Consider the following 242,265-nt stretch of genomic DNA (forward strand, 5'->3'; position numbering starts at 1 on the left):
TTCTTAGTGTCATCTATAACATCTTTCTCAATTCCTTGTTTTTGGAAAAGCTCCATACATTATCAGATGACATCACAAATTTGAATTGTAGCAAAATAATTTTTGGATTTGGGAGACATTTTTTCATGTTCACTAACATTTTGAACCATCTTAAAGCATGGGATGGGATGGGACATTGTACTGACACAATGTACAAAACTGTTTTTGCTTCCATTGATGTCTGTTGAAGTAATCTGAATGAGAAAAAAATAAATACATTCTAGTAAAGTATTCCGTTTGAGCTCTTATTGGGTTGATCAGCTTCAGACCCACATTATAATTCAATATGGCTGTTTATTGGTTTATCAATTTTGAAACTTTAAGGATAACACTGTAAAAATAGTGAATTACTTTGTAAAGCAAGCAGTAAAAGGTAATTTTATGATACATTCTGGTTATTAAACATCTTGAAATCTCATACATCTCAAATGGGGATCTGCATTGAATGGATTGCACAATATTGTAAAATGTCAGTAGAAAAATGTATATTTTTATTCAGTTTAAAAGAAACTGATATAAAGGAACTTTTATATAGACGTTCTGGTTTTTGTACATTCAGAACCCCATACCTTAATGGGGAAATGTATGTAGATTTATTGGATAGTTGCTTTTAAATACTATTAAATAATGTTTATATAAAGTAAACCCCATACATTAATGGGAAAAGCCTGTAAATATATTAAAGCGTTGATTTTAATTATTGTCGAAAATTGTTTATATAATGTATACCCCATACATTTATGGGAAAAGGCTGTAAATGTATTGCAGAGTTGCTGGTAATTACTGTCAAATAATGTTTATCTAAAGTAATGATTATCAAAATTATGTTTTTGTAAACTATTATTACATGATCTTATTTTTTTGTACAGTATAAAACCAACATTTACCAAGGATTTACTGTAAATAGATAATCACATAAAATTAAAGCTTAAAGCTCTCAAGATACTGTTAATGGGTGTTAAAGGAGGGTAATTTGAATGTAATTTTACATAATTTTTCTGTGTTTTAACATCCAGAAATCTGTATTTTTATGGGGAGTTCTTGTGGATGGATTGAATAATCCTATGAATTTAACAGAGATTACTGTATGAAAACAAGAGTCTTCATTGAAATTAGGTAATTTTAAGGTAGTTCTGCAATCTTTTTCATTTTTTATGCAGATTTATACATTTGTTTAACATTCTAGCGATGTTTTGTGATGAGATTTTCTTTTTATTTTACAATGGTTGGACTGTAAAAATGCAGACAATGTCCAAAGTAAATATCTGTATTTTTAAAATAAATCTCTGAAGAATGACTAAAGGTCTTTTACTGTTAATTGACGGTAAGTGTTTGGCAACTTTTGCTGCCAGACTTTTTACCGTTTTTTTATGATTTTTTTTTTTTTACAGTGTGGAGGACGAAGTGGAGGGCAGTGTTTATTGTTTATTGCAGTGTCCACGGAACTGTTGTTTCTGTTGGCGAACTTTAGGGTTTCCAGGAGTGGGTCTGTGATGCTTTTGAGGTGGGACAGCACAAGGCACTCAAAGGACTTCATGACCACAGAGGTCAAAGGTGATGGGTCTGTAGTCTTGAAGTTCTGCAGAGCTTATTTTTTGGGGGATGGGGATAATGGTGGAAGACTTGAAGCAGGCTGGTGCGTGGCATGTTGACAGTGAGGTGTTGAAAGATGTCTGTGAACACTGGAGATAGCTGGTCAGTGCAATGCTTCAGGGTGGAGGGAGAGACAAACTCTGCTCTGGCTACTTTGCAGGGGTTCTGTCTCTTGAACAGCCTGTTAACATCCCTCTCCAGGATGGAGAGTCAGGATGGAGGTTGGGGAAGAGGGGGGGCTCTGAGGTGGCCGGTTGAGCAGTGGCCTGGCCCCCTGTTGCAGGGAGCTGGAGATGATAGCTGGAGTCAGGGGGTATGTGTCAGGACTGTCCTTTTGTGTTTCAGATCGACAGTAGAACTCATTCAGGTTGTTGGCCAGACATGAGTCGTTACTGGAGTGGGGGCCTTTCAGTTTGAAGTTGGTGATCTGTTTGAGGCCCTTCCAGACAGAGGCAGAGTTGTTTTCTGAGAACTGCTGTTGATGTTTCTGCAAGTACAGTTGTTACAGCGTCTCTTACCGCCTTGCTAAACTTCTATTTAGACTCTTTAAAGTCCTTGTCCCCACTCCTAAGTGCTTCCTCTTTTTCCAACTTTAGCTGTCTGAGTTAAGCTGTAAACCAGGGTTTGTCATTGTTGTAACTATCCCTCTAACCCTGGTGCATGATGGTACACAGCTGTCCTCACAGAAGCTGATGTATAATGTCACAGCCTCTGTGTACTCATCCAGACTGGTGGTAGCAGTCCTGAAAAATCCCAGTCTGTACAGTCCAGCGAAGGCAGAATGAGTTGAAACCATGATCAGCATTCATATAATTGGCTGATTGCTGATCGTGTGATTGCCGTTAAATGAGGTAGATGTGTTGGGAACCCTCCCAGCATGCACTGGGACAATATATTCATGGACTTAAGTCTGATTTTATGTGTGTTCCTGCATTGTTAATGCTATTATTTGGTTTTACATTGTGCTCCACAATGTCTCTACTGTCCTCACACTTTCATCACTGTTAAACGATTAGATATTACCAGTGAATGTGGTCACATTGCGAGTGATACTGGGCGCATGATTGGTACAGTTCTTCTTACTGAACATACAAGGGACTTTTATGATAATTATATGTCTGTTATGAAAAGATAACTTTATTAAAACATCCCAAAAAGCTGCTATATTTGCTTTAACATGTTTCAACAAGTGAGTTCTGCAGTTAATAACTTAATAGATTTTAGTGTTTCAAATGTCAAATTAAATGTCATATGTCCTGGCTCCACTGGTCTTTTAACAGTCAGAATCTTTTAGTTGGGTTTATGTCTTTTGCTCAGAGTATCTCAAACTAAATTCCTTTTTGCATAAACTTTCATTTTGTTGTATATTTTTTCACATATGAGTATAGGTAACTAACTATAAAATTAAAGGATAATAATTACACCAATGGATCATAATGATTTGTCACTAACCTGCACGTTCTTACCTACAATCATAATTACATCAACATTCTTTCATTATAAATATTAGAAAGTGAGATGTAGCGATTATATCTACTTTGGTTATTAAATTTACACTCGTTATGATAAAAAGGGGCATCACCTCCTTTAATCTGGAGGAAATCATTTAATCAATTATTGAATCTCATAAACTGAAGCCATAAGTTCTCAAGCACATTGACCTGTAGTACTCTGCTTTAAAGAAACTTTCATAGGCAACAACTTGGAGATAAATGACAATTTATTTATGACTAAATGGGTTAACTAATGAATAAATGAGGTAATAACATGAACAGGTATTGGGAAAATCAAATAGGCCGAATGCAATGAAATTTTGTATGGCAAGTTGAAATGGATTGCTTAGCATTGATGAAGGATGGTGACATGTGATAACTGTTGGATTGCTGAACGTGAAGGTAAAACTAATCACTTCCTTAAAGATTTGCAATAAGATTCAGAGAACTAACGACACCAACTCTTGACCACAAGGCAGGAAACCAGCAGGAAAGGATTCAGCCTACTTTTCACTGTGGTGTCCTCAGATCACCCAGCAGTGACTTAGCATGTTGATCTCAGCTGACTCCCAGATGCAAAAGATGCAGAAACAAAAGATGGCGGAAGCACTCAGGGACACTCTCCCAAGGGATCAGAAGTAAGAAGGGATTTTGGTGTCAGTCGGTTTTATCTGTTCAGAGCTGGCAGGGCGTTTTGGGAGGAGGGCCAATTTTCTGCACTAAAAAAAAGTGACACACCTAAATCCTTTGTCTAGAAGACACCATGGTCTTTCTTTGATTAACTGAAATTCAATTTAGTGTTTAACATCTTATATTAACAGTACTGCATTTCACATTTCCACTAATTCACCATGGCTCATGTACAAGAGATCGTAAGACCTGAATTACCTGATAGCATATATCACCCAACATTCAATGAAAAACAGTAAATGTTAAAAAATACTTAATCTGGCTACACAATGACTATGTTCTGTACTACCATAGTCCTTTAGTATTTCTATCAAAATTAATTCCTCATACAAAAGGTTGAACAGCAATTTCAGTTTCAATAAACTATAGCAAATTACCCAAACAGACCTGCTTTCTCATTGATTAACCATTAAGATTTCCACATTAAACAATCCTCACTATTTTAACTATTGAACACAGAAATGTCCAATATTATAGTAAATATAAAGGTTAGAACAACACGATAAAAATAAATGCAGATACATAAACATGCATACTATTTCTGCTAGAGCACTGAAGGGTAGTATGGTTACACAGCAATTCAAGGCACTTACATTAAGATTAATTTGGTCAATCTTTACAGTAGAGCGACCAAAGTTGGACTTTTCTGATGTAAAAAGACTTTGTGATCCGCATTATCTGGCTTACAAAATGATTGAATTCTTAATTCACATTATCCAAACTTAGCTTAAAGAAAGGGACTAATATAATGATATAACTTCAGAGGAATACAGTCATTTCTATGGTAGAATGTGTTCTACATCCATATCGAAGGCTGAATTCAAACATGTACCCTCCGGACCTGTGGCCAAAGCCCTTGTGGACTTCAGTTGTATGTACCGTGATGTGTTCACCGTCATCAAATCAAGTCTGCAAGGGCGATGGGCCACAAGGGGAGAAAAATGCACTCTGAGACGAACTTAAAACCTCAAGTGCTTCCACAGAGATAAATTGAAATTCTTGACCCTGTAAACTCATTTCAAAGTGTTTTTCTGAATGGTTCTTAATGGTTCTGATATGTGCCGCTCTGCTGCTTTGCACTCAACAAATCTGGTCAGAATGCTCAGCGAGATTTTCCCTTTACATGAACTGCTAAACAGAGCTATTATATTCACATTCAATTCTCAACTGAGGACCTCCACATTGTACATGGACAAACACCAACCTTTGCCTGTCTAGTTCAGCAGATCATAATAAAGAAATCCAAGTTATTAAGCCCATAGGCCTATTATTCTGTGTGTATATTATACCTCCCTACATCACAACAAAAGTGAAAAAAGTCATGAAAAGTAAATATTTTACACAGATTATTATTATTATTATTATTATTATTGTTGTTGTTGTTGTTGTTGTTGTTGTTGTTGTTGTTGTTGTTGTTGTTGTTGTTTTTTATTATTGATAATAATAATTATTAGTATTCTTTACATCATCACTTTATAGTCTGTTGCTGTGGGATTATGGGTAATTTTCCTAGCTAAGTCTGGTGAAGTCTGCACCCCAAGCGGCCCCCGCTGGCAGGGTCCTTGAGGACTTGAATTGTGGGTTCAGACAGCCTTTAGCACTAGCAGACTTCCTGGTAATGCGCCCACAAAGTCTGCAGGTCTGCAAGTGCAGTGAAGTCCGGACATCTGGATTCAACCAAAGAATCCCTCCAGAGACAGAGAAAGAAGGAGAAAGGGTTGGATGTGTTTGGGTGTGTGGATACAGCTGGGGTCCTTGAGGTTGTTTGAGTCATTGTGATAGCCTGCAAGGTATCAAACCTGACACCTTTACTGGGGAGGTGAAAAGTCAGTTTCTTCGAACGACCAAAAAAACCCACACTCATGTCAAATCGTCATTATTGTTATCGGGATAACTTGGTTATCCACGTACGAAGAATGAGGCCTTGCATTGTTACTGCTGTTATTTTGTTCTACATTTTGCTCCACAATATTTATACTGTTTCCACACTTTCATCACACTCAATGAAACCTTTAAAAACTTAAGAAAGTACCTTTTAAAGGTGCAGTATGTAGAATTTAGTGGCATCTAACAGAACAGACTTGGCAGAAATGGAATATAATAATATTCAGTATTCAGTAAGTATGTTTTAATTAGTGAGGGAGCGGGTCCTCTTCCACGGAGCCCGCTATGTTGTACTGCTGTGCTTCTATGGGAGCCTAGAACAGACAAACCAAACACTGTCTCTAGAGAGGGCCTTTTGAGTTTTTTGTGTTTTTTGTGGCCACTGTAGGTTCTCCTACATGCTTGGGAGGAGAAGGCGAGGGGTATTCAGTTTGTTGCAATCTGCAACCTCACCACTAGATGCCACTAAATCCTGCACACTGCACCTTCAATTGCTTAAACAACTTTCAGCAAAGTGAGTTATGCAATTAATCAAGTTTTAGTGTTCAAATGTCAAATTAAATGCCATATGTCCTGACTCCATTGGTCCCTTAACAGTAAGAATGTTTTAGGTGAGTTTATATCTTCTCTGAAAATGAGTTCATGTGTGGGGTTCACCATAAAACATCTTGGTCATGATCCAGCTAACTGTCAATAAGCTTGCACTCTAGCAGGTTTGGGCCAAGGACTTGTTGCTATGACAACAGTTCCAGATTCCAGACAGCTTTGAAGATCCAAAATATCCAGACTCATGTCAAATCGTCATAATCTGGTTAACTTGGTTATCCACGTACGAAGAACTGGGCCCTGTTGATAACAGGCAAAAGATAATTTTATGAAATCACAACCAAATAGTCTGTGCATCTGTAACAAATAGCAGTGATCAAACCTAAACATCATGTTTTGTTGTCAGTCCCTTGATATAACAGAGCAAGCTTCATTTTAAGAGCTACGATTTTCTGCTGCCATTAAATGATCATACTGGGAGACATTCATTTAAGAGGCAGAGATAAGCCCTCAGTAGACCAGAATGCAACGCAGCTAGAGGACAACTTGTGTTTTAAAGATGAGGTGCAGCCATGATCATACAAATGTCCTGGTATTCAAAGACTGTGTCGCTCTTTATAAGCTCATACATTCACAGATACATGCACCCTCTTCTCTACTCCTTTGAGGTTTTTTAAAAAGCTAAACATTGTGGGAAAGGTAGGAATTTGCTTCATAAAGATTATGAAAATGGTCATGGAAGGTAATGTGAAAAAAATGGTGAACAAGTATCTTAGCATTGATCTTTTTTCTTAATGTGTAGAGTATATTATTAGCAGCTATGTCTTCTCTCTAGGACAATTACACTGTTGATTAATGTTTACCTGCTCATTAAGCAGGTGAATATTAATGTTGGATTAACAGCAACTGTAAATGCAACTGTAAATACAATATTTTAGATCTGTTGTTTTCCTCCTTCTTTACCGGGATTTTGAACATTAAACATTTAAGCTTTATGTAATCAATTCACTTAATATATAGTCTGGATTTGATCTGTCTGCTCTGTATTCATCACTATGTATGTTTTTGATTCAAAGCCTGACATGACGTGCCTTTTTCACGCAGCAGGTTTCCTGAGTTATCTGCATGATTTAGCTGAGTAAAACCTGGAGTGCCGTTAAAATCCTGGAACATGAACAAATGTATGGATTCTTGGCTACACTCAGCAAAGTTGTCCTGAGCCCTCAGTAGGAACAGACCTCAGTCCTGTTGTTGGGTAGACTTTAAATGCAAGATGGTTTGATGGAGCTTTGGCAACACCAAGTGGAACATGTTGAGTACAGCAACAACACTCAGTCTTTATTAGGGAATGTGTTTCATTAGCAGTTCAAATTCCCCTCAGCCCTTGGTATTACGTAATAACATACGTCACATGGAGGCCACTTGGAAAGGAAGAGGGACAGTGGGCGGGCGATGAGTGCTGGATTTAAATGGAATGCACTTGCCCTTGTAGTCAGTAGCCACAATGGATCGTCTGCAGTTATGCACAGCGCTTTATTGTGCCATTTCCCATTTCAGTTCATGATTACATTAGGCCCACATCGGCATTTGGTAAATAGGCTCATAATCCACCATCCCCTATTGTGGGGTTGGTTGTCCCTGTGTTATTTTAATGGGGATTTTTTTTTAAAAAATGGAGGCAAAATGAAAATGAATTTAAAAAGTTTAATTTCGTGTTGAATGTTCAAAAATGTGACAACCAACCACGAAGAGAATGTGACAAGCATCCCCAACTGGGTTTTTTTTTTTGCTACCGGCAAAGCTAACAACCACATGTGGCTAAGAAAAAAATTATCTAAACAATAGCTCTCTCCTCATACTTTTTAATGGTAATAATTGCTTTATTATAAACCCATTGTGTAAAAGCCTAGAAGAGAAATACCGCATACCGGATATTCTCTCACTTCAATATCAAGTGTGTTACCTCCTGAAATGACCTTGTAGTTGACCTCTGACCCCTATTCTGAAAATGTCTTAACAGTGCCCTCTAGGGAGCTACATCTCAATGAATGTGACAACCAACCCTGTTCTCCCCTACAATATTGGAAATAATTAGTTATATTAGGGAAAACTATATAGCCAACATCCTAACTGTGTTACAGTAATTCAAGTGTATAGTAATTGCAATGAGTTAGATTATGATTAATTCCAGGTGTAATCAATGAGATTATGTAGTAACATGAAGCTGTACGCAGAGCTGGACATTAACTTTTTTTGCTCACCAGCCACTGTGGCTAGTGGTTTTCCAAAGTAACTAGCCACTCAGCATTTTCACAAGCCACAATTATGTTGTTGGGAAATTACATTTTATTTTATTAAAATTGAATAGGGTGTGCTACAATTTATTTGAAGAACTAGATTTACAATCCTTTAAATGTAAATGACCACTGTAAACACCCAAATAACAACTACATAAAATGTATTACACTATAGTCATCAAATATTCAGCTCTGATAAGGTTGTGCGCAAAGATCCTTTTGTATGAAAACATGCAACCGATTAAGACAAAGACTTAAAAGGAGTAGCTTTGTATTGCATATAATAAAAGTGGTGCAGGGGTGTAGAAGATTAATTGAAAAGATAAAAACTAAACTGAAAAAACCTAAATAGAGAAAAACTTTGTATATTTAAATATTTATTGACAACAACAGTAAATAATACAAATAGAAGAAATCTCTGCAATATAGAGCAAATTCTTTTTGTCTATTCAGTTGTTTCCTGATTCAGCTAGCTGTGTGTGTGTGTGTGTGTGTGTGTGTGTGTGTGTGTGTGTGTTTGTGAGAGAGAGAGAGAGAGAGAGGTTTATATCCTCAGAAGTGTTACACACCACTGCTGAATTCTACCCGCATTTGGCAGGTGCTGTCAAGCCCAGATTGTAAGTCACTTTGAGTAAAAGCATCTGCTAAATGAATGTAATGTAATGTGTTATAGTTTACTTATTATTCAAAAGCATGTAAGATGGTGACATTTATTTTTCCCACTGGAACAAGGCTACAATATGTTGCTTTCTAATTTCAAAAATGAAAGGAAAGCAGGTACTAATGACCACTGTCATAGATTCTAACTATGTCAGTGGCATCATATTGATTTTATTCTGTCTTTCCAGACCTATCCGTTATACTGTAGTGGACACTTCAGTACCATTGCTGTAGTTGTATTTTGATGGTGTGGATGACCTGAAGATGGATTTCTGGCTCACACATGGTGCTGTGAATATGTTGATGGCACAAGTATGCACTGACAAGACCCATGGCTGAGAACCTGAGCTGGAGATTCTCATCTTCCTTTATTGGCTGGCTCATGGGGCATCCTACAGTGTGGTTTGCTGTGCCTTTGCTTTTCCAAAGACCAGCATCTTCCGTGCTGTCCATGAGGTGGCTCAGAAGATAGAGGACAAGAGGAAGCGCTGTATCCAATTCCCCAAGCCCCATGAGTTGGATGTGGTTGGACAAGGCTTTGCTGCACTAGCACAGCAAGATGCCTTTAAAACCTATGTGGGTGCAATTGATGGGTGCCACATAAGGATCAAGGCACCTGCAGGTCCTGCCTCGAAAGACTATCTGAACAGGAAGCTGTTTCATTCCATCCAGCTCCAGGCAGTCTGTGACAGTAGTGGCAAGTTTTTAGATAATTTCACAGGATACCCAGGATCAGTCCACTACACAAGAGTGCTCAAAAACAGCTCTTTCCTCACAGATCTGTTGTACCCTCCTGCAGGTTACTTCCTTGTAGGGGATGGTGGGTACCCCTGCATGGAGCAGCCAGTCTGCATCCTAACACTCTATAGCGAACCACTTTGGCATGATGAAAACAAGGTGCTACAGCATTTTCTTCAAGGCCCTGGAGGTGGACCCTACATTTGTACTTCCAATAATAACCTGCTGTGCAGCCCTCCATAACATCTGCTCGGGCTTTGGGGACATTGTACAGGACACATGGAGGGACAATGTGGATCAAGCCCCTTGTGCTGTTGCAGTCAGTGGTGCAAGGTCTTGGGATCATCATTACTGTCTTTTTTAACCACCTATAGTGTGACTTTTTATTTTCTCTAATCGAGAATAATATGTCTTCTCTCTTTCTCTCATAGGTCAGTGGTGCAGCAAGGAGAAGCACACTGGCAGGCCGCATCTCTGCACCAGCCCAGCAGCTGCTGGACCATGATTATTTATAACTGGAACACATATAAATAGATGTAATGTTGTCTTATTTTTTTGGGTTCATCTCAAAATATTTGGACAAAGGCAAAAGAAAAGTCTGTCTGTGGACATATTATTTGATCACTAATAACAAAAAAACAAAAACAAAAAACAACCTTCAAAATGAATTCATCTCCATTGGATACAAAAAAAAGATTAATATTTTCTCAAACATTCTTTCAAATAATTGAATTACTCTCTCATTCTGAGCCTCAAGGCGTGTGTATCTGCCCTCTTCTTGTTCCCCTTATTGAAGTACAGCTTGCAGAAGTGGATCTATTCTACCATGCTTTGAAGGTCGGCTATACGTTTCCCTCACCGGAAGCAGACTTGGCCCCTCATTCCTGTCTGGCTTAGGCTGCGGGGATGGGCTCTGGCTAGGTGGTGGAGGTGGGGTTCCCCCCTCACACAGGATTTCAAGGGGCCCCGGCACACAGCTGGCTGTGTTGGGTTGGTCTTCCCCTGTGCATGAGGCAATGAGCACTGGAGGAGTTATGATGATCTTAAGCCAACTGCCTCATGCGTCAGGGGAAACCACTGCCAGCTGCCAGCGGGGGCCTCTCACTGATTAACTGACGGGAGTAGCACACCAAAATTTTCAGTCCTTCTTAATATTTTCTGACATTTTGTAGACCAAAGAATAAATTGATTAATTAAGAAAATAATTTGCTGATTAATTAACCATGTAATAAAGATTTTAAATGAAATAGAAATCTGTATAATTTTCACAGTCTTTGGATTCATAGAGAAACAAAGCAGGTCAATGTACTGTTTTACCACCTTTGTGAATACAAAATTAGTATTTTTACCTGTAAATTTGCCTTTATTAATATGAAATAAAAATAACATAGTATGGCTTCTTCCGGGACAATAAAATAAAATAAAATAAAATAAGGCAAGGCAAATTTATTTATATAGCGCATTTCATACCCAGAAGCAACCCAAAGTACTTTACAGAGTACACAGGCAAAAGTACAAAACAAATGATAAAAACAATAAAAGCAAACAAGCAAAAGTACACAGAATAAAAACAATAAAACATACAAGCAAATAAATTTGACAAGATCAACTTGTAGGAGCAGGCTGAATTATAAAATTGAAATAAAATAAAAATATTTAAATATATAGTGAATAAATAAGTACATTGAAATAAAATAACGGAAGTTTTATGTTTCCAAAAAATGTAAATGTTATTATGTATTGCAATTATTTTAGAGACTTAAAAAGGTAAAATTATTAAGGAACAGAGAAAATATTTATAAATATATAATATATATATATTTATAAAATAATTTTCTTTCTTTCTTTTTTTGAAAAAACGACATTTGTGAATAAAAAACTAAATCTGTTAAACTTAAACGGTTGAATCCACCTCGTTGACTTCATTATCATGACGTTGTTTATCATGACGTTGTTTACTATGACGTTGCATAGAGTGACGCGGCTGCCAAAGTAAAGATGGCGGACTTATCGGGGACCGAGCTGTCAGAAGAGAAAGAAGCAGAAATTGAGCTCAAGAAAAGACAAAAACGACCGTGGGAGGATTTGCACAAGTCGGGCAAAATCAGTATAACCCCAGCACTGCCGGAAACGTTGGGATTTTACGATATAAGTGCTGTCAGGAGGGAGCAGCGGGAGCTGTCAGCAGGTAAACGTCGGGTCTCCCCTTAACTGACGTTCCTAAACGTTAGCTACAGCTAATAAACGTTAGGCAGTTAAACGGGTCAAATACTACGTATTCTTTGCGTTTTGTAACCGTGTAGCATTGTAACTGTCGTGACTTCATTAATAAGTTTAACGTTAGCAGTATTATCAAACATAAGTAAATTAGATATGGGTCATGAGCAGTTGTAAAAACGTTATTTTGAGTCGTTGTCAACGGTTGTTGTTTACAGTCAGTGCTAGCTCGATTAACTGCTAAATAATGAACTGTCGCTGGTGCTACTGCTCAATAAACCTGCCAGTAAAAAAAAAACTCTGTGACTGACACAATATAGCCATTATTTTAAACTAGCTTTGGATCTTCTCCGCCACTATCTAGCTACTCTAGTAATGTCTAAAGTTTAGTTTGGCATGGCGACGGTAGTTAGCTGCTTAAAGTTCGGCAGTTCAGTGAGCAGTAAACGTAATCTACCATCGCACTCAAACATGTTGTTATCTTGGTATGTTACAGTGTCTAAACCACATTCTTCACTTCAGGGTGTCCAGAGATCACGCTACCTCGGTATTGCACCAAATTCTGTGACCCATTAGATTCTCTGACCTGATAAAGTTAAAGGATAGGTTCACATTTTTTCAAGTATGTCTTAAAACACTTAACAGTTAAGTGCCCATAAGAAAAGCAAAAGCGGTTTTCCTCGCTGTAATTATTCCTCCTGTTGATACTGGCTGTTAAAAGATCCCCTTCAAATGCACCTTTAATGTAAGTGATCTACAGTGTGTCTACACAGTCATTTTGTGCAAAAATGCATTTAAAAGTTTACCTAAAGCTTATATGAGGCCTCAGCAGTCTGAGTTAGTCATATCAAGCGGATATCTGCTACATTTAGTCTTTTTAGTATCAAATTTTTTGTGTTCTTTGTGTTTCATTGGACAGTGTTTCCCTGTAGAGCTGCGGTGGAAGTATAGTAACAAAAAGAGGGACTTTGGCACTAAAAAGGCTGCAACATAAAAGATATCAACTTGATACTTGATTTGTTGATCATTTTTATGGCTGAAGTGTCATATCAGCTTAAGATAAAGTTTTAAATACAATTTTGCACAGAAGGAGGACTGTGGCTTTTGTCCCCCATCACTTACATTGTAAGTGCGTTATGAAGGGATCTTCTAATTGCCATTATGAAAAGGAGGAATGATTATGACAAGAAAAACATGTTTCAATGTTCATTTGGGCACCTGACTGTTGTTTTAAGACAGACTTGAAAAATTGTGAACCTGTTCTTTGAGACGTATTGCTACTGCCATTGTTTTTATCACACTTTATCACCATAAATGGTGCCTCTATACTATTTAGATAGTATAGAGGTACCAGGTCACACATTTTAACAGTTGATATAGGCATTAACTGTAGTGTAGGCCTGAAAAAATTAGTCTGCAGCTACTGTTTTTGACAATCAATCACTTGTTTCAGTCACTTTTAAGCTAAAATCCCAAACATGCCCTGGTTCCAGCCTCTCCAATGTGAAAATTTGAAGTGTTTCTTTGTCTTATCTGATGATAAACTGAATGTCTTTGGGTTGTGGACTGGTTGGGACAAAAGAAGACATTTTAGGTTGCATATTGGCCTTTTGGAAACAGTGATAGACACTTTTCACCATTTTCTTAACTTTTAAAGACCAAATGACTAATTGATTAATCGAGAAAATAATCAACATATTAAATGATAATGAGAATAATCGTTAGTTGCAGCCCTAGTAGACACTTTGGGCTTTTTCATGTAGTTAAATTTCCTAGCATCAAAGAAACTGAGGGGCCACAATTTTCTGCACACTGAAATCACAACTATCAAAATCTGTGACCTTATCTCAGTACTGTGGAGGCACCATGTTTAGTAACAGCTATCAAAGTAAAGTATGTAAATAAGTAAAAGAAACATTTACTGTGGTAATGTAGCTAAAAGTCCTAATTGGGTCAGAGAACAGGAGTGTGTGTTACCCATAAGCATACTTTACTGGCCCCACACACACTCCTGTAGATCCTCATCTGACCCTGTATATTGTGCATTTATTAAGTTATGGGTACATCTGATGCTAAATAAATATAGAACAATATAAAATACAAATACTAAAAACACTGTAGCTGAGATAAGGTAAACATTTGCACAATATAATTGAAAACATACATTATTAGACTCTTGAGCCTTAGTTTATGTGACTGTTAACTCTTTTTGTAATGCGGGCGTGCTTATAGATGCTAAATTTAATTGAACTCTCTATTAAAACCCAAAGTGGTTCAGCTCTCTGTGTGACCTTAACAACAAAACTGTTGCAAGTTGAGCAACATTATACTGTTAGGTCATGAGATGTGTAATGCACAGCAAACTCTTCTTTGTCTGAGGTTTATGAGGTGTGACATGTTTGACAGGTACTCACAGGGTGAAGTCAAGTGGAACAAATTCCAAGACAGTATGGAGGCATTTAGGGTATCGACAGCCTGAGACAGTTAACAGATCCAGCAACTTGGCTACAACTTGTATTTGTTCCGCTGTTTTCCTTTTAGTTATGTATCCCGAGTTTGTTTATTAACCTTCATTTTCATTTAAAGAGTTTCTAAGTTTAAACCATATCATAATCCAATCAGTGTTTCATTTTGAATTACCCTTAAATATGTGACATGGCTTTCTTGATTCAAAGGTGCACTGTGTTACAGGGCAACAGTAAGTGTCTTATGATATCAGTTATACAGCAGTTATGGCTTAGGAGTAGGGAAGAAAGTCCATGGACATATCACACAGAGCTTCATGAAGCATGTTCAGCTTTACCAAAGATGTGTTCATGTTGCACTGTGAGTTAAGAATATTTTCAGTTCTCCAGTTTCCACCATTCAGAGAAGTTTCCTCCTCTTTCACTTTGCAGTGTGACTCTCCAAAGGTTGGCGCTCTCATTGTGTTGATAGCCATTGTTGTAATTGTTGCAGACAATGGCATTGTGGAAACACTGTTGCTCTAATGTTGTTCCAGATCCGTCGTTGACACGCTTCATTTGCACGGAGCTCACCAGAGGCTACTTCCTGGAGCACAATGAGGCAAAGTACACCGAGCGCAGAGAGAGAGTTTACACATGTATGCGTATTCCCAAGGAGCTTGAGAAGGTATCGTATAACACGAGCCCCCAATGCTGCTGCCCCTTTTAACTTCAGCTATCTCCCTCTGGTTGTTCTGTCATTCACATCTCAGCACACACAAGGCACAAAACAGCCCATTGTTGTTATAAATTAACTTATATATATATATAAAATTTTATTCACATTTGTTTTGATTAAGTATGCAGTTTTGAAACATCACTTTAGATTCTGTTAAAGTCTATTTGTCATTATTTTTAACATTATATTGACTTGATGATTCATTATTTTGAAAATTATATTAAGATGAATTAATAATGAAGTAATCATTAGGTGCAGTCCCAACTCCACCCACACACATACACACATTTTTTAATACTTATAATATATGTTTGTAAAGCGACTGTGTAAAATAGCATTTCTTTTGCCATGTGCTGGACTGATTCAGTATATTTTTGTTGTTCTTGTCATGAGCCACCAGGTGGCAGGTTTGGAGCTCATCTGGAGTGCATCAAACTGTATGATGTCTCTTTCCAGGAATCAATGTTTTACAGTACTGCTTGTTAACTAGCATATCTTCATTATATCAACCACCTTGTTTTCCTTCTAACCTGTTTAAAATGCAAGCCTTAATTACTATGGTGCATCAAAAAGTAGGCTTTTTCTATATTTACATATTTATAGATTTGATTTATTGATCGAGACAGTGTGCAGTTTTAAACATTAAAGATGCACTGCACCGGAGTTAGCTCGAAGCTAATCTGCATCCGTAGCCCCCCACAATCAAAACATACAACAGCACAACAACAAACAATACAAAACATACAAAAAAACAACACACATAACACACCATACAAAATACAAAGCTACAAACAGCACATCACATACACCCACAATGTCAATTAGAAATTAATAATGTAAACCTGTCAAATTAAAAGCAAGACTACCTGCGCTAATGAGAAGACCATAGATGAAGTTTAGACTCAGTGGTCACACAGCTGATTGGGATTCAGATCTTAATTTGTTAAGTTTAAGTTTTCAGAGTTGCATTAACTCCATTTCTCAGCATAAATGGGTCCTATCAAGTGAGCCCAGGTTAATGTAGCTCCTACTGGCTTAGTTTTTCCTCCTCCACTTGGGGGCAAGAGAGGAATGTGTGTAAACATAAGAGAACTCAGTGGCTTGACTATGTTAAGCAGCCTAACCAACTTCATGGATATCTAACAAGGCCCCCAAAAAAAGTCACAGTGAATCTACCAATGAGAAACAAACCCTCCCACCAGCTTCTACCAATACTTACAGCAGCGCCGTCATATTTTCACAGTTAGAAGTAGGTGTCAGAAGCAATCAGATGTCTTAAATATACTGCTCTTAAAACAGCCCTAAAATGACAAGGAAATGGCTTTTCAAATATGGGAAACTGTGAAGGTATGTGCCTGCTGCGCAACTGGTTTAGGCCTAGACCTTTTCTTGGTAGTTAATAGCTTTCGCCTGGCTTTTCTTCAGACGCAAAGGAGACGAAAGATAAGTGAAGTACTCAAAAAATGTTAGAGGACAGTTTTTCAGCTAGAAGTCTTTAGTTAGATTTGAGGAGCCTACAGGGTTTCTCTCCAGCCGATGGTCTGACTTTATTTTATTTTAATGTACAGTGCTTGTTAAACGAGATCAGTTTTGATGAGTGAAAGTTGTACATCATTTACCTACAATATTTTACTCTGTGGTGTCGGAAAAATACTTGTTTATCTTTAAAGATTACAGATTTTTAAGTGTGTGTGTGTGTCCACAATCTCTGTTGTTTCTCTCGGATGTGATGCCCTAAAACCTGAACATTGTTTACACTGACAATTGTTGTTTGACTCAGAGGTGTTGGTGTGTAACTTTACAGCTGATGATATTTGGCTTCTTCTTGTGTGTGGACGCCTTCCTGTACGTCTTCACTCTGCTGCCCCTCAGGGTGCTGCTGGCCCTGCTCCGCCTCCTCACCCTGCCATGCTGTGGCTTCAGGTCAGAGCCTACACACACATATTCTCTACTACTCCCACACACACACACACAAACATAAATTATACCTGCATAAAATCCTGTAACCGACGAACACTCAGACTTAAAGGATATACCTACACACAGCAGCGCATAATCTGCAGGTATGAGTACACGTTTGTACAGATGTGTGGGCTGCACAGTTACAGCTAACAACAACAACAGAAACAGCTTATATTGGTGCAAAGATGACTCTAACTTCATATTTTTTATGTTTTTTGTCGATATTCAAAGAGCTGTTGTAATTTCTGCTGTGTCAGTTTGCTGTATGTATGTCTAACTGTAAAACATTAACATCAGTTAAACTGGAATTATTATTTCCCAATTTTAAGGTCACAATAATTTATCATGATTATACCTCAATTTTGGGAACAAAATAGTTTCATTCAATTTGCACATTTTAAAAAGGACACTGCCTTCCGTTCACACCATACTGATAAATATAGCTGTGTAGATAACTGACTGCAGCGTGTCAAAATCATGACCGCCATCATCATGTATGATTAAATGTGCAGCCCTACTGGTACATATAAGTAAAGATAATATGTAGCTACATATGTGCATCATATGGATGAAGGTAAATTAGGTACTCACACAAATGCATTCATACATATAACCCTACTTTAAAACCTATGTTCAGATTGTTCTGGTTTGGTACGTTAGCATGATTTGTCTAAAAGAAATGTCTGTCTTCTTTTTTTATGTAGTTGAACAGACTGAATATTGAAACACTATTATTGAGCTGAACCTGCATGAAAAGGCCTTGCAAAGAATGTTTGTATTTACTCCTATCCAACACATGTAACCATTATTTACTACTTTTAACAGAAAATGTCCATTATAATGGCATGATTTGTTTGTATACTTTCTATACACAGTTGTTGTAAATAAGAAATTTTTTCATCTACCACATAGATCAAAACTAGACCTTTTTATGCATTCTGTGAAAGATCTGGTACTTCTCGTATATCAGCTACTGTATTAAGGTTTTGCTTGTTAGTCGTCTACTTCTTACTAGATTATGTTGCTCTCTTGTTATGTACATAAAAACATTATATCAGGTGTTTAAATGTTCCTATACAGGTCTGAAAACTGTTTAAATTCATTTGGTACACAGTGATAAACTTGTTTTCACTCTGAACACATATTGACCAGAACTCCACGAATCATTTTGAAATTGAATAGCAGTGCAGTATGCATACAGCTTCAGGGCATAAACACCTGAACTCACCAATTGGCACCCCCCCTGTCCTCATACCCGCCTCACCGTCTGTCTGATTCTGCCCTTGCCTTCCTCCCCCTGCAGGGCACGCACATGCCCCTACTGCAGAAGAAGCAGGTACGCTCCCACGAGCCCATCGAGGCTGCATTAATGTTATCATTGTCCTGAACTGGCCTCCACACTCATTCACCAGTTTCTCTTCATCTCCATCGTGTCTGTTAATATGTACGGCTTGGCACCGCACGTCATGTTCCATTCTCAAAAGCCAGAGCAGCCATGTTGGTTCCTTTTAAGTCTGGAATTTTTTTTTTTTTTTTTTTTGTAGATGTCGTTGTTGTTGTTGTTTTTTTTTTTTTTTTCAAGCCCATCCAGAGAAGGTTTGCTGAGCATGCATGCTCATTCTCATTCTCATCCCCATGTTGCTTGTCAGTGACACAGCTGCACACACTCAAACTGGAGGGCTGCCTAATAACACCAGTCTGTTTGGTCACTGAGCAGCTCTTCTGGAGCAGTTTGGGGCTCACTTGCCTTGATTTAAAGGTTTCTCTCAGCAGTAGTGTGAAAGAGGGAAAAACTCTCTGGTTATTCACCTTCCCTGTACAGATATCCCCAGCTGCTCCACAGAAGCAAAACGGCTATTTTCTGCTTCTATAACAAGGTTTTTATATCAGAAAGCTTTCTCTGGCTTAATGCATACTGTCAGGGTAATACAGTATGAATGGCACATAGAGATGGCTACTTGGAATGCAGCACAATAGCTGACTGCACCCAAACATAATATTCATGTGTTATAGAGATAATGCTTGTAGAACGGAGATAGTGAGCACTGCTGCTTTGTGCCGACTACATTCCCGGCTGGCTGCAGTAGCTTCGCATCCAGAGAGCAGTGTGTGTTTCACATGCTGGGGGAGAAGATACTGTGAGACGAGGTTGCTCTGAGTTTGCACCTTAACCACCTGAATACCAAAGCAGATATTTAACATGTTGGGGGGGGGGGGGGGGGGGGGGGGGGGGGGGGGTGGTTGTAGAGAAGTGTAGTAGTGTGGGTTAGAGCTGAAGCAATGAATCCATTATTGATGAGCTGACAGATCATCAAATGATCATTTCAGTTATTTATTCAGCAAACATGTCAAACTTCTCAATTTTATATCATTGTAAATTAAACACATTTTTTACTAAATGAATAATCAAATAATTGAAAAAATTGTAGGTTATCTTACATGTCTGATTGAACTGTTTTTACTCTATTACCTTAGTATTAATTCAGCTGCATTCCCTCACTCATTTATCTTCTGTTACACTTCCTTTGACCTTTATTCATTTATCTACTGTTAGTTATTGTTGTACATTCATTAGTGAACAAAAACATTTAAATTAAGTGAAAAATATGAAGTAGATTACATGAATGACTTGACCACTGGATGGAGCCATAGCATCAGGAAACCAAAGGAACCAGGGACAGCTTCATGATATTGGATTGTGGCCCATTTTATCTGCATCTTCTCTTTTGTGATTAGTATAGATATGACGAAAGAAAACAATAAGGGTTAATGACGTTAACCTAGCATCACCTCATCATCGCAATCACGGGAAATAAACGGTATCCTCGATAAACTGTACATCCAAAGTAAACTCCAACCATTCTTTTCTTCCATTCATACGAAGGCAATCACTGTCTTTTATGCTTCGGACAAAAAAGGCCCAGATGTTCATTTCACCCTGTTCTCTTCACAGCTCTGTGCTCAGCTGCACACAGATTCAGCAGACAGAGAGACACTTGATTAAGCTAATTTACACGTCTTCTCCAAAACAGGCCTTTTTTTTTTTTTTTTTTTCTCTCAGCTTGGACTCGGCTCCTGAAATACTTCAGATATCAGATAACCAAGCCCTCTCTTCTGAAACATGATCTCTTTTTCCTTTCTTGTGTTTTTTTTTTTAAAGCGTAAGGTAAGGGGCAGCCCTGTTGTTGTGATGCAAGATTAATCAACAGTCGCTTAAGTTAATTAAGGTAATAGTGTCTGTTAGAGTAGTTCATTGTTGTTCTGCTGTGTCTTGTGAACTAGTGAGTCGGTCCAGGATTAGTCTGTGTGGTTTATAGTGATTTTAGTGGAAAATCTGACAGCAGTATCTGTAGAATAGTGTTTAACTTGTAACAAAGTCGTGGTAACATGTCTTAACAATCACATCCATCTTCAGAACATAACCTTTTCCCTTATGAAAATCCGAATATTAGTGAATATTGAATTTGTTAACGAAGCAGCCTGTGCGATGAGTAGATGAAACATATTTTAATGCCGGAGTTAGAAGTGGTTGCAGACACGTAGACCAGTCACACAGCTGACATGGAAAATATGGTGGAATTAAGCTCTCTGGCTCTGCCCGGTTATCCCTGTCACAGTAAATACTAAATAACCGGTCCTATGGATTTGTCAGCCCTCCTCTTAACATGCTCCCAAGCTGCCACTGCCAACCACTGCCATTAATTATGAAGCTTCATACGTTTTGAAACACTAAGTTATTGCCCACAGACAAGACATGCTTTGCTGTTCCTGCATTATGTGACAGCTTAGCCACTGTGTTTTCCTCCATCTATTCAACTCCATTTGAAACATTTCTGTCCAAAATGCTGTTCCCATTTTTGTGACAAAGGTGAAATATTTACAAAAAAAAAAGATAGATTCTCCATACTCAAAAATTTATGATTTTTTGTTGGTGCACTGTGGCATGTTTGGTGGATAAGAATTGAATCATATAAAGAGCATAAAGAAACATAGAGCCAAAACAGAAACATATTAGACTACTTTTAGTATAAAGCAGATACTCACTTCAATATTCATATTGTGTTCTTGTGTTATCAGTGCTTGTTTGCCCTTTCCCTTGTGTGGAATATCCAATTTTGAACAGAAATGAACTGTTTATCCCTGTATGTGTTCCTCTTCTGTTTCCTTGCATGAGATGAATAGCAGAGATCTTTCAGAGCCTTCATGAGCAGCATTAGTCAGTGACACTCGTCATCTGGTTTTGTAATGAATCTGTAGACAGCTCCTTCCTCACTCGGCTTCTTTCACTGTGTGTCAGTCGATCTCAGTATCAGTGAAGTTTGTAAAACAGTGTATGTGTCAGTGCTGTAAATGCTTGTATGCATTCCAAATTCATACATAGCTCACTAAAATGTTTTGTCTGTCAGCATACACATACATCATATCTGTGTAAACAGATATAACTGTTCACTGACACAATACAATGACAGATTATGTGCATGCGGATACACAGATACACTGCACTGTGTATCTCAGCATGCAAGTTTGCATTCAAATATGCAAGAATGCACTGAAAAGTTATATAAATATGTCTAAATAACCATATACAGATACTATAAGTTAATGTTTTTGTGTGTGTGTGTGTTTGGTTAGCGGGTCCCGGCTGCTGCAGCCAGCGCAGGTGTGTGACATGCTGAAGGGCTTGATCCTGGTGCTGTGCTTCTCCATGATGCATTATGTAGATTACTCCATGATGTACCACCTGATCAGAGGACAGTCTGTCATCAAACTCTACATCATCTACAACATGTTGGAGGTACATCATATTTTATACAATCTAACATCTGCATTCAGTGGAAACTGTATTTTTTTTTAGCACAGGTGGCCTCAGCAGGATTTAAACCTAAAAGTGTTAGCGCCATCTGCTGCAGCATCATATACACAGATCATACCTATTGATGCATTTCAATCACTATTTTATTATGTATCCAATATATAGTATAATGGTGTTTAATAGCTGTGCACATTGATGCTCAGGCTGCACTACTGTATATACAGTATATTGGCCAGTATTAGCTTATTGCAGATATATTTGTATGGGCATATATGTTGGCTTAGAGGTTAAAGGAAATTGCAGGATAGAAATGCCAAAGATATGTCTGAGATGATTTAGAAACCATGTTGCTAGGTAGTCGGTGTACTATGCCAGGACTTTTTTTTTTTTTTAAAGCCTTGGAAATAGACAACATTTGTAGGAAATTCTTGATGTTAAAAATATTGAGGTGCTGTACATGTCATGCTGCACCGACTTCCATTTGTTAGTTTGTGATATTTGTTGTGTAAGAGTAATTAATGTAACTGACGGGTGATAAAATGAACAATACATCTGTTTGAATCACATACTAACTTTTTAAGTTATGATGTCACCTGTCCTTCCTCTGTAAGGTGGCAGATCGCCTCTTCTCCTCCTTCGGTCAAGACATCCTGGATGCTCTCTACTGGACAGCTACAGAACCCAAAGAACGGAAAAGAGACAGTATAGGAGTCATCCCTCACTTCCTCATGGCCGTTTTTTATGTTTGTATCCTTCTCATTCAAATCCACAGCAGCAATATGGCTGTTTTAAGACTCAACAGGCAAGATTTGTCATTTGTGAAGTAAGCTGATTATATTATATGATATTTTGTGATTGACATTTGATGTCTCTTTCCTCTGTGTCTTAAGTTTCAAGTGGCGTAGTCTGATGTAATGCTCATAACTATTGTGAGCTCTGTGTGACCATTGGAGAAGATGAATAAAGCCTCTGAGTTCAGCATTACAGTCACTAGAATTCATTTTGTTTTTGATTTTCTCCTGACTAGACAGACTAGGAAAAAAAGGCAAAAACTGATTATTTTTATTTCCTTTGAAGTTTTTGTGCTTTGAACTTAAACTAGTTGAGTTCAGTGCATGACATGTGTATTTTTAGTTTTCTTGAGCCATTCAGTCATACATGCCAGATTTGATGTAGAAGTTTTGGTAACTATCTGGGAAGGTTTAAATCCTTTCATTTAATAATCTAAGCATTTAGCTGATGTTGTTAATGGCAGAGCAGAGGATCTTTTTTTAAGGATATTTCAGAAAAACAAAAGACTTCTGATGGTCACAGCTGAACTGCTCTCAGGCATTGTACTTTGGGTTTTGATTAGAAGGTAGTCTGTCTAACCAGTAAGCTGCATTGCTTTTAAGTAGGTTTTAATGGACAGGTGTTCAGTACTAAATTGCTTTTTACATCAGTTGTTTTCCTGAGTGAATGTCCATCAGTCCTCCATGCCATCCTCATCATGGTCCAAGCCTCCACCCTCAATGTTGCCTTCAACTCACACAACAAGTCCTTGCTCACCATCATGATGTCCAACAACGTTAGTACACACACACACACACACAAACCTACTACTACCACTACTACTAGTACTACTACTACTATACAGGTGTACACAATAATCTGCGCACAAACAGAAAAGCCTGATGAGATTGTTTAAGCAGCTACACACACACACACAAACAAAATATATGCATATATGCCCACAAACTACATTTTAATTGAATCATCTGTATGCAGATGTATCCCAGGAAGATGGAACTTGACATGTCGGTGATGAAATGTTGCTGCTGTAGCTGCAACATGTTAGTTTCTCTTCTTATTTTCAGGATAATATTTACTGCTAAATGCATTTCTTTGTTTGTTTTTTTCTGTTTTCTCAAACACAGTTTGTGGAGATAAAAGGAAGTGTGTTCAAGAAATTTGAGAAGAACAACTTATTCCAAATGTCCAACAGTGGTAAGATACTCATTGTCTCATCTGAAATCACTGATTTAATATATTATTATTAGTATTGGTTGAAAAGGGCACTGGTACCAAAAACATATCTTAAATTGAAAAACATCAGTACAGGTTTTCCATATCTGGTAACACTTCATGTTGTGTTGTTTCACTGTTTATTTGATGATGTCAGTCTGCTCAGAATTCACACTTACAAAATTAAAAACCTGTAAAAATATTCACAGAGAATTAGTGTCTCACAGTCTTTACCAGAAAATGAGGCGCCACAATCTATAATTATATTTGCTTCATGTTGTTTCTTCTTGTTGCTTAAGTGTAACAACATGGAACATTTTGCATCTAAAGAAAATGTTGCACAAATAAGTATTTTTTTGTACTTTCTGATCCCGTTCAGAAAATATGTTAGCGATTGTTTGACGGAAAGGCAAAAGTCTAAAGTATAATGGACCTGTTGAAATACTTTGTTGTACATTAGTAATAAATGTGAAATCTAATAACACTCAGAACAATTCTTGCTGCCCCACAAATGTTTAAAAGCAACACTTTCTCTAATGAAAAAGCTACTTTTTTAGCTAATCACATCGGCAAAACATAAGTGTCTTTTGTCAATTTCTGTAGGATAGATGTATGACGAAAATGACTTGATTCCTGGTAAAATGTTTAGCATACAAAGGGTTACTCACTCTTCCTCAAATAGAAAGCTTTTATGAATCCATCCATGTTGCTTTGATAGGAAGAATACAAATGCAGTTATAGATTAAATGCCTTGCGCATTTCGCCCTTTAATCCCCCAAGGCAGCAGGTTTTTATCTCAGTCACTCTTATTGTATTCTAATGACCTCAGAAGACAATAAGCCATTATCAGCTGCCATTTTCCTCTCACAACTTGGAAGATTGCCTGTTTATGGAGCCGGGCTTGGTCCTAACTAGCATGGCATTATCAGAACAGATGATTGCATTCTACAACATCTACAGCTGAGTCTTCAATTTGCACGAGATGGATGTTTATAGCATCCATTACTTTGGCAAGACTAAAAGCCACTGTAGCTATTATGTGCTGCTAAAATAAATGCACAATTACTCTTCAGTTACTTCACTGCACATTTATGCATAATAAAGTTGATGGATCTGACTCCTTTAAAACTTTCTTTCATACTCTCACACACATATACAGCACAAGGTCATCAAATGTGGGTGAATGAAACTTTCTGCAGTTGTGCCTTAAGTGAAGATGCTTTAGTAGTAGCATTTTTTAGCCATGTTGTTCAGGGCGGAGATATTATAATTGCAAATGTTATTATTTTATCCTGGCAGATATCAAGGAACGGTTCACCAGCTACGTTCTCCTGCTCATCGTTTGTCTCAGGAATATGGAGCAGTTCTCATGGAACCCAGGTAATTATCTGTTTTCCCTAAAACTGCAGTTTAATAGACTCTTTATATTATAATGAGAAGCATACTGTCTCAGGTTTGTTCACTTTTAAAAATGAAAATACTTCCATCCTAGCTCAGTGCTAGTCATGCTAAAGATTCAGTTTTGAGCAGCTCCTTTCCTGATGATTTTGTTGACCCATTGCAACACCATGGGGAGCTTTCCACTACCGACAGAGCAGTGTGAAGGTTGAGAGCTGGGCATTTCTGTATTACAGCTCTCTGAAAACAGTCAGCTCCTCCTGCTACTCTCCAAGCCAGACTCACCATAGATGACAGACATGGCCTGTCAACAGCAATCATAACTCTGATGCACTAATACTATCAGAACCACAGCCTTCTATTGCTAAAGAGGTATACAAATCACAACTCCCCGGTAATTCACTTATCCTGCATGCTGCATTAGTGGTGACTGCACTTCTTTGTTTACAATATACAGATCACCGTCTCTCAGCTAATTACCTACTAAACACTTCTCATGTCATCCATTTTAACTGTTGTTAAAATGAGAAGTGTGAAATTAGAGCCAAAGCTGCTTTGTGCATTAAATATTGGAAATGTATGCAAGTATACCAACCTTAAGAAAAAAATACTATTAAACTGGGCTTTTCTTCTTTTAAAGGGGCCCTTTTGTGCTTTTCCTTATTTTCAGTCATAAATATAATATTACAATATCAGATGTTCATGTTAAATGTGGCCGAAGTGTCAGATAATGAGGTAAACGTATGTAGAAGTAAACCCTGTGAGCAAAAAGGACCGGCTTCAGACTGCTCTGAACACTCGGTTCCCAGTGGTTTTTTCTATTTTCAGCCTGATGTTGGCTCATGATGGATTTCTTTGTATGGTCATCTGCTCCACGCACAGCGGGCGAGTTCTCTGCTCCACTCCGCTAACATTATAGTGTTTTTCCATTGTTTTGGGGGTATTCACGCAGAGCTATGACTTCAGTCGAGCTGGCATGCTGTGAGTGTTTTTCCATCACACAGCACAGCAAAGTAAAATAAATAGTTTACCTGTTGGAGTTGTGCTGGTCATCTGCAGCTCTTCATCACACATTATCATCAGTGTGGCTGTCTCTTCCTCCCTGTATTATTTCTAACTGATCCGCTGAACAAAGAGCTCAAAGTATCTCCATATCTTGTGTTGACTGGGTTTTAGCGCTGCTAACGAATCTCTGTTAATTCTTCATAATAAAGTCTCCTGTTATTTAGTCATTTAAAAACTTTTAATATGAAGCAGTAAAGCAGGAAGTGTTGGGTTTTCATCAGCAGTAACTTAACACGACTCTGATACGGCTGCCCCTCGGCAGGCTTCCAGAAAGGAGCTAAGACTGCCTGTTAGCGATGGAGGCTGAACTGAGGGGCTGCCTAAAGGGCCAGTATGAGATAAATAAGAGTTGTTTTTTAACTGTGAATCATGCAAAGCTACTCTAGTGGAGTCCCAGAATAAAAATATAGAGAGAGCAGGAAATGATTATAGTAGGTCCCCATTAAATTCTGCTATTAAGCTTTGGGCCATATAGTTTTTTGTGCACATGATGTGGCGCTGGTCATTTTTCATAAGAGATGTATGCACATAGCAGTTGCCAAACTTGTACAATGCAGCTAAAAAAAATTGACTGCATTTTATTGTGTAAGTAATTAAACTACTTAAAATCTTAAAACTCAAAATTACTGCTGTTAGCATAACCTGAGACATGAGTGTCATGAGGTTGAATCCTGACTTTGATCTTTGTGAGGGGAAGTAGCACAGTAAGAATAACTGAGGTGCTACTGAGCAAGATATTTAGACTAGTGTTGACTAGTCGATTTAAATTGTTAACAAATAAATTATTAAACAATTTTAATACTGTATTTTTATAAATCAATTATGAAGTTGCTGTTCTAGCTTCTTAAATGTTAGGATCATTATGAACTGAATAACTTTGGCTTTTGAAATGTTGTTCAGACAAAACAAGCAATTTGAAGATATTCCTTTGGGCTATGGGAAATTATGATGGGCATTTTTCACTATTTTCTGACATTGTCCTGACATTTCATAGGCTGTAATCACTTAAATGAAAACATAATCAGATTAACAGATAAATTGATATTGAAAATGAATTGTAAATTGTACATTAGTTGTAACAGGTGGGGTTACAACTACAGCCCCACAATCGAGGAAACTTTCCCAGCATAAATTAAGTTTAAAACATTTTTATGTGTAACATGTGAACTTTCTTGTGTTATTTCTTCCCTCAGACCACCTTTGGGTGTTGTTCCCTGATGTCTTTATGGTCCTCACCTCTGAAGTTGCTGTTGACATCATTAAGCATGCTTTCATCACCAAGTTCAACGACATCACTGCAGATGTAAGAGCTAAACCTGATCATTACTTCTATAACAGCCTCATTCACCAACTAAGGAGTCGTCCAACACAATACATGTGTAATGTAACACTGTACTGTATGTGATCCATTGCCTATCTTAAATGAGACTTATTTGCTTCCAAACTACATTCTTCCGCTCATCTCTTTCCCAGGTGTACAGTGAATACAGAGCCAGTTTGGCTTTCGATCTTGTCAGCAGTCGACAGAAGAACGTAAGCAACCGTTTCTTTTTTTCACACCACTGTCATTATACTTACATAAAGAGCACGGAGCCTACGCAGCTAATCAATGCAGTTTTGTTGAGTGCTGTAACCTGTGCTCGTCTGTCACTGTGTAGGCTTGTACAGACTACAGTGACTCAGTGGCTCGGAGGATGGGCTTCATCCCTCTGCCTTTGGCTGTTCTGGTAAGAGAGGCTGCAGTCTGTTGCTGCTCAGGCACTAAATACCAGTAAAGAGTTTAGTCTTCATTGTCACATAAACATTAGTCAGAACTTCCTCCAAACTTTACTTAAAAGCTGAACATGTATGTGAAACTATATTCTTCTTTTTTTATGTTTTAACAGCTTATCCGAGTGGTCATGAGTTCGGTAAAGGTGCAAGGAGCACTGTCATACACGTGCGTGTTCCTTTTTTATCTCGGGTAAGTCTATTAAAATCATAATGTTTGCTTTAGTGTTATTACATGATTTTATTGAAGATTGTCCTTCCCAGCATCCATTAAATGAGCTTTTAAGCCACATCTTACTGCACTTGTACTGAACAGGATATTTTTATTTTACATATGCTGTATATATGTTAATCTGACTGTGAAAATGTAGCTCGGGAGGAGATTTAAAAGCTGAAACTGAAGTTGTCCATGCAGAATAATCTGGTGATGAATATTTTGCCGTTCCCTCCATCTCCTTGTTTGAACTACAGGCTCGTATCATTGAAACACAGATCTCATTATAGAAGTCTGTGTGTCTATATTTTTGATTCTGAACACAGTATTCATTTAGTCGTAGATCAGTGAGTGTTTACGTTTGATTTCTTTGTTTATAGTGTGTCAAATATGCACAGATACTCTCACACAAACACAGACACTCACATACAGACATGCTCGCACAGCCGCGGTCTCTTGAACGCACACTAACACATGCAGGCGCTGTCATAAACACACATTCACAGACATACACAGTTACATAAGCATTAACACTGTACCCTCACGTTCTCCCTGTGCTGAGCTGCTGATATCCGCGCTCACTCTCATTTGCCGTATCCCATCGGGCTTGTACCATTGAAGAGTTTCCCTCAGGGTGAAGAATACAATGTTGTCATCTCTAGTGCCATCTTTGGCCTTCCCTACCCCCTTATTTAAAAATAGCTCTGGCTTGAACAGACCGCTGCGCTTTGGCAAAGATTCAGCCGCGCTGTCACGCTCTCAGTCCGAAACACCCTGTCACAGCGAGCAGTGGTCCACAGACCCAAATGTGTCTGTCTCTCTCTGATCACAGTGTCAAGCCCAGGCCTAATAGCTAAACCCAGAAACACATCCTGGTGTCAGTGGTGGGATGTGAACAGTGGTGAATGAAACCAGATGGTAGAAGAGATTCATTATAGCTGCGCCCCAGCTCAAGACGGCACTGAGTTAACTCTGCTACATCTCGGTGCTGAATAACAGCAAGAAAGACTGGAATAGGCTGTTCAGTTATGACTATAATGGTAATCATCATTATTTTGTAATTTATTTTGATCACAGTTTACCAAACTCTAGAGTATTTTTAACTTAGTGCCGAGTCCATCAACCAAATGAGCAAAAAAGGTTCCAAAAGCAATGACGTGTGAAATGTTTTAACACTGTCAGCAAGCCAGTATCTTATGATTGATTGCACATTTTTAAAAGAAAATCAACACATAGACTCAGATAAATGTGTAGCTTTACAGTAGAACTGATAATGCTTTGTCATGTTTTTATTGTTTTGTTAGTTTCATAAGACTCTAAGCAGCTTGAAGAAAGGGAGAGTTTTTTTTTTTTATTCTTCCAGTTAGAAATGCACCTCTCTAACTGCAGTGTTCTCTCTCTGTAGGCTGGTTACACTGAAAGTGTTGAACAGTATTGTGCTGCTGGGAAAGTCGTGTGTTTACGTCAAGAGGGCCAACATGGAGGACAAACTGTTTGAGAGGCCCTCGACAGCCCCATCCTCGTCTGCCAAGAGCCCCAGCAAAGCTGACCAGGCCACGTGTCCAGCACCTTCAGGTAAAGCACTCACAACTGAACACCAGCTCTACTGCAGTACCTCTTGCATTTCACCTTCATTTTTACACAAAGATCGAGTTACTATCAATTTTAGCCAAACAATACGATAATGTACTCTGAGATAATGGTGACTGGTGAAAACATTCTCACTATCAGTCCTGTCTTACAGCTAGTGTGAGAGGGAATTTGGAAATAATATAAAAGTTCAAAGCATTTAAAACTTCATTTAAAGATCTTCTGCATTTTAAACAGTAGTTCACATCATGATCCTATTTATCCTGTTTTGGTCAGAGCATTTACTGAAAAATGTGTTCATCACTGTAAAAGGGACAAAATACTATTGGGTCAGGTTTATTTATAAAAAGGAGCATGCAGTTTGACCCAGTTTTAAGGGGGAATGTTCCCAGTCACTCTACATAATTATTAAAAAATCTCAGCTTGATCACACTTTGTCCCTCTCACTAATTACACTGTGTGGAATTATCAGTGTTCCTACAGTGAAAGTTTACATTTCCAGGCCTGTATATAACTACATTTTGGATTTGCCATGGCACTGTTGATAAATTATGATTTTCTCAATGTCTAGTTTCCTTTTATAAGATTAAAAACTCATTCATTTCCTGATTAAATGAGTCCATTTACATGTCTACTGTACCTGCTAAAACAAGACAGCTATTTTGAATAAATACATTTGAACCAATATCACCGAATTAGTGCTAATACATTAGATACTTAAGTTTTATTGAGCACTCTTATCCTCAGGTTGTAGTAACCCTCGTTAAGGTAATCATGCAGATGACAGAGAATCAAATGCAATTATTTTCAATTAGACACAAGCTTGTTTTGAAAGGTTATAAATTGTATGTTATAAATAGCTATATACTGTTTTTGGAGATATGAAAAGTGTCCCTGTGGTTCTCTGGAATGGATATCTTGTAAATGAGACGTCCTGGGATTTAGTCTTGCTTTTAATAATGCTCCATGTTGCCCTCTACCTCTGACTCACTCACTGATCTTTTGTGTCTCTCTGCACTTTGAGACACTGTAAATAAAACAAGTGTCTTACAATAATCTTTTCAAACACACATGCAGAACGCTCATTAGTTTGTGTTGCTTTAACGGAAAATAAAGCACTTATGTTTTATATCTCCAACTAGGGTCAATAGTGCTGATTTACATGTTTTCACCTCCTGTATTTGTCTATTTCCTGCTCCGTAGTTTCCAAAGCAACACAAGGCTTACCAGCTCACCCTGCCTGAGAGAAGAATCATGTTTATATTAACATTTTAAGGCATTTAGCTGACACTTTAATTTACATTTTAGGCATTTAGCTGATACCTGTACCCAGACAGATTTGTCAGCAGGTAGGAGCTCAGTGTCCGGCTTTAGGCAGCTGATGGACACATCCAGTGTCTGGTGATGCACAAATCAAACCTGTGACCTTTTGGTTGTAGAGAAGTCTAAATATCAGGCCATAGCTTCATCCCAAACACCTAAAACAAATGTATGTTCCCCAAATCATCACCATCATCATCATTTTGGATGCTGTTTTATATTCTAAGTGGCAACTTAACAAAGCAAACGTTTATGTTATGCTTTACCTGCAGTAATGCTCATTCTTTGTATTATGGTTTAAGTACAGTATAATGTCATGCAGTCTTGTTTATAGGGCTGCAACTAGTTATTAATAATTAATAGCTAGTTATTATCATTATGGTGAAAACACACCCTGGTTACAGCTTCTCAACTGTGAGTATTTGCTGCTTTTTTTGTCTCGTGTGATAGTAAACTTAATATCTTTAGGTTTTTGGTCAGACAAAGCAAGCAATTTATAGATTTCACCTTGGGCTTCACAAAATAGTGATCTGCCTTTTTCACCATATACAGACATTTTATAGACTAAACTATGTAGTAATAAAATTATCAGAGTATATATATACATATATGTGTCACATTTGACTGATATCCACAGTAAAAAAAACAAATTATTCCCACATTCATATATTTACATATGAATTCCTTCATTAAGATTCATGTAAATATTTTGACAAATTGTTCAACACGCCCTGCACCTACAGTAAGACACACACACACACACACACACACACACACAATCAGACACAGATTCGGAGGTGGCAGTATCTTCCTGTCATCCGCAGCCAAATCCCCGCAGATCTTTTCTCCCGTGTGTGCCACGGACCCGCCTGCTGAGCTGAGCCAGGAGCTTTAAAATGACAAAGATCCTGATGGTGCATCATGTCATATCAAACATCAAAGTACTTGTGTTTCAAATGAATCTGCTTCCTCAAAAAGCAGCAGCAGCAGCAGCAGCCACAAGGCTTAAAGCACCACACTCCAACATATAGAGTATAATATTAACCACTTCCAGGTTGTGGGAAATTTAATGGGAGTCTTTCCTTCTGCTTCCCACATATTCAGCTGCTGGGATTTGAACCAGCGACCTCATGCTAACTACTTTAGCCTATGCCTCAAGCTTTACCTGCTGCTCCAGCGGATTCACTGCACATTTATGCTCTTCTGTATGTCTTTGTCTTTACAATGATCCGGATTCACATAACTCTGCATACGCCATCTGTCTATACTGCATGTTTCTGTCTGGAGGGCAGAAATGAGTAATGAGTGGTTTCACATCAGCCATTTGCTGAAGCGAAAGCCACATGGAGAAGCGAAAGAGAAATCATGTTGTTGGTTCAGTCAGGTGGAACAGTGAAGTAAAACTATGTTTGGTGAGATCCAACGCGTAGACAGCCACGTCTCAGCCAAATCAGAGCAAGAATATATAACCGTGAATCTCAAACAGTGACCATCTCCAAAGACAAAAATATTGTGTATTCTGATGCCAGCTTTAATAGGGTCTGAGGCAATTTTTTTTAAAAATCAAAAAGTCAAAATAAACCTGCTACAAGGAATAAAATAAGGCTTGTGGGGATGGATTTATATACTGACCATCCACCAGGCCTTATTATGAATTCCTCACTGACTCAACACTGAATTATTCAGACAGAACCGAAGGTAATACCTGACATTTTCTAATATTCTGCTGGCCTGCGTTGATGCTCACTACTCCTATGGCCTCCATCATATTTTAAATTCTTTCTAGTGCCTTACTCAAACACACATATACAGTATATATATATATATATATATATATATATATATATATACACAGTATATGCACAGTGGACTGCAGTAGTTCTGTACTGTAAAGTGTCACTTCTGCTCTGTCTACAGTAAGAATTGGAGGTTTGTTGTAGCCAGATAGCCCGGGGCTGGGCGGTGGTCTCTGTGGGCAGCCTTGTTAATATCCAATGCTGCTTTGCTCAAGTCTCTGTGATATGATGAATTATTCTGTTTGGTTGATTTTCTTAATATAACTACACTCAGTGCTCTCAAAAGTTTAAAAGCCTGCACAGTGTTTTCTCTTAACATAATGCAATGGATTGTGATAATATTTAACCGAGACCGCATCGCTCATGTCAGCTTCCGTTCTCCAGCTACGTTTCATTCTTCTCCCTCCGTGCTGCTTAAAACTGAGCCGTCAGGTGGTTGCAGGTTTCCTGACTTGTGGACCAGACAGGTTGAATCACATCGCGTCACTCAAGCCGGAACAACTTTACACCTTCTGTTACAGGCTGAAGATTGTCGCTCGCAGTCAGCACATCACCCTCTTTTATACCGCATCGTCTCTCTTCCTGTTCTAAATGATCTATTTTATTTGTTTTTCTAACATCTTTGTATGTTAGATGGTGATTCTAGAGTTATTCTTAGTTTGAAAAACAGATAAAACAGTTTTAAAAACAGCTACAATAGGCAGTGATAGAATAACTCAAGTACGGGAACTGAAAATGAAACATATAAAAGAAGGATGACAACAGTGCAGAGGGTGATTGTTCATCTTCTTGTTTTTCAATTGTTTTAGCAAGAAGTTACATCCAGTTTGCTGAAATGATATGTTGATTCATTGAGTAAATGATAGACGTAACATTACAGTTTTTATTATCAATTAATCGTTTGCTGGTTCCAGATTCGCAAATTTGAGGCTTTGCTGCTCGGAGTTTTTTATCATCGTAAACTGAATATCTTTGAATTTGAACTGTTTGAAGACGTCATCTCGGGCTCGCATAAAATGTGGTGGTCATTTTTTTTGCTATTTTATAGACGAAACAATCAATCCAAACTGACTAATAATCATAAGTTGCAGCTCTAATCATTAATTGTGTTTTCTTACTTTTTATATTTTGACCGTTATGCACAAAGGCAGGTATATGAAAAGCTACTACCCAATAAACCTGTTTCTGTTTCAGATTCTATTTGAGTTTAATACTGCATTGCAACCCTGGAGAAGTCTAAAGGCTAAACTGTCACTTCCCAGAGCAAAGTTTTGAATTGAGGCATCACTTTGTTTCATATGAAAGTGCAAACAGAAGTGGAAGCGTTTATGGTGAAGGGAAAGAAGAAGACATTTATGATTTCCACAGTCGAGCTGATTGTGGTGATGGTAACACAGAAGTAGTACCACGTTAGTACTACAGTTTCGTGTACAGTGTTATAAGTTTCTTTAGAGAACATCAGTTACATGTGTTAAGTAATGTTATTTTACTCTTAGAACTCTGAAAGAAAGCCGAACAACCAAAACACTCATCAATTTGTCATCTTGTCTGTCTGTCAGAGAGTTAAATTTAGGTTCACTCTTCTTTACAGGTGAATCAAAGGCGGAGCAGATTCCTGTCCCACCTTGCAGCACACCATCCTCTTCCTCTTCTTCCTCCGTGACCACCCAGCCGACTCCCAGGACTGACTTGTTTCCTCCCCCGCCCACCGAAGCCCCGCCTGCTGCACCAGCTAGCCATCCTCCAACCCCACTACCTGAAGCTGAGCAACCCGCACCCTCAATCCCCAAAGAGGAGGAGGGGGAGGCACAAGGAGCCTCTGAACTGAAGCACAGGACTCCCAAAAAGGACCTGCTGGAGATCGACCGTTTCACAATCTGTGGTAACCGCATCGACTGACCGGCGGGATGTAGCGATCAACCACTCAGGAAAGACGGAGAGCAAACGGCGCCTCAGCCTGGCTCTCCTGGCCAACAGCAGCAGAAAGCTGAGTATTTATTAAAGTCAGTGGCAATACAGTAAGTTATTGTGAACGTGGACACACAGTGTCAGACGATCCTGCTGTTGTTGATGCCTAAAGTCGACGAGTTTCATAAAGAAAACTTCAGCTGGCTTATTAACAGCGGGAGAAAGAGAATGTGACTGAGGCAGCCCAGTCGTCAGGATGAACTGGCGTGTGTGTGTGTGTTTGTGTGTTTGTGTGTGTGTGTGTGAAAGTGTTAGGATGGTTCAGTATTTAGAGTGAATATGCAGGTGTGAGGGTGTGTGAGATTGCGTATGTGTGAGCGTGAGAGCACACAAGCACTTCCTGTCTGAGCAGCACTGGGACCAGAAGTCAGAAGTTTCTCAGTTCGCTCAGCAGCCAGAAAACAGACAAACTTCCAGATTCTATTAAAAGTAACAGCAGAATCATTTTTCACTGTATCAAATGTTTACTTTTTCCTCAAGAAAACTTTATTTCAAAAAGTTTTTTTTTTTTATATTGGGTGTCATCCAACATATCAACCCAATACGATACTGAGGTTACAACAATTCAGCTTAGAAATGTAGATCTGAAATCTGTGTGAAGGCTTCTAAGAAGTTCCTTTAAACACGGGACTTTACACCAGTGGTTCCCAACCTGAAGGTCATGACGCTCACTAAAATAGTAATAATGTAAGATAAGTCTGGTGGGTCACGATGATTAACAAAACTTTTTTTGCCCTTTTTTTGGTGAATTAACTAGATAATCTTACCTTATCGGGTCTCTGAAACAGAAAAACAGAAATATAATCACTTTTTGGTTGAACAGGGTTGACAGACATACAACTGGTGATGAAGGGTTTTTAAATAAGGGGTCACGAGCCGAAAAGGTTGGGAAACACTGCAATAAGCAGTCACACACTGTTAGTATTAGAGTCTATGCATTGCTGCTTGCTCCATTACCTGGTGAATACAGAGTATATACCTCAGTGAGACTAGTCTGAAAATTGAAGTGATGCATCTTTTTAATTTCCAGCATAGTTTTGATAGCGTTGTGAAGTCGACTGAGAACAGCGACTTTTAAATTAGAGCCTTAAGTAGAGCCTTTCGTTTACACAGCCAACAGATAAAGCCATTTGCAGTCCACACTGCGCCCGCAGCGACTGAAGGACCTTTCATTACAGAACCAGTCAGCGTACGACATTAACAGAAGCTGCCGGTCAAATGCTGGTAAATTCTGACTGCTGACACTAAATCTGCTGCTTCTACCGGCTGATTACGCAGCCAGACATCTTTCAGAGGTCCGCTTTAAAAAACAGAAAAGAAAATTTGCTTTTAGGTTGAAAGATGCTACAAAATGCAGATAAACATTGGAGATAAAGTTCATTTCTTTCTTTTCTAGGATGCATTTTTCCATTATATCTATATCTCCTTTTTAGGCAGAGAAAAACATTCATTATTAGAAATCCATCATTTAAAATGATAGTGGAAAAGGGTCATCACTTTGACTAATATGATGCAGCATCCTTCAACAAGTAACCAACGTCTGTCGCTTTGTTAAAGAAATAGTATTTCATGTTTCATTACTTCTGATCTTGTGAATGTTTGCACTGATGGACCGTATTGTGTTAAATTTTGCTACACGACAGGTCACGTTTCTCATTCGACTCTCAAGTAATGTCATCTAAGTGTGGATGTCTTAGGATGATAGAAGCAATATTTCCACAACAAATTGCCTTTTTTTTTTTTTTTTTTTTGCATGTGAATTTTAAGACTTATTTTGTTGACTGACTTGTGAAGTTGTTTGTTATGATTTAGCCTTTTCTTTTATTGCAAAAAAAAAAAATCTATAAATACAGTATCTACCCTACAATATAACGCCTTCACCATTAAGCTTTCATTTGTGACTCATGTATGTAATGGAGTCTAAGTAAAGTATAATATAATATTCCTGAAATTATATCAGTTTTAGAATTTGATTTCAGGCTATGAAGTTCCAGCAGCCGTGCCAAATATTTCAGTTGTGTCTGAGCTCTTCAGTCACTTTTGTTAATCTGATCTAAATTTGTTGAAATCGATCAATAATGATACATTATGTAGCGCTTTGCATTTATTAGAATAGTCGCAGCACTTTGAAGAATTCTAAAGATAGATACATGACATGACTGATACTGAATGTAATTATTAAAGTTGTTAATTATCAACAGTCTCAAAACAAATGATTTTAAAATCTACCTTCTAGTGCACTCGTCTAATCACTTACTTTATTTGGGACTTTAAAAGGTACTTTTCTGCCCTGTTAAATGCACTCTATAACATATGACATCATAATATATTTAAAGTTGCTTTGGTAAAAGCTGTCATAATGTCATATTTTACATTAAGCAGTAGGAAAATGTACATAGTGTAAAACATATCAGCATTTATTTGATTCAGTTTTGGAAAAAAAAAGGCTCTTTTTAATGTTCATTACCATTGTAATAATTAAGATAGTTCTATTTTTGGAGCTGCCAAGTTGTGATATGATAATATTTTTTTGCGCATGAAACTTGACTCGTGGTTTTGTGAAACGCCTCGTCTCTACTGGCCTGAGCTCAGTGTCACTGTGGTCCGTCTGGCTCACAGAGCGTCTCCACTGTCAGCTGGCTGAGCCTTTCGCTGGTTCAAGTCTGCAGCGGAGATCAAGCTGTTCCTGACTGAACCACAGCTGGACCCGACCGGGCTCGACTCAGCTAATGGAGACGAGGCAGAAGTGTTCTTATGCGAGCTGCGATGGTCTGGTACACTGCCTGCTTTGTCTCATCAGTTTGGTTCCTTATTTAATTCCTACCTTGATATCCTATGCCCCCTTTTGGATTAATAAAAGTTGGTTTCTCAAGTGTGTCGCTTTAATGTAACAATCTGAGAAATAATAATTATCTAGGATTGTTTTTTTTAACATTGCGTTTTTGAAGATATGTCAAAAATTTGTGTTCTTTCATTGCAGTCTCTTCTCTCTGTGTAGGAGTTGAACTTATTTTGGAAATTATCCAATTATTTTGGATAAATATTGAGCCTCAGACTTCATGCTGTTCGTGTGTACTTTCTAAATTTGGGTCATGATGAGATAAATTTCCTTCAGATCTGACTGAAGCTTCACAGTATCAGTAAGTTTCATTTGCTCCTCAGAATCCAGGTTTCCTTTGAAGTGTTCTTCAAATGTCTAAACTGCCTGGAAAAAGAGGAATTGCATTTGGTCATTTCCATTATTTAAGGTCTCATCAAAATGGGGAATTTATGAAACTACTGCATGGAAAACTACAAAATGCTGTTAAATCCAAGTGCACAAAAATGTCTGTTTTTAGGAGTTTAATATCCATAACTTGGTTTACTCAGACAGACCAGCGTCTTCTAAAGCACAAAAACAATAGACTCTTCACATTAAAGTGAAATATGATCACATGTGGGGAAATATTTTTACATGTGAACTGCCAACGTGGCTATATACTATATGAAATTATGTTTCACATGTGAGGTTTTACATGTCACACATGAAATATTGAAGATTACATGTGCAAGACGACACTGTGAGAAATGTCTGAAAACCTGTATGTGAATCTTTCACATATAAAGTGGTGTGTTTCAAATCTTAAATTTACATCTGCTTTCTTGTAGGCAAATAGATTTTATACATGAAACATAAGCAGCTGAATTCTGGGAAAAGCCAGTAAGTGGAGGGGGGATCGTTCCATCAAACTACAAATTTCGAGGTCAAGAATTGAACGTTCATGCTTTACTTTGAAGCCGACACGACGAGAACTGTGGGTGAAATCATAACAGCTGCTGAGCTCTTGTGTCAACGGACCCATCTTCATGACGACTGAGCACACCCCAGTCCGCTGATGAATACCGTACAATGCGGTTGAAAGCTCCAGAACAAGCTTGAGTTGCGATTTTTTGTGAAACTATGCAGTTTGAAACTATATTTCTGCTGTGTGAAGCATACCAAAATACAGGATTACAGCTCCACATGGATAACAGGAACACAGGAAGGAGCTTTCTTTTTTTTCTTTTTTTTTTTTTTTTTTAATGCTGCCTGTAAGCAAGAGGTTTACACCTCCCGTGACCTCACCTGTCCGGAGGCCGGGTCTCACAGTATCTGTTCAGGACGTAAGTTCAGGCAGAGTAAATCTGCAGCAGACATTATTAGAGGGCTAAGCTCCTTACGCTGCTGAGGACTGAGACGAACCTCAGCTCTGTCACAGTTACCAGGAAGTCATCTCAAGAGAAGCTTGGAGTAGTAATAGTGTTTGGAGAGAGTCCAGTACATGAATCAGACTTTGAAGATAATACGATTGTAATGGTGAAAGTACTGATTTATTTTTAAAGCGAGATGAAGAAGGAACACAGACAGCTTTTGTATTTTTATGTATATTAATCAGAGTTCTTTTTAGCCAAACTTGTGCTCTAAAAAATATTTTCTTTGGCAGCGTTTGTCCTCAACCAATCACACGCTTTCTTCCTCCAGTGTTTCAGAAGTGTTTGTGCAAAAAAAAGTCCCATATGTCCTCCTGCAGGTCTAATGAGTATGTGTGTGATCAGTGAAAAAAAGGTGCTCAGAATCAGTGATCAAAGCTTTCTAAACAGCAGTCCCCCTGTCTCCAGGATCTGGGCCCCCTGAGCTCCAGAGCGAAGACAAGCACGCTATTGTGCACAGAGACAGAAGAGAAGCCCACCTGACCGCCGCTCCACCAATCACACCATGTGGGCTGTACCTCAGGTATCCTGTCTGTCCTCTGGGTTGAAAAGGGGGTCAAAGGTCAAGAGGACAGAGCGCACCTGTTAGCAGGAGAGATCCAGTGTTAGCTGCGGGGCATGTTCATGAAATTCATTAAAATGAAGGGAAACACAGACCAGCACAAGAAGAACTGCGTCTTTTTCAAAAACTAACCTATAAATGAATTAAAAGCGTCCTATTTTCTTAGTTTTAAATCGTCTACTGCATAATAATGATCATAAAACCTTTGGAAACAAGGGTGATTTGTGTATGTGACTAACTTGAATATTGGTTTTGCAACACTTATATAGCATCCTGAATAAAGAACATAAGTAATCATAAGATAAACACCCCAAAATTTCACCAAGTTTCACATTTAATGACTATATTTTCATAAAAACATAAAACAGGGTTTCTTTTCCCTTAACAACTTTGTGTCCGCACAGCAGTTATAAAGTTTAAGTCATATCTTTATATAATTTAACCAAACCCAAAGATATTTAATTTACAATCATATAACAAATAGAAAAGCAGCAAATCATCACATTTGAGAAACTGAAAGCAGTGAAGATTTGGCGTCTTTGATTGATAAACAACTTCACTGATTAAATCAATTTGTTTTCTAACTACAGGTTAATCAATTAATCAGCTAATTTCCACAACTAAGTACTGTACAGAGCTTTTACTACAGTAAAAGCAGCAATACCACACTGTACTCCATTACAAGTCAAATTCTTACTTAACTAAGAGTACAGAAGTACTATCAGCAAAACATACTTGAAGTATCAAAAGTAAAAGTACTCACTATGCAGGTTATTTTACAAACATTATTTTATAAACACCATTTTCTTGCTGATTTTAACTATTTAACCGACTGTTGGGCAGTTTAATCTGTGACATTGTACCCATGTTTTGTATGAAATATTCATCTGTAAAGTAACTACAGATGTCAGATAAATGTGATGTAATTAAAGTACATTTCCCATTGATGAATGTATTGTAGTAGAAGTATCAGTAAAATGGAAAAATAGTACTTTCCATAAAATGGAAGTACTAAAGTTAAATAGAAGTAATGCTGAAAAGGAACTAAGTATAATTTATTCAGGTACTGTATTTAAGTACAATTGTGACTTTTACTTGTTATAAAATATATTTACAGTGTGTTTTTTCTACTGAAGTACAGGATCTGAATACTTCTTTCACCTCTGATTGAAAATACCTCAAATCTGTAGCCAATTTAAGAAGAGTAGTTGAGTAAAGGTACTCAGTTACATTCCACCACTGTCTATGTCCCTTAGAGATTTCAACCTAAGGTGGATCTGTTCAGACTGTAGAGACCCCACAGAGATTTTACAGATACAGAGAAACAAGATGTTCTCCTGACTCCCTCCTCCTGTCCCCGGCAGGAGGAGCGCATCCCTCTGGACCAGTCCTCCCTGTATAGAGGCGACGGCGGCGCGCACCCCGCTCGCTCCCGTGACGCAGCGCATCCCCGTACGCACAGATGCTGGAGTGGAAGCGACAGGCGCGCTCATCTCAGAGGGACTGAACGCCTCGAAGAGCGGAGACGGGGGACAAGATCACCCGGTTTGCGTCCATCGGGAGCCACAGACCGCGGGCAACGATGCTCAGAACGAGTCTCTCCGCGGGCAGCAGGACTTAAAAAGCTGCGGTCCATCCATCTGGACACTTTTCACGCATATTCTCGCCCCTTTCCCCTTTTATTTCCCTCCCCCCGTTGATAAGGAAGATTAGAATCCAAGCAGTCGTCTTCCAGCGTGCATTTCTCTTTGGGCATTTAACTCCAGTTTATCAGCCAGCCGAGGCACGATGTGGAAGACCGGGATCCTCCTGCTGCTCTGGGTGCTTTTGGCGTCCGGCGAACTCCAGCAAGAGACGGAATCGCGGAGACTCCCACCGCCGGGAAAGTTGGATTTCGGTTATGTGCCTGCGGGAGTTTACGAGACACTGGCCCACTACGAACCGGGACCGATTGGGATTCTGTTCCACATGGTGCACACTTATCTGTACATGGTGCAACCCAACGCTTTCCCGCAAGGTAAGCATCCTCATCCTCATCCTCACATTGCAGAAACCCCTGAGTGACCACTTTAGAAAACAGCTTGGCCAAGTTTAGGTTGTGATTAACTGGCACTGGGCGAGAAATGTTGGTGCTAAGTGTGTCTCACTGTGTCCTGACAGAGTGAATCTTGTTGGGTTGGATCCAGAATATCCAGATCAACTGCACCCTGTTGAGATCTAGTCTACGTGTTACTGGAACCCTGCTTGTAGTTTCATGAAAACCCACTTGGCACTTTTTTACTGCGCCAAAACTCTGCATGCGAAGATGTTTGAATCGGTTTTCATGAATGAATCTCCTTCTTAGCTGATCATGATGGGCTTGTCGTGTGTCTCATCGCGTTAAAAAAGGTGTTCACTCTCGGATATGTTGCCCATGTGTGCGTCACGTCCCTCCTTGCCGCGCGCGTTGTGCTTTGCGCGCAGAGCTGACAGCGCGAGTTGACAGCGGTGTTTGTGCCTGCGGCTCGCCCTGTGTCAGGGTAATTACAGTTAATGAAGCTTTTGCTGACAGCATCACATGGCCACACACCCCTTTTCGCCCGAATGTTTGTTGGAAATCGGATGAGCGCGTGGAGCACCCAGACACCCAGAAAGCCACGGTGCGCGTGGTTCTACATTTAATGCAATTAGAGCTGACTGCTTAACCATACAAACATGAGGTGTGTGTGTTTAATGGGGTCGCGGATGCTCAAAAGATGCGGCCCCCTGCATGCGTCACAGTCTGTGTTCATACTCCAGCGGAACATTTTGCAGATTAACAGCTCTCTGAGTCACCTTGTTAATTGGGTAATCCCATAAGCCCCTGCGCCATATGTTGTTGGCCTTTTAGTTTCCAGTTTGTCACCAGCACTTGGGGGCTCACGGCCTAATCCTATGGAGCAGACCACTGCTCAGTGGAGTTGTTAGTTCATTCATGGGTGCATCCAACAAATGATGTGAGGCGGAGACTGGAAATCATTGGGAAACTGTTGGTTCATACACAGCAGTTCAGCAGTAAAACTCTTGTTTACCACTCAAAGGGAATGAATCAGATGCTTTTGCACAACGGTAGTTTAGTTCTGTCATTGCTTTAATTAGAAAGCCTCAGGGGATTCATTATTATTTTGGGTTCATCAGAATCTATGGCGTAAGTAAAGGTCATCTGATTATTAATAGAGGCAATGCATGCATGGATATTTAGTGTGATAAACCAGTGATCTGTCAGGTCTGTTTTGATGAATATGGATTGGTTTGCAGCAAACCTTTGGGACTTTCCGAGCTTGTCACAGGAATTCTCTTTGCACGCTGCAGTTTGTTGGAAAACATAACTTGGAGTTACATTAAAATCTATGACAAGTGATGTAAAAGAAATCTGCAAATGTTTTCCACTCCAGTGGTTTCTGACTGGAGGTGGTGCAGATGTCAGAGTGGGGCTTTGTTTAGGTTGGGTGGATGAGGGTGTCTCCTCACTTAAGCCTGCGGTTAGCCACAGTGTTAGCCTGCCTCCAGCAGACATTTAAAGAATGAATCACTGAATCCTCAAGCTGCAAAAAGATTACATTTTACCAAGTTGTTCATCTTGTAGTCAATCTTCAAATCATGTCTTCCTTAAAGGAACACGTCACAGCCAGAAATTACACTGAAAAAGAAAAAAACATTAACAGCATCATGTTCAAAATGACAAGATCCAATTCAAGGATTTCACTGTGAACAGTTAATGTTCTATGCAGATTTCAATAGCTGACAGCTATTACAGGACAAACAAACATTTGTTTTCACTATGGATTAATCTGTTGATTATTAATGCAATTAACTTCATCATTTGGTCCATAAAATGTCATAAAATAACGAAAAAGTGGCATCTTCAGTTATGAACGACCAACAAATATTCAATTTTTTTAAATGGAAAAAAAACAACAACAAAAAAACAACAAATCTTTACATGTTAGAAGCTGGAAGCAGTTAATGTTTAGGATTTTTGCTATTAATTGATGGTTCTTCTTCTTTTCATTACGGCAAAACAAAGGAAACTAGTGAGCTGTAGTAAAGAATAATCATGACACAAAAAAAATACATCTGAAAAGTAACGTGTGGAAGCATTTTGGATTCGACATCATAAATGGAAAAAACAGTAGGTAAAAGTAAGACTGTTTGCTGACTTTTGAAATACAACTGCCTTACAGTAACGTTACTATAGCAACTAATCTGAAGTCACCTGTTAGCTTGTCACTCAAGTGAGGCAGCACTGTTCTACAGCAAGGTTTTAGATTAGGCTACACGGATTGCATTTGACTTAATAATGTACTAATTTCTTGTTAATTGTCATTTGTTCAACCTTAATTAAAAAAAAAAGACAGCCATAATATTGAACCTCAACACTTTGGTACAAAGTGAAATGTGTCTCTGACATGATTATTGAAAACCATGAAGTCCTGAGAGTTGGCATCAAACACCTGATTGATAATTCCTGATTTAAATCATATTTTTGACAATTTTAGACTAATTTTATTTAGCTTAAGTTCTTCTACAGCTGCTTGTTGAGACATTTAACTTCTGAGAACTTTGGCTTCTTTTGTAAAGGGTTTTAACATGGTTTTGTCTCAAACAGGGCTGCAACTAAACATTATTTTCATTAATTCAATTAATTTCCAGTACAGATTATTCAACGAATTGTGAAAAATGTCCCTCACAAGTTCCCAGAGCCCACGGTTACTTTTCAAAATGTCCTGTTTAGTCTGACTAACAGTCCAAGATCTGGAGAAAATCAATTTATTATCACAGAAGAGAAAGAAAACCAGAATATATTCACATTTGAGAAGCTGGAACCAATGTTGCCGATTAATTTTCTGTCGATCGATTAATTGTTGCAGCTCTAGTCTTAAAGAAAGCAACATTTTGCTATTGGCACCAAGACTCAAAATATTCACTGCTCAGCTCTACAACTAGTCAATTAATGAAATACTCATTTCAGCACCAAACCATATTATTATATCTGTAAAGCCACAGTGATGTATACCTTTTGAAATTTAAAGTGTTTCCGTTCATTTGCCCCATCTGATACGTCTCAGCATACAGTATCACACTGCAACAGTAAGAAACCATTCAGTTATATGAACATTATGTTGCTGTGCAATAAGCGACGCCTCGTCATCACGTCTTCCACAATCGCTGCATGACATTTTATATTGTGTAAAGTCTTTACACTCATGAATGCCTGCAGTTGTCGACTGACACGTTAATTCTCTGGATCAAACTGTCTGTGTATCCGAGCACGTAGGAGGTGTTAATAGCAAAAGAAGCAACAAATGTCTATCACTGGCACCCACACAAAGCAAATGAACAGTGACATATTCTCTCTAACATTTTCGCTGCAGTGTGGAAGCCCGCAGGAGCTGTTGACGCCCCCCGCCCTCCTTCACACCTTCCCACACGCTCACCAACACACAACTGCAACATGCCAACGCGCAGAGTGATGCACAGGATCATGAGTAACACACACATTCTCCAAGATTTCACATTGAAGCAGGGAGTTTAGATTGCGATGCAGCTTTTTGCTCAAGGACACTTCAGGAGAAAACATGATTTTAGGTGGACGCACATCCGAATCCGGCGACCTTCGGCTGCAAGGAGTTTATTTTTATGCAGGACTCTAATTAATGAATAAAAACTGTACATTCATCACAGTCATATTATTTTGGCCTCTTGGATTCCCTTTCTTTTTATGTCTTGTAATTAATCTTGGTGCAAGTCAGCCATCACTAGAGAATAGAGGTGCATTAAGCTCCTTCTGCAGTTTTAACAGTATCATTTCACGCCTGTGGGTGAGCGCGGCTGCATGGGGAGACGATGCCAGCCACTGTCATGCAGCAGATCCCTGTTGGAAAGAGTTTTCTCATTAGCGTCTGTTTTCCCCTCTCCTCAAAAAACCACGCCTAGGTGGAATTCAGTCACAGAGGACGAGTGGAAAATGTGGCATTAATTCAAGGCAAGTAACAGTTGCCAGGGAAACCCATGGGCAGCTATCATGGCCGGTGTGTTTTGGTTCACCTCGCTGCCCTACATATGTCTGACTGCACCCATGTGATGTGAAGTAAAAGAGGCAGAACGTGCTCAATATTCATACAGCTCAGGTTATATGATCTCCCTGTATGGTTGTTATTTACGTCAGCACACTCATCAAAAAGGAGGCCAGGGTGTTTTCTCTATATTTTTGTGAGACATAAAGGGACTTCAGTTCAGTGAAGGACATGTAGAAAGAAACCCAGGAGGAACAGGAGGTTTATAAGCAAGGACAGAGAAAAGATCGACTGGAATTAGAAAGTAGCAGACATTTTGCTTTTATGTCTTTTGTGTTCTGAGAAGGAGAAATATTGACAAAGCATGAGCCCGTTTAAAGTTAAATGCTGATAAATCTCAACTATGCCAGTGAGTAGGATGAAACTTTTGAATCTGCTTGTTCTCAAACGTTTTTGCTGCAGAAAACCGTCTTTAGTTTTGTCCTTGTTTAGTTTTATCTCTGGATGGTTGTACACAAACCTGACGTTTGCTGAGACTTCACATTTTTCCCCAAGTAGGAAGCCGTCAGCTGCCAAATCTACACAGGAAATAGCATCATAAACAATTTATGGTGCTATCTCCTGTGATTTGGACATGGTCTCCGAGTGACCTCCAGAAGAGACCTCCATGTGAGCTAATTGGCTAACAAGCTCACAATAACTCACGTCTAGTCTATTAACAATTTGACCTTTGAAAAACATTTAAGTTTATAATACAAGGTAGAGTAACACTAAAACATCCAGGACCACGACAGAGCATCCGCCTCCACAGGTGGCTGAAGGAGAATATACTTCTGTCATATTATATTTCTCTCTGTATCAGTCACCCGCGATCTTTCATTTATCTTAATGTAATTATCGCAAGCAGTGCAAGCTCTCCCAACAGTTTCTTATGATGTTTATGATGTGACAGCCTTTTTTAGGGGGAGCAGCTATATCAGACATCCCCCCAGGAGACAATAAATTCGGCGCCTTTGACGTGATCTCATCATTTTAGCCTTTAATTTATTCCAAACAGCCTATTAACATTATTATAGCCCATTAAACTAAACATGAACCAAATTACAAGCATAACAAATCACTGTTAGTGGATTAGACGGCACATACAGAGTCTTTTAGCATTTTCCAGCTGAAGTGGAAATGTTAAGAAACGACAACATTCTGTGTTCACCTGTATTATTAAGATTTCACTGATGAAAAACAGGTTATGAAGGAAAACTGCATCAGTGTTTCGAATAGCAGCCAGTCTTCATTAGTTCATCCAAAACTGATTTTAACAGCATTGAAAACTTGGATACACGTTCATTTTCAAGGTTGTTTGGTAGCCGAATAATACCACTTATATGCAGATGAGTAAAAAGTTGTTTCACCATAGTTTGGCCATGGTGTTTTAACCTTGAACACACACAGAGGCCATCGACTCTCCAGGGTCCAATTTGACTGAATCTCTTCACCCAGAGGCTGCCCACAGCCCTTGTGGATTGACTGGTTGATGCTGCGGGCACTGTTAGACCACAGCATGGTGGTAAAGTGATTAAAGAGAGTGTCCTTCAAGGTCAGGGCTCCAGCCCCTTGACAGCAAGCATCTGCTCTGCTGAAGTGTCCTTGAGCAAGATACTGAGAGCGTAAGTCCCAGTCTGTAGCTGACTCCGCGTCTCTGTGAGGAGACACAAACCTTTTAGTTGGGGGTGATAGAGGAAGAGAGAGAAACTTATTCATGAGTCATTATTTTTCAGCATTTTCCCAGCCAGTTGCAAACATTTTTCCTAATTAGAGATTTCTTGAGCAGAAGGCACATCTGTGGAGATTACCATTAGGTGCTGTGATGTTCCCCCAAAAGGGTTTACATTTGCAATCATAATGTTTGGCAGATCTGAATCATTTCTCCATTCATAATATCAAAACAAGTGGGTATACCAATGACTTACAGAACCATGTGTGCTGATATATTTAATTAATTTATGGGCTGGTGTCTTATTTTGCTATTTTTGTCATTACCAAAGGCTTAATTTCTCAGTATTCATAGAGCAAAGTGTAATATGATAAATAAAGATGTCTTGCATGGTGAGGTACCTTATTGCAGAACACTGGATTCTTGTCATTTTTTTGTATGAACGGGATTAAATTTAAAGACTAAAGGAAAACATGAGCTGTATCAATCCAATAATAGTGTAATTATGTCCACACATTTTGACATTCACAGAGAAAATGGAATCATGTTGCTACATTATTCTGTGGGCTTGGACAGCTGCCCTGAGGGCCTGAATGTAAACATGTCTTGGCGTGAGGATATATCAGTATTATATCAATATTTTAAACTTTTCTCAGCTTCCATCTGTTACTGAACAATATGAGATGTGATTATAAGAGGATTCATTAAACCACAACTGGAAATTTAATATATTATCTAATAATCTAACCAATAATCTCACCAAACTAAGAGATTATTATTTTAAGTTATATTGTGCATTTCTAAAATGTAAGAGAACCATTCTGCTATATATGCTCTCCCCGGTCATACTGTAGTAGCATCTGGATGACAGAAAGTGACGTATATGGTTCCTCTGCAGTGTTTTTGTGCTGTCACACGCAGTCTTGTCATTGCACTGACAGCGATGCCCGTTGGCACTGGGATGCTTCAGGACACAAACAGGCACAGCCTTACTCGCCTACAACATAATGCCAGCTGATTGCCAGAGGCAATGTGTCACTGCAGCACAGAGCTAAGTAGGATATCACAGGTGAATGTGTACAAAACTGACTTGCATTTCACTAGTTTCCATCTTCATGTACGTATTTAGAGATGCTTTATCATCGGGCACATCTTTGTGTGGTGGAATACTCCCAGAGACATGAACATAACATACTCACACATATTTTAAAGCATTTAGCTTTAGAAGTATCTCATGAAATTACATGAAACTGAAAGGCATATAAAGTGCACCACACACTAAAAGTTAAAGGGATTCTGCATCTCAGTAAGATTTCATGGAACAGGCAACTCGGATATTGAAAAGGCGAAAAGGAAAGCTGTGTTCAGACTAAACACAAACAAAATGTATTCACACCAAAGAGCCTTTTATGCAGACTATACAGATGTCACTGGCTAAAAACATATGCACAGACCAAATGTCTTTGTGTGTGTGTTTGTTTGAATGGAAACTGACTGATCTTAAAACTGCAGAAGTCCAATTACGCCAGGGAAAGAAAAAAAGATGAAAATTATGCAAGGTAAAAATAAAAATTCTCATGGTAAATCAAAATTATTTCTCATAATTTTAATTTGAGTATCTTATAACTTTCATTTAGCATGAGTATTTTATCATCTCTATCATTTTACACTTTTTTATTTTCCTGGCAGATATCAGCTTCCATACAAAAACTCACACCAACTGTTATTGTCCTCCAGTCTCTGCATCTTCTCCTCAATCCTCAACGCCCTGCGCAAATTTGCATCCACTCACACCTCTGCATTGACTTAACATGTAGCTGCAGCGCCTCTAAAATTTGCCTCATGTTCAGTGTGAACTCACCTGAAGGGTGAAGTGGTACAATGCTGTAGATGGGTTTTGACTTTGGACAACAGCCCTCTGGATTCACACACTGAGAGTTTATCTACCAAAACTTTAATCCTTCTTGGGCTGAAACTATTCAGTGATTTATCAACCAAAAATGCCAAATGCACTCTGGTTCCAGCTTGTCAAATGTGAAGATTTACTACTTTTCTCTTTATTATCACTGTAAATTTAATAAATGCTTGTGTTTTTGACTGTGGATCCAATAAAAAATGCAATTTAAAGATGTACACTTGGGCTCTGGGAAATTGTAATGGGCTATTTTTCACTATTTTCTCATGCTTTATAGTCTCAACGATTAATCGATAGACAAAAGGAATAATAAAATTGACAGATTAATCAATGATGAAAACAAGTGTTAGCTGAAGCCCTGAATTATTCTGCTCAGCACAGTTCACAAGCCTTTTTATGTGTCAAATACTGGTGTTTCATGGTGGAGGAACATAATCTTCCCATTATGTGTATTACTGTGTTTTAGAATTAATGAAGGTTTTAAAGGAGAAAAACATGCTTTTCGTTCCCAACCAAGACGTGTGTAGCAGGTGAAACATACAGCTGGTAACGCTCTTGACACACACCAGCTTCTTTTACATTCAACCTGCTTCTGCTCCAGCTTTGTGAGAGAAGATCACGCTGCATAATCAGAACACAAAAAGTAATATTGTGCAGCACTTTAATTCCTTTCCTGCAGCTTCCATCCTGTGAATAGATATCAAAATAGCCTTTAGCTACATGTTGTTACTCTTGAAATGGATCCACAAATCTGGGATTAGTCTTCCTGTAGACACAGCCAGACAGACGAGGTGGCCAGTTGTAAATGAACTGCTTCATTCTAAAATGATTGTACCACTATTTTAAAATGTAAAAAATACAGAAATGTTCATTTAAGTTGAAGAATTTACAAAACAGCAACAATTCCAAGATCACCTGAAGGACAGTGAAATGACAATTTACCATGTCATGAAATCGACATGACAGTGGTGGAAAGTAACTTAATACATTTTCTCAAGTACTGTTACTTAAGTACAATTTTGAGGTACTTGTACTTTACTTGAGTATTTTCATTTTATGCTACTTTATACTTAAACACCACTGTTAAGGGGGGAAATATTGTACTTTCTACTCCTCTACATTTATTTGGCAGCTTTAGTTACTTTTCAGATGACAATATGACACAATGGATAATATAACGAGCTTTTAAAATACAACACCTTGTTAAAGATGAAACCAGTGGTTTCCAACCTTTTTGGCTTTTGACGTCTTACAAAAAGCAGTGTGCAGTCAGGGTCACATTTCAGATGTCTATGATTTGTTAACAGTTCCACCAAATAGTGATTTTTCCCTCTAAACTTCTCACATGGTTTCATTTCAATAAATGTTGAAATGATCCAATATTTCACCAAAAATCAAAGATTAGAGAAAAAGTCGAAATACTGAAAACAGATTTGTGCATCAGAACTTTTTTTTTTTTTTTTTCTTTCCTCTCCCATCAATCATTTCATGACCCCTCAGATTTATGTGGTGACCCAACCTCTGGAGGGGCCTGACCTCTAGGTTGGGAACCACTGGACTAAACTAGCTAGCTGTATATAAAGTAGTTCAAACTAGTTCCACCTCCAGCAGCTACAACAATAACATGCTGCTTACATATTGATGTGATAATATATCGATCAGAGGGACAGAATCTTACTTTCACTGTAATACTTTAAGTACATTTTGCTGCTAGTACTTATTTTACTTGAGCAGGATTTTTCATGCACGACTTTTACTTGTAATTGAGTATTTTTACTTTGCTGTATTGGTACTTTTACTTAAGTAAAAGATCTGAGTATTTTTTCCACCACTGAGGCATGATATTACAAAACTGAAATGACATGTGTACATGCAGGTAGAGTGAGAGGAATAGACTTTCACTCTTTCCACCTAAATAAGTTGATTTAATGGTGGACACACAGCTTGAGATGGGCGGCAGCTCAACATCAAAAACAGCTCAGTCAAGCTGTGAAAGTCAAGACGAGTTTAACATTCCCTTCAGCTCCAACAACCAGCAGCTCAATTTCACTTCACTTACCAAAGTTTACCTCACCTTAAACTAATGAAAGTTGTTTATTACCTAAATTTAAGCTCTAGGTCATGTTTTTCAGTGATGTCCATTGAAAAATGGTGCAAATGTGTCTGTAACTGTAAATGTGAAATAACACATTACTAAAAAATATTGTATTTTTCTGGACAAATGAAAGTTTAATCATTTTTTATGTATTGAGCTATTAGAGTCTATTTAGATTGTATGAGACATTTATTAAATTTAAAGGTCAGAAGTCAGATCCCTGCCACAACAACACTGCAGGAGTCCTTTAACAAAAAAATTGCCCCTCGAGGTACAATTTTGTCATCACACTCGAGAAATTTTTGATAGAAATGTTGATGGACACGTTGGCTATTTTAAGGATCAAGTCTGTGAACTATGATTGACAGGTCAGCTGCTCTCTGCCTCACTGCCAGCACATTTATTCACTGCTGGGCCTCCTCAGGATCTGCCTGAATTTGATTTAGTATAGCATAATGTTTAAGATGAAGTCAAGACAAAAATGTATTCATTTTCACACAAAAATGTTTTAATGTGAAAAATGCATGAAATTACAAAAACTAACTAAAATTAAACTAAATTGCTACTGTAAATGCTTATTTTTGCTTCAAAGGAGAATTCAAGATGAGCTGTCATTGAGATGCATAGACCTAATTTTGAGACTGGTACTTCTGCATTTAAATAACCCACAAAAAGCTTTTTGTGTATTAATCTTGTCAGTGCAGTAGTTACAAAGTGTTTGGTAACTTGTGAAGGGCATTCAAATTACTAGTGCTTCAAAGAAATGCTTTCATAATTAGACCTGCCTCACTGATAGAACTTTCGTTGAAATTATGCTCATTTCCAGCTCTATGTTTTTATTCTGGGACTCTACTAGAGTAGCTTTGCATGATTCACAGTTCAAAAAAACGTATTTATCTTACACTGACTCTTTATGTATCCCCTCAGTTCAGCCTCCGCCTCTAACAGGCAGTTTTAGCTCCTGTCTCTTTAAAGCCCACTCTGTTCTGACTGTCCAGTTTTCCGGAAGCCTGCCAAGGGGCAGCTGTATCAGAGTTGTGTTAAGTTACTGGCGATGTAAATCCAACATTTCCTGCTTTACCTCTTCATATAAATTACTAAATAACGGGAGACTTTTATTGTGAAGAATTTGAATGAAATGAAACATGTTCTTCACTGAATTAGCAGAGCTTTGTTAGCGACGCTAAAAACCAGTCGACACAACAACGTACGGAGATATTTGGAGCTGTTTGTTCAGCGAATCAGTTAGAAATAATGCAGGGAAGAATAGTACAAGCAGAAACAGCCACAGTGACGATGATGTTTGATGAAGAGCTGTAGACAACCAGCACACCTCCAACAGGTAAACTACTTATTTTACTTTGCTGTGCTGCATAAAGGAAAAACATTCACAGCGTGTCAGCTTGATTCGAGTCATGGCTCGGCATGAATACCCCCAAAACAATGGAAAAACACCATAATGTTAGCGTGCTGTGTGTGGAGCAGATGACCACATAAAGAAATCCGTTACAAGCCGATGTTGGCTCGGGCTGAAAGTAGAAAAAAAAGTTGGAAACCGAATAGTTCAGAGCAGTCTGAAGCCGGTGTTTTTTGCTCACAGGGATTACTTCTCCATACATTTACCTCTTTATTAGACACTTTGGCCTTGTTTAATATGAACATCCAACATTGTAACATTATATATATGACTGACAATAAGGAAAAGCACAAGTCCCCTTTAAGACAATACAAGACAATACAAACTGTTGAATTCAAGGGGCACTGCAAGACTCCTAGTATTGAAGTGTGTTCTTCCAGTATAAAAGGAAAGCAGATCAATAGACTGAACAAGCAGCTCCTAGATTTGTTCTCTGTTCTGCTTCTGCTCAGAGGAAAGTGATGCATCTCATTTGGAAAGCTTGCTTCAATAGGGGTTGGCATATTAGCAGACTAAGTAAAGGGAGATAAGAGCCATGGCATTAAGATAAGTTGAACGTTTGAGACATTTCAAGGTAATATTATAATGCCACCATCGGTTTAAGCTCCCAGCTATCTGACAGAGAGCAGGTGAGAAATGTGGCAAAGCCAGACGGAGTGAAAGCATAGGTAGAGACGAAAATCAAAAGATCACTGGAGCAAGAAAGGCTGAGAAGATATCAGCTTATTTAAAGAAGCAAGAAAGAAAACAAAAGGAAAGGGAAAAGGAGGAGCTGCGTCGGAGAAAGAACTGCCACTTCCCCGGGTGCTGCTAAAGCCGTGTCTCATTCGGGGACGTCATATTTGGGTCAGGCCTGGGTAGCCAAGCAGGAGAGGCGAGGGCGAGGCGAGCAGCTCAGTCCTGCTGAATGGATGGCAAGTCATGCGCTCTTTGTCCCTTTGTTCCGCTTCATTGGTGGGCGCAGTGGTGCCCGCTACGAGTCGACTCTAGGGGACATGGTGACTTGTAATTGCAGATGTGTGGCAGTAAGGGGTCAACCTGCCAACGCCGGAGATGACTACTCTAAACGGCCTTCCTCTCCAACGTGGCGTTTAGTCTCGGTGCCACTCATCACACTCCTTCACAAGACGCTTGTAGCCTTCACTCAGTGCTAGAGAGACTGTTCCCCTGAGTGGGATGTGTCACGGGAACATGGCTGTGTCACAACTCAGAAAGGACTTTTAGGGGATGTAATTTAGCTCTGAATGACAAGCTGTGTGTCAAGTATGCTTGATTTAGAAGTTATTTAGGATCAGTCCAAACTGGCCCTGGTTGACTTTATCATTCATGTATTCATGTGTATCATGTATGCTAGTTGTTCTGGATGATAGCATCAGCTAAATGGCTAAAATTAGCATAAATGTTTATGTGTACTCCTCCTGATTGGTCTCCACACCCTGCAGGTCACTGTTTCTGTTTGTCATTGTCACCTTAGTACCATGGCTTCAGCCTTGATTAGCACACGGTAATCTGGGACTTTGTTTACCTGGGTCAGACGAGCCAATCCTCTTGGCTGTCCAGTGGTCAGCACACCGAGCAGACTCCACTGCAGATCACTTGTCCTTTTGTCCCTGGACTTTCATTTAACGACTTAACCTAAAGGTCGACGATGCAACAGCTCAGAATATCTGGGTTCAGTCGTACTAAGACTTTCCCATGGCTAAAAAAAATTAGCAACCAGTTTTCTTAGTCCTTTTAGCCACTTTATAGCCAGTAGTCATATTAAAATGACAAAAAGAAATATTAATTGGACTAAAGTTGTAGAGTTGAAGATTTTCCTCACTGTACTGCACAGTAATATTTCAATGTATGTTCATGTCATTCATCCATGTAGTACAATGTCACAATAAATTAAATTAAGTAAAAACTGTTGACTTTGAGATGTAATCAAACAATCCAGTCAAACCGACTCATACTAAAGTCAAGGGTTCAATATACTTGAAACAAACAGGTCACACTTATTGTCCAGCCTCATTAAAGGGTTTAGGACAGTTGTGAATGGCCATATTCAAAGGTGGGATGAAAAGTCTGCTGTCAAAGCCTCCCTCTGACTGCATCCCACTGCCTCCCCAAACTCTCTCTCCAAGAGGTTTGTGTCTTTTGTGTGTCTTTGTAGTCTTCAAACAATGAATCACATAAATGGGAACAGTGCTCACTTTCATACAGTCTCTCCTTGAAGGTATTCATGTTCTTGTACTCGTGTGTTTTCACAAAAATGGAGTGGATGTAGTTGTGTGAAGAATAAAACAAGAGAACATAAAATAGAAGTTTAAATCTTACCTAATTTCTCATGTCTGCACACCAGACCAGTTGCTGCATGAAGAGGGTGTGCTTGTTGAATTGTCGGAAAGCCACCCTAGTTCAGCAACGTCTGAAAGGTTTGGAGGGAGGGGACTTCAAACGCTGTTCGACCATCCGAGTACAACTTTGTCTGAAGCATACAGAGGCTCTAATTGAGCCCATTAATTAGAGGAAAGGAATGATTGATTTTCTTAAATCGTCTTATTTTCTAAATAACTGTAGGACTGCATCTTGGTAAATTTGCATGTATTGAATGCAATACATCAAAGTCAAGAAATCAGAATAATACCAGCCAAAGTGCCAAAGTATGATGGAACACTAGTAGGGGCAATATGGCTTAGAATTATTTATTATTATATCACAATTTTCAATACTTACCAGCATTATATAAAAATACTGCCTAATTATATCATTAATTAAATTAGTGCAAATGGACCCAAATAAAATGGATAGATGGCTTTACCAATTTAAAATGATTTATTAATTTGTTTAGGTTTTTTTTTGCTGAAATTGACTTGTCGGCAATGAATCATTGAGCTTCTTAGCAACTGAAGCTAGCAGTAGTGACAGTGTTTGGTATAAGTCTGATGATGCTGACTGAAACTCACAAAAAAGGCTCCTACAGCACAATCCACTGTCGAAACAATCTAGCTTTTAGTTTATAGGAGAGTAACATGTCCCAACAACTTTCAATCAGATACAAAAACCTTTTATAACTAACACTACGGTCTACAGGAGGTAAGATATTGCTTTTGTACATGAAATTTAAGACTTTTTAATACATTTTGAGGCCTTCTTTTTAGTAAACTGAAAAGACTTTTCAAGACCTGCAAATACCCTGGAATCATTTCATTACAGTGTTGAGGGCTGAGAGGTATGGATATACCTTATAATGCCATATACCATTGTATGTCAAGATGCATAGGGTAGTATATGTAAGCATGCCACATTGAATAAATAATTTACCAGGGAAACTTGGATGATTTTTGTGTCAGTGTTCTCAGGAAAGAGGGAAGACAATTCTCTCAGAAACGTTGCTCCTTTAAGTCTTTGTCCTTAAGAGCAGCAAAATGTAGCCTTATGTCTGAATCGGAATATAAAAAATGTTAATGCGAATTAATAAAGTGAATAAATACTACAACAGATGGTAGACTATTGTATCTCTGACTGCATATCACTCTACTTTATGTTTATCATTCAGATCCCCAGTACACTGGATTTATATTGCCATATCTCAAAGTCAGTGGACACGATTGCAGCATGTCCCCATGCAATATAACATGGTTTATTAGTGTCTGTTGCCATGTCTCCCAGATTTATTTTTATCTGTGTGCGTGTGTGTGTGTGTGTGTGTGTGTGTGTGTTTGCATCTCCTGTCATGCTTTTCTACCCATCAATGTGATTTTTACTTGAGGCGAGGCTGTCAAGTTTATTAACATACTAAATGTGCACACTGGATTGTGTTTTATTGTGTAACTAGAAATGCATTTCAGCATGAAGCTGTATCAATGCATGTGAACTCTTGAGCAGATAAGAGATGTGGATGTTTCTTTTCTGTGAGTGCATATGTGCTCATCTGGCTACTGTGTGAAAACAGAGTGAAATGGAGTGTGGGACTCCAGCTGTTTATGCAGGGAAGAGACTCAGCTGTTTACATGGGAGGCCACAGTAAAGTGCTCTCCACACACCCACACGCATACATCCTGTATGGATACACATAGTGTATGTATACACATCAGTGGTGGCTGGTGACTCAAAAAATTGGGGAGGACAGGAGGAAAACCAACCTCCGGCGTCATATTATTTTACACTAGTTGGCTACTCATCTCTCTTATGTTCAAATGCAGGGCCATGCAGAGACCTTTAGAGGGGCAGATGCTCAAAGTTGGCAAAGGGGCAAAGGGAACAAAATGTTAAAACACCTTACACTAACATAATTTACAGCATAACCTGTTGAATTATAGCAACACACATTCAAACAGAATGTAACATGAAATATTACAACAAACCGAAAAAACAAAAACCCACTGAGTGGTGAAAAAGCTGCTCCATTAAAAACATTTAGCATATACATATTGTTTCTAAACAAAAAAGTGCTCATTTTAGTCTTGGAGTGGTTCAAAATGTGTCATTTTACCAACAAAGTTAAGCAAAGTTAATTTCAAATGTATAGTATTGTTCTATCGTGACAACAGATTCATGTTCTCATCAAAAACAGACAACATATCTGATGATTTACATGTGTTTCCTGTGTATTTTCTTAGTATACAGAAATATATAAAGTATCACAAGGTTTATAATCCGATACAGGTACAGATCAGTGCTGAACACTAGAAAGATTTATCACTAAAAACATTCACAGATCTAAAAGTGTAGGTTCACATCAGAAAGTATTAATGCATGTATCAAATACATGACTTACACACTCTTATCTATATGCACGACATACAAAAAATAGCCTACAAAGCTGACATGTTAATACTGTTGTTCTTCGAGTTGCTTTTAGTATTTAAAAAGTCTTAAATCTAGTTACTTTAAGCTTATTACTCAATATACGGCTCAGCTCACAAACAAGCAGCAGGACCTCCTGTGCACTCACTCACAAATCACACAACATCAACAGGTGACTGAACAACCAATCAATTAAAAACTGGATAAATTCCAACTCTATAACAGGCAAACTACCTACAGCACATTATATGATCTCTGCTGCAGTCTTTTTAAGGAGATGAATTCACACAACAGCCACAGAGAGACATTTAACCATCAGAGAAGAAATCAGTGACCAAAGAGAAAAGAGAGAGAGGTTTATCTGACTCATGTTATCTGATGTCTTCTGCTTTCTTTCATGGAGACGAAGTATCCATTTCATAACGTCCATTTGTGGCTGTTGGTCATCTTGTTTGTCACTGCTTGTTAACTGGTCTGATATCATTAGCCACGATGACAAACAAGCTAAGTCTCCCGGTTGTTCCATTTAAATTATGTTGTTAACTTTCTATTGTTGAGAGGAGTTCACTTTAGAGCAGCAGCACATCTGGCTGCCACACGCCACCATAGTCCTGCTGTAGGTCCAGCTGAGCCAATGAGGCCCGAGGCTATGCCAGCGGAGTGGGGCTCTCTATCTGCTCCCTGATGGTGTCCTCCCAGTCCAAATCCAGTCTCGTCTTTCTTTCAACAGTCAATATTTATTCAGAAATTCAAAAATTGCCATTCAAAAATGTTGCTGCATTCGTCACATTAAATAAAATTCAATGATGGCTATTATGTGCTCCTGTTTTATTTAAGATACAGCCATAATATAGTGTGATTGTGACACTCTCTCTGCTCTCTGAAAGCTTCATTGAGGATTAATCACCCATTTATTAATGACTGATGAGGTATTTATGCATGAAAATACATACATTTGTGGTTCAGAAGTTTGAAGGGTGTATAGATGGAGAATATGAGTAGTATGTAAGGGTTAATTGAAATGTGCAGGGTAACTTTCTCATGGGAGGTCAAGTTGTCTGGACCGACTAATACCTTTTTTATTAGCGACACCAACATGTTCTCAGCCGCTCAACTTCAGGGAGAACATTGTTACCGAGGTATCAAGGTAAAAAGATTAACGGTTTTAAATTAAAAGCCTGTGTGTGTGTGTATGTGCGTATGTGTGTGGCCTAACTAAGCCTACTTTTGGGACACATTTCAGACTAGAGACCAGTTAATTGGGGGTGGCTTGTCCAATTGGGGACAAAAGCCGTGTCCCCAATTGGGAAAAAGCTGATTTTTACGTCAGTGGTTAAGGTTAGGGTTAGGGTAAGTCTCCAGGAAATTAATGTAAGTCTATATAATGTCCCCAAAATTGTAAATGTGTATATGTGTGTGTGTGTGTGTGTGTGTGTGTGTGTGTGTGTGTTCATCCCTCCTGTCGTCAGGTTGTGTAAAGTTAAGTCTGACTCTCTCGCCATAGTTACAGATTCTATGGTAACAGATTGTTTACCTTAAGCAGAGGTGTTTTTACACCAAGCTCATGGGAAGTCAGCTCTGATGAGAACAGTCAGCTCCTGAGACACGATCACATGTACATACACATAATTGTCCTCCTTTCTCAGAAATGTCTCAGTTAAATGTCAAGTAACTGTTGAACTAAGATTCACTGGAAGACATTTATCAAAGCATGATCTGATGTAATCATGGATTTAGTAGAAAAGAACCCAGCAAATCATCACCTATTTGTAGGCTGATGTTAATGTTTGCGAAAGTTATTACAGTTTCATACGATTGGTTACATGCATGGTTCAATACTGCATATGTATCTTCAAAACTCTTCACACAGCAACAATTATGGCTCAAACTGTGACGAAATTGGCATTGCTTTCACAAAAAAAGCATTCATTGACTACAGCCTTCAAATTTCCTGAATACTTCTCTCACTCAAACCAACAAAAAACAGTGGATCTGCAGCCCATTTTGCAAATCCTTGCATACTCACTTCAAAACTCTTCAGTTTATGCTCACAAATTAACATGTCATATCCTGTCGACACCAATTTGTCAAGTCTAACTATAACCATGTTGAAATACATCTATATTCAACCAACCCCCACCAAAACCTTTCCTGCTGCATTTCTATGACTCGTTCCTGTAGAATACACTGTAGTACACTCTATAGAGAGGTACAAATCTAACTGTACATTTTGTAATGAAAAGTTTGTTTAACGAAAAAGATGCATCATGTGTTGCCTGTGTTTTTTTTCCAAGTGTGTTCTGATTGACACATGAATTGTTGTCAATTGAAATCAAGTGTGTCTGCTGGAAGGATTTGCTTTTGAGTATAAAATGAACTGCTTTGCCCAGCAGCGTGTTGGTAAAGTTGACTGTATGAAGAATTTTGACTGTGGACTCAGTATTGAATAATGCATGTAACCAATCACAAAACACCATAAGTAGTAGTACTAATTACATTAATCTCTATAAACAGTTATTGTTATTGTAGTCCGTGTGGTATTGACCAATCATGTTTGAGTGGGCTTAGGTTTTATGCAAGTAAACAGTCCATGTGGAGAACAAAAGAGACAGAGTGCATTGGCCGAAATGCAATCTTGGAACCCATTGGCTATCATCAAGTTGCTAATTGGACTGTAAACAACAACTGGCATACGGAGAGGAAGTCTTGGCCCAGATATCCATTATCCAGATAGCCGCTTGCTACACTGGAGCCCACGAAATGTTGGCCCTCTCAGATTGTTTCCCGTTAGTAACTTTTCTGATCTTAGTTGTCCACTCTGTCAACGATGGTGCTTGCCCCAGGGTTGACGCTGTTGAATACATGATGCCACTTCATGTGGCTGTGGAGGCCGATGTGTGAGCCACGCACTCATCCACAGGTGGGGCAAGGGAGCCCAAATATTGGGCGTGTAATGCAGGCGGTCCTCTAGTGTCGTTGGGCATGGCTTTTGGTCCTCCTCTGTTGGCTGGTATAATGTATTTGTTCGATCACCCTGGCACAAGTGACCTACCAGGCTGATCTATCAAGTGCCAGAGGTTCAAGATGGGTGGGGTTTACCCTTCAGGAGGTCTTTGGTATAGTCCTTATAGCGCCTCTTTTTCCCGTTGGCAGCCCGTTTTGCATCACTGAGTTGCCCATGGAGGGCTTGGTGGGGTAGATGGTGGTCAGGCATGTGGGTAGTCTGCCCTATCCAACAAAGATGTTTTTTAGCCACTGCTGCTTCCATTTGCATGGAAAGAATGGAGGCCAAAAGAAGCCCCCGCTCCCAAAAAAAGCTAAAGGTCAGACAAGAATCAAAATGTGTGTTGCAGAGCTACAGTAGGATTTATTTTTCTTTCCCATCATGTGAATCACACCACAAGCTGTAAGATAAAGCTTTATTTTGCAATCCCATAGAGAGGTCCTGGAACCTTGGCGTGTATAAACAGGAAAAAAGGAAATGAGAGGTAGGTTGCCAATGTGCGTGTAGGATGTGGTGGTTTGAGACAATCACACAGGTCTCTTTTTGGAGCAAAGCAAAACAGTTTCTCTCAGTTGTCTTTTAAATAGTGATGTAGCAAAAGCAGAGATATCCTGACTTTTAGCCCTTTAGTGTGGCTCAAGCTCCAAAACCATTGGATCCTACATTCCATACCACCTACATCTTTTTGTTAGACTCTCCCAGCTGGGTAAATGCCAAGTCATTAAAGCTCTACAACTCCAGTTTGGTGGTCCAGCAGGCTTTTTGTGAAAAATGTGTAGTTACCAAAACCAAGCTGAGATAACCCTGATATTCTCAGACTTGACAAAGCTCCTACAGAGCGTCGGAACTGACTAGTATTCCCTTTGACTAGTAAACTGGCCTCCATGGGTCAGTGGTGTGTCCCTTTAAATTGAGATATGCCTTGTAGCTCAGATTGCATTGCCATACCATATCATCTAAATGTGACATCCTGGATATGAATCAGGCCAACGACCCTTGTTGCATCATTCTCTTCTCTCTCACAATCTTCCTTGTCTGCCTTCACTTTGAACTCTCTAGTAAACACGTTTCTAGTAAACACAAAAACGCCAAGTCATTATCTAAAATTACTGAAACTTTTTAGTTGCATAGCAACGGAATGAAGAAATGCTCCTTGAATGCTTTTATCTCCTTCTGTTACTGGACTTTCACAGCTGCACCTCATGTCTGTTCACAGCTACAGAGCCGATGACACATCTCAAAGGTGTCAGAAGGTGTTCTGGGTACTAACATGACTTGACAGCAGAACATATTGGAGTGACATATGCTATTAAAGTGGTAATACATGTAATCTTAATTTGTTTTAATGTGCCTTCATCTTTGTTGGTGAGCTTTAATTGCTGTGGTGATTTCGTACTGTACTTTACCTGCAAGCATGGGTGGTACTTTATTAGATTTTATTTTGTTTATGAAGTTCAAGTTTTCTTAGCTGGTGCATTTTCTGTTGGTTCTGGTTGGTTGGATATGACCTTTGTGTTAATAAAAGCTACAATTATCAATGTTTATCTAACTCTTGATGGAAATAACTGGCTCTTAAGCTGCTAAATGCTCCACAATTTTCACCAGCTAGTTGCTAACTTTGTCTGTCTGCAACTTAGTGCTGGGCAAGGAGTGTGCTGTATTTTTTAAAGGGCCAATTCACTGAAAATATTTTCCTTCCACACCAAATACAATACTACGAATCAACAACAACAGAACTACTAATAACGATAATAAGTGATGAACCCAAACATATTTATATAGATACGGATACCCTGCAGTTCACTTCAGGTCTGAGAAGTGTTTTGTCATCAGCTTGTTTTGATTTTTTCAGCCCGCAGCTTTACTGTTTCGGTTTCTTCTCACCACTGGGTTTTTGTGGGGTTTTTTTGTTCTCTTTTGCCATGGATTTTTGTCACGCTATTGTTTTGCCTGATGAAAAGTAACGGCTACCTTGGTAGTGGCTAATGGAGAAATTTAGCCACTACCAACTAATAATGGAAAAATTTTAAAATCACTATGAACAACCCCTTTCACAGTACACACCATTCAATCCAAAATCAATATAATAATATTGATTATAATAGCTTTAAATACAGCATATGAAAATCTCATGGGTTATTAAAATGAGGGCACAAGCAGACATCCTGGTTTCTGTCACTTCAGCGACAGAAAGGCTGAGCAGAGTTCCCTGTCTGCTTTAATGTTACAACTCCTGCTGAATTTAATTCTGAATATAAAGTCTCTCCTGTTTGTGTGTGTGTGTGTCTGTCTTCAGATAACTCAGCAGGGGAGAATCCATGTAGCTGGTAACAGCGTCCCTCTGTTCAGGAAAAATCCCCAAACTGGCTGTCTGCTTTGTTGCACCGTACGCCTTACAAGCAGAGAGGAGCTGAATGAAGTTTTGTGGTGTAGAAATGTATCTCATGGCCAGGCTTACTTACGTATTTCTTTTTCTTTTTTTAATAAGCCCGTTAGCAACGGGTGTTGTCACAGACGACTGCTGGGGCTTAGTAGGAGGAATATTAGAGTTTTGTTGACTCGGCTGGTGGCTTTTGGAGCAAGTTGATTGGAATTTCTTTTTTTTTTTTAAATATGCAGTTCATAGGTTCTGCTGGCCACAAGAGCAGGAGAACCTCAGTTTCCATGACAATAATGTTGGTAAACAACATTTTCCTTCTTTCATATTTATCTATCATCTTTCCATCTATTTGTACATGTATTTATCACGTTAGAATCACTTTACTCTTTGTATTCACACTCTATCTATCTATCTATCTATCTATCTATCTATCTATCTATCTATCTATCTATCTATCTATCTCAATCTTTCTCGCCCTGACTCTCTCTCTCCACTATTTTTCTGTGTCCATCTGTCTCAGCTTGTTCCAGATAATTTTTTTTTCTCCCTTCAGCAGACCTTCCTTCTGTCTCTTCATCTTTTACACTTTCTGCACTTCAATTTCAGCCATTTAGCTTATGCTCTTATGTAGAGCAACTTAAAATAAGTCAGGATGTAAAATAAGCTTCAATTCTGTCACCAGCAGCATTAACAGCATCTAGCAGAAAGGAGCGCACATGTCTGTGACTTGCTTTCTGTCGCTTCAGTCAGGATTTACTCTACTCCCATTCCAGTTTCTGCACTACTCTACAGTCACTATTATGCTTACTGAAAGCAGAAATAATCACATCATGTATTCAACACCATGAACCAGAGCTAGACTGATTTATCAGCTAGGCCAATATATTGATTGATATTAGCTGATTGCAAATGTTGTTTATATGTCAAATGATAAGTAAAAAGAAACTGTTGTTCAGAAATGCCACAAATATGTTTGAGGTCATTTAGAAACTTCATCTCTTGACTATCAATTTTGATGCCAAATATTAACGACAATTGTTTTTTAAAGAAAAAACCAAACATCTGATAGTAAACTGAATGGACAAACTGTTGGTCAGACAAAACGAGACGTTTAAAGATGTAATCTTGGGCTGCAGGAGATTATAGCAGGCATTTTTCACTTTTTATTTTATTTTATAGACAAACAGATTAATGAATTAGAAGAAAATAATCAGCAGAGTAATCAGTAATTAAAATAACCATTAGTTGCAGCTATCATCAGGCTACACTGTAAACAAAGTGATGCTATCCAAAGCTTAAATTAGTCTTAATTTGCTCCGTCATCAAAAAAAATTGTTGTTTGACTTTTACCAAAATATAACCATCCTACATGTTTACATTACAGCTAGCATGTTGTTCTGTCTACAAATACTGCATATCAGAATTAAAGGTTTCATCAAAATGACGATAACATCTGGAATCGAACATGAAGATGTATCTTTTTGCATTTACATTTGTGCTCTTATGCAGATGGATTTCGAGGGAGTGCAGCAGTAGATGAGGTTTAGATTCAAAGGTTTCTAAACTCACAGGTAAACAACAGTAAGAGGCTGAGTCTCAAAGCCCCAACATAATTAATAAAAAATAGAAGGGGAAGAGTATTTGTTTGAGAAGTGAAAACTTAAAATGTAGGTTTGGTACAAATGTAATCTCTTTTGTGGTTTTTACAACCTTAACTCTCTGCTACATGTCTCACCCCCGACAGGCAGCTACACTGTCAATTGGACCTGTTTTGTCTGACATTTATTTAGAAAAAAAAGGCTGTTTTCTCCCACAGGAACAAGGTTATTGGTTTTTCGAGACTGTACGTTACATGATATTCTTGAATAGTTGAAGCTGTTTGAGCCTCAGTGCCGCGTTTACAAAGGTCAGTCATCTCAACAGCTCTGCTTCAATAACAATCACAGGATGTCCTATTGGTTACGCAGACAGTCTCATAACACAAAGATTCCTGTTCCCATCACACACTGTAAAAACTGTTGTAGAGCTGGAAATCTGACTGACTGCTGAGATGAATAAGAGTTCAGTCAAACAAAGACAAAGAAAATGATGAAACAAAACATCACTGATCAACAGCAGGAACACTATCAGCGACTTGACATCACATCAGTTATATTTCTGCAGCTTCACGAAAAATATCCTTGTTCTTTTTTGAAGACTTTTCTATTATTAATCATGCAAAGTCCATCACGTGCATACTGTATACTATAACGTCTTTTAGAATAAAAACATATTCATTATTATTTGAATAAGATACACTGTTCTGCATGAAATAATTATTTCTTGTAAATAATGGTAAAAAAGACACTATTTTTACAGACGATATACAGTAAAGACTGACAGAACACTAAATAAATAATACCTGTTCATTTAAATTTAGAGTTCTTGTTATTATTTAGCATTTGTTTTCAAAAGGTCTTCGAAAGTTCCTGATTTAAATAATAATTTTGTTTTAATTTTTAGTTTTAAACTATTTTATATAAGCAGAGTTTTTGTACAACTGCTTGTATTTATATAGCATTTAACATTTGAGAAGTTTGGCTTTATTTGTTGAATGAAAAAAGGGATTTGTAGAAAAACATGTTTATATTTCTTGAAGTTCCTTAAAATTTTCAGTCCTGGTTGATTTGGCGACACCTGTGGTTATCGTGGTAACAGAAAGTGTGGTTTAATACTACAGGTACCAGACATCTGCGGGCAGAAAACACACCGTGAGGAGTAACTTTGTCAGAATTACAACAGAAGAGCAACTGATGTATCTCTGTTTACAGCGCAGCCAAACAAAGTCTTGATATTTTAGTAAAGAAGTCATAATTGAGCAACTGCAGTCTGATTTCATGCAAGTAGTTTTTCACAGTAAAGTGTGTTACCTTGCTGAGAAGTTGTAGATGGCTGCTCCTTCTTGTTTCATTACTCTGCAATATTTACAACTGATAAACTATCAAAAAAGGACAAAAATGACCTTGTCTTTTTTTTGTAGATGCATTCTTTTGATCAAGGATCACTGTCAGTGTCAACCTTAATTACACTGAATTTTTCAGTGACTACTGTACAATAAAAAAAACACACCATGCTTGCAAGTTGCAGTAACTTAATACCGATCTGATACTGCTGTAGTAGAGTTAACAATAAACAGTGAGGCTGATTTCAGTGAGATTAAATTACATTGGATCACATGCATGCATTATTTCCTGTGAATCCCTTGTGCACGTGGAGGCTATTTGAATCAAGCTATAAAAACTACTATACAAAGAGAAGGGCTGCAACTAACATTTATTTTCATTATTGTTTAATCTAATTATCCTCTCAATTAATCAATTAATTGGCTTGTCTATAAAATCTAAAACCTCGATATCAGAAATAGTGAAAAATATCTGTTATAGTTCCCAACACCCCAAGGTGAAGCCTTCAAATGTCCAAAACCCAAAGATATTCAGTTAATCATCATGTATGCTGAAGAAAATTATTCAATTATCACATTTGAGAAGCTGAAACCAGATGTTTTTTTTTGCCATTTTTATTTAAAAGAATGACTGATGATTATGCAATTATCAAAACAGTTGCTGATTAATTTTCGATTAATCAACTAATTGTGAAGCTCTAACAGAGAAGTAATTATTTAGTATAACTTTCTAAAAAGAAAATGCAGAAGATCAGTAGTGTTAAAAAACGGGTTAGATTTCATGAAAATCTTAAGGATGATAATTTTACAGTATCAGAAAGTTTAGTTTTGGCATTGGTACCAAAACTCAGGTATTATATCGGCAGTAGCATCAATAGCAACAATATCTCACCCTTTACATACTATGCAAAAGGTGCATTACTATGTATTTGATAGAATAGATAGATTTGTGGTTGCACAGAGCCCTGGTGATGATAGCCTTGATGATATAGTACAGAGACAGAGGCTTCGTGCCCAAGCCAACAACATCAAAGTGTGCCTATTAAGAGTCATGTAACGTGTTAATGTCTAACACATTGAACTCTGCCCTGCTCACACTTTGCTTTGAATGACGATGCCAAAACAAATAATCCAGCATTGTGATCCGTCTCCCCATAGACTAGTCTGCTGTGGTGAAGTTCATCCGATCTTGATACACTCTGAAAAATATCTGAGGTTAAGAAGTTATTTGATCTCAGTTCTATATTCTGTGTTTTTAAATTTACCCAAAATGATTCATGGCCACCATCTTCTATTTCATGTCATAAGAATTGGAAGACTGTATGTGGCGGTTATGGTGGCTTAACGCTATTGTGTACGTCTCACCAACACAGGAGCCTTCCTGCTGCAAATCCTTATAGACAATCAATGCACAGATGAACTTGGTGTTTATTGTATTCAGTCACCAAAGGCGTAGGCTTGAACACTTCACTCAGATCATTTAATCCATGGCACTAATCGCCTTTTTTTTCCATGGACACCCTGAGGGGCTGCTAGGAGGATTAACAGCCAAACATTGCAGTTTAGTTTGCTGTGATAATTTTCCTCTTGTATGTCTGTAGTTAATAAATGAAATACAAGACACACAAACTATGGATTGTTGTCAATACAAATAGAGTACTTGGCCTCTGTTACTTTGGATTACCAACTCTTTATTTCCATTCATTGTTTTAATTTTTGTATGTTTTAACATTGTTTCTAATCTTTTAAAATTATAATAGTGCCTAAATATGACAAATTGTGGTATGACTTTCAATATACTATACAATATATGATCTTTTTCCAAGCCTGAACTAGCAGCTCAGTGTATCTACATGATATTGTTTACAATTTCTAGGAAACACCCTCTTCTCCCCAGTCAGCGATAGCAGTATACACAGTAGCGATCAGGTAATGTTTAAATGAAAAGATTTTAATTGACAAAATCAAATCAATACAGTTGTCGGTCCACGTCTAAGTAAGCTGTGTGTTTGTAGAGAGAGAAGGATGCTGACACCTGGCCAACAGCAGGTACTCATGCTGGAAAGACAAGCATAACAAAATCAATTTGTGGCAAAGAGCAATCTGGGCTGGTCTTATTAAGCTCATTTTTATTTGTTCTTAGCCAGGATGAACACCACAGAAGGTAAATTGAGGGAAAGAGTGCAAACAAATCAATGCAAATGCTTCGCCAAGGTTACATGGACCGGAATCAGATTAGTTTTGACTCCCTGCTGTCAGAATCGTACAGGATCCCATTTTCAAAAAGCACTACTGTAGCTGAGTTTGTGTTTTATTCACAAGCCCTGATTCACAACTGAATACCAAACAACTATTAAAAAAACATTTTACAGAGCCAAATGTGCTACTCTATATTTTCACCAAAGAAAACAAACTATGTATGCTTGTGAACACGATTAATTGAACCGCCCTGGTGAGAGTAAAGTTTTGATCCTGGTGAGCGTTCAGTGCCCTGGAAAAAACCCCACTGTTCATGGCCATCAAAATAGCTTCTTCCTCCGCTATTCTAATGCCGAGCAGCAGAACCAAGATAGAGAACTGCTGGAGTCCTGTGGGCGGGCGATTCACTTCTAGAGAAACTGATAAAAAATTCATCTTGCCAGGTTCTGCTTTATCTTGAGCTCCCTGCAAAGCTTCATTAAATCTGCTGTAAAACCTCAACCTCGATTTGGTTCAGAGCTGAGGAGCTATTGAAGCTGGCTTCGGCGATGCATTTACATTTACATTAATATCTCTCCTACATTTACATTAACAACTTCAATACTATATCTGCATTTTGCTGAGAGAACAGTTTTTAATCCACGGAGAATAAGCAGCTGCTGAAACTAGTTTATGGTAAACATGACAAAAAACAAATTAGTTTCCAAGGGTCAAAGGCCACAATTTATCTACTTTTCTTTAAAGTGACGAGTACCAGCAGAGAGGGTGGGGAGGAGAGAGTTAACGTGGGTGGAAAAAAGCATCAAGTGAGCTTTTCCTTCATGGAGAGGGATTAGACGCCTCTCACTGAAAACAGAGGTTGGATTCAATCCAGCCCTCTCTCCTTGTTGCTTTTCTGTCTTTCACCTCTTATTTTTCTCCCCTCTCATCCCTCTTGTCTTTGATCTTTCTCTGTCCTTTCCTTCTCTTTCCTCTGTTACAGTGTATTCATCCATCCTCTAGTACCTCTTTTCATCATTTTGCTCTCTTCCTCTTAGCTGAGTATTCCCAACCAAGTTCATTCATTCATTCATGAGAAATTGGAGTTTCGGTTGTACAAACTTTTCTCAGAGGCAGAAAGTAACTTAGTTGAGTTAAAACCTGCTTAAAATCTGCCACTGATTCATCTATTCTGCATGTATCACACACAAACTGTACTGTGCACTCATCTCGAGTCTTTCTGGGCTGGCGACTGAAGTATTACCTATCAATTTGGTTGATGTTCAATTTGCCTTCACTAACATATTTCATAGAAAATGTACCGCCACTGGGATTACGCTTTGGTTGCTTCTGGTAAATAGCCCTTAGTTGAAATTCGGGAAAGTTGATGTCTTAGTTAAATTGAAGCATGTGATGAGATGCAAACCTCTGAGTCCAATGTTTAAATCATGTGCTTTAGACGCCCAGCAAACCACTTCAACCTTCTCATAACTTTTCGCTGTTAAATAAATGCCACACTACTTCCTGCATTTGAAAAAATCATTGCAAGTGATACAATAGTAATAATATAATCCAGTTCGATTCATGATTTTAATACATTTTTGTTTGCCTGCCATATTCAGGATTGAATTCAGGATTGAAACCTCATAAAACCACATTGTTAAGACAGTTGAGCAAGAATAATGAACGATAATTGAAAAGGTCATCATTACGCATAAAATACAGGTTAAACCACACAGCTATTGACTGTGGAACACATGCGGTTTAATAATCAGTTTCAGCACAGATAGAGCAGAAAGGTCTGTTCACTAATTGATCTGCTGTTGTTTGTGTTTTCAAACAAAACATCAGTCTTGATATCAGCAGACTGTTGCTAGCTAGCGTTACATAGCAGGTAAAGACAAACTGAACAAAGTAGAATCAGGAAACTCTTCCGTCGACTCCCAGAACTTCAACCCTCGTAACCAGAGATGATACCTCATCAACGAACACGAACTGAGAGAACAGATCAGTAAGCATTTTCAGTCTGTCCTTCTTGTAGACATAACCATTAAATTCCCTACGAGATAGCCAAAGACAACTAGGCACCTGGAGTAAAGACAGACCCGTAAACTGCGGCAGGTGCACATGTATTGTAACTAATCACATCAAAGTTCGAGATATCGCTCAGCCCAAATCCGAGTGACAATTACTCTGTATTTGATCAAATGCATTGTAGCCAATGTAGCTGCATATGAATGTAATTCAGATGAGACAGAGTTGAGGCTCGGAGGGTCTTTTTAAAAGGCACCAGAAAGCTTTTTCCACTGTTCGTCGAGACTGGGATACATTAAAGAAAATGTTAAGCAATAATTTGCTGACTGGTCTCTCTCTCCTTTTGATATTTTCCTTCTACAGCTCATACCTCCTTCCCCACAAACATCAGCCTTTCAATGAGGTCAGCACAAAAAAAAAAAAAGGCACTACTCATATTTTTGACATGTTGTGTCAAACAGTGTTTAGACCTGAATGCTTGTTGTGCAGCTGTAGAGATATTGTTTACCACAGTTACTGTTTGTGTCTCCTGAAGACAAAGAGAATTTAAACACACCTTCACCACAAGGTCAGAGGCTTTTTTTTGAAAAACAAAACAAGAACAGAAAAAACAGGAAAAGATGACAGCTGGGCTTGGCTCACTGTCCTTTTATTTTCTCCAAAACCCTGGATCATTTTACACCTGACCCCAAAACACACAATACTGCCTTCCTTGGGGGGGGGAACTAACCTAGAAGCTGGAAACATTTGTTTTCAGGCTGACCTATAACGTAGTCTTGTTTCTCAGACTTACTGTGAAAATCACAAACTTCATTTGTTCGCTTACTGTAACAACTAGTATCAAACTGCCCCGAAGCAAGGCATTAAGTTGCACCTCTTATAGCTCTGTGGCAACCAGAACAAGCCTGTGGTTATACTGGGCAGGTCATACAAGTGTGAGGAAGACTGACTGAGAAATAAGAGCTGTATTCAGTCAAATAATCCTGCATTAATAAATATTTAAATAAAGGCAATTAGACATGAGCTCCTCTCTTCCTTAACAGCTGTAATAACTGGGTGAGTGTAACCCTGAAGCATCCGGCTATTAATACAAATCTCATGCTTTGAATAATAGGCAATGATCATAAGTCTGTTTTGTATTAAATTAAACAATTCCTGTCAACAGTTCTTCTGTAGGACATATTCTTTCTTCAGCAAAAAGAAACACTGCATTGCACAAGAGGGAAAAACCGATATGTCTTTTGCAACTTATTTTTGGAAACCTTTTGCCTCTGAGAAGACTTGCTGTCTCTGTCATCATTATATGATGAGTCAGAGTCAGCGCCGCTCCAGGTGTAGATGTGAAAGAGAACAGCAACAAACAGTATTTAAGAGGAGATACTGTTTGTGTGTTGTTTTGTGAGGTCTTTATGATTTTTTTAACTGATTGTCTGATTGAATGTGATTGAACTGTTGAAAATGGATTTGCAACCAATAGAAGAGCAGCTTATCTCGCTGAATCATTTGTTTTTTGTGTGTGCACATGTTGGCTACAACATACAGTTAGTGCAAACTTTGTGTATCAGCATTTCAAGACAGTTCAGTAATTGTCAGGTAACTCCCCATTTCACTGTATGTCACCTTCATATTTAATAAGTCCTGCACCCATATTGGTTTCTTACAACAGAACAAGCACATGCAGGTTTGGTGGACTGGAGACAGAAATGAGAGTCCAAGTGTTTTTTTTTCCCTTTGTTTTTTAAATCTGTGATAGCCCTGTGATTAACTGGAAAACCATACAGGGTAAAAAAAGGTGAATTATCATTTCTGCATCCTAGTCGCAAGGGTCCAAGTTAAGTAATGCTTGTCATCTGCCTATATCTGCAAGAGTTCACCCAAAATTTATGACTGCACTGACTGCACATTCCTACAGGCACGCCAGCTGAAACACGTCCACAGACAGTGAGTTCAGGATGAACAGAACCACATGCGTATCCATGATGTCTTTGTCCTTTTTGGAGTATGTCAGGGACTTAATGTAAATTTCATTAACTGCCCATGTCCGCCTGAAGGACAAATTTAATGATGCTAATTTATTATTGTGCAGATTGCATGCACCTGCAAGTGGGCCCGCTGCACATGTGTGGAATACATAGACAGACAGCCAGTGTTGTATGTAGAGAACTGTGTGTTCATCCGCAGTTATATCCTCATCTGTCTGTTCATCTTTTGCGTGAATTAAATTCCTCTTCTTGGCGTTTAACTCGCAAAGCTTTTATTGCACTTACAGTAACATAACAAGTGTAGTTGTCATCAACTCGAGTACTTCATGTGGTTCACTGTCTCTCCTCTGCTGCGCTGTGTGCAGTGAACCACAGAGAGCAGAGAAAAGTAGCCATAAATGACAGCAAAATGCCATAAAGACTATGTTTATTTATGTTATTTACCTAATTTACTGTATGTGTACTTGTTTCATTTCAACTCAGTGAGAGTCTCTATATATCGCACAAAAGATGGACAGACTCCAAATGACAAAAAATATTGCCTTAAAGAGTGTGATTTGCGACACAATGAAATAAATGATAGTGCATAATATGAAGCTGTTTTTCTGTCGCCACATATCTCACAGCCCTCGCTATTATAGTTTCAAGGGTATTAGAAACAGCCACAGGTGAAGTTACAAGGACTTTCATTTCCACAATACTGGTTATCTGAAATAAGTTTTGCTGGGAGTTCTGATCCAAAAGGAACCAGCATATCAACACCAACAACACAGGATCCCTACACAATGTCAGTCCAGAAATAAATAAAGAGTGGGGCACCTTGTCAGACTTTCCCGCATCTAAACCCAGAGGGTAGAGAAGGGGATGAAGGGGACACTGCAATCATGGTACATCATAATGGGTTGGATAAAGGTACCCCACCATGCATGTTATACTCTGCACATGTGAATATGTGACAGGTGTGTTGGAGCACAACTTGAATAACAATGAGAAAACTCCAGCTCACTGTCTCGCTTACCGCTGGAATATTCATTAATTTATGATGTTTGGAGATACAGGCAAGCATCAAAAGAGTTTCATATATATAAACATAGAAGCTGCCTCGATTATCCAATAAGAGGACCATAGAAACGAGTTCAACTGGTGAAGGAAACACCTTGAGCAAACACATAGCAATTATAGAAAAAGAAACAAAAGATTTCTTCATGTTATGTTTTATGTTTTCTGTTGCAGATCTTCTTGTCAAAGTGGCGAAGGACAGGTTTGGAGCCATTCAGACGGAATATCAAAAGGTAACTGTGTGTGTCTGCATATATTAAAATGCTTGTTTTGCTGTGCCTTTTTCTTCACCTTATTTATGTTGTTTTTTTTCTGATTGGATGCAGCAATTTACAATATAAATTACAGACGAAATATACCTCTGAGATACTCTGTGGTCCATGACTTTTCTGAAGCAAGGTGTTGATAGCTTTTGCAAGCCAAGGCGAGACCATTTTTTTGCTGGCACCCCACAAAAAAATGGTAGTTGCTTCTGGCACATACATCATTCTAGTTTTTTATGTAGAACAACTTAAAACTTTTTAAAGCTTTTTCACCATCCTTGAGATGTAAAAATACTGTGTGAGGTCTGTACCTTCCTTTTAATTGCAGGATAATTTGCTGTCTGTGTGCAGTGTTACAATATGCAATATGTGTTATATGCATGCCAGTTTTTTTTTTTTTTAATTTTTCTTTAATTTTGTTCTCTTTCGTCCACATGTTTTTGTTTTGTGGCTTTGCTCTTTCTTTGACGCTGCGTTGCCTTTGTCTTCTGCATGCCCTCTTCATCTGATCTTCTCTGATCTGATCTGGCCTCCCTCAGCCAGAGAACATAGTGCTGACCCTTCAGGTAAAGTCTGCACACTGGACTCACAGTCCAACCCATCCCCCTGTCTCATCATGCTCCACTGTCCTGAGTCACTAGGGCTGCACAATTATAACTTAAATAATAAACTCTTTAGTTCATTCTACACTTTTCTTTACATTTTATATGTTTTCTGTTATTTTAACCTATTTATTGTTGAAGTATATGATTTATTGTGCAGCCCTATGACTCTGTCCCAGTCATCCTGTCCACCTTGCAACTACCAAAACTGTAACACCTGTGTCATTTGAAGCATATCCTGATTTAGAGCTTTTAACTTCATGGAGGAGCAACAATGCTGACTGGGTCACCAGTCATTGTGGTTCTCTCTAACTGGAAGAGGAGCTTGCAACACAAAACAACGCATTCCAGTCATAGCTGTAACAAAACCAAACAGGATGGAAAAAATACCAATATGGGTTTTGCAAGTTATACTTAACAGTCTCAACTTTCGTGTTAATATGAATCTGTTTCAGTGCTGCAGCTGTAAATTAAAAGCTCCATTCTGACCCTTTTTAAATATTATGGATTACCACACAGATGACAGAGCCTTATGATAAAAGAAGTGATCTGTTCTGTAAATGTGTAACACTGTATTAACATAAATGTAATAAATAGCTTTGAAACCACTGAATAAGCTGGTCCACCATCAGCAGTATTTGCTCTAATATCCACCCAAAACCACAGCGAGGATGAACACACATACACACTTCATCTTCTGCGTGCTGATGTTGGCAGAACTGTTTCTATTACTATAATTCTCCACACACTGACCTGGACCACTGACACAGTATGCAGTGCTGCTACAACTCCTAGAGCTGAAAAAAAACACCCATCCGCCGAGAGCTTCAAATGCATTGCTCAAGAAAATTCTCCATGTAAATCCCATTTCCTCCACCATCAGTAATAAGTTTTCCAGTCCCGCCTGAAATATGTGATTTTACAATAACAACACCTAAAAGCAGCTTCTAAAAAACAGTGTTTACAAATAACACAATTGTCTTTGCTTTAAAAAGGAAATCCGTCTCATTGTTCGGCATTAATAGGCCCAATCAAGGGGCAAATACCACGGTTTGAGGCTGAAACCAATGCGGAAGTACCTTAAAGCACAACATCCCCGACGGCTGCGAGATGCTTGCTCCAAAAAATCACTGGCTCCAAATGACTCCCATTTAAAAAGCGTCTTCTCTCTAGAAATACTAAATCAATAATTTTTAACAAGTCATTACGGTATCATCCTTTGAAGATTATGTTGTAATTTCAACCGAAACTACAGCAGATGTTTCCACTGATTGTTGACTGTTCGTTTGTTGTAGATGGGCTCATCAGTGAAATCCCCCTGATAAAGTCTTGATTTGAATAAAAGTCTGCAAACAGTCCAACTGTAGTCAAAAGCTTGCTAATTTTTGTGGTTTTGCAGATTGCAAAGATATAATTTAGAATATCATGTTTCTCTTCACTGTATATTTGTTCCTGCTATGCAGCAACTCCCAAACCAATTTGCCAACAGGATCTGAACCCTCAATAATGAATCAGAACAGGAAGCACAGATGAACACAATGATTCATGACAATAATTAATTCATTCATTCACCTTCCGTATCTCAGACATTTAGCTTACAGTGAATGAGCAGTTAGGGTAACAGCATCTTGCTCGAGGACCCGTCAGCAGGCCTCATGGCTGCTGCTGGCATTAAATCCGATCAAAGTCACAGAATTGTCTGTTTTCACCACTCAGACACGCTGCTCATCACCCAGTTTGTTCTTTTTGGAAGGTCACCTTCCTCTTTTGGGGACTTGCCAAGACAAAGCTGTAGTCAAAAAATAGTTGCAGCTGCAGGCCCTTGAAGAGTGCTGGTGGAAAAAAATCAAACATTTTTGACCTTTTTTTTGTGTGTGTGTGTGTGTGTGAAGATTCACCCAATAACAAGCAGAGCCCAGAAGCAGAATGATAATGCAAGCGTTCAGATTTGCACAGTGTCCTCAACAACTGGGTTGACATTGGCGCTTTTATATGACATGGGACACATATACACTCACACATGCCCAGTGCCTCATTTTCTTTCTCTCTTTGCATCTCTGCATCTTCAAACTTGTTTCCACTGACCCTGAAATCACCCATATTTTATTCCTTAAGATCAGAAAGTGTGTGACTAACAGTCTTTTTCCACCTACCATCTTGTAAACCATGTTCTTGACACAGCCAGGAGCCTCTCTCATCCAAACATTATCTTTTAGAATTTGGATTATGCCTGCCACCGGAGATTTCCAAGTATGCACAGAGATTTCTGAAAGAACTTGAGGAGGATACTCCTTCCTGACAAATTCAGAAGTCATTTTATGTCAACCTACATGTTAAAAAGCAAAAGCCGCAGGTCCCTAGAGAAGGCAGGGTCAATGACTTATGAGGACGATTAAGATTAGTGCGAATCAGTCAGGGCCAGCTGGGAGAGCAGTTTGTCCATTCAGGAGCAGTGATAGCAACCCTGCTTTGATCCTTTCATAATGAGAAGCTATTGAACATCACTGTGACAACTTACATACGGTGTGGGAATTACCAATCCCTATTCAATTTTGCAGATTTCCAAAGCCTGTCCTGAGTGTGGTTTAGATAACGGCAGATTAAGTGGGAGCAGTGTTGTAAATGACAAGGGGAGGTGGAAGCTCTACTGCCAACAGCAGCGATTTAACTCTCTCAATATATTGAGGGGAATTTGTGAAGAATATGTGTTAAATCACCTTGAATATTTCTAATATTCAATCAAAGCTGAGGATTATTGAGGCTTTGTGATGAGAGATGTGCAGAGACAAAGCAGAATCATATGCGTATAGTACAATAAAGCTCTTTACATACAGAGTCTTCTAAGTATCTCATAGCCAATTATACGACAGTCAGCATTTCTCCACTCAATCCTGAGCTTAATGGCACAATCCATACATTTTAATCTTACTTGTCATAACAATATTCTAGATCTTTGACCTTACTGACCAATTATTGATAATTAAGCTCTAACTGCCGCCTCTAATCTTAAACTAACCATTCACTGTAGATACTGTATACTGTATCTGAAACTTACAAATGCATGTGACCTTGTAGTACTTTGTTCTTCAGGTAAAAACTGCATTTTTTTCAAAAACTGAAGAATTAGGAAACAGTAGCATTTACCTTGACAACTATGCATTTTCTAGTTTATCCAGTGAGGATTTGACTTTTTCCCCCAAAGGTAATATACACTCAGTTGCCAATAGATAAAGTACACCTTGCTAAAACCCTTTAGTTTTTACTGTTAAAATTATATTGCACTATTGGTGTTTCTAATATTTTGTCTGACTTCATTAGACCTGTAACGATTAGCCAATTAATTGATTAATAGTAAATTAATCACCAAGTGTTTTGATAATCAATTTGATAGTCATTTGGAGTCATTTCATCTCTGATTCCAGCTTCCCAAATGTTAGTATATTTTCTGGTTTCTTTAGTCCTCTATGATAGTAAACTGATTATCTTTGGGTTGTGGACTGTTGTTTGGGACAAAACAAGACATTTGAGGACACCATCTTTGGCTTTTGGGAAACATTGATTGACTTATTTCACCATTTTCTGACATTTCATAGACCAAACAACTAATATTATCGTTAGTTGCAGCCTTCATTAATATAAATGAGGTGGATAAAACAGGCTGTTGCAATGGACTGCAATAGTTTTAGTTGGGTGTTCCTACAGTAAGAAACTAGCAATATCTCAAGTAATTCTTCAATTTAAGCAGGAGTTTCTACCCAAACATTTCTCACTGAGATCCTATCTTGAACCAAGTGACAGAAAAATGCCGCTGTCAAGAGGTAATTTCTCCTTTGTTTCATGGTTTCTTGATTTCCTCAACTGGAAATAAATTGGATGCACCTTTTTTATGAAACTGACAATGAAACCAGTGTAATTGTTTCACCCCAAGGGCTGATTTATTCCCTTGTTTCAAGAAAAATCTGTTTTTTTATGTCTTAATACAGGTCTTAAGTACTTCTTTGAATGGAGTTTCTCTGCAGCTCACAAACTACCTTTAGTCCATTCCCACTGAAGCAGGATTTTCATGAGAAATGCTTTCTTTCCCCTTCATTAGAGTGGGAAAACTGCACCGCAGGGCTCCATGGATGGCTCTGACTCATTTGAGCAATTTTCCCAATATACTACATGTGTTGCTATCCTCAGCGCATATTGCAGTTTGTTGTAAATTTATGTAAAAAACAGCCTTCAAGAATTTCTTGCTGTGAGTTTCAAATGATTTGCCATTTTCAGTTTCAGCTTGCGGAGTAGTATATAAGAACAATAATATCCTCCCACCGATTTTGCGAGTTGTGGCATTTACATAGTGTCATAATATAGTTAAGGAGTTGATTATTGAATTGTCTTGTGGTATTTAAGAACTAGAAGAAAGGATTCACCAGGAATGAGCAGTGTTACACAATGTGTGTATTGTTTATCCACAAATCCCTTTTGGACAAAGACTAGGGAGAGAATTTCCAGCGCATGGATCCTATATTTAGATTTGTTGCTCATTTTATCCTCTGCCTCCTTGTGTGTCCTCCCTTCCTCTCCTGTACGTCATTATTAATCCTTTCTTTTCTCCTTCACTCCCCAACTCATCTGCTCTCCTCCTATCCAATCCTTTCTCTCAACAACCCCTACCCCATTTCCCCTCTTGTTGTTTTATCTCCTTTTCACCTCTGATCCCCACTTTCCCTTTTCATCTCTTTTCCCCCTTCTCACCTCCTCTATCCTTTATGGTTCCTCAACAATTCGTCCCTCATTCTTCATCTCATTGTTTTTTTTTCATTCCTCCCCCGCTGACCCTAGGCCATCTACTACGAGATAGGCTTCCTTATATGTGCAGCGGTGGGCCTGCTGTTCGCCATCCTGATGCCCATAGTCGGCCTCTTCTTCTGCATGTGCCGCTGCTGTGACAACTGCGGCGGGGAGATGCACCAGCGGCAGAGAAAGAACGCAGACTGTCGGCGTGGCCTGCTGGGAACGCTGCTTTTCTCCACCTCACTGGTCATCACGTGAGTATGACACATGCACACATGACACACATAGGCAAGAATACACGGATGTGAGCTCAGGAGCACAACTGCAAGATGTAACAGTGTGTGCACACTTGTACTGTATATGCATGCACACGTACGTTAGGATTACATTCCATCTACATCTTCACCTTTTACTTTGCCAGATGCATGCATGTACGTACATTCAGGCAAACACGCACTGTACACACATGCTCCCCTGGTCAACGTGTGAGTCCGTTTCACGCACACACGCCGGTCATCAGCGCTCCCCATCCCCCATGCTGTTTGCTATATATAGTAAAGTCCTACTGTAGATATTATGTGGCAGCACACTTCATACTCTTGTTCAGTGTGAAGCATTGGTCTTTCTCTGCAGGGAATTCACACTGAAAGCTTTCATTTATTGTGGTGAGAAATGTTGATTTTATAATTATTAGGATTATCTGAAACACTAACAAACCAAAGATGAACAGGTATCTCACAAATCCCGGAAATAGTCTTACTCTATTATTTGATATCACAAGACTTCTTTCTATAAATGACTATATATATGTATATATATATATATATATATTTCAAATGATTTGCATTCTCACTCATGCACTCTTCAGTGCCACAGTCTTCGCCTTACTATTCTCCTTTTGCTTTTTTGTATAACAACCATAATACCCACTGCATCTGCCTTCAGGGTTTATTGTACTGTATTACTGCTCCAGCTGTCATTTCCTCATTTTACATTTACATTTTAAGCATTTAGCTGATGATTTTATCCAGGGGGAAATGCAGTAAACCGTAGAATTAATTTGTGTATTCAATTTCTATTGTTTCACCCAGTAGTGATTGTAATTAATTGTTGTAATTTAGGAATTTAGTACCTCCAGTTGTTTTCCACCCGAACCCTGTTTTTCCATCAGTTTTGACTGTGATCGAAACCGTCATTAGCTGCTTTACTACTAATTTGTCGCTTCAGTGTTCCTGGTCAGTGACTCCTCTTTACTGTGGCTGGTCGGAAAATAGAGTTTTTAATACACATTTTATACATGAAAACAGGCAGCTTCAGGCTAGCATAAGGTAAACAAGGATGTTAGTGCATCGTAGCATAATAACTGTAGGAGAGGATCGTGACTTAATCAAACTTTCACAGTCCTTAGAAGGATTTAGATTCCATATCTATCCCCAGACCACTTAAAAATGGTATCCAAATCTAACTTTTCACCAGGCATTGCAAGGAAGTCATTTCACCACTGTTTAAAGGGTGTACAAACAGATCTCCAGTTCAGCAAGATAAATCTTTTGGCTGTGACAAATTTTAAAAAGAGGTGAGGAGAGGGTCACGACTTAAAGCTGATTTCGTTTTTTGTTGACATTTATCACATAAAAAGCTTGTGATGTCTTAATATTGAAGAGATGCCATCCTGGAAAGTGAGAAGTGGTAGTGAAGCAAATGAGATTTCAGCTCAAATGACACAAGATGATGTAAAACGAAGGGTAAAAGTCATAAGGAGTGGGCTGAAAACGTCTCCCTCCACTCAAAAATCTGTTTTTCCTTCTTATTCCTTCAGTTGGATGTTTGAGCTTCACTGTGCAGAATGACGAATGTGCAGAGTTTGACACTAGAAGGCTGTTTTCACATTAATCTGCAGGAAGTGGAAAGTTTTTCTGTGAAAATCTGAGTTTAAGTGGTGGATCTATGATCATGATTCACAACTAGTTTGGAGGCTAATTATGGTTCACTCTGCAACTTACACAAGTGTGATGTGGAAACTTGAAGCCTCCAGTGCACAAACACTGAGAATGGACTTTTCGGTGAAGGATGAGACATCTTTTGTCCAGCAGTTACACCAATATTTGCATATTCATCAATTCTTCATTTTTCAATGAGGGAGAAGGGATAGATGGAATAGAGTAATTGAGTAGAAAACATATTAGACACATATTATTCCAGGCAGAGTATTTTTTATACATCTTACAACATGTCTGGAAGGGATCTTTAAGTTTATTCTGTGCTTCTTCTATATAAGCCTCTTACATCATCTGGCTGTCCTGCATCTTAGTGAATCTCATCTCTCAAAGAGTGGACCGCGGGAAACTCAATCCACTCTCCACTTTTGTTTTACTATCTCAGCGGTAGAAGAAGCAATAGCCGCCGGGGATGCAGCCACAGTACAAAAGGCTTGGGAGAGCTGCGTTTGTCTCTTTTGCTAGACTGAAGGGATCCAGGAGTGTACTTAGTTTGATGTTCTTTGACTTTCTGTCTGCATTGGAACGAAGCCCAGTTATTAGAAATTCCGCGGCAATATCCTAGCAGCCGAGACGCAAGAGTCTGAGAGCGTCCTCAGTGCTCTTATTAAGTCTCCCCAGCTACCAGGCAGAGACGCTGCAGAGGCTCTAATGAAGCAATTACAGACAGGAGAGGGATGAGTACCGAGCCCGGGCTCACTTCTGCTTTTTTACCCACAACTAGAAAGCTGACAGCCAGGCACAGAGAAGTAGCAGGGGTGACATTTATTTTCCAAGAACGGTTAAAATCGGATTAAGAGGGGTATAAGACACCCAGGTAAGAATGAGGACAATAAAATGGCAAAAAGATAGAAGAGAGTAAAAAACGCCAAAAACAAAGAGATTGTTAGGAAGCCTGGATGTCACATTCTGTGTTAGATGAGCAACAGTGTAAGATATTTGGAAAAACTGACAACAAACTACACAAAGTATGTCACTCTGCTCGGTAATCCTTGAGTTACTTGTTTTATTATTTTGGCAACATATTTTTGATGCTAAGCAGTCACCGTTACGGTGTTTCTGCGCTGCCCTTCGTAAAGATCCCTTGTTAACTAAGCAGCTTTTGTTTTTGTAGTTTCTGTATATGTGGCACATGTTTGGTTTTCTCTTCATCTATGGCAGCTATAAATCCTTGCTAATTCATTGGTTCTTGTCTTTATATTGTAAAACACATAACTTACTAACATACTGGTTGTTTAAATCTACAAAAGTCCGGGTGAACTGCCCAGGTGTCGTTGTCACAGGCTGCCCATTTTTCTTTAAAACTGCTTTTTAAATGTTATTTTGGACACAACGAAATGTCAAACAAGTCTATAAAAATGTAAAATGTTGTAGAGTCTAAATAAGACATACCCTGCTTTACTGAAATAATGACTACACTCAATTATCCCAGTGACAGAAATGTGGAAGGCATTCATAGTTACCTCTAAATGACACTCATCTCAAATGAAAATACAAAACATCATCATTATATATGTGGGATGACTAGTATGGAATATGTAATAATAATAATAATGATGAATGTTATCTCTTGAAGTCAGATAATTAAGCTCAGCTCGTTGGGGATAAATATGGTGTGAAGATTTTGTAGAATCAATCAGTACATGTATATAAACACTAATCATTTCATTAGAACCAGATTAAGGCAATACTCTGATTAGTGCAGCTGTCTGATTAACACCTTCTCTGGGTTAAATTAGGTGAATGAATGTTGAAAGCGTAAACTGATTAACTGGCCTGCTCAAATTACTCTGGCATGTAAATCCATGAGACATATTTATTTCAGAGCTTTGAATCATGGCACATGCCAGAAAGGGCAATGAGAGGAACAAAAGTGAAGCAGTGTTTTTATATATAAACAGAAGCGTGTTAGCAGCGGCGGAAAATCAAAGTGAAGTGTGTAGATCTCTCTCCACCAACAGCTAATTAGAGACAAGTTTATTGGAATTGTTATAATGGTCTGTGGTGATGCAGTAATAATGAATGTTATTATGTAAACAGCCTTGTTATGGATATGATTTGTCTCATGAAGCCAGCTGTGGTTTTACTGAACCTAAACAACCCGCGGTAGACACAGATTATATGTCTATATATCAATTTACATAACATCGGCATTAATATTAATATATTTTGATTCAAGCTCAGTCATTTGCATTTAGTGGTCCATAAATGCTTTGTCTAATAGACTAGTGTGACACTACTTCCAACTCAAAAAATGAAATACATTTTTATATGAGTGATGCAGGATCAGCCTCGGCAAACTATTCTGTTTGACGTCGGTATGAACAAACTGAAAACCTCTTCTGAATGTGATCACCAGTGTTGTGGTCGTTTTGCAGCAGCGACGTCTTCTCAACGCAGTCCTACACCGGCTCACATGTGTTTGTCTGCTATTAACATATCATATCTTAGCTGATGCATACATGCACGCACTGTTTACTACAGAGGCATGTTGCATCGTGCCTGCCAGCTACTGTAAGGACATAACACACTTCATTAAAAGGACAGCAGGAGTCATTTCAGTCTATACTAATCAGTTCAGATGCCACATAGCCCCCGCATGGATTTATAATGATAAAACGACAGATAGAACATCCGTCCCTCTGTTCTGGCCAAGTGGAAGACCATTGCCTCATAGTGTTACCCAGCATGCATTTCAGCAGTCTATTTAAGTCGCCTCTGTCTAACACTATTAACACAAAAGGGTCCCAACATTATGGGCTTAGTAACTCATGCTAATCATATGGGGTCTAATTAATAATAATATAGGCGCCAGTGAACTGAGCCTTCGGCGCCCCGCGCTTTAAATCACTGTCAGTCAGTTTAGATTTGAAGAGTTTGTCCTCAAATAAGTTCTGCTCTCTTAGACATAACACATAACCACAACGTCCCAGGCTTTTAGCTGCATTTACTCCCTGTCTCTCACTCCCTAGGTTTCTTGTTATTGACTCTAAACTATCAAATAAAACACAACTGCCTAAAAAATAAACGTTCTCTAAATACATTTTTTGAAAAAATGCAGAATTTAGTCAGATAATCCTAAAACACATTACAGCATTGGCAAATTCCAAAATGTCTTCCCAGCTCATGAAATGCTAGATGTTATAATGGTGAAGAGCTGGTGTGCAATCAACTGCAAAAACACAAGTTTACAGATGGCAAAAGAGAAGAGAACCAGAATACCATCTTAAGTTTTTGTGATTTTGATCAGCTAACAAATACCACATTAAAATAGGACTAGGTGTCTATATGGCTTTAGGTTTTGTTTGGTTTAAAGGTATAGCCGTAGTGTCAAGCTACATTTATATACATGTGTCAGGAAATTCTAACATCTGGTGAAATTTTGTACCTCATACAGATCTTTTTTTTATTCAGAAGACTCTTACTTTTTCCAAAATATTAATATTTGTTTTTGTCTCAGAAACACAGGTGAATAAAGAGGTGAATATTACGTGATGTCAACCTCCAGAGCAATATCTTCAAAAACATTACAACAACAAAAAAGAAAAAAACAAAACAAAACAAAGAGAGATAAGATTTAATTTGTTTGGGGGCCCCCTGGTTTTGCTTCTGCCTCAGGCTGGTTATTACTTATGATAACTTGACTCCTGACCTCTGAGTGAGAACACAAAGAAGTAGTTATTTCTGTTTTCATATGTCAGTAAATGTATTTGAGTTTAGTTTATACAGTGTATGGGCTTTTTGGAAAACAGGAGTTTTACTCTTATTTATGTAACAAGAGATATTAGCAGTGAATTCTGCTGAATTATTAATAAAGTGACCCAATTAATGTGTAGAAACACATTTTCATCACTGGTCCACTTTTTATTGGAGCACAGAGCACTGAAGGGACAGTATGAGGAGCTCAGCAGCCAACAGCCTACAGACACACACACACACACACACACATATATATACAATGCTGCACACAAATGAATCTAGACACGTAGTCTCTCTCTTTCCCCTCCTGTGGGCTCACATTGTTTCATTGTTCACTGTTTCACATAAGCATACAGGGTTTTCCATGCGATAGAATATACTTGTTCGGATAGGGATTACATTTGGGAATACTGTTTTAAGTGAAAGTTAAAGGATCAATTAAATCACTGCCAGTGTTATACAGTTATGTCTCCATAAAATGTGGTACGTTGACTTTGTGTTTGTATTCAAACTTGTCATATATTACTTTAACTTCTTAGTTTCTCACTTCTTCCTTACTTGACCTCAATAAATGTAAGAGATCAGAAAACTGACATTTCATACTTTGTTGAATCACTGTATGTTTTTGATAAGAGGAAGTAACCAGTAATGGTAATGAAGTGCCTCGCAGCCACCTACTTACTGATGACACAAATACATAACAATCTCTCTCTCTCTCTCAGACACATAGAAAAACGAGCACACAATTAGTCACTTAGAGACACACACGACCAAACAGACACTCACGCATCCCTCTGCCTCCTAACCCACACATCGCTCGGTTAACAGCCTCCCTGGGGAGTCATCACATGTAGGGCTATTTTTAGGGGATTCATTAATAGTGTGATGAGCATTAACTTCACTGCTTCACTGTCATGAAGGAAACGACAATGACTGTGAAGATGTCTCTCGCTGACTAAATGTCAAACCGTGGGAAGCCTTCGTTGGGAATTTGTTTCCAGTGCCAGAGCCAAGTTTTGGAGCAGATACAGGCAGTATAATGTAAAATGAAACTGAAGAGGCTGTGGGAAAAGGCTGACTTGATTATAAAAATAAAACGTTAAACTGCAAATATTAAAGCGTGAAATAGATTTTCAGCCGTTAGTTTTATTGAGTTCAGTAGTCTATAGCATTTGGAAATACAAAAAAGAGAATTGATTCATTTACTAACTATCCCAGTTGCTTATTTAACAGATAATTTAGAAAAAGTTTTATGTACACGAATATGACATTTTTAAAAACATGGCTAATTTCTCAGGTACTGAATTGTTAATATTTCTAAGCCTGATAATCAAACTGTACTGCCATTTCATTTCAGTCTGACATTCTTTTCATGTTGACCATTTTCTGTTTAAGAGAACCTGTTAGTAGTGGCTAACAATGTTAGGGCCATTTACGTCATTTATGGTCGCCACAAAGCGTTCCTAGGAGCAGATAATTAAGGAATATGTCACCAAAAGAGTTTAGCCGTCTTACAACAAGCTGTATAGCTGCCTCGATCTCATCCACATTTTGTGGTATTTTAGTGGTTCTTACACAGAAAGATGATGTCCTGCTTATTAACCTCGCCTGCAAAGGCTTGGTTATTTTTACAGCCTTGGGAAATAGTTGTCAATAAGCACAACCCCAGAAAAAATGTGAGATATGTGCAGGAATTCAGGGGTCTGGAACCAGGAAGCTGATGTTACAACCTAATAATCAGTTTGAAGCGGACAGTCACATGCATGGTACAGAATTAATGTTTTATATTATACGGCCATTATATTTTATTGGCCATATACAATAAATGTTTACATCAGTTATTGGTGAGACTGATGCAATAACATGAGAGAAAAGCTGACAAGAGCACAGGTAGCCAACACCTCAAACTGTGAGATTAGATATAGTAAATACTTCAAATGGTGTCTTTTTACACATTGAAATTTTCATTTTCCACAATTTGCACAATATTGCTTTTGCCCATTTCTTTTATATGCATTACTTGAAGCCTTATTCTTATGGTTTTATATTGGAATAGATTTTTTTATTGTATTTGTTTTGCAATTTTGCTTAATGTACCTTGTTTTAAGTTGAATTTCCATTCATGAACTGAAGTAAACTCATCGCCTCTCCCTTTCTGTCCATGATGTCCAAGCATCCCCATGATCGCTGCCCAGCACGTAGACGCCACACAATGGCAGCTTTACACAAACCACTGCCAAGCTAATTAACTGGAGAGGTTGTTTGAATTTGCTGTGCATCCCATAATTTATCACATCTCCTGGAGAGACTTCACTCTTACTAATCATTGTAATTCTCCATAATTTCTGGTTTATAGCCGAAATCCACTTTATTTTTTACTAATTACTTTTTTCTTCCCCTCATCCCAGGGTCTTTTACACTGTGTGACTTCTTGTACTGTTCACACTACAAATCAAAAAATACTCTAACAGGAATTCCACATAGTGAAACTAATTGATGTTCACAGCTTGGTCAGGCTTTCCTTCGAATTTATTGGAGACATTTGTGTTACAATAGTGATGATACGGCACATTGTTGCACAGGGGAGTGAAAAGATGTGAGAAGGCAAAGCTGTAGGGCTAGGTGATGTGGTTTACAGCTAAGAGGTGGCTCTCTATCTCAGGGACGGCTGGCTGGGAGGATTTATAACCCAGAAATAGCAGTATTTCAAATGCAGAGAGAGCTGTCTTTCTTTTTTTTTTAACTTTGCGGTCAGATGTCAGCTCCAATCCACCAGCCAAATGCTTGGGAATTCTGGCTGTGGCTGGTAATATATTCTACTCTACCAGCCACTTTGACCAGTAATCAGCCATTGTTTAACAGCTTTGTGATTAAAAAAAATTCCAGCTTCTGTGATAGCAGTTCTGTTCTCTGGCTCTTTAGCATACAGTATCATCCTATACTGGGAGGGTTCCTATACATTCCCGTAATCTACACAGACAGAAACAATAACTAAGGATGCAGTCACACCTACAGTTATGTTAAACTCTGTTGGGAAAACCTACAGTGACATTAGAGCTGAAACAATCTTATCTATCAAGAGAATATTTATTGGCGACAACAGACATCAGAGACAAGAGTTGGAATGGCTCTGTTTTCTGCCAAAATGAACTAATCTGTAGCATCATGTAAACTGCACATGTTGTTCTGTGCTTGCTTGTCTGTTTATTTGCATGTCTGTGTAGATTCCCCTAGAGCGGTTGTTCAAACTCAACACTGATCATGTGATAAACATAGCGCACACTCTAGAGTCGGTTTACTTTATCCAAATCTCCTTGAATTGCCCCCAGTCATTCTGTGTATACTATAGGTACTGTGCACCCAGTGGACATGAAACCACAGACCCTTGTAGTGTTTGCTCCATGCTGAGCCCAGCGACTGGTGAAGGACCACACAATTATAACCAAACACTGTGATTCAGTGAGTCTCTAACTTCACTGAACTCCAGAGTCCCTGGAAAATAGACTTTCAGTACTAACAGTCCTCCTAACAAGTCCTTCTCCAGTGTCCTCGCACTTTCTGAGACTGAGAGCTAAATTATGAAATGCAAATCATTGGCAATTCAATTCACAGCATAATTTTGGTTGGTCAAGGCTTAACAGAGTGCAAAAAGTTGTTATGAAGTTATTGTTTACAGAGTAAATTGCCTGCTCTGTACAGTAAATTTCTTCATCAGTCATTTCTTGACACAAGTTTTTTTCTTTTGGACAGTTGACATTTATTTTTAAATCACACCGTTAATATTTGTTTGAAAGGTTAATCATTTTTATAACCTTCATCTATCCAGGGATGGTTTACTGAGCAGAACAAATGTGTTGTAGCATCACCTTCGTTATTTGATATCCTCATGGAAATGCAGAGTGAGTAGGTAGGATTCAGTCTACATATACATCAACAGGGCAGTTATATATGTGTCAACCTACAGTAGAGCCTTTAAGTGAACTACGGACTCCAAACTCTTCAACCACACCTGTGCTCTAATTTGTACTATTTCTTTACTTTTATCCAGTACATTGAAATGCATGGAGCTCCTTGCTCACATGCCCAGGCTGTTGGTTTTTCCAAGGCGGGGATTGAAAACAGTATCTTCTAACTTGATTCATAAATCTGTTGATTTGTTGCCATGGAAGGATCATATTTGCCCAAACGCACACCCAAATAATCAGTATAAGCTTGTGATTATGACTGAATAATAGTTAAATAAATCCTGTGGTGCTCTGCTTCCTCTTTTTTGGATGGACCGGATTCATAACATTTTTGTCTTTTGGCCCTTCTACAGTTTTTAAAATACTACTATACTTCAGTGACCTTATGTGGGTGTTTGTACAACCCCGAGCCCTACAGGCTGTTTGGCTTAGAGTTTAGTATTCATATCATTCCTGGACTGTTTACTGTGGAATTAATGGTCTGTTGTCTCCCATCAAGCTACTGCAGTCAACCCTGAGATGGAACAGACAGCAACTTAGTGTCCTTATGACGGGGGGGGGAGGGGACAGTGAAAAATAGCACTTTCTTTACTAGGCTGTCATGCCCAGAGCGAAGGCCGTGGGGTCAGATAGCTTAAGTATTCATTGTCTGGTTAAATTCTTTATATGAAACACTAGTGTTTCACTGAGATCAGGTTCAAGCTGACCTGGCAAGCTCTGATAAGACAAATGAAACGGTGGATAAAAGGATATAACAATGGCTACTTGAGGGGAAAAAGCACTTATTGGAATGTAAACAGCCTAACTAGAGGCTTAATAGAATTAAATTGTGGCTAAATTGAATATAACAGGGGCTATATTGAATGTAGCAGTTGATAGGACTGTATACTAGTGAATAAAATGGAAATATTGAGTAAAATGTGGCTAAAAAAACCAAAAGAATGGCTATATGAGAGTATTATTGGCTTTATAAAATCAAACAGTGGCTAAAATAGGATAGAATAATAGGATAGTGGGCAATTTCTGACAATTTTCATGCGTGTACAGTTGGTTCTTTGGTAAGCTGATGCTTTGTTACACACATACACACAAAACAAGCTGTTATGCGGTAATCTATCTGTTCTCAGGAGCTTTTGAATACAGGTCACTCAGGTCAGGCGACACAAAGGGAACTGGAAATGCCGCAGGATTTCCATGTTTAAATGTGTGATGTTTTGAATAAGTTGTTTGTTATTATTGCGTACTATATGTTCCCTGATACAGTTTACATGCCTTATGTGACTCTGTTGTCTACACTGTGGGTTAAAAAGCAATAAAAGCACTTCATGCACAGTACAAAAGCACATCTTCCCAACCATTGCAATAGTTGTTGAAAATGTTAGCAATATTATTTGTTTTAGAATGATTACAATGACAAGAGTTATCATTTTCTTGTTGAGAGATAGGATAATAGAGGTCCAGTTCCAGCAGTGTGAAAGCGGGGAGGGGCTGAAAGGCGACTGTCCCAGCCTTGCAACTACAATCACGCTGAAAGCGGTCCATTGTTTAGAGTTTGTAAAAGCTATGGAGCTACCAGACCATGTAACACTCACTACCCAGCCCCCAGTAGTGGCCTAGATTCTGGGGCACTGTACTAGTTCCATGCTCCTCTTCATCTGCTGTTGTGGGGTTTCCACCCTAGGCAGAGTTTCATGTGTCATTTGGCTCTCGTTCAATCAGGAATTACAGGCCTTTTTCAAAGTTGCTAGAGGTAAATCTTACTCCCGCTGTGTTTAAATTGTCCCCTGTGGTCAATAACAGATACACTATCAACAAGCAGCCATACTGTCGTGCAGCCATTAGCCACAGTTTGAGCTAGTGAGTCAGTTCAGGAGTCGCTGATAACAGAGAAATGTGATGATGCAGCACAACGGACCAGTTAATTTTCTCAAAGTTGAACAGTTGAATCAGTAAATGGCTTGTTTAAAGGCCAAGGGTCATTTTGAAGAGCAACAGTCATGTGAAAGTTACATTCCAAGATTTCATAAATAAGGATGATTACATAAATAAAATATTTGCGTATAAATGTTAAGATTCAATAGGAGTTTCAATATTATGCTATAGTCATAGTTTTACTCATGTGCCACTTTTTTCAGTGAAAGAGAAAAGTGACATTTGGGACGAAAAGTCTTCAATTTGTCAGTATGAGTAAGTTGATGAACAGTTATATTTTATGTATTTTATGCTTGAACTTCACATCTTTTTATCCTAAATCTGCTCTTCACTATTCTGCAGAATTCATAAGGTTGTTGTTTTTTACATACTATACTCAAGTGAATTTTCTGACATTGCTTATTAAAAAAACTACTCTGCTGAATAGAGTGGAATATTTCTCAGTTATACAGTATGCAATATGAAAGACATCATTAAAATTAAGGTAAAATGAAGCCGACTAACCCAGAGGGAAGGGTGACATGTTTGCTTTTTACTAGATTTAGACGCTGCAAGCATCAATACGAAAACAGGCTTTCCCACATAAATTCGCTCAACAGCAGTGCTCATTTATTTTCTGTTATTCAGCTTTGGCAAGTCTTGCTTGCCATCATGAGTTTACAGTTTGTTTGATCATTGTCTTTTTTTCCTAACCAAATGTGTATTTGTGTTTTTCTCATATTTTGCTTTCTTTTTACTCCTCATTTAAATTCATCTCTTCTCAAACAAGAAAATCTAAATTACAACCAAACAGGACTTCAAAACTAAACCAAACTTGATTCTACTGAACTAAGGTGGACAGTCATGTACTACACAGCTTGTTGGAAAGCACTTGGCGTTTTCCTCAAAGAGTCTTTGTTTGGCTGCAGATTCCACTGACCTTGCTGGACACCGGCAGTGAGAGGGAGTGAGCGGGAGACAAAGAAAAAGAGAGGGAGGTGGATAGAGTGAGAGAGGAGAAAAAAAAAAGCGAGAGGAAAAAGGGAACTGAGGGCGAAAGAGGAGAGAGAGAGAGGAGGAGAAAAAAAAGAAGAGCGAGGTTGCTATAGGAAAATAGGAATAAAGCATGAGCTTGGGAGGTAGTTAAATAGTGAAAGAGGAAAACAAAAAGTCTAAGCAAAGGGATACTGAGAAATAGAGGTGTAGTGAAAGAGACATAAATGAAAACAGACGAGCCAGAGCAGAAAGACAAATGAGAGAGGGCTAGGGAGACAGAGGAGAGGCAAGTATGGGCTTTGGTGATGAAGACATAGACAACCAGAGACAGAGAGAGAGGGAAGGTGTGTGTGTGTGTGTGTGGTCGTGAATTTGTGTATGTAACGGAGAAAGAGGCAGAATGTGTGTGAAATTGTGTACTTGTGTGTGTGTGTGTCTGTGAGAGAGAAACAGAGAGAGGGCAGAGAAAGAGTTTGACAAAAGGCTTTTGTTGTGGATGTGGCCATTTTGAATCTTCCCCTGGTTCCGGATGGCTCCACTTCACTGTGCCCCAGCCTAGTTGTTTGGCCTAGTTTCTCATTAAGTCTCCACTTTATACGATGGCAGTGTTTACTATGTCTGCCCACTCTCTATTTATGGCAAACATTGTCACAATTCCTCCAGACGTGGCGCAGTTAAATGCCACACAGATGAAAAGAGTTTCTCTCCCAGGGGCAGCAAATGGTCATATAACATTTGTTCTTTAAAGACCGTGCGAGTGGTTCTGCATGTTTTGACCTGTTAACAACAAATTGCATGTAAGATAAATGCCCACAATTTTTCAGCAGTTGAAAAATCTACTTCTAGGTACATTCAAAGATGCTCTGACATCCAGGGTTTGAGTCAGCTGCCAAACAGCGGATGACTGATTATACTCACAAAATCCTGGGTGGCTTGTTTTTTATCGTCTGGGATTGATTTTTCAACCACATACGTTTTCTTCAGCAGTCATTTCTCAAATTTCAGCTGGTGGAGTATCTCTGAAATGAACCTAAAGACAGTCCCAAGTCACAAATGCTTTACCACACACAGATTAATAACACTGATGAAAAAGGTGAGTAATGGTTCACCCTCTGTAATTCATCGGCTACCATCTCGAGCAGGTTTTAACTCTCTGTGTATTCATTTTCATGCTGTTCTTCTGTGAACTGATGTAACTGATGTAAGGACCATTTGAGTCTTGCAAGCAGTGCAGGATACTCTAATCTAGTGCTGAAAGGATTAGTCAATTAATCAATTAGTTGATGAATCAACAACTATTTTGATAACTGATAAATCATTTGATCTACTTACTGAGCAAAAATGTCATAAATTCAATGTTTCCAGCTTCTAAAATGTAAGAATTTGCTGATTTCCACAGTTTTTTATCATTCCATTTGGTCGCTATTAAAGAAATCACATTTTGGGATCTCAGAACTCGTGATAGGCATTTTCACTACTTTTGACATTCATTAAATGATTAAATGATAGCCCTAGCCTTCCCTAAACCACTTTGCATATCTACGCAGATTGAATCAAATTAATGAATGAAGTAAATCTGTAGAGTATAATGACTGTTATCTGGTTTCACTTCATCAGTGTACTTTTCAGTGTCAATTTTTGTACATTCAGTGTTTACACACACTGTACAATCTCTAATGTGACAGAATAATGCAGGTTAGATTACATTGCATTAACAGGATTATATCCACAAAGGGAGACTTCTACAGCAGCGCCTGCTGATCACAGGACTGTAACACACAGACACACAGAGTACTTTTTTCATGCATAAGCAATAAGACAAGGAATGGGGCATAACCTCACTTTGCATGCACTGCAGTCATATACATACACACTCGCTCTCATGCATACCTTCACAGAAACACAGCTACACAGGCTCACATACAGATACCTCTGCCTTATTATACAGTGAGTCACAACACCCTGATTCATCTCCATTGATCTAAACCTTCCCAGTGGCTTCTGAGTCAGTCCGTTTGTTATTCTGTTCTGCGAGTCATCTTGCATCATTCATAAAGCTGCTTATTCCACTGAAGCATTTCTATAAATTAGATTTTCTGTGTTATACAACTGTACCGTCACAAAAACCTCACAATCCATCTTACATAGGGTTTTTTTTTTTTGTCACCATCTGTTCTGAAGTTAATCGCCCCAGCCATGCTCACTTGCAGACACATACATGCAGCAATGGAAACATGTGCACACACGTACTTACAAGCACGCTGCTGGCTGTGAGGTGCTGAGCCGAAAATTCAACTGGGATGAGAGTGAGTCATGGAAACAGCTTAATATTATGGGCTGTCTTTCCCTTGATGTTTCTCAAGCTAATTAAGCCTCGTACCGAGCTACTCAGGTCTGTTTGAAGTGTGCAAGAGACTCACTTTAATGGTCTGCTTTGTGCAATTCTGTGTTTTCGCATTTAATTAGAATATGTTTACAAGCCAGGGACTTCAGATTATACAGATAAGGCCTCAGAGCATAATGTAGACACACCTGCATTTCCTGCTATATGTTGATTTCCAAATTGCTTGGGAAATAAATTCTCCTGAAGTTATTTTCACATTAAAATGCAGAAAGACAAACCTTGTGCTTAAATAATAATGATAATAATAATAAAATAATTTAGTGCTTCCTGTCGTTTTGTACGGTCACTGAGTATGTGTAATTTTTTTCTTTTGATGTATGATTTTGGAAACAAATGTGCAGTTCTCATTAGCTTTTTTTTGTGCCAGCTTCCACTCAGTTAGAAATATGCTTGATTTACAGTAAATGCTATTTGCATTTATAATTATAATTTAATTTAATTATAGTATAATAATAATTAGATTTAAAAAGGGAATGATGATTAATAGTTGTGTGTTGACAATCATACATTACTGTGATTGCATGTTTTGTTTTTTTTTGTAATGTAATGCTGGCTGTCAAGAAAATGAAGCTCATTCTACAGGTGCACTTACTGTGATTGAAGTTGCTAAGAAAATGCAAAAAGAAATGTGGTGGTGCATACTGACCCCTAATGTTGATAACATGTTATCATCCTGCTCTATAAAACACACCTCCGGCCTTCTGGGTAGCGTTGAGCAGCATGATCGCTCTGTCTCGTAACAGAAAGGTCACAGTGTTTGTGTTTGTCGTTTGTGTGCAGGATCGGAGTACTGTGTGCGTACGCTGCCAACCAGAACCTGAGCTCTCAAGTGAAGAACATACGGAGGCTGGTCAACAGCAACATGAGGGACCTGCACACCTTCGCTAATGACACACCGATGGTATTACACAGAGCTGTCCTATAGCATGACCACGAATATCATATAATGTTATGAGCTAAACATAAGCATTTAAATCTATAACGAGTTGTCTTACAAACCAGAATCCTTATGTTCCTCTACTAGTAACTTTGTTGCAATTCTACAAATTACACTGTATGATAAAACCATGAATTGGACACTTGTTTGCTTATTATATTAAACTAAGCTCTAATGGTAACATGTAGGATATGAGAGTAGCTTCAGTCATGGTTGAACATGAAACAACCAAGTCGAAACATCCAAATGTTTTGATATGTGCAGACACCTCCCCAATTATAAGACCCTCATGTCCCAGTGTGCTTTTCCCCCTGTCAGTCTACTGTCGTTTCTAGTTATGCCTCCTTTGTATGATACCTTCAAGATGGGAAAAGTGAACTTTCTCACTTCTTATATGTGCGAGAGCTGCATATTTGATTTCTAAGACATGTGTCTGATTCCATGAAATTTCAGGAGCTCAGGTTTTTCACTTTCACTTCACTTGTGGGAGTTAAATTGGTGTGTTTTCATTCAACATCCAACCAGATTCTTAGCTTATTTGTTATTATGGGTTTATGGAGCCCAGTTTTGTATTATTTTCATTTCCTTTACTTAACATAACGCTGAAATTATGCTTCAGAGTGCTTGTTGGTGTCTATGTGTAGAGTAGAATAAACACATTTTTATGTGCCTCCATTTGTGAAACTCTGCTCTGTTGTGTTTCCTGTTTGCAGCAAATTGATTACCTAATATCCCAATACGCCACAGCCAAGAACAAAGTCATCTATGACCTAGATAGTAAGTAGACCTTCTCTGTGCCTCTGACAGTGAATGAAGTGGACAGAAAAGATTCACTGAGTTCTTGCTCTTGGTCACATATCATGCTTATTATCTGAATGTACTGTGTCTACTTTCCTTGACTTGTTTTCACAACAGATTTGTGACATAACTAGGTCTAGATAGCTACAGTGGTGACTGTTATAGAGGATCTCTTGAGTATTCATCCTACTTTTCTCCTGCAATAGCACCGCAGGCAGTTATTTACTGAAAGTTAAGATCAGCAAATGCAATATCAGCACAGCATACTTTAAACACAAACATATTATGTGTCTCTATACCAGCCGACTATAAGATTACAAGTGGAGATGGTTGAACAGAGAGCGAAATCTGGGGAGAGTCACATAATAATAAGTAACATAATGGACTGTTAATACTGTTTATTCCTGTTGATCTGATGCTGTGTTTTCCACAGATATAGGTCCATTATTGGGTGGAAGGATACACGATCAGTTGGATAAGGAGGTCCACCCTGCCTTGGACAGAGTACTCAATATGGCTGGAGGTACATCCACTGACTTTTAATTTCCTCTTTCAGTTACGCTTTCAGTTACGATACCATCAGGTTACTGACGGCTGAAAGCTGCTGAATTCAGGCTACAGCTGCACAATTGGGATTATAATCACGTAATTATATTTTCATCCTATTAAAACTACGCTGTAAATGCTGTGACATGATTTAAAAACTCTATTGAGGATTAAATCACCTGTTACAATTGACATATTCTGCCATGCATATAATATACAGTAAACAGTTTTTGGGATCTAATTTCAAAATGTAAGTTTTTAGTGAAACTTATAAATTGTGAGTGATGATAAAACTTTCTAATAACAGTTAAGAATGTTCTTTTCCACAATTTTTCTTTTTATTTTTTTCCGTAAAGTGAAAATCGAGAGAGCCATCAAAGGTAACGATAACTGGATAATAACCTATGATCCCTTGACCCCTGACCTTGTGAACTTTGACACCGATGTTGCTCCTATGATTTGTTCCTTTGTGATCTTCCTTGAGCATTTGGACCTATCAGTTACCCAAGTGCCATCTTAATGAACAACAAGCCATTTATACATTAAAACTGCACTACGCAATTTCACACTTTGGCAACCTCAAACAATGGATGAGTGTGTCTGAAGGACTTGCCCATCCAGATACTACAGAGATCAGTGAAGTGTTGAACTTGAATCTAAACTTGTTGCTCATAGTGACTGGAGGGGACGGAGGTGGTGCAAAACATCTTTTCACAGCAGGCTCCACTGTCTCTTTTAAGTCTGGTTTTCTTTTGATGCAATGTGTACGTGCTACCCATGAGGAAAAAATGTTTGTGTTTTGTTTTGTTTGTAAGGTCAAATTCACCACCTCCTGCATGACAAGACAACTTTATGCCCGTGAACTTAAGTGTCACCAGACGGTTAAGTTGGGGCAAAACAGGATAGAGAAGGGGACGGGAATCTTACTTTCCCGTCATTCTTGCCTAGTGCAGTTTTAAGTTAGTGACACCCCCAGATCATGCCAAAACCCTAACACAACATCAACCTGCACCTGGACATTTCCCTTCCTTCTATTCCAAATGTGTCCCTCTGTGTAAAGTGAACATAAAAATTATGTTTTTGTTTTTTTGTTTTTAATTACAGTTACTTAACTCTTTACTAGAAACTACAATCTAGTCTTAACAATCCAAAAGAATCACATATTTGAATATGTAACTGACTATGAAAGAATAATTTTACTCATGACATGTATTACAACAAGCAGCCAATAACGGATGTATCGACTGCAAGGGATAAAAAAAAAAACTTGGCAGGACATTGGACGTGTACTGTAGATGAGACAGCAGTCAGCAAGCATGCCTGTAGCAATCAAGTGAAGTGCATTGCTGTGTGTGTTGACTGAGCATCTGATTAGATGACCACAGCTATTATATGATTGTGATTACAGTTGTGTTCTCAATGTTTGTGCACTATTTTTGTTCTTACAAGGGCTGAGCCAAGTTGTCAAAGGGTTTTAGTATCCAGTATTATGTTCTATCAGATACAAAAACTGTCTAAATACCAAGGACTCGTTATTGGAGAAATGCAAAGAATATTTCAGTAAGTAGAAGTGAATAAGGCATTTATGTATTTAACGCACAGCATCTATCTGTATTTTCGTTTTCTACAGTGTTGCTAATCACTTAAAGCACTTAGCTACTAGTAAATTCACTGTTTCCTTCCTACATTTTTGCATATTTTATATGTTCGAGGATGCCACAGTTTTGCATGCTGTTAAATTTTAAAAATCTGCTGCTTTGTGGTTGTTAACAAACACTGGTTGTTATCTTGTGGTGTATTCACTTGCTGTGGAAATGTCCAACTTACAAGACCTCAGTTACAGCGACATTTTCCATAGAAGGAGCCGATGAATTCACATTATTCCCAGAATTCCTGCTTTGTTATGATTTGCTAGATATCGCTGCTGTCTGGTAGCCAAAAGTCTAATTTTAGATAATGAAGATTTACACAAAAATATGAACACACCACGGTCCAAACTCAATAACAAGCACCACAGCTTGCACAGTTAATCTCGGCTCAGGCCTTGTTCTTACAATAAGTGCATATGTACAATGTGTTCTGTATGTGTCTGTGTTTTTGTGTATAATGAGCCAATATTATGTCCTTTTGCTGTGATGTTGATATTGTTACCACATTTGTCACTTGAATTAAACCATTTGTCCACTTTCATAGGTAACTTATCAATACATGATGGTACCACGGATGGACTGATGTCAGTCAGAAACGTCATAGCTTCATATTTGACAAAACATTTATTTTACTGCTCTGAAAATAAGTCTACATTTATACACTTCAAGTTGTAACAATTACACAGACTGTCCCAGGACAGAACTGGAGGATTTTAATGAAATATTCATCATTATGAGCTATTTTGCAGCCAAGCAATGAAAAAAAAGCCTTTCCTAACAAATCTTCCTATTTAAAATGTTACCTCAAAACATAAATTAGCTAATGGGAAAGGTTTATCTGTTTTTCTTAAAACATGTGGCAATATCTTGAAATAGGGACACTCCATCTACTCACTCCTTGACTCGTTTTAGATTTTGTAAGAACAATGTAAGTTTGCATCAGAAACAAAGGAAATGGTCTCACTTTTCAGGGGGGAAAATATGTTAAGACAGTCCTTTGTTTTGATGGGCATTCTCTTCATGCCCTGGTTTTCCCTCATAACATCAATCCAGTCCACTTTGTCTCTCTCTATTCATATCTGGTCTCTTTTAATGCAGCCATGCGAGAAACCAAGGAAGCCCTGGAGAATGTTAGTGTGTCTCTCGAAGTCCTTCAGGAAGGAACAGGAAAACTCAATTTTAACCTGAGCCTGGTGCGGGTCAGTATTAACCGCACCCTAAATGACCCCGGCTGTCATGACGAGGAGTCAGATGCCACCACTGCCCAGCTGTGCCGCAATATCCGCCAGTCACTGTCCCAGCTGCAGATCAGCGCCAATTTCACACGGGTACAAAACTGAATTAAACACATTCTAATGATGACATGGTGTAGACATAAATAATGTAAAGATTGTGCCTTCACAATGAAAACTTATGTGAAAATAACACAGGGGGAAGATGTCAACTAAGGTTTAAGTCAGGGTTAAGATTTGGCAACTACTGGTGTCTCATTATTTTGTTTTGTATTTCAGCTACCCAACGTGAACTCTCAGCTGGACAGGATGAACAACATATTGAAAACAGACCTCAGCGCTATCGTCCAGAGGGTGAGCCTGGAGCACTATTACCTATATTCTCACTAGATAATCTTAGACTGTTGTCAGTGCACGTAAGAAGTTACTTTATTTGCAGCAATTTACTGCAACGCCCTGAGCACAGGCATGAATTTGTTGCTTTTTTTGAGTTTTAGTAAGCAACCATCCTGCTATGCTGCAATTTTGTTGTTGTGGTCACAGTAACGTGATGCCCATTGCCTCTGAAAAACCTTTTGCTATACACGTCCATTATAAAACAAATTGCTATAAAACTAAGAAGAAAATTCCCTGAACATCACACAAATCTGTCTCTGTGGACTTTTACAATTTGAACTATTAGGTCCTACAGATCGTTATTGGCACCCGTGGATGCCTATGACAGTGTGCACACTAGTTAAGCTGCTTTCATTGAGATGACTAGTCTGCCATGTTATTCATGGATGAAAACTAGCCTCTCGGCTAATTCCTGCATATTTACAGTAATGTTTATTAATATGCACTGTCCCTGAGAAATAAACTGAATAAATAAAAATGTTTGGAATCTTTATCCTTTACGTTAAATGCATCCGTGGTTTCATAGTTTTAAAAAATGATAGTGACAGCACAGAGAGAGCAACACAGAAAGTTGAACAGGCAAGAAATAGTGAGTCAAACCACATCACATCTTGTAGGTGTCTGACATTATGAACTATTGAGGCAACTAATCTCAATATGGTGTCCCACTGTTTACTCATTTTAATAAAATTCTTTCCTGTCACAGGGTTACTCCTCTTTGAACGACACGCCACATATGGTGACTGAACAGACCAGAGGTGTTGTGGAGAGTAAGATACATTTTACATTTCTAAAACCCTTTTCTGAGAGCAAACATGTTCATCTAATAACTACTGCTTTGCTGGATTGTATGAATTACTGGGATTTATCACTCTCCTCGCCCCTTGCTGTTGACATCCATCTCCACTCATTTACTACTTTATATTCTTACCTTTTCTGTCTGTATGTCTCTTTTCCTCCCCTGTTATGTGCATTTGAGCACAGTAACGTGGTTTTTAAGTTTGGTCCTTATCAACCACACCACCGTCCATTATCAGATAGCCAGCTTTTAATTGACTACTGTCTTTTATTTGAGGAAATACAGCAAATTCATTTTACCAGCCTAAATCTCAATATTTAAAGCTCTTTGGCATCCTAAGGTATCTTATGCAATCACAAATCAGATGCACTAATAAACATTGGCAAGCCTACTGTTTGCAGTTTACTCGTGTCACATTACATCAGTTTCTGAGTGCTGAATTTCAAGTTTTACCGTGTGCAACTTTAAGGTGGTTTTGGTATTTTTTCCAGTGTCTTTACCTAAGCTATTTAACTGAATCCGATTGCTCTCTCAGGTGTACAGAGTTTGGTGGACGACATTGGCAATAACATCAGCAGCATTTCCAAGGTGTTCCCTGTGCAGAGCTCCCTGTCCAACTTCACCATCTTCATTAGTCATGCCCATGCCAAGATTGAGGACCACTACCCTGAAATTGACCAAATGGACTTTTACAGGTAGACTGACTTAAAAAAGATTTTAATATAAAATTTACAATCATAAATTATAAAATTAAATTTACAAATCGTTCCTTCTCATAAATCAAACCTAATCAAATTTGGTAAAAAAAAAAGAAAAATAAATTCAGAAACTACATTGTAAATACTGTAATGTGGACACTTTCTATAGCTTTGACATTTAGCTTTATGCTGTCTGTGCTGACCAGGCTCATCTACAAGTAATGTAAAATTTAAGTGTACCATATTAGCCTGCATCAATATTTTGCATTCATGAAATATTCATATATCTTCTACATTAATTCAGTTTAAAATAGTGCAGAGGAGGGAAACCTAAGATGATATATCAGTTTTAAAAGCTTTGTATTAAATTTTAATATACCTCACTTAACTCATGTGCTGTTTTTTAATGAGTAATGTTTTGCTCAAGAACACTTAGGCAGGACACACAGATGCTAATATACACTGTAGCTGTGGTGGGAGATGTTATCCTGTTTATGTTATGGGAGGCCACCTTCAGTGAGAGGTCTAACTGTTTAGTTTTGCCTGCTGCTGCTTACAGGTGGATTGGCTGTATTGCCTTGTGCTGCATGGTGGTCCTGGTCCTGGCCTTCAACTACCTGGGCTTGCTGTGTGGCACCCTGGGATATGACAAGCACGCCTCGCCTACAACACGAGGCTGCATCTCTAATACAGGAGGAACGATGCTCATGGCGTAAGTCAACTATGCACATGACAACTCAGTGATTTTCAAGATCTTAAACAAAAAGAAGTGTTGCCACAACCACAGTTTTAATGTCAATTTGTCAAGTTGATTGGCATGGTACACCAGCCTGCTTATATTTTTAGACACATCTGCTACTTCTATAGACTATTTACTGTACATGCTACAGCACTTCTAAAAGGTAAAGAAGACCAGAGCATAGTGTATGATCATAATGATATAAAAGATAGGAAGAACAGAGGTGCATTTGTTACAGAAAGCTTACACAAACAAAGCATATGCCAAAAAATATCTGAACAAATAGATGCAGATCTTGTTTGCACTACATGCAGAACTTGTTGGCACAACATAACATTGTGTTCCCTCAAGAGAAGATGTTTATTTACAGTATATCTATTCCCCACAAGATGAAAATACAAAAGACAACACCTTCTGTGTGAAAATAATACTTTTTTACCACTGTAAATATTGTAATACTACTATTAGACTGCTGCTCATTCACCTCCTTGCCCTCTGCCCGCTAGTCTACAGTACTATCCTACAGTACAGTGGTTTCTACTGGTGCTACTTTTCATGTCCCTTTAATTTCTACAGAACTTTTACATTTAAGGCTTTTAGCTGACACTGCTTACTGTGACAGATACATTTGCTCACCTTTTCACCTTTAACTCTACTATTTTTCTCTGCTTCGGCTGTACCTGAGGTCCTGTCTGTTCTTCTCCACAGCGGCGTTGGATTTAGCTTCATCTTCTCCTGGGTGCTGATGGGAGTGGTGACAATCATCTTCCTGGCAGGAGGAAACATAGAGAAACTTGTTTGTGAACCTTTCCACACTAAAGAACTCTTTAAGGTACATTTGCACCCAGAAATGATAAAGGGGTCCCCCCAAAATTACAAATACAAGTTGGCACCTTCACCACAGAATGCATATGTACAGTACATTTCTTTTACTCAATGTTCAATACTTTTCATACTGAACATTTTTTGTGTTTGATACATCCAGTCCGCTTTGGACTCGATGGTCTTTAGTCCATAGAATTCATAATCATATAACTAAACCCATGAATGAGCATGTCTGTCAGACAGATTAAGTCAAGACACTGTTCTTCCTCTGTAATATTTACAAGTCAGTGTCTCTTTGGTGGAATTGTAATAATAGCCACTGCTCCCAATTGTAGGTGGCATGCTGTCATTTGAATTAGGTCCAAATTTGACTGCAATTATGTCATCCATAATGTGGAAACTTTCATTTTGTCACAAGTTTAAAATTCTTATAAAGCAAAAGTAATTTGTCTTTTTAAATAAGTGAATAGTTTTAAGTAAATAGATTTTACTTTAGGGGTATCAGTACTTTGAAACAACAGAGAACGAAACTTTACGTTTTTCATTACAAATGTAAATTAAAGAGCTTTCTGAAACTGATATCCTTGCAGCATTTTCTCCCGCCTCCCTTAGGTGTCCCTCTCTGCTTTCTTGCTCTCTTAATAAAAGGAAATTTGATTTACCTTCTCCTTAACATAATATAGTGAAATAGTATACAAGATGAATAACAAAAAATAATAATACATTTAATCTGTACCGCACTTTTCATTTACAGTGAAACTGATAGTAGTACAGTATTAATAACATAGAGCACACACAAAAAAGATGTTCATTGCAAACTATGTTTTTCCTCATTTAGATAAAAAAAAAGCTTAGATGAAGCTTTGTTTAGGTCTCACACATCCTCTTTATGACTCTCTGATTCACCAGGTTGTGGACACCCCGTATCTGGTCAACCCAGAGTGGAAGAACTTCATCCCTGGCTACATGTACAACGACTCAGACCTTGAGCTGACTTCAGAGAGCTTGTACAGGCAAAGCAAACTCATTTTTTATATATTTGGGTGACAATGTTATGTTTGCCACCTTTCAAAGGCTTTAGTGATGATTATTCTTGTCACGGCTCACTCAACAATTTGATTTACTGTTTACTACATGTAATGTTAACATTTAATTACCAAATTGCAAGGATTTTGCAGCAGGACAAGCCATTTATTCAGTTACAGTCTGTAGAAGTACTGGATGAGGCAGTTTGTTGGCGCAGGCTTTCAGTCAGGCATCAAACAGGCAACTGAATATTTTAACTCCATGGATGGGGATGCAAATGAGAGAGAGAACTGTTATTAACCTTGAGTATCTAATTAGCATCATTTTTCTACACTATCTGTGCTGCTTTTTCTTCAGCCTCTTTCTCACACATTGCATCAGCTTTCATCATCTCGCTCCAGTGAGAGGCTGCATATTCTCAGTAACCGGGATGGCAGACCTGCAGTCATTATATTTCCAAACAGAGCAGTGTTGCTTCAACAATCTTCTCCCATTAAAAAGCAAGCAGTGCTAATACTGTGTACATTATGTGAGTCTATATGGTATGTGGCAATCTAAATGTTATCATGGAACATTAGCAGATATTCAAAGCTTTTATGGAATATCACACTGTTTCCTATCAGGAGACCTGTCAGTGTGTCATGTACTTCCAGTCATTTTCACTTGGTGGCAGCAAATATTTTCACTCTGACTGAAACATTTAAGTTGACGTTTCTCTCCTCTTTTTTCTCTGTCATGCCTGTACTTGGATGTGTATGTTTGTCTTTCTTAGTACTTGCAAAGAAAACAAAGGCATCTACTCAGCCATGCGTCTGGACAAAGTCTTCAACATCTCCTCTTTCCTGAACACTACAGTGGTCAGTAAACTCAACACACACCATTAATAGCATTCTGTTATATGTTGTATCTGGGTGTCTTTGTTTTAATTTATTCCTTTACTCAAGAGTAGAAACTAACTGATGAAGATGGAATACTAAAAATATCCAAACCTGAAATTTAAGCTTTTCTTCAAAATGTTAAGTTAATCATTCATATATCTAGAACATATACTAGATGCATGCGATATTAAGCTAGGAAGCAGTGCTATTTAAACTGATCACAGATATAAGTTACAGTTTTCTAAGGTCTGATGTCACTATTATGTTAGAGCCAAATATACAGACGATACAGACATTTTGCTGACCTCTAATTACAATTTTAAAATAAGCACCCAGTAAGGTAGCTGTGGTTTCTAGGAATGTATGCTAATTTTAAACTATAAATTTGTGCTATGTAGTAGTCTTCATCAAATGCTATTATGGACATAGTGTGTACTAACAAACAAATGTGCTAACAGGAAATCATCAAGTTGCATCTTTTTGCACACTAATCATTAATTTCTCATTTAAAAAACTTCACAAACAGCCAGTAAAAACTGTTTTCTCACAGAATATTCTTTTGTTTTCTGAGCTGATGCCAATTCCAGTTAAGAATGGAGTTCGATAGCATTTGATCAAATTAGTATCCACTTACTGAATCAAAATCCTTTTGAATCCCTTATCAAATCGTATTAGGTTTACATTTAAACATTTGTAAGTAACTACAGGCTAAAATAACTACAACTCAAAGAAATCTAATCACTTTTATTTGACTGAAAAAGGCGGAAATACTACAACCTGTACTTACAGCCCGTAAATGAGATAAATAGCATAATATATGAAATGTTAATTAAATATATCTGACACATTAAATTAACAGCTGTAGCCTACTGTATTTCACGAGCCACTTACTCCAAATATAGGTCATGATCCAGAACTATTAAGATGATCTGATTAAAATGCTGATATGATATGAATCAAAGGTTAACTTGCAGATTCTTAAACTGACATGAGATGATCAGCTAAATCATTTCTCTAGAGAGGAGTTGTTACTCGCACTTTCTAGGAATGTTTAACCCCTCTAATTGCTGTTGTGCATTGCCTTGTGAGAGACCATCAACACCACATCCAAATATATAGAAATTAATTTGTGTGCAATTTGAACATGTAGTTCTATAAGCTAATAGTGATGGAGTGTCCAAAATTCTCCATCCATGGCTGCAGCACTGTGTTAGCATTACCTAATGATTTCTTTGCTGCCAAAATAAAGTAAGCACTGACAGTTGAAAGCTTTAACATGCTTCAGCCTTTATCTCAGCTTATGCCAAAGACATTACATTGATGTAAGTTTTTATTTCTTTTTGACCCTGAGCCAACCACTTCTGCCTTTGAAAGATATTCAGTACTTGCGTGCCAGTTGGCAAGACTGTCTTGGCTCGTTTTAGGCAACAGTTGATATGTCCCATGTTGCGTCTGTTTCTGCACACTGGTCATTTGTCTTCATTTCGTGCCAGCAAATGTTTGATTTCCACACAGTAAAAGAGACTGTTAAGTCAGTTATTTTATCTCTTATGTAAGCTGGTATCAAAATCTTATGACATGATGAGGCATATTAATTATAACAGATAATGTTGTTTGATCTCTGCTGATAAAATATTTACAATTGGGAAAATATGTCAATTTGACATAAAAGAAAATCTCTCTTTAATGAGTAATAACATGCATTTTATTCTCTTTAGGAGATATGGTTCCCTACCAGGCCACTGTTAAAATAGATATTATAGATCTATTAAATTGTGCTAGAATGTAATGGCATCTAATGGTCTGATAATATAAGCTGACTAGTTTTATGCTGACTAATGATTTAAAGCATTAGGTGACTTTCTTGCACTAATGTACAGTGTGTTATAGCATATTAACACACTGTACTGTAACACTATACTCAGCAAATAGTATATTATTGTTATAGTTATGGTTATATCACTATCTCTAGTATTTCTAGTTTCTATTCTGTTTCTATTTGTTATATTTATTTTTTATATTTGAGATAGTCTATTTGGTTATTTGCTTCTTTTACATACAGTACTACTACTACTGTACCTCATTGTTCAAGTGTTCTATCTATCTATCTATCTATCTATCTATCTATCTATCTATCGTCTGTCTGGTTTACTCTCTCTGAGTTTCATTAAATTAGGTTACAGCATTGTCCATATGCACCCGTGCCAGTCCCTGACTACTCACAACATTTTAAATTATCCCCACAACATAATATGGAGACCAATAACTACTAAGTTAACCTACCATTGTGTAGCAGTTAGAAAGCGGCTAACATTTGTCTTTAGCGTTACCCAGCTAACAAGCTAACAATAGCTTTCCTAACGTTAGCTACCAAAGTCCCCTCATTTTTTTGGAGATACCCGCTACGCTAAACTACAGAAGAGAATGTTAATTTATATGTTTTTAAGCTAACATTTTAAGCTCATTTATCTTGTGACTAGATTTGATGAGAGTGTAATAAATGTGGAATTACCATTCATCTCAAAATTACATTAGCAGTTAGCCAATAATTGTTATACCATGTAGCTATGACAATCGGCAATTAATGCCTTCCGAGCAGGATGTTTGTCTGAATCTAGCCGCTAAACCCGACCACAGGCAGACAAATGCTGGAATTAAAATGAGATAGGGTATTTTATTTTTACAGTTGCACAGTTGGATAGGTCATGATGTGTCCGTAAGTATTGTATCTCTCTGTCTGTATCCGTATTAGCAATGTTAATGGGTTACAGTGGTTACAGTAGATGCAGTGTGTAGGATTTAGTGGCATCTAGTGGTGAGGTTGCAGATTGCAACAAACTGAATACCCCTGAATTTCAGGTGATTAAAACATACTTATGAATATTATATTCCAATTCTGACAAGTCCATTCTGCTAGATGACACCAAATTCTACACACTGCAATGACTTGATCGAAAATCTTGTAGCAGTTAGTGTTAATCCAGTAATTTAGTCTGTAATTTATGTACTGCAGTACATCGTAGTTGTTACAGTAATACACTCTCTTGATGTCAGTATTCACTGTTTAGTAAATTAATTTAACTATTAATGTATTTTACTTTGACAAAATCAGCTTCAGCCCCCAGATTAATACAAATTTATTGCAGTATAAATCAGTAAAACAAAAACAGGGAAAAAACACTTTATGTTACCAGTAAAGCATTATGTTTTATATGTACTGTCACTGGATTCAAGATACAGTTTTCCCAGATAAACTGTTAACTCAAGTGAATTATTTGTTTATTTGTTTGAAAAATAATCTGGAGATTTAGTTCTCTTGATATGTTGGACAAGAAATCCAATCCATATGAGAACATACAGTTTCAGTAATATGAGGAACTTCATTGTCAACATTTTTGTTGTGCTCTCTTTATTGTGCCGCAAAAAAGGCATATGTTTTCTCTTTTTTTTGGTGGTGAAATTGCACATTGTTGTTATGCTTCCCAAGATATCTCTATGGTTAATTTCAGAAGAGTCAAAAAATGAAGTGATGAACTAATGAACTATTTTACAAAGTGGAATTTTGCATCCTGCCCAGTTGGCTTCAACATGTGAGAAGTAGGCTACTAGTTCAGTTGGTATATAGATATGTGAGACTTTAATTAGACTGTATTTATGTTTTCTACTAAAAGAGATTATTATGTGCAGGGATGCATATATCAGTAGGAACACAAGGAGAAACAACAAACAACATTAAAAAAAAAATGCCACTCCAGTGGGATATGAGTTGCATCAAAGCTATATTTTTAAGATCTTTTCTCACTCTAGTGCCAACATTTGTTGTGAATTTTTGTTAGCCTTTCATTACGTTAACAATGTTTATGTATAATTAAAATACTTGCCTGCTTTTGCTGTACATAGATTTAAACAGATTAATAGCTCTGCTTTTATGAAAGTATCAGAAAGCCTTGGAAGTTAGTTTCGTGTATAAGTCCAAGTACTATGTGTTTTTGATGTAAGGTTATAAAATTAGAGAATTAGCACACACATAAACACATACAAACACTAACACTGACCCTCTTGACCGTTAAATAAGCTGTAATATATGACTCTTTTCAGATGTATTTCTGTACACTATTTTTTTGTTGTTTGCAGTTTACTAAGGATATGGTGGGTCAGCTGGACAGTGTTAAGATCGACCTAAGGGGAATAATCTTGTTAGAGGCGGAGGGCAAGCAGAACCTCCTGGATTTCTCTGAAGCAGGACTGTCAGAAATCAACTACGCCGACTACCTGGAAGAGGTACACAACAACAAACAGATACACACTGATACATCTGAGTGAACAGACCCGTAGGGGCAAACAGACATGCTCATATTGTGCATGAATGAGCGGGGAAACACACAAATGTAATTGGACAACAGGTAGCCACACAGGAAGCAGCAGAAACAAAATTACAAGCCGGCACTAAATCATCCATGATATACAAACAGAAAGTATGAGCTGGAAACACACACAAATCAGAGACACACACACACTAACTAAACAAGATCTGATTGAAAAATATATAAAAATGATAAACTTAATCTTTGTGATACCAGTTTGTACAAGTTTGACGTCAGTTTATTAGTGTTAGCTCACCATAAATCCCAGCGTATTTATGAAAGATTAGTATAAATATTAACAACAGATTGTTCGACACATTTACTGATATTATTGTATTACATTTGTACTTTAATGGTATGTTGCCAGAAATAGCTTGGCTCAGTTTAACAGCCTCCTACTTGGCTGTCAGTTAACATACAGCAGGCAGCCGTGCTTCACCTGATATGAGCTGCGACATGACACAGTACATTGCGTTCTGTTGAGGACCACTGAAGCTCGATTATCCAAATCTACTCCTGCCAAGGCAAAGAGTGTGTAGGAACAAGCCAGGACTTGGCATCCCCTGTCTTCTCCAACACTAATGGTCAGGTTCACTTAAATTTACTTCCAGAAAGAAAGAGGGAAAAGAAAAAGCTTCAAGGACTCCACTCAAGTGTACCGCCTGTCTTGACGCACAACTCACACACTCCAAAGTTCAGGATGAGAGATTTTTATGTCCAACGCATGATTGCAGCACTTCACTTAGCACCTTTTTATACTCTTTTAGAAGTAAATTTAGCCCTGTCTCAGGTTTGAAAGATTAGACCCACTGTGGTAAAAACTACAGGAATTTCACATCAAATTATTACAGGTTTTCAGCCATTTAATTTGATTTAATCAGCGTTCAGAGTTCTGTGCAGCTTAAAATATGATCTGATCTTGGGCATTATATAAGTGAGTTCTTTCTATACAGCAGTTTTATGGAAAGGTCAAAAGAGGGTTGTATTTGTTATTTAGTGATGATATTCAATTTTAAAATTAAGTCGTTACCGTACTTAAGTTTTCGCTTTGTCAATGTAGGAATTATTAACTGACATGGTTTAAAATTTAATGCTGACCTGTTTTTTATAGCTTTTCAATATTATTCATATCAACCTTCTTTATTCTTTACTTACTTACCAGTGGTCCAAGATGCTGTCAGATTTTTTTACCATTTTTACTGTGCAAAAAGTAACACACTGAATAACATATATAAGCAAAAACTTTCTATTTCATTGACTATGGATGGTAGTAACTGAAAAGGTAACAGTTAAAATTATCACCAGAAAGCAATCTGAGTACATTGCGCCCAGTGTTGTCTCTCAGACAAGAATGTTTACATTATGTCTTTCTCTTACTTATACCTGATTATCTGCAGGTCAACAAAGGAGTCACTGTGGTGGACCTGCTTTCATTTGCCAGAGAGCTAGAGGCCCAGACAGACCTCATGGTAAGAGCACCTCGGTGCCATACTGGCTGATATACAAACATCCTCTCTATTCAGCTTCACAGTGTTTCCTTAGTACATAGTTACTTAATTAGATTTACTTATTTATTTACAATGCCATGGGGGCGCTTGATGTTGGATTTGGTTGCCCTTACTCTCCAAGCTTGGTCTGTGTTTATCCAACAGCTCTGCCTAAACTCTCTGCCATGCATTTATGGGGTTCAGGAAGCCAACACAACATATTTATTCACCTCTAAATGGAAAGTCTATCAGGATCTTCCAGCAGGATGGAGCTTACAGATATTTTAATTTAAAAGAAGGGTCTATTAAAGCAGGATTTATTTTAAAGTTTGATGTCTGTTCATTCTGCTATGGCATCAAAGTAAAAATGTAACATGTAGCATTTTTGATATCCATAGTTAATACCAAATTTCCTTTTGATGAAACCTCCTGCACCTGATGCCTCTACATGACAGGGGAAAATATGACTTTTATATGATAGAAGAGAAAGGAATTATAAGCAAATAAATTTACCACTGTTTTTCAGCAAGGAAAACAACAAATAACTTGGAGTCTCTGACGTGATTTTAACTGTTATGTATGGCTTTAAATGTCCTTCTGTGTATGGATAAATGATGTTTACCAAAATGTGTGTTTTTCTGTCTGTTTGTGTGTTTCAGCCCAGAGGCCCTCTGCAGACTGCTCTGAAAGGCTACGTCGGCACTCTGCGGCAAATCCACAGTCAACAAATCATCCCCATGGAGCAGGCTATGGTAATCTGTTTTCAGTCCAAATATTCATGACTGGATCGTTTTTTGGTTAGATTTAAAAGCCGAAAAACGATGCACAAACAGCTCCTTACAGTAAAATTCATTTTGTTATCGTGTTGTCACAGCAAAGCTGGTGTGTATTATAAGAAGAATTTCTCAACTTAATATTTTGCACCAGAGTTTAGCAGTCATACAGAAACCCACCATAGACGAAGCAGAGAGACCAATTTGCTCACCCACATTGGCCCCAAAAGACCAGAATGCAATGCAGCCACAGTTCTTACAATGTAAAATGCTGTTACTGTTGCTCTCTCCACATACATTTATGCATGTATACACACAGAAAGCAATGCATACTTAGTCATTCTCAACTGGTGCTAAAAGGCATTCTGGGAAATGTAGGAAAATGTGGCAAAAAATGACCAAGGGACCAAAGATTTACCCCTTAAGGATACATTGAGGTAGATGACTGACACTTTCTGTATAATACATTAGTTTTAACATCATGGTGCAATAAGTTATGTTTTTATTTATTACCAGCATGTGTTGTGAATCTTGTGTCAAAGATTTCTATTTGAAGTAGACTTTAAAGCTGCTCTAATCAATACTTTTATATTAACAAGGCATCAGATGACCTCATAAAATGTGAAAGGGATCAGTTGTAGTGACAAACCACATAAAATTATCACCTGACTGCAGTCCCTCTTAGCGTTTCAGCATCTTTCTGCCCATTATTTTGGTTTTATGGCCTGCAACTTTACTGTTTTCATTCTGTCTCGCCACTCTTATCAGTTAATTTTGCAGCAGCAGGCAGCAGTGAAAAAACTCTGATAAACCCACTGTGTGCTACCCATCCACCGTACGACAGACTGGTGGGTGAACATAGTGGTGCATCAACTGATAAAAGGACAGATATTCCCCTCAGGAGTTGGTAGAATACTGGACCTGCATTTGTCAGGTGGCATGAGATGTGTGAATAAGTAACTGTTTGCTAACATGTTAACTATATCAACTTTGTAAGTTGATAATATGCCATGTGCCAATGGATTTACAGCTTGTTGTGCTGTCCCCAACTGGGCAAAAAATCAATTCATGCAGGTTTAAAGAAAGTCTGCACCAAAATGTTATCCAACATAAGCGGTTGTAATGTGTTGTATGGATCAAGTGAAAGCTACTGAGTTAGAGTAATTGCTGTGTTATCTTCATGCACATGTGTATTGAAGAGAATGGCATCATCCTTGATAGTGAAAATATATTTCAGTATTTCATTTTACATCAGCAAAAGCAGAATGTTTTTGACCCCCAGGCATATGTCATCAAAAATGTCATGTCTGTGAAAAACAAATTAAATATTCAGCTTTATTTTCTCTGTCAAAGGCAATGCTATTCTTTTGAAAAGCATCAAGCATTTACAGCTACTAGCTACTAGACCAGTGATGTGCTCCAACTCAGCTTTTTATGTTTTTCTTTGTTTTTTCTTTTGATTTTGATTTTTCCACTTTCAACTTCAAGAAATATGTTAGAGCAAGGGTAAGCAGAAATGTTTCCATCCCTGTTTATTTAGTGTCTCCATCCATTATATGAAACATTTAGAGAAATACTGTGTCTTTCTAATGACATGTAGTCATCTGAGAAATTATATGTAATTTTGGATCCTATTGTATTATATTGTATGTGTGTTTGTATTTACATTCAAGTGAAGGTCATTTATGGTGTTAACAAAGAAGGATTTTGTGCCAAAATGTTACCAAGTATCCACTTCAAAGGGAATAGTTTGACATTTTGGAAAATATGCTTATTCACATTCTTCAAAAAGTTTGATGAGAAGATTGATGCCATTCTTAAATGAGAGTTGTATCGATCTTCTCATCTAACTTTGACATGTGTTTTCGAAGAACGTCAAACCATGCTTTGAGAAAAGAAAAGTTATTTCATTGAACCACTCAGGGGATTCTATGTAATTATTTTATATGAAAGCAATAATAGTAAGAAAGAAAACATTTTCTTTACTTTGTGGATATTTCATTTTGGACCAAAGTTCTTCAGCATGCCTGTACTGAAAACAGAATATTATTCATCAAGTGTCAGTCGGTTTTGGTCTTGCCTGGTGTCCTCACATGTTTCATCAGCGTACGTCTCCAGGTATTAAAATGACCCCCTGACCTTTGACATTGCTGGTGTTAATTTGTATTTTCCTTTCTAAAGAGTGCATTGAACCAGAGTATGAGGTTCCTGGAGAGAACAGCCTCAGACCTGCCAGTGAGTAAAGCCAGCCCTCCAGTCTGAGTCTATAAACTGGATCTAAGTTTAGCCTTAAAATAATTTAAATCTCTTGTTTCCTTTCTACAGAACAAAGTCTTAGCAGTTCTGGATGCCATTGAAGTTGCACAGTATCTCATCTCTCAGAATGCTACACATTTAATCAAGCAGGTAACTACAGGATTCCTTTCTTTGTTTATATTCTCGATTTTAAAGAATTTTAAACTAATATGATGTCCTAATCTTCCTCAGGAAACAGAAAAATACACAGCGACCCTTGTTGGCTACTTCCATCAATACATAGAATGGGTCAAAACATCTGTAAGTATTGATTTGTTAACTTATATGTTACTTATATTTACTTATATGTTTATGTTCATTTAGTCAAAAACCTAGTGGAGTTATTTACTGGCAAAAAGACCTTCGAATGTTATGCAAGAGCTTTCTTGTAAATATAGAGTAGACCAATATAACAGTTACAACTTCTATAAATATGAGGAATTTGCTTTGTGGGACATTTGGTTTCTGCTGTAGTTAACCTAAGGAGGTCAAAACAAAGTCAAAAGGATGTTTGAAGCCTGAAGCTGTTTTTTTGATCTCAGAACTGTCTGTGGAACCTTTTGATTTCAATCTTTATTTCAATCTCAATGTTCTTGTTTTCACTTAAAGCACAGAGGTCTATTGTGTAATGTGCAATGGTGCAGTGACAGTTTCAATAAGTGGTATGGTAACATGAGAGGGTTTCACATTAGCAATCAGAAAACAGTCATATGTTGATTTACAGTCTGTATTCTTGAATCAGTTGTGTGACTGACATTTCCTGTTTATATCTTGCTTTCTGTAGCTGGCCATGGAGGTCGCACCGTGCAAGCCCTTCAGCAACATGGTGGACACGGTGGAAATCATAGCTTGCAGTTTCCTGATTGACTCTATGGTAATGATAATGTGATACAGGGACACAAACCCCATTCATCATGTGGTAAAATGTTATGAAAGACAAGGGTGGTTAACTACAGTCTATTGGGGTCTAATACTTACATATACACATACACATCACAGCCAGTATAAAACACAAATATTAAGTTTATAATGACAACCAGTGTTTTATTGGGATAATTAGTTTAGTTGAAATGTGCTTACTTTTGTTTTTTTCAATTTTAGTTGATGTAAGTATGTAAACATACACAAGAATGCAATATACATTTACAACTGTTTTATTAATAGCTTGAGGGGCTGCAACTAATGATTGCTTTCATTATTGATTCATCTGTGTGTTATTCTAATCATTTGGCTTCTAAATGTCAAACAAAAGTGAGAAATGTGTCATTATTGATTAATTATTCCTTCAATCGATTTGTTGTTTGGTCTATAAAATGTAAGATTAGGGTGAAAAATGTCTATTTCACTATTTCCCAAAGCTTAAGGTGCAACCTCAAATGTCTTGTTTTGTCTCAATCAACAGTCCTCAACACAAAGATATTCAGTTTACTATCATAGAGGACTAAAGAAAGCAGAAAATAGTCACATTTATGAAGCTGGAACCAGATAATTTTTAAATTTTTTCTTCAAAAATTACTCAAAACAATGACTCGATTATCAAAATAGGTGCCGATTAATTTTCCGTCAATCATCTAATTGATTGAGAATTAATTGATAAATGTCTTTAGTACTAATAGATGATCAAAATGTAATATTTTGTGTTTTCCACAGAACACTTTCTGGATGGGCCTGGGCTGCAGCACTCTCTTCCTGCTCCCGAGTGTCATCCTAGCAGTGAAATTAGCCAAGTACTACCGCAGGATGGACACAGAGGATGTTTATGACGAGTGAGTAGCTGTTGTTAGTTTACTGCTTCTTTTCTACTGTATATAAAGCACATTTATCTTGTATTTTATAGTGTATATAGAGTATAAAATAAGAGAATATGTCCTGAACCCCTTGATGAGATTAAAAGATGATGATTAGCAATGTCTAATAGATAGTATGTAGTCATTGCAATAGGTAGTTTACATGATCTTCATGGTTGCAGGACATCCTTCTGCTTCTAGTTTCTTATTTGCCTGCTCTTTGCAAAAAGTTCCAGCTTAACTGCTATTTATAAGAAGAAACCTTTCAGTTTGTAGTTTGCCCTCTTGAAGAATTGTAGTATTATTTGAGAATATTGAGTTTTCTTTTATTCCTTAGAAACATCTGTGTTTTAGATTCAAAAGGCTTTGTTTTTGTCACAGTAACTCTACTGATTTATTGTTCATTTATTTTCTCCTCCTTTTTCTCTTCTTTGTAGTTCCTCTGTTTCGGGGACTTGGCATTTTACTTTGTGATAACCATTTCTACTATTTCCATCTTCCATATCTTGTATTATTTTTGGTTTCATTCCTCTCTGTCAAGCACTTGGCACTTTACAAAGAAACATTGGCGCATTTGTCAATTCATATTTCTTCTTCATAGACGTTTTGTCCACCCTCTCTGGTTTGGTCATAGCTTTACATCAATACAACATAATGTCTCAATAAGTGGCGTTTCTTGCCATGCGGCTACTTTCTGGTACATTTCAATAACATTTTTATGTTGTTTTTTTTGTGTATCTTTATAGCATTGAGACAATTCCCATGAAAACGTAAGACATTTTACCCACCTCCCCTCTGCTTTTCAACTTCTATCACTCTGTGCTTTTCTCTGGATCTTGTACATAGAATTGTTTACTAAATTCTTGGTGCTGGTTTACGTTTTTAAGCTTGGAATTGCTCTTATGGGTGGATGGTGTGGCTTCTTGTCGTGTGCTACCTTTGAAAAGTGCCCCTTACCTTTCATGAAGGGCTCTTGCAATCATTACCTTACAAGTTCACCTGTTTTTTGTAAGTTAAGGTGTAAATAAAAAAAAGAAAAAACTATGGTTTATACTCAACAAATGTTTATGTCCTAATACTCTTGCAAAGTTTGGCTACTCAAAAATAAGCGTTTTTACTCTAAAAGTCTTATCAGCATGCCATGTCTCTCACATTACATTTTTCATCCCTTTTTTTTTGTATGCGATATTTCGTTTTCAGTATGGAAATTGGTAATAATGGTTATCATAGTGAGCACTCACAAGGTATCCCAAATCCTATGATGATGAGGTAAATGTTATATCAATTTTATTGCATGTGATGGGGAGTGGAGGCATGCGGGATGTGGGATTTTTTTCACAAGCTTAATGACATGGCCGGAAACAGTGCATGCCTACGAGGGAGTGGATTTACTGCACATACACACGACACATCGGGGGTCACCAAATTGAACAATAACGTTAAAAGTGGACAAGTAATGGAAGCTTTTTTGTGTTTTGTAATCTTTCTATTAAAATAGGCAAGTCACAAAGTACTTAAATTTCAGATTTGCCAACAGATTTGGCGTGATGTGCTTTAAAGGAATAGTTCAACATTTTCACTTTCTTTCTGAGAGTTATATGAGAAGATTGATATCATTCTACTCTCTCTCTACTGTAGCCAGGAGACAATTAGCTTAGCTTAAATGCCCTATTATAAATATGCCTACCATTACCTCTAAAGCTCACTTAACATGTTGTATAAGTCATTTAATCTGGAGTTACATGCTGTAACTCTTTCTTGGCAAACAACAGGCAGTTGCAGTGACGTTATGGTGACCTGTTATTCATCAAGAAATTGTTCCAGTGATTAACTCACGCTAAAACCACAAACTGGGTTTCTTGTTTTGCATTTCTATGTGTGTGCAGATTAAACAAACAAGCTACAGCATGAAATTTGGGTTTTTTAAAGGTGCTGGTAATCATATTTTTGAACTTTGGAGACAGCTATACTTGCTGTTTCAACTATAGTCTTTATGCTATGCTAAGCTAAGCTAATAGCCTTTTGGCTCTAGCTCCATACTTAGCGCAGGTGGTATCAATCCTCTCATGTCACTGTCACACAGGAGGTGAATCAGTATGTTTCCCAAAAAGTAAAAAAAAGTTAGTTTATAGTTCTAAGAGTAAGAAAAAGGAATTTGGTGTTGTAAATGTATTGCTCAATCCATCCCATCTAATATTTTCGCTACCATACCTTTTCTCTGTCTCGTTGCTAAATGTTCTGCTGTGTGGTATTGGGGAATCTACCATATCTCTAACCTGTTGCATGTGTGCACACTGGGACACTCACATGGAATGAAAAATCTTCCTGTTTCCTCTCGTCTAGAGTCAGCCAAAGTCCGATGAATGTACACCTGATCATTTTGTTCAGAGAGAGGCAAGCATGTCAAGCTTTGGTGTGATGCTGAGAATGCTGCTCCTTTGATTTTTTTTCCTTAATCTAACAAAACGTCTAACTGCATGTTTTATATTTTAAGTTGCATTTGGACCAGGATGCATTTCGACAACCAGCCTAGTGTAACAGAAACTATAGGCAGAGAGCAAAACAACTAAATTATAGACAAAATCAGTCACCTGCTGGTTTTTGCTTCCACAGTTTTCCTTCACATCATCATTAAACATCATTAAATTCTAAAAGCAGCTATCCACTTTTCTAAAATAAGGTTGCTAAAAGGTATAAAAACACCCAAAGACAAAAAAATTCAAGGCCATTACCTAGAAGACTGGAATATTTTCAAGGATGGAACTGTCTAAATTTTTAAAATATTGATAAATTTGAAATAAAATTTATGCAGGATGCAGAATTTTGTGATGAAACCTATAAGTGAGTCAAGTATGATTTTAAAGGGGCACTAAGTAATATATTAGCTATGTTGATTTTTATTAGCAGCCAGTAGCTATTGAAACACTGACACTTCACCCCTCAGTTTCTATTTAAACCGTGTTAATCTGTAAAGTGACACAAACAAATAAGTCACATTTAGACGACATGAGTAAATTAGGATTATTACAAAAACAATCAAACTAATAGAACATCTTCCCTCTAACCTATAAATTCTGAGTGCCAGAAATCTCAGAAACAGGTAAAATCATGCTTGTCTCCCTTGGTATTGAACAATCACCCCATTCACCCCACAGTGATGCACTAATATAATCATTATTTGGTGTTTTCAGACTGGAAAAAACATACTTATTGCCCCTTTAACAGTCCATACAGTTCAGAGGATTAAGTGTTCTGCTCTCTGCCTTGTGAACCACTCGTCCTGCTCTTCTTTGCCAAATGAAAGGTCTGAGAGAAGCAGGTGATGGCTTCACAAAATGGTGATTGTTGAATTTTATGTCCGTGGCTGTTAATGTTTTTCCCTGTGTGTGTGTCCCTGTGCTGGTAGCATCCCTACCTATGATACTATGAACAGGTTCCCGCGGGCCTCGGCTCCTCCGAGGCACATCGACTGGTGACAGAGAGCCGGCTCTTGTTCTGGCTCCTGAAAGGTACAACGTGTCAGACCTCTGTTTTTATCTAACACCGGTTTATTTAACTTCCTTTGAATCTTCCTCTTCACAGATGTCATCTCATCCTGCTGTTTGTCTTCCATGAGTCTGTCTCTCTTCCTGTTTTTAAACATATTTCTTTGTGTTTCTTTCATACCCATCTAAACTAATCCTCTAACACTTTTTTACAGCTTGTTTTAGTGCTTTTCTGCTCACAGTGACTTTGCAGGAAAACCATCATGGTGAGAACTGCTAATTTTGGAATCACTAACGAACCATAAATGTCTTTACGGTATTTATGTCTGAGTAGTTGTGACTGCTTAGTCAGTGTGCTGTAGAGAAGAAATGCTGTATGTGCTTATTACCCCTAATTTCTATTTTTTGCTTTGTTTGATGCTAATTTAGAATAACGTAGTTTAGTACTAAAAAAGGCTAATTTACAAAACAAACAGTAGCTTGTCTGAGTTGCCTTATGCCTTTATTGGGACTGTTATTTTCAGTTGAATCCTTAAAATGATTGCTTTGCAAACACATGATACTCTCCCTATTTCTTACTGTACAAATTACTTACTCTTCTTCTACACACTGCAAGTAATTTACTTTGAATGTTTTCTTTTTTTTTATATCTCTATCCTTTAATTAACCACGTAAAAGTCGTGTTGAGATTAAAATCTCCTTTTAAATCTCCGGGCCAAAAAAGCAGCCTAAAATTGTTACAGCAAAAATGGGTAAACACAATAACCAGTTATTATACCATGAAAGAGTATAGACAAAATCCAGTTAAGATGCATAAACAGGTATGATTTCCCAAAACTATCTCACTCTTGAAAATCAGGCAACTCTAAATGAAATTCTTGGAAATGTATTAGAAAATGTACTTGATGTGCCGACAATTTACCTCAATTGACACCAAATTCACCAAAAGTTAATAATGTTTAATGACATATATCTTAAAGAAAGTGTAACTTTTTCTAAGCAGCGGTCGCTGTGGCCACAACTGACAATTATAGGATAATGTAAATGCTCAAATTTAGTGTAACAGTAGCACAAACAGAAAAAAGTCATTTAGTCAAGTTAACTGACTCAGTAATATCAGTTATATAGTAATATTTAAAGTACAGTAGCAATGTATTGCTTGTGAAGTCTGCTTTTTCTATGTAAAACAAAAAATTGGTTATTTTTTTACTTTCAAATGTTACACAGTTCCTCTTTAACTAATTTCATCATTAGCAATTAAGATTCAACTGTAGCTACAGTATAATTTTGACAAGTATGTAAGTTTTAGACTGTAAATTCACAGTGTTTTTTACAGTAAAGAAATTGTTTATGGCAATTTTGTTGATGTATTAAATGTCACAGTAAATGATGTTACATTTTCTCCCAAATGATATAATAATTTGTAACTATAACTTTTAAATATCTGGAGTATATTGCCTTACTCCCAATTGACAGCAGGTTATATAGGACTACTGTAAAAATAGTGACATTTTTTAGAAGCTCAGTGCTCAGCGCAGTCTTAGAAAATCCTTGATGGAGCATCACAAAAGCTTCACCGACGGCACTTTTAGGTCTTTTATTTCACAACCCAGCCAGAGCTGCATTAATCTCCTGGGCCATCCAAGATTTGAATAAGTATTACAGTAAGTTTTGAATTATTCACTTAATAATTTAAAAAATCTAATTCATTTTTCCTCCAATATTTGTCTTCCCAGTGCCCTCGAAAACTGGAACTAAAATGCTACATAGTAAGTTTGCCTTCTTACATTTTTACATTTGAGATTCCAGCCATTTTGTTCAATCTGTTGCAATGAAACAGCAGAATGAGTTTCGATTCCCAGATCAATAGGAATACAAGATTGAGATCCATTGCTATTAAGATGTCCATTTAACAAGCAATTTACTCTTGGTTTGAGTCTTCTCAGTCTGGAAATCTAATTTTCCCTAAAACAAGTTGGAAAAGTTTGCTAAAAAAAGGCAAATTAATGTCAAGAAAATGAAAAGTTTTAGAAACAAGTAAAATTATTCCATCATGTTTTATTTTTTTTAGTTTCCTGACAGTATAATAAGATAAGCAGTAAAAGTTGTACTTTGTTGTTTGCAATAATATATGAAGCAATGTGCAAATACATATGGTATATTTTGGGTAACCAAAGCTTGTTCTTTTGTTTCATCTATTTTCAAGCCGTTTGTTTCACAAATCTTCGGACCAGACGAAGCTCAATAAAAGCTGGTTTCCTTACGACAGAAGAACATTCAAAACCTTTTGGGTGTTTTCAACAACAATTTACCTGCTTCTCAACGTTTCCTCCCCCTACAAGAAACTCTGCCTGCAGGACATCAAACTTCTTCTCCCTCAGCATCAATCTGAGCCAGGCTTGTTCTGCATTTTTCAAAGGACTCCTGTGTCTGCGTTTACATTTGTTCAGACACAAAACCATGCTGAAAAGACTTTCAGCAAGAGGACATGACAATAACTGTGATGCCTGTTTATTATTATGTACTAGTTTGTGCTTTTGAAAACTGGCTAAATAGTCAGGTCAGAAGGTCATGACAAGCTGCTAAAGGACACTTTTTTTTCTCCTGCACTTAAAATGGATGAATCACTTTCAGCACAACCTGTGTTAAGGGTGCAACAGTCTGTTAATACACCTGTGAGGAATGATGCAGATTAACATGACATACAATGTGTTTTTTTTTCTGGAAGAAGACACTGGTTTGTTGGAAATGGCACATCCTTTATAACTGCAGCATGATGTGTGAGTTGGTGGGTGTGTGGTACCTTCATGACTGAGAACTGGATGATTCCGTCAACATGGTAGAAATACAGAAACAGGCTGTTCCCAGATGGATTTTTGTGATTAATATTAAGAAATTTAGCATGACTTTAAATGTTTACAATATTACAAGAAAGTTTGTCATCTTTGCTGATTTTGGGCACATTGCAAATGACTGGTTGCCTTTCAGAAGTATGTTTTTCCCTGGTATTTTGGCGGATACGCTGCTTTTCAAAGGGAAAATCCACCCTCAGATGCTCTCACAATGGTAAAAATCACCAATCTGTGGTGTTTAATGCGTCATTAATGTACTATGTCTTTTATCATATCCATTTCCTTTAACCTGTGTCACTTACTGTATGTCTGTCTACTTCTTCTCAGGTGTTTATTTCCTACATTTCTCAGAATGCCTTTTAACAACCTCAGCAGGGAATTACTACATTAACTGTAGCACTTGTGTGTCTCTGAGAGTTGTAAAAGTTAGTTTCACCTCTAACTAGAGCACAAACATTGCTCGCTGCAGCAATTTATTCTGATCTACTGAGGCTGTTGTCAGCATGTATCTGCTTCTTTGAGGTCTCACCATGCGTAAGTGTTGAAAGGTGCCCTTGCTCCTTCGTTCTGGCTGATGTTTTAGACCAGTGGTACCCAACATTTGTAGTTTGTGATTCTTTAAAACAGAACAACGTCTAAATGAAACTCTTCATCACAGGTTGTGTATATCAGTGAGCCTTGAGAGGTTTAACCAAAGAGTGATTTACACTTTTCAAAATGAGTAATTTGAAATAATTTCAGAACAGAAAAGCTGCTAAACTGCTCTAGAAATATCTCACCACAGCATGCTGTCATCGAAGGCGAGAAAAAAAAATCAATACACAATCAAACACCAAAATAATGTTAAAATGTAAGATACATCACTAAATATAGAGCACAGTACTTTTGGTGGATTTTCCCTTTGAATCTCATAATAAAGTCAGAGCATATCTGCCTAATATGTCAAACACTTACACAAAAGTGTCAGGCATATAGATGATTCCCTACTGTACGTGATGAACTGACTAACATGACATTTTTACTGAGATCTTTCTTGCTTTCATAGTGATGATACTTTTTAAAGTGGAGAATTACTTTCTCAAGCCAAATTCTTTTTTTTTAACTGTAGGTCTCAGGTGATCTATCTATCAATTATGTGCTTATTTTGTTTCAGCATTTTATAAACCCCCTGGTAGCTATGGATACATTTAAAACTATGGTACAAGTGAATGTATTCAAGAGGTTTTTGTTTTTTTTAAGAAAATTGTTTTGCTTGATGATGTTGGCTGAGATATAATATGCTGAACTTGTAACGCATTGGGCAAGCCAATCCAGTTATCCCACCCACATTGCCTCCATGTTTACAGGTTAGATGAGTATTTTGCAGCTGCTTTCAGTAGTAATGATGGTGAAAAATTAGACAATCCATCCATGGGAAAAGTGAGCACTATCAATCAAACAATAGAAACCCAGTAGAACACTTTATGGTTCACAGAGCTGATGGTTTTGATGCACACTGTTAAGAAATAATCCATTTTCATAAATAAAATGAAAGTTTGGATTTTACTCGTCAAGCTAATTGTCTCTGAATACGCCAACGGTTCAATAGCAGAACAAGCTAGCTTACTGTAACAACACAAAGTTTAAGCATTTATTAAAAAATCTGATCTTATATTGAATCAAGACAAAAATTGCCATCAGGATGAAATGAATAGATTTCAATTTTCTCTCTCACTTTGATTATTTTAAGAAAGTGCTGACAGGATTTTGAAATAACTTTGATGCTAGCTATTTGATCCACTAACGTTAGCATCAAGTTTTTTTTAACTTTTGAAAACTCTTATAGTGACAATTTTTGATTTATATCACATTGACAGCCTAACTGATGTCATTAATCCAATGGAGTAACCCACAGGTTTCATAGTTTTGCACAACATTTTTGGCCACACATAGATACCTAATGTATGTTTAGGGCTTTTCACACTGCTAGCCCAGAGCTAAGGATAGCCCAGGGCTAAGTGCAGTGTTACCTACCCTTACGTTACCTACCAATCTAGGCTGGTTAGCTAATAGCCACAGCTAGCAAGCTATCTGCCCTCTTGTTCTATAAACTTCATATAAAGTATGCTTAACACATAAAACAGCATATAGTAAAAGTGTATATATGCAGTATACAGTACATACTGCTAGTCTTAGATAAAGTCTCAATCTCAGTGTGATATAAATTCAAAATGGCCTCAATTAGCATAAATTGTCAGTTTTTTTCTTGTTTCATTTCAATACCCAGTTCTTGTTAAGACAGACATTTTGGGCTCACTTTGTCAGGACTATCATTGGTTTTCTTGTTTGCAAGAGTCTGAATGTGACGCATCTTGGGGAAAGAAAGATATGATCTTATTAAGTGCTTAAACCAGATATATTGTATCCAAACTCTGGATTGATGCCGTCAGGACAGATAGTGGTAACTGGTTTGAACTGTGATGCTCCAAAGTTGGGCTCTGATGGAGCCACTGAAGGAACTTTTTAAGTGGTAATGGTGGTGAAAAGAGAGTGTATAAATTGTGAATAAACACTGGATTTCATTTCATTGTTATTTCACTGTCTTTCTTTCCAGTTTTGTTTACATTTTAGTAACTATCAAAGACTTTGTTCTTTTATAGGCTTACAGTAATAGTGATTTTAATAGGCAGTGCATTTTTGGGTAATGTGGTTTAAATATTTGATGCAAATGAGAGAAGAACTTAAAGGTTTTTTGTGGTAAGGCAAAAAAATGCATGCAGCAAACTAATTTATTTCATACAAGGAAACAAAAAAATAAGCACTGTTTCTGTGTGTGTGGTCTTATTGGATGAAAGAGAGATTGCACACTTTGTTCCCTTGTGTGTATTTGCATGTGTTGTCAGTGCATTTGATGCTAAACAAACACTTAACAAGAGACAATCAGGTTGCTCATAGTGTAAGAACTGAGCATAAAACTGCACATTCTTGTGTGGTGCTGCCACTGCTGGCCAGAACCCACTGGGCTGCTTTACTGGTCAGCTATTTTCAATAGGAGATTATTATCTTCTTCCAAAAGCTTCGTTCTGAGGTTTTCTCAGGCACCAAACAGTATGTGACCAAACACCACCAGAAAAACCACATGCCAACTCATTCCTGCTTCTAAATAGGCAAGTATAAGGGACAGATGGCAACAAAAGAGTCAAAAACAGAAGCAGCAGTTCAGAGACTTTTTATTGTGTTTACTTACACATCAAGCACTATGTTGGAATGGCTATTTCTGAGATTTTAAGAGTTCTGCACAAGTTGTACATTATGTACAATTCATCTTTAAGTTGATGGGTGGAGCCATACAGTAACACTACCACCAGGACCTCCAATACCATATAAGTATACATTTGAAGGTGCTTTGAGGAAAAGTACCTAGTTTTTCATGTGGGTTATCCCACATAGTTACAATTACCCTATAGGGAAAAATGAAGCTGTATTGAATTAAATATTATACATAGCAGTGGATAACATACCGTACTATGCATTTACAAAGGAAGATACCTATGTCACACAAAGTGTGCTGGTGAATATGCTGCAATCTCAGGGGAATGCATACACTCAAGGGGGAGGGGAGGACGATTTTAAGAGAAACAGTGTTAATCTGGTGTATAGAAAAAGGTGGGACTGCAACTAAAGAATCTTCATCCCAAAACTGAGACTGATTACAAAACTCTTTCAAATACCTGTGGATATACTGGCTGTGTTGAGTCCTTGATTTAAAAACAGTGGCTTTTTACAGAAATTACTCATTTGTGTTTTTAAATGAAAAACTCATCATGTTTTTTGAAAATTGTATTCTTTTCAGTCCACATAGTAAACTTAAACCACTTGCGGATGTGCTGACTCTCTCACAAAGAGACCCTTTTTCTCCAGATAGACCTGAAAATAAAGCCACTTAAAACATACCCCACCCCACACTCTCTGACCACCCTGTGGCCTGATAACCATGCCCAACCACCCCAGTATTATAGAGGCATTTCTTGTTCTCTGTTAATTGGCACAGCAATTACTTTCAATGCACTGCACCGATCTTGGCCCGCCATGTGTGAGTGACTTCTACTCACGTTTCTTTGTGGTTGTGAAGTCTGACTATGTTTATGTTTGGAGAGAAATGATAGGTTATGCTGCATGGTTGAGAGCTCTAACTGCCTTTTAAAACAAGCAAGAACTTCGGGGGGCTCGTTTACATGAGTGTATTCCCAGACATGCCACTTTTTAATTGAGATATACTCAGCAAAACAATTACTGAGAACTGTGATGTTTGCGTGATTATATTAACCCTCTGGCAAGTAAATGCAACAGACTGGTCGCTAAAAAATTGTTATATGAGATGCAATTGACATACCTGAGTTCTTCAGGAATTTCTTCATGTGTTATAGTATGTACTTCAGTTATATAAAACCTGAATAAACATGAGTACCACTGTCAACATCTCAGTTGGCTTGACATGTGGCCCTTGCTTTCTCTATCTGATGTTATTGCTGCTCTCCTCCTCCTCCTGTTCATCAAGTTTCGTTTAGTCTGACTGCTTTTTTTGTATCCTGAATTCCCTCTTTGTCTGCTTAGCGAATAAATAGCAGGAGGGACCCTCAGCTTGAGCAGTCCCACTCTCCTCCTCTCACACTCAGCATCCATCTGACACCATGTGGACCCAGGCCAGCGCTCTGCTGCTGCTTGCCTGCTGCCTTTGTCCGGCCGAGGCTCAGAGCGACGGCAGCAGGAGACAAAACATCTGGGACGATCCCATTAAATTCAACACCAAGGCCAAGGATCTGTGTACCATGATGATCACCGGGCATAGGGAATACACCAGGCTGAGGCTGTCATGCCAGAGCAACAAGCGGTCATACTGGTGTGAGTACTTGGGGAAGCCTTACACGTGCAGCCCCTACAACAAAAACCCTCGGCATTACTTCGTCCAGATGATGTGGGGTCTTAGAAAGCTCCACAATGCCTGCCAGGCTCCCAAGGTCATCAAACCTCACATGTGCAGGAAGGCAAGCAACGACTCTCAAATGGTCTTCTCATCGGCTTCCTTCTCCCGGTCATGGTCAGAGGCTACAGGATCAAGACCAGCAGCAGCACAGCCTGCAAGACCTCAGCCCCAACCTGCATCTACAAGGCCTGCTTCAGCAAGACAAGCGTCCACGAAATCCATCCGAGTCTCACCAAGAGTAAAGACCTCACAGCAAACCAGTCCACAGCCAACAGCACCCACGGTGGAGAGCTTTCCTAAGAGGATGGCTCGGCAGTACTGCTGGAGGTCACTTCAAGGTGTCTGCACCTACATCATCGGTTTGTTTCGGCATTAACGAGGAAGGTGAGCAGCAGTACAAGGCTTCGTTATTCACACACCGCATTTATTATGTTGTTTTATGACTAATCCAAGATTACTGCAGTGGAATGAGGGTTCCTGTGTGTGTGAATCAAGAGTGCCTCCAGCATTCACTCTGCAAAACTGAAACTTTTTTTCTCTTCTTTGCTCAAGATGTTACTGATGCACATAATTTTCAACCACATATGCATCTCCCCCTTCTGTTATATTCACAGATTTACAATTCTGATGAAGATAACTTCTGATGTCTGATTAAAGCTGCCCTTGGGGGGAAATTCCAGACCAGCTGTTTGTTAGTGGTGGTAGAAGAAGTGTAGCGCTCTCTTCAGGGGAGGGATGGTACTGCCATGACTGACACAGGATTCCTCAGTGAACCATGCAGCATCAACTTCCACTGTGAGCTACTCTGAAATGTCTGGTTAAATATCCTTCCAAAAATCATGATCGGAAGAACTTCACTACCTGACGTAAACATGTGAGAACAAATGGTTCACACAATAGGCTATGAAACTCGAGTATGAAATGGTACAAGAAAAGTACCACTTTAAAAACCTTTTCATCAACATGTTGACATGACAAAAACTCATTGGTGTCATTTATTTGTATTTATGTTTTTTTACTTGTATATAATCCACTTGCATCACTTAACATTACCTTGAATATTACATTGTTGGGGATGGTCCTCGTTTGGCCTAAAAAGGCAATGGTTTCTGCATTGGTGTATTTGACAGAAAGAAATACTGAATGTTAAAATGTTTTTATGAAGTAAATAAACATTATTTCTCAGTACTTCTGTATTGATGTGCTCTTTTATCTTTTATTGCTCCATCTTGATGAAAAAACTACAAAATCCTGCATTAAAATGTGAAAGTTACTGAATCTAGTGAGATTTGATTGCATATACACTATAATACAATAATGTCAATTGTCAAATAGTTTAACTTGTGTAAAATGTCTTTGAGTACCTTGAAAAGCGCTCTATAAATAAATTGTATTATTACAGTTTTTTACAATTAGTTACATGCATGGTTCATTATTGAGCATCTTCAAAACTCTTAAAAAACGCTACACAACAGCAACAATCATGGATCAAACTGTGACAACATTTGCATTGCTCTCACTCAAAATGCCTTTAAATTTCCTGAATACTTAACTTACTCAAACACAAACAACCAAAAAAACTCAATAGATCTGCAGCCCATTTAGCAAATTCTTACATACTCACATCAAAACTCTTAAGTTTTTTAAAAACTGTATTCATATGGGCAATTATCCAAATCATAACCACATTGAAATACATCTATATTCAACCAAAAACCAAACAAGCTATTAAAAATAAAGCTCTCTGCTGCATATATTCTATATAGAAAGCTACAAATCTTACTGTATTTTGTAATGAAATGTTTGTTTACAGAATATACGTATTTCTTACACATCAACAATTAAAAAACAACATATACACAATAAAAAAGTAGAGATCATGTACGGCCTGTTCTTTTAATCTCAGTGGGGTTTTTTTAATTGACACATGAGTTGTTTTGTTAGTGTTTGCTGGAAGGATTTGTGTGGAAAATGAACCTCCGTACCCAGCAGTGTGTTGGTAAAGTTGACAGTATGAACAGTTTTGAAGTTGTGGTCTCTACTGAACCATTCATGTCACCATCATGTCACCATTCATTCACCATCCTAAAAACTGTAAGAGCCACCTGCAGTACCGCATTATACCATTGGGTGTCACTGTTGTGTAACTTAAAGAGACCACCAACACCAACTTCAGTCTCTGTGTTTTTATCTTGCAAATACATGTGGCTCGTTGCAAGATATTTTAAGTCCTTTTCTCCTGGGCACACTGTACCAACAGATGGTCCAGTGAGGAAAAAAGAAATTCCTTAAAAGTTACTGTAAAGCAGGTAATCTGCTGAAACAGATTACCTTTAGTCCTGATATCTCAACATAATTCTGATAAAAGTTTACAAGTATTAAAGTATTAAACACAAATACAAGTTCAAAGCATCTGCATTTGGTAGAATCATTCATTTTTCTAAGATTTCGATGAGAAATTGGCACAGGAGCTGATGTCCTAAAAGTAAATTAAATGATAGAGGAGTTTGTTATGTTATTACGCGTTTGTGATAGTTTTTAGTAAATTTAGTGGTCTTTGCTGGCAATCAAGGTCGTTTTCTGGGTTTATTTATTTCAAGGGTAATTTTACTTGCTACAAGATTTTAAATGTACAAAAATAATTTCATAATACAAGCACTATAGGATTATTTGTCCAACCCTTTCATTGGTTGACTAGTCTAAACTCATTAAACTGTAAACTCTGCATGTGTGTGTGTGTGTGTGTGTGTGTGTAAAGGGGTGGGGTAATCCTGCAGCAGCACATTGCAAGTTGCAGCTAAAGTCGACTCTCAGCTCTCAGGTGTCAAGACGACGAACTAAAGTTTACTCTGAAAACTTCAGGTGAGTCACCACCTTTTCATCTGGAGTCAGTTTGATGAGTTGTCACTTTTGCATTACTATAGTATTACTGTATGTGTACTGTTGGGACTTGTTGGGAAGTGCGTGTGTTGGCCCCTGAGTTTATAAGTGACACATATCACTTTAATGTTCCTACTATTCCTAAAATAAATTTTCTGGGGCTTGTGGTGACATTATCTTGCTTTAGATTTGTATTTATATTTATATTTTTGTTTTCATTTCTATGTTAAATTCTGTTGAATTCATATAATCTTGCTAAAAGGATTTAAGGTTAGTCAAGGTAGGATTAGGATTAGTCAACTGTATCTGTGTCTGTGCTGACTGTAGCCAAAAAATGTCAATAATATATGTACATTTTTAATATTCACTGTATAAATATATGTTATAGTGCTACAAGGCTTTACTAAAAGGGCTTAAGGGGTATTTCCAATAGGTTTCATTGAATTTCTTAAGAGCCAACCTTTAAATTGATTTGTTTTTTAATCTAGTGTTGTACTACATAACTTTGTAATGACTATACTTCAATAAGTGTTAGTTTATTGTTTCAGGTCGTTGCTTGTGTCATCTCTAGAATATCATAATACGCTTCATTTATATAAGATCTATGTAACAACTTTCATACACAAAGTGTAGCTCAAAGGGCTTAACGTTTTAGGAAAAAAAGGAAAGAACAGCTCATTTAAACAATAGAATATTAATTTTCATAAATATCTTAATGTTTATTCTAACACATAGGTCTAATATGGGATTATAATGGTTCTTTTTGAGAAGGGAAATGAAGGGGATTTGAGGTCAGATATTTAAATCTCAGTTTATCCTCTTGCAGGGAGTTTTGTGCTGGATTCATGGCTCTCCTCACCAATTTCACCATCCTGCTGGTCCTGGCTTGTATCTCCTATCAGTTGATGTTGTGCAGTTGTCAGAAGAGCCAGGGAAGGAGGGGAAGAGTAGATAGAGGACAAGACAGGAACAGGGGCATAAAATTGAGCCGCCAACCTAAATCTTTCTCCCCACAGCCCATTAAGGGGAAAATGGTCACCAAAGACAAGTCAGAGTGTACCTGGGCTGCAACAGGTGAGGATCTCTTCACCCTCAGTGTCACCTGTAGGAAGGGAGACAGGAGCTTCAGCTGTGATTATGTTGCCAGACCGGCCGTCTGTCCCCAGTATGCTTCCAATGTTAGACTTTACTGGAAGCAAATTGCCAGGGCGCTGAAGAAGCAGAAGAATTTGTGCCAGGACAGTAAAGCGCTGATCAGGGCAGGTATGTGCAGAAGAGCTGCCAGAGATGCTAATTTCAGACTCCATAATGCACCGAGGATGACTGCCCTGCCTTCCACTCCACAGCCCGCGCCCAGAGCTGTCAAATCCTGTCAACCTGACAACAAGAAGCTGGCAGACGAGTACTGCAACAACTCCTGGTCAAGTTTTTGCACATTGTTTTTTACTATGGTGCAGGATGGCGACTGCTGAAACAGAGAAAAACAAGAACTACAGTAGATTCAGCTGTCAATGATGTCAATGCTTGTCTTATCATAGACTCATTATAGATGCTTGTTGCTTGGCCAAAATATTATCTATTCTCAGAGTATTTTGATTTTAGGAAGAGTGCACATCTTTGGAAGTATTTCTCCATATTGTTAACAGAAGTTCTACTCCTCCATAGAAACTTTTTCTATAAATACTTTTTCTATTTCTTTATTATTGCTCTATGATTTGTTTATTTGCCTGTAATTGGTTGGGATGATAAATTGCTTTTGAGAAAATACTGCACAAGAGCAAAGGATAAAATAAACTTACACAACAAAAGCACAGGCAGCCTAGCTCCTCTCCATTTCTTCATGTAATGTCACTTCCAGGCATTTGTTTTACATCATACTCATGTAAAACTACATCTTCTACTTCATTCAAAAAGGCTAATTTAACAAGAGTACCTTTTTTCTGTCTTTTCCAAATGTGTGTACAGTCTTGCTGAAGGCATTTGGGAGATTAGAAGTTTGAGCATGTTGGGTAGTGACACAGTAATTTAACCAGAGGGAGTGTGATTTTTAGAGGCTTTAGCCTGCATACCTTGGCACTGACAAGCCTCTGAATCCATGTTCTCAGTGTGAAACTGTTAAAACCTCACATGCCCAACTTGCAAAGTCAAAGGACAGGAGAGTTCTGGTAAGAGTATTAGATCGATTCAACAACACAAATATTTGGTAAGTTAAACCAAAGATTTCAGCATTACAGTATGTTTGTCATTGATATCATGATCAGTGGGACTTCTTGCTCTGTCTCAACTTCACAGCATAGATTTTTGTAAAACTTTAAAACTGAACATTGACTAAAAACAGTACTGAGGAGCCTGGACAAAGTTTATCAGTTGTTATAAAGTTAAATTCACTGATGAAAATATTTAAGGACATTCAATTTTTTTAATTTTGGAAGAGTTGGATCCATTAACTGATGAAATATACTCATGTATTATTTCTATTTTCCATTAATAAAGAGTATCTTGTAATATGAAGGCTGCCAGTTCAAATCTTTTGTTGGGAAGATTTTAAAAACTCCACAGCAAAAAAAGTGTTGTCCTTCAGAAAAAAAGTTCATCCTGTAACAAGTACAAGAACAGCTGTTGGTGGTGTATTATACAGCATTTCTGAATATACATTTGTTGTTTCAGGATTGTTGTTCAGGATTTTAGAAGTGTCATTACCACCATTCAACAATCACACAGAGAGAAATCCATCTTCAACAAGCACTGGTCTTAGTTGTTTGGATCTTTAGATGACATCCAGCTCTTGTTTCCTATATAAGTTGTTCTGAGCAAAAGCTTAATGTATATAATGTAAAGTAAAGAGGATGACACACCTTTCTCCACCCACAGCAGCTTCAGTAAACCACAACAGAGCAGCCTCAGGACATTCTGTGATTTGAGAAATGGGAATAACTCTTCTTCTTGTTGATGATTTAAGCTTCATCTACTGCTATAACATAATGCCTTACCCTCAGCTGAAATTCATCAAGTTCAGGCTCTCTGCAGGTTGCATTCTGGGCTTACAGGTACTGTGGATGAGGCAGACTAAAGTAATGTGTTTGCAACAAATACTAAATTAAAGGGCAGTCAGAAAATAACTGCAGAAATGCAGTGAAAACCAGAGAAAAAAACGATACATAGCTGTATATTTAGGGAGGAGTTTTCCTCCAAGCAAGACATTAAAACACCAGCTGCTGAAAACACAAGACTTTGATTCTCCTAGGCAGCTTGTGAAATGTGATGCAAGGCACTGCTGAGAAAGAACTTGTATAACTCAGTAAAACACTTGCCATAAAAGATATTACAAGAACTCCTGCTCACTCTTAATTTAACAGGTTTGTATAGGGAATAATTTGATTTAAAGAAGAAAAAGAAAGACAGACTTTATGTTCAAGGCTGTTGAAATAGGTCATGCAGTAGACACCAAGAGGTCTTTCAAATGTTGGCAGACCCTGAAAAATAATATTTACTCAGGACACATTAAAAAGAAGAGGTTCATTGTCAGTAACGTTTTAAAATTCCATCAAAAGTCAATTTTTATGACCAAAAATGTGTCTGCTAACAACAAAACATTTCAGCAAACACCTTTGACTCCCTTCTGTCCTGTAATGACATATTTTGCTGTCTCGGTGTATAAACTATGTCCACTGAAAAGACACTAAATGGATTGCTGTCTAGCAGTACACTGTATATCTCAGTGAACAGACAACAGGGGTCAAGCCTGCATTGTGATAACGTGGCCCGCACTGAATAAAAGCTTTCAGCAAAGGGTGTATGTTTTGTTTTGTATGCTGCACTGTCATTTACTTTGCCACTGGTATTTTAGAGGAACATGGTTCTTTGTTCCAGCATGCAGCTCAGTTAAATACCCGTCAGTACTAACTCAGTCCTCAAAAAAGTTGTGATATTTAAAGCTATGGAGATGAAGATGTTCAAAAACAATTTCAACCACAAGAGATTTGGTTTTTGGGTATTGTGTTGGATGTATCTTTAGTATTTAGTAGAGGCTGATTGATTAACTTTTGAACTAATATTGTGTGAATGTAGCCAAAACACCACTAGAATTCATCAACAGTATATGTTTTCGACACAGTGTGCATTTCCTTTTGTTAGTCAACTAAAAAGCTGACATCAGTTATCAGTCAAAAATAACACCAAAATATAACTAGTGTGTAATTGATTCTATCTGTTCATCAAAACTGTTTCCAAAGAGCTGGAGACCTCTGATGTGGCCTCGTTGTAGTGAACATGTGGAGTGAACCTGAGAGCCATCTGTGAGGTAGTAAAGTGTTGACCTCTGCCATGTTGTGGCTGCATCCCTACCAAGAAAGGACTTTTATTCATATCTCCAATGATACTTTTTTCAAAAGATGATAGCTTTTGGAATACCATCTATGATAAGACAGCAATAAACTAACCCCATGATGTTATAATCATTGTGAAGTGTTTATATGTTTGGCATTACCGTATTCAGATTAAATAAAAAGGCAAAAGTTAATTGCAATAACTCTGGTAAACCACATGTTGACAACACATGATTTCAGATTTCACATGTTTTTGGCCTCCCTGGTTTTCCTTACAACCCTGATTTCCATACCTGTACTCTGTGCCTATGTACATATAGGAAACACTGAACTGATACTGAGCGATGGCATCACACATAAATCCTCTATTGGACTGGAAACATGTATGATACCACTATGGTTAGAACTATTTTCTGTTACTTTGGGTAGTAGATATTTACATTTACATTTTGTCATTTGGCAGACACTTTTATCCAGAACTACTTACAAGTGAGGCAAGAAGAGCTGTGGTATAAATTCTCAAGTAGCCAACCAGGTGCAAGTGCAATAAGAAAGAGCAGTAGACCGAAAGATTTAATTATTCAAGAAAGGAGCTATTTGAAGTAGACAAGCACATAAGAAATACTATAAACAACAAGAAAGTAGTGCAACAATCAACAAAGTGTTAGAAGTTTAAAGGGGCTCAAGTGTTGAGGTGTTAGATATTCAGGATTGGATCAAGACTGTTAATGACTCTGAGTTTGGTGGAGGCAGTTTTCTAGCATCATTCCTCCCCATTCTTCCAGGTTTTGCACTTCATGATGCTTTAAATCTGTTCATTTTCTGTTTTCCGAGCCAGAAGCATTCTTCCTGAGTGGACTGTGGATGGTGTGGACTTACAGGTGGCCTGACTGCTTGTGGCTCCTGATTGGCTGAGAGATGTGGGCCTTGGTCACACCAAACACAGCGAGAACACATCCCAGCACCATTGACACTAAGGAGATTTGGCACAGTGTGTGTGTGTGTGCGTGTGTGTGTGTGTGTACACCCCAGATTACATGCTCCTATGAATGCCTTTGTATGTGGGCATTTTCTTTATAAAGAGCTTTAGGCTCGAAGCAGCCAAAGTTACAGAGAGCTGAAGGGAATTAATGAAACACCACAACTATTGCATTGTTAGTGTAAAATGAGACTGATAAGTGTGTGATGTTGCTAATGCTAGTCAGCACGGATCAAGAAACAGAAGAAATCAGCATCCACCTGCTGCAGCATTAATTGGCTTGTTAATGACAAAAATCTAATTTTCATAATATGCATGACTTAACATAACATTCACTAGGAATATCTGGTGAGGAAGTAACATAACCACTCTAAACTGTGTAATAATAATAATACTTTATCATTTTTATTTGAGAGTGAAATGTGATGCAGGAGGCTTGTTTACAGCAAATGAGCTTCTAGCACAGAACATGACTAATGACAACCAGAGCTCTCAGCCACTGGCCACCTACATGCTGAGTCATTCTTATTGATGAACAACTGCATCAACCACCCAAACTGTAGACATGATATGAGTGCTTTTGTGTTATGGCACAGTTGAGATATTAGATATTGCACCTGTTAAGAAATAACAAACACATGGATAAAATTATAGTGTTTTTTATGTGTAAGATTGTATGTTTCTTGTAGAAACTAGTTTATGGGAACTTGTGGAGCCTCTGTTCAGTATGCTTCTGGATGTGTTTATGTTTGCACATGAGTTTCAGTAATGTATCTATGTACTAATATGACCATTACAAATTTGATACAGATTGTATTATCTTACTTTGTTTTTTTATTTTTTGTGGCTACATTCAAAAAATAAGGCTGGCATTTTTTATATTGTTCTTATTGTTGACAAATCTTATGTGCCAAACTAACAATGAATTGATCTACTTACAAGTATTGTGTGTGTATCCAAACTCTGATATATCTTATTCTTCTGTTCCGTAGACCTCCGTTGTTGTCCAAATACTATTGATAACATGTCAGTGAGCCACACAGTTGCACTGGGTGACATGCTCTTTCATCATGAAGAGTTTGGGCATGTTAGTTTGTTTAGAAACAGCTCCAAAGACTAATAATAGCAATCATGTTTTGAGCCAAAAACTCTTCGGGAGCAAAGAAACATGTCACCCAGTGCAACGGTGTGGCTCATCAGTGTGTTTTCAATAGTTTTTGGACAACAATGGAGGACTACAGCACATATATAAGATATATAAGGCACACACAATATTTGTAAATGGGATCAATTCATTGTTGGTTTGGCTCTGCACATTAGATTTGTTGACAACAATAAAAAAAAAAAGAAAATAGCCAGCCATATCCTTTAAGGGTAATGACTTTTCAGTAGGTTCAGTAAACGCATCATGAACTCGCCCTGATTAACTTCCTCATTAAAGAATCACTGAAATTTGTCCAATCAGGTTAGTTTGCAGCATTAAAACTGGAATGTCTCAACTCAGCAGGTGTACCTCATTAAAATTAGACGACTGCTATCAACAGCTGGATCATATAATTGGATAAATGCCACATATATAAATTAAATGTTTCCCGTCCTTTCCCAATTTTAGGAGTCTTCTTGTATGAATTTATTCATTGTGAGTATTTTTTTGAAAGTCCAGTAAAAAGGACCATTGAAACATGTGAAAAACCATTGAAACATGTGAAAAATTATAATACCACATAATATGTCTAATATGTGGTATTATAATGGTATTTCTATTTACTTTATTTTGCTTCTGTTTAACCTTTTGGGAGACATTAGATATGTTTGGAAAATTGCTAAAAGTAAAAATAACCGTCAACCTGTTCAAACTGAGTCTTAACATTTATTCTGTAAACAAAATATACATTTGCAAAACATCATACTTATCTTGAGCCACAGCATATTTGAAACAAAATAATATAGTAGCTTAATCGCCATAAAAACAAGCTCAGACAGCGAGAGAAATTCCACTGTGACTATAGATACAGAGCGAAAGTAACATCAATTTACGAGTCTTTTTGCAGGGATCTGGAGTGAATACATGTCTGCAAAGAGAGCAGCAACCTCCAAGGGAAAGCATGCCAATACATGAAAATGTTTTCCAACTTGAACCTTCAGGTGGTTTTTGAGTAACACAACGTCTGGCAGATGGAGATTTGTTAAATGTAAGGAGGGGCTCTGAATTACGCAGACACCTGTGAAAAATCACTTGGGTTAATTTTATGTAATACAAGTCTGCGTCTAAGTGATCATTAGGATGAATTTATGAATCCAAACTCAGATAGTCATTTACATAGCTGTGTGGGAGTAAACAAACTCGCTACTCTAATTGGTGTGCTCCCTCGAAGATCACCCTGTCTTGGATCTCTGTGCATTTAACTAGAATCATAGAGATAAAATGGTGCAAATAACTGTATAATATGTAATTAGTAAAACCTCAGGCCTAACAAACCTCAGAACTTTATTTTAAATTCTAGTTCAGATGCATTACAGGGACATTTGCACAAAATTATCCACAAGACAATAAAACATCATTTTCTACAGTGAGTTTTCTACCAATTCAAGTAGGAAAATCATAACTAATAAAGTCAATAAGTTTAAACTGTTACTCTTTTTGAAGTCTTACTTTAACATCACTCATCATGTCTCAGAATGCATCACAATTACAGGCTTTGCTGCCACCGTGTGGTGCAACTCCAGCAAAGTGAAGCCATGTCCTATCTATTGATATAAAGACCCAGTTTGTTTGACAACATGCGCCATCATGCAGAAAGATATGGAGGCACTAGATGTCTCTGTATGAGTCAACAAATGTCTAATATCGTCCCATTACTTATTGATCACTGACAGCCGCATTGCAATTCAAGTCGGGATCAGCAGTTCATTTGTAATTAATGAGAGCCGGTGCACTGTCGACATGTAGTGTTTAATAATTCAGCAGCAGTATTGTATTTTCTAAGTTGCATTTAACACATGCAGTGAGCACTGTGCACAAATAAGGTAAACAACTAACTAATTGTGTGTAAATTTGACAAGAAAAAGAAAGACAATCTAGGTATTTCAAAAATGAACCAAATATTTAAGTATTTCAAACATGGTTACAATTATTCAAAACATCAACTTTGCTCAATATGTGTGTTGGTTTGAGCTGTTTTCTGATAAAATTGTATCTGACATTAAAGAAAAACTAGATAACTTTTAAGTGAATGCTAGTCACGTAGCAGATATTGTCACATGTCAGAATGACAAGCGGGTAATTCACACTAATTCAATCAATAGCAAGCTAAAGTCAGAAAGAATCAACAACTCTCAATCAATAGTAGCTTTGTCTCGCAGCACCACGGTGGCTCATCATTCAGTGCTGCTGAACACGTCGTAAAACAGCATTAATCATTTCCACCGCAAAGGTAAAGCAAGGCCTTCTGGTAATCTCCACTGGTGTCCTCCTGCAAAAAAAGACAGACATCAAGACATTTATTAGGTGTTTAAAGTTTCACTATCCACATAAACACACCTTTAATAGATTTGTATCACAACTGACTAAGATCTTTTCACTTAATTGGAGTTTTAATGGTGTTATTTGTTTTTCATTGTAGTCATTTTTCATTCAAAATGCCCTATGGTATGTTTTTCCAATGACGATTGTATTTCACAGTGACATATGTTGCAGCCATTAACCATGAGATTGGCGTCTGGATCTCCCGCTCCTCCTCTCCACATGTCGAAGTGTCCTCCAGCAAAGACAATGAACCCAAAATTGCTCGTATGTGGGGGAGGAAATGTAAGTCACTTTGGACAAAAGCGACTGCCAAATGAATGTAATGTAATGATGTTGTCACCAATCAGATGATCACATGTCCCTAGCCTTTGTAAGCAGGCTCAGTAAATTCTACCAAAATTTAGCCAATAACTAGCTCATGTTAGTTGTATAGCTCATTATTGTAGCTGGCTTGTAAACAAATTCTAAATGAGTCAACAAGTCACAGGTATAAATTAATGCAATGCACAGATGTGTTAGTAACCTCTCCGTTTATTTAGCTCAACAGGACAAGAGACGCCACAAGGCTAATCAGCTAGCTAGCTTGGGTTGTGAACATTTTTAAACGTACTATTTTTTTTATTTACAGCATCAAAAACAATGCAACATTTTACATGGAAATAAGACAAGCTTTTAATTTACATTGCATCATTTACGATTAAATCAGTGGTTCCAAACTCCACATAAAATCAGTGTGTAGTTGTGTCTCCTTGTTATGTTTCAGATGTCTGTCAGATGAGTTGTTTGCTACTCTAAACTTCATTTCAAATAAATAAAACCCAAAGAGTAAAATGCCAATATGTCACAAAAATGCAAAGATGAGAGAAAAGTTCTGGAAAATGAATCCAAATGTATGTATCAGAGCTTTGTTTGTTGTCTTTCCTACACAAATTATCATCTCACGCTCCCTCAGATTTATCTTCCGACTCTTATAAAGTCCTGAAGCTCAAATAATGACAACAAAATGCTTCTTATGCACTGATTCATCAGTATTAATAATCTACTCTATTAAACGTATTTAATATAATCACAGCCCGTATTTTCTGCAAAACAATTACTTTTACTTTTAGCACTTTAAGGAAATTTACCTGGTAATACAACTTTTTCTTAAGTAGGATTTTAAATGTAGGACTTCTACTTGTAATGGAGTATTTTTACATTGTGATATTTCTACTTTTATTTAAGTAATGGATCTGAGTACTTCTTCCACCACTGATAAAAAGTCATGAGCTACAGTTAGCAGCATCCTTGACTGTATTACCATTCAAAGAAAGAAATGCTATTACTGCATTAATGTCAGCAGAATCATCATAAAAGTCATAAAAAGTGATATGAAATGGGCCACTAGAATAAAGAAGTTAAAGTCTAATATCTAAAAAAAAAACTACTAAAGCTGCAAAAACACATTACATTGTTTTATTTCATTGATTCATATGAGTATTAATTTCTCATTTATGTATTCATCTATCTTTTAATATACTTATTTATGCATTCAGTATTTGGGATTTCTAATGGAGAATGGCAATAACCCTCCACTGTCGGAACATCTGGCCCCAGGAGAACAGATTAATTCACTTCGGCTTGTGTGAAAAGCAGAGAAGTGGTCTCATCTCGCTGAACAAGTCATTTAAAGTAAATCACTGGTCTCCACTCCATCACTGCACTCACATCAATGGTGTATAAGCAGCACAACTATAGTAAACCCAGCTGATACTTTAAATGTGTGCAGAGGAGGACTAGATGAGTGTGTTTTGCAAAACTGAAGAGAATTACATCACATCTTACAGCGATACATTTGCAAAATATGAGACTATTTAGTAAATATCATAAAAACAAACTAAATATACAGAAACACTGAAAAGGTTGTTCGAAACTTTATGTTCTAGTGAGAATATACCTGGATGGTGGTGTAGAGAGAGGCGCCATATTTCTCTTTGAAGCTGGCTCTGATGTCCAACATGTCCTCCTCGCTCCTCGACACCATTATTCTCATCAGGGTGTCATCATCAGTTCCAGCCCGCTAAACACAGAAACTGGAGTTAATGAAATACGAAAAACTTCATCTTCATTTAGCAAAACTGTAAAATACCTTTCTTTTATTTATTTCAAATGCAGCAGTTATATAGCAGTATATAGCAGTTTTTCTCCTTTAGATCCAGGGAAATAATCTATGACACCACAATATTTCATATGGTATAGTGCTATTGTAAATGTACCATAGAGAAAAAACTCTAAAGTTAGTCTTTCAAAAACTCAAATGACTCTATACATAAAGTGGACTTATTAATATTATTAATATTAAAATATTATGCATCAATGGCTGTCTTGCACAGTAGGAAAAATCAGTCACACAGTCACAAATCTAAAATACATCAGTATTGACTGTAAAATGGTGAGCTGTGATGTAAAGTAGCAGATAAAACATGCAAAACCACTGGTATGTTTTTGGCTGGTGGCTATAATCAATATCTTATGTCAACAGTTGATCACATGATTATTTGTATGTGAAAAGGGTCGCTCGTAGTGATGAACGCAGAGAGAATTATCACCCGACCTTGCAGTTTCCACTCAGCTCTAAAGCATCTTTCAGCTCATTGTTTGAGATTTCTGACCCTCAACTTTCAGTCTCACTCTTCTCATAACATTGTTTTCAGATGCAGCACTGATGTCAAAACAGCACAGAAAATGGTTGTTTTTCAGTTTTGCCTTTGGTATTAGAGAGAAATCCTGGATATCAGGTTCTGCTTTACTTATACCAAAATGAAGATGGTACTTTGGTATAAGCGTTCTCATGTCATGGTCAGATAACTAGCATGTTTCATCATTCATCACAGAGCAGTTCAGCACTTTTGTAGAAGTGTTGTTACAAGAAACATATAGGATCACTTCATGTTCATTATTATTGGATCCCAATTCACAGCTCAATATCAGTAATGTTATTGTTTCCAGATATTCCCAGAGGCTTACATCATATAAGTCATTTATCCTATTTATTCTTCTTCTTTGCTTTGGTATAAGCTTTCTCATATCATGGTTGGATATCTAGCAAGCTTGATTGTTTGATCAAATAAAGGAATAACTTGATTGTTTTCAGATGCAGCAGGCATCTATTTTCCCCTCACTGTACACTACCTGCTCAGCACCAAACAGCAAGCAGACACAGTTAACATCCAGCTGGTGAACATAGTGGAGTATTTAGCAGCTAAAGAGGCAGGAGTTATTGGAAACCAGGAACAGAACTTAAGTTTTACTTTCATTCATCAGGTGGACAGAAACAGGACTCCACATGTATGCTAATGTTGTTCTGTGTCTGCTGGATGTTTAAATATTCAACATTTAGCTAACAGATGTGCCATACCAATTTTGTAAGGTGGTAAAATGTGAATGTTGAGTTTAAAGCTTGTTGTTACCAAAAAAGATTAGTCATGCCCCCATGAGACTGCAAGGCATCAGATAAATGAAACAAGTTAATTTTCTTTATTTTTATGTCAAAAATCCTAGACTGAGTGTATTTTTTTTCCAGGTAGTGAGCTTAACCATTAGAAAACAAGGCATACGTTGGAATATGAAGAACTAGAGTGGGATGCTGGGGGATGCTGATACCTACCCTCATGGATTTGTATAGTGATTCAGCAAAAAAAGCTGGGACACTCCTGGTACATTTCACTATGGAGGGGAAAAAAACATGTTTGTCATGTTAATCTGATATAAGATTGAAACTGATTCCTGTTGTCAAGTGTAATCTTATGCTGTATTTCATTGTAATATGCATGTCAGACAAAAACACAGAGGCCCAACAGGGATCACTGTTCTTTGTCCTCTGTTTATGGTCAGTCAATTATCATCCTGATAGATCACAGGTCTTACCAACAGCTAGCAATAAGTCCTCCAGATTCCCAGTAGTCTCTCCCTCAATACTGTCCTCTATGTCAGAGCCAGAGAGCTTCTTGTAGGCATCAAACACTGCAGAGAACAAAACAACCACAGTGAGACTTTGATGTTCCCTGTGGAGTGGAAAAAACTCTCTTCAGTATTAAAATGTAACACATTACAGACACAGTGTACTTGTGAGCAAGACTTTTCTCTTTGAGTGCTTAGTTTCCCTTTGCTTTCTACATTAATATGTTACTTTAATTGTGTTGTGTAAATTGCATTTTATTATACTGTTCTGTTTTTATTACCTGTGTCATACCCAATCCACTTTATTAGGTAAGTCATAATCAGAAAGCAACATTGCTTTATGCATGGATTCAACAAGGTAACACTACAACCACCTTCACCACTTGAGGATCACACATATTAGAAAACTCTACTTTTTTATTATTTAGCGGTGAATTTTGCAAACTCTAGTAGAAGTTTGGTTCACTGCTGTGACAACTTGGACAAAAGTATATGGTTGTATCTAGAACACAAGCCACCTATTACTAATGGATGGCTGAAACAATGTGTAAATGCTGCTTATTTCAGTGGCTTGAAACAACATATCTTTGACAAGCTGTTGGTTTAGATCCAGAGACAGGCCATCAGAGTGAACTGAAGTCACTGTCATGCTCCTGAACCAGACTAAGATGGTGAGTACTTCATGGCCAAGTTGCTGAAACGCTGAACATTGGAGCGAATGCAAAACGAATGTGTCCTCACCAGAAAAACAACAGCATTGGTCATGTGTTTAAACACATAAAACGACCTTCAAGCTTCAATCTTCAAGCTTTCTTGACAAGCAAAGTAAAGTAGTAGCGAGATGTCGTTATATAAAACATTTTAGGGAAGAGGTTGGTGTGAATGGTTGGTTCAACAAGGTGTCTGACTTTAACACTGAAGACAGCAGTTCATGTTCCTTCTCATATTGACAGTTAACATTAGTTGAATTTAAACATGATGGCATGTTTCCTTAACTTTAACTAAGAAGTTTTAGTTGCCTAAACTTTACAAACCGTAACTATAGAAATAGTAGATTTTGGAACAATGATTGGATTATTTTGGAAGACACTAACAAGAGACCTATTTTGTTGTTTAGGTATGAGGGTTTGTTGATGCAGATGTACAGTACTCTAAGATACAGTTCCTCCAGTGGTCACTGCACACTCCTGTTCACATTCCCACTTTATCTAAACCATTACCTGATTTGACTGGCCTTTTGCTGCTAGACTCTGTCCACTTTGATTTTTCAGTGAGTTGTGCACTCAGTCAGCATCTGGCTGACTTGCCAGCTCGAACAAGTTCTTGCTATTTTCTTCTCTGAGCAATTTTTGCCCTCAGGACCGCCGTGGGGCTTACGGTTGTTGTTTATATGACCATTCTTTATGAACTCTACAAACTTGCTACTTTTTCCTCATAATCTAAAGTTATGAGTCTAGGTTTTTGTGTTGTTTCAGCCTCCCCTGCACAAAGGTATTTTTGCATTTTGCCTCATGTATTATTTTCCTACTTGTGTGAAAACAGATCAATTGAAATTCAAGGATGTACTCTTCCTCCTGAGATGTGTGAACTATCTGTTAGCAACAATGATACCTCATTCAAAGTTGTTTAAGTCATCTATTTTGCTCTCTCTTAACATCAAATTGAACAATAACTGACCTTTCAAAAGTTTTTGAATGACTATGGAAGGGTGACTATTTGTCCGTAGGCGAAAAAATAAAGTATACCATAAAGTGGATGGTAATATATGTATCAGCAGGCTTCTTACATCTAATACAGATCACAAAATTCAAATCCTGCTTGGCACAAACTCACTCTCACCTTTTCTGAGATGCTCTTCGCTTCTGTTGCCAAGAATTGTGATGAATTTTTCCTCATCTGTGCCAAACTTGCCCTCCCCAGCAGCATACAAGTCCTGTAATAGCAGATACAAATTTGTATCACACACACACACAGTAGCAGCCTTGTGCAGAAAAATGACTTCCGATGCCAAAACAGCACAGAAAAGTTTTGTTTTTCAGTTTTGCCTGTGGTATTAGAGAGAAATCTGGATATCAGGTTCTGCTTTGCTTGTACCAAAAATGAAGATGGTACTTTGGTATAAGCGTTCTCATGTCATGGTCAGATAACTAGCATGTTTTATCATTTGATCAAATGAAGAAATAACAATTCATTCATATAAATAATGTATTTTGTTTTTTAATTACTTGCCCATTGTTTATTTCTGTTGGTTTGATCACAGAGCAGTTCAGCACTTTGGTAAAAGTGTTGTTACAAGAAACATGCAGGATCACTTCATGTTTATTGTTATTGGATCCCAATTCACAGCTCAATATCAGTAATGATATTGTTCCCAGATATTCCCAGAGGCTTACATCCTATAGGTCATTTATCCTATTGACTATTCTTCAGTGAGCACTGTGATTCGTTCAATGCTTTCTTGGCCTTTAACTTTACTGCATCTTGGAGAGCAATCTGACAAATACGACTCTATATCTCTAACATGTTGACATTTTGAGGAAGATGATGAAATTGAATTCTATACGATTTTTTTTAAAGCTGCTGTATCTTGCATTTTATCATAGATGGACTATTGCCACATTAATGCCATATTATATTTTAATATTTATACCATTGAAGTAGTTATTAATTATAGTAATTATAGTAGTTATTGTAAACAATGAAACGCAGCAGTTTTTAAGGGTGATTTTTAGCCATCAGTTTGCAAAAACAATCTGTTGGACCACTTTACAGCTCCCAACAGGAAGGATGCAATGTTCTCACAGGTTATAATTTCAAATATTACCTCATCTGGCTGGTTGGCTTTCAGTATCCTAAGAATTACATCCATACTAGATGACTCCACACCTTACGATTTATGTCCAGTGCCAACAATTGGTGCCATTGCAGGAGGTAGTAAAGTATTAGATCACAGGTCGTACTGTACATACATAAATTTATGTAGCAAGGCAGAAAATATTGGTGTGGAGGTAGGAGATGTGGAAGGTCGTGTAGCACAGTTGACACTCATTTGGGAGACTGAAGTTTGCTTTCAGTCACAGACTAGCCAACAGACACCAACTGTGTTCATTGCCTAACCCAAACCATACCTTAACCCCTCCATAAACTTAAACATACTGTTGTTACCAAGAGTGGATATTGCAGAAATTGAACATAAGGAAACACTGGTGTTGAATGTATTCCTGGGTTTTGCAGAATTGTCCAATATTGACGTCCTTGTCTGGCGATATGGTTGGAGTAAACAACAAGGAGGGATCAGAGGACAAACAGCAACATCTTCTTTGTGACATAGGGTTCATTGAGTAACAAGGATTGTAGAAAAAGGGATCATTTGTGACAACAGAAGATATGTGAAGCAAAAAAAAAATTGCCCGATCTTGCCAAGTTTTTCTTGCTTCTTACCTTAGCATCTTTCTCGATCTTTTCCTCATCTACTCCCTCCTCCCTGCTCCCCTTCACAGCCAGATGAGCATTTAATCAGACAGAAAGACACACAAGTAGACAGACAGGTAGACAGGTGGACAAACAGGAAGCAAAAGTAGGTCAGGCTGGATGGAAACACGGTGAGCTCAGACCTGCTCAGAGCCTCTCTCAACCCAGGTAATCCCTGAAGATTACATTATCCGCTGAGTGTCTCACAACCATGAAGATTATATTTCTGTCTGTAAACAAAACACTTGAGAAACCTACTCCAGTGCAGTACGCTATCATCCCCCCCCCCCCCCCCCCCCCCCCCCCAACCCACACCTGAACCTCTCATGACTGTGTAATGGCATCACTAGAGGCTCACATTATCAGGAAAGGAAAGGTAAGTCTTTCCAGCAGCCCCCCACCCCCCCTACCCCTCTTCTACCTGCAGGAGGATCACCAGTAGTTTCTGATAGTGCCCTGAGGTGTCACCGCAGATATCTTTTTCCAGCTTGCTACCAAACTCTGGAGGAAAGAGGAGAACAGGGGCATAAGATTGCTTACATTTCCCACTCTCAACAGTCACTAATAGTTGCAATCGACCCAAGTGGGTCGTCCCTTTTGTTTTGCAGGAAGACAGCAGAGATTTGATTATCCGGCTAATGGACAGCATGGCCTTCTCTTTTGCCCAGATCAAATAAACTGGCGTCTTTGCTTTTGGCCCTTGGTGCCTTTGTTGTCACGTATGATTTTCCATTGCGGTTTGTTGCAATTTAAGCTGTAAGGTATGTTGGAAACATTTGTTACAGCGACACATTTTAGTGGGCAGGTCTTAAGGGAGGTACAGTGTATTCACTGTACCTCCCTTAAGACCTGCCCACCAATGACAGAAATGCTCCATATTACAGTGGGAAATGCTCCGTATGCTGTAAACTAGCACTGTGCACCAGGGAAAGTCTTCTGAACCTTCTACATACTGGTGAAAACACTATAGATGCTATAAAATGAAATAGGTTAAAAAAAACATTTCAACCACCAGTGTCAAGCATTTACACCCATTGTAGTCTTAACATTTCAGCTGTTTTTTTTATTTATTTATTTTTCACAACAAACGTGTCAAAAAATTCTAGTTGCCTCTGACATGAGGCCACTTTCTGCACTCTTATTTGATAGTGGATAGTGGACAGGTGACAGGAAATGAGGGGAAAGAGAGAGATGAAACGTCATGCAACTAAAGTCCCCAGTCGGAATCAAAAGTAGGAGGTTATGAGGTTTGCATCGTAGACCCTTTGGTCACCAGGACATCCCCTGTGTGAACTCTTTGTTTCTTGCAGTGTTGCAATTTTGTACTTATGTCTCAAGTGGAACAATGACAAGACAATCTTCAGTCAAATTATACTATAACAAAGTCAATTTAATTGCACCAGTCTGCCAGCAAACTAATTTAGATAAAAACACTGTGCAGGCACACACTGTTGTCTTGGATTGTATAAAACCATTTAGGTAAACCATTTTGTTGGAGACTGTCCCCTCAAGAAAAAAGTCAGCATGAGTCATTTCAGCAAATTCCCCAAAACAGCTTCTGTTTAGATTCAAGTGAGAAAACCCTCTAGCAGCTGTAAGAATAACATTTGTCCATCAGGAGTGAAGGACGCTGTTTACTGCTTTCTACCAACAGTCAATAGTCTAGTTTTGTTACTCTTAATCATGACCACAATCATTCCCTAACCTTAATTAAGTGGTTATTAGTGTTACTATAGCAACAAAAGTCCACTAACCTTAATTAAGTACTTATTTTAACCCAAATCTTGATCTTTTCCTAGTCCTTTTTGTGCCTAAGCCTAACCAAACCTTAACCATAATGGTGCCACAGTTTAATTTTTGCAATGGTGATAAATAGACTCAGATCAGAAAGTGCTTATATGTGTGGTTCGGGAAGGCAATTTAACAAATTTTGTACAATATTTCTATATTGTGGATGTTAAAATTAAACTACTTGGTCACATTTTATCCTCTCACAATAAACATGTAACTAACCAATAACAGTCACAGTAAACGTCTTTATCTGCTTTTGTCTCTCTCTTTCACAGCTGAACTAAGTCACCTTTCTTGTACACTTTGACGATATCTTTTATCTGTTCGCCGGTCCTGGAAGCCAAGATCTCAATCAGCACTTCGTCATCAGTCCCGGCACCCTGGGAACCCAAACACAATATGTGGATGAACTCAGTATGAGGCAACATGGATTTGTGTTCTCATAGCAATCTTATCTTTTCTTATGTCATTACATCTGATCTTTGGTTGCAAAAGAGCAATATAAGTGATTTTAAAAAAAGATTAAAGCTGAAAAATGTTAAAGGAAAATGGTTGAAGAAAATAAGAAGTGTAATTTGTGAGCACATAGGTATGCAATTAAGAAATTAATGAACTCATTAAAAAAAACAGTACTGTAGAGAATTAGACTTTAGGTTCAAATGTACCTTATAGCCAAATATCTTCTCTTTGCTGTAATTAACCTTCCAGCAAAACATGTTTGACATATCAAACAAATTGAGCAGGAGGTATGATGGAAATGTGGAGGCCAAGTCCTAAATGCTTTGCACTTTAATTAAAGAATAATGAGAACAAAAAATGTTCCATTTGTAATTTATGAGAGGATCCAGGAGTTTGATAAACCTATTAACCTGAGGCTTCAAACTTTATGAGCCTTGATTGTAAGTACTTTATGCCTCAAGAAATAAAATGCCTAAGCTATAAAACACAGGAGCTGATACTGTAGCTCTAGATTATAACACCAATAAAAAGCCATGATACGTGGGCTCAGATACATATAGTTACAATTTGATGTGCAATCTTACGTATTTGAGCAACATTACAGGTTCAGTAGATGAAAATGAAGAAAAATTGGTAACGCTTTATTTTACAGGTCCTTTAATTTTATAATAATTTCCTGGACATTTTCTGAGTATTTTGCAGGTATGTAACAGTTAATTTTAGAGCATTTTGCAAAGGCAGTGGTACAATTTGGTACAAATTATAAGAAAATGGAAAAAAAAAACAACAAAAAACATAATAATAAGTGAGCATCTAGCAATAATTTCCATAACACCTTATTTTACAGATCCCATACTTTCTTACTAATTTCCAGGACATTTTTTTTCTCATTTTCACAGTAACAGTTACACAATTAAACATTTCTTTGAAAGGGTTATGTAATTTGGTAGTGTGTGGAAAATGCCCTCATTATGGAGTTTTTAAGAAAGAATCTAATATGCTACTATGTAGTTTGACACACAAAACTACACACTGAGGTCTAAGTTGAATCATTGTTAAGAATCTAATTCATTAAGAAGGTTTGCAAATTAGCAAATACATAAGAATCTAAATATAATGAGAGGATACTTTCCAATTAAATCAACTTAACACGTTTTTCTGTTTGTTCTTATAATTTGTACCAAATTTTACCAACTTTTCTGTAAAATTAGCTAATTTCCTGCAAATAATTCAAAAACATTTCAGGAAATTATCATAAAATTAAAGGAACCTTTTCCTAGATGTTACAACCTGTATTGAGCACTGAAGACTAAATATATGAGGAGTCCCCATTAGTTCAAACCAGAGACAATAAGATGTGCTTGTGTCTCCAGAGTAGCTCTAATGAGAAACAGCCTCAGCCTCTGACTTTCAATAAATCTGAAGCAGATCCATGTAGACACATCCAATTTATGAAAATGACACCATATGAAATATGATTTTCATTATGGAGCACATGTATTGAGTGCTTGGGTCACATAATGTGTTACCAGCAGGTTGTCTCCCATATAAAATCTCAACAGTCACTGTGGTGTAGACTTGTTTTGTTCAGGGAGTGTGGAATATGTTTCAGTATAGTGTAGTACATGTGATGGATCATTTAATCTTATAATGCTAAATGTGTTTTCATGGCAGTCACCACAAGTAGCTTCATTTCTGCTAAAGCAATTTTCTGAATTAATGTGAGCACAGTAAAAAACTGCCATGACAACGCTGAACAACTTCATACCTGTGACAAAATCATTCAGTTCATCTGTTGTGCATCAAATTGATTGTTCTGTGTCCTTGCCTTTGAATTTTCAAATTTGATAATAGTCTAAGGTATTTGCACACTGTCAAAACTTTTTTGAAAAAAATATTTTTTCTGCTAAATGGATCAGATGCTTAAATTCAATATTACATTATTTGATTATATTGTATGGAGTCCCTAAAGTCCCAAAAGGTGGTATTTTTTTTATCTTATGCACACAAGAAAATTATACTTGTGCCCACAAGATAATAATTTGTTCCCACATAATATTAACTTGTGTGCACAAGATAAAAAAAATACCACCTTTTAGGACTTTAGGGGCTCCGTAAAAAACATAACAAATTGACTGTTCAAATAAAGCAATGAACGCCGCCATGTTTCTGACATACTTGAGAAATCAATAAACTATTAAAAGCTGTAAATGCAACTTACCCCTGTAGTCTTCAAAGCATAGACCTATCATGCCTTTACTGTACGGATATTAACCTGTTCCCACAAAATAATTATCTTGTACGCACAAGATAATATATTGTTCGTACAAGATAAAAAAAAATATCACCTTTTGGGACAGTAGGGGCTCCGTAATATTAACTGCTTGGAGGCAAAATAACTTCACAATGAGCCAACAAACCCACAACTTAAGAAATTATCCCCTCATAAAGTTGTTATGTCTGACATCTTAGCGAACAACTGCCTACTTACACAACCAGACATTAGAAACATTTCACTCATTTGGAGTCGTGTTTTTGTCCACCTGACAAATATATGATCATATATTCACTCTCCTTTTAGCTCTATTTGGATCTACACAGAGTCCTGAGGGAAAAATCTGGCTCTATCTGCTAAATGCTCCACTGTATTCACCAATTAGCTGCCAACAGCTAACCTTGTCTGTCTGCTGTTTGGTGCTGGGCAGGTAGCACTAATGAATTCAGAGCCTGCTGTTAGGGGGATTGAAGCCAAAGAAAAGAGCTAAAAAAAAAAAAAAAGAGGTTCAAAAGCTTTCCCAAGCTGCAGATTGGTAATAATTTATTGTTAATATAAAATATGTATTGGAGCTTTAGCTATCTTGTCTATGATTTAGCTTAAAACATGGTCAGAAGAGAGTTCCACTGCCTTGTCAATCACAGGTTTAACTAACAGTATTAATAATGACTGGTGTACCAATGCTACGCTTTGACAAGTTGAAACGTCTGCCATGAGAAAGATCTGTTGCTCTGTTGTATGTTGCAACAGTTGTCGGAATAAAAGAAACCCCATAAAAAAGTAAATAAAGTGTGTCTATACTGAAGATTTGTGTTCATTTGCATATCTATAAATGCAATAATGGGTCAACGAGAGCATTTGAGGAAACACACTTGCACTTTTGACATTTTTTACATAACTTGTGCCTTTGAGGTGTTGGATATTGTTGGCCAGCTGCCGTTGCCATTAATCCTTGTGTATTTTTAACTCTTTCCAACATTGTCATACTTGTATTTTTAGATTGTCTTTATGTGTGTAAATGAATTGTATTTGTACTCACTTGCCTCAAATTGCCACTTGAGGGACAAATTAAATATTTTCAATTGAATTTAAATGGATTGAATTTCATTGGTTACCTTGAGAGCCCTATGCAGTTGGGAGGCATCATATGAGACAGACGGGGTCATCAAGGCCACAATCAGACTCTCAAACAGCCCACCGAGCTCTGATTTCAGTGCACTGACCAAATCCTGCAAGCAAACAATGATAAATGATGAGAAGAAGAACAACAATAGTAATTGCATTTGTATAGAACTTTACTTTGCATCATTAAAGCTGTAACTTTAAAGAAACCAAACAAATGAGCTATCAATAGTAATCAAGGGACGACTGATGCAGTCGACTCCATTTATAGCCATAACCTTTAAAGTCATGAACCATCATGGATTTCAGCAAAGTGACAATATAATAACAGCATAAACAGGAAAAAAGGGTGAGGGTTTGCTGGCTGTACTTTTCAGGCAGGTAGTGCGAAACCATAGATTATCCTGAAATTATTATGAATCAATGAAACTGTCAAGAAAAATAACTCAGTAGGTCATAATGTTGCCCAAAATGACATATAGCCTACAGTAGTAACATTTAAGTGACAGGAGCAGTGGCGCAGATGTCTATAAAAGTTGACAATTTTCCTCATTCAGAGGAGGATGGGTGGATGGAGGTTATTACCCCAAACAGTGGACTTTGCAACAGGAGACTGTTGTTCATTTCCTGTTTAAAAACCGTGAGTTGAAACAGTTTTTAAAAGAACGTAACTGCGATCGTCCCCTAACCTTAATCTCGTGATTATTATTGTAGCCATGATGATGAAGGTCGTCTAACTTTAAGGAAATAGCACCTTAAACCCACCACGTTTCTCTAACCTTAACAAAGTGATCATTTTAACACAAACCATGATCTTTCCCTAAACCTAACCAAGTGGTTTTTGTGCGTAGACCTAACCACACCTTAACCACAGCATTGCCACATCATAAAACATCAGTATGTCTTAACAATCATTTGTAACAGTTTTGAAAGGCCAGATAAATGATGTTGTCCTGCTGATTACTGTGGATAGGGGCACCAGATTAGAAAATGCTCCGATGTGTCGTTCTGAAGTGCACATGGTCAAACGCTGCATTTGGTCGTTTAATTTGGAGGACTTGATAGAATACATATGGAAAGAACATTTCAGTTCAGTTCAAGAAATAAGAGCATAAGTAAGATTTCACTGCACTGTTGACATTTTCAGAGGAATGGGGACAATCATAAGAGCTGCACCTGCAGAAGAAAAATATATTTACTGTGCAATATTTCCTTAAACTACCAACTAATCATATATTACTCACAGATGGCTGCGTCTAAAACTGATTTCTAAATGCAATTAATCACAGAATGGGAGCAGTGGAGAGAGTGAATGATAGCACATCTGTGTGTTCTTTAGAGTTTGTGCTTGTGTATATTTGTGAATACGAAAACAGCCAGGGGACTGTATAATCTACTGTGCTTGGCCAGAACTCTTTAATACAAAGACACGTCCAACAATGAGCTCTTTGGCAGCTGAAAATATGAGGCTTTACAGGAATGTGTTATATTATCCAATTCTAATGTCATTTTACAATATGTTAACTTCTTCAGATCAGTCAAATCAAAAGATGCATTAGACAGAAGGATATAAATGTCAGACATAAATGAAAACAAATGGAGAGACAGCAGCATGCTCTCCTAAGAGGTACAACTGTTGCACTGTTAGATATAATTTTTCATCTTAACTTTTTGGCACCGGCTCTGGTGTCAGAAGTTATTGTAAATAAGTACTTTAAGTGTATCTCTTTTGCCATCACACATTTTATTATGTGCAATAGAACCACACTGACAAAGTGATAAAAGCAAACAGGCTCATCCAGTGGCTCATTTTGATAAAAGGCTGTAATATTCAGAGATTTTACAGGAGCTACTTTCTGATGCACTTTTTTTTCTCTCAAACTGCTTCATCTATTTACACTTCAGACAGCAATTACAGTATGTCTGCAAAATTCTTTTAAATAACCTCCACAGAAAGCAAATTAACTTTCTGCTTTTACAGGTGGTAATGAAATAACTTGACAGTAAGTGCAAGGGAGCGGAAAATACCTGGGTCTTGTATAACTAACTGCTTTGCATCTGGTCCATGGAGGCTATAAGAAATTGGTCTGGCTGGCTCTTCCACAATTAATTTTTCCCTGAATGACTGTTGAAAGTTGGTGCAAAGTGTCGCCTCTTGCTCTTTGATTCTTAATGAGAGAACAACTTGATGTTTTGGATATTTTTAGATTTTATTATTAAACCTTACTGTAGTAGAGGCAGCTGGAGGTGTAAAAAGTACTCAGATCCTTGTTGAAATACAACAATGTAAAACTACAACATCACAAGCAAAAGTGCTGCATTCAAAAATCAGTAGAAGCACAGACGTATTATCAGCTAAATGTACCTCAAATATCAAAACAGTACTTGTTTTGCAGGAAAATGCCACCTGTGACTGATATATTATTATATATGACATTCATAGATTTTTAATACTTATGCAGCAATGTGTAAATAGCATTTTACTGTTAGGAAATCTGCGTTCCCAAATAGGGCTCTTGCCCCCTACAAAGAGCCACAAAATAAATCTGAGCAGTCATTAGATGGTTTATGGTGTAAGAGAAAAGATTAAATTAAAGTTCTCCTTCACAAATTTGTATTAATTTGTGGCCTTTCTCAAATAACAAATGCTCTTAATTTAAATAAAAGAGCTATCTAAATGAAATTATCTGATAAGTTTAGACAGGAAATTTCACTTTCTATTAGTGCAACTACTAACAACTCATCACAACTACTAACAACTCATCACATCTGAAATTTGATGAGGGGCCCCAAATAGACTTTTGGTAAGGGGTCACAGGCCAAAAAGCTTGGACACCATTGTTTTGTTTTGTTTTTTCTTTTTTAAGATGAATATGGATAGCTGATAATAGACAAGCAGACAGGATACAAGGGAAGAGAGGGGGGCATGATATGCAACAAAGGTCCCAAGTGGCATGCACAGTAACCAATTGGCTACCAGGGCACTCTGAAACCATCGGTTTGATCTCTAGCAGTGAGTTGTATTCTATAAACTGGTGTTATTATTAATAATACTTAGTTATATCACATTATTAATCTGAAAAGTAACCACAAAACTAAAACTGTCAGATAAATGTAGTGAAGTAAAAAGTGTTTTTCTCACTAAAACTATAGTGGAGTAGAAGTATAAAGTAGCATGAAACATGAATACTCAAGTAAAGTACAATTTAAGTACTGCAAAATTGTACTTAAGTACAGTACACAAGTAAATGTGACTCAATCCAATCAATCCAACACTAGAGGCAGCAACCTCTCAGCATGACATTACCGTTCCATAATAAACGATTTTAGATAAATCTCAGAGTGGTTTCATTTGTGACCGTGTCAGTGCTTCAGAGTGGATTTGACCATTAGTGGTTTGCATTAGGAAAAAAAAACTAAATAATGAAAGGTTAATTGAAAAAGGAAAACTAATAAACTAATAGACTTGAGTTAAATACACTTTAGCAGATACCTTTCAGATATCTGAGTGCAGACAGATCGAGGATCATCCAGCTAATGTTGGTGAGAGAGGAGCACACAGTGAGTGACATGACCTGTAACCATCCATTAGTGTGACTGCTGGGTATCATCAGCTCTCTTTTCCATTCCCATCAGCTCATCTTACCTTTCCATACGCCTTTTTGTATGCTGCTTTAATTTGCTGGCGTTGATCGTTGCTGCGTGCCGTCAGAAGCATCAGGATCACGTCTTCATTTGTACCTGGACCAGAAATCAAATAAGCATTAGATAAACAAACACAAGCCAGCATGTTTTCTTTGAAATTTTCTGTCTTTGGTTATAGACTAAGACTAAAGACTAATATATAGTTAGATATAAAGAAGAAAAATCAGCTTTTCATTGCAAATGATGTCTTTTCTCACAAACAACGTTGTTCTGTTCACACCCGACATACAGCAGGAACATGCTCTCCTCAGCAAAACCTGACTGAGAATAACTGACCCCTAAATGAAGAGTCGACCCCTTAAAGCGGGAGATCAGGATCCAAAGGGATTGGCAAAGCTGATGATTTAACAGTCAATACCTCCTGAAAGTCACCAGCCCCTCAGAGAAAAGGGCTCAGATAGACAAATAAGCAGAAGAGCGGCACGTGATATTTCCTCAGAGGGATCAAAATGTTAAATTAGTTCAAGATAATTATGGCACAAAGCCCCGCTGATCTGTAATGACAGAGGTTGACTCAGGTCATCACTGTGCTCCCCCCTTTTACTTTGCCCTTTTTAATTGTCAAGTGAATATTTTCTAATTACTTTCATTGTGAGAGTGCTAAACTGACAGAAAGTGGGAGTAGGAGGCAAAAGGCAAGGCCAGTTTATTTGTACAGCATATTTCAGCAACAAGAGAATTCAAGGTGCTTTACATAAAACATTGAGATAAAGTGCAAAAAAAAAAAACCCACCATGAAGGACATTTAAATATAATTAAAAACAGTAATTAAAGAGCTAAGATAACAGAAAAAATACTAGAATAAAAGTTACAGTGCGGTGCAAGAGATGAATAATTATTTGATTTAATAAGAGAAAAATCTTCAGCCTTGATTTAAAACAACTGCAGCGGACCTGCGGTTTTCTGGGAGTTTCTTCAGATGAATGGAGCATAAAAACTGAACTGTGCTCCTCCATGTTTAGTTTTGACTCTGGGGACAGAAAGCAGACTTGTCCCAGATGACACAAGAGGTCTGGATGATCAGTGTATTTTGGATCTAAACCATTCAGTGCTTTATAAACCAACAGTAGTATTTTCAAATCAATTCTTTGACAGACAGGAAGTCAATGTAAAGATCTAAGAAAGGGAAAAGGTGCTGGTCCTCCGTGTAGTTATATTTACGCCTGAATATTCCTGTAATTCATTGTTGCATCATCAGGCCTATTGATTTACACTACCACTACCACATGACCACTGAAGGACGTTCTGATTACAGGTTCCTATTTTCAAAAAGGGAAATGAGGTCAAAGGTCAAAGTATTCAAAAGTAACCCAAATTAAGATGAGCATTTTTTCAGACAAGACAAAAACTGCTTGAATGCTAATCCACATTACTTATCAGGGAATTCAATTCTAAGGCCTTGAGCCGTGTTCAGAATAAAGATAGCAAAACATTAAAAGAAAAAAAAAAACACCTGCGCACGTTACACACGAGTCTGTGTCAACGGAGGAATGTAGTGACAGGTATCTGTGAGGAAATTATATAAAAACAGAGAGTCAAGTATGAAGGCTTTCCAGAAACTTCACAACATTTTGAACTTCTATTAGGCAGGGTTTTACAGAAAATTACCAACAGTAACAACTTTGTAAAATGTAGAATAAGCACAATGCTACACACAGAACAAAGTGTTGTACCTAGAATGTGTGTTTTGCCATATTTGACAGGCCAGCAAAGTGCATTGTTAGATAATATTGCATTGTGGCAAAAGTTAAGCCTCATTGAAACCAATTAGGATGCTGCATTTAATAGCAGTCTGCACATTGCCTTAGATAAGTAAGCTGTTTGGTAGTAATCATTAAATGAAATTATACTGATCTTATGAATTTGTCTTTAAAGTTTCTTCACTATGACCATGATGGAATTGGAGCTAAAAACCAGTGGCTATTCACTAATCTTCATCCTGATTTGTTTGTAGGTATTACTGAAGCAAAGTCACTTTTACAGTAAAAAAAATTATACTGTGAGGACCAAAATATTATGATTTGACTATTAATGTCACCTTTCTTTCCTAATGTCAGAACGTACCCCTGATAATATCTGACAATGTCTAACTGAAAATAAAATATATATTCATTTGATAATGTTAGATATTTGTACATAAAATATAACTTTTCTTTCCATACATTCAATTTTTTACTTAAAATTGACTTTCATCTGCCTGTTGTGTCACCATTCTACCAATAAGCCATACAAAAATCCAAACAATTCATTTGAATTGTTTGAATTGTTTCTGAATCCACTCTTTGCTTCTGCTATCACATTATAGACCTGACAGTTTTTACTGTTTCTACTTCGACTCCATAGGAAGTGGAGAGTGCTCATTACTGCAGTATTCTTGCACTGCTTTTGTGGAAATGAATTAATGCTGTGACTGTGTCTGTGGAATTGTAGTTATAAAGTTTAAGTTTCAAACTTGGCGATACTCAAACTTTCTTCTAATTAGTCCAAATACAAGGGAGAAGAACTACTTGTTTAGAACAACAAATGGTAAAAGCTTCTCTGACAGCTGCATCATTACTGTTATGTTGTTATATTGGATTTTAGAGGAGGTAGGACAATAGGCATTAAATTGCATGGTAAAAATAATCTTGATTATACTTTTTTAATCAAACTCTATTGAATTTATCAATACTAATAACACATAAACACACATCTGCCACTTTACAGTGAACAGCCGTGGAGACAAGCACTCATTTTCAGGGAACTGACCAATTCCTTTCATGGCTTTATGGAGAATTTCAGCATCGTGTTTGGCGTTGAAGTTGACAAAGGGTCTAACGCTGCCTCTGTACGCCTGTGGGAAGAGAGCAACACAAATAACCTATAAACAAATATATTTTTCTTTATGTTTCTCTATGCCCTGGTTGGGGAAAAAGCTGTAAATAACAGTGAAACAGGTGTATAAAGAAACACTCTGTCTCTATATCAATCAAAACTTTATTTGTACAGCACCTTTCATACAAGTTAGTGCAATTCAAAGTGCTTTACAGATGACTGACAAGCCGATAATAAGACAGAACAAATGTAAAACAGTTTGAGATTAATGCACACAAGAAGTTTTAAAAAATGATATGAAAGACATATGTAATAAAACCAATAAAACACATGCAAGTATGCATCTGTTTGCAGGAACAAGAAGAGGTTTCTCACTGACCACAGCTATCTGAAACCAACAACAACAAACCTTCAATGAAATTTAACATTATGTGCAAATTAATTGTCAATTTAAAGGCAGTAAATGAGCTTCACCTGTCAAATAATAAGTGATGTAGGTTGCTGTACCTTTAAGAGATGCTAAAATAAAATTCATATTGTTTCAACAGAAGGTTTTAGTGCTTTATGATTAAAAAAAAAATTGAATCTAATCTAAATGGCATTAAGTGCTTCCCACTGGATGCTGACAATATTTCATTTTTTGACCATAAAGAAAATTAAGATACTAAATATTGCTGCAGATGACTGTTGGCTGCTGCTAAAGAACATTGCTACAGGCCATCAAAAACCTACATGGCTTTGAATGTTAACTGTCTTAAATCTGGGGCAAGTACTGCAAGTATAATCGAAATCAAGTCTGGCTGCTGCTTTGTGTCATACAGGTAATTTAAAAAATATGCTATGTCTCACTTGTGAGTGCTCAGATTGTTCTCCCGGGAAAATGTCATTTGCAAAAAAAAAAAAAAAAGCAATAAAACATCTGCCTCGGCTCGGCTGTTTCAAACTCTGCGCAGGTGGGAGAAATGAGAGAATATTGTCTTTTCTTCCTCTCAGACAAGGTTTCTGTTTATTATTTCTTTTGTTGGTCATCTGTTTTCACACAGATAAGCTTCTGTGTGCGATGATGTATTCAAGAGAACAAGCTCTTCCTGTTATATGAGGATGTTTCCTCATATTGTCGTACATTACTAATACATCACTGTCACAGCCTTGATCCTGCTGGCTTACATTGTGAAACTGCATATAAATGTGATACCACGGTGTCTCTTTAGAAACAAACAACTTTTTTCTACAATGAAATCAGCCAGTTTATTTAAAACATTATGTTGTGAGTCAGAACATATTGGTTATTCAATTTTCTGTCTTTCCTGCAACATTTAACACTCATCTTCTACAAAGACATCAATGTTAGCTTGCAAATATCAAACTGACTAGTGTCGTGACTGTGTTGATGAGACCACCACTTTGATCCAAACTGAGATATCTTCACAACTACTGGATGGATTGTCATGGGTTTGGTTACAGATAAGGTACCCAGATGATGAATCCAAATTACTTTGGTGATCACCTGACTTTTTATCTAGTGCCACCAGCAGGTCATAGGTGACGTCCACATCAACTAGACGAAAAGTTGACACTTTTGGTTCACATGTCTAAACAATTATCAAATGGATTATCCTGACATTTGGTACGTACATATATTCAAAGATGAATCATATTGACTTTGGTCATATTGATAGTCTTCTGACTATTATTCACTTAACACCACCATCAGGTGAAAATTTAATTCTTTCCACATCTTGGTTCAAGACCAAATACCTTCAAAATTAATGACATTCCTATCAGCCTCAGCTGTACTGTGTTTAGAGCTAATTAGCAAATGTTAGCATGCCAACACACTAAACAAAAATGGTGCATAACTGCTAAACATTAGCTGTTATGTTGTTATGTTATGTTATGTTATGTTATGTTATGTTATGTTATGTTATGTTATGTAATATAACATAACATAACATTTGGCATTTTTGGTTTAAAATTAGTAAAACAATTATTTGATTATCAAAATAGTTCACAATTAATTTGTTGATTGATCTGTTGATTGGCATCTAATTAACCATAATTAATCCAGAGTAATTGCTCAAAATATAAAACAGCAAGCCAAAAAGGAAGAAAATAGACTTTTCCAATAACTCAGCAAATTGTGAAAATATACTGAAAATATCTCTGACAAGGCCTGGAACAGAATTAATGCATGTTTTTAGCTATCAAACTCAATGCTAGTCTCACAAACTGGCTGTTTATTTACTTTTCACAAAGCGCAGTGAGATCAGTGTGCCTCCTTGTCAGCCAAAGTGCCATCAGGGAACACTGTCTCCCAACTGCCCTTTGATGAAATTGAAACCCAGTGAAGAAACAGTAGACACTCATACCTGCAGTTTCCATGCACATGGTAATACAATATGGGACAAATTAGACCACCGTCATCATGAGTTCTTGCCATGGCTTTACGTCTGAAATCAACTTATTCTCATCAGACAGTCTCTCAACAAGCTGAGGAGGATCAAATCAAATCAAGGATATCAAATGAAGCTGCCCCTTCTTGTTCTGTGCAAATGTGAGTACTGCACGAGTTGTACTAATGTTTTACTAATGAGTGTGTCTTCGCAGAAAGGGCTTTCTGTGAACTGAGGATCATCTAGAAGTCGAAGTATCTGCACACCTCAGGTCTTTGCAGTGAGTGCTAATAGGAGATGGACAAAATTGAAGATTTCATGGGATGAGAATTCAATTAAATGTATGGTTTAGGGTTGCATGAAAATCTGAGGCTGGTGCTGACAGTTATTTGTGATATGTATTGTTTAAGACTGATCGTGCAGGCTTGAAGGGGCACTGACCTTTCAAGAGTCAAGACACACTTCATCACACAAACATTAAAGGATGGGTTGGGTTCACAATTTCTCAAGTCTGTCTTAAAACAATAGTCAGGTGCTTAAATGAACATTGTTTTTATTGCTGAAATCCCTTTATAGTGCACTTACAATGTAAGTGATGGGGGCCAAAATCCCCAAGCCTCCCTCTGTGCAAAAATGTATTTAAAAGTTTATCTGAAGCTATAATGAAGCTTCAGCTGTCAAAATGAGTCAGATCAAGTAGATATCTTTAAACAAGGTTTTAAGAGGTGAGGTTAAACCCGTGGGAAGATGCTCTGGGGTAAGCTGAAAGAGACTTATTCACTTAATCAAGACTGGTGGTGAGTCTGTGTCTGGTGGGAAAAGGGAGGTTCTGTTATGCTTATGGCTTCAGAGACCTGGGTGCTGATTTATAGATTGTGCACACATGGCGAAATACTTTCTGAGTTTTCGCTTATTAAGTCCACCACTGAAGTACGCATTCTATGTATTGTGTTTTCACTTTATTTTATCTTATTATTATTATTAACTGGGTTTTATTTTCCATCTTATATGCATTTACATATTTTTATGTTCATTTTGTCTTTTTTCATGTGAAGCACTTATTGCATGTAATTTCTTTTGTTGTACAGCACTTTGAGCTGCATTTTCTGTATGAAAGGTGCGATACAAATAAAGTTATTATCATTATTATTATTATTATTATTAATTGTACAGTCTTTTTAGTGCCAAAATCCTTCTTTTTGTTACTATTCTTTCACCACAGCTCAACAGGGAAACACTGTCCGATGAAACACGAAGAGGGAATTTGATGCTAAAAATTCTGTAAATGTGGCAGATATTCACTTGCTATGACTAACTCAGACTTCTGAAGCCTCATATAAGCTTCAGATCAACTTTTAAATGCATTTTTGCACAAAACGTCTGTGTGGACACACTGTACGTTTTGGCCTCCATCGCTTACATTGAAAGCACATTTGAGGGGGATCTTTTAATAGCCAGTATGAACAGGAGGAATGATTACAGCGAGGAAAACCTCTTTCAGTGTTCATATGACTTGGAAAATAGTGAACGCATCCCTTTTGCTTGCTACCGTGGCTAAACCACATTCATCTGAATATTGGTGCAGTATTCCAACTATTTTATGCAAGAAGAGTAACGGCTCCTCAAAAATTCACTTGCCATTTACCATATCTTTAGGATATTTAATTTATTGTAAAATAAAACAAATCAATGTAACACTTACCATTCTTTTTGCTGATGGAAGACAACCACTCTAACCTGAAAGAAAGTGGGAGGAACAGATTAAACAATTATGATTAGAAAAGGGAGGTTTGGATGATTGGTTGAAGACATGTTATAGTCTAAAGAGTCAGATCAAATGTACTCACCAATTGTATTAGCTCCCTAAAGTGAAACAAGTTTATCTTCTTACCAACAGGTGTCTGTCTTCTTTCTCCTCACAGGTGATCTGTGGCTCCAGAAGAGGCTCTTTTACTTTCTGTCCTTTAAAAGTGGCTCCTCTGGAGGCTGCACTGTTGCAGAGGAAAGCTGACAAGAGACACTTCCTCATCCGCATGCAGTGTTATCTTTCACTTGCTGTCAGTCAAACAGGAGCTCATGACCTCATGCATTCAGCTGGTTTTATGTGACCTTCAAAAAATGTGCCAAGAGTTAAATATTTCTCCACATGTTAAGTGTCCCCAGGATCCAAATGGTTATTGGAGGCTATTTTCAAGAAGTTATCATCCTTTCAAGCAGTGTTTCTCATATAGTAAATTACAGTTAATGAGAAATAGTTTCCATAGACAACAATCAACCTCTAAAGTGAATGATAATTCTGGATAGTACAGTAACAGGAAGCATTAATTGTACAGATGAAAAATAAATCCAAAGGGATAATAAAAACATCACACAAACACAACCTGCCTTACATTATGTTTTTGTTAACAGTCAATATACATTATATTTGTTTTTAATAGGTTATTTTCCTGAAATGCTTTATTTATTATGCAAAAACATAGATGATATATATTTGGGCCTCATCAGTGGTGGGAGAAGTGTTCAAATCTTCATAGAAATAGCAATAATGCAGTAAAAATACTTAGTTACAGGTCCAGCCCTGAAAATGCTATTCAAGTTGAAGTACGTTATTGGATTATTATTACTGATGCCTTCATGTATAAGTAGCATTTTACTGTTGTAGTTGGTCAATGTGATACTAATTTATTTAAGTATTTTATATACGTTTTGGGTAGTTTAATGTATAACAATGCATCATATTTTATAAGCTCATCATATGTCTTGTTTGTAAGTAAAAGTATAAAGTGGCATGAAATAGAAATACTCGAGTGCAAGTACTTCAAATTTGATCCTTTACTTAAGTAAAAGTGACAATATCACAATGTAAAAGTACCCAATTACAAGTGAAAGTCCTGTATTAAAATCCTACTTAAGTAAAAATGCAACTATTATTAGCTAAATTAATTAAAAGTACTTGTTTGCAGAAAATCTGCCCTTATGACTGATGTGTTAAATGAATTAAATACTTTACATTGTTAATACTGAAGCATCAGTTTGTATAAAGCAGCATGTTACTGTTGTAGCTGCTGGAGGTGGAGTTAGTTTGAACTACTTTATATACAGTTTGCTAGTTTAGTCCAGTGCTTCCCAACCTAGGGGACCCCATCAAATTGTCATAATATGAGGGGATGTGAGATAATTAATGGGGGAGAAAAGCAGTAAAAACTAGGCTCTGATATATCTGGATTCATATTTCAGACTTCTCCCTAATTGATTTTTTGTGAAATATTGGTGAGTTTGACCTCATTAGGCCTTGACCAGTTATTTATTTGAAAACATGGGAGAAGTTTAGAGGGGAAATGAGTAAAGGAACCGAAACAACACATTGATTTTATGTAAAGGAGTCAAAAGCCAAAACATTTTGGGAACCACTGGTTTAATCTTTAACGATGAAGTGTAATTTATAAGATCATCATATTTTATTTAATGTAAAATTTTTATCTGAAAAGTAATAAGTAACTAAAGCTGTTACATAAATATTGCAGAGTGAAAAGTACAATATTTCCCTCTGAATTGTAGTGGAGTAGAGGTATTAAGTTGTATACAATTAAAATACTCAAGTAAAGTACAAGTTCCTCAAAACTGTACCTATAAGTACAGAATATGAGTAAATGTACTCAGTTACTTTCCACCACTGGGACTTTAATGACATTCTGTAAGCAAATGTCTGAAGGTGATGAATAACATTAGTCTAATTAGTTCAGTGCATGAGTCAGTCTGTGAAAGAGGGTGTCATTATTTTGCATAATTTATCATTTTAAAATGAAACTTTATTTAACATAGTATTTTTTAATTAGGTAGTGTTTCTCTTTTGCCCTCTATATGGTTCACTTTGAGATTCATGCTCTTCATTTCTGAAGAAAGCATATTCTCGCGTGATTAATCTGGGGAAAACGCGTGTTATGGCAAACAGGAGACAGACAGGAGATGCTTGACGCCCGATAAGAGCGAAGGAATCGATGGAGCGAAGCGCTATGGTGCAGCTCGCATATCATCATTGCTGTCCTCTTCCCTGCAAACCTTAATTAAAGCGAGCACTTGTGAGAAGATGAGAGTGTGAGTACCATCTCATGGGTTATCCAGTTACGGATGCTTGCCGGTTCATCTCACAGCCTCACAGACTGATGAGAAGACAATTTCCTTTAAATGCAAATAAACAAGTGCACTCGCCGCTAATAATCAACTCATCAGATTAAATGAAGATTTTTTAATCAGTCTGTTAGTCCATCTAGGCATGTAGCCTGAACAAGATGAGCAGATCATGTACTGCCTTGGATATTCAATATAAATATCACTCTGATATTCAGTATCAGAGTGCAGACCTGCAATTTTCTACTTCTAAACTCAGATAAAACTGAAGTTATTGTGCTTGGCCCTAAACACCTTAGAAACACATTATCTAATGATATAACTACTCATTACCCTGGCCTCCAGCACCACCGTAAGGAATCTGGGAGTTATCTTTGATCAGGATACGTCCTTTAACTCCCACATAAATCAAATTTCAAGGACTGCCTTTTTTCACTTACGTAATATTGCAAAAATCAGGCACATCCTGTCCCAAAAGGATGCAGAAAAACTAGACCACGCATTTGTTGCTTCCGGGCTGGATTATTGCAATTTCTTATTATCAGGCTGCCCTAACAAGTCTCTAAAGACTCTCCAGCTGATCCAGAATGCAGCTGCACATGTACTAACAAAAACTAGACAAAGATCATATTTCTCCCATTTTAGCTTCGCTACATTGGCTTCCTGTAAAACCTAATTTACAAAGCCCCTAATGGTCAGGCACCATCATATCTTGAAGAGCTCAAAGTACCGCAGTACCCCACTAGAACACTGCGCTCCGAGAATGCAGGCTTACTGGTGGTTCCTACAGTCTTTAAAAGTAGTATGGGAGGCAGTATGGTCACCTATCAGGCTCCTCTCCTGTGGAACCATCTTCTAGATTGGGTCCAGGGAGGCAGACACCCTCTCTACGTTTAAGAGTGGGCTTAAAACTTTCCTTTTTGATAAAACTTATAGTTAGGGCCGGCCAGGCTCACCTTGGACCAGCCACTAGTTATGCTGCTATAGGCCTAGACTGCCAGGGAACTTCCCATAATGTACTGAGCTCCTCTCTCCTCCTCCTCCTCTCCATCTGTATGCATTCATGTAACATCAATGCATGTTACTAACTTGGCTTCTTTCCCAGGGTTTTTTGTGCTTTCTCATCTCGCAGGAAACCCAAGCCTTCGCGGTCCTTTACAGTCCTGTTGGTGTCCTTCCTCGGCTATTGCTGCTGTTATTATTATAATTATTACAATTATTATTATAATTGTTGTTATTCTGTCAGAACCCATCAATTTCTCTCCAGAAATACTCAGTATGTTTTTCAACAAGTCATTATGGTAAGTGTAATTATTTCTCTGGTAATAAGATTTGAAGACTTACAGCTTTGATGTCTGCCCTGTGGGCGTTGATTGACAGCTGTGATTGACAGTTCGCTCACCTGCTGCTCTCCCCTGCTCCAGGGCTTGCATTGAATTGGACTTTTGGAGCTTCTGTTTAAGAATAAAAAGTAATTTTTCTCCAGACATGCAGTTCTTCTGTGTTTGTTTTTCAGGAGCTGCGCTAACAAGACCCACACAGGATGCTGTCACACAATATTTCACTATGGTTAATGTGAATTGATTAGGATACCAGCCCTGTTATCACAATTTTGCTAAAGTCCTTAGTGGACGTACATGGAGATACTAGCAGAGAGAGCCAGAGTGCAGTTATTAGTTACTGTTATTGCCACTTGTTATGATTGATTGATAGCTCTTTTTTATTCTGTTTCTGCACTTTGTGATGTGCCTGGGTCAGATATATGACCAAAATTATCTTTTTATGTAAAAAGTGAAACAATTAACATTGCTATCTTTTAACTACATTAATTTGCATTTGTTTAAAATTTGTCACAAAAAAGCTAAAAAAAAAAAAAAAAAGGGGGGGGGTATTAAATAGGCTGCTGAAAATGTCTAGTCCATCTACATTTCCTGGTTTTAAAATCTGCCCCAGTTGAATTTGTAATTAAATAAATGTAATCTTATACAGTTTATAGTTTATATGCAGTCCTTACAATTCCATGACAGCTTGGCAAATCCCATCTGCTGAGAAAGACCATGATGAGAAGATGATGGTTTTATGATGTGTGCTACTGGTTTTTATTGTGTGTTGTTTTTGACTGTGTTATTACTCTCTGCTTTGGTAATTTATTGTTGAACTGCAGTGCAGAGTCCAGGACAAATTTCTCCATGGGGACAAACAAAGTACATCTTGATCTTGATATGATAGAAAGCTCAGGAAAAGCTACTGAACAGACCTTGTAAGTGAGATTGTTTTGTCAGCATTTCAAAAGTCCAGAATAAACTTGGAACTTCAATTTTGTTTTGATATGAAAAAAAGCAGCACATATGCTTTCAAGATTTATAAGACAAGCCGGGGAGCCTGCAAAACTGCTGACTGTTGCTTTCACTTCCAGCTATCATCCCTGAGTTGTCAGTTTTAAAACTGAATCACTGTGAGATTTTAATTCATGAGCAGAGCGCCACGGGACAGCGTGGTATACAGAGCTGCGGACAGCTCAATTTGTCAGGCGCTGACTGACAGACAATAAGCCCTATCATCAATCAGAGGTCTCCCCTGCCACCACTGATCGCCTCTGTTCGCTATCTTCTTCTATGTCGAGGGCAGATATTATTGAATGCAGATGACTCCATTTTGACAAATATTAACCGACCTTACGGACCTTTTGAGAATATACGTGAAAATCACATCATAATATCTGAGGCAGTTTTATGAGGCTGACTGAGAATGATATTTACCATTTCCAGTGAATTTTCCTGACATAAAGAATCAAGAATGTAGCTTGAGACTGAAGATGTGAGTGTTTTTTTTACTGATATGACAACAAGGAACAATACTGTAGTCCCATTGTGGCCAATTTGAATGACCGTCACATTCAGGTAGGAAACTCTACCTGCAAGATTAGCATTGCCTACTGTCACATAAATTAGGTAGCATTATCAGCAACAACAGTGCCTACTTAGATCTGGTAGGGTAGTTAGCTAGCCTAATTGCCCATTAGCTACTTTAGATTGGGTTAGAGTTAGGATCAAGTATAAAACCTTAACATTCGAAGCTTCAGTCAACTGGATTAACCCAGTTGGATTTTATGAAATATGGTTAGCTTATTTGCTGTCTTGCTTAGAGTTAGATGATTGATACCGTTCTCACATCCGCGATTTATGACTATATGGGGCATGGATGTAAAAGAGAATCAGGATGTATTATAAGAGCTGGATACTTGACTAAAAATGGCGTCCATTCAGTCCTATAGGAATAGCTCGGCTGGCACATATGCTAAAAAAAATTTCTAGCTTCCGGTTTTGCTTCTCCGTTGTGTGGCCCACTGAATATGCGCAGTAGTGTTTCCCACGCTGGCCCCGCCTGCCAGTTCCCGCTCAGCCCATAGACTTTACATTGTTATGACATCACAGATTTTTAAATTGGCTTTTTTCAGCACAAGGAAAGTTTTACAAATATAAAACCCATATGGATCAAAAGTTCATAATAGAAAGAGTCATAACTGACGTTGTTTGCAGTTCAAGGTATCCTGTTAACAGTTTTACAGACATCTCTTTTAAAGTGGTGGTCTATGGGGAAAATGCCTTTTGGGCTGCAGGGGGATTTTTCACTGCAATACTGCAAGTGACCACTGGGAAAAATTGGCTGCAAGGCTGAGCAGTAGTGCCCTATCCAGCTCTTATTATGCATCCATGGATACGGTGCTGCCGCTCAGGCTTGCTGCCAAATCTTCCAGCTTTTTTCCAGTGAAAAAAACATTTTCCCCATAGACCATGTCATATTTATTCCATACAAAACCCTAAATGTAAAAACGACAAGTAGCAGACCTAGCTGTCTATTTTGCAAGTCTGTCTTCGCACAGCATTATTATTTAACAGACAGAGTGGTATCAGTCTTCTCATCTAAATGTAGACAAGATAGCAAGTAAGCGTATATTCCTCTGCTATTATGCTTTAGTGGTACATATTTCCAAACAACTGTGCAAATAATCTGATACCAAAATACACGCAATAAACCTGGCTGCCTAGTCAGTTTGATACAGTGATCCATTCTTGAGCTCAGTTTAAGTCTGTGGGGAATTGCTGATATGACAAATACTTGTGCCCCACCTTACTTTGACCACAGATAATTGACACCAAAATCTATACATTCCATAGACAAAGGTACCAACGTCACCATTACCATTGAATTGAAGGCTAATTGGCAGCATTCTTCAGCAACATAAGGTAGGTCTGGCAATTAGCACTTTATATATGGTTTTCAAAGTAACACATAATGAACAATTTTATATAGAGGCACAATTATCTATGCCCAAATTATATGTGAATAAATAGAAAAATTTCAAATTAAAATGTCACAAGGGGAAAAAATCAACATATACCAACCAAACATTACTGTGTTAATGAAAAGAAACAGGGAAACATTTTCATCATTCAGTGGTAATTTAGTTACATCATGTTTGTCCTTTTCAAGTGTTTTTTAAACTTATATAAAAATGTTCAAAACAACTACCATAAAAAATAGCTGCAAACCATGATTGGTTTTTTTTTCTCCTGCTCAGAGGCATAATTTACCTTGATTTATCTTTTATTATCTCCAAGCAGGTCTCCTCGTTATACCCTCGTTATACCCGTCTCACTCTCAAAAATGCAACCAAAGCCCAGAAACTGGATACAGATAATGAGGCTGGCTGAGCGTTTTTGTTGTTGTCATTCCTTATCTTCATATCTCTCACCACATCCCGTACAGTCTGCAGAGGTTGCAGGAAGCTCCAACATATGTCACTCATTTCATGTTTGGTTCCATTTATACTAGACCTGCACCTGTGTTGTTTTCAGAGACATTACAGCACTGTCTTTATCAGAGGAGGATGATAGAGGCCACCAGTGCCAGAGGACAGCTCTCAGCCAGACAACAGCTCTCATTAATCTTCAGGTTTCTTGCTGAAGGGAGAAGACAAGTGAGCTGTTAAATTTGAAATAACCTGTGTGCAGACCTATTGTAGGGAATTCAAAAAAATGTATTGATTGGAAACAGGGGAGAGGCAGTGAAGTTTCCAGACAAAGCATTAAGAATTTGTGAGAGAAAATGTTGAAAGGAATAGTTTGACATTTTGGAAAATACACTCATTCACTGTCTTAACAAGAGTTCAATGAGAAGATTGATACCACTAGGTGAATATGAAGCTGGAGCCACCAGCTGGTTAGCTTAGCTTAGCACAAAGACTGGAAACAAGGGGAAATAGCTAGTCTGTCTAACTGTAATGGAATTTGATGTTTTCATACAGATTAAACAAAGGAGATGTGTTAAATTAGTGAGCTTTAGAGGTGCTGGTTGCTGAATTTTCTTACATTTGGACAGAGCCAAGCTAGCTGTTTCCCTCTGTTTCCAATCTTTATGCTAAGCTAAGCTAACCGGCTGTTCGCTCCAGCTTCATATAGAACGTATAGACACAGTGTTCTCAGCAAGAGAACAAATATTAAGTGCATTTCCCAAAATATCCAACTATTCTCTTAACAGCAGCTACAAAAACAACAAAATATAGATGCCTCTAAATGAAAAGACTAAGTAGATTACATAAAAGGGGGAAAAACATGTCTTGTGCAACTATTTTCATCGTTTTGACTTAGTCTAATGGCTTTTCCCCAGTGGAAATATGCCAGAGTTTATGCCCTCCAGTAATGTTAACAATGCCAACGCCTCACAAGCACTCTGTTTGAACTGTGGGTGTTTGTGTTATTGTGTTGCTGTATTGAGGTGTAATTAACACACTTCCCTCAGGGCTAAGAGGCTATTGATTCCCCTTAGACTATTCAATCAAACACAGCCTGGCCTCCTCCGACTAATCATTGAAGAAAAAAAAATGAAACACACAAAGTCAAACTGAGAGAAATACTCTTCAGGTTCAACACATGCCCTTTCCTGTGTATGGTAACCACTTGTAAATACCTGAGAAATATCAAACACTATTAAACTGGTGAACTCTTGAACAGTTGATATTAGCCGTTTGCCTCAAGGGTCCCATTTACTTTGTCCCCTGACATGGACACACGAGTTGAGAGACCAATTGGCACACAGAGCTCCTTTCATATTTTTCATCAGCGGCATATTCTCAATATCCCCCCTGCCAATTCACCAATGAGATGAGAGAGGTGCAAATTGCTCTCTTGAATCCATTGCTTTAATCAGCGTGAATAAAGATGCAGATTTAATTTTGGCTTGTGCTTTTACTCAGCAATTTAAAGCTTGGCTGTGTTAATTTGTCGGCGAGATGAAAAGAAATAGATGTTGCATAAGAAAAAAAGAACAATATTTTAATTACTCAGAACATAGATGACTCCCTGTTTCATGCTTGTCTGAGAAATATGATGCTGTAGCAACATATAAAGATGTTAAAAGAATAGACAGTGGTTTCTATAAACAAGAACATGAGCTTTTATTATATAATGAGGAGATATAAGCACTTGAGTCCATAACAAATCATTTTTTAAAGTCATTTCCTTACATGAATCTGCAAAGGCACATTCACGCACTCCCATAAGCCTCAGTCCTGGCTGCGTTTTGGCTGAATTGTCCCATTTTTCACAACACATGCTGTAACCTCTGATCAAGGCAAGGCTGTCTGAACGAGCGGACAGGCTGCAGTGTGGATTTCGCCACCGAGTTGCTGAGCTGCTTGAGGAGCATCCAGAGAAGAAGCATCATGAGCATCAGGAGCCCGAGCAGCATCCCCAGGTACAAAGTCAGGTTCCAGCCCCAGCCCAGTGCCAGGGGCATCGAGGTGGACGCCACCAAAAATTTTCTGGGGGCAGGCATGGGGTCAGGCAGCAACCCACCCTTCCCCACCTCTTCTAAAATGCTCTTCCCCCACACTTGTATCTTCTCAGGGGTTAAACAGATGCAAAACAGGTATCCAACTGGTTTGACTATGTTATAGAATTCCCATCTGCTTCCATAGTGTAATCCTTCAGTTAGTCAGAGGTGAGTGCTGTCAGTGATGAAGCAAACCTGTTGAGAGTCTGCATGGTCTTTGAGCTGCTCATTCTCCTGAGATGAAATGGTGAAAATCTTTCTGCAGCTGAGCTGTGCTTCCCCCTCTCCTGTCAGACTCCTCGCACAAAGCCAGCCTCCCCATTTATCATGAGAGGGGGGGAAGAGAGGGAGAGGCACTTTCAACGCCATTGGCTGCCTTTACTTCATTTTCCACAGAGAACATCAAATCACTGATGTATGGGAAGTAGGAAATGTCAATACTACTCTGTCATATACTAATTAGTAGACAGAAAATGGCAGTCTTTGTTTGCCACGTTGATTCACATGTCATCCACTTGAAATTAGATGCAATAAAGCAGTTTTGGGTAAGTGGCTTGAACATATCAGCTGAGGCAAACTATGCAACTGCCATGATTTCCAAGAGTCTCCCTCAAATTGAATTTCTTGCTCATATCAGTACTTTACTGATGCTCAGTCACCCTTCAAATACCTTATAAAATTTACTTCAAGTATTTTTTTTTGCCTTTTCCTCCTATAGATCTGTTCCTTAACTTCCCTGCCTTTGTTTTATGCAAATACTTTGTGTGGACAACTGCAAAGAGCAATTTTTTTTTTTACTCAAATCATTATGGTTGTTCAATGATAACCCATGAGTTAAATTTAAAGCTTTATACCAGTTTGATGGCATAACTCCTGAGCCTGATTTTAATCTCAACCACAGATTATGGAGCCTAATATACACTAGTGCACCTAAGAAACAAGATGAACCATACACCCTTTTAACTATTCCTATGAAAATCAGGGTGTGTACAGATGTTGACCACCAACACTGTTTTCTCACTTTTGAAGGTTCCCTTTTTCTTATGCATTGAACAAACTTGTAGAGGAGCAAAACTAGTCCTCTGCTGCCCCCATGTGTCCAGTGTGACCACAAAGACAGAAATAAAATCTTTAAATGAATTTTATTTACAAGAGCCATATTTTACAGTGCAGAAGATGCCTGGAAAATCTGTTGACTTCCCAGAGACCCATGTAATGAGACAGCTGACTCCATGACAGACAAAAACTTTAATCTGTATCCCACAAGGCCAAATATTTGTAAGGTTACACCTTTCAAAAAAGGCAAACCAGCAACAATAACTGCTTAGGAGAAAACTCAACCCTTAAAAAAGTGGAAAAGCTGGAGTTAAAGGTTTTCTGGGTTTGAGTACCTTCACAGGTCTAATGAGACACTGTAGATGAAAGCAGCAAGTTTACAGAGTGGTGATAAAGACCTGTCTGATTAAAAGTCAAACCATTAAAACTGCCTGATTAACCAACTGTATCATTTAGTATATTAAAAAAAAGCACAATTAAAAAAAATCTAAACATCTGCGCTACTCCAAGAAGAGCAGGTTATGTTATTTGAAATTGTGGCACATCATTTAAAAAACAACGACAGGGCGTACAAGTCTTCATGGACAAGGGGACGCAGTCAGTTCAACATCAATGTCGAGGGAGCTTCGATGAGGGAAACTTCATGGTACCTGCGAACAAAACAAGCGCTTTAGAACATTTGCCAGACAGGACATTCATGTCATGTTAGTCCAAAGCCACCAAGAAAGTTCTATGGAAAATATAACCTCTAGGAACAGTTCTGAAGACAAGAAATGCATTTGTCAAGTTTATTAGCCTACTTACTTGGAGCCCTTGTACTTCTCCCTGACAGACTGCTGGGCGTGTTGAGCAACGTTGAGGTAAGTTCGGTGCAGATCCTCGATGCAGGGCATCAGATCTTCCAGGGAGTAGCCAGTCATCTCTATCAAGGACTTGGGCTGGAGAGAAGACAAGAGTCAGTTTTCATTCTGGGGGACACTTGTTACAGTCCTTAAAATCTTGATCATCCTCAGGGAGATACAGATGAGAAAATATAGACTTTAAAGCAAATTCAAATAAGGTAAATTCTAATTATTCTTCCTCAAACTTACCCATGAGCCACCAGACACTGTGTGGTTGGCCAGGGTGTAGGCTGCAGCAGCTGTTTGTGATGGCAGGTACTTCAAGAAAGGATCTGAGTCAACCAGGCTGAGCTCCCCGAAGTACTGAAAACAGACAAGATTGAGTTATATGCAATTCGAGAAATAATGCTCATGATTTTTCAGGTTAAGTGCAAGATTTGAGTGAGATCTTTGCTTTAAAAAAAAAAAACAAACACTTTTCATATGCATCCAAATTGCAAAGCCAATTTAAGTTTTGAAATAAGTTACTGCATGCTCACCATTGCCAAGCTCTCCACCTTTTTGTTAACAGACTGCTGGAGGAAGTACTGGGTGAGAAACTGGTTGATGGTTGGCGCTGCCAGATCAAAGGACAGCACTTTAAGCACCAGATGCTCCATTCTTAACACCTGCTTCTTGGTGTAAGTGTCGTCAGTGATGTAAACAAACTCTGCCACCTCAGGGGGGTAGATTTCTTCGAATTTCCTGCATTTGGAAGAGAGTTAAATAGTGAGTAAGCAGCAGAAACCCAGTCTAACATTTACTTTGTGTAAACGATAAACTTGTCAGCAATTTGGTTCAGCAATACATTTGCTCATTTTTCAACATTAGTAGCCAATGCTGTACAGGTCCGGCGGGAAAAAAAAAAAAAAAGGCTGTATGTTTTGTGTGATCATCTTTCAAGTAAGCAAATTATAAGACAGTCTTGGGAATTAATGTAAAGTCAGACAGTTTGATGTCTAGAGTACCTTTAAGAAAAAAAACTGAACTAAATACTCACGAAGCCAACAGCATAGCGGCAGTCCCAACCAGCTGAAGCTTCCCCCTCAGGACAGACATTGAAGAGAGGAATCGATCGATGTAGTTGACAGCAAGATAAAGTGTCTCATTCTGAAGCTTGTACTCTTCTCCGACCTCGACCAGCCAGTCCACCAGGATGGCCCTCATGCAGTTTGTGATGTCAGGTTGCTTCTTCATGTAGCCTGCCTTAGGCCTGCTTTTAACCTGTGGGGTAACACTATGTTAGTAGGAATCCTTTTACAGACAAGTGTCTCTCACACACACCAGATACTCAATGTGTTTCTAGTCAAGATTTTAAATTCACTTGTCTCAATGTCTCACCTCCATTTCCCTCAGATATGTGTGGATTTCAGCAGCATACTCTGGGACTTCATTTACATTGACAGGTTTCTCCTCCCCCTCAACCACAGACATGTCCATGGGAGAGTCTGAGCGAAGGAAAGTTAACATTTAGTGCAAGGAAAATCTTGTTTGCAGCCTTAATTTCAGGCAGGGAAATCAAACAAAATCCTGGTGGTATTTAATAGATGTGTTCTGATTGCAAGTGTCAGAAATAAGACAATTTCTGAACATTAAACATGTCAAGTATTCATAACCTACCAAAACTGACATCCATTGCTGATGGAATATCAATTGTGGCCAGGGGCTGTCGAAGCCGTGCCACAGCATTGTCAATTGCCAGGGGAGAATCCTCAGAGATGGACTTTGATTTGACAGCTTCGACCACCGGCTGCCGCTGCTTCTTGGTGCATGCGCCATCAGGCTCATCCACGTGGATCTGGAAAGCAGGCTGCTTGGAGGATGGTTTCTCAAAGCAGCTTTTGCCAGAGTCTTCATTTTTACAGGACAAAGGCTGTGATGACTCCTGGAAGCACAACACAAGGTCAGATCTTTGGCCCACAAAACAAGGGAAATTTTTGCATTAAGATGGGATAAAAAGACAAATATTACCATGCTGGTACTATAATGCAATATTGAATAAAAGAGGGTTCAAGATTCATGAGATTTAATTGTCACATGCACAGTAAAGCAGGTGGCAAGACTGATGTGAAATTTGGCTTCTTCAAGCTCTAGTTCCATTTAATATACAAGATATTTGCAATTACAAAAAAAGAGGGAAGATTGAGACAAATTATACTGAAATATAAGGCAACAGAAAAACTGCAATAATGATAAAAAAAAGCACCAAGCTGTGTGGGAAATAAAGGTAATTTATGGTGTGTTTAATGCATGTGGGATAAATAAATCTAAGTTTGCACCTAGTTTTTTTTGGAAACCTGCAACAATAGATGTCTCAGAAATAGAGAGCACTTGTATTCGATACAAGATGTATTCACAACTGTCAGTGAGGAGGGCGGGAGAAGCTCTTTTACACAAAAGATACTGAAAAATCACGGGACAAGCTGGTGAGTTTGTCTAATTAAATAATAAAAGGAGCTGAATAGAACAATGAGATCATAAAGTATTACACAAATGGAGATATTAAAATGGCGGACACCCGGATAACAGAAGTAGCTGTGTTTAAATGAAGATTGCAAGCTTGTAATAGAGTGTACAAGAATATAAATGAAGGTTAAAATTGGCAGAAAAGTAGCTATATCCCAACATTTGAGTTAAGTGATAACTGAAGTTTCTTTCCTCCAAAACTGACAATGGCACACAGGCATCCTTAGCAAACACTAGCTGCAGCCAGGCGAGCTACTTAGCATTGTCAAACCCAAACCGACCTGTTTCGTGCCGCGCAGGTTCTGAGTTTTGCTCCGCTGGTTGTTCTGCAGGGCTCCCAGGACGGTTCTGGCGGCGGCTTGTTTCGGTGGAAGGTTTTCTTGGTTCTCAGCAGCAACAGCTCGGGGTTTTATGGAGCCTCTCAGTCTTGATAGCATGTTTTCTTGGTTGTGGAAGTCGCTCGCCGCGCTTCCCTGTCCTCTGTTAGCTCCTGACATGTTTCCCCTCAAAACAAAAAAAAAATGCCCTCTCTCCACGTGAAGATACTACAGCTGGTGTGTGCTGTTGTGTGATATAAAAAACAAACACGTAAAAAGCGTGTTTAAGCTGCAAGAGATCAGACTATTATATCGAGGCTAGTGAACGTTACGTTAAGTTAGCTGCTACCGTTCACAGTCAAAACTAAGCTGTTGAGATGGCAACGACACTCGGAACTGCGAGGCTAAAAAAAACAAAGCAGACAAAAAGAAAAATGCACAACTGGAGGCACGATATCGACAATCAGAACATGTGATTTTTCTTAAGTCGCCATATTCGAAAATTTAGAAATGACTACCAACCTGCAGGGACGCTCGCTAGCCTCGGTCCATCTATACAGAGACACGGAGAGATGTTGCTTTCTCTCAGTTCAAGTAGCCCGCGAGGATTGAAACGGACCAATCACAGACCGCACAGGCAGTGACGTACTAGAAATACGGGAGGCGAGAGGGTACAAAGTTCGCATAATTACAAATTCAAAACCGGTTTGACATATTTGAATGTAAAGTCGTAGTATGGACAAACGTTACACAGGAGGAACAGCTGTACCGACACAGACAGTACAAACAAGTGCCCGTGCTGCAGTTTGAAGTGCTCTTAACCATATATGATTCGAAATAAAATAACAACAATAATAAAAAACCTAAAAACTTTCTATCCAGGAAGGCTTTTTCATCTCAACTCTTAATATTATTTTCTTTATGTTGTGTGTTCTATGTTATTAATACTGTGGCACTTTGATGTGCCATACTATGACAGAAAAGTGTGGTATATATAAAATGTATTATTATTATTAAAAGCATTATTGACAAGACAACATACTCAAAGTTTCCATCAAATTTAAGTTAATTTTGGTGTTTTTTGAATTAACAAATTTCCCATTCAAGTAGCTTTTAAACTTTCCATCAGCTGCCTCAACTGATGAATCAAAAGATCTCATTTTTCATTTTTTTTTTTTTAAAAAAAGCTTGTTGACTACAATATGGGAAGCTTTCTATAGTAGTTATAATATAAAAACATACATTCCATGTGCTTTTAACTCTTCAATTTCAAACTTCAACAAAATCTCAGACACTAATAATAACAAGAGATCATCCTGACATCACTGTAGTGGTTTATTAATCACCACACTTGTTTTTAAATGCTATTAAGAAACACTGCTAACCATCATAAAACAAAACTGTTGTATTTACAATACAAAAATATCCCAAATAAAGACAGAGATAACATTATGCCTCACTGAAAAAATCTAACAGGGAATTCAAATCATAATTGTCCAGTATCTCCAGCAGTGAGGACACCTTGGTTTTCACATTCTGGCCTTTGAACTTGAATTTGTCGATGAAGAGGTCTGTGATCATGCCTATAGGAAGAAAAAAATATCAATTACCACCAGCCAACAAGCTCTACTTCATGATTCAAGACAAATAAATATACAGTAATAAGTAATCCTGTTTTACAATTTTAGAAATTATCAAATAATGAAAAACTAATTTGGCAAAAAATACAATAATATTTTCCTCAATGCTGATTTTCCAAAATGAAACTGAATGCCTACTGAGTCAGTCAATTAAAAGTGTCTCTGGATGAGTCAGTGAGAACAATGGCTGTTAAAAGTGAAAAAATACCACACCATAAAGCCTCTCAAGGTGTGCCGGCTGCTTCTTGTACTCCTCCAGGAGATTAGTGGACTCATCCAAGATGTTGCGATACTCTGGGATGAGAAAATCTGCATTCCCCTCGTGAACCTGAAGCTCCTACAAATTGGAGAGGAAGTAGAGGCAAGTAAGTGAAGAACTTCAGAATTTCTTTGAAGCAAAGGTGGATTTATGGACAGACAGTATAATGAGAGAGTGATGATTTAGCTCCAGGGATGTTTTTTTTTTCTGTATGACACATCTAACCAACACTTACTTTAAGTGCATCAATAAGCTGAACTTTTCTAGCCAGCAACAACTGGTACTCCAGTTTTGGATGGATCATCTTAAGAGTGTGGCTCACAGAGTCATCACTGATATCTGGAAGATTGATACACAAACAAAGAGGCAAGTGGAGCAAGATTTAATTTGCCACAGATCATTCATTGAGAAATCCTATAAGCAGGCATTAAACTAGAATAATAACAAATTTACCCTACCATGTAAAATGTTCAAATGTATTTTCCGTTTGGTAGCTTCCTTCGAAAGAACATCACTCAGTATGGAAATGGTAGAGATGTTGTCGGACTTGAAGTGACCCTCACCTTTGCTAAAAAAAAAAAAAGTAGATTTCAACATCAATTCCCACTGAAAAGTTCAAATGAACAGTGTAAGTATTCAGTATTAAACTTTTATAGCAGCATCATATAAAATATGAAATTTCATAACCACTTATCAGCTACCTGCTAACCTCTTTCATTCACTTATATGCAATCCTTGATCTGTACTACTGTGTGCCCACATTTACCAGTAGGTGGCTTCAAGCTGCGTGCCGAGGAAAGTGTTGTGGAAATAGAAAGTGATGTTCTCTCTTGCTGGTGTTTTCTCTGGCACCTCTGGCAAACAGAAAACCACCCAAGAGTGAATCTCTGCAAAACTGAACTGTCCAACCAGACTGAGCCTGTTCATGGGCCTGTGTGACAGACAGAGAGACAGAATCAGAGGGACAAATGTCCATTATGCCTCTAAATCCAGCCTGAATCCACATTTCAAGTAATCTAATAATCAGAATGAATTACATTTTTATTTCACCTCATTCATTCTGAACAAATATAAGATGTTGGCAGCAATACAGAAGTCTGACACCAACATTTCAGTGGGATTGGCATTAATCTGATTTTATGCCTCAAAACAATCCAAACCTTTGCATTTGAGTTTTTGCAAAACACAAGAATAACACTGAAAAACAGCTTCAAGGTAGGAATACATTGCCATTTCAAATCTCAGTCTAAATTATTATCATTTAATGTATCTTTACCTGTCTTGGTCTATGCTGTGTGTCCGCTGGTGAAGAGATAAAGGTTTAATCTGGTACTGGCGGACATGGCAGGTCTTGGGTTGCAGTCTGGGGGTAACATAAGCCTGCAGGGTGCCATACTGTCCCTCAATGGACCTCACCTACAGCATTATGGAGGACACACGTTATTCTTGATAAAGCGTTGATGTAATAAGTACAAGACACAGCTGAGAACAGTCTATGACATCATGACAACTATAATCCCACAAAGGAAGTCCACTATAGTATTATGTCTTTTTTAGACAGTTAGTTAGACACATTGTATAGGGTTAAAGGAATAACACTTTGACTTAACGTAGTAACAGAAATGCCACAATATGCAGAGTTTTGATGCAAGTGTTACCTTGAGCTCAAGTCTGGTAGTGTTGGCCTGACATCTGTATGTGAACAGGATGAAGTTCTGTTGGAAAAAGAGTCAGTAAGAGTCAATAGAGCATTAGACAGGTTGTGATTAAGTTGGTATTTACGTTCTGTGTCAACAGTCGACACAGCTCACCTCTGAGTCACATTCACTGAAGCTGACAACAGCTGAGTTCTTATCCACATCCAGCAAGTCTATGGGAACGTCGCTCTGCACAGGAGAAGAGGATCTTTAAATAACATTTATATCTGGGATTAACAGCATGCCTTCTTCAAGTCTTGCAGTACAAGTTCTACTGTCAGCAGAGGATGTAACCACAGGGATTTAGTGCTGAGTGTACCTGGAGCAGCAGGTTGTCGATGGCAGTCTGCACCTCTAGGGTGAGGCTGTAGCTGGCATCGTCCTGGCAGAGGGTGAACTTGTCATTGATGCTGAAGACAGCTGTACTAGACTGAGAGGTCTGCTGGTACTCTTCACAGCCCTGCAGGACTTCGATCTGCAGCTGCTCCAACTCCGCCCTGGAGGAGAATAATATACTGACCTGAAGAACAGCTTTGTTTTGAAACAATAGTTGAACCATTAGTGCACAAGAATATTCTCTATAATGAGAAAAAAACTGGTACCTGAGTGATTCCACTTTGGACTGGGTCTCTTCACTCATCGTGACCTCGTCTCCGGGGCCCGCTTCAGCCTTCTGGAGCTCAGTGGTCAAACCAGTCACCCATCCTGGAAGAGGTAATGACAGTAATTCAGAGTATGCTATACATGTCACATCTCTTTCTACAGGCGTTTGACAGGCAGCACAGACACCTTTTCTTCACTGAGGTAAAAAAGACACAGAACTCTACGTACACTGTTTGGTGAAATATTAATAATTTAACCTGTATAAGTGGCAGTCAAGATCTCATCATAGGACTCTTTCCCCACACAGCCACCCTGGATGGAAGTCACGCTCTCTGACAGCACCTGTGCCAGGGAAAGGAAGGAAACCTTGTCCGTCAATAAGTAAGTAAGTAGGTAAAGGTTATTTAGTATAGCACCTTTCACAGAGCAAGGTCATGAAGTGCTTCACAAGAGTAAAATTGTTAAAAAATAATACCATGAAAACAGTGCAAAAGAAACAAACAAAAAATAAGCAACAAAAGACCTTAAAAATACACAAAATTACAATCAATAGACACCGGTTTGAATAAATACGTCAAAGGCAACAAGGTGAGATAACCCTCTGCTCTGAACACTAAAATGCTGATGGAAGTCATTCTAGATACTGTTGGCAGAGCTCAAAACCAGGTGAAATATATAAATTAATTTCTACTCCAGCAGTCAGGTAAGTACAACAAGTAAGGGATACTTGACTTGAAGGTAAGTTTATTTGTATAGCACAAATGAAGGGGCTCAAAGGTCAAAGACAAGTATTGGACAGACATACAGGTTTGTCTTTAAGCAGAACAGCATGTAAGTACAATTTAAAATAGTTTCAGGATACTGACAAAACTTTTTTTTAAATGTGAATCTATTTCTAAATATTCCAATAAAAGTTGTGATCTGAGTGGGCACAGTTTTTCTACACAATTATTTGCATCAGAATTTCAAAACAACACATTGGATTGAATTAATGAATTGCATGAAAAATTGGAGTGACTGATCAGTTCTGTTTTGATGAGCAGTGCAAAGCAGTAACAACTCACGTGCTCAAAGCGTAACGTGGGCTCACTTGCATTGTCGAAACCATAAACCTCGACCGTCCCATCATCCCTGCCCACCAAGATGTCATTCAATCCGTCTCCAATGATATCATATGTATCAATGCAGAGAATTCCTGATAGGAGACAGAAAAGTGTGACTGAGCTGAGTGGCCAGAATTATATGTTTAGACTCGGTTTTGGACACTAAAACTGATGAGGTCCGGGGCAGTAGTGTCTTACAGTAATTTTAACATCGCAAAAAAATATAAACACTCTGATGGTGCGTCCATTTCCTGAAGTTAATTTTTTATGCTGTGGAAAATTGGTTGCTATTAATGTAACATAGATTTGTATTTAACACTCTGGTATATTAAGTACTCTGGTTCCATAAATAACATACCTCCTTTCTTTTTGTCATTATCAATCTCCCATTTGGTCGCAGCTGAGCTCTCACCAATCTGAACCAATCCTATTTTTCCATCTGTGGTTCCATAGAGGATTTCCTCTCCTGTAAAAAATCATTCACACAATTTCTGTTCTGTTCTTATTAAATTATACTAGCTGACTGTAATGTTATCTTTAATGCAGAGGAAGAGCCAACAGCACAAACAGTGGCTTACTCACCTCCATCTTTGTTGTACAGCTCCAAGACAGATGGAGGGCCAGGAACTTCAATGTCATAGGCAAGCTCAGATCCCTACAGAATTTTAAAAAAGAGACAAACAACTTGGAATAACATGCTTCATTCACTGTGTCTGGAACAACATGGGTAAATATGAGCTTGGTCTACCTGCAAGACCCTGAGAACCCGATCTTGGCACGCCAGGACCGGTACGAGGCGAGTCAGGTTCTTTGAGGACAAACATGTGATGTCATTGATTTTGTCTCCAGAGAGGTAGTAGTCTTGGTCCTTGCAGTCACAGTAGTGGTTGTAGAAGTAACTTGCACACACAAAAAGGTCAATGCCTGAGACATGCCTGGAAAAGAGATCACACAGTTTGACACAAGCCAGCATTGTAGGTTTCGGATTTATCTGAACTATAAAGTCATCAAATTATAAAATGTTCAGTTCACTTTTGATCAAAATGAAGAGAAGTGGTTCCTACATGGCGTTAATGTTCTCTGTGAGGTTGGCTTCAAAGGTGAGAAACTGTTTGCCTTTCTTGGTAAATCCTCGGACCTGAGAACCAGAAGAGACAAAGATCTTCTTCTGTGGAGTTCCTGCAGCTCCTCCAAGGTCCATTCTGACTATTTTCTGTCCTGGAGGTGTTTTAAACCCTGACTGCGACACAAAGTCAAATTCCTTGATATTAGAAACATATTTGTGTACCATTGGCTGTTCAACAACAGAAAGAACGTCTCAACCCAATGAAAATACTCACCACTGCTCCGCCCTTCTTCATTCTAAAACATGTAACTATACCATTGTGATCAGCAATAGCAACCTGAAACAAAGCGATACCAGTCAACTGCCATAAGGCTGTAATATCAAACAGCTATATGATGAACAAAAAACCCTCAAAGTAAGTATGTTACACAATATAATCAGTTTAGATTAGTGTGTAAACTCTGGTGTCGCTTTGACAGATTAACAATACCTTCTGGGTTGCCCTTTTTCCAGGTGGTGGGATCAGCCTCATAGTTTTCTGGGATGTTACACCAACCTGAGAGGAAAGAGCAGAAGGAAAAACATTAATCATAACAAAGCCTGACAGAGTTACATGAGAGAACTAGAGTTACATCCAGGTAACTACATATTTCTCTGTGGTACGTGCTCCACCCTCTCACAGGCTTTGTATTGGTTAAAACCTAAGGCGAAGGCTGTTAGGGATGAGATGTACTTTCAGCTGTGCCCGCACCGATACTAGTGCGAACCCAGCCACGACGAAGAAACAGCAGCAGTCCAGCGGTTGAGCACTGCCTGCCTGAAGGTCTTACACCAGACTGAAAAAAGCCAGCAACAAGCTGGACACTTACCAAGACACCTCAGTCTACTCCAGACGAGGTCCCCCCACACAGTGCACCGCCAAAAATACCCTAAGCATGTATTTTTAGCGGAGATTGCTTTTTAGGACCATGTAATGAGTGGGGCAATGCCCTTTACTGTAATATGGTTGTATGTATGGTTGTTGCCTCCAGCCAGAGGCAACAATACAAACAGGCCCGACACCCCCACTGTGACCAGGTTTGCAATGGCGAGGCAGGAATGGCTGGGCAGGATCGAAATGGCTTACACTGGTGATGGACCTGTTGCTGGACATCTCCCCGGGACAGCAACATTGGCAACTCCGCTGCTGCTACTGCTGGTGATGCGAGCCCAGCTGCTCTGGTGCCTTCTAGGCCATGTCCAGTCAATCAATCATGGTCTGGATGTATGGGCCAAAGAGTGACTCTGTGGAAAGCGGCATGTTCATCAGCAGGCGCTGTTCACGCTCCTTCAGGGAAGACAGGCCCAGCCAGAGGTGCCTGTGCCTCACCTGAGTGGCACACATGGTGTGGCCGCCATCAATGGGACATGCTGAGGAGGGTGGCCACTGCTGTCTGCACCTGCATTATCTCTGGTGCCATCAGCTCAGTCCTCTGGAAGCGGTCCAGAGATCCTGCCAGGAAAGCCATATTGTTATCCAGTGCTAGCATTTGAGCAGCACTAGTGTAACAGCGATTGAGGAAGCTGGCCATTACTCTATCCCTCTTGGACGGGAGCAATGGCTAACCGTCCGGCCAGAGGGAGGTGGAGGGGAGGAGGCAGACCCTGACTGCAATTTCAATGGAAGGCACTCCCTTGTCCCATTCCCAGCCCTCAACAGTGGAATATGGCCCGTAAATGGGGCTTAGCGGAGAGTAGTAGCCAAAGATGGGCACCATCTTGGGAAAGATGACACAAAGGCGAGGCTTCCTGCGTGGCTGGGTGAGGAGGCCTATGGTGAAATCCTTGGCAGGAGCTTTGGAGGGTGGCTGTGGTGGCAGTGGGGTTGCCATCCTGATGGCTGCCAAGGTGAACAGGCCGGGCAGGTCATCGAGCAGGTAGCAGTGGGCTGCTGGCAGGTTGTCCTCTTTGAAGAGGAAAGCAGGGTCTTCCTCTTTGTGGACATGATGTTCTTTATCCTCGTTGTAGTCGTCCCTCGCTTGGACCAAGTCATTGCACTCTTCGCAGCCAGAGCTGGACTAGCATGGAGGGAGCAGATGGGCTTGGTGAACTTGCATCACCGCTTGCATTCCTCCCAGAGGAGCACGAGGCACGCAGAGCAAGAGACAGCCTCATCCTGGTGCCGCCAACCCAGGCAGCAGAAACAGGCTTCATGCAAATCCACTGGAGGCATAGGCGAGGCACACAAGACACAGGACTTGCTAGTAGACATGATGACTTCTTCTGCGACACCGAATGGTGAAATGAAATTCACAGGTGATAATCCATTCTCAAAAGGGAGTGAAAAAGGGAGAGGAGCAGTGAGTGCACTGGAGCTTTCTAGGAGGAGGGTGCTTCCCCCTGATTGGGCGGTGAGTGCAAAGATCTTTCTCAGGTAGAGTAAACCAATAGTGAACCCTGTTAGAGGGCGGAGCACGTAGACATAGAACCAGTGACTGTACTTAGTATTACCTGGATATAATCAACTGGATTTAGATGGATCTCCATCTTCTTTCTCCACTGGATGTATTTTTTTAGGGGGAAAAGTATTGTGCAAATCGTCCGGGTAGGTTATCCGTCTATAAAACTGTACCGATAAGAAGTGTCAGTCCATCGTTGACAGTCATCATTCACGACTTTGAAGAAGAGAAAAGAGTCACTAAAGAAATTTACTGAGCGAAATAAAAACACACCAAACTACTGTCACCGTATGTTACAAAAAACTATCTTACACACGAACGTTAAGTTCAAACAGTAAATACAACACTTCAAACCCCGATGTAACGCAGTGACCGTTGCCAGTGGCAACAAGCTGTGACGCCAGTGGGGGAGAATAAATGACGGATATTGACGCTGCGTCCTGATTGACCCGCTTAAGTTTTAATGAAACAAAAAGACATGGAAATACACAATCGTGTAACTATTATCTCTGTTTTCAGCATTTTTGAATTAGTATTTTAATTTTAGGAAAACAACGGTATGTATACAATCTAATATTTCCATTGAATATTTGGCCTACATCTCAATTTATTAAAATATGGGAGCTTTTGAATATTAGGATGCACATTGAAAAATATTCCCCTCCGAAATGTAGTGGAGTGGAAGTATAAAGCAGCGCAAAATGGAAATACCCAAGTAAAGTACAAGTACTTCAAAAATGTACTTAAGTACAGTACTTGAGTAAATGTACTTCGTTACTTTCCAACAATGTATATTTCATTATTTCACATGTTTACTGATGCATTAGCATGTAATCAGCATGTCAGTGGACTGTTAAATTTACAGTATAAACAGGCATATTTTATAAACTGATCATATACTATGTATTGAAAATACTAATCTGTTAAGTAACAGCTATCAAATAAATACAGTAAAATACATGTATCTGTGTAATGTGAAGTGAAGTATAAGTATAGAGTATTAATGGGAAGTAAAGCATTCAAGTAATTGTAAGACAACACGAGTATTAGAAAGAGAACAAGGTAAATGATTTATTAACCCAGTCCAGTTTTTGTGGATATGATAATCTAATAAAGGCTTTAGCATGTTGTGTGGAAAATTGATTCAATATATGTCACATGTGTTTCATGGTATCATACAAGCCCTTTACTTTCTGCACAATTTCCCATCCAAGTAGCATCTAAACTTTCCATCAGCCTCCTTAAATTATGAATCTTAAAATGGTTACAAATAAGATCTCATTTTAATTTTAAAAATAAAATCTTATGGACTATAAAGACAGGAACTCTTCTATAGTAAATAAGTTATAATATATAGTAGTTATAATATAAAAACATACATTCCATGTGCTTTTAACTCTTGTAAATTTCAAACCTCAACAAAAGCTCAGACACTAATAATAACAAGGGATCATCCTGACATCACTGTAGTGGTTTATTAATCACCACACTTGTTTTTAAATGCTATTGAGAGACATGATAAATATTTAAATATAGTAAACCACAGATAGAATGAACAGTATCTAAATGACAACATGACATTGACACTGCTAACCATCATAAAACAAAGCTGTTGTATTTACAATACAAAAATATCCCAAATAAAGACAGAGATAACATTATGCCTCACTGAAAAAATCTAACAGGGAATTCAAATCATAATTGTCCAGTATCTCCAGCAGTGAGGACACCTTGGTTTTCACATTCTGGCCTTTGAACTTGAATTTGTCGATGAAGAGGTCTGTGATCATGCCTATAGGAAGAAAAAAATATCAATTACCACCAGCCAACAAGCTCTACTTCATGATTCAAGACAAATAAATGTACAGTAATAAGTAATCCTGTTTTACAATTTTAGAAATTATGAAATAATGACATACAATACAATGATATTTTCCTCAATGCTGATTTTCCAAAATGAAACTGAATGCCTACTGAGTCAGTCAATTAAAAGTGTCTCTGGATGAGTCAGTGAGAACAATGGCTGTTAAAAGTGAAAAAATACCACACCATAAAGCCTCTCAAGGTGTGCCGGCTGCTTCTTGTACTCCTCCAGGAGATTAGTGGACTCATCCAAGATGTTGCGATACTCTGGGATGAGAAAATCTGCATTCCCCTCGTGAACCTGAAGCTCCTACAAAGTGGAGAGGAAGTGGAGGCAAGTAAGTGATGAACTTAAGAATTTCTTTGAACTAAAGGTGGATTTATGGACAGACAGTATAATGAGAGAGTGATGATTTAGCTCCAGGGATGTTTTTTTCTGTATGACACATCTAACCAACACTTACTTTAAGTGCATCAATAAGCTGAACTTTTCTAGCCAGCAACAACTGGTACTCCAGTTTTGGATGGATCATCTTCAGAGTGTGGCTCACAGAGTCATCACTGATATCTGGAAGATTGATAAACAAACAAAGAGGCAAGTGGAGCAAGATTTAATTTACCACAGATCATTCATTGAGAAATCCTATGAGCAGGCATTAAAATAGAATAATAACAAATTCAACCTACCATATGAAATGTTCAGATTGATTTTCCGTTTGGTAGCTTCCTTAGAAAGAACATCACTCAGTATGGAAATGGTAGAGATGTTGTCGGACTTGAAGTGACCCTCTCCTTTGCTAAAATTACAAATCAGAAAAGGATGTTTGATTCCAAGTAGATTTCAACATCAATTCCCACTGAAAAGTTCAAATGAACTGTGTAAATATTTAGTATTACACTTTTCTAGCAGCATCATACAGAATATGAAATTTTATAACCACTTGTCACCTCCCTGATAATTAGAGATGCACTGACTGTAATTGTCTTGGCCAATACAAATTTCTGATCTTTTTAAAGTCTGACCTGCTGATTCCGATTTTCTTTCTTCATAAGAATTTAATAAGAAAGAAAGATTTTATTTCTTTCTTTATATATTTCCTTTCTTTCTAAGAACTATAATTGACAGCTTAAATAAACATTTTTGTAACATTTCTTTAATGGAATACTGAAATTCAATTGTATGTTCATTAATTATTTAAATAACTTACATTTTTCTTCTTGAGATTGGGCATGTTCACTTGGGTTTTTAAGTGTCTGATTAAGTTATAGTTGTTTCAAATGTTATCAAAATGTTATCAAAGTTGTTCCTCCATGGCCTATTTTGGACAGGTATTACAAATTGCGAGCTGTCTGTCTTCTTCACTCATGCTGAAGAACTTCCACAGCTGCTGCTGCTGTGTGCGTGACATGAATCTTGGTGCGGCTATGTGCGGAAATTTTGACCGGCAGAAAATTGGACATATGAGACTGATCAGTGCCGGTCACCAGACATGGCTGAACAGCTGAAAACTGGCCTTTTTCCATCAGCGGCTGATTGATCGGTGCATCTCTACTGATAATCTCTTCCATGAATTTATATGCAAACCTAGATCTGTCCTACTGTGTGCCCACATTTACCAGTAGGTGGCTTCAAGCTGCGTGCCGAGGAAAGTGTTGTGGAAATAGAAAGTGATGTTCTCTCCTGCTGGTGTTTTCTCTGGCACCTCTGGCAAACAGAAAACCACCCAAGAGTGAATCTCTGCAAAACTGAACTGTCCAACCAGACTGAGCCTGTTCATGGGCCTGTGTGACAGACAGAGAGACAGAATCAGAGGGACAAATGTCCATTATGCCTCTAAAGAAGTCTGAAACCACATTAACATTTCTGTGGGATTGACATTAATCTGATTTTATGCCTCAAAACAATCCAAACCTTTGCATTTGAGTTTTTGCAAAACACAAGAATAACATTGAAAAACAGCTTCAAGGTAGGAATACATAGCCATTTCAAATCTCAGTCTAAATTATTATCATTTAATGTATCTTTACCTGTCTTGGTCTATGCTGTGTGTCCGCTGGTGAAGAGATAAAGGTTTAATCTGGTACTGGCGGACCTGGCAGGTCTTGGGTTGCAGTCTGGGGGTAACATAAGCCTGCAGGGTGCCATACTGTCCCTCAATGGATCTCACCTACAGCATTATGGAGGACACACGTTATTCTAGGCAAAGCGTTGATGGAATGAGTACAAGACACAGCTGAGAACAGTCTATGACAACATGACAACTATAATCCCACAAAGGAAGTCCACTATAGTACACTTATAGTACACACTTATGTCTTTTTTAAACAGTTGCTTAAACACATTGCATAGAGTTAAAGGAATAACACTTTGACTTAACGTAGTAACAGAAATGCCACAATATGCAGAGTTTTGATGCAAGTGTTACCTTGAGCTCAAGTCTGGTAGTGTTGGCCTGACATCTGTACGTGGCCAGGAGGAAGTTCCCATTAGGCTGCTGGAAAAAGTGTCAGTAAGAGTCAGTAGAGCATTAGACAGGTTGTGATTAAGTTGGTATCTACGTTCTGTGTCAACAGTCGACACAGCTCACCTCTGAGTCACATTCACTGAAGCTGACAACGGCGGAGTTCTTATCCACATCCAGCAAGTCTATGGGAACGTCGCTCTGCACAGGAGAAGAGGATCTTTAAGTAACATTTATATCTGGGATTAACAGCATGCCTTCTTCAAGTCTTGCAAGGTCTACTTTCACCAGAGGATGCAACCACAGGGATTTAGTGCTGAGTGTACCTGGAGCAGCAGGTTGTCGATGGCAGTCTGCACCTCTAGGGTGAGGCTGTAGCTGGCATCGTCCTGGCAGAGGGTGAACTTGTCATTGATGCTGAAGACGGGCACAGCAGAGACAGCTGTACTGGACTGAGAGGTCTGCTGGTACTGTTCACGGCCCTGCAGGACTTTGACCTGCAGCTGCTCCAACTCCGCCCTGGAAGGGAAGAATATACTGACCTGAAGAACAGCTTTGTTTTGAAACCATAGTTGAACTATTAGTGCGCAAGAATATTCTCTATAATAAGAGCAAAACTGGTACCTGAGTGCTTCCACTTTGGACTGGGTCTCTTTACTCATCCTGACCTCGTCTCCGGGGCCCGCTTCAGCCTTCTGGGGCTCAGTGGTCAAACCAGTCACCCATCCTGGAAGAGGTAATGACAATATTGCAGAGTATGCTGTACATGTCACATCTCTTTCTACTATTTACTTAATTGCAACTGTTGTGTTTAAGAGACCCATAGTAGATGCTGAACATTTAAAGCAATAATCTTTGAGAATTAAATCAGACAGATAAATGAGAAGTTTGACAGGCAGCACAGACACTTTTTCTTCACTGAGGTAAAACTGAAGACACAGAACTCTACGTACACTGTTTGGTGAAATATTAATAATTTAACCTGTGTAAGTGGCAGTCAAGACCTCATCATAGGACTCTTTCCCCACACAGCCACCCTGGATGGAGGTCACGCTCTCTGACAACACCTGTAGCAGAGTAAGAAAGGAAACTTTGTCCATAAGGTTTCAGGGTTGCCATTGGTGCACATGTGCGTACAAAATCTGATTGATATCATTGATAAACTGTAAGTAAAATGTGAGATAACCCTCTGCTCTGAACACTAAAATGCTGATCAAAGTAATTCTAGATACTGTTGGCAGTGTGCAAAACTAGGTGAAATAATCACATTGATTTCTACACCAGCAGTCCGGTAAGTTCTCACTTGCTGCTGCTACACTGCTGTCCAAGCTCCTCTGCTCCTCTCTCATCACCTGCCCTGTTCTGCTCAACTCTGCATTTCAATGAGGAGAACTGACAAAGGAAAGTGAATATATTAAGTGACATTATGCACTGATGGCATGACATGATGATGACAAATCTGACAACAGATTGAAAATGCCAGCTAGCTCAATGTAACAGTTAGCTACCAAAGACAGGAGGCAATCTGTCGCAAACTATCTTGCATTAAAGTTCTAGTATCACTTTGTAAAGTCAAAACATTGTTTAAGCAGAATATCAGAGCAATTTACATTCTGTCATTTAACCTGTCAATTTCTGAGCTATTTTTCTCCCTACCTTTCCACTCTGCCATCTGTGCTGTCTGACTGACTGACAAGTGACTGAGGTTGCTGATCTGCTAGGCAGCTTTTAAGGAAACCCATTGACAGAGAAGGGAAACTCTGTGAAAGTTCTGACACTCGCAAGATCTTACATCAACTCATTTAAGGCCATGTTCTCTACAGCTAGGAAGAAAATGTGTTTTAGTCATTGTTTGAATTATTAAGACCAAGAAAAGTGTAAAAATATAAACATTGTTGAAGATGTGTGAAGTTAAGCGTCCCCTGATGACGTAGAAGAGCCTATATTCTGGGGCTGAGCTCTGGACAACCCCAGCCCAATTTAACCACTGCAAGTAAAGGGACATACAGGTTTGTCTTTAAGCAGAGCAGCATGTAAGTACAATTCAAAATAGTTTCAGGATACTGAAATACTGAATTAATGAATTGCATTAAACATTAACAGTTCTGTTTTGATGAGCTGTGCAAAGCAGTAACAACTCACGTGCTCAAAACGTAACATGGGCTCACTCGCGTTGTCGAAACCATAAACCTCGACCGTCCCATCATCCCTGCCCACCACGATGTCATTCAATCCGTCTCCAATGATATCATACGTGTCAATGCAGAGAATTCCTGATAGAAAACAGAAAAGTGTGACTATGTTGTGAGGGGTGGATTGAGTGGCCAGAATTGTATGTTTAGACTCAGTTTTGGACACTAAAACTGATGAGGTCGGGGGCAGTAGTGTCTTACAGTAATTTTAACATCGCAAAAAAACCATAAAGACTCTGATGGTGCATCCATTTCCTAAAGTTAATTTTCTATGCTGTGGAAAATTGGTTGGTATCAATGTAACAGATTTGTATTAAACAAGCTGGTATATTAAGTACTCTGGTTCCATAAATAACATACCTCCTTTCTTTTTGTCGTTGTCGATCTCCCATTTGGTCGCAGCTGAGCTCTCATCAATCTGAACCAATCCTATTTTTCCATCTGTGGTTCCATAGAGGATTTCCTCTCCTGTAAAAAAAAAATCATTCACACAATTTCAGTTCTATTCTTATTAGTCTTAGTTAGTCTCATGTATTATTCTGCTGGTAAAGTTTTATTAGTGATTTGTGCTAGTTATTGACACTGTGTTTGGTCACGTTCAATGATAAATTTGATGTATACAAAAATAAAGTGTGTTCCAATAATTAAAAAAAAATATGTGCTCTAAGAGATACTTGTTTGCATATGAGTGAGGAAATAGTTAACTTGTAAATTATACTAGCTGACTGTAATGTTATCTCTAATGCAGAGAAAGAGCCAACAGCACAAACAGTGGCTTACTCACCTCCATCTTTGTTGTACAGCTCCAAGACAGATGGAGGGCCAGGAACTTCAATGTCATAGGCAAGCTCAGATCCCTATGGAATATTTAAAGAAGAGACAAACAACTTGGAATAAGATGTTTCATTCAATGTGTCTGGAACAACACATATGAGTAAATATGAGCTCAGTCTACCTGCAAGACCCTGAGAACCCGATCTTGGCACGCCAGGACCGGGACGAGGCGAGTCAGGTTCTCTGAGGACAAACATGTGATGTCATTGATTTTGTCTCCAGAGAGGTAGTAGTCTTGGTCCTTGCAGTCACAGTAGTGGTTGTAGATGTAACTTGCACACACAAAAAGGTCAGCGCCTGAGACATGCCTGGAAAAGAGATCACACAGTTTGACACAAGCCAGCATTGTAGGTTTCGGATTTATCTGAACTATAGGGTCATAAAATTATAAAATGTTCAGTTCACTTTTGATCAAAATGAAGAGAAGTGGTTCCTACATGGCGTTAATGTTCTCAGTGAGGTTGGCTTCAAAGGTGAGAAACTGTTTGCCTTTCTTGGTAAATCCTCGGACCTGAGAACCAGAACAGACAAAGATCTTCTCCTGTGGAGTTCCTGCAGCTCCTCCAAGGTCCATTCTGGCTATTTTCTGTCCTGGAAGTGTTTTAAACACAGGCTGCAACACAAAGTCAAGTTTCTTGATATTAGAAACATATTTGTGTACCACTGGCTGTTCAGCAACAGAAGATGAATGAAGCCAATGAAGATACTCACCACTGCTTCGCCCTTCTTCATTCCAAAACATGTAACTATACCATCATGATCAGCAATAGCAACCTGAAACAAAAAGATACCAGTTAACTGCCATAAGGCTGTAGTATCAAACAGCTATGTAATGAACAAAAAACCCTCAAAGTAAGTATGTTACACAATATAATCAGTTTAGATTAGTGTGTAAACTGTGGTGTCGCTTTGACAGATTAACAATACCTTCTGGGTTGCCTTTTTTCCAAGTGCTGGGAGCAGCCTCATAGTTTTCTGGGATGTTACACCAACCTGAGAGGAAAGAGCAGATGGAAAAATATTAATTATAACAAAGCCTGACAGCTTTACATGAGAGAAATACCCTGAATGTACATTATATAGTAAGCACTAGTATGATACCGTTGTAAATAGTTGACATTCAATAATCGAAATAAAAGAACAAGCGACCAGCGACTGTACTTAGTATTAACGTTACCTGCATATAGTCAACTCGATTTAGATGGATCTCCATCTTCTTTCTCCACTGGATGTCTTATCTTAGGAGGAAAAGTATGGTGCAAATCTTCCAGGTATGTTGTCCGTCTATGAAATTGTACCGATAAGAAGTGGCAGTCCACCGTAGACAGTCGTCATTCACAACTTGCAGGCAGAGTTTCTAACGCTGTTAGTGGGAAAGATAGACTTGGATTATCTAAGCAAGAAGATTAGCTCGACGTGCTAACGTTAGCTAGCAAGCTAATTGGCTAACACGATTTATTCGCACGCCAGCTGGCTGCTTTAAAGAAGAGAAAATAATCACTAAAAAAATCTACTGAGCGAAATAAAAACACATTAAGCAAACTACTGTCCGCGCATGTTACCAAAAACTCCCTCTTACACACGAACATTAGGCTCAAACTGTAAATACAACACTTGAAACCCCGATGAAACGCAGCTACCGTTGCCAGTGGCAACGTTGCATCCCGTAACAAGCTGTGACGCCACTGGAGGAGACTGAATGACAGAGATTGAAGCTGCATCCTGATTGGTTGAATCTCTGAAGTTTTAATAGAAGACTATGAATACAACGTTGATGCATTTATAGATGTGGCAATATTAAAATTAGACCTGTTTTCATGAATTTTGAATTGGTCTTTTAATTTTTTTTGAAAGCAATGAAATGCATATAATCTAAAAAAGAATATTTACATCTCAATGTTTAAAAAAAAATACATTTAATCACAGATTAGACCCCAGTATTTGCTCTCTGGTGTGTGTTTTTATCATTACATTATTATTTTTGTTTTGTTTTTGGATACATATCCTTCTATGGTGCTACATTTTTATAATAAATTTAATGATGCAGCTTCATTTTTATATTATGGTTACACATAAAGAAATGGTTAAATAAATAAATGGGAAACACACATGGGTTGACGGCACAGAAACATGAAGTATTTTAGAGTATCCAGACACTTGGATTTCTCAGTTAAGATTTAATGATTTGTTCATAATGATGCTAAAATTAACCATAGTGATTACAAGAACTGACAAACCACATTACTGTTCTTTAATATTTTATTGGTTAAACTAAGAGATCATTTTATTTTTGTCTTAAAAACGTGGTTTGTCTGTAGGCAAATAAACACATTTAACATGGCAGAAAGAAATCAGAGCATGCGATAAGCAGGAAAACTACAGTAGCAACAAATGAGTGATTGAAGCAAATTCAAAACAGTTATCAAACTGAGAAACAAGGCCAGAATGCATTCGAAAGCAGTACACTTTTCACTTTCTGCATGACATGCATTGTGCAATTATATGACAGCAAAATGTCTGCTACCTTATAACATTCTATAAAATACAGCAGATGTTTTGTTTCTCAATTTTAAACCCATTTTGATATCATACCTACACAGATTTAGCATGTTTTTTTGATTTGATGGCATTGATATAATACATTTAAAGTCAGGCATTTAGACAAATCAGAGCATCAGGTGCTTTGTACATAAAAAAGAAACTAGACTAAATATAAACTGCACACAAATCCCATCCTCCGTCCCATCAAACACAACATGATTATTAAAAAAATGAAAAGTTTTAATTATGTATAAGCACATTTTCATTTAAGTTACTAATCTCAGAATGTTAATGTTTCATCATAGAATAAGCAATTTTCATGAATAAATAAGGACATAAAAAGGAAAGAACAATAACAGCTGATACATACAGAAGACAGCTGATGTCTGCTGTGCTCCATTCAGTGAACGTAACAAAGTGAGGGGTGTCCACTGCTTGAATGAGGTCACATTAAGAAGATGGGAGAAAAAAAAAAAAAATCACCATGAGACTTCAGTGCATTACTGGCTGGTCTTCAGCTGTACTCGAACGTACAGAGAAGCTGGAGCACAGACTATTAAGTTGACATTCAAAAAACAGTTCCTTCTGTTGATGGCATTGTCTGTTCCCCATCAAAGTTTAAGTCACATCCTAAATGGTGGTAAAACAAAACATAAAGAAAACAAAAAAAAAAAAAACTTTTGTGTGATGTTATCAGACCCCCGTGGGGGCGAGGCGGCTGATGAAGGCGATACTGCTGAGGCACATCCTCCTGAAGAAGGCGGGGCAGGCAGGCTTCATGATGAAGTGCTCCAGAAGAATTCGCAGCTCTGTGAACAGGGTGCTGAGGGTTAAAAAAAAAAGAAAAAAAAGATTAGTTTAATTCTCAACTCTCACAGGCCCTGTAAAGTCGAATTACACAGCAACACTTAAGCAGCACTTAGCAGATTAGTAATCAGATTTCTCCTCTACTCCTGACCTTATTTTGAAAGCGTGGCTTACTGATTTCAACTGTATAGTGATAGAAGACGCTGACTTTTTTTTGGGTGTGTGTGTCAGAGCAAACTGATGGCACAATGAGAAGCAGACAGACAGACAGAGTAGAGCTCTTCCTCTGCAAAAGTGAATTTCACAAATACGCCAACTTTAAACTGACTTATTTAGACTTCCACAGGATGCTTTGTGTTACTTTCAGTTTTAGTCAGACTTTGGGTGGACTTATTTTCAATATGAGAACACATCACTCTGTGTAATGATCTTTCCTTTTATGCAGATGCTCCATTATGCTTTCTCCATCCTCAGTCTTTTGTCAAGCACATGCGTACTTGTAAACAGCCAAATAAAAACCAGTTACATGTATACATGGCAGAGACATCGAGCTCAGAAAACCAGGTTTCTCTGATTAATTACCCTGATTACATTTACATGAAAGTAAATAAGAAATCAGTTTACTGGAGAAAACTGAGTGTAAATGCAGTGATTGTTTCTCCAAACCTTTCACACTTTCACACCCTTTCAGTTTATGTTATTGTCAGTTTAGTTATTTGTTCTACTGAAATTGTTCTTGATGTACTTCAATTGGTTTTTGTTTAATAACTTTTACATCAATTTAGAAAAAAGAGAATGATAATTTGCAATAGTCAAGCCTGATTTCTAATAATCAGTTGTCATCCCTGATTCAATAAATAGTCACTAGTACTTGCTCTCTCTTCATGTGACCAGCTTTAGCGGATTTACTGCAGCATAATGTTACAATCTGTCTCCTCACTCATGCACAACATACTCTGTATTTATGTGCATTTAGAGGTTTGTTGAAATTTCAGTTTGAGTGAAGAAGTTCTGCTCGAAAAGACGTTGAACTGTGAGTGAGCTGTGTGTGCTTGATGTTAGTTTTGACTGACTTTACCATATTTTGTACAGCTATACTTTGTGATAAAACTGTATTTAACAACTTACCGGCAGTATGGGTTTCTTCTGGATGTGTAGCGGAGAGTGAGGAATCGATAGTAAATGAAAGGCAGCAGCAAGCTTCCCTGGCCACTGTTGACAAGATATGAACAACAAAAATATGAGTCTTACACTTACAACTTAAACTTAAAGTGAGCACAGAAAAACACATTTTTGACTGGAAGGAGACGTTAAGATTTAAAGCAATTGGATTTTTGTGCATCTATAGAAAAACCCCACCCCTTTCTCTTCCATTATAATGTCAGATATGGCGTGATCTTAAAAGTTTTGACCACAAGTGAAAACAGGTTTGGTTTGTAAAATATCTAAAATAACAATTAACAATTGTTCTCCCAGTACATTGTCAATGATACAGGTGCACATATTAGCAGATAATGTAATGACATTCCAGTGCAATAGAAAATATTTTAGTAAAGATCAGCAATGTCAGAACCTGAAGAGCATGAAAACAGTGGCTGGCATCAAGAAGATCTCGTTGCAGGCAATGAACTTGAGAATGTTCTGTTGATTGGATGTAAGTTTGTCCAGGAGGTTTCTGATGAACATTAGGCTGCTGGGGCCCATGGACTGCAAAATAAAAAAAAGATTTAAAGGGTTAAAGTTTGCAGTGAGTTACAGATACATCCCTTTGTCACCCAGAGCAGCACACATAGAGGAAATCACATCATCAATCAGCAGCTTTTACTAGATTTTTTAGGATGTACTGGGGTCTCTGAGCAGCGACTGGTTGATTGAGTAGATAATTAAAAGACCATTTAGCTGGTGGTAATGCCCCACATGAGTGATAAACAAAGTTCCTCAAATAGCTTTGTGTCATAAATTATTCATAAACAGCAATACAAGTCACAGCAGGTGACTGCTGTCTCTTACTTACATCAAGGACTTTTTTTGTGTAGGTAGTTGCATGAAGCAATGAGAAGAGGAAGACTGGGAAGATGCTCACTGGAGATAAATGTTAAGGATCACCATAAAAATACACAGTAAGCCTTCAAACATATTTTAATATGGATACTGCTGTAGGGCTGCATAATTTTAAATGATGAAATATGATTCTATCTTTTAATGAATAAAATCATGTTATTTGGTGACATTTAAACATGCATCCTTATTAACCCTACATACACTGTCTACAGAAAAACATCTCAGCAACAAGTGAAACAAATTTAAGTAACAAATCAACCTGACATTAAAGAGGAAGTGAGTCACTGGCAATTGAAGATTTTGTTTTAAACAAGAAACTTCCACAAACACCTGCAGCATTGTGACTGCACCAACATGATAGAGTGGAACATCTTTATTGTTTAAACCTTTTAAATATCGACCTTAACTATGAAATCCTAGTAGGCAATCTTTACAACACAACACCGTGATCGATACAATGAAAACCTCCAAATGAACTGTCTTGTAAATAGTATCTCTGTATGATTTCCCAATTTGAACCAAGTAGATAGTGTTACTGTAGCAACACAATCCATGTATCTTTTCCCTGTATTTGAGGGTGAAAGGATACTTGTGATGGGATAAGAGTTGACCAGGATGAGTGAGTAAAGCAGGTAATGGCAGCTATCCTCCTGAAGAGCCTGGGCAAGGAAAGCTCTGCTCAACTGGAAGCGAGGAAGCCTCTGGTGCAAGCGAAGGGCACTGGTGAGAGCGTTCGCTAACAAAGCCCGCTGGTAGAAGTTAGCTGCTGCATAGGGTCTGAAATAAACAAGCGGTGACAAATATCTATGCGGGGTGGAAAAAAAAAACGACGAGAGAATGACAGCAATGCGTTGCTGTCACTCTTCAATCTAATCAACATTTACAGAATATTGCCTTTTCACAATTTCACTGTGTGTACTCACCCCAAGACTGGTAGAATAAACATTATTGAGCAGTACACAGTGAAGAGCCGTGATAGCCACATTGCAGTTTCCAGCTTGTTGCTCATTAAAAATTGCTGTGGAAGAAAAAGAAAAGTACGTTCAGGAGTTTGAGGCACATAAAAGTTTAAAGGACACAAGACGCTACTTGTTGAACCTGCTCCATCATTTATGATTGTGTATAACAGGGTGAAGGATGTGCCTGTGCTAGAGGTCTAGTGCTACGTCGCCTTTATTAGCAGATATGATGTGTTTTAGCATGTTTGGGCGTTTGAAATGACAGGACAGGCCTTCTGGTTTTTCTCATGAATACTGGAAACAGATTGACTGAAAGGCTCAGACCTTCAGTCCGGTTCTCTAAACGGTCAGCATAAATCAGCTAAAGTAGAAAACAACTTAATTCAATCTAGTTGTTAATTTTATGACCCCCTCATCAAAACTCAGCTAACGAGATGAAATTGTACCTCATGACCCCGCTGCTTCAGCTGACATGGTTGAGTAAGTTCATATTTCAAACAGGTTCTACATCACTGACTAGTTCAGATACACAGTTTGAGGAAGGAAGAAAGATTTCAAAATGTAGCAGTATCAAAAATATCAGAATCAGTGTTCAAAACAGAGCTACATTGGTGCACAAGTCCTACACTGGAAGACATAAAATTGTTTTCCTTTCAGGTAAAATGTAAGTATTTGAAAATTGTGAATGATGGACACATTTACGTCCTGCATAATGTAAAGTAATCCAGTACTGTAGCCTTGAAATAAATACTACCTGAAACTCATCATGTTAAGTTTATACTAAGACTATATCAATTTAACACTGAATGCTGAATTTCCAAAGAAGTTATAACAGCGTCAGTATACAGTGATAAAACGTGATTGGAGCCGGGTACTGCATGGGGAGTTTTCCTGAACGTTTGTAAAAACAGACTTGCTGCTGAGATATCCCGACTTTAAGATCTAAATCCACAGACTTGGTAAAGCTCCAGGAACTAATTATCCAAAAATTTCCACAATGCAACTCAGTAACGTATTTCATTTGACCGTCACTGCCTGGTAAACACCCACAACTTTTAAACTCCAATCCATCATCAGGGGCTATTTCTTTTCTTTAAAATGCTCCCTCTAGTGCATTCATGTGGTGAACAGTTTCACACAGACGACATTATACAACTGTTTTCACAGACTCAGTAGTGCTACATAAGTCGAGTATATTTATGTGTTTAAAATCAGTGGAGCACTCCTTTTATGATGAAATAGTGGCTTGATGTAACTGTGCGTTTCAAACAGCCAACTTACCACAGGCCCTAGCTGGGGAGGAGTGCTTTGTTGGTTGGTGTCTGCCATCTTTGGGAGTGTGGGTCGCTCTGTTGAAAGAAAAAGAAGAAAAAAAGTCACATTATGAAGCAATATTGGCTTGTTACATAGTACCAGCAGGAGTCACAACTACTTGTTAGCTGCTGTAACATGACAAACCTACAACTTAACGCACAGTCATGGGTCAGTTTCTTATAGGAATCTCACCTGGCGAGATTTTACCACTGGTGTTAGTGATTAAAAAGCTGAAGTAGAGCTGCAACAGTTGATAGATTAGTTGCCAACGACTAAATTAATTGTCACTTATTTTGATAATCAAATAATCACTGTGAGTCATTTTTTAATAAGAAAATTTCCAAATGATCTGATTCCACCTTCCTAAATGTGTATATTTAGTCCCCTGTGAGTGTGAACTGATTATCTTTGGGTTGTGGGTTTGTGGTTGTGTTGGTCGAGACAAAAGAAGTCATTTGAGGACATCACCTTAGGCTTTGGGAGAACATGATCGACATTATTCCTCATTTTCTGACACTGAAGATTAATCAATAATGTAAATACAGTAATTGTTAGCCGTAAAATGAAGTGATAAGTTGATTAATCAAGTGACAGAAAATGAACCAGCAACTATTTCATACTGGACTAATTTTTAAATGATTTTTTCAAGCAAAAAAAACAAACATTATCTAATTCTAGTCTCTCCGTCATAAGCATTTGATGCTTTTATTTGTCTAATGATTATGTGTCTTTGGGTTTTGGACTGTTGGTCAAACAAAAGCAGTAATGTGAAGATGTCACCTTGGGTTTAAGGAAATAGTAATGCACATGTTTAACCATATTGTATGACATCCTAACGGATTATTATTAAATGAGTAACTAACACCAGAGATGACACTACTTTTTAAATATTAACTTGAAGGACGGGGTCAAGTCTGTCTTAAAGCAACAGTCAGGTGCCCAGCTGCACACTGAAACATGCTTTACTTCCCATAATCACTTCTCCTGTTTATACTGATCATTAGAAGATCCCTTCATAATGAAATTACAATATAAGTGATGGGGGACAAAATCCACCGTCCTCCTTCTGGACAAAAACTATTTAAAATTTTATCTGAAGCCAATATGAAGGTTCAGCCGGCCAAATCAGGTAGATATCTTTCAACGTTACAGTCTTTTTAGTGCCAAAGTCCCTCTTTTTGTCACTATACTTCCATCGCAGCTCAACAGGGAAATTAGTTTGATACTACACAGACTGTACATGTTGCAGATATCCACTTAATAAGAGTAACTCAGACTGCTGAAGCCTCATATAAGCTTCACGTCAACTTCAACATGCCTTTTTTTGCACACAATGTGACCGTCGACACACGATGGATTTTGACCCCCCATCACTTAACGTTACACTGAAAGCACATTTGAAGGGGATCTTTTAATAGCCAGTATGAAAAGAAGGAACGATTACAGCGAGAAAAACCTGTTTCTGAGTTCATTTTCGCACCTGACTGTTGTTTTAAGACAGACTTGAACAATTGTGAACCTGTCCTTTTCACTTAACGTCCATCATTTGCTCTTAGCCGAGGTGGAAGATGTAGCTACACTAGCTTAGCTTACCAACGCTAGTTACAGTAAGTCATGACTACTTTTATTAAATGAGTATTGAGATGCAAGCGGAAAAAGCTAGCCTGCTGCTTTGAAATTAATGAGAAGTCCGGTCCAACGAGTGTAACGTGAAAGACTTGCCGGTGCTTCATTAATGCTAACGTGATGTTAGCTAACGCTAGCAGCCGGTAGGTCTAGAATATTCTGTTACTATCGTTACTAGCATGTGAGCTACGCGTTAGCTACTTAGCCTTTCATTCGTTACCCAGGTAACGCGTACTAACGTTAGCTGTCCCGGCTGTTAAAAGACGCCCGCACAGGGTGAAGAGTCCCGGTTTATAATATATTTACATATTTAGCGTTAATGGAGCATATGGCTTACCAGTGTTACAACGTCGTACTATTCCGCTGGGTGCTCCGTTCACAGTGACAGGTCACACCACTGAAGTAAGTGATCAGCTGACCTTCTTCAGCGAAAAGGAGGAAAACTGTAAACTATCGCGACACTTCAGAGGGAACGTATAGAGCCATGAGGCTGCAGCATGGATGTATTATCAGAGCTGCAGCATCACACTCAACACTGCCCTCTAGTGGACAAAGAAATACATGCAACAAGACCAGCTTCATGAGCCAAATAAACAGAGGTGGAGAGTAACTGCTCCAACAGGGTGAAGGATGAACCTGTGCTAGAGGTCTAGTGCTAGGTCACCTCTATTAGCAGGTATGATGTGTTGTTTTAGCATGTTTGTGTATTTGAAATGACAGAGTGGACCTTCTGTTTTCTCATGAATACTGGAAGCAAATTTACTGAAAGGCTCAGACCTTCACTCCGGTTCTCTTAACGATCAGCACAAATCAACCAAACTAGAAAACAACATAATTCAATCTAGTCGTTAATTTTACATCCCTCTCATCAAAAGTCAGCTGCCAAGATGAAATTGTATCTCATGAAAGACCTGCTGCTTCAGCTGACATCCTCGAGTAAGTCAACCTTCATATTTCAAACAGGTTCGACATCAGTGACTTGTTCAGATACACAGTTTGAGGGAGGAAGAAACATTTCAAAACATACCAGTATCTCAAAAATATAAGAATCAATCAATCAACCACCTCAGTTTTGAGGTGCTTGTATTTTACTTGAGTATTTTCTTTTGATGCTACTTCATACTTCCACTCCAATACATTTAAGTGGCAGCTTTAGTTACTTTTCAGATTAACATTTGACACAATAGATGATATAACAAGCTTTTAAAATACAACACCTTGTTAAAGATGAAACCAGTGGTTTCCAACCTTTTTGGCTTTTAACGTCTTACAAAAAGCAGTGTGCAGTCGGGGTCACATTTCACATGTCTATGAGTTGTTAACAACTCCACCAAATAGTGATTTTTCCCTTTAAACTTCTCATGTGGTTTAATTTCACTAAATGTTCAAATGATCCAATATTTCACCAATAGGGGCCCGACCCATAGTTTGGGAACAATACTAACTAGCTAACGGTATAGAAAGTAGTTGAAACTATCTCCACCTTCAGCAGCTACAACAGTAACATGCTGCTCTAACACTGATGCTTCAGTATTAGTCATCTAATGACGTCATATATACTATCAGTCAGAGGGCTATTTTTAGTCATTCTATTAATTTGTATATTTGAATTAGCCTGTTTAGTCATTGTATATAATTTAGCCTTTAATTGCATTTGTTTCTTTCACCTACCTCATTATTTTTATATTTTGATTGATGTGAAGTGGCTGCTGTAACATTTTAATTTCCCTTTGGGATTAATAAAGTAGATAGATAGATCTATCTATCTACTTTATCTATCTATCTATCTATCTATCTATCTATCTATCTATCTATCTATCTATCTATCTATCTATCTATCTATCTATCTACTTTATGTATCTATCTACTTTATGTAGCTATCTATCTATCTATGCATACTTGTACACAAACCACCCATTATATATAAAAAGGTGATTTATTTATTTATAGATTCCAGCAGTCTTTACACTCCCACACATCGTTGCACTATTTGTATATAAAATTCACAGTAATAGTTTGACCTGACACTCAGATAGAGTTGTTAGAGTTTATTTCCATGTTAAGTGTCATTCAGAACACCTGAGTATAATGTTTTAAGACTTCAAAGGGGATAAGAGATTTATTAACATCAATGTTTTTTTTGCAATTCATTCCATCTGTAATAAGCAAAGTATTTAAAAACAGTTTTTCCAAGTTCAGTTTGAACACACAGCAGCTTGGTATTAGTTTTTAACAGATAATGTTGTCAGAGTTTTGTAGGCCTATCTGTTGATATTTGGCTTTTGTTTTGTGTATGCATTCATTTGTTTGTCCCGTCATCTTATCTTCATTAGCTTTGTCTAAGCTGTATAAAGATGCTTCTGTGAAGATCCACAGAGAAACACGGAAGTTATTTTTTGCCGAATATCTTTAGTGCATCAAAAGACGCAGGAAAAAAGAAAGCAGAGTGCGCATGCGCAATGGTCAACGCCCACATTAGTCGACTAGCAGCCGACTCTCTGACACCTCTTTTTTAAAAGTTTCCTGCTGTTTAAGAGCTATATTTGATTGTTGAAGACTATGAGGCTTCCTGGTATTCAAAGTATCGATTGAAAATAGAAGATTTATCGAATATTTGCATCTTCTTTTAGTTTATTTAAATGTTATTCGGTTGGCTACCAAAAGAGGGCGCACTCGACCAGACTAAGGGACTTCTGCATGTTGGCCTATAGCCTGTGTTGGATAATTATTTTAGCTTTAAGTGCACCTTATTTGGTCCCAACATGTTTTAAAATCATACATCTGACTGCTACAGTAGCGCGTATATCCGAAGATTATTGGCAAGAGTGTCGCAGGGTGATGTGTTTGCTGCAGATGCCATTTGAAAATATAGGCAGTGTAAGCACTGTAGAATCTAATTATTTCTTTGCAAAACCTAATTAGGCATTAAAAAAGGTTAACGCCAGCGCCTGAAACGTTTTTGTTTAATAATCCCATTACTGACGGCTCATCATGTATAAAATGGTGCAGGAGGACACTAAGTTTCCACTTGTTAAAGGGAATCTCTGAGAAATAGTCGCAGATTTTTTGACACTATCTGCGATTGGAAAATTGTGGCTTGTAGCCTAATTAAACTGCGGAGACTCAGCACACAGCACACACAGAGTAAGTAAGGCTGCAGCGTCCTGCCGTGCATGCATTTTTATGTTTAACTCATCATTCTGCCTGCCTGCTAAAAACAACAAAACAAAAAAATTCTGTCTGTTTTCTGCTTTTTACAATGTCGCATAATTTGTTGGGCATGACAAAACTCGACAAACTGTAGCGTACAAGTGAGAATAGACCGTGATGATTTTTTTTTTTAAAGCGTCAGCTCCTCTTGGACCATTACCGGTCACTAGAGAGCTCAAGGTGAGAATTTAAATGAGACAACAGGCTGAGGAGGAACTGTTTGATCCTTTGATACTTTTTCAGAAAGAAATACAGCCAGAACTAGATATAAATCGTCTTGCAGCAAATATTACAGTAGTGCTTGTTTACACTGATGCCAGAAAGAAGGTCTCCCGTACTGCTGAAAGCAACCAGCTGCACAAAATATTAATGAAGGAATATTAAAGGAACATTACTAATATTGCAACATTACTAATATTGCAATGAACTTTGTCGTCTTAAAATGGGCCGTTTAGACCAAAATACAAATGATTTACTTACTATAACTATTGAAGGTGAACGTCTAATATAAAATGATACGTTAATGTTGACAATTGTATCAAAAGAATGAACCCTGTGAGAGAAATCACTTCGTTTTCAGAGCAATTTAGAGATTTTCTTCTCCTCTGTACATCGGTCAAGTTCTACAACAGATAGGCAAATAGGATACATTTATATTTAAACAACAAAGAGCTCAATCTAAATTAACAGTCTATAATTATTATTTTTAAATAATATCTTGAAAATTTTAAATTAAATCAGAATCAGATACTGATATTACACTATATTTAAACTGAAAATGTCTGTGAACTCCATAATAATGAGATATTATTATTGTTATTACAACTGAAATACTGAGGACTGTTACGACTATCACTATGCTATTACTGCCACGATAACTACTAATAATAATGATCTTTTTTTTCTTTTTTCTCCACATTCTTACATCAGCTTTAACAACAAAATGTTCTCAACCTGCTCTCGCTTTATTCCGCCTTTAATCTTCTGCTTCAGCAGTTTTCAAGAAAAAAAAATATATGTATATAAAGAAAAGAAAGAAAGTGAGTGACAGACCAAAGTGAAAGCCTTCTGAAAAGAAATAAACCGTCGTGTAATCTCAGTCCGGGACTCTGTTCTGCCAAAACAAACAGGGTGTAGAAGGGGATGAAAATCGGGACAAGCGGGAAGAAAGAGCTGGTTTGATAGGGAGGAAAAGAAGGACACGGTGAATTTCCCTCAAACTGGTTAAAGAAACAATAAAGCGAGTTATCAACAGCTTTCTCTGCCTTTTATCTCTTTGTTGTCTGATGTGAGAAGGCGTTTCACATGTAAGTCACAAGACCGTTCAGGGATAGTTGATGATGGGTTAAGATGTAACTGAAATCTCTGTGAATTAAGTTTTTATACTCACAGTTTCATTTGCTTTGGGTCTTTTTAAAAAGGCAAAAAGAAAAGTGATTTAGTGTGAATGCATTCAGCTGATGCTCGGCAGGAAAAGCTTTTACTTTTACACTAAACTGATATACGAAGCTGAATTTAGAGAAAATAGTTTGAAGTCATTGAAATCCTCCAACATTTATTCCTCTTGAGAATAATATTTTCTGTAGAGTGGAGGGTAAGCTTCTCATTTTTATTTCTACATCTCTTTTTGATTGTTTACTTCAGTGTCATGTTGAAAGTTTGAAATATTCTGTGTTAATTTGGCTTTTTTTTTCTAGTTCCAGTTTTTCCATCTCAGTATATCCATGCTTTGTTTTAGGAAAGAGGAAAAAGTAGGATGTTGCTGTTAAGATGATGAGCAAAACAAACATGATGCTCCATTATTATTTTATCTGATCATGCAATATTTTCCAAAATTGTTTTGTTGCTTTTTTCTCTCTTACATAATGAAGTTAAAACCTTTATCATGCTGCTGTTTTACAAGCTCAAATATCAAAGTTCAACATGGTGACTCTGTGGATCTTTCAGGAAATTGACACCAAGAAAAAAAAAAATCTAACTAAGAGACATTTTGTGACTTGTTTTGGGACTTTTGTCTTTGTTCTCTCTCATGATGATGATGACAGGACTGGATGCTGTTCTGTCATCTCAAATATGGCTGTTATAAGCACACAGAGACCCGATTCCAGCAGGCTCTCGGCCTCTTAGCTTTTACCTTGCATGCAAGTCATCCATTTTAGATATAAGACTCTGATCATGTGCCTCTACTTCTTCATCAAGGTCTCCACTTTGTGTTCCATGCATTTATAGACTAAAAGACTTTTGTAAAATACAAATTAAATAACCTTAACAGCATCTATAAGGTGTGAGAACACCTGTCTCTGCACAGGTGCAAAAACAAAACCTTCACAGAAATCTTTTTATTTATCTAAAAAACACTTGGAAATTAGCTTTCTGCATGATTTTGGATGACATTACTTAAATCCTAATGGCTGTAGTTCTCTTTAGTTGTTTTTATTTTATACTTGCTGATGATCCTTGCTTAATGACTGGAGAGAATCTGATGCCCACAGCGAGCTTTGAGCCAAAAGCTATAGACATAGAAAGCAGAGCGGATCCACCAGAAAGCTGACTTTTCCCTTTTTTAAGGAGTAAAGCCATGTTTGTTTCTGGGTTGAATGGGGGCCTATAATGGAACTGATGGCATCAGGATTGTCACCACAAATGGTCTGGGCGTTTTGCAAGGCTGTTTGACAGAGCCTATTATGTCATTGGTCTCGTCCCTCCACTCCTTGCTCGCTTGGGCTTGAATGGGAGTGAATTAATCAAATGGTTTGAGAGAGATCAGCCAACTTAATGCATTTTGTGTCAAGGTCTACAGTGATCCAAGACCCCCACACACTTCCCTCTACCTGCACTGTTTTCATCTGAGCATATCTACACTATCTATGTGCTGTAATCAGACTGAAAACATGTTTATTATTTTATACTTAGCAGGACTTTTAATGCGGCTCCTGTGACCTTTTATTCAGTGGATTTTTAAAATATATCTCCCAAATCATAATGTTAATATTCCTACAGGCAAAAGTGACATTACTGTATATTAAGTGGTCATTTCCATCCTTGGGTATCACGTGTAGGAATAGTTTTTGTTCTTTTTCATGGGGGTACATCAGTGGTGTTAGGACATCTGGAAACATTATAGCAACGTGTGTATCTTCTGTCTGAGGAGCAACTGCTAAATTTTACATTTTCCACTAGAATTAAAAGGTGCCATTTAAAGCCTGCAATGAACTAATCTAATTTAATCAAAAAAATGGATGAATTTCTAGAACAGGGCAGAATTTTCAGACCAATAAGAGCCAATTAGATGAAATTTATGTTTCTATTCTATAGAGGATCTTTGTGTCTGAGGATTTAGTATTGAATTGTTAAATGACTACCACTATGGGAAATAAGCTGACACCTATAATTAGATGTCATTCATAATTTGGATCATTTGAGTGGAAATTCACCCTTAAGGACCTCTGGAGATTAGCAGACCCCACTAGGACCACAAACAGAAATGGCTCCAAAAAAAAAAAGGAATCTACAGTCTCAATAAATTAAATATTGATATCATAAAAAAAAAAAAATCAAAACACAGCCACCATCATATCTTTTATTTTTCAAGAGGGAAATGGTCCAATTGGTCTAAAGTCAAGCGCTGTAACGTTATTGCTTTATCAAACACAATCAAAATGTGAATTAATCAAAGCACTCCGCGTTAGAGCACGTATGCATGAGCATTGTTTGGCTGTAATGGATGGCTTTAAAATTTGACGTTATTATTTCCCGTCATTTCTGGAAACAAATTGAACATTTATTGCATATATATTAAAAATTATACAGTCGTCGAGAGAGGCTGATGTCTCTTTTATTGAGGCGCACCGAGAGGTGAGGTCTCACCGGATCAATTTCTCTGTCTTGTTACTCCCGCAAGAGGATGTTTGGAAAATGCCTGCACCGCTAAATTGATTCAGAAACGAATTCATAACTTGGGGGGTTTAAGCAATTTTGTGGCGCCCAGTTTTTATCCTCAATCTTTTCTTTTGTTTCATGTTTTGATTGCTTTAAGCCTCCAACCAAAGTTTTGTAGGCATGGTAACAGCTTTATTCTCATTTCTGCGGCCGTTAGTCCACGTTAGCCTATTTTTCATTCTTTGCAAAAAAATGCATTTAATACACTGGGTTTTGGGTGGCTTCACAAACATAGCCATTAAGCAGTCACAATGCTTTTATTGTGCACTTGATCTCAAAATAGAGCGTGGTCTGACTGCAGGATCCAGACGAACCTATGGAAAAGGCCTTGTCTTTGTCTGTCTGTGAGGAGATGAATGGCCCGTGTCAACCAGATGATTAGTTTGCACTATTAAATTGTCAAAAAGGAAGGATTTTTTCCCTAATAGTGCCTTTTCGTGAAGAATTATGGAATTCAGAGTTGTTTGCGACTGCCGTGGAACTTGCAGGGCTTCGCAGGGGCGAGGGCGAAGGTCAGACAGAGTTCTCAGCAGTGCGTCCAGTGTGGCACAGCAGTCAGGGGGAATGTGGAGACAAACGTCGGTCTATTTCCTGCAGGATGGGAATATTCATCTCTACATCGTACAATATGATGGATAACCACGCTGTGACACTGTGATTCAACAAGCTGACTTCGGTTTACCCTTCAGTAACCTACATCCATGAGGACGCCTAATGATTCAAACGCGTAAAATTCGTGCGTAAATGCGCAATGACACTTGAGTGCACCCTTTATTTCACCTATGTAGAAGACTCAGGCACAACCATTTGGAACAGGGCATCAAATGATCAACAGGCAGCTTTACTTTCACAGACATACATCAAACTTTGATGGGACTTCAGATCGTTTTATTTCAAAAACTTTACTTGCTGCATTGGTGCGTACTTGCAAACGTCTTACGATAGCGCCAGCTCTCTCCCCACACATGAGCTGTCTTTCTGCATGTCACGACTGCCCGGCTCCATCCAGGGAACCCCCTTCCATTCTGCTCAACCTCTATTCTAGTGCCAACGTTTTGTGTTAAATGTTAACAACTTGGCCCGATCCATTTAATCGCCAACAACAAATCTGTGTTGACTCTAACACTCGCCTCCATTGTGCCCATTATGCGCCTGCCCTCACTTGGAGATTTATGTATTTTTGATATTAAATTCCTTCTGTCATCAAGACTGCTCTCTTGTTGACTTTTCTTGACCTTTCGACCCCGTTCCCCAAACTTTCCCATATTTAACGCGGGACCCGCAGCCCCCCCATCTCCCCCCTCACTTTTTCTGCCCTACCACAGCTGAATGCTCTGTGTCTCCTTTTGTTGGCATGTGCTGTTTGCACTGTTCTTGAACTTCAGTGCGCTGCCCTGTCCCCATCCTGTACTTTGAACCCTGCGGAACTATACTTCCTCGAAAATAACGCCTTACTGTTTGCAAGTGCAAACTCCCTCATTCTCCTGTTATTAATATTGGCGACCAGACGAAGGGACAATTACGGTCTGGACATCATAATTTGGCTGATGGGATGAATTATTTGGTAAACTAACACTGGGCCTTAATGTCCCGAGGCTCTGGCTTTCAAATCAACACCATACAATCTTTCCTGGATTCCAGCTCTTCAGTCACAGTCTGAAAACTGCTTTCATCCAGTGTTGACGCAGAATGACGGATGTCCATACCTTGCCATATATGACATCCATGTAGCCTATACAAGCCTCCCTCTGACTGCCCAGCTTGCTAATTAGTTAAACAAACGCTCATACTAATGATCCCACTGGCCTGGTGAGCTTTGGGGTTTTTGTTCGCCGACTTTGCCCCAGCTTCTCCCGCTGGAAACTTGGCCCCGCTGACCCGAGCTATCACGGCGCTGTGGAGACTGCTGGACCGCCCTGTCCGGAGTCCAACCCCCCAGGGGCCAAAGGGCAGCGTCCAAGGCCCGGGAATGCCACCACCAGCTGCTAGCGGTGACACCATGTACAAAAGGGGCTTGGTGAGCAATCCTTCTATGGGTTGTCAGTGTTGTGACAGTGCTGGCTTGACATTTATTTACTCTCTCATAGGACCAAGAACTACTCGTTTGGTCTCAGCAATAAGACACCGAGTTCGGGTTGCCTCCAACGTCTCTTAGCTGCTGTTACTGTAAATCAAACTGGGCTCCATTTTTTTTGATAAAACACACTTTATAAAGGGTTTATACGTTGTAAGTAATTGCTTTATTAATGTTTAATAAATCATATGCTAATACTTTGGGGTTGCCAAGTTGCGAAAACAGACTTTATGGCTTATTAGAAAATGAGAAATCTTTGATTTGTTAATGAATCACCATAATTTACCAAATAGACAGAATAACCAGCCAAAGGGATTTTCACAACCTGGCAACCTCAAATTTGATCTTATTAATGGTTCTGATCTATAAAGCAATGGTAAATCATTTATTAACCATTAGGCTAATAAAACCATTAGTTACGACTTAAAATCCCTTTATAAAGGGGGGCCTTTTTGGTACCCAAAATTGTAATCAAGCTCGAGTCAGATATGCTCGTGTTTTATGCATAAATGTTGGTAATCCATTTAAAGAATGTTTAATTTACTCAGCCATCAATTAGAAATGTTAACAAGTCATTAATAAAGGGTTTAAATGTTGTAAAGGTTAATATGATTGGATTTTGGTTCAGATCATCTACAGCTTTTTCTTTCACAACCCAACAGACCATAATATGTTCTTAGGATCTATAAAACAATAGGATATACTTTATTAACCATTAACAAAACAACATAATCCCGTCATAAAGGATGCCCTGATTAGAAAATGTACATATGATTGTAATAATTAGTTATATTTTTGTATTGTTCAACAGGCTAATTAATAAAAGTCCTTATTGCCAAATGGTTCCAGCCAGAGTGCTGATTAGTTATATTCAAATGAAATCTGAAATATAATCATAATCCAATATTATTCTTCCAACAATAAACACAACGCTGCAGGTAAACTGTTTGTGGATTTATTTTAGACTGTGACCAAGTCCTGTTCTTCCTAAATTCAAACGTTTTTCTTTCTCCACAGCGCGCCGTGCGGTTAACACTGGCCCATTACACGTTGTCATTTGTGGCTCATGGTGTTATTTGGACAATGTTTGGCCATTTACCCGGCCTGTGTCTGCGCGCTCCAAGGAGGTCTCGACAGAAATTGATACTAATTGCGGGGACTGTACACTGCTGGCTGGTGGAGCGCCTGCAGGCAGTTGGAGGACCTGCTTGTCACTGCCTAATTGACAAGGGCTTGTCTGTCCTGGGAGCAGCTGGTCCTAAGCACTGGCGCACAATCGCATCTTGACACGGCCTCCACTCGCCTGAAGGAGTTTTGAGGGAAAACGCCGTTAAAGGGAGATTTATTGAATCTCCCTTTGGGTGACGCCGTATTAAGTACGCAATATAGGCCTAGGCTTATTTCCGCGGGTGCAAAAGGAAGCCACACTCCTGGTATTAATAACAGAAGGTGCCAATTAGGCCAGACAGGTGACATTTCTTGTGACATTATGAATCACTGCAAACAAGACAAGCCCGGGTAAATAAAAGCAATGTGCAGCGCTGGCCTGAAATCAGTTTTAAGGAATAGTTATTTTACTTTTCGCAGCTACATGACACACAATGAGGCTATATGCGCAAATCGGATGAATGCAGGGTGTGTGTGTGTGTGTGTGTTGCACCAGCTATTCAGCTGGCAGGCTGGAACACAAATAACATCAACCCTCACAGTAAAATAATCTATTCATTATTCTGGCCTGTTTCTATTAGCCCATGCCTTTATAGCTGAATGCATCAAGAGGAAAAAGCCAAGCAAGTATTGTTTTCGCCTGCAAGTGGAAAAGGTTTTCCTCCACTTTCCCACTGCCTGTAAAGAAATGCTGCTTTTCTGGCCCTTTTGAACTGAAAATCGTGATTTTTTCCCCTGGTGTTCTCCGGACGCGCTCCTTTCTTTCTGAGGAACAATGACAACACTGGAGCACCCCGCCGGTGCGCCACAGTTGGGGATCCCCCGGATTGTTTTGGACATCTTTGGATTTCATCAATCAAAATGACTGCAGTTTTCCATAAAAATGCTGAATTTGGTTGTGGAACCGAGCGGGCAAGGTAGAAAATACGAAGCTGTCCTTCTTGATGATAAATGGCCATCCTTTGATTGAGCAAATAGAGAAATACGTGCCACAGTACTGAGAAACAGGCGAAGATTGTTAAGAGAGGACTCGTGGTCTTGCGTCAGATCATGAAATGAATCAACCTCAAACATTATAAAACCAACTGCTATTTCTCCCAAACTGGGAATGTGAGACGTATTAAAAACAGCATAAACATGACTGGACATGTCTACAATAATGTAAAACACATATAGGTTATTTAATGGCCTGACTTATTGTTTACTTGGACACTATTAGATTATTTTTGTTTGCTTTTTTGTAAACAAATATGAACAGTAACAGCAACAGGATGACAGTTACCTCTTCAGCATAACAAAACTACTGACATCTACTGGTGCCAGATATCATTCCAGTAATACCGGCCTTTCTTACCAGGTTACTGGGTGTAACAAACCAGATTAGGACCCATAAACATATAGGAGTCTATGGCCTGCAGCTGATCCAGTATCCCTTCACGTTCTGCCAATAAAGGCCTGTCAACATGGAAATACCGCATCCCATTGACTAACACAGATCTAAACCCAATTATCTACCAATGGGATCTCGTAGCAGCTCGTTGGAGGCGACCTAGAATGAAATCTGGACAATTGCAAAGAAAAAAAAACTTTTAATTTCCTCAAAAGGCAATTATGAATTAATGACTATGCAGATGCTTCTCTAGAAGTCCTCTCTAAATGGCTTTAATGCTGAGGCTAATTATCCAATATTGACATTTTGTCCCGCCTCAGGTCAGCGGGTCAACAATTGGAGATTAATGGCACCGGACGGAGGTTATAGGACAAGGAACTCAGAGGAAAAGCCATTGTAACATTGCTATAATATACTTTATTGTAGTTTTGATAGTGCAGTATTGTACGTTTTTAAGTATCATACATGAATTGGGTGTATAAAACCAGCCATAGGCCTCATATTGTGTCTGTAATCAATACTGATGTTTTTAACCTTATTGTACTTTATGGCTTTCAAAATATCCAATATTCTATCAATATAACATTTATATATTATTCAAATAATCATTTATAGGTCTTATTTTTCTTTTTTATTACCACGACTATGTTCCTGTTTCCATATTTTTTTATGATTTTTATAACATTTATTGCAGGACAGTTTGTCTCCCCCTCCTTTCTCAAACATATAGCAGAGTTGACTGGCTTGTCGGGCTTGAAGAATTGTTTAATTTCAGGGCCCCGGCGTTTCCTGAGGTGAGGTCTGCATTGGCTGCTAATAGAGATCTAATTGATGGGCCGAGTCCCGTTTCCGTGCTCTCTCCCTTTATTGCGCCCCGGCGTCTGCTGTAAAATAGGTCTGTAATCAGATTCCGCCTATTCCTCCTGGAGCAGGATGAGAGCTCAGGACTGCAGAGAGAGACAGAGTGAGATGGGGCAAAAAAAAAAAAAAAAAAGAAAGAAAGAAAGAAAAGGGAAAAAAAATCGTTATTAAAAAAGTTAAGCCTGTTGAGGCTTGATGAAAAAGAGGAAAAGTGAGCTTTACAATACAAATTCTACACTTTAAAATGACTCTTCTTCCTATGGAAACTTGTAGTGTGGCCGTGGCACTCATTAGAGAGTTTACAGTCACCATATCAGGTTTTATCTGTCATGGTATCACTATAATATTCCTTCTTTCCTTTGGGGAGTTTTGCTGCAATATTTGTATACTGAACCCATCTTCTAAAATTCAAACTTATAAGATTAATATAGATCTTTCATACAAGGCTTTGTTATTGCTGCCAAACTGCCTATAATCATTTTTATTGTTATTGTAACATGGTTATATGTGCTTTCATGACTCAGACTCTCACTTTATGATCCAATCAAATGCCACACAGACTAATTTCGGTTAATATCAGCGGTGTTGTCATGCACCCAGAAGGTAGAGGGGATGTCAATCAAATCAGACTCAAGACTGGCAGCAACAGAAACAGAGTGATTCTTTATTTTTCTCCTCTCTGCTTCTCTCCCTCCATCTCCTATAGAGCTTCCTGGAGGGCTGTGATTGGCCGCCTGTTTGGGCAGTGATAGCAGCCCTGGAGCCGAGGATGATTGATGATGGTGAGGGCAAGGCCGAGCGCTGGCAGCATAAAGCCCCATAGACGCCTCAATAAAGAGCCTGGCTAGTGGAGAGCCTGGGCCCCGCTCAATAGGGCCCCTCCGCCTCCGAGGACCCACGGCTGGAGGAGTGCATGGAGAGAGGGAGAGAGACAGAGAGGAGGAGAGGGAGAGGAAGAGAGGGAGAAGGAGAGGTGCTCTGTTGTTGGATAATCCGTTTAGCTATCGAGCCAGCAGCCGTCTGAGGCTGGATAAGTGCAGCGACGGATGTGTGTGGGGTGAAAATAGCAGGGGTTGGCTGGTGGAGTGCTGGAGGGGGCTGGTGGGGGTGCAGGGACGAAGGATATGGAGAGAGAGAGAGAGAAAGACAGAAAGAGGGAGAGATGGATCATCCAGTCTCTGGATGCATAATGGGAAAAAGGGAAGCGGATGAACCAAACTGGAAATGAGATCTGCAGGCTGCTTTTCACACACGCTAGAAATCATCACGAGCCAAAAAAAAAGTTGACCACAAGAAAGCGATTAGTGGCTCCTCTTTGCCTGAACTGAGTCACTCGACCTCTCTAGTGCAACTCTGGTGGCCATCAGCCAGCCTACAGATGCATAACTGTGGTGACCTTTGCTTCAGCAGATCAATGAGACCCTGCTAGGTTGGATGCCATCGGTTCTGCGTCCACTGCTGTGGCCCCAGACCGCATGCAGCCCTGTTGTAACCCCCAGCGCACAGCAGCTCTGAAAAGCACAATTAGGCAACAATCTGCTCCTACCAAGCCAGCTTTCAGTGACTCCAGCATGGCTACACGATGTCCTGCAGACCATCCTGGCTGGAGTTGGCAGGATGGAGGTCCGAGAGAGTTGTGGGGCCGCAGACTGATGGCCTGATGATCATCTTTACCCTGCAGGGTCCACAGAGATCAAAGGGGGGAAAAATACCTTCTTTAACCATCTTCGATTGGTTTCAGACCCTGCATATGTTGCACCTACATTTGACTTTCCAGGTGTTGAGTTGATTCGAATTGTTTTACAATGAGATGACATTAAAATAAAATGAAATCGAGCTTCTCAAAGGCAGTAAAAGTCTGAAATGTTGTGGTTTTGTTGGTTGTGTCTTCAAACTTCAATAATACTTTTTTAAATACAATGTTAGTCTGCACTGTAACTGCAATAAAACATGTATTATCTTCTGTCATTTCTATATACATGGTGGTGGATATTGGTGCCATTTTGTCATGAAAATAAATCTACCAAAGTGTCAACGAAACTTCCAGAATCTGCCCTTTGTTCTTTTGATTTCTGCACATACACAATCTGATATTGAAGAGCTGTTTTTAAGTATTTTCAGGTGAAGTCTCAAGATTTCATAAGCAAACTGTACAGATTGATTCTGCATCTGGAAAAAAAACCCTTGAGATGTTACCATCACATTTTCAAAGGGCTATCATTTAGATTTTAGTGTACTGACACACTAACTGACATGGCAGAAGTCTAGTGGATTTGAACATTTCCCAGCATTGAGAGAGCAAAGAGCAAAAGGCATGGTTATATATTTAATCAAAAATAACCGAAATAAATACATTTCCCAGTAACCTGCAACATACATCTCTATGGTGAATGAAGGGAGATTGGTAAGATCAACTTTTATTGCTCTACAGACTCAAAATTGATCAGGTTTTTGCTGTCAAGTCAACTCAACTTGACACTCACAGCAGTCGAGGTCATGTCCTAAAATCCAGATTTTGGTGACTTAAACCTAAAGTCCAAGTTTCAAATCTACAGCCCTACAGTATTTTGAAGTACTATGTGCCTCTAAATTTGATGATTCTTCAGTATTTATGAGATAAACTGAAAGATTAAGTGTCTCTATATAGGTCTTAAAATCAATAAACCACTGAAAAACCCATTGCATTAACTGAAAAGTGTATTGTGACAAAGATGAGAACAGGGCTGTTGCTGTCTCAGCTCATGAAGAGTTCTGGGGATACCAGGACAGCAATGATATGATGAGACAGACTTGGCTTTTGGGTTGGAGAATAAAAAGTCATTGTAACATACTATTAGTGTCATCATTCCATACATACTTTATGTACCTTTACATTCAGACAGTGGTGGAAGTGGTTTTGAGATGTTTTTACATAAATAAAAGTGGCACAGTATAAAAAAATATTCCATTTCAAGTAAAAGTCTTGCAAAGTATCAAAAGTAAAAGTACTCAATATGCAAAGTGGCTCCACTCAGTGTCATACACATACAGCTATACTGTGTGTGTAAAAGTTTTCATCCCCCACTGGAATGTTTCATGTTTTATTGTATTAAAACATTGAATTAAAGGGGATTTATCAATAATGGGGCTTTTTTCGACACTGATGAACAGAAAGGGAGCCTTTAATGTCAAAGTGAAAACAGATATTTACAATGTGATTTAAATTAATTACAAATACAAAAAATATATATAAAATACATCATCTTTTTTTTTTTTTTAAACAAAACCTAGATCTGAAAAGCAACTATAGCTGTGAGATAAATGTAGTGGAGTAATAAGTAGCCAATGCTGAATGAAGCAGAGTAGAAGTATAAAGTGGCATAAAACAGAAATATTCAAGTAAAGTACAAGTTCTCAAAATTACACATAAGATATTGATGTGATTACTATTGATTTGTATATCCACTGTGTTTTGTTGTCATTACTGAAAACTATATAAAATATTATTGCAAAACAATCCCCCTTAAAAAAAACAAAGAAATTACACAGTAGTACAGTACTTGAGTAAATGCACTTTGTTCTATTCCACCACTGCATTCAGATCAATCAAATAACAAGTTGCAGTGTAAGTACAAGTATCAAAAATGACCAAAACTTCTCAGCAAGAGTTGACAGCCACAAAGATTTTAGTTTTGATGCGAGACACTGCGGACCTACAATGAGAATCATAAACAAATCTCAGGAACTGACACAAAACCAGTTAGACACATTAAAGCTAACCTTAGTGTTATAGGACACAGTGGTTATCTCAATAAAAAACAAAAACTTGGTTTACAGAACTGAAAACGATGACAGTGAGGAGGTCTGAGGCTGCATGGTGTTCACTCTTATCCCCGCTTACACTCGTTATTAAGTTTCATGATTAGAATCAACGACTTACACTATTTACTAATGAACCTAAAATGGCCTAACTATCAACAAATTACACCTTATTGCTTTACAGCCAATTAAAGCCACACAAAATCTGTGTGAGTTCAAAAGCAATAGGTTAATGAAAGCACAACAGTCAAATGTGTCTTTATTGATTTGTGATTAGTGCAGGGGGGCTTATTCATGGGGTATCCATAACTTGATTCTGCCTTGGATTATAATTGCTTAATTGGAGTGATTATTTAGCAATGGGAAACCATTCCACCTGTTCCTCTTCGGTACTTCTGCAAGTGGCAACTGGGTTTGATAGTCACGTTTATACGTCCCTCTCTCCCATTTCCAACAAATACACAAAGTTCAAGACACGCTTTATTCATATAGAATCATTATACGTCCAAATTTAAACAGGGGATATGACTTCCGATGTTCTCTACATGACTAACCTGGAAAACATCTGTTTGTGTACAGCACGAACAAATCTAATCTTGAGTGGGCTCTCAGGCTGAGCCATTATCCACCACTGAATTATTTCATATCGCAGCTGTTGTTGTGAGCATTGTTGGTGGGCAGAGGTTAACAAAAGGCCAAGACAAATCCAAGCCACCGGCGTTGGCTGCATGGGGAAATGTTGGCAAGCGAGCCAGAGAATAATCATAGGCTAATCTGATTTCCAGCTCTGATAATGGAGGCCAGGCTAAATAAGAAAAATTCCAGGCAAATTTGTGCAAATGAAAAAGGATTCCTCCTGACATAATGGTACGGTGCAAGGCAGCCTCTAATGAGCAATAATCTGTCTAAGAGCTTCTCTCTCTCTCTCCTCCGCTCTCTGTGGTGTGGTTTCTCCCTCCATCTTCTATCTCATCCTGTCTCACCCCTCCACCCTCCCCCACAACTCCAGCTCTCATCAGCTTCTTCTCTTTTCCTGAGGAGCTGCATGTCAGCTGTGTGACACACATATGGAAGAAAGAGGAGGACGAGAAAAATCTGTACTATAAATGTGCGTTCAGTAGTATAGGGACGGATTTAATGATTACATTTAACGGTGTATGAGCAACATATATAATGTACACTGCAGAAATCTTCATCTTTCAAAGGAATGTTAGTCTATTATGGAGCTCTTATTTTCTTAGTTAGGGAACAGTTTGACATTTTAGGGAATATGTATAGTAGCTTTCTAGTTGAGAGTTAAAGTAGTTCCTTTAATATTAAGATGCAGTCAGTAGCTGGTTAGCTTAGCTTAGCGTAAAGGCTGGAAACAGTAGGAAACAGCTGGCCTGGCTCTGTCCAAAGGGTAAAGCTCGGTCACAGTAATGCTGGACTTTTTCTTAACCAGATCTTCTGGCTAAAACACAGACCACCATGTAACTCTCATCACACCAAATATTGTTGTTTTTACACTTTGTTTTTTGTACGGATTAAACAAATGAGATATAACATTTTTCATTCATTTATTAGTAAGCTGAAGAGGTGCTGGTAGGTGGATTTTATTTTTAACCTTCAGATGGAATTAGGCTAGCTGTTTCCCCCTGTTTCCAGTCTTTATGCTAAGCTAAGCTAACTGGCTCCAAGCTCTATAGCTTAACTTATACTGTACAAACATGATCAACCTTCTCATCTAACTCTGCAAGAAAACCAGCCAATGTACAGTATTTCCCAAAATGTTCCTTTAGAAAAAGTGAACAAATTTGCCAGTGCAGTGAGATAATTTTTTTAAAATCTATTTCCAAAACAAATCAACTGGTTTCAAGAATTTTCAGCAAGTAAATGTCAATTATCTTCATTCTTGTGGTGCGATCTTCCAGATTCTGTCTTGCTGTAAGATGCTAACAATCAGAATAATCTTAGTACATGTTGAATTGTTTTGGAAAAACATTAAAGGACCAGTGTGTAAGATTTAGTGGCATCTAGCGGTGAGGTTGTAGATTGCAACTAACTGAATACCCCTCCCCTTGCAAGCGTGAAGAAGAACCTAGGGTGACCGCGAAACTCACAAAAAAATGTGAAAGTCCCTCTCTAGAGCCAGCGTTTGGTTTGTCTGTTCTGGGCTACTGTAGAAGATGGCGGTGCAACATGGCGGGCTCCCTGGAAGAGGACCCTCTCTCTATGTAGATATAAAGGGCTCATTCTAAGGTAATGAAAACATGATTCTTATACTTATAGATATTATATTCCCTTTTGCCAAGTCCGTTCCGCTAGATGCCACTAAATTCTACACACTGGACTTCTAAAATATTCTCATGGCACAAGACTTTTTTTTTTTCATTTGATGACAGAAAACAAGATGTTTACAGTAAGACACAACAGACTATTCCATAAATAGACTGTACATATATATAAAAGACTCAAGAAGACTAAACAAACTGAAAAAATTGCAATTTTTTTTTACAGTTTACAGCATAAAAAAGGTTGTTGAAAGCCAAGTGATAGTTTTTCTTTTTCAATTAAGAAACAAAGAACACAAGATCAACTGTATAATCATGTGAATCATATTTTATTACCTGTTGTCGAACAAAAAATCATGACACAAAACTTAAGCTTTATCAGAAATTAAATAGTCCTTCTCTACATGATATTTGCATGTTTTTTGATATTGTACACTTGGATTTTTTAACAATGTACAGTAAACACAACAAACACTAAAATGGAAAGAACATAGCAGTATTTCTCATTACAGTACAGACACACTGCATTGAAATATGTGTTATGGTGTTACTATTCACACAGCAGCAGCAGCAGCTGTAAGACAATTTTACCTCCATAGAAAATAACACCCCTCTCCCCCTCCTCCCCCCTCACCCCCCTCTCTCTCTCCCCTCGGCTAGCAGCAGCTTGGCTCTGTGTTCCTGACAACTTCCATAAATTATTAGAGATTTTCATATTTCAAATTTCATCTGCATTCATGCGGAGCGGCCAGGGCCCCGGCGGAGGCTAGCGTCGGGGTGTCGGGTGTGGAGGCAGCAGCCCCTTCGGTAGCAGCGCTGCCACCGGCTGCCTGGCTCCGTGGCCCCAGAGACCCTTGGCTAATTGAATTGCATCCTCTGATTAGATTATCCTTGCGGCAGCTTGCTGCCAATCTGAAGTATGGGTGCCTTCTATCCTACTTAACCCTTCTGCCCCCCACCCGCTGCTGCAGGCACACACACACACACACACACACAAACACACACAGCCGAGGCAGAGTGCCCAATATATTCAGGGGCCATCAAAGTTGGCCAGTTTTGTTATTTTTCTTTTGCATTGTCTTGCCTTGTAAAAGTGGCCATCTTTCAGCGCCTGGCCCTCACCACTGCTCGTTCTTTACCAAACAGCAGAGCCTGGCAAACTGTGAGTGTCATTATTCCAAATTGTTTTTTTGTTTTTTTTTGTTTATTTTGCTTTTTCTTCCCAGGTTTTGTTTAGTGAATGTGTTGCCAACTTTTTGAGGGATTGGCAGTGGAGGCAGAGTCAGAGCAACATACAGGTAGCATCATAACAACATGGATCAGTGAGAGTTTCACAGAAACATTTTTCATAAACAAGGTAAAACTTAACATCAGTGATAACATTTCTATTGATATCTATAACCTACATTTTGCTCAAATACATAGACTAACACCAAGTCTGTTTTCTGCTGTTGTAAAAGCTTTGTTTACATTGGTCATGTTTGTGAATATTGGCCTATATTTTAAATTATGATTGGCAGAGATCTGTAACTCAAACTCTTCACTAATGTCCACAGATTTAGCCTTTAATTATGCTCCGTACACATTTACTTAGTGGTCAGTTTTTGAAGTTTTTAAGAAAAAATTATTTTAATCATGGTTCTGTGTCACAGTATATCGTGCTATAAAACACTACATACAACTGCAGGATTGTTTTAGTATGGATTAATATGACTATTATTTTCATACATTTTGGTATCTAAAATGTCAGGAAAAAGTGAAAAATGCCAAATCACATTTTCACAGGGTTCATATTCAAATAGCCTGTTTGGTCCAAAACACTCAAAGATACTAAATTTACAAACACAGAAGACTAAAAAAACCAGCATATATCCGCAACCAGCAAATACTTTGCATTTTTACTGTAAAAATCTCTTTAATGGTTAATCGATTACAAAAAATTTAGCAAACATTTTTTTGAATAAAATACAGGCAGTGATATTTATATTTTGTAGTTTTGAATAAAGAACAGCATAAATGTCCTACGCTCTGGCCTCATGACCCTGCAATGACTGCAAACACCACCTCAACCCCCCCCCCCCCCCCCCACCCCCTCCGCCGGTTCCTCAGACTATAGCAGACCATGTCATCTCATGCATTGCCACATTTCAGTTTTGGACCAATGCATAACCCAGATGAATATAAGTGTTCGCTGAGGAAAAGTCATGTTCTGATGTAATTATCATCTATTGCTTCCTGTAATCATATCAGATCTCTTTTGAACAATAATCTCATGGTGGAACGGAGCTCTCCTCCCTGTTTATTGTTCTCCACTCCGGTAAAACACAATTGGATTGAGGACTCAGCTATTAGATTTTTTGCTCTGTAGAATAAACTGAAATCGTATTTTTGCTGGAAATTATCAATACATCTTGGAGAGCAAAAGTAAGAAGACACAGAGCAAAAGTAGACCCTGGGTAGACAGAGGGGAGGCGGAGGAAGATGAAATAGATGAAGGATGAGGAAGAGTTGATGGGAAGACTTTCACCAACTGGTAAAGGGGGTTTATTGACATACTGGGGTCAGATGTATATGCTACAGTTTCAAAATCACATCAAAACTGCAAAATACTCCTCCTGCACAGATGATACTTTATTGTGTGCCTGTTACATTCAGTTAGTAAAACTGTTATATATTGAAATGTAGAACAGAGGCGGTGTACAGTACATAAAAATACCCTTTTAGCGATACAGTATCACTGTTGACATGAGTAAAAAAAGAAGGCAAAATGACATTTTTACAGAGCACAAAATAATAAAGCCAATTTTCTCAGTGAGTACATGTCTTACTTTGGCTTAACAAATCTGAAAGTTGCAAAAGTTTTTAAGCTCATTCATCAGATAAATTGCGATGTCAACTTTTAAACACAAAAACAAAAAACTACAATATTGCAATCAGCAGCAGTTGATATTCTTCTCTGTTTTTTTACTCATATAATGAACAAAACATCTGCCGTACACAGTGGTATGATCATAGCTTCAGTTCTAAACACAGATTTCTGTTTCTTTTATTGAGTAAATGATTCTGACAGTTTTAAAAAAAAGGACTAAAAATATACTTACAGGCTTATACTCACTCTAGGCTACACAGCGATGCCGCAGGTCTGCAGTGGTTTGCATCTGCTCTGTGAAATATTGATGACACACAGAGTTTGAGGCAAACCAATAGCTTTGATTCAATCAGTGAACTCAGACAGTAAACATGGGCAGCTGAAGAAATCCATCCTGAAATGTGATTTTGAAAAAAACAGTCGCACAAAACATGAATAATGTGTTTGACATTAACATATTTTTAAAAAATGGACAATAACAACAGAAATATAAATATATACCTACAGTTACTTTAGGCTACAATAAGGTCAGATTCACACTTTATTCACATCTGGGAGAAAAAGCAACAACACTGCTTGTAGGTACTTTTTAATCATCTGCTCAAACTTAATCACTCGAAACTTTAAATTCCTCTGTGAAAGTGCAGCTTGATTGGCTAATAGGGTGTCTTTGCACCCTGTGAAACTTAAATATGCCAAAGTGTTTCTACCCACCCAGAGGTGCTTACTCTTTAAAGCAATGGGTAAGATGAAACAAAACATTCTTTATGAAAATCTAAAAGGTAATTTTAGTCCTTGTTTTAGAAAGTGATACCATATTTATAGTTTGAAACATCTATATTTTCGAGATATTGAACAATAAACCTTGGGTCTTTTTATTTATTTATTTCATTTATTTATTATTCAACTGCAATCTTATGTATTTGGGGCACATGTTTGGTCTTTGTTTTCATGGCTCCACTGAAGACATTGAGATCATGTCCACAGTATACTTTAACAATCTGAGGAGGTGTTTACATTCTACAAATACAGGAAAATTACACCTAGTGTGTTTCAAAGGCTTATTTAGTGTCAATTTAAAAAAAAAAAAAAATCTGTCAGTTTTTAGGCAAAAAATGAAGTTGAATTCAAATAAAATGAAGGAAAACTGTTGGCTTAACTCTCAGAACATTAAATGTCCAATCATAGCTTAGCAATCGTAACTAAGGACAACAGGTGTGTCAGCAGGTGATAGGTTTTTATATTCAAGGGTTTATAACCTAAATACTCCACATAGACCATAAACCCTTGAATATAAAAATGACTTATTGAAATTGGAGAAATGTAAACGTTAACTTTTTATCCATAAAAACTGCAGCTCCCTCGTTTACTTGTATTTGTTTACAGGCCAGTCTTGACCAGTCAAATATGGCGGCGATGTTGATGTATCTCAGCAACAGGCTGAAGAGGTCAATGTGACGTCTATGTATATATGTCTACGGTTTGGAGAGTCATGTTTTTGGTTTTTTTGCCTCTCTAAAACCAAAGAAATGAAGAGCAACAGTCTGTTAATCTGCAGTTATGTAAACTGAAAACATTAGCCTGTTTGGCTAACTAGCTAACTACTAGCACAGCAAGGCCAAGAGTTAACATATCATTAGCTAACTACATTATTTTGTGTGGTTACAGGTTATGTAAAAAAGCCCCATTCACAACTGGCACATCCACTGTGTGGAAGCAGGTCCTGGGTGCTACTATATTAGCTATGGAAGTGTTACATTTGCCATACAGACTGGTTAGTCCACATCCTCACAGACTTTTCTCTAGTAACGTTGAAACTGAAACATACTGTTTGAAAATGCAAACAATAACACACAAATTTAATGTCTGTCTCACTTGTCCAACTACGTAAGCCAAGCAGCCAAAAAGTATTCAGATATTATGAAATAATAATCTGGTCATACTTATAATACTGCTGTACAAGAACATTGCCGTTTCTTGATTTCCATGCCTGTTTTCCTGGGACATGCAGCTTTAGCCTCTTTCTTTTAGCATGTTTTAATGGAGCCTACAGTATGTAGCATAGCGTAAGTGCATATTTAATGGTGCAGTGTGTAGGATTTAGAGGCATCTAGAGGTGAGGTTGCAGAACTGAATACTCCTCCCCTCAAGCCCTCCCTTTCAAGCATGTAGAAGAACCTACGGTGACCGCGAAACTCGTGAAGAACGCAAAAGGCCTTCTCTAGAGCCAGCGTTTGGTTTGTCTGTTCTGGGCTACTGTAGAACATGGCGGTGCAACATGGCGGGCTCCCTGGAAGAGGACCCGCTCTCTATGTAGATATAAAGGGCTCATTCTAAGGTAATGAAAACACAATGAATTATGAATATTATATTCAATTTCTGCCAATAGGTCCTTAATCTTACACACTGGTCCCTTAAGATCCTTTTATTTTTTAAGACAAGTCACTAAAAAACTGTATGTGCACAGACCTTCCTATTTGTTGACTTTTAAATCTCTCCTACCGGTTCCTCTTTACCTGTGGACAGTGAGGATGGAATTGAGTGAAAAAGCTTTTAAATATGCCTCAGAAGGACTTAAAATTGTCATTACTGTTGCTGAATTGAAGTCAGTTTTAAAGGATCTTCAAAACTTACACCTGTATATGCATCTTAACTGGATGTTGTTTTTACTCTTTTGTAGCTGTGATAGTAAGTCTTGTCCTGTTATATTATTATATCAATGTTTTAATGTCACCTTCTTGATCAAATCTCTCTTTGAAAAGCGATCTTAATCTTAGCGAGATTTTTACCTGGTTAAATAAAGGACAAATAAAAATGAAAGAACTCTTGGAACAAATGCTACCTTTAGTTATCCGGCTACAGTAACAGTTAAGAAAATCTGCCAATAGTTGTCAGTTTTCAGTCTGTAAATTGATGGTCCCTGGCTGGAAATGAGAAGTGTGCTGTTACAAAGAATTTTGAGTATGAATCTGCCAGGATTATCAAACTACATATATGTAACGTGAGAAATGAATAATAGCAACAGTAGCAAAGAATTGCAAGAGTTATATTCCTGGCTGTGTGGAGAATCATTTGAAACTAAAAATTTATAGAAAATATCCCTGAACAGTTGGGCTAAATGAACAAATATAAAGTGAGTTTTGTGGTGTCAGTCAAACATGTTTTAGGGAGAGTAAGGTCGTGCCGACGAATCCTGGCTCCGACCCTGCTAGTCCGTTCAAATCAAGGCTGAATAAGTGAAAGACCTTTCAGTTCACCTGTTTCTGCTGGACCAGGAAGCTGAGGATGCTCAGGCATGTGCAGAGGTCCGGCAGCCTCCCTGCTTCCCTCAGTAGCCATCCATCCATCCAGCCAGCTCTCCTGAGTCACTTTTCATAATTATTGAATTACATTCCTGGCAACCCATTAAGCAGGACATTCTCTTCTTAACCACCTGCTCTTCCCCCCTCCTCCACCCCATTTTACGCCATCAATCTTTCAGCGTTACCGGAGCCCCTAAAAGCTTTCTGACTGCTCTATAATGGGGGACAGCGCGGGGTCAGGGGGTGCTACAAGACTGTGTGCTCAGGAGCAGTGATGCCTCAGCATTCGGACGGGGAATGGGGCAAAGGGACGGGTGTTTGTGGTGGTGTGAGGGGGCAGTGGGGGTCATTCTTTGCAGCCTGGCTGTAATAGGTCACTGACTGGACCTTTGGGAACAAGAGAGAGAAAAACTTGTTTGTATGTGTGATTACGTGACTGTGTGTGCGTGCATGCATATCATGCACAATCTTGCATGAGTGAATATAACATGTTTAGGCACCTCAGAAATGAATCAAAATGTAATGTAATTTTGTAATGAGGTGCTGTAATTTACTCTTGTGGTGAACCCACTTTTCATCAGCCTGTGTCATCCAATTCTGCTTCAGTTTGTGATCTCCTACATTTCCCAGAATGCCTTTAGACAACTTCCAGAGGTTGAACTTTCTTCTTTCACTGTGGGGTTCAAGTGACATTCTGACCAAAATCTAACACACTCCCAATGTAAGCTTGAATTGTGGTTGTAAAAAGTTTGTAGTTTCAACACCGACAGAGAGCAGCAGCTCGAATTAAATTACAACAGATTCAAATGGTGAATATCCACAAAAACTTCTCAAACAACTCCTGTAATACAATCCACTTCTCCACTGTCCACCCATATGCTCAATATGTTCCAAACAATCACTGTTTTCAAGAGTCTACAGTCTTGAAAGCGGCTCTGTGAGGCTGTACTTTCCAGGCAAAATTACGAATTCTGAGCTCAAATCGTTCCACGACTCACAACACCAAATGTGAACAATCAACATGGTTGACTGTGAGAAACTCGTCTTCTTATGGCAGGCAGTATATGAATATTCACAACATTTATGATTAATTTTGACATCATTATATATACAACGCACTCCACTCACAATATTAAAGCAGGGTGCTGAATCCTTAAAGTAGTGAAAATGAAGCATCTTGAATAGCGTCTTGCCCGAAACGTCCGTGTGGCAATTAAAGTTATTATACATAGATAAATGTTTCTATCTCATATTTTATCATTTTATTTACAGTTTATTTAGGCAGGGGAAATTACTATATGTTAAGATTAAGTTGATTACTTACCATTCATGGTGTTGACCTCCATGTTCACCTCTGTGGACGCTGCCATATTGACATCAGATCATCTGCTTCTTGGTGAAGTTGAGGTGCATGAAACTGGCAATGATCCTAATCAGAGCTCCAACTTTGAGAGCCGTTCCATCATGCCTTCTCAAGCAGGATGTCGGATATTTCAAGTTCTGAGATGTCTGGAACACAACATTAGGCACAACGGTGCTTTGAGCTAAACATACTCATAACATGCTGATGTTTACAGGGTTCAACATCTTAGTTTAGCGTGTTACCATGCTAACATCTGCTAATTAGCACTAAACACAAAGTAGGGTTGAGGCTGATTGAATGTCATTAGTTTTGCAGGTATTTGCTGATAAACCAAAATATCGGACAAACTGAGTTTGACGTATTGATGGCGCTGGATTAAAAGAGTCATCAAAATATTACAATTCATCTTGTGGGGAACATGAATGTCTGGACCAAATTTCATGTCAATCCATCCAATATCTGTTGAGAAATTTCAGTCTGGACCAAAGTTGTAGTTTTAGTTGGAATCTATTAGTGCTGATTATGGCCACCACTCTGTCAATAAGACACTACAAAACTTTTACAAATACTTTTCGAGTCTACAGGTGAAGAACATTTGATACTCAAAAGATTCAACTTAAATTTGTATCAATTTAAATGTATAGGTTCAGAGAGCAGTAATCAAAACTGATATTGTTTTCCAATCAAGATCGTTGAATTATTAAAATATTTTTATAATATAGCCTCATGTTCTGAATTTATATCCACATGCAATATTTTCCATAATATTTTGCACTCCTTCAAGCACAAACACACTTCCCAAAAGGCAAATTTTGTGATTTCTCTTTCTCAGCAGCAACACACTTAGCCATGTTGAAACGTTTTGACACTCGTCACATGATCAGCACTAACATTTTGACATATGGGGCGGGTATTTTGGTATTTTGACGTGTAGTGTGCTCTTTTCACTGTGTCGTCCAGGAAATTCCAGTCCAGTCAATGTTAAGTGAATAGTAAGGTTAGGTTTGTCTTTACCCTGCTGGCTTATTGACTCGCCTGTCAATACCACTGCAGGGAAAATCCATAAGGCCTGCAAATGTTATCTCAACATCCGTTTGTGAGCATGTGCATGTTCAGTCATGCATGTGAGGTTTTAAAGGTCTTACACAATACCAATATGTGCATTGTTCAAAGGGAATACTTTCTCTTACAAGGGTTAATATGAAGTAAATGTGTCTGTTCATGTCTTATGAGGACACTAAAAATAGAAAGATGTAAAATACCCTAAAAAATAAGGACATTCTACTTGAACTCCAGAACATTTTGCACTTGAGTGTACGTTAAAGTTTAAAGCTGTGATAATTATTTTTTGCCAGTAACAAACACAAATCCCTGACATATCATGGCCTTATAAAGTTTTATGGCCAACTTGTTAGCAAACAATCGCCTATTTAAAGGGATAGTTCACATTTTTCAAAGTGGGGTTATATGAGGTACTTATCCATAGTCAGTGTATTACCTGCAGTGGATTGCAGTCCTTCACCCCCTTGTTTTTTGTTCTGTTTTGGTCTCCACCAACTCCTGAGAAAAAAAACAAACATGTAAAACAGGTGGGCCATCCCACTTTTTTCAATAAGTAGTCTCTAACTTTGTCTGCCATACGGTGCTGGGCAGGTAGCATACAGTGGGTTTATCAGAGCTTTTTCACTGGTTGATGAGTGCTGTGAGACTGAACTATACAGTAAATGTGACATAAAACCCAAACAATGGCCTAAAAGAAGTTGCATTTGTAGATAATTGTCTAGGAGGATTTTTACTATATGAACAACCCCTTGCAGTTCACACTGAATTTAATGTTGACTTAAAAATGAAGCATCAGGTTGGGATTCAGTTTTTATTTTATTTGGTCTTCACAAGGGTAGTAGAACAAATGTGTGTGTGTGTGTGTGTGTGTGTATGTGTGGTTGCAAGTAAACAGTATCAGTGCAGATGGAGGGCTTATGCCTCACCTCACAGCATGCTGCTCATTACCTAATGCTCAGATCCCAACACGTATTATTCATCTCTGACAGCTTGCTTGCTTTGCATAAAACACACACACACACACATACACACACACGCTCATATCACACATGTACACCTAAAGTAAAAGGCTGTCATGAATACATACATACAGCAACATGAACCCTATGTACTGTATGGACACATAGAGCACACATATGCTGCATAGAAAAATGACCTTGCACTCCATACTGTAACATATGCTTCACTCACACACACACACACACACACACACAGACACACACACGCACACACACAGACACTCACAGCATATGAGTAATGAACAACCTTAATAACACCTCTAACTTTTCCTCTTCTTCTCTCTGCTGGCTGTTTAAATTCACATCCCCCTTTAACGTCGCTCTAATCTGATTACAGCCAGGCTAATGGCTCTCCTTCTGCTCCTCCCAGACGCTCTTCTGCCCAGACCTTGGAAAACACACACACACACACACACACACACTCAAACACACAAAGAGTCTTCTGGGTGTGTGCTGCTGCAGACATCTGCAAAGTATGGCAGAGGGAAAAGATCCAAGAGAAAAAGGAAGAAGTTGGTGTTTATATGCATGTATGTGAGGGTTTTTTGGGGTGAGGGGGTGAGGAGGAGGGTGTGGGTGTGGGGGGGGGGGGTAGTGGATCAGCAGCCAACTCCACTCCAAAAACCCTCCCCTCACTCTCCCTTTCTCTTCCCCCTGCAACACCACCTCCACCCCCCCCCCCCCCCCCCACCCCCCACCCCCACCCCACCCCCCTCCCCTCGAGTAAATCTATAGGGAGGGAAGGCAGAGACAGGTGCATTTCTCCACAAATTGAGTTAGCCAAGACATGCCACATCCAATTGGACTAAATTGATGTGAGAGTTTGTGATGTCTGCCGTGGGTATTACAGCAAAGGTCAGTGTGCCGAGACAATGACATCAATCTGGTCCACGTGGCCGAGCGCTCGGGCCCCCGCCAAACCCCTGATTCAGATGCAAACCTGCAAACACAGCCAGGGGAAGGAGAGGGCGGACAAACGCTGGTTGCAAACTGGTGGGCATTTTGTGATTGCTTTTGAATAAAGGGCTAAACAAGACCTCGACACACCCAAGCCGTTGCCTCTGGGTGTTATATACTGCCGACGGCCAATAAATACCATAAATCAAAAATGATGATGACTGTTGCCTTACCACTTTGTTTTTATTGTAAAGCATCAAAACAAGAATCAAAAGCCATCAAAAGGAGCTTCAGAGTTATGTTTTCATATAGAGAATAACTCAGAGTAAGATATTCAGTGTAAGCAGGTAACATAACTCAATACTTCATGAAAGCACTTGACAGAATATTAATCTGTATCTGTGTTATTCCACCAGATAGACTGTAGAAAAATACAAACAAACATGATGTATATGCTACTTTCCATAAAGGAAATGAACAATTAATCCATTCGTAACAACAACAATAAGAAAAGTACTGTAAGTACTGATTTCTGCCATTATGGTTATCAAATTGAACCCATAATGCCTCATTTATTTCACAAAACAGTGAAATAAATGAAAAGGTGTTACTATGCTACAATAATAAACCAAACGTCTGTTCTGGATATGAGCTCATCCAACTTGCCATCATATTTTTCATAAATGTAAACATAACAAGAATTTTTAGCTTCGAGTACATGGCTTCGGCATGGACACGGTGGTTTAGGACTACTATTGGATAGATTGTCATGAACTGGTACAAACATTCATGATCATGATTTTTGTGAACCTGACTTTTCATCTAGCTTCACACTCAACACTTTTACAATACAGTTCACAACAGGACACCTCTTCATCGTCAGCTCTGCATTATAGTCAGCCTCAGTTGTACTTTGAGGTTATTGCTAACATGCTATTAAGCTAAGCATAAACATGTTGCACTCAAATGCTAAATTATAGCAAGTTAGCACACTAAGTGTATGTTAGCATTCTACCATCCTAGCATCCAAAACACTAGCATTATTAGCATTCTAACATGCTAATATGTGTTGCTAGCACAAAGAAATTAAGAGACAAAACAGCTGTTAAGTTCCTTGCTGAAGAACAACTCAAAAGCAGTTTTTTGAAAGAGAAAAAGAGTAATTTCTTCTCAATTATTTTTTTCATCAAAAACTGCAGATGCAGAACACTCAAAATCCATTCAAATAATATTACTACAGATACTACTTTTCAGTTTACTGTTACAACAAATGGCATTTTACATCTGTAATTTTGGATTATGATGTCAATAATATCCCTTTTATTCCTGTCAGTGGTGCTATCTGAAAAAAACAAAACAAATAATTGTACAAAGACTCCAGAATTGCTGCATTTCAGGGCACATTCAAATTTAGACTGCAGTGCACCCAGAATACCTGCACTCACCAAGCACTTTATAAGGAACACCTGTGCAATTTAATGCAATCCAATACAACAGCTCTGCCATAAATTCTACTTTTATGAAGCTTATACATTTTCAGTTTTTGTTGACGTCTACTTTATGTTTATTATTGAGTTATCTATAGTGGTGGTGTACTGGAGTGCATTCAAATGCACAGGTGTTCCTAATAAAGTGCTCTGTGAGTGTGGGTTTAACAGGTTCACTGTACTCGTCTCTGACACTAGGTGTAGCATTTTTCTACCATAAACCATCCCACAAAAAACACATGACAATAACAAAAACATTTAAAGCAAAAATACCAGATTAAAGGTCAGTTTTCCATAATACATTACAGAAATAGTTACCATACAGTTGTGTTTGTATCATGCTCTTCTCTATTTAATATCTGTGGCTCATAAAATGTGCCATGGGAAGACTCACCTCAGAAGTGGTTTTAATATTGTTTTCCTGTAGTATTGATATTCTACCAGCCACAAGTGGCAGCAGTGAGTGCACTGCAGGTGAGAAGCACTGCACACAGTGACCAAGAAGAAATCCTGCACCATCTTTTTGATTTTACGTGGTTTGTATTGACTTTAATGGAATAGACCTCTCTCTGCTGTGGTTATTTATTGATTTGATTTAATATGAAATTATGCTTTCCTCATTCCCCATTAAAATACAACACATTGTCAAAGATGAAACCAGTGGTTTCTAATCTTTTTGGCTTTTGACGTCTTACAAAAAGCAGTGTGTAGTCGGGGTCACATTTCAGATGTCTAGTTGTTAACAGCTCCACAAAAATAGTGATTTTTCCCTCTAAACTTCTAACATGGTTTAATTTCAATAAATGTTTAAATGATCCAATATTTCACCAAAAATCAAAGATTAGAGAGAAAGTCCAAAAACTGAAAATAGATTTGTGTATCAGAACTTTGTTTTTTCTTCTTTCCTCTCCCATTAATCATCTCACAACCCCTCAGATTTATCTAGTAATCCTTTGGAGGGGCCCGACCCCTAGGTTGGGAACCACTGGACTAAACTAGTCAACTGTATGTAAAGTAGTTGAAACCAGCTCCACCTCCAGCAGCTACAACAGTAACATGTTGCTCTAACACTGATGCTTCAGTATTAATAATCTAATGATGTCATATATAATAATATATCAGTCAGATGAAATGAAATGAGTACTTTACCTTTAATACTTTAAGTGCATTTTGCAGCTAATACTTGTACTAATACTGATACATGTACTTTTACTTAAGCTGTATTGGTACTTTTACTGAAGTAAAGGATCTGAATACTTCTGAATGTCCAGGTATCCGGAGATGACCATGGCCCTGGATCCAGACTATTTTAGCTTTATTTAGCTTCATACCATTTTACTATTATGGGAAAAATAAACTATGACATGTTTGAATTATCATACATTAGGGTAATTTTAGAAATAGATTGCACATCCCACAAAGAGCTAAATTATCATGCACCTGGCAACACTGAAGACATTAATACAGTTAGTTAATGTGTGCATGTCTAATGTATTTTTCCAATCTGTTATTTATACTTAATATGGACCGACTCACAATCTTACCGAGTCTACCAATGTAATTTTTCTCATGAACACATACAGCCTATCAATTTCATATCCAACACGTGAGTGGTAGTGGTTTAAGGCTACTTTGCCTCTACTCTCAGAAAATCCAATAGAAACTTCATCATGCTGTCACCTCTGCCAGGGCCTGTGAACCCAGATTTCAGGGATATGGCTTTCATCCCACCTCTATTCAGAGAGCCATTTTCTTTGATCACATTAGCTTTATTGCTCCTCTTATGGTTCCTTCCGTCTTCTCACTGTTACTCTATATCAGCCCAGGGCTATTGGTTTTCATTCTGTGGCTTCAATCTGGACCCGGACCAGGCCGAGCTAGACCAGCTTACACTGACGTTAATTCATATAAAGGCTATATGAACAGCCAAGGATCCAACTCCTGACTTCACAAGCTCACTCAATCAAAGGGCGGGAACATTTGACAGAGTGTATTAAAAGGTAAATTTACAGTAATGGTAATTTGTAGATGAATGTAACTGCTCAGATTCTTTAAACCGACAGCAACAAAGTGCTTCTGTGCATTTAGGTTTCATTTTTAACAAATGCCAGAATAAATTTACAAAATGCAATAGTTTGTAGTCAATATATGGTTGACTTTACTTCCATCTTTCTTTCATTGAACAGTGTGAGTACTTTGAAGTACTGTTGTGCACTTTGGTTTTGTAATTTCACCTTCATAGTCACCAAATGAGTTGAAAATGACTAATTTTGCATAAACTATGCAAATCCCATCTGATTAAGGACAAGTCATCACCTGCTCTTTTTGACAAGGTTTCCTGGAACCCGTGGGATCCACGAAGAAGGTTCAATTCATCCCAGACTCAGTGGAATCCCAGACCAGAGATTTGTCTGAGAGGCAATTTACTGTCATTTGCCGTAGAGTGCTGGCCTGATGCATAAACATCGTTCCTAATATGCCAATTCATCATCAGGCAGCCGGGGGATTCTGGGTGTGTTCTGATCAAATTTGCACCCAGCGATGATGAGGGGCATGTTGGTTTTGCTGCAGAAAAGTGCAGATCCAGCTATTTGTCACGTCAAGCTTCCACAGGGGAGGTAGAGGAGGGAAGATACACGGCATAGAAATAGAAGAGATAGAGAGAAAGCTCAGTGAATAGGAGTCTCTTATGGTGCAGCTCAGATGGCAACCAGAGCTTTTAGTTGAGTTGTTGCCATTGCGCTTCATTTGCTAATTGACAATGTTTGAGTCTTAAACCTGAGGGAAATTCAGCCCTGCTGCCACTGAAATTCATGTAAAATATTATTCTTATTGTCAACAAATCTCATTAAAATAGGACAGAAACAACAACGCAGTGTCTGTCTCTCAGTGCTTTCTGACTTCCCAAACTTGTCTTTGCCCATTTGTTCCTACTGAAGATGTAAATCATTAAAGATCCCCCTCAGACATATTTTAACACATATAAATACTCCGCTTGAAATAATATTTTATTTCTAATATGGTTAAAAAAACATTCAATTACCTCCTTAAAATGGCATCTACTCCTTCTCCCTCATTGAAAAAAATTCATGATCTATGAATATGCAAATATAATTCATTTTAAGTGTTTAATTGCTGGATACAAGACGTCTTTTACTTCACTGCAAAGTTCATTCTAAGTGTTTGTGCACTGGAGTTTTCAAATTTCACACCTGCATAAGTCGCATATTGGACCAAAATTGGCTCCAAACTAGTTGTGATGTCACAAATCATGCTGACAAGTACATGCATTAAACTCAAATTTTCAATGAGCACAGAGAAACTCTGCACAATGAAGCTCAAACATCCAACTGTAGTAACAAGAAGAACACATTTTTGAGCGGACGGAGACCTTCTCAAACAGGAGTTAATGGTACATTTGTTGAGGACTATTTCCAGTGGTGGATTTGGTGTGTAAGTGAGTGTTTACGGCAGCAGGACTGAGTCAAAATAAACTACATTGTAATGAAGGAAGATGTCTGCCAGTCCAAATGTTTTGGACAACAGTGAAGCTTTAAGGCACAGATGTTGTTGGTTTTGGTCTTGACAATATGTCTTGTTAATAATATGAAGAATATAAAATATCACCAGTCTTATCCTTTAATAGTGTTGTCATTGCTTCATTTGCTTGACTGTGCTACAGACGCAGAAATGAGAAAAAATGGGCACTATTTATGTTAACATCCTCTAACAAGCATCTTTGAGCCACTAACACAAATTTTTCACGACAACATCAGAAAACATTTTTGTGCAGCTACCGTATGTACCAGCAATTCAGTGTCCACATGTATTGATTGCAGGCCGAATGCCGAATCTATCTCTTCCAGCTCTGTGGTGCAGCATCATCCTTCAAAGCGCAGAGAGAGGCCTTCTGGGAACAGGAAGTGGATCAGAGTCTGCAGTGGACAGACTCTGATGGCTCCCATCTGGCGGTTCTTTAAGGATTCCATCCAATCAAATTAGGTTTGATTGATCAACAGACGCTGCCATTGGATGGTGGTCACGTTAATATAATTCACCCTCTGCCATCAATATGGATGGCTTTCCTGAGGGGGAGCAATAGTGACAAAGTGTGCATGAAATTCAAGGAAGTTGACTTCCTTGTGTCCAATAGGCAGTTCACTAATTTGAGGTTTCTGTAAGTGACGAGAGAGATGATGACGTCGGGTATCTGGCGGTCAAAGGAGAATGTGGTTCACTATAAATTCTGACAAACAAACAGAAATTCAAGAGTTTCAACGTATTTAAACGCACGGGTCAAAAATGTGCCGCCTGCTTTCATAAAACAGTTTACTGGCATGAAAGTAAACCTGCAGATTATTATTGACATCACTGGCTGTCATGAAGCACTTTGAGAAACATGAAGAAATAAACATCAGATAATAAAACCTTCCAAAAATGTAAACATCTATCTTCTGGAAAGAGAAAGCTTGAAGAAATTCATAAAGTTTATTTTTCTTCAAACAAATCTCCATATTCACAAAAGACTAGTATCAGAGTGATGAGACAAACATATATATAGGGCTACAGTATTCAATCAATGAATTATCAACAATTTTCACCTGAATACTTTTAATTACTACATTTCTCTTTTGGTTTTAATATATGAAATATGTTTTAGTAAAGTAGTAAGCTGTGCAAATAGGAACTTATATTCAGTAAAATAGCTCTAAATATGAAATCAAGTTGTTGGTAATTACAACACAGAAGGAGAAAGGTGGAAGAAGGGAGGAGGAAGGAAAGAAAGGAGGAGAGAAAAAAGGGAGAAGAAGAAAAAGAAGGGTTGAAATCAGTATTTTGTCATATCAACAGGAAGGTCTTAAGGGTCACAGTATAAAAGCGTGTTGAATCTAAACAGATTCATATAATCTGAAGCACATTGGTACATCAAACTAAACAAAACATGAAATCTTGTTGTGTTAACTAGTTTATTGTGAGTGAACTTCACTCAAATGAATTGAGAGAAAACAGGAAATTCTTCCACAATCTATATTTATTGTCATATTTATTTTTAGATTAATGCCTGAACTACCACTGGAAATTTATGTTCTATATATATGTTTGACTATTTCTGTCATTAGTTATGATTTAGAGTGTAGAGAATGCCTTTAAGTGTATATTAATAAAAAACAGGTCTGTAGTTTTATTCAGGTTTTAAAACAGTTCACCGAAAAGCAAACTAATTCATTTTAAAATAAATCATTTGTGGTATTTGAACGATAACGTTGAACAACATTTTTGTTTTGTTGTTAAGTTTTGTTCTGCGCATATTGAAAAATCAAAACTAGACAAGTCAAACCCTTAATATTGGACTTAAAACTCCATTAAACTTTCTCAAAGTGAGATTCAGATAAAGATCAAATGTGCCTGAAATAAATAACTTTAAAAATAAAATCAACCTAATGTGATCTTAAAGTTCAGCCTTCAGTTGGCTCTTACATTAAATCCCTTAATTGAAGGTATATTTAAGGGGTCTATCACCTGTGCACAGTTGCAGAGTGCAGACAAACCGAGACATTAACTGGTTTAACAAGCTCAGAGTTCATATAAGTTGTGTGCACATACAGTAGCTGAGAGGTCTTCCCTCTGCTCGGGTTGAAGTAGATAGGAATTAACAGATGTCACCAAACTCTCTGCAGTAATATAAATAATTAAGATGCAAACTGTTCCACACTTACAGGTCCAACATACAGTAACTAACAGGACAGTGAGTGAAATATCAATCAAACCCAGTTTGTATTCGCTCACGAGATCCTAACGAGAGGTTTAATCAGGGAAGTAAAAACACCTATGTGGATGTATGATGGTTGTGCAGGAGCTTTACGTTGTTCTACCCAAACAAGTGCAACATAAGTTAGTTATGTCAATCAAGCAGGTCAACTGTTATCATTTAGCTGCAATACAATTTGTTGGAAATTATACTGGATTTTGTTTTTTTGTTTGTTTGTTCTTTTGGCTGGTTGGTGCAATAATGTGACAGGTAACAATACAGTTGACACAGATTATGGCCTGATTATTGAATGATGTAATTATCCTATAGGATGCCATGTGTGTGATGCTTGAAAACGTATATAAAGTGGTTTTCAACCCATTATTCCCATTTGGCCCCTGATGAAGATGTAAGCTGTAAGCTGAAACATCAGGCTTTGATTCAGCACAAAGTTTGAATAAAGAAGTTTATGAAACAAGCCAGTTTGTGTGCAGTCTTCCTCTTTCAAGATGTCAATAAAGCACCCAGTAATCAGCCAAAAACACATGAAAACACTAGCAGGCGTTTACTTTATTTTTAACCTGTTTTTAAGCAATTTGTCCTGTTGTGATACTGATAAAAATAGTTTTTTATATCAAATTACTGACTGTCAACAAGCAGCCCAAGTCTCTACAATTAAGCATGTGTTCAATTATTGATAAATGATTGTGTTCTTGACTGTCTGGGTCTATATAAAGCCATGTTATGATCACTAGAGGCCCTTGTTGGGACTCTTTTGACTATATGGAAATAATAATTCAGAGCAAAGCTGCTTGATGGTTTATGCAGATGGAGGCTGAGGGCAAAATAATGTACTATTGAGGCCACGTGTTTAGTCATAACACATCAAAAGAATATGAAATTGGGAGAAGGGGGGGTGCATGAGGCGAGACAAATTAGCAGCTTTAGAAATTGATAGCAGGTGTTTACATGTGGTATATTTTGCATATTATAATGTCAGAGGGAGGAGGGAGGAGGGAGGGGGGGGGAGGGGGGGGTTGTAATAAACATTACAATGTGTTGTATAATAATCAATATAATTCACAATGACCTTGACGTTTTATGATGGATTGGGAGACACGGTCTACTGTAATTGCTGCCCTCCCTCCCTGCTTCCTTTCAGCCTGACGCCTCCGCTCCTACTGGCCGATCTCTCTCTCTTTCCCTTCTTTTTTTTTTTTTTTGACATTAAAAACCGCTCCATCATCCTCGATGCGCCGCCTTGTCGCCTGCCGCTCAGATGACCATTAATCGCTTAATTCCAGTAAACCTACGTGCGCACAAAAGGCCGCTGTCTGCCGCTTAATGCATGTGTGATTAAGCTTTTAGGCCGACCACACGGCATTATTAGCCAGCAGGTCCTTGTATAGAGGGCCAAATGCCTTCAGGGGGCCCGAGGGTGGTGTGTGTGTGGGGGGGTGGAGGGGGAGGGAAGGGGGGCCAAGTTAATGACACTGACCCTCACTTCCCCAACAGCTATTCAATTCAACAATAATAACGGGTCACGCAGCTGATTTATGAGGCTGGGGCTAATAATTGTCAATTGCTAATGCTGGGGGGTGTGTGTGGGGTAGGGTGGGGGGGGGGTGGGGGGGGGGGGGGGTGATGCCAGTAGACTATGCTAAATAAAATATGCCTTGACCCCACTGGGGGTGAAATGCAAGAGGCCAGAAAACAGAAAAAAAAAAAAAAAAAAAAAAAAAAAAGACAGATGATGTTTTAGATGGTTTCCTCCTTTAAAGCATGTTGCAGCTTAAACGGCTCTAAAAAACACAATGTTGGTTTGGTGTGTGTGTGTGTGTGTGAATATAAACGTGTTAGAGAGAATCTGCAGTAACATCCAGGGCCAGACTCGGTCCTGCATGCTCCATCAGTCCGCCTGCGTGGCTGCAAAATTAATAACAACCAAACAATGTGTCGTGGAGAGGCGGATTCAATTACAAGTTTATTTACAGGGGAAATCTCATGAAGGCCATTGACCAACGTTAAACAGCGCGGGATGAAACGATGACAAGAGCTCCGATAAGAATTTAATTCCATCTCATTTCAGACGATTTTATGAATCAAATTCTTGAACACTGGCAAGAGATTTAATGATCACATCTTTGCGAAATCTTATTTTAGAACCGGTCGATGGCATTTCTCTGCGTTAATGTCGACTTAGAGGTTGGAGTAATTTAGTAATTGATTCCTTGCCTGGCTCTCGCCCGTGCCAAGGCCGCGTTTGAGGGTAAAATGTTTCCTAATCTTATCCCCCGGAATAAGATTTTTATGTTAATCCACTGGCTGGTCTCTTGGTCACTTGGGAAGCGCAGATAAAGACTCAGAGGGCTCGGAGCGGCCAGCAGAGATGAGCCGTGCTGTGCTTGGAGCTGCAGCATCTGGAAAACAAACGGGATGAGTTAATGGGAGATAAGAGGAGGATATCACACACAGCAACAGCCTGTAGACTATCAGAGTCAAATATTTAAACATTTCCTTGTAGAATCTGTAAATTAATCATTTTATTTTTTATACTTTTTCCTCAATAAAAGATTGATTAATAATCTACTTCCCCCCTTCATCTTATATTCTTATCAATGTGGCCCCAAATATCATTTTCATAAAAAGCTGCAAAGATGTATAAACTCTATTTTCCACAAAAAAACTGGATAAAACTGGAGATCAGGTGAGTTAACCTTTCTCTACATCCTGCCTATCACCTTCACTAAGGCGCACAACGACCTCGGATTTGTGGCAAAAATCTGAATGAGGACGCATCAGGTGAAAATACGTAAAAATGTAACAACAATAACAACATGACTTCTGCACGTCTGCACGCAGCAGGCTGAAACACTGATATCTTTTGTGCTGCACGTTTTTTTTTTTCTTTCCTGCAGACACCGAGAGAAGACACCAGCTTCTAATTGAATTTGCCTCTTCTCCAGATGTCACTTTCCATCTGTGCACTTGGAAACACGATGCGCCTTTTACGCACCGGCCTGGAACACCTTTAACTCAGATGTTTGGCTTTTTTTTTTTTCTTGCTTGTCTGGAGTTTTCGATTTTAAAATTGCAGCAGAACACAAAAAGGTTGTCTGGAAGATGTATGAGTCTTTTGGATGAAAATGTACTTTTTCTAATCCCGCAGTGTTTGTTATTGTACATCTGGAACTGTAAGGTCACCCTTTCATCCATTCTGGTGATGTTATTTCAGACTTTTTTTTTTCTCCAGTATTTTCCAGGTGAAAGCGAGACCCTAGCCTTTATCCATCCTGTCAAATTGAGACATCACACTAAATTGCCACAAGAGCATCCCCAAAATGAATTTTTTATCTGCTCCCGAGCCCCTCCCCTGCAACATGCGGCCTTATTAATAACCGTTTTGATAAGCGTAGGATTTCCTCGGGCGGAGGAGTGAGACATTGTAGGTGAAATGTGACAGCGGGACCCTCCCATCGCTCTCTCTCTCTTTATCCTCCTCTGTTTCTTTGCCTTTTCGGGGGAGTGGATCCATCCAATCCATCCAGAGACAATGGCATTTTGTTCCTCTTTTTGTCCCTCCTGTCGACCCGCATTCCTATATTGCTGAGCAACGATAGTGCTCACTAAATGGAGAGGAGTTCCTCCCATATCCCGGCTATTGTCCGGCACTTGCCAGGGGAATTTAAGGTCTTGCACACATCGCATTTTCCTGATTTATTTAAGTGAAGGCATATGGTTGAAGCCCTTTATTTGCCACATAATTACAAATTAACTACCGATTTACTTGAATTAAAGGACCATTATGTTACTGTAAATCACTGTTTGCCGCATTGTTTGCTGTTTGGAAACGGTGAGCGCTCACCGACCTGCAGCCACCAGAAGCCTGTGCGTCTGGTTAAAGCTGTCTGCACGTTTTGCATCTTGCAAAAGCTAAAATGTCATTTTTTTTGTAAATCAACTCAGACTGCAGCCTTTCGGATTTAATATTCTCACATCAAAACATCAAACTCCTCGTCCCCCCCCCCCCGCACCAGCTGAAAGAATTAAAAGATGTTGAAACTATAAAAGGGAGGCGTTTCAATAGCTGGTGGACTATGGTGGAGGGACTATAGACCGCAAGAATAAAGAGCGGCTTCAGTGAAAGAAACCGATGGCTAAAAGCTATAATTGTATTTGCCTCGGCGAAATATCAGAAAAGACTTCTCGTTTCTTTGAGCGTTATTAGATTAATTCCCAGAGATGGTTTCTTTTCTCGCT

At 38.2% G+C, this 242,265-nt stretch overlaps 9 protein-coding genes across 29 annotated transcripts; 4 read left to right on the plus strand and 5 right to left on the minus strand.

Annotated features, from left to right (window-relative positions):
- Nucleotides 1-11,892: 11,892 nt before the first annotated feature.
- tapt1a (transmembrane anterior posterior transformation 1a) lies at nucleotides 11,893-38,112 on the plus strand. Its single transcript, XM_044363822.1, has 14 exons — nucleotides 11,893-12,128; nucleotides 15,159-15,289; nucleotides 17,145-17,263; nucleotides 21,935-22,097; nucleotides 22,727-22,862; nucleotides 23,585-23,682; nucleotides 24,032-24,101; nucleotides 25,419-25,499; nucleotides 27,776-27,885; nucleotides 28,056-28,115; nucleotides 28,241-28,309; nucleotides 28,469-28,545; nucleotides 29,972-30,141; nucleotides 34,864-38,112. The coding sequence occupies exons 1-14, from the start codon at nucleotides 11,939-11,941 to the stop codon at nucleotides 35,169-35,171; spliced, it is 1,782 nt and encodes a 593-aa protein (XP_044219757.1). The 5' UTR covers nucleotides 11,893-11,938; the 3' UTR covers nucleotides 35,172-38,112.
- A 3,386-nt stretch (nucleotides 38,113-41,498) lies between these two features.
- prom1a (prominin 1a) lies at nucleotides 41,499-124,322 on the plus strand. 16 transcript variants are annotated; one of them, XM_044363580.1, is made up of 31 exons: nucleotides 41,499-42,049; nucleotides 73,749-73,807; nucleotides 74,377-74,403; nucleotides 79,267-79,472; nucleotides 94,971-95,091; nucleotides 95,841-95,904; nucleotides 96,359-96,448; nucleotides 96,828-96,851; nucleotides 99,219-99,448; nucleotides 99,632-99,706; nucleotides 100,455-100,518; nucleotides 101,083-101,242; nucleotides 101,805-101,957; nucleotides 102,693-102,816; nucleotides 103,719-103,822; nucleotides 104,608-104,692; nucleotides 108,848-108,994; nucleotides 110,475-110,546; nucleotides 111,224-111,316; nucleotides 112,826-112,843; nucleotides 113,519-113,572; nucleotides 113,663-113,743; nucleotides 113,825-113,893; nucleotides 114,417-114,506; nucleotides 115,283-115,398; nucleotides 116,166-116,189; nucleotides 116,620-116,688; nucleotides 118,826-118,928; nucleotides 119,120-119,170; nucleotides 120,641-120,673; nucleotides 121,111-124,322. In XM_044363580.1, the coding sequence occupies exons 1-28, from the start codon at nucleotides 41,821-41,823 to the stop codon at nucleotides 118,893-118,895; spliced, it is 2,718 nt and encodes a 905-aa protein (XP_044219515.1). In that variant the 5' UTR covers nucleotides 41,499-41,820; the 3' UTR covers nucleotides 118,896-118,928; nucleotides 119,120-119,170; nucleotides 120,641-120,673; nucleotides 121,111-124,322. The 16 variants fall into 16 exon arrangements, with proteins under 16 accessions (XP_044219515.1, XP_044219514.1, XP_044219521.1 ...); XM_044363579.1 differs by lacking the exon at nucleotides 119,120-119,170; XM_044363586.1 differs by lacking the exons at nucleotides 116,620-116,688; nucleotides 119,120-119,170.
- Nucleotides 124,323-125,103: 781 nt separating this feature from the next.
- On the plus strand, nucleotides 125,104-127,850 carry fgfbp2a (fibroblast growth factor binding protein 2a). Its single transcript, XM_044363596.1, has 2 exons — nucleotides 125,104-127,103; nucleotides 127,334-127,850. Exon 1 carries the CDS (start codon nucleotides 126,427-126,429, stop codon nucleotides 127,093-127,095), a length of 669 nt encoding a protein of 222 aa, XP_044219531.1. The 5' UTR covers nucleotides 125,104-126,426; the 3' UTR covers nucleotides 127,096-127,103; nucleotides 127,334-127,850.
- A 2,581-nt stretch (nucleotides 127,851-130,431) lies between these two features.
- Nucleotides 130,432-131,102, plus strand: fgfbp1a (fibroblast growth factor binding protein 1a). The gene has a single exon (XM_044364686.1). It carries the CDS (start codon nucleotides 130,445-130,447, stop codon nucleotides 131,069-131,071), a length of 627 nt encoding a protein of 208 aa, XP_044220621.1. The 5' UTR covers nucleotides 130,432-130,444; the 3' UTR covers nucleotides 131,072-131,102.
- Nucleotides 131,103-136,838: 5,736 nt separating this feature from the next.
- anxa5a (annexin A5a) lies at nucleotides 136,839-162,124 on the minus strand. Its single transcript, XM_044363793.1, has 12 exons — nucleotides 162,101-162,124; nucleotides 157,940-158,024; nucleotides 155,133-155,227; nucleotides 151,480-151,593; nucleotides 147,920-148,010; nucleotides 146,261-146,340; nucleotides 145,810-145,860; nucleotides 144,208-144,301; nucleotides 142,336-142,431; nucleotides 142,076-142,134; nucleotides 140,366-140,488; nucleotides 136,839-138,376 (listed from the first exon to the last, which is right to left on the minus strand). The coding sequence occupies exons 1-12, from the start codon at nucleotides 162,101-162,103 to the stop codon at nucleotides 138,317-138,319; spliced, it is 951 nt and encodes a 316-aa protein (XP_044219728.1). The 5' UTR covers nucleotides 162,104-162,124; the 3' UTR covers nucleotides 136,839-138,316.
- Nucleotides 162,125-172,483: 10,359 nt separating this feature from the next.
- ccna2 (cyclin A2) lies at nucleotides 172,484-176,709 on the minus strand. 2 transcript variants are annotated; one of them, XM_044364269.1, is made up of 9 exons: nucleotides 176,603-176,709; nucleotides 176,045-176,484; nucleotides 174,918-175,182; nucleotides 174,639-174,745; nucleotides 174,298-174,521; nucleotides 173,798-174,002; nucleotides 173,508-173,621; nucleotides 173,221-173,354; nucleotides 172,484-173,066 (listed from the first exon to the last, which is right to left on the minus strand). In XM_044364269.1, exons 2-9 carry the CDS (start codon nucleotides 176,258-176,260, stop codon nucleotides 173,015-173,017), a joined length of 1,317 nt encoding a protein of 438 aa, XP_044220204.1. In that variant the 5' UTR covers nucleotides 176,261-176,484; nucleotides 176,603-176,709; the 3' UTR covers nucleotides 172,484-173,014. The 2 variants fall into 2 exon arrangements, with proteins under 2 accessions (XP_044220204.1, XP_044220205.1); XM_044364270.1 differs by having other exon boundaries at nucleotides 176,045-176,324; nucleotides 176,603-176,698.
- Nucleotides 176,710-177,391: 682 nt separating this feature from the next.
- On the minus strand, nucleotides 177,392-185,278 carry bbs7 (Bardet-Biedl syndrome 7). Of its 3 annotated transcripts, none has more exons than XM_044364043.1 (19): nucleotides 184,939-185,278; nucleotides 182,939-183,004; nucleotides 182,723-182,785; nucleotides 182,447-182,622; nucleotides 182,131-182,317; nucleotides 181,965-182,037; nucleotides 181,741-181,848; nucleotides 181,344-181,474; nucleotides 180,537-180,621; nucleotides 180,279-180,381; nucleotides 179,996-180,173; nucleotides 179,791-179,865; nucleotides 179,638-179,694; nucleotides 179,256-179,395; nucleotides 178,746-178,910; nucleotides 178,438-178,547; nucleotides 178,215-178,318; nucleotides 177,934-178,057; nucleotides 177,392-177,663 (listed from the first exon to the last, which is right to left on the minus strand). In XM_044364043.1, the coding sequence occupies exons 1-19, from the start codon at nucleotides 184,972-184,974 to the stop codon at nucleotides 177,530-177,532; spliced, it is 2,115 nt and encodes a 704-aa protein (XP_044219978.1). In that variant the 5' UTR covers nucleotides 184,975-185,278; the 3' UTR covers nucleotides 177,392-177,529. The 3 variants fall into 3 exon arrangements, with proteins under 3 accessions (XP_044219978.1, XP_044219979.1, XP_044219980.1); XM_044364044.1 differs by lacking the exon at nucleotides 184,939-185,278 and adding an exon at nucleotides 183,588-184,790; XM_044364045.1 differs by lacking the exon at nucleotides 184,939-185,278 and adding an exon at nucleotides 183,575-184,790.
- Nucleotides 177,392-193,911, minus strand: LOC122990626 (Bardet-Biedl syndrome 7 protein-like). Of its 3 annotated transcripts, XM_044364041.1 has the most exons (20): nucleotides 193,415-193,911; nucleotides 193,165-193,230; nucleotides 192,949-193,011; nucleotides 192,675-192,850; nucleotides 192,359-192,545; nucleotides 192,188-192,260; nucleotides 191,764-191,871; nucleotides 191,354-191,484; nucleotides 190,194-190,278; nucleotides 189,836-189,938; nucleotides 189,538-189,730; nucleotides 189,338-189,412; nucleotides 189,176-189,244; nucleotides 188,778-188,917; nucleotides 188,367-188,531; nucleotides 187,437-187,546; nucleotides 187,214-187,317; nucleotides 186,936-187,059; nucleotides 186,505-186,678; nucleotides 177,392-177,489 (listed from the first exon to the last, which is right to left on the minus strand). In XM_044364041.1, the coding sequence occupies exons 1-19, from the start codon at nucleotides 193,448-193,450 to the stop codon at nucleotides 186,545-186,547; spliced, it is 2,142 nt and encodes a 713-aa protein (XP_044219976.1). In that variant the 5' UTR covers nucleotides 193,451-193,911; the 3' UTR covers nucleotides 177,392-177,489; nucleotides 186,505-186,544. The 3 variants fall into 3 exon arrangements, with proteins under 3 accessions (XP_044219976.1, XP_044219977.1, XP_044219975.1); XM_044364042.1 differs by lacking the exon at nucleotides 177,392-177,489 and having other exon boundaries at nucleotides 185,933-186,678; nucleotides 189,176-189,241; XM_044364040.1 differs by lacking the exon at nucleotides 177,392-177,489 and having other exon boundaries at nucleotides 185,933-186,678.
- A 462-nt stretch (nucleotides 193,912-194,373) lies between these two features.
- tmem33 (transmembrane protein 33) lies at nucleotides 194,374-201,974 on the minus strand. Its single transcript, XM_044364293.1, has 8 exons — nucleotides 201,883-201,974; nucleotides 199,887-199,954; nucleotides 198,570-198,664; nucleotides 198,236-198,423; nucleotides 197,600-197,667; nucleotides 197,159-197,292; nucleotides 196,714-196,797; nucleotides 194,374-195,601 (listed from the first exon to the last, which is right to left on the minus strand). The coding sequence occupies exons 2-8, from the start codon at nucleotides 199,932-199,934 to the stop codon at nucleotides 195,472-195,474; spliced, it is 747 nt and encodes a 248-aa protein (XP_044220228.1). The 5' UTR covers nucleotides 199,935-199,954; nucleotides 201,883-201,974; the 3' UTR covers nucleotides 194,374-195,471.
- Between the last annotated feature and the right edge of the window lie 40,291 nt (nucleotides 201,975-242,265).

This window comes from Thunnus albacares, chromosome 10, assembly GCF_914725855.1.
Source record: "Thunnus albacares chromosome 10, fThuAlb1.1, whole genome shotgun sequence".
NCBI classification, from domain to species: Eukaryota; Metazoa; Chordata; class Actinopteri; order Scombriformes; family Scombridae; genus Thunnus; species Thunnus albacares.

Excerpts from the sequence above, each read along its gene's own strand:
- LOC122990626 (XM_044364041.1), bottom strand. The coding sequence starts at position 193,450 with ATGGAGATCCATCTAAATCGAGTTGACTATATGCAG. Across the intron at positions 193,012-193,164 it reads GAAAAAAGGCAACCCAGAAG|GTTGCTATTGCTGATCATGA; the intron begins GTATTGTTAATC and ends TTTTTGTTTCAG. Across the intron at positions 187,318-187,436 it reads CAATCTGAACATTTCATATG|ATATCAGTGATGACTCTGTG; the intron begins GTAGGTTGAATT and ends TCAATCTTCCAG.
- fgfbp2a (XM_044363596.1), top strand. The coding sequence starts at position 126,427 with ATGTGGACCCAGGCCAGCGCTCTGCTGCTGCTTGCCTGCTGCCTTTGT.
- prom1a (XM_044363580.1), top strand. The coding sequence starts at position 41,821 with ATGTGGAAGACCGGGATCCTCCTGCTGCTCTGGGTGCTTTTGGCGTCC. Across the intron at positions 73,808-74,376 it reads TTCAGACGGAATATCAAAAG|CCAGAGAACATAGTGCTGAC; the intron begins GTAACTGTGTGT and ends GGCCTCCCTCAG. Across the intron at positions 113,744-113,824 it reads CTACACATTTAATCAAGCAG|GAAACAGAAAAATACACAGC; the intron begins GTAACTACAGGA and ends AATCTTCCTCAG.
- fgfbp1a (XM_044364686.1), top strand. The coding sequence starts at position 130,445 with ATGGCTCTCCTCACCAATTTCACCATCCTGCTGGTCCTGGCTTGTATC.
- ccna2 (XM_044364269.1), bottom strand. The coding sequence starts at position 176,260 with ATGTCAGGAGCTAACAGAGGACAGGGAAGCGCGGCGAGCGACTTCCAC. Across the intron at positions 173,622-173,797 it reads AGGTGGAGAGCTTGGCAATG|TACTTCGGGGAGCTCAGCCT; the intron begins GTGAGCATGCAG and ends GTCTGTTTTCAG. Across the intron at positions 173,067-173,220 it reads GAGAAGTACAAGGGCTCCAA|GTACCATGAAGTTTCCCTCA; the intron begins GTAAGTAGGCTA and ends TTTTGTTCGCAG.
- tapt1a (XM_044363822.1), top strand. The coding sequence starts at position 11,939 with ATGGCGGACTTATCGGGGACCGAGCTGTCAGAAGAGAAAGAAGCAGAA. Across the intron at positions 12,129-15,158 it reads GCAGCGGGAGCTGTCAGCAG|ATCCGTCGTTGACACGCTTC; the intron begins GTAAACGTCGGG and ends ATGTTGTTCCAG. Across the intron at positions 17,264-21,934 it reads CTGCCATGCTGTGGCTTCAG|CGGGTCCCGGCTGCTGCAGC; the intron begins GTCAGAGCCTAC and ends GTGTTTGGTTAG.
- anxa5a (XM_044363793.1), bottom strand. Across the intron at positions 151,594-155,132 it reads ACAAAAAGGCGTATGGAAAG|GATTTGGTCAGTGCACTGAA; the intron begins GTAAGATGAGCT and ends GTTTGCTTGCAG. Across the intron at positions 142,135-142,335 it reads GGACTTATTGCTAGCTGTTG|TGAAATGTACCAGGAGTGTC; the intron begins GTAAGACCTGTG and ends TCCCCTCCATAG.
- bbs7 (XM_044364043.1), bottom strand. The coding sequence starts at position 184,974 with ATGGAGATCCATCTAAATCCAGTTGATTATATCCAG. Across the intron at positions 179,866-179,995 it reads TCGACAACCTGCTGCTCCAG|AGCGACGTTCCCATAGACTT; the intron begins GTACACTCAGCA and ends TCTCCTGTGCAG. Across the intron at positions 178,911-179,255 it reads CACAGCATAGACCAAGACAG|GCCCATGAACAGGCTCAGTC; the intron begins GTAAAGATACAT and ends TCTGTCACACAG.
- tmem33 (XM_044364293.1), bottom strand. The coding sequence starts at position 199,934 with ATGGCAGACACCAACCAACAAAGCACTCCTCCCCAGCTAGGGCCTGTG. Across the intron at positions 198,665-199,886 it reads CTCCCCAGCTAGGGCCTGTG|CAATTTTTAATGAGCAACAA; the intron begins GTAAGTTGGCTG and ends TTTCTTCCACAG. Across the intron at positions 198,424-198,569 it reads TTTATTCTACCAGTCTTGGG|ACCCTATGCAGCAGCTAACT; the intron begins GTGAGTACACAC and ends TGTTTATTTCAG.